General features: G+C 38.3%; 15 protein-coding genes and 1 non-coding gene across 19 annotated transcripts; 7 read left to right on the top strand and 9 right to left on the bottom strand.

Moving 5' to 3' along the window:
- Positions 1–18083: 18083 nt before the first annotated feature.
- On the bottom strand, positions 18084–34490 carry LOC134648424 (centromere protein I-like). The gene is made up of 13 exons (XM_063502945.1): positions 34225–34490; positions 33865–34017; positions 33619–33704; positions 32896–33003; positions 32389–32532; positions 31302–31361; positions 31106–31218; positions 30033–30193; positions 28174–28331; positions 25766–25909; positions 24722–24854; positions 21190–21379; positions 18084–18500 (listed from the first exon to the last, which is right to left on the bottom strand). The coding sequence occupies exons 1-13, from the start codon at positions 34391–34393 to the stop codon at positions 18101–18103; spliced, it is 2019 nt and encodes a 672-aa protein (XP_063359015.1). The 5' UTR covers positions 34394–34490; the 3' UTR covers positions 18084–18100.
- Positions 34491–39271: 4781 nt separating this feature from the next.
- On the top strand, positions 39272–45156 carry LOC134647834 (BRCA2-interacting transcriptional repressor EMSY). The gene is made up of 6 exons (XM_063502159.1): positions 39272–39479; positions 39622–39796; positions 41529–41832; positions 41913–42081; positions 42264–44108; positions 44329–45156. The coding sequence occupies exons 1-6, from the start codon at positions 39419–39421 to the stop codon at positions 44655–44657; spliced, it is 2883 nt and encodes a 960-aa protein (XP_063358229.1). The 5' UTR covers positions 39272–39418; the 3' UTR covers positions 44658–45156.
- An 8957-nt stretch (positions 45157–54113) lies between these two features.
- Positions 54114–71107, bottom strand: LOC134647870 (aspartate aminotransferase, mitochondrial). The gene is made up of 9 exons (XM_063502215.1): positions 70955–71107; positions 67674–67830; positions 67015–67158; positions 66418–66621; positions 63957–64052; positions 62653–62803; positions 57895–58069; positions 56268–56418; positions 54114–54277 (listed from the first exon to the last, which is right to left on the bottom strand). Exons 1-9 carry the CDS (start codon positions 71038–71040, stop codon positions 54155–54157), a joined length of 1287 nt encoding a protein of 428 aa, XP_063358285.1. The 5' UTR covers positions 71041–71107; the 3' UTR covers positions 54114–54154.
- A 3814-nt stretch (positions 71108–74921) lies between these two features.
- On the top strand, positions 74922–82260 carry LOC134647833 (WD repeat and FYVE domain-containing protein 2). Its single transcript, XM_063502158.1, has 9 exons — positions 74922–75196; positions 76091–76271; positions 76437–76603; positions 77271–77384; positions 78165–78290; positions 79060–79256; positions 79631–79772; positions 80445–80538; positions 82043–82260. The coding sequence occupies exons 1-9, from the start codon at positions 75036–75038 to the stop codon at positions 82115–82117; spliced, it is 1257 nt and encodes a 418-aa protein (XP_063358228.1). The 5' UTR covers positions 74922–75035; the 3' UTR covers positions 82118–82260.
- Positions 82261–91923: 9663 nt separating this feature from the next.
- Positions 91924–94556, bottom strand: LOC134647832 (zonadhesin-like). The gene is made up of 3 exons (XM_063502156.1): positions 94303–94556; positions 92891–94220; positions 91924–92295 (listed from the first exon to the last, which is right to left on the bottom strand). Exons 1-3 carry the CDS (start codon positions 94382–94384, stop codon positions 91995–91997), a joined length of 1713 nt encoding a protein of 570 aa, XP_063358226.1. The 5' UTR covers positions 94385–94556; the 3' UTR covers positions 91924–91994.
- Positions 94557–108153: 13597 nt separating this feature from the next.
- Positions 108154–162069, top strand: LOC134647858 (myosin-VIIa). Of its 4 annotated transcripts, XM_063502197.1 has the most exons (14): positions 108154–108450; positions 141654–141699; positions 147929–148189; positions 149579–149857; positions 150165–150449; positions 150522–152117; positions 152342–152569; positions 156337–156576; positions 156843–157007; positions 157088–157372; positions 157458–159926; positions 160226–160425; positions 160708–160975; positions 161716–162069. In XM_063502197.1, the coding sequence occupies exons 2-14, from the start codon at positions 141682–141684 to the stop codon at positions 161920–161922; spliced, it is 6501 nt and encodes a 2166-aa protein (XP_063358267.1). In that variant the 5' UTR covers positions 108154–108450; positions 141654–141681; the 3' UTR covers positions 161923–162069. The 4 variants fall into 4 exon arrangements, with proteins under 4 accessions (XP_063358267.1, XP_063358266.1, XP_063358265.1 ...); XM_063502196.1 differs by lacking the exons at positions 108154–108450; positions 141654–141699 and adding an exon at positions 145992–146133; XM_063502195.1 differs by lacking the exons at positions 108154–108450; positions 141654–141699; positions 147929–148189 and adding an exon at positions 148234–148386.
- A 12378-nt stretch (positions 162070–174447) lies between these two features.
- On the bottom strand, positions 174448–185147 carry LOC134647827 (suppressor of hairless protein). The gene is made up of 4 exons (XM_063502152.1): positions 183771–185147; positions 181084–181328; positions 177811–178036; positions 174448–174642 (listed from the first exon to the last, which is right to left on the bottom strand). The coding sequence occupies exons 1-4, from the start codon at positions 184626–184628 to the stop codon at positions 174448–174450; spliced, it is 1524 nt and encodes a 507-aa protein (XP_063358222.1). The 5' UTR covers positions 184629–185147.
- Positions 185148–185233: 86 nt separating this feature from the next.
- On the top strand, positions 185234–190725 carry LOC134647826 (DNA excision repair protein ERCC-5). The gene is made up of 7 exons (XM_063502151.1): positions 185234–185732; positions 185821–185996; positions 186094–186302; positions 186743–186941; positions 187126–189376; positions 189482–189768; positions 189990–190725. The coding sequence occupies exons 1-7, from the start codon at positions 185645–185647 to the stop codon at positions 190653–190655; spliced, it is 3876 nt and encodes a 1291-aa protein (XP_063358221.1). The 5' UTR covers positions 185234–185644; the 3' UTR covers positions 190656–190725.
- Positions 190726–192945: 2220 nt separating this feature from the next.
- On the bottom strand, positions 192946–204614 carry LOC134647825 (transmembrane 9 superfamily member 2). Its single transcript, XM_063502150.1, has 9 exons — positions 204286–204614; positions 203636–204028; positions 202046–202201; positions 201249–201584; positions 200007–200099; positions 197533–197738; positions 196369–196528; positions 194976–195137; positions 192946–193417 (listed from the first exon to the last, which is right to left on the bottom strand). The coding sequence occupies exons 1-9, from the start codon at positions 204415–204417 to the stop codon at positions 193076–193078; spliced, it is 1980 nt and encodes a 659-aa protein (XP_063358220.1). The 5' UTR covers positions 204418–204614; the 3' UTR covers positions 192946–193075.
- Positions 204615–206263: 1649 nt separating this feature from the next.
- LOC134647831 (venom serine carboxypeptidase-like) lies at positions 206264–213663 on the bottom strand. Its single transcript, XM_063502155.1, has 9 exons — positions 213558–213663; positions 212764–213013; positions 212278–212452; positions 210762–210874; positions 210055–210228; positions 208709–208876; positions 207969–208228; positions 207055–207183; positions 206264–206530 (listed from the first exon to the last, which is right to left on the bottom strand). Exons 1-9 carry the CDS (start codon positions 213599–213601, stop codon positions 206335–206337), a joined length of 1509 nt encoding a protein of 502 aa, XP_063358225.1. The 5' UTR covers positions 213602–213663; the 3' UTR covers positions 206264–206334.
- A 7686-nt stretch (positions 213664–221349) lies between these two features.
- On the bottom strand, positions 221350–227038 carry LOC134647830 (venom serine carboxypeptidase-like). Its single transcript, XM_063502154.1, has 8 exons — positions 226856–227038; positions 225378–225700; positions 224423–224535; positions 224141–224311; positions 223580–223747; positions 223043–223302; positions 222242–222373; positions 221350–221841 (listed from the first exon to the last, which is right to left on the bottom strand). The coding sequence occupies exons 1-8, from the start codon at positions 226891–226893 to the stop codon at positions 221475–221477; spliced, it is 1572 nt and encodes a 523-aa protein (XP_063358224.1). The 5' UTR covers positions 226894–227038; the 3' UTR covers positions 221350–221474.
- A 1569-nt stretch (positions 227039–228607) lies between these two features.
- Positions 228608–237912, bottom strand: LOC134647828 (venom serine carboxypeptidase-like). Its single transcript, XM_063502153.1, has 8 exons — positions 237762–237912; positions 236362–237146; positions 235752–235864; positions 231587–231754; positions 231232–231399; positions 230607–230866; positions 229534–229662; positions 228608–228854 (listed from the first exon to the last, which is right to left on the bottom strand). Exons 1-8 carry the CDS (start codon positions 237803–237805, stop codon positions 228623–228625), a joined length of 1899 nt encoding a protein of 632 aa, XP_063358223.1. The 5' UTR covers positions 237806–237912; the 3' UTR covers positions 228608–228622.
- A 2849-nt stretch (positions 237913–240761) lies between these two features.
- Trnad-guc (transfer RNA aspartic acid (anticodon GUC)) lies at positions 240762–240833 on the top strand. Its single transcript has one exon. It is a non-coding gene; the product is annotated as a tRNA-Asp (tRNA).
- Positions 240834–242832: 1999 nt separating this feature from the next.
- LOC134648228 (uncharacterized) lies at positions 242833–246382 on the top strand. The gene is made up of 4 exons (XM_063502713.1): positions 242833–243388; positions 244499–244698; positions 244783–246209; positions 246319–246382. Exons 1-4 carry the CDS (start codon positions 242833–242835, stop codon positions 246380–246382), a joined length of 2247 nt encoding a protein of 748 aa, XP_063358783.1.
- Positions 246383–249288: 2906 nt separating this feature from the next.
- On the bottom strand, positions 249289–252102 carry LOC134648227 (uncharacterized). The gene is made up of 6 exons (XM_063502712.1): positions 252093–252102; positions 251700–251899; positions 250650–250841; positions 250381–250441; positions 249707–249841; positions 249289–249455 (listed from the first exon to the last, which is right to left on the bottom strand). Exons 1-6 carry the CDS (start codon positions 252100–252102, stop codon positions 249289–249291), a joined length of 765 nt encoding a protein of 254 aa, XP_063358782.1.
- Positions 252103–252680: 578 nt separating this feature from the next.
- Positions 252681–280701, top strand: LOC134647823 (cyclic nucleotide-gated cation channel beta-3-like). Its single transcript, XM_063502149.1, has 16 exons — positions 252681–253027; positions 267141–267247; positions 267589–267657; positions 268215–268358; positions 268769–268908; positions 269255–269514; positions 269882–270031; positions 270355–270529; positions 271075–271205; positions 271869–271992; positions 272291–272373; positions 276158–276304; positions 276458–276570; positions 276879–277038; positions 279948–280133; positions 280515–280701. Exons 1-16 carry the CDS (start codon positions 252995–252997, stop codon positions 280614–280616), a joined length of 2124 nt encoding a protein of 707 aa, XP_063358219.1. The 5' UTR covers positions 252681–252994; the 3' UTR covers positions 280617–280701.
- Positions 280702–288358: the final 7657 nt, after the last annotated feature.

Below are 288358 nucleotides of genomic sequence, written 5' to 3'. Positions count from 1 at the left end.
TACGCCTCGCCTGGTCACCCTATGCGCGGGGCGTAGTATAGGCTGAAAATAAACCACGACCGCCAGACGCTGGCACCTGTATTAATGCAGCACATTTGCAGGCGCCTTTATTGCCCGCTAGACAAAAGAACTAATACTCGCCCGGGAATTCTCTATAAGGTCCTGTCCTAACTGAGAGACTACCAAAAACGACATATAATCATATTTAAAGAAGAGGGCAAAGCTGTCGCTTAACCCCTCGTAATATTGGTACTAGAGCAAGGGAACATTCCAAAACTCACGTGGTTCGAAAACTGGAACCATGAGCGTTGCGAGGATTTTAAGCCACGAGGGTTAAACAAACTTTACTTCCGAGTGAAACAAAAAATATTTCACCTTCACCTCATCAACGGCAACGGGAGAAAACTGCAAACTGTAAAACATTACAAAAAAAGCCAACGTTATCATTTAAAATCAACATCATCACTCTGCCGGCCAACATGAGGAAACAACTCAATATTTACATCGACCTACTTTGTCACTCTTGTGGATAAAATGCAACTTTCTCATCAAATTTTAAAGAATAAAGAGCTTTTACGAGCTGCCCTAGTAGCACGGTCGCATTTTTATCGTTTATCACCATGCCTGTCACGTTCTAACAAGTATGTAAGTGCGAAAGTGACGGGCATAGTGATAGTCGATAAAAACGACGGCCGTGCTGAGCCCGCTGGTGTGGTGACAAAGTCTTTGGTCGTTACCATGTTTGTCGCTCAGTTAGAACCAGGCCGAAATTTATGGGTCGCCTCGCATCGCTTTTGTCGCTCAATCGGGACAATGGGGAAAATTTAACCATACCGTTCTGCAACGACGTTGATTAATCAATTCTAGAGACAACGTGCAATGCCGTTTCTCGTTTTAATTTATAAATAAGGTGCGCACAACGCGTACGTGACTATTTTCTGTTGGAATAAATGGCGCCTTTTATTCATTTAGTACCGGCATTTACGTCGTATTTAGTCATATGTAATAGGTAGTTACAGGTTGTAGGTAGCTACTTATATAAATTTAAAAATGTTTAATTTCTTGTAAAAATTGTATTATGATATTTGTGAACTTGTATTCCAAGACGCTACTTTCGTTGAGATAAAAGCTTCCGGCTTCAACAGTTTCAGTAAATGCTGTTCATACGAATAGATTGCTTTTACAATATTAATGGATTTCATTATTAATATGTCCATGCACTTTTGCTCGCTGTACCTACATGCAAACATATAGTTAGGTTCCTAGAAAAACTTTTTTGATATGGTACAAATAAATAGGCATAGTTACAGGCGCAGTTGGGGTTGGGTCACACGACTCACACGGCCGACATTAAATAACTACTTATAACCCAAACATACGTGCATAATTCCAAAGGGTATAGCCGGGTAAGCATGGCCAAACTGCCCTTAGCGAAAAAAACAATTTCCTTTTACTGGATTATTAACCTATATATAAGTAGTGCTTTCACCAAATATTAAGCCTCAAATGCTTCAGATTTAAAAAAAATGCAAAAAAAGAAAAATCATTTTTATTTTATTACAGCCAAAGTACTAATCCGATTTCTTTGTAATTTGGGTATGTTGTATATACAATTAAGGTCGCTTTCTGAATTATATTGAAAATTATATTGAATTATCTCTTAACATAATAGTAAAAAATTGAGATGAAAATTTTCAGAAAAATAAAAAAAATACATGCGAGATAGCGACAGTTATCAAATTTACATATTTCATGTAGAATTTAATAATGTTTAACATATATTTTTTTCAAAAATTAAAATCGGGATTAACAGTGTGAAAAACTCGAATTTGTAACATCCCATAATACTCTCTCTTCATACAAGCAAAGCTAAGTAGTCATAAACGAATGAAGTATATTGTGAACGCAGTCTTTACGAATTTGAATTTAGAATGTGACGTATTTTATTCATCAAAGGAACAGACATTTTTCAATCGTTAACGCTCTGTATAAAATTCGTGCCTATTTTCCTGTTCCCGCGCTGTTCCCGTTCCTGTTCCTGTTTTTAGGGTTCCGTACCCAAAGGGTAAAAACGGAACCCTATTACTAAGACTCCGCTGGCTGTATCTCACGAACCGTGATAGCTAGACAGTTAAAATTTTCACAGATGATGTATTTTTGTTGCCGCTATAACAACAAATACTAAAAACAGAATAAAATAAAGATTTAAGTGGGGCTCCCATACAACAAACGTGATTTTTGACCGAAGTTAAGCAACGTCGGGCGCGGTCAGTACTTGGATGGGTGACCGTTTTTTTGCTTGTTTTGCTCTATTTTTTGTTGATGGTGCGGAACCCTCCGTGCGCGAGTCCGACTCGCACTTGGCCGGTTTTTTTTTTAAATCTCTGAATGCCGTTCGCCCTAGCCGCATACAGCCACGGAGTTTAAGGTCCGCGCTCAGCAAAATAAGTCGCGTTCTAAATTCAAATTGCGTTGGGAATATAACTTTCTAGTATAACGTACAAGTAGTGAGGGTGTTAAGTGAAATGACCTTTTTTTGCTTGATTAAAGCATGAAACTTGGCACAGTTGTTCCTTATATCAAAATAAGCCGATTAAGATCGGTAGCCCGAGGGACCCCCCGCTTAAGCCCGAGAGGGGCGGGGGTCAAGTAGCGCCCCGCCCGGCTTCATTCTAAAAATTCTAACAGGCCCCATTTAGCTAATAGGTCATATTTGGTATCAATTTCGGATAAATCAATAACGTAGAATTCATTTCTGGTATAAAAAATTGCAATTTATTGAAAAAAATAATAAACAAACACAAAAAATCTAATTTTTATAAGTGTAATTTTTGTTTTTTATTTATTGTCAAAATTAAACTGCTTGGTTTTTCTACATACAAAAAATATGACAATAAAGCCTATTTAATGCAGATTTTAAAAACATAACTTTTACTAACCTTTATTAAAAGGAAATTGCATAAAAAAAACTTATATCGTCTCGCGCCGGTGAATATCTTTTTACCGACATCGGCATCGATATAGACAACATCCGAAGTGCACACTCTGGAGACCGATTAAATGTATTGTTTATTGTTGTAGATTCTATTATAAAGATAAAAAAGCGTACAATTTTTTTTAATGTGTCGTTCAGTGAAAAAGGGACCTTAAAAAAATTATCACAGCCAGCCTCGTGTTTGTATAGAAGCATACTCGTATTTAGTTAGTGCCAACCACTCCATGGACTCCATGGTCCCTGTTCTCAATTAATAAGAAGTAAACTGTAAGTATTCTTTAATATACTTGCTTATTACATTATACCACACTTTAATTTTGCGTCTTGTGTATTAATACAGTTCCTTCCCCCGACACATGAATGGGTACATTTCGTCATTAACGTATATATGTCAGTTTCAACCATATTCTGGCCACAGCAGGGTTGTCAGAACAGTTTGGAAACAGTCGTCTGCTCCTTGCTTTCATTCCCAAGAAGACGGACTGAGCAAGTTTAAAGAGGAACTAAAGTCTGACCCCAAACATATAATCCTATCCTGATAAGGCTGCTTCTATTTCAGTAGTCGATTCATGTAAAGAATTATTTCGGGCATTTTTTAATTATTTAGCAACGGCTTTATCTGTAAGTATCACTTTACTTTGCTTTACAAGGTTATTTCACCTATCATCATATAAAGGTATAATAAAGTTTTGGCGAATTGAAATGGCGAATGCTATTTATTTACTGCTATTGCTCCATCCTGTAGGAGCTTGAATCCTTGTATCGGCCAGGCTAAAAAGGGTCCATGCTTAGATCTCACTTTTATACACCTTATATTAAATGGGGAACCCGGGTTCAAATTCTAGAAGGCATTTATTTGTCTGTTTATCGTGAATACTTGTTCCTGAATTACCTATGGATGTTTTGAGTGTATGTATCAAATATATATGATATATATCATGTAGTACCCACATCACAAGTCTTATTGAGCTTACAGTATTACAAGGTAGATCGAGAGAATGCTTGGAATACGAGTACGACTCCTGATTTTTCAGGACCCGATAGAAATAAATTGGAGTTTAATTTACCATGACGGTAAGCTTCATTTATAACCACTGATCTTTTAGTGAAACTCATTTCTTTACCACTAGGTAAATCATTTTGAGACACTGTGTTGACAAAACTTCGAAGAGTTAAAAGTCCTTATTTATGCCATCGCGAAATTGTGTAGAGAAACATGTCACAAGTAATGTTCCTCGTGAGATTCCGAATACTCCAAGAACCATGAAAAGTCCGATTCATTTAATATGATGGCCCTAGTTGCAGATGCTGTAAAACAGTCATTGCAAGGTATTGATACGCACAGTAGACACGAACGTAGTCATAGAAGCTAGACTAGATTCATGCGTACAAATATTTCCCCAACTACAGGAATTGTGGGCTCACGTTGACACAGTGGAAAACACAATTATATCACATGACACACCATTGCATCCAGGTCAGGGAACTATATTTTAAGCTAATAAAATTATCTATTCTATAAGCTAAGTAAACTATCTTTTATTTACCCTAAAAGAGCGGAAGTCTTACCCCTGTTTCGACCATTCAGTGGAAAGGGGAGAAAAAGTGAATTCGAAGCATGGAATCTGTTCAGAGTTCAACCAAACCACTACAAACCATTCAAGCTCTTACAAGATGGAGCAATAGCAGTGGCTAAAAGCATTCCCCTAAAATACTAAAATGTTATTATATGATCGGTAATAAGTGCAATATTGAAGAAGGCAAGTTATACCGGGATATTGAAATGAAGAGTTGTATAATGTTATACCTGTTCTATGAGATTAAGTCACTGCTAAATTATTTTATTATTAAATTCCATAATGTATACCTACTTCTAACAAAAGGGATCCATATAAATGCCCTATTACGCGCAGTGTACCGAGGGGTTGATGTTTAGGTTCAGACGTTAGTTCGTCGTCAAACTTGCTCAGTTCGTCAGACTTCTTGGGAATGGAAGCAAGAAGTAGACGACGGGTTCCACACTGGTCTGACACCTGCTTTGGTCAGAATATGGTTGAAACTGACCAGAAGTAAATGCAAACCGGAATGAAAAACGCGATGCAACTACATGAATGATGAAATGTACGCATTTATGTGTCTGGGGAAGGAACTGTATTACGACACAAGACGCAAAATTAAAGTGTGGTAGGGTAATTCGCCAGTAACTGGCCACTTTTAGTAACTGGCCACCCAAAACCAAAAATTCATTTTAGGCTAGCCAGTGGCCAGTTATTGAAAGCTGGCCAGTTTTTGGAACCTTATACTAAAATGAATTCTGTTTATAGGTGAATAGAATTCATTTTTAGTTTAGAGCGGCTAGGTATTAAAGCGGCCAGTTACTGGCAAATTATTCTATAATGTAATAAGTAAGTAGATTAAATAATACTTACAGTTTACTTCTTATTCATTGAGAACAGGGACCATGGAGTCCATGGAGTGGTTGAAATTAACTATGCTTCTATACAAAAGAGAGGCTCTATGATAAATTTTTCCAAGGTCCCTTTTTTCACTGAACGACACATTTTTTTTCTAATCAAATATTATGTACGGCTTTCTATCTTTAATATATGATCTACAATAATAAACAACACATTTAGTCGGTCTCCAGAGTGTGTACTTCGGATGTTGTCTATATCGATGCCTATGTCGGTAACAAGATATTCACCGGCGCGGGACGATATATGTTTTTTTAATGCAATTTCTTTTTCATAAAGGTAAGTAAAAGTTATGTTTTTAAAATCTACATTAAATAGTCTTTATCGTCATATTTTTTGTACGTAGAAAAACCAAGCAGTTTAATTTTGACAATAAATAAAAAACAAAAATTACACTTGAAAAATTAGATTTTTTTGTGCTTTTTTATTTTTTTTTTCAACAAATTGCAATTTTTTATACCAGAAATGAATTCTACGTTATTGATTTATCCGAAATTGATACCAAATATGACCTATTAGCTAAACGGGGCCTGTTAGAATTTTTAGAATGAAGCCGGGCGGGGCGCTACTTGACCCCCCCCCCCTCTCGGGCTTAAGCGGGGGGTCCCTCGGGCTACCGATCTTAATCGGCTTATTTTGATATAAGGAACAACTGTGCCAAGTTTCATGCTTTAATCAAGCAAAAAAAGGTTCGACCTTTTTTTGTTACTTAAAACCTTAACTAAAGTTATTTTGTATGAAGAGAAGGTATTATGGGATGTTACAAATTCGAGTTTTTAACACTGTTAATCCCGATTTTAATTTTTGAAAAAAATATATGTTAAACATTATTAAATTCTACATGAAATATGTAAATTTGATAACTGTCGCTATCTCGCATGTATTTTTTTTATTTTTCTGAAAATTTTCATCTCAATTTTTTACTATTATTTTAAGAGATAATTCAATATAATTTTTTTCAGAAAGCGACCTTAATTGTATATACAACATACCCAAATTACAAAGAAATCGGATTAGTACTTTGGCTGTAATAAAATAAAAATGATTTTTCTTTTTTTGCATTTTTTTTTAAATCTGAAGCATTTGAGGCTTAATATTTGGTGAAAGCACGACTTATATATAGGTTAATAATCCAGTAAAAGGAAATTGTTTTTTTCGCTAAGGGCAGTTTGGCCATGCTTACCCGGCTATACCCTTTGAGTTAACATAACTATTTACTTGTAGCTCAAAAACTAAAAGCGGCCTTGGTGAACAATGTACTGATAATGTTCTATCCTAAAGTTATATTATCGCACGCATTTTAAAATGCCATTATGTATCGCTAAGTAATCCCAGGCCGAGAAATATTAAAGGCGAAAGTTTGTAGACCCTCGTCCCGGCACTGAGCCGGCGCCCGGGGCACCGTCCTCGGCCCTGAGTAGGGTTGCCACGTGACAGGGTGTTTTCTTACATTTCAGGCGTTTTCGGCCTCATTCCAAGCCCAAGGTAGGCCCAAGGCGGTAGGGTTACCAAACGTCCAAAAAATTTACCAGTTAGATATTTTTACAGATGGCACAGGATTTTTTAAATAGTTTCACTAAAAAAAGATTGTCTGCCAGAGAAGACATTAGCGAATTTAAGAAACGGTTGAGAAGTTTCTAGTAATTGAAGACAAACTTACTAGTGTTTAAAAATATAAATTTCTAAAGTAAAAAAAATCGCCGTAAGCATGACCTTAATTATTTCATAGTCATAGGCAATTACGCATTTACTGACAGTAAAGCAAATGTTTACGTTGGATATAATATAAGTAAGCCTTTTTTTTACAAATACACGTCAGGATAGTATAAATGTCAGGATATTGTTACAAAAATCAAGGATTGGACAGGACTTTTCTACTTATTAAACTGGTTACCCTTACCCGGGGACCCACGAGGGCGACACTGATACGCCCCCGGCTACTCACCTTATTGCATATTTGCGTCCTTTTGATGTACTAACAAACTTGATATTCGAAAGCGATACGAACCACTCAAAGGACCATGTGGGTACATCTCCTAATTAAAAGATTTGATGCGGAAATTAATTCTTGTCATTAAGACGAAACAGGAGCTGAGATTTAAATATTTTAGGTAAATATACCCGTCTCGCTAACGGAAGCGGCTCCTAAAACTAGTGCGATAAGGACAAGGCGAAAAATCCTGCGTAAAAATCTCAAAAATCGAGGTTTCGTACTCGACTGTTTCCTCCTCCAAAACTTAACCATATGTAACCAAATTTGGAAATCTAAATGATTATGAAATTATCTGTGTCGGACCGTTTTGCTTTTTTGGCTAATTTATATCAGTTTTGAATACCACGCCTCTCATTGCGGCATAGTCAATTAGGCCATTTTGGCAATTTTTGAAGGGCTCTAGCGCCTTAAAAAACAAAAATATCAAAAAAAAGCAAAACGGTCCGACACAGATATTGACAATATTAATCTGTGTTGAAAAAATCATTGCTCTAGCTTCAAAACCCACGGAGGAAACAGTCGAGTACGTTTGTATGGAGAAATGACCACTCCTGTTGGCTCTTAAGGTACGAGTACCTACATATTTTCGAATAAGTTTTAATTGAAATGGGTTTGTTAATTTGCCAATTACGAGGCTTAATTGGTACGATACTATTATTTGTACCTTCTGAAATATTAAATTGGTTGTTCAATCAAGTTATGAATACCTTATACCTACATTTCGTTTTAAATCTGTCGCAGAAAAGCTAGATTCGACACAAATTATTAAATAATTCTCGTTTGAGACGCGTAGGTATGAAATGGAATAACATTAAAGGAACAGATGCCATATCGTCAAATTCCAGCATTTCGGGTAAGCCATGTTCAGTGATCCGAAGTTCGTTTCGATTCAATACATCCTACATTAATACTCCGCACAGCCAGTTTGATCAGTGATGTGCCAAACTCAAGGAAATATGCCTAGGTAAATTTTCATTTTACCTAGGCCAGTGAAAGCATATAACTGGAAACCGCCTTTGGGAACATTACCGTTCAAATTCTCGGGCCAAATTAGCACACATACACAATTACGCCTACATTTAAATAAGACGATACGTTTACAGAGCCTGTCTCTATTACACTAACGTACACAGCTAAGTGTAGATGAAATGCATATAATGTCAATAACTACCAATCAGCGACATTAATCCGCTAATAACCTTCTTGCTGTACGTACTGGCCGCTGAGAATTCGCGGTTCATATTTGATTAGAATATGACTTGGACAGGGATAGGTTTATGCCATACATTGAAGAACCAGTCAAATAATTCACGTATAATAATTTAATGCAGATTAAAAGATAACTAGTTAAAATGTTGTTATGAAATTAAATGACAGACTAACTCAACATAATTAAATATTCATTGTTGTAGGTATAAATGTATTCCGCTATAATAAGTATTTTGTATATTTTATTATCAATCTGTATGGCAGTGCGAAGTCACGTTCAGAGCCCGTACCATGAGTCACTGACAGTGTCAAAACTGACATTTACGCTATCGAGAACGTAATTTACTTTCTATACATCTCGTTTGCACTAATATGCGAGTACGAGCGAGATGTATAGAAAGTAAATTACGTTCTCGACGGCGTTTGTCAGTGCCAAACTGATGGTAGCCGTACTGGTATAGTCTGTCCGTTTTTCTAAGATCAAGTACGCCATAGTAAATGTATGGCGAACTTGATCTTAGAAATCGGACAGGCTATACAGCCTGCAAAATTTACATGGGTAGGTACACGAATCGGGTCAAAAACATTTGAACAGGCGGAGTCACAATAAATCCCCACTTTCAGTTCCAATGGAAATATTTTATATGTATATAGCCGGTCAAGCAAGTTTGTCAGTAGAAAAAGGCGCATAATTACAATTTTGTATGGGACCATAACCGTTCGCGCGCTTACATTTTCTAAATTCGCCGCTCTTTTCTACTGACGGAAATGGCTTGAGAGAGAACCTACATATATGTGACAGTAGAGGGTGGATTAAAATGATCAACATTTTGAGATAATGTGTGTATTTGTTAAATTAATTCAGTGAAAGCGTGATAGAAAAAAATGTATCTACATATAGGAGACCGGATATGATTATCTCACGGGTTATCTCATGAATAGAACATTATATATCTTGCCAGGCATCCACTCAATTTCATGTGTCTCTAATTGGACAGCTTTTTTCCATAGTTCTCTGCGAATAGCATATTGTGGGAATTTGAATGGAAAGTAATGTAAAATGACAATACCAAATTTGATTATTAATTTGAAATAACTAGGTAGTTTTTTTATAGCTTCATCTCATGAAATAAAAAAGGAAAATACAAATCTGTAAGAAGGAATTTATTACTACATTTATAATTACAGTGGAATCCGTTTATTATGACTCCGCTTATACTGACCTACCGCTTACTATGACGCAATTACTGTGCGAAGTTTGGTTTTCATATGAAATTCTTTGTGACAAAGTCGGATAAGATAACTTCGACCTATAAATACTATTTTTATGGAATTATGTCCGGTTATACTGACAAATTCGCTGGTTTTCGTGGCCGGCCCCACATCTTTCCCTGCGAGGACGTCTGTGGCGTTTAAATTGTTTTAGTTTTTACTCTCGGTGAAAGTTGATAATTGGTATAAGGTTAATAAAACTCATCTCTCACAAAATTGTTTGAGATTAATTTGGAAAAAATAAAATAAAAAGTTTATCAACTATGCTTTATATGACATCCGCTTAGTATGACATGTTTGTTACTTCCCTTCAATGTCATTATAAGCGGATTCTACTGTATATAGAAAATACCTAAACCAATCATAAGTTAATAAAATAGTCTACTTCATTTGGCATAAAACCATCCCTATTATCCTCGCAATTTAAAAAGTCGTATGTTGTTATGAAAGTCGTATGCAGTTGTTACGTTTTAGCTTAGCACGGTAGTATTGAAAAAATGTCGTCATGTTTATTCCAAATTTTACTGAAGTTATCTGTTTACTACAAGTGAAAAGTGATTCCACTGTCCTTGATATGAACTAAAACAACTTCTGCACCACTTCACGACACATGAAGACATTTTTAATTACAAAAAAACGTAGTTTTTATAAACCAATTTAGCCATCCGTCACTGACTGTCATCTCGGCCGCACTGAAGTTGCCAATCGAACACTCTGTAAGCACCGCCTACAATCGAATACTTTACGTTGGGTCATAATTGAGCGGACAGAATACTTCCATGGTTTATATGCGTTCACTGACCTAGGCATACATCAGTGTAACATACTTTAAAGGTATCTTTATTTACCCAGATTGGTTTATATTATTACCTTCTCACATTACTAAACGGTTTCAAGTATTTTATTGGCAAGTTTAAATCGATGCATACCTACCTACCTAATTGGTCTGGACCTACCTCGTCTTAACAAAACGAAACCCGGATGTTTTTTTTGTCCATGAAATTATTTTTATAGGTCATTTACTCTCTAAAAAACTCTTTAAAAATAAAATAAAAACAAAAAACACTAATTATATGTGTCCGCGTTTTTTGTAATATTCCTAAGAAAAGGTATTCCTTTATCCCATCACTAAGTGTGATTCAGGATGAAAATAATGTTAGAAGGGCTCAGACGTGAACGCACTCAATTTGAAATGGCGTCACGCGGTCTGGCAACATGGCCGACACGCTCCGCTGTTATTTACAGAGCTCGGCACTTTTCACAGACCTTCCTTCAATTATTTGATAGCCGATTTAATTTAAATTAAATGTTGGTTGGTAGGAACGACTTCTCATTCTGTGAAGTAAGTACTATATATATTGCTACCTAATGTTCAAAAGTGATAAAAAGTAGATTAACTTTTCCATTGTTCCTGTTTGTCACGGCAAAAAATATTGTAGGACTCACTAAACTGCCCTTGTATTATACAAAATATGAAGCTATGTACCCCCTTTATTTTACGAAATTTATAAAATGCCTCAAACAATGCTAAAGGCTTTTTCTGATTTTTAAGGCTAATTATTATGTTATTGTTCCTGTTTTGTTCTGATTTTTGTACAATAAAGTGTTTTACTACTACTACTACTAATTACTAATTCATTTCTTATCTGACGTTAATCGTCGATAAACCGTTTTTTGCGTTATTTTATAGGTAACAGTGAAGTAACATAAATCCATTAATAAGCCTCTTACCCTATCCGTCTAAAGTCAACATCGGTGTTCTGGAGAAGGCGGGTGGTGTCCCCTCTCCCGTTGCCATGGTTACGGACGGGGGCCCGGACCCGAATTTTATCGATTCGGTACAGACAGCAGCCGCTCTCGCCTACACTAACACGATTCAACGCCCGTGTTTGCAGATCTCCGAGGTTTAGAAGGGCTTTGACATTTGGACTGTTTAAATATGTACGTGTAGCTAACACTCCTCGTAAAACAAATCGCTCCTGTCCGCTCCCGGAGATAAGCTGCGTAGACATGGTTCATATTAGATTAAATAATAATAATTCAGCCTTTATACGTCCCACTGCTGGGCACAGGCCTCCTCTCATGGGCAAGAGGGCTTGGGCTAGCCCAATGCGGATTGGGGACTTCACATACACCTTTGAATTTCTTCGCAGATGTATGCAGGTTTCCTCACGATGTTTTCCTTCACCGAAAAGCTAGTGGTAAATATGAAATGATATTTCGTACATAAGTTCCGAAAAACTTCATATTAGATTAGGTACCCTAAATCTTTACCTAATACTACATATAATATTTTCGTTATTAATGTTATTATCATAAGTAGGTATCATAACCCTAACTAAAGTTTGTCTCGAAGAGATATAGCCTTTTAAAAACCGTCGTCTTATTCTTTACCGTCGTATTTATCACTACATCTTATAAAACAAAGTCCCCCGCTGCGTCTGTGTGTATGTATGTTCGCGATGAACTCAAAAACTACACTGAACGAATTTCATGCGGTTTTCACGTAACAAAAGAGTGATTCTTGGGGAAGGTTTAGGTGTATAATTTGTTTAGGCTTACCCGTGCGAAGCCGGGGCGGGTGGCTAGTTTTATTTAAAAATTTTGCGCCTTATATCATAAGCTACGCGGTTTTCCCGGACCGATACGAACTTCAAACCTTCAAGAAAAGAGCGTACTCACATCTTAAATCCGGCAACGCACTTGCGACCCCTCTGATATTGCTTATACCACCAGGCGATCGTCTGCTCGTTTTCCTGCTATATCATAAAAAAGTTACAATAAAGAACTATTGAATAGTGTACGAAAATAAATGTGATTACCGTATCCACACATTGGTCAAAACATTACGTATGCACCCCGCTCGCAGAAAAAATTTGATAACAAAAAAATGGGAGCAGTAGTTACTTCGCCGAGCGATAACACAACACTCAGAGCGTTTTTTGAGTAGGGATAAAAGGAAAGCGGGGTCGCAAAGGGTTTCTAGTAGGGTTACCAGGTACAAGTTTTATAGGTTCTGACCAAATCCTGATTCTTGGAAAATTTCCCTGACACGCCAACAATCTAATGGGTGTTTTATTTGTTAAGAATCAATCTATTCGTTAAGCATCTTACATTTCACTGCATGTTCCAGTATCAATATCATGGAATAGAATATACAGCCATTAGAAAAAAAACAATTTTTAACTGTGATTTAGAATAATACAGGAGTTTAATTCTACGTTCTAATCCTGACATGACATGTCTGTGGCGGGGCGTCTAATACAATTCTATTCCCATCTGCCTATTTCTGAACAACTAAGGACCTATCCCACATGTCTAAAAAAAAAGCTCCGGCTTACCTAACTGATATACTCGGCGCGCCGCCACTGACGCATGGTCACCCTAGTTCCAAGCGAGATATGAACTATTGCACCCTTCGCAGTCCCCTATCAATTGTTACCAGTTGCGCATATTTTTACCCACAAAAACAACCCTCCGGGAGCCGTGACTCTGCCGTATTTCGTTATCACGAGAATATATGAAGGTTGCATAATCAACATTGTACCACAGCATAATATTAAGGGCCACCCCACATCTAGCGTCTTTCGAGCGTCGGCGTCTCGTCGGCGTCTACAACTCTGCTCGACGCAACGTCGACGCAACGTCGACGCAACTGCGCAGCGACGTCATGTTCCATAGCGCTGACCGACGCCGACGCTCGAAAGACGCTAGATGTGGGGTGGCCCCTAAGATGTTCAAGATGTTTGTTTTCTTATTCGCTAGAATAATGAAGAGCGTTTTCAGACTTTTCTTGGCGTCAAGGTCTTTTCGGTAGATGTTTCCATCTCAATACACCTATTGAGATATTTAGTATGGGACACCAATCTCAATCCACATAATTTTCGAATCAATATGTACTTACATGACTACATAACGGAAATGCGGTAAAAATGCCTCACGATCGCTACATTTCGCGTAGGTTCCTAAATATTTATTCCGGCGTGTTCGCTCCGTGTCAAGAGGCAGGTGTCATTCACGACACAGGCTTACTTATGAGTTTATAAACGCGTTACTACTGTTAAGAAAATCGACGCACACCTATTTACGGATAAGTACCTCATATTCCTCAACTAAGAATGATCAAATCAATAATTAATTTAATAGCTATACCAAAAAAAAAACCTTTTAAAACGTTAAACGCCTACCAGCGATCCTTAAAAAAACGCAAATCTAAGCTCGGCTGAATAAAAATTACACGACCTTGCACAGACAAAGGACAATCAAAGGCAAAAGGCGAATCTGCTGGCAAAAACAGTTTTTCCAGACGACTTCTGTTGACGTAATTCGTAAAAAGTATCGCAGGGTCCGATTAACACAGTATCCTTGAAGATGTCGCTCGCAAAAAGGGGCATGAGGGAACAAAGCGCCCTGAAACATTTCTCATTGAGGCGAGGGGTGGCCACCCCGCCCGCGCCCCCTACGTGCAGACTCCGGCCACGATGTCCATAATTTATGCTTTCGAGCGGACCGCGAAAAATAAATGAGCGCTAGTTACAAGAGAAAACGGGAAATAAGTCGTCAGAACGATGCGAGTTAATCATTCGGTTCTCAATTGTTTAACTTTGGAGGTATTGACACCTCCATCGTACCTACGTCTCATACGTATCGACGTGTTCGCATTTACTGAAGAATTGCGCAATGTGCTACCGTTCTCTAATAGCTTAACAAAAAGATATAAGTCCCTATGTAAAATGATTAAACTGTGATGAGACATGGTTGAGATTTGATAAAATATCCTGGACAGCAGGTACTTTTGGAACATTGTTTCATGAGCTACTTATTGATGCTGACCGTACTACTAGTCATTGGTCGTCCTAGTACAGTCGTACCTTAGCCGTCGTTTATGAAGCTATAGAAAACTAAAAATAATATTTAATTGAATCCAATTAATTGATTGATTCAGAACCAGAATATAATAATTTTAGACAACAGGTACCTACCTAAATAGGAATCTATATTGATAGACTGCACAATTTCACAGCTAAATAAAATACCTACAAAGAGGGGGTAAAGAGGAGGGATAAATTTGTAATACCTATATCTCTACAATGGTTAACTTTGGAGAAAAGTTTTTTTGGAAATTGTATGCTTCTTTTGACGTATTTACAATAGCATTGAAGAAAAAAAGGAAAGGGAAGGAGCTTTTACCAACTTTCACAAATTACTCCTTTTGTAAGTCTCCAACCTGACAATACTCTATTGATAATTTCCTTTTCAATAAATATTACGGAAACTCGTAAAAGAACGGTCCTTTCAAAGAAATAATGAAACAATATAAAGCGTCCCTGCCGAGCGTGCAGACTCGAGTACAACAGGCGATCCGGCTTGGTCACCCTACACAGGACAGCGGAGCCCAATAGAGTACCCATGCGATACATAATACATCATGATATTGTATTAATTTGTGCCTGCCACGCGGCGGAGGGTCGACGTAAAATTTTTAGGGAGTAATTAATGGGCCCGAGCACCTCTCGGGCTTATTTTGATTCCTTGTTTTCTTTCTCTCGGCGAATTGAAAAGCGATGGACGGGCCGGATAATTTAATCAATCCCGGTAAATTAAGGACACTCAAATATTTTTTCAAGCTCCGAAAACAGCCCTCGCCGGATCCAGCCCACGGACAAAGGACGCCCGCTGCTCTGAATCAATTAAGTGCTTCGAGTAAGAGGACGTTGAGGAGACTTGAAAAAAAATAGATTTTGATAAAAAAAATATTTATTATCTACAAAGATTTACAATGCATTATTGTCACATTTACACATTATTGTCTACCAAAATCAATAGGTAATTATGTTCATCGCCATCAGGAATCCGTTTTACCCACATGAACGGATGGTTTACAATAATGTCTTTGACGATTACTCGTAATTTATTTGATTACGTCGTTAATCAAACGTACACTGGCTTCGCGCTGATTACATTCATGGCTTAGCTGTGATATTGTAAATACATAGACACAGTAGACAAGTTGAAGTTTATTCACTAGCAGCAGACGCCGAAAACTAAACCTGGCACCTCTGAGCTGGTGACCAATATCTCAACCAGTCAACCACGAGCAACAATGAATCTTTCAAATAGGCTACATGACTAATTTCCATTTATGGTATCAATCGATCGGGTATGTTTTTAGGATCAAATGTCTTTATGGGACCCATTGCATTATAGTATTTTATACAACCGTTGTTTAAGAGGGGTCAAAAAAGGCGAGTGGCGTGAGTATTTTAGAGACGCCACGAGTATTTTTTGACTCAGTTAAACAACGTTGCATACAATACTTTTTCTACGACCAAGCACTTACTTTGAAAACAAATTGTAAATTTAACAAATATTTTTCATTCAACAAAAGTGGAATCATATAGGACATATGTAGGTAAACAAACCATAAGTATACAGCTAAGATACGCGACCCGGCCACCGCGCCCCGCGCCCCACGTCCGGTTGGTCAGCGACACCTTCTTGTAACTCATGAGGCCCTGGTACTTGCTCTTAGGCTGCTTACAGACGAGCGACAGTACGCGACACACTGTCGGCGACGGTCGCTGACGACCGCCTGCGACGGCTATCGGCGACGGTCGGCGACGGTCGGTGATAGCTGTCGAGGCGTCGCTCTTGTATCACAGCACGCAGTTGTCGATGTGTAGTTCAAGAGATAGCACGTATTTTCTTTAAACAATAATGCATCAGCATCAAAATCGTCATTACTCATTTTGAAAAAGAAAATACGTGCTCTTTCTTGAACTACACATCGAAGACTGCGTGCTGTGACACAAGAGCGACGCCGCGACAGCTATCACCGACCGTCGCCGACAGTCACGGGAACGAAAATTTTATTATTTTTGCGCTACGATGCACGGTTTAGGAGATACAGCCCTATAAATTTGTTGTTTTTGTTTTTTTTATTTTTTTAATATTAATTAGGGGTTTCTTACAAAGGAATGAACATTTTATTATTTTTGCGCTACGACGCACGGTTTAGGAGATACAACCCATAAACATTTTTCTTTCTTTTTTTTTATATATTTTTTTTTTGTTTTTCGTGTTTTTTAAATATTATTTACGGTATTCAAAGGGGAACGAAAATTTGATTATTTTTGCGCTACGACGCACGGTTTAGGAGATACAGCATTATAAAGATTTTTTTGTTTTTTTTTTTATTTCTCTTTTGTGTTTTTTTTTAATATTAATTAGGGGCTTCTTACAGAGGAATGAACATTTTAATATTTTTGCGCTACGACGCACGGTTTAGGAGATACAACCCATAAACATTTTTCTTTTTTCTTATATTTTTTTTTGTTTTTCGTGTTTTTTAAATATTACTTACAGGCTTCAAAGGGGAACGAAAATTTGATTATTTTTGCGCTACGATGCACGGTTTAGGAGATACAGCATTATAAAGTTTTTTTTGTTTTTTTTTTTTAATTTCTTTTTTGTTATTTTTTTTTAACATTAATTAGGGGTTTCTGACAGAGGAATGGACATTTTATTATTTTTGCGCTACGACGCACGGTTTAGGAGATACAACCCATAAACATTTTTCTTTCTTTTTTTAATTTTTTTTTTTAGTTTTTTGTGTTTTTTAAATATTACTTATTTGCTATCTATTTTACTAGGTTATTTTATAAAATTCAACATGTGCCATCATTCCTATTGTTCATGCTTATATGTATTTCTGCGAATGCACTGTATACAAATTACAGTTGCCACGTTTAAAACAACGCGAAGAATACACAAGACATAAGTATACACTATAACAGTGTTGGCCGAAAGTTAATGCGAATTGAAAATGTTGGCCATTAACCATTATAAATTGAACCTTAAACCGTATCGGACGATTATAGTTTACGATTCAATTTATAATGGTTAATGGCCAGCATTTTCAATTTGCATTAACTTTCGGCCAACACTGCATTATAAGTACAGTCGCTGGTTCTGAAAGCTGTCTTATACTACTCGTACTCATACAACTACTTAAACAAGGCACGCCGAGACAAGTACTTAACAATCTAGGCTAACTTACGTCCAAACTTTACACTAAAACACTACGTTTAAAGCCAATTCCAACTTAACGATTTTGAACCTTCTGTGTAGAATAACATAAGGTTCAAAATCGCTTGTTTAATCAACCATTTTTCTACCCCAGCCAAGCATGTTTAATAACTTAGATAAATGCGTAAACTCCTTGTTTATGACCGCATCAAACCACAGTTCATTCAGATCATCAGCGAAGGAGGAATCAAAGTCCATTTGTATGTACGTGTACGGAGCGAATGCTAGATGATTTCTTATGCTCATTACTGAGTCTGATTCTGGTATGTACTCTGTCAGTTTTCGAACAACTTGAGGATTTAATCGTTGGAAGACCAGACCGCTCTGCCTTCCCGAGAAGCTGGTTTCGTCAACCAAGCAACGCACGATGTCTGAAGTGTACCCTTTAAGCGTCCTCTTTTGATCGACGTAGCTTTGATCTTTCCTGTTCTCCTTGTTTGATTGCATTGCGAACAATATTTCCTTGTATCTGAAAGAACGGTTATTTTTCAGAGGAATTGCTTTGAAAATACGTTCGCCTCAGGCAGTTCTTTATTAACCTGTCGAATCCCATGATATGACGTCACCATAAGCGTTCTGGCTCATATATGAGCCGTGGGAGCTGACAGATTAAATATTTAGTATGTATCTTAATATTTTATTTCCTCCATCAGGCGCATTCCAATTACAAATAGAAATACAATATTGATTTGATACATATTCCTTTCAATCTATTTTGCAATCCAGCTATAAACGCGGGCGAGATGACTAAGACTAATGTCAAATCGAGATCATATTTTGACTAGCTAAACTATAACTTAATTTATAATAAAAATAAATACTTAATAAAAATATTACATACATACATTCAAACTATAAAGTTGTAACTGTTTGACTTAATTTATGTATTTTTGAATATATGTAATTGAAACCATTTTATAACTGTATAAAAAGGAAATATTACTTACAAAATTATCAGTGAATGTTAAGATGAATAGCAGCCACTAAAAGTTAGTAAATAGAATAAGGAAGCACAGAACGGTACCATACGATACGAGTAATAATAATTTTCTCCAATATGCTCGGAAATGTTCACCTTATTGTAGCAAAAATAGTACGGGAAGTTCTACGTTAATGTCAAACTCTAATTTAAAAAAATCAAAATATCGCTGTCCTGTTCTAGCGGACGGGAATGAAAAAAACACTACAGTAATAACTTATTACTGTAGTGTTTTTTACTTTTTAAAAATAAAAAACGCAACAGCCAATTATTATAGCCGCGAGCCGCGTCTACACGACCCGATCAGCTATCATTTCAAGCTATAGGATAGAGTGAGATAGTAAGATAAACGACCTTACTTGTCTCGTTCTTACAAGACCGTTGTGCTCGTGTATGATCGTGAGAATACTGCTTAATAAAATCAAAGATTATTTTTATATTTTTTTAATGATCTCATCCGTGTACATAAAGTTAAGTATATAGTTTGTCAAAGGACTTTCTCATTTCAAACATAGACAGAGAGAATCATACTATCTTTGTCTTACACTAGTACTAGCACCCAAAAGAAAAGGATGGGTATAGTTTTCCTGGTTCTTACTGACTGACAAATTGGTTTGACCAACTATATTGCACAATTATATTGAATGAACGAATATTGAATGGTACTGAATGGCAGAATAAGTTAGTGCCCTAAACTTTTAAAAATTAATTTTAGAGGGAAATTGTTTTTGACATTTTTAATGTGAAGGTTCGATTTGAGTGATGCTGGATGCTTAAATAATTATTATTTTACCTTATTTCTTCGCATGTTTGGAGAAAAGCACTATATATGCCTCGGCAGGAATAGCAAATCGTGGATTCGTCTTCTTTGTCGGACTCCGCTTCGCGTCGTCCGACAAAATCGAAACTCATCCGCGAATTGCCCTTTCCCGGCCTCTGCAATAATGTACTATTATGCCCAAGTAGGAATATTCGGTAAAATGTACCCATTGGATATGAGTTAATTTTAATACACTGCAATAACGCCATCTGTTTAAATTGGTAATAACTACGACGTAAAGCGCGCTCGCTAAGCGAAGGTACGGGCACAAAGTAAAGACTTCGCCCGTATGTTGTTTGATTACATAGAGTATAGGTGTAGTTTAGAAACGTATAGCATAATATCAGATAAAGTTGAATCTTATAGTAATTTCATAGAGACTTGAAGCAACAAAAATGTATGAGGCTGTAATTTACAATGATGACATAATACTGTATTTTCTAATATTGAATCTACAAGATATCATGTATACATTGTTACTGAGAATTTGTAACCCTTATTGCAAAGCCATAAGGTCCACATATGGTTAGATAGTGTTAGTATCTAGTATGAATACTATCACGACATGATGAAGGATGAAATAGATACTGTTACACGGTAAGAGCGGTTTCGCACTACGTCCGATCTGAATCCGATCCGAACCGTACCGTAGAACTATTACTATGGTAATTTACGCACTAGATCCGATCTCCGTCATCCGATTTCGGAAAGAAATCAGACGGATCTAGTGCGTAAATTACCATAGAAATAGTTCTACGGCTACAGGGACCATATTTTCACGGATTCGGATCGGATTCGGATCGGACGTAGGGCGAAACCGCTTTAAGAGTACTAATACAAAATGGCATCGTCTTAATTAGTCACGTGCCCTAGAAACTTCTGATATTTAAACCTCAAACCAAATGCAAGGGCCTAAAGATTTTTTTTTTGTATTAATTTTGAACCTTACTACGAAGACTATGGGTTAAATATGATGCGGTTAAATCGATAACAGGCGTGTATAGTTTGTAGCTTTCTAATAGACCCCGAAGGCTAATCCTATTGTCTATTGTTAAGAAAAACCGCTCGTGCCACGTGCCACAACCACCTGCATAAAAAATCGGTACTTCGGTTACTGAGTGCCGGCGAGTCGAACGCTACAGAACCAGCTTAAATGTGTCATCGAGATGCGTAACAAAGGCGCGTTATCGGAGAGCGCACCTACACTGGTTTTTTGAGCGTTGGACTAGCCCGCGCTCAGGTGCGAAATAGAATAATTAGGACCCTTTTTTGCAGGTAAGTAGCACGTGCGGTTTTACTGAACAATAGACAATAGGATTAGCCTTCGGGGTCTATTAGAAAGCTACAAACTATACTCACGTGAGGATGAGGGCGGCCATCTTGTCCAGCAGGTCGGCGGAGACGGTGAGCAGCGGCAGCGCCAGCGCGGGCAGCGGCGGCAGCGCGGGCGCGGCGTGCGGCAGCGCGGGCGCGGCGTGCGGCAGCGCGACCTGCGCGCGCGCCGCCCGCAGCGCGCCCGACACGCAGCTGTACAGTGCACGGTGCTCCTCTGCGAAATAACAGCTTGTTTAGGATCGGAATAATACTGCGGTCCAATCTGTAGATCAACATTTGAAACTAATCGAAATGCTACAAATATATATATATATATATATATATATATATATATACAGTGTGTAAGTCCAATACGGGCAATAAATTAAACCAGATATAAGAATTTATCTGTCTAATCATTAATTAAGAAGTTTTTTAAAGTTACACTTAATATGACTCCGTAATGAATTTTTTCACATGTACCAAGCAGCAATGTACTGCAAACATTAAGAAACAGAAGATGACATGACATTACGAGATACGAGCTTTTTATTGTAACTGCTAACAAACGTTGACAGTTACTTTAAAAAGCTCGTATCCCGTAACGTGTGGTGTATTACATTGCGGGCCGAATTATTTTGTATGGTTAAAATTTCCATTGCATTTCTAAGCAGTGAAAGCATATAACTGGAAACCGCCTTTGGGAACATTACCGTTCAAATTCTCGGGCCAAATTAGCACACATACACAATTACGCCTACATTTAAATAAGACGATACGTTTACAGAGCCTGTCTCTATTACACTAACGTACACAGCTAAGTGTAGATGAAATGCATATAATGTCAATAATTACCAATCAGCGACATTAATCCGCTAATAACCTTCTTGCTGTACGTACTGGCCGCTGAGAATTCGCGGTTCATATTTGATTAGAATATGACTTGGACAGGGATAGGTTTATGCCATACATTGAAGAACCAGTCAAATAATTCACGTATAATAATTTAATGCAGATTAAAAGATAACTAGTTAAAATGTTGTTATGAAATTAAATGACAGACTAACTCAACATAATTAAATATTCATTGTTGTAGGTATAAATGTATTCCGCTATAATAAGTATTTTGTATATTTTATTATCAATCTGTATGGCAGTGCGAAGTCACGTTCAGAGCCCGTACCATGAGTCACTGACAGTGTCAAAACTGACATTTACGCTATCGAGAACGTAATTTACTTTCTATACATTTCGTTTGCACTAATATGCGAGTACGAGCGAGATGTATAGAAAGTAAATTACGTTCTCGACGGCGTTTGTCAGTGCCAAACTGATGGTAGCCGTACTGGTATAGTCTGTCCGTTTTTCTAAGATCAAGTACGCCATAGTAAATGTATGGCGAACTTGATCTTAGAAATCGGACAGGCTATACAGCCTGCAAAATTTACATGCGTACACGAATCGGGTCAAAAACATTTGAACAGGCGGAGTCACAATAAATCCCCACTTTCAGTTCCAATGGAAATATTTTATATGTATATAGCCGGTCAAGCAAGTTTGTCAGTAGAAAAAGGAGCATAATTACAATTTTGTATGGGACCATAACCGTTCGCGCGCTTACTTTATTTTATTTATTTATTTTATTTTATTAGAAGACCAACAGCTTTAACAAACTATATAGACTTATAACTAGGATACAATCATGAAGCCAATAACAGGTCTCCCTAACAGATACAATTGAAAATATTACGGATTTGCTTAGGTACTAGGTTATAGTAGGTATTACACAATTGTATTACATTTTCTAAATTCGCTGCTCTTTTCTACTGACGGAAATGGCTTGAGAGAGAACCTAGATATATGTGACAGTAGAGGGTGGATTAAAATGATCAACATTTTGAGATAATGTGTGTATTTGTTAAATTAATTCAGTGAAAGCGTGATAGAAAAAAATGTATCTACATATACGAGTATCTCACGGGTTATCTCATGAATAGAACATTAGATATCTTGCCAGGTATCCACAAAGGACAAATTTTTTCCATAGTTCTCTGCGAATAGCATCTTGTGGGAATCTGAATGGAAAGTAATGTAAAATGACAATACCAAATTTGATTATTAATTTGAAATAACTAGGTAGTTTTTTATAGCTCCATCTCATGAAATAAAAAAGGAAAATACAAATCTGTAAGAAGGAATTTATTACTACATTTATAATTACAGTGGAATCCGTTTATTATTCGTTTATCCGTTTTTTTTATTTATTTATTTATTATGACTCCGCTTATACTGACCAACCGCTTACTATGACGCAATTACTGTGCGAAGTTTGGTTTTCATATGAAATTCTTTGTGACAAAGTCGGATAAGATGACTTCGACCTATAAATACTATTTTTATAGAATTATGTCCGGTTATACTGACAAATTCGCTGGTTTTCGTGGCCGGCCCCACATCTGTCCCTGCGAGGACGTCTGTGGCGTTTAAATTGTTTTAGTTTTTACTCTCGGTGAAAGTTGATATTTGGTATAAGGTTAATAAAACTCATCTCTCACAAAATAGTTTGAGATTAATTTGGAAAACATAAAATAAAAAGTTTATCAACTATGCTTTATATGACATCCGCTTAGTATGACATGTTTGTTACTTCCCTTCAATGTCATTATAAGCGGATTCTACTGTATATAGAAAATACCTAAACCAATCATAAGTTAATAAAATAGTCTACTTCATTTGGCATAAAACCATCCCTATTATCCTCGCAATTTAAAAAGTCGTATGTTGTTATGAAAGTCGTATGCAGTTGTTACGTTTTAGCTTAGCACGGTAGTATTGAAAAAATGTCGTCATGTTTATTCCAAATTTTACTGAATTTATCTGTTTACTACAAGTGAAAAGTGATTCCACTGTCCTTGATATGAACTAAAACAACTTCTGCACCACTTCACGACACATGAAGACAGCTTTAATTACAAAAAAACGTAGTTTTTATAAACCAATTTAGCCATCGGTCACTGACTGTCATCTCGGCCGCACTGAAGTTGCCAATCGAACAGTCTGTAAGCACCGCCTACAATCGAATACTTTACGTTGGGTCATAATTGAGCGGACAGAATACTTCCATGGTTTATATGCGTTCACTGTTTCTAAGTAAAATGTATCTCAATATACTTTTTAAGTCCTATACCACCGTTTAAATATTCGCCCATATTGGATTTACACACTGTATATATATAAACATATATAATCTAGCTGGATTCGATGGCTATGTTGGAAAACAATAACGATCCAATTTTGTTTAATTTTAATGATTGCAGAGCCACCTACGTTAAGCTTTGCGCAATTATTCTCATTCCAATATCCCTGCCGATAGCCCGCGAGATAGACTACCCGCCCCTCGCTATGTAATAACTAATAAAGTTAAAAGAGGTCGGGTAGTCTATCAAACGGCCAACATACTGTCGCGCTGCTCCTGTGCTAGGAAAGGGAAACCTACAGGAAAGCAAATGCGCAAAATCTTATAGACTACACCCAATTCTGGGCAATTAGTAGGTAATCAGTGGATTCAGTGCTGTACCTGGGTCAACCTGTAGAGTTCGGCCACACATGGTGCTTATAGTAGACGATACGTAGCTCAGCGCGTCCTTATAAATGTCGCGCGACATCACGCTGGACACGAAGTGCTGTCTTCTACGGGTACTAGAGTAAACCTGGAAGTAACATAATATATAAGGAATAGTGATATCATTTCCTTTCTTCTTATCATGCAAGCAGTTTACGTTACCTAACCCTTGAATTTTAAGCCTAGCTGCATAATGGGGAAAAGAGTTTTAGATAAATGTCTTTAGGTTTAAATATATTTGGAGCAGTCTAGCCTACACGTAATGGTAAATTGAGGTATATCCGTCATGTCAGTAGGTAAAGGTGACTGTAAAGCGACGCATAGCTAATGTAGCTATAACGTATTATTATTATTATAACATGTATGAACGAGAAATCGATCAGTGAAACCGTCATTCGCTTCGCTTCGGCTCTGGCAACGCGACATCGGCTGGTTACTATAGAAGTTTGAAGCGTGAACCGACATGAGCTCAATCCGATATTATGTCGAAGCACGCGCACGAGGTATAGTTTGTAGCTTTCTAGTAGCGCCCGAAGGCTTATCCTATTGTCTATTGTTCAGTAAAACCGCACGTGCTACTTACCTGCAAAAAAGGGTCCTAATTATTCTATTTGGTACCTGAGCGCGGGCTAGTCCAACGCTCATAAAACCAGTGTAGGTGCGCTCTCCGATAACGCGCCTTTGTTACGCATCTCGATAACACATTTTAGACTGGTTCTGTAGTGTCGACTCGCCGGCACTCAGTAACCGAAGTACCGATTTTTTATGCAGGTGGTTGTGGCACGTGGCACGAGCGGTTTTACTTAACAATAGACAATAGGATTAGCCTTCGGGGTCTATTAGAAAGCTACAAACTATACAAGATGACGCACCGCTGCGCGGGCGGCGCGCGCTTTTACGTGCGAGCGATGGGCTCCAGCACGAACAGTTCTGGATCCTTCTCTAGTAGCCCCAAGATCTAGAATCTAGATAATGGTACAATATGTAGGGTGTTCTCACCAGGTTGGTGTACATGGTGGTTAGCGCCCGCAGCGTGGCGCACTGCCGCAGCGGCGCCGCGCGCTGGTGCGTGCGCGCGAGGGGCTCCAGCACGAGCGGCAGCAGCTCCGGGTCCGGCTCCACCCACTCCAGGAGCTCCAAGATCTGATCAACAGCAGGTTTTAAATAAGGTCGCTGCCTAAAGCTTTGGATTCCTCCGAAAACGGTGCCGTCATATGACGCCCGTCATATATATAGCGGCAGCAAAAGACGGCCGTCTTTACGGTGGCGACATGTGGAAAGTACCACGGCGTCATAACACACCGTCATCCAACAAGGTCAAAGCGGCAAATTTGAAAAATGTAGGCGCGATGGGATAACGTCCCATAGAAAATTTGAATTTCGCGCCTTTTCCTACTGACAAGATTTGCTTGATCATCTATAATTTACTTGGAGGATGAAATATCATCAGAAGAGGAAAATAATCGTAGTACGGAATCATTTATTCAAATCTCGTGTCATTTATTCAAAATGGCGTCACCGCTATCTAATAAAACGTTCACGAAACTATCGACAAGGTCATGACGGCCGTCATCTTACGTTACGTTGACAATCAACGTAACGTAAAGCTTTGGATTCCTCCGAAAACGGTGCCGTCATATTACGGCCGCTATATAGCGTTGACTGACGTCACCAGAACGTTGTCTATGTAAACAAGATGGCGCGGTTTCCTAGACGGCGTTACGTTACGTTGATTGTCAACGTAACGTAAGATGACGGCCGTCATGACGGTGTCGATAGTTTCGTGAACGTTTTATTAGATAGCGGTGACGCCATTTTGAATAAATGACACGAGATTTGAATAAATGATTCCGTACTACAAGTAAATTATAGATGATCAAGCAAATCTTGTCAGTAGGAAAAGGCGCGAAATTCAAATTTTCTATGGGACGTTATCCCATCGCGCCTACATTTTTCAAATTTGCCGCTTTGACCTTGGTGGATGACGGTGTGTTATGACGCCGTGGTACTTTCCACATGTCGCCACCGTAAAGACGGCCGTCTTTTGCTGCCGCTATATGACGGCCGTCATATGACGGCACCGTTTTCGGAGGAATCCAAAGCTTAACGCCGTCTAGGAAACCGCGCCATCTTGTTTACATAGACAACGTTCTAGTGACGTCAGTCAACGCTATATAGCGGCCGTAATATGACGGCACCGTTTTCGGAGGAATCCAAAGCTTAAGGCCTGAGTGGACGCTCGAAGCGGCACGTACGGCGGGGCGTGCAGCGTGGCGTCGGGCTCAATAGTAATTTGAGCAGCGTGCACTAAGGCCGCTTCTATACGTTTGAATTTGTTTGACATGCACGCCGCACGCCCCGCCCCGCTGCATACCTAATTCGAGCGGCCACTCAGGTCTTACACTAAGGGTGATATTCCACCTGTCCAATTTCTTTGTCCAGTGTCATTGCGTCTCACTTTGTCATTAAGCAAAATGCGAGACGCAATACACATTGGACACGTACGACAATACCATCCTAAGGAACGCTGGTAAATTGTGTATTAAGGACGGTAATCAAGAAATTACGAACGAGTGTGATTTGAACCTCGAAGCCGAAGGCGAGGGCTTAATTAACACGAGTTCGGAATTCCTGTACCGCCCGTGGCACACACGATGTTTTTCATCACACTTGTGAGGAAAGAAAGGGAAATAAATAAAACTTCCGCGTATTTTCGCACGTACATTACATTACAGCCCTAGGTCGAAACTTAGGATTTACGAACCGCATCGCACCATAATAATACATTTTACGATCAAGTGTGATACCTGACGCCTGCGCCGTACGATCATACAAAGCCTTACGTAATAATCAGATTTCTTCATACTAAAGCCTACCTTGATCCGGTCATTTAATTTCTGAGTAGGCAAGGCGAAATGGACCTTCTAACCTGCAAACCTTTCAGTGGCCTTCAGCATCATTCTACCCTATATGGTATTAAGGTATGTTTACGATATATTTGGCCACTGGCCGTCATTATCTATTTGATGCTGAGTATACCACCACCATAGAGAAATATAGTAAGACAAGAGTGCTCACTCCATACATCAGTTCAGACTATTAATTTCAGTGTCTACATCTAGCATCGAGTAGCGGAACTATCAGTACTGCTACTTGACAATAGATGTAGCACCGACCGGAAAGTCTTATTTCAACAGCATAAGACTTTCCGGTCGGCGCTACATCTATTGTCAAGTAGCAGTACTGATAGTTCCGCTACTCGATGCTAGATGCTAATAGTCTTTTTGGTACTAAAACTGATGTATGGAGTGAGCACTCTATGTATTTTTTTCTCTATGCCACCACGCAGCCTCGCTTCTCTATTTCCCTATATGTAGAATCAACTAATACCTAATGGTAAACATTACCTCGTGAAAGTAGTGCGTCTCATCCCAGAGAGGCAGGAAATGCGCTAGGAACGCCGAAACAGCCCGTATCGGTTGACATAACGTGCGTTGTAGTACAGCTACGCAATGTAGTGCGTCGCGCTTTTCCAGCTCGCTGTGTGGCGACGCGTCCAGAAAACCTAAGACAGAACATACATTTTTATTTGTAGCAAAAAGTCTAGATACCTACTGGTTCAAATTCCGTAACCGTACACTTACAAAATGTCCTCTGAACAATATTAGAGTGTGATGCACTCTTACTATATAGGTCTCGCTCTAACAAGCGAAGCGAAGTTCTTACATTCGACTTTGAACACGCGGCTGGCTAGCGGCACGTCTCGGCATTTCGATGTTTTTAAGCTGAACTGTCAGAAGATAGTTTGATACTCAATAACTTAAGTAAATTTGTTCTAATTTAAATGAAATTGGGTAAACGTGTAGTCAAGGGCATTATATTTTAGTCATTAAATTATGAGCAGGCCCGATCAAGAGGTTATTGAGCTAGAAGAGCTTAGAAGGCCAAAAAGCTGTTTGTGAGAGGTCTTGCTATTCTGGTCATTTTTTTGCAAGAAACATGGTCGAGTTTAGTATCAAATGAAAGTGCTCGACTTACACTTTTATAATATCGTTTTTAAAATTACCATTTTGAAATAATTAGCAAGATAAAAATAAAATAGAATAAACATAATATATGTATTTGACATATGTCAGGAATATTTCGGCTTAACACAGATACAGTTTATTTTAATCTCTATGGTGGTGACTTAAATCCAGGGGAGGGATAGCCGTATACGAAGCCCTTTATTCGAAAAAATAGCGCCATTTATATTACTTAACGCTAAACTTGTAAATGGCGCTTCAAAATTGATGCAAAAAAGCAAATCTTGTCAGTAGAAAAAGGCACGAAACTCAAATTTTCTATGAGACCCTTCGCGCCTACATTTTTTCTACTGACAAGATCTGCTTGGCCAACTATATTATACATACTACTCTTTGCTTAAATCAATCAGTTAAGGGCTCCACAGACCTTGCAATAAATTCACGCGATCTTTGATCCATTGCCGCCTATAGAGCGACATAAAATAGTAGAAATTAAATAAAATGGAACTCAAAAATGTCCATACTAAATTGTTGCCATGTGTAAGCATTTTACGTCAAAAATGTGACAGTTACGTAGAAAGTGGCGCCCTCATTTATTTTCTATTATTTTATGTCGCACTATACGAGTACCTAAGTAGGTGCAACAAAGTCAATCGCTATATATTTTTTTGTTAACCGCGAGTTCTCAGTTCGGGGCGAACTACTAGTATATATATAACCATAGAGAAAAAAATACATAGAGTGCTCACTCCATACATCAGTTCAGACCAGGGATCGGATACCGGTATTTTTTGTATGGGAACGGAAACGGTATTTTTTCGTTCTTTGCTAATTACTTCATTTCTAATTGGGCAATCTAATAGTACGAAGTCGTAACCTACAAACACAACTGAGTCCTACATTTCAAGTATAAAATAATTCGAAAAATATGGTTATTTCTAAGTGTTTGCAAAAAACCGGTTCCGATCCCTGGTTCAGACTATTAATTTCAGTATCTACATCTAGCATCGAGTAGCGGAACTATCAGTACTGCTACTTGACAATAGATGTAGCACCGACCGGAAAGTCTTATCTCAACAGCATAAGACTTTCCGGTCGGTGCTACATCTATTGTCAAGTAGCAGTACTGATAGTTCCGCTACTCGATGCTAGATGCTAAGTCTTTTTGGTACTAAAACTGATGTATGGAGTGAGCACTCTATGTATTTTTTTCTCTATGATATAACTTAAGGTGTACTTACAGCCAGTGAGCATGTAGTGCAGGTCGTGATGAAGCGCGGCCTGCGTGCGCACGTCACTCAGAGCCAGTAGCACGAGTCCTGTGTTGTTGCGCAGGAGTGCGCGTAACCTCGCCGGCCGCGACACTGAGCGGTGCATGCTGTACTGCAGGAGGGACACCGGGCTGTGGAATAAATATATTATGTAAGGCCCGAGATACACTTGTATGTTTTACTTACATAAGTAGGGACAAAGCTATTTGTTAGAATGAGATAACGATATTCATCACTCGTTCTGTAGTATAGCTGTGTCCCTACTTACGTAAGTAAAACTTACCAGTGTATCTTGGACCTAATACGTATTAGCAGGATGAAACTAGGTTGAGGGGTAAAGACAAAGGGGAATCGGCCTTTCAATCAATCAATCAAACTTTTATTGATAAAATAGAAGTATTTTACATGTCAATACATTATTTCCATTACAACACAAATTATTATTTTATACATGAAAACATTAACTTACACAGAATATCATTATTATTTTAGGTCAAATTACCTTTTGACTGCTAATCTAATGTCATATTAAGTTAGCTGACAAAGTCATTTTACGTCACTTCGTACTATAGAGTCGTTCGGGGTAACTGCGCCCACTTTTGTCTTTGAAGTCACACCTCACATAAAATAGAAGGACGAGGAAATCAAAAATATATTTGTTGGATGGAGTATTTATTAAACTACAAATCTTATATTCCAAGCAGAATAAAAATAATGAGAATAAACCGGAATGCGCATACGCAATAAGGGGCTGTGTTGTAGGCGTTGTAGCAACCTTATATTAGTTTATTTCAGACAAGACTCGCTTAAACCGCCATCATTTTTAGCAGCTCTTATCTAATACAGATATGTAGTAAATTGATTCTTTTAAATAACTATATTTGCTTAAAAAGTTAATCTGAAGAGATCCAAGATAAAGGGGTTCGCCGGTGTATCTACTTCTTGCAGCGCTTATAGTAATAAGACAAGTGCAATAGTAATGTACAATAGATACATATATCATTTTAGTAATAGGTAGAATATATTGATATATTGTTACTTACTCAGTGAAATCAAGATAGTTCTTTTGAGGCTCTTTGTCTCGGTACTGTTGTGATCCAATATTTATAAATTCTATATTAGGTACCAGTGATTCACCCTTCTTGGCTTTTCCTCCCTAAAACATTAAAAAATTATTTATAAATAGAGAGAGAATTTACCTCAATATGAAAAAAAAATATATTAGAAATAAATGTTTACCAGCATGGGATTTGTCCACCTTAAATGTCGACTCTGAGTTCCTTCTTCATTTCTTTGTTCCTAAAACATAAAAAAAAAACCTCGTAAAAAATTAGCAGACATCATTACAGGGGGCAGTGCAGGTGGACATTTAGCTTTTTTCTAAGGCAATTGTCTAGCTTACATTTACTAGCAGAATGTATTATGTATGCGGCACCGCGATATAACACATTCGGTAGAGACGAAAGAAAACAAACTAAAGGATGTTGAACTTAAAGATGTCCTTCTGTTCTGCAGGGAAACAAGAAGATTTGTCATTTAGTCATTTAGTCATTTATTCAATATTGCATTGTCATGTACATAATAAGGTGTTACAATTTAAGAGGCCAGTTCATGACACCCTGTAAGGGCACACAATAGTAGGTACTATATTTACAGTTATATAGGACTTTATACGATTCTATCAGGTTATATAATATAATCATTTAAAGTTACCAATTATTTAATAAAATAGCATCTACATAGTCACATAAATTAATTCAGGATTATAATGTCAATAAATAAATTGGCAATTTGAGGAGAATAGTGTGGGAATGCCGCCGGGACAGTAACCCGCAGCTCCAACTCCAGGGAAAAGGGCTGAATGAACGCGACACGCGATCGACAGCCCGCCTGCTTCCGACTGGGCGTCCCTACACTACATCTACATCTATCTGCAAGGCAATTGTCTGACCGGCGATTAGAAAGCGACTAGAGATCTACCACTTTTCAAGGAACATATGATTAAGCCTTAGCACGTCACGCCTATCATCGTGGCAAGTCATCGTGGACCTTGTCGGAATGCACGAAGGTTGATATTGGGCTGTAGCAGCACGCGTCCACTGACGCCTTTAGCCGTCAAAGGTTTACGAGAAAACTCTCTGAACACCCCAGGTAAGACATGACAGACCGGCCTTAGAAAAAAGAAAATGATGGTCCTCCTAAGGCAATTGCCTTGTTCCCTCTCTGACAGCAGTTAGTAAATATTTAATTACTACAGCTTTAAAAAAATAAAAGGTACAACACTAGATATAAAGAATATCCTGAAATTATTAAGTTAAGTTATTACCTGCCATTTCTTAAACCTGGTCAGAAGGGTGATGTTGCTCTTGAACGTGGTGTGGACGGGCACAGCAGGGATGTCTTCAGGCACACACTCAGGTTTGTAGGACTTGAACAAACCAAGTAACACTTGCAGCTGCCGGCACATGCTCTGAAGAATAGACAATCAAGGATAAAGCATTTCCTATGTATGAGGAGTGTGTTATGGGCTAAACATCTGGAATAGTCATAGTAATTACTGTCATTTACGTCACCCTAGGCCCGTAAATCTCACTTCCTGGCAAAGGCAAGACGTAAAACTTTAGACAAACCACGGGCGGTAATTCGTAAAGCCCCAGATCGCATATTTATGGCCCTCGCCTTTGGTTCGGGCCACAAACACCTGCGATCTGGAGCATTTAAGAATTCACCTCCCTAGGTATGTAATGTACTATTATTTATTTCAAATATATTTTTTTGCATTTAGGTTTTAAGTGTATGTAATATTTAGATAATAAGTTTATAAACTCAATACCTTTTTACTTTCTCTCTTCTTAGCATAGTCAAATAGCTCCAACACCCTTGGTCTAGTCACATCTGTTGGCTTTGTCAGTGTGTATACCAGCTTCAGCACATGGCCAGCCTGGAAATAATACAATTCTTTTAAACACTAACCCAGGGGTTCCCAAACTGTGCGCCGCGGCGCCCGAGTGCGCCGTAGACAGTATTAAAGGGTGCCGTGACCCGTGAGGTAATACTCATAACCATGGCTAGGTAATACTCATAACTAGGCGTCTAAATTAAATTTTAAACTTGCAAGTGTTGCAGTCTGGAAAAGATTGGGAACCCCTGCACTAATAACCCTTTATCTGACACATTTAAATATTACACAGCAAAAATGAAATGAAAATGATGATGTATTATTTTCTTATGCAGAATTTTTAGGACTTTAAAGAGAGGCAATAAGGGAATCATGTATTTTTCTTCATCTAGTCCATTAAAATTAAATGGTTTAAATCAGTATGTTTCAACCCCTGTGTCCTCCTTACATGGGCTTGCAACCCACAAGTTGAAAATTGCTATTTACAGAGTAAAACTAATAATATTATTATAGTAATAAATCATTCTGTCCTCATTAAACAGAAGGGGCATTACTTACACTAATTAACTTCAATAAATTTATTGCAGGCATGATTAGGTTAAGCATTAGTTAATAAAAACATGAGAAATGAAACTGAAAAAAGAAAAATAAACTTACAAGCACTTCATAGGTCAGGAAAGAAAAAAAAACTTCATATCCACAGTCTAGAGCTGCAATGTCTACGGACTCACAATCCATAGCAGCTGTGAAAAGTATTGAAACCACATTTATAATGATAAATAATACTTTCAGAATTGTTTATATGCATTGTTTTGATCAAACTCTTTTTATGCAACACATATTTTTCACAAAAAATACATTTAAATTGTTCGTAAATACACTGTAGTAAAAACCAGAAGTTACCTGTAAGCCAATCTAGCAGAAAAGCAATCCTGGAGAAGTTGGCCTCATATTCTGTATTTGACAACAGCCATCTCAGAGCATAGTCCACAGTTTGCTCCGTTACACTGTTCTGAGGTACAAGACACACACCAATGCTGATCCATTTTGTTATGGCTGAAATTTACAATTTACTCAATGTTATTGATGTAAGGTGTTGGAGGTAAAGGCAACACTTAGGTAAAAAAAGAAATAATTAAGGACCACTATTTACATGATAATTCCTGTGTAATGCATGTTACTTTTATGATAGTTGAATTACGACAAGTGTTGTTATGGAGAAATATTACAGTAGGATGTTGAGAATATAATATGGTTACTTACGTATTGTTAAATTTAACCAAACTTTAAACAATGTGTGAAAATCTTCATATTCCAAACCCACCGTGTCAACTGCATGAGCCAATTCATCGATCTTACTTTGAAATAAATCTTTATCGAAGCCTTTCTTCAATGACTTTATGTAATCAATAATCTCGTCTACATCGGACATCATGAATAAATAACAAAAACAACAAGAAATAATACTATCAGAGACCAACTCTCTAGTTCACATCAAAATAAATCAAACACAGAAATCGTTGGACTTTTGAAACCAGACCAGGGGCAGGAAAGGAAACTTAAACCTTATGTATGGAAATCAGCGCTGTATCCGCAGTAGCATCATATCAGTGCAATATTTCCTCACCTGATGCTTCCAAATGAATCAAACAGATGGCGCCACCGTGAAAAACATGTGTTTAAAAAACTCGCATCCAACCCATAATTATTAAAAAGAAAAAAAAATGTCTTTGCATTTTTGACACAAATTCCGTTTCAAGTATAAAACGTTTAAAATTTTCTGTAATTTTAGTACCTCACAGGCTGACATTTTTTATATCGTTTATATTCGTTTTAATATCATTTTATATAGTTATTATACTCTTTGAACCAGACATACCACAGATAATTTTAATAACACAGTATAATTCATCGATTATAGCTGGTCAACCAAATCTTGTCAGTAAAAAAGGCGCGAAATTCAAATTTTCTATGGGACGATATCCCTTCGCGCCTACATTTTTCAAATTTGCCGCCTTTTTCTACTGTCAAGATCTGGTTGACCAAGTATATATGAAAAACAGCAATAGTCAAAATAAAGTGTCTGAAAGTCCTTTCAGACACTGTTGTCTTACTCATGAATTTAGTATTTTAACTGGATCGGTCATGAGGGGTGGGGGGGGGGGGGGGGGAATTACCGAACGGGATAGTCTTATGTATGGAAAGCAGTAGGAGTAGCAGCGAAAGCGCTATTATTGTTTGTCCTTGTCACAGTCTCACATTTTTTTTATTCTGCACCCTAAAATATAGCTGGTCAAGCATATCTTGTCAGTAAAAAAAGGCGCGAAATTCAAATTTTCCATGGGACGATATTCCTTCGCGCCTACATTTTTCAAATTTGCCGCCTTTTTCTACTGACAAGATCTGCTTGACCAAGTATAGTATGGATTATGGTGGGCAACAAATAAATTCGACCAATCATAGTGTCGCATTGCCTATGTTTTGTCCCTCACGGAGGCACGCGTATACCACTTCTATAGGATCATACCTTCTATGGTCTTACTTCAAACATAGACAGAGAGAGTCATACTATCTTTGTCTTACACTAGTAGTAACACCCAAAAGAAAAGGATGAGTATAGTTAAAAAAAAAACAATTGATACATCGTATGAGGAAATTAAAAGACTGGCACAAGAAAGGAATGATTGGCGATTACTCCACCGACAAGAGCAAAGCTCTTAAGTTATGATAATGATGATGATGATAGTTTTTTTTGTTCCTATTTACTGACAAATTGGTTTGACCGTCTATAATTATTATTATTTCTCCATTTTAAGGCCCCAGTACACAATGGGCCATCGCCGGCCACTCCAAGGGACGCATTTATGCGTTAGAGGGAGCAAGTGATATTGCTATCTCATTCTACCGCATGGCTGCGTCCCTTGGAGTGGCCGGCGATGGTCCATCATTGTGTACTGGGGCCTTTCTTTATAATCTTATGATGATGATGATTATTATTATTCCTCATCAGGGACATAGGGCTAGGGCTCTCAGAAGGGATTTCCATTTTTCGCGGTCCAGCGCGGCCTCCTCCAGCTCCGCCCAGCCGAGGCCAACTGGTGCAGCCTCCATAATCTCTATAATCTACTAAAATGACATTTCATAGTATGAAATGACATTTTATGTTCATACTATGAAATGTCATTTTAGTCTACCGAATAAAAAAATAGACTAGATTATTACAAAAAAACTTTATATAGCTGGTCAAGCAGATCTTGTCAGTAGAAAAAGGCGGTAAATTTGAAAAATGTAGGTGCGAAGGGATGTCGTCTCATAAAAAATTTGAAATTCGCGCCTTTTTTTACTGACAAGATTTGATTGACCAGCTATACATGGGCTTAACCATCGCTTACTAGTAGCAGACTTCACAAACGCTAATATTTCGAACGCCAACTTGTCTATGGTCGGCATTAGTCAGGGTGGCAATGTAATAACAATTTCCCGATATTTAGTTATAAAATAACTGGAATAACTAAGCTTAATTCTTCACTTTATTTCCAAATCACTCAAATGCCTACTAAAAGCCGTCATCCACCAGCGTCCGGGGCCAAACTTAGTACCTACTACAAAACTATAGATTTGATGATATTTATAAAGTTACAAACTGTGCTATAAATATCAAAGGGCTAAACACGAAATTTCATTATTTTTATTTCGCGGGAGTATTAGAGGAATTGAAATCTAATCGGAAATGAACTATTACAAGGTTATAAAATTAACTTTATTAGCTAGGAGGGACTGCTTTTTGAAGCTATTATCAAAAGTCACAATGTTATAAAAAATCTGATATTTAAATAGAATAAGTACTAAACTATGTGCTTGTTTATTAATTCATATTTCAGGAAGAAGGCGATATAAGTATATATTCCTGGAGTGTGGGACGGGCCCTTATTTGGGACGCAACGTGTGTGGACACCCTGGCACCGTCCCACCTCGGTTCAACACCACTGAGAGCGGGCGGGGCGGCCGCAGCTGCTGTGGTGGCAAAATGCCGCAAATATATAGCTCTCACTGACCGACATATATTTGCGGCATTTGCAGTAGAAACTTTGGGACCGTGGTGCCCAGGGGCCAATAAACTAGTTCGGCAGCTGTCAAAAAAAATCTTCGAGGTCACCGGGGACCGTAGGGCTGGCTCGTTCCTCGCCCAACGGATCGGCATAGCCATCCAAAGAGGGAACGCAGCCAGCCTTATGGGAACCCTTCCACAGGGATCGGACCTGGGTGATCTAGCCTAATATAATACATATTGGGCTAGGTCACCCACGTTATTTTTATTTATTTTTTAGGTATTAGTTTTAGTTTTGTAGGTAGTTTTAATTTTAGGTTACTTTTTATAGTGAAGGCACTGTTCAGGAGTTGATAACATCTGTTGCTGTAACTATAATTCGAATTTGGTTATTTATTGGGATAACAATTCGATTATCTACATCCAAAAGACGAAAATTATTATATTTATTTAATTTTGGGGGATGATATAAGAATCAAATTGAATATTGTGAAAATCTGAATATTCATATCTTCAATATCATTGATGTCCTGTAAGTTTGTTATTAATTATGTTTATGGCTTTAATAAATTATAACCTTAGTATATATTAACGCGAAAAGCTACACGTAGATATCACGGCAATCGTATAAAAAAAACATTTCATTTCAGGTCCAGAACAGTAAGAACACTAAGAACTATTTATAAACTGTGGATTTTAACTTCCTTTTCCAAATTTTTTAAGGTACCACAAACTAAAATTTTGTAGTGCACCTGTAGTAGATTTGGTGAGTTAGTCCGCGCACTACTTTTTAAAAAAAATCGGAAATTTAAAAATATATATTTGTACAAAAAATATACTTGGTCAACCAGATCTTGACTACTGTCAAGGCGGCAAATTTGAAAAATGTAGGCGCGAAGGGATATCGTCCCATTGAAAATTTGAATTTCGCGCCTTTTTTACTGACAAGATTTGGTTGACCAGCTATATCTAAAATTGTTGGTCCGAAGGTCCTAAAAGCGACATCTCAAACACCACAGCAGACCATAGTCTTTGCAGTATAAAAAGGCGGGAAGTTCAAAATTTGTATCGCCGAGCAAACCTTCGCACTTACATTTTTCAAGTATGCCGCCTTTTCCTTCTAATAAATCTGGCTTGCCAAGCTATAATAATAAATGAAGGAATGAATAACAACAAAAATAAAATAACAATAAAAATACCAACCTCACCTGGAAAAAAACTGCACAAAGACATAGCCGCGAGAAACATCTAAAATACGACAGAGCAACAGAGGACCTAAGAGCCTCTTTTAGACTACTAGTCATTTCATGCGACGGAGGCTCCGTCGCATGAAATGACGGAGCCCTAGGGACTGAATACAATAGTTTCTTAAAGAAAACAGCATCAACATTGAATGATAAATGGGGAAAGGCATATTCACAAATAATTTTCTGGCTGAAAGTTAAAGTCCAAATTTCTGTGATAAGAGCTATCTCCATAAGAGTCAGACGTACGAGACGACGTATCAAAGCTTTTGAATGCGAAGACGGAGCAGGAATCCTCTACTGAACATTATACTGAAGAGTGAAGATTCTCAAGAAATATATATATCTATATTTTTTATGTAACTCCTACTGTCTCCTCCATATATTGATATATTGTTTACGTCGAAATAAATCATAATTTTAGAAATGAAGGAAAATTTTAAATCACGATTGATTATTTAAGAAAATTAAACTCGTTCTCCTTAAAACAATCGCAGTTGGAAATTTAGTGTATACTTGGTCAACCAGATCTTGACAGTAGAAAAAGGCGGCAAATTTGAAAAATGTAGGCGCGAAGGGATATCGTCCCATAGAAAATATGAATTTCGCGCCTTTTTTTACTGACAAGATTTGGTTGACCAGCTATAGTATTGTACATTTTGACACTAGATTGTGAATTGCACACATACATAAGAAACAAAAAAAAAATAGTTCACTTGACAAAATAATGCTTTAAGATTGTATAAAGCTTTAACAAAACTTAAACAAAAAAGTCATTACGGTGAGACTATGACAAGGACAAATAATAATAGCGCTTTCGCTGCTACTCCTACTGAAAGATACATAAGACTACCCCGTTCTGTCAGTTATCCCCACCACTCATGCCCAATCCTGTTTAATACTAGATTCATGTTTCTAACAAAAAAGTCAATACTTATTCTGAGGAAATTGGAGCGTTGCGCTGGTATCCCCAAACACCATAGACAAGATGCAAGCCATCCGTTATTATTTCGCATCTACTTGCTTGAAGTGTCAAAATGAACGAAATTGTCGTTTGAAGTGAAGTAAACAGTATGGATATTTGCCAATTGAGAATTTCTTAAAATATGGTTATATTATTATAATCAAACCGTAGATTAACAGTGTTTAATAAAACGGCCTAACAATGTGGCCAATGCTTCTAAACATGACGCACGACGAATGTCGTCGAACGCTTCGCAGACTTGGTATATATTTTTAGTCTTATAAATGGCATTCATTTTCCCTCCTTACATTTTCTTTGACTGTGAGCGTATGTTATAAGCTTTTACAACGTGAAATGTATGTGAGTTTCTGTAATTATAAATCAGTACGTTTGTTTGTTTGTAGAATTGGAAGCCTACTCGAATATGATCAGTGTGTTTAGAGCACAAGGGGCTTTGGAAGACAACAGAAAAAAGTTGCTTGAGGAACTGCGCGCCGTTTTGCATATTAGCAGCGATCGTCACAGCGTGGAGGCGCGACGCGTCTCTAATGACGAGCTGTTGGCTACTATTGCTCATCAGTAAGTTAATATTTGGTGTATTTTTTAGCTTTATAGTTTATTTTTATACACCATTGGACTATGTCAAAGATGGCTGTGGGTAGAAGCTATCATGAACCTTTATTGAAATTGTAGGCACATTGATTAGAAACAATACATTACATCATTTAACAGTGAGAAATACAGATTTTTATTGGAATGATTTTGAGTCTTTGTGGCTGTCTTGGCCTCATAGATGCCTTAGTTATTGACATTGATATGAACAGAGGGTGATATATATTGAACATTTAACACTGTTTTAATTGAGTTTTATGGTGGAAATATATAATTATAAAGATTTGAAATTTGACAGGTAACCTAATTTTAAATGTCACTTTATAGTATTGAAAAAAAAAATTATATTATAAATTAATTGAAGCAAGTATTTTAAACTACATATTTGGAAATTGATTATTTGTATTGTTAACAGATATATTGTTGTGATTATATATAGTTTTTATATGTTATTATTGATTTTTTATTTTGAAATATACATAACTTTTAGTTACTCAGAATAGTTTGTCACACATATTATCAAGCTTGTATATAATGAATTATGACTCCATTATAAGTGTTTATATTATATTTTATTGATTTCTTATCAGACATTATCCACATTACAAATGTAAACCGAGACTTAAATATAAATTTACTTACATAATATAATACCTGTAGTATTTGAATGTGTTATACAAGAATATTTATTTTTAGTGGAAAGCCATATTATATTCTTTAGTATGTCACATCCACTGTTCATAGAACATAATTACGTTAAAAACTGTGGGTAGTTTAGGTCAAATGAAAATTTTGTTATCAAGTGAAGCTTATTTTTTTGTTTATATTATTTTTACTAACACACAACATTTGTGGTTTTTTGAATTGTTATAATTACAAATGTGCAAGTTGCGGAACAAATCCTAAAAGTTAATAGCTTTCACATAAATTTCTGGAAAATGGTCATGGACATTTCTAATTTTAAAGAGGAATGTTTCAATATTGATACAAAAATATTAGAAGTTTCCAAACCCTTTAATAAATATTTATTCAATGAAAAAACTTGCCTTTATTTCACATGGGGGTCATCAAAAATGTTATTCCGCTAAAAAGACCGCCAGTTGCAATCTAGAATGTCTAGTGATAACTCGCGAAGTTATCACGGAGCCTATCTACTAATTAAACTGTTTACTGTACAAGATTATATTGTTATTGAATTGAGCATGGAAAAGCCTTATAGGTTGAGAAATATCGAAGGCATGTATTTATTTAATACTAACAATGAAATGTATAATTATTTTATTAATAGATTATGTGGTTTATAATTATTAATTCAAAACAACTTCTATTTTTAGAGGGCATTCCTCGTTAAATAATTATTTCGTTCAAGTGGTAATTATTTGAAAATTATCAACAAGTAAAATTCATTATATTGAATTATTGATAATTTCAAACCTTGAATTTGGCGTTAAAGAAAATTTGTTGGCGACCAAGATCACGAAAGTTCTGGTCAACAAATAAAGTTGATGTATTAATTTTTTTCATTATACCATTTGGAGATGGTGGACACTTAATAATAGGTTCTTGTTAGGTAAGTGGGAAACTTAAATCATATTCTGTATAAATATTATTTTAAAGACATGTGTATTAGTTTTAACTTATGTTCACTGCTAGAAACTTTCAAATACTTCTACAATGTTGTCTATTTATCTTTTGTTAGGTTAACAGGTCCAAACACAGGATTGGGATGGATCAGCGAAGGCAGAAGGAGAGTGCCCCTGATGCCTCGCGGCATTCCACAGACCGCCTACACAGAGATTGCGGATAGAGCAGCGGAAGCCATCAAGGAGGAAAACAAAGAAATCTTGAAGAAATTAGAAGCTGACAAGTTGGTGGCTCCTAAATCTAGTGAAGAGGAGATGCCGGACCCAGAGGGAGAAACGGCAGAGGGTGCACTGCAGACAAATGACATGATGGACGAGATGCTATACCCTCCTATTGCTATGGAAGATCAAACTTCTAAAGTAAATAAAAGCATTTATATGATTCAACTCTTAAAATTTGCTTTTGTGACTTTTACTATATATAATTTGACTTATTTCAGCTTTGGGAGACTGAGCTTCTCAGCAGAAAAAGAAAAATACCTGAAGGTGGTTCAATACCAGATGATGCCACAATACCGGTGAAAAATATGAGGAACATCCCAGCTAACACGAATCAGAAGCATCTTAATCTGTCACAGATTTACTCCAAATATTCACAGCCTGCTACAAGTAATTAATTTTTTTTTTGTAGTAAATAATTTCAACTCCTTGGCTCTAGTTCATTTAGGAAATGTATAAATTAAGTACAAAATTTAATTATAAAATGGAAATTTATTAACATAATCTTTTAAATGTGAATTTCTTCCCACATGTATGTATTTTTAAATTGATTGAAATTATTATTTCCTCAGGTAAATCATCAGGGCAATCGAAACACTCCTACAACCAAGTGAGCAAAGTTTCTACAAGCAAATCAAGTCACCCACACCAACCACGGGCCCACAAACACCGCTCTCACAAGCAGAAGGCTCCCGGCCAGCGCCAGCCCAAGAAGGCACAGGAGATCCCGGGTTCCCCCAGCAAGCATTACCCGCCCGACTATGCCGGACCACCGGGCACTTTCCAGGCTACGTATGCTCAGTCAGTACTCGGCGGAAAAACCAAGCCAGACTACATGGATGAACTCAAGCCTAAAGTGCTCTCCTCACCTGGCATGCTCACAGACTCCCCGACTATGGCGCTACTGACCCAGCCGGCTACGGTCCCGCACGAGCTGGGCGTGTCCGACAGCCCCGACCCCGCCTCCCTTCAAGCCCAAACCCCAGTGTCCAAACACGGCGCGCCCAAACCTCACCAACTCCTACTAAAGGGCCGCCGGCCCGAACCGCCCGCCGATAAGAAACCACCAGAAATGAAAATCTTACAGAAACCAGAGGGAATCAGAGTCCTCTCGAACCGTCAGGTGATCGTCGCGCCGAGCTCTACTCAAAAAGCCATTAATCCGGCTGGAAAAATCGTCACTACCAAGCTGATAGGGCCCGTCACCAAACAGGCAACGCCGGCACCCATGTCTGACAAGATGATCATAGTATCCAAACCTCCAGAGCACAAGAATTTGAATTCTAAGATAATCATAACGTCGTCCGGTATGCGCACCCCGAGTAAGGAGACGGCACCGGTTGCGCCGCGCACGGAAACGTTTACGCCTAAAGGCATTCCCGCCACCGACCTAAAAGTCTCCGCCAAAACCTTTGTCCTCAACCAAAAACCCGGTCAAAAGATGGTCGTGCTACCCGCCAAGTCGCGGACGAAAACGGGGTCGGAGGTCCAGCTGCCGCTCTTGCATTTCAAAGGGATTCCGACTGGTATGAAGTTGGTTCCGGTCAGTTCCCAATCCCTCACTCAAGCCACTAAATCGCCCGCCGTCACTGTCGTGTCGAAACCGGCCAGCGCGGTCAGTACTCCAGCACCAATCACCAAGGTAGTAGGCGCGGAGACCATCAAAACCGCCAATTTAGCCGACATTGTCCCAGTGAAAGGACTCACCCCAGTAACCACCACCAAAATCTCTAACCCTATCGTGAGACCCGCGAGCGCAAAAGGCAGCGTCATCGTCGTGCAAAAAGGCGCGACGATAGGTAAAGCTTTATCGTTTACCAAAAACGGTAACGACATGTCAAAAATAATCATGGGTAAGAACGTGAACCAGCTGCTACAAGCCTCCAAGCCAGAGCAGACGGAGGCGAGCAAGTGTCCGGGAAACGTGATCGTTCTCGAGTTAAACAACGACCAGCCAGGCCGGACGACGACTATGTCGGAGATCTTGGACAGTCGAGGCGGCGCGGCTCGCCTCTCCGACGAAAGCAAAAAATCCCAAGCGATAACACAGGACACACCTGTTCTGTTCGACTCTCAAATGTCAGAGGAGACGTGCAACGCGAGCATAGATTCTGCGTCGGAAAGTATAGGCGACATCGGACCTATGGAGGAATCAGGTTTAGCCATTATAAAAGACGAAGACGCAAAATCTAACTTTAACAAAGACTCTGAAGGTGCGAAGGATTCTTCGAGCGTTACCGACTGGGAGATGGAACTCGACACGGTGTCGAGGAAAGGGAAGGATGAGGAAGACAAACTGAACTCTCTACACCTAGACCTGGGCATGTCCAGCGACAGTGACAGCGAGTACATGGTCGACAACCGGAAGGCTAAGGCGAAGCACTCGCAAGAGACGATACAACAGGCGACGCCCAGTGGTAAGATATCAGATTAATTAAACACGGCTACTTTATCCATTTTATATAATATGCAGACCTCCGAAAATACAGAAAAACGTAAAAAAAAAATGGTAATCGAAACTACTTTGTACACAATCATGTCTGCTATTTTATTGTCACTAAAGTTCGATACCGCATAAAACTGATCGTTTCGTTCCGCTAGTCAAAATTGTTTATTTTTATTTTTTTATATTTTTAGGGGAAAGGAGCGAAATGTACAGTTCTAGCGCAATGTCAAAAGCGACGCGAACGTTACTCAGCCAGCTGCAAGACGAGGGTTCGTCGAGCAACGACTCGTCGTTCGCGCTCAAATCTAAAAGCGCGGTGAAAAACCCAGCGGAGGCGGACGCTCTCACGGTCGCCAAAGAAAAGTTGTCGGAGAAAGTCGCCGAGGCGCGGTCGCGCCACAAGCGCATAGACGTGTTCAGTACCGCCATCAGTACCAACGATATGAGCCTCGACGAGTTCCCGTATCTAGAGGAGAGCATCATGGCGGACGACGAGCCGAGCCCGCCCGACAACAAATAGTGAAACAGACACTTTTAGGACATATAATGTGATGTGAAGTGATAGGCGAGGGGTAAACTTTGTATGACGTTTTTTTTGTAATTTATTCTGTGAAATCATTGACAGTTTTGGCGGTCTATTTTGTGACAATGTATTACTCGTCTATTCCCTTGGAATTAAGAGGCTAAGTAATTCGAAATGATTCGAGTTCAAATGTCCTTTCGATGATGTATATCCTTTTAAAGGAATGAGGTGCACTCTTGTTCTTATTAAATTTTGGATTGTTTGATAGCCCTTGCATTTAACGGTATTTTTTCAGAAATATATCAACCGCCACTATATTTGATATACTTGGGTTGGTATAGTTTTGAAGTGAACTATATACATAATTATCTGTTATTGTTTATAGATAAAATATATATTACTCAAGTACGTATACAATAGTATGGCAATGCATGAAACGACAGATTTTCGCCAATAACCCTGAATCACAGATCACTTATTAGGTAGATCCCATACATTTACGACCTTTACTCGTGTAAATTAAAATTACCAATATCTATCAAAGTTGAGGTACAGGTGTACGCTCACAGCGACGTAATTTCGAGTAAAAAGGTGTTTCCGAGTCTTCGTAAATGCTTCATAATGCACTCTGAAATCAACTTATTTAATCCACTGTAGTTGCAAATAAGGTAGGTAAAATGTTTATTCAAATTGCCTACTCTAGACCTATTTACATAAACTATTCAAAATAATTTACATGAATTTTTTCACTTGTTTAACTTATGCGGTAAATGAAAATCGATTGTGGTCAGTAATTTAACCTTTTCGACACCGTGTCAAACACAAAACCTGTCACACTGACGCCACGTCACCGGAGTGTCAAAACTGAAATTGAACTTTATGCATATACACGTATGTAGGTCTATGTTGTTCTGTGATATGTGACCGATTGATTAATCTTTGGCGTGGAACTTACGGTGCGGATATATCGGTCATTGGCGTCCAAAAGGTTAAAAAGAAGGTATTATAGAAAAATGCGCGCCAGCCAGTATGAAATTAGTATAATCTCAAAATTGTTGCATAAGAATTTTGCTACTTAGGCAAAAAATGCTATATGTATTGGCATCACTTGAAAAAAAAAACAAGATAAGGTGTTAGTGACTACCTGTGATATTTGAGAGAAGTTTTCGGACGACTAACAGATTTACGGAGGATTAAACTTAGCCAGCCGGTTAAGAAATTGCTAATTTAAACCACCAGGCTCCAGTACTAGGGATTACTAGTGGCAAATTGGCAATTCCGCGCCCCAGTGAAGAATAAGACGCCCTTATGAATTAAATGGTTTGCAATACAAATGCCCTGATAACGTAAGAATGTTACCTATGTGGGTGGATCTTTCGAGATTCTCGTTTGATTGTGTATTTTAATACCTACATACTTCGTCTGCTTAAAATTCGTCAAAACTTTCACCGTCTTATGGGTCGAATGTCAACAACGACATTTAAATCGTTAATATCTTTGAAACCGGGCTTTGCTCGGAAAACATAAAAACTCAAAGATGCGCGTTTTCTCAGGGATAAGATCTAGCTAGATCGATTAATCGCCCCCGAAAACCCCCATGTAGCAAATTTCATCGAAATCGTTAGAGCCAACCGAGATCCCCAATATATATATACCTTTACATATAGGTAAATAAATATACAAGAATTGCTCGTTTAAAGGTATTAGATAAATACACAAGAATTGCTCGTTTAAAGGTATGAGATAGATAGATATTATGTTTTACAAAGGGTATAGCCGGGTAAGCATAGCCAAACTGCCCTTAGCGAAAAAAGCAATTTCCTTTTACTGGATTATTAACCTATGTATATGTAGTGCTTTCACCAAATATTAAGCCTCAAATGCTTCAGATTTAAAAAAAAATGCAAAAAAAGAAAAATCATTTTTATTTTATTACAGCCAAAGTACTAATCCGATTTCTTTGTAATTTGGGTATGTTGTATATACAATTAAGGTCGCTTTCTGAAAAAAATAATATTGAAATATCTCTTAAAATAATAGTAAAAAATTGAGATGAAAATTTTCAGAAAAATAAAAAAAATACATGCAAGATAGCGACAGTTACCAAATTTACATATTTTATGTAGAATTTAATAATGTTTAACATATATTTTTTTCAAAAATTAAAATCGGGATTAACAGTGTGAAAAACTCGAATTTGTAACATCCCATAATACTCTCTCTTCATACAAGCAAAGCTAAGTAGTCATAAACGAATGAAGTATATTGTGAACGCAGTCTTTACGAATTTGAATTTAGAATGTGACGTATTTTATTCATCAAAGGAACAGACATTTTTCAATCATTAACGCTTTGTATAAAATTCGTGCCTATTTTCCTATTCCCGCGCTTTTTTTAGGGTTCCGTAGCCAAATGGCAAAAACCGGAACCCTTATAGATTCGTCATGTCTGTCTGTCTGTCCGTCTGTCTGTCCGTCCGTATGTCACAGCCACTTTTCTCCGAAACTATAAGAACTATACTGTTGAAACTTGGTAAGTAGATGTATTCTGTGAAGCGCATTAAGATTTTCACACAAAAATAGAAAAAAAACTATAAATTTTTGGGGTTCCCCATACTTCGAACTGAAACTCAAAAATTTTTTTTTCATCAAACCCATACGTGTGGGGTATCTATGGATAGGTCTTCAAAAATGATATTGAGGTTTCTAATATCATTTTTTTCTAAACTGAATAGTTTGCGCGAGAGACACTTCCAAAGTGGTAAAATGTGTGTCCCCCCCCCCCTGTAACTTCTAAAATAAGAGAATGATAAAACTAAAAAAAATATATGATGTACATTACCATGTAAACTTCCACCGAAAATTGGTTTGAACGAGATCTAGTAAGTAGTTTTTTTTTATACGTCATAAATCGCCTAAATACGGAACCCTTCATAGGCGAGTCTGACTCGCACTTGGCCGCTTTTTAAATCTCTGAATGCCGTTCGCCCTAGCCGCATACAGCCACGGAGTTTAAGGTCCGCGCTCAGCGAAATAAATCGCGTTCTAAATTCAAATTGCGTTGGGAATATAACTTTCTAGTATAACGTACAAGTTATTTTGTATGAAGAGAAGGTATTATGGGATGTTACAAATTCGAGTTTTTAACACTGTTAATCCCGATTTTAATTTTTGAAAAAAATATATGTTAAACATTATTAAATTCTACATGAAATATGTAAATTTGATAACTGTCGCTATCTCGCATGTATTTTTTTAATTTTTCTGAAAATTTTCATCTAAAATTTTTACTATTATTTTAAGAGATAATTCAATATTAATTTTTTCAGAAAGCGACCTTAATTGTATATACAACATACCCAAATTACAAAGAAATCGGATTAGTACTTTGGCTGTAATAAAATAAAAATGATTTTTCTTTTTTTGCATTTTTTTTTAAAGTCTGAAGCATTTGAGGCTTAATATTTGGTGAAAGCACTACATATACATAGGTTAATAATCCAGTAAAAGGAAATTGTTTTTTTCGCTAAGGGCAGTTTGGCCATGCTTACCCGGCTATACCCTTTTCACCACACCAACGCGAGGAAAATGTAATGTGGATAAAATGCGACTATCTTATAGTTTTTGACGATTAAAGAGAACCTCTACGAGCTGCTGTGGTGGAAAAATATAATTCAAATTTTAGTTTCAAGTTCCTAAGGACTTGAATGTTACCTGCTAATATCAAAGTTACTTACAGAACTATTGTAAATACTGTGTTACAGCGAGATGATTTTCATTTGCGTTTATTGGTCTGATTAAAAAATAATTTGGCAAATGTATTTCAAATCGATTGCATTATGAATACAATAATAAAATAAACTAAAAACCTCGTAATAAAATGTATTTCTTTGCCCATGTGCCCGGTTGCACAAACGATTTTAAATTTAAGTGTTAATAATAAACAGTTGCAAGTTGTGTGCGCTGGTTGCATAAAATATCTGCTTCAACAGTCAGATAATTTTGGCTTTAACCTTTTGAACGCCAGGCGGCGAAGGAATATGCCGTGTCCCGGACGCCAGGCAATCGCGATTATGTAAGCGAAATTGAACTTTACGGGGTACCGCGTAAGTCCCTATTACATTGGCGAAGCTGTCGGTTGTAGCCGTCGTTGGCGTCCTTGGCAAGACTCCGATGACAGCCACAGCCGACTGTGGCGGTCAAAAGGTTGAAATAAAACAAAATAAGGTTTTTATACATTTGATTTTCTAACTTAACACCAACAGAATAAAGTCGACATTTAAAACGTCGCTTAATACCTTTTTTTTATATTATAAATGGGCTTACTCATGGCCACAGACTAGCCGAGGCGAAGACGTGGCCTACGATGGAGCGAGCCTGCCCAGGTGCCTGATCACCCTTGATTTGAAGGTTGCCGGGTTATATGGCTGGGCTAGTGGTCAGGAAATAATTAACCCCGTAAGCTGAAGGCGACGGTTCGATTCCGGCCTCGATCACCGGTGGTCTTGGTTGGTCCCTTTTTCTTTAGTATATGACAATTTCAGTTTCTAATATTAAGGTAGAAAATCAAACATAAAAACCCATCTGCCAATAACAAATTAGAAGTGAACTAAGATGTAATTAGTACGAAGACTCCTTAACTAGTACCATGTAGTTACAAAATGGTTTTTACGTAAGTAAATGCACTTTGGAGTAAGATTATGTAACCGCTGTTCGCTCAAGACATCCTAAATTCATCCTTGTTTAGGAATAAATTAATGTTATGAATTATTTTATAGTTTGTGATCATCTTGTACATATTGTGTCGCCGATATAAAGCTCCATCCTTATCAAAGATGTATAATAAGTAGGTAAGTGCAAGCCGTTGTCGATTCTCAGGCGCAGTAAAATGATGTCCATCATATAATATACATATATAATGTAGAATCCGTCTACGCTAACTTTGCACCGAATTGAATAGAACAAAGTGAGAAGTGTCATTATAAACGTCATATTTTCATAGAAATTTGACATGCAAATGCCATGCTGAGTTAGCTTGGTCCAACTCTATAAACTTCATGTTTTAACAAAAGACACGAAAGACGATAATGGCCACCCCACACTATAGCGTCTCCTGAGCGCCAGCGTCCAAGTCAACTCTGCATGGCCGCCGCTCTACGCAACGTGGGCGCAACTGCGCAGCGACACTTTTCCATAGCGCTGACTAAACGACGCTCGAAAGATGCTAGTGTGGGGTGGCTCTGTAACATTTACGCGAATAGACTGGTTACTTTATATGGTCATTACAGACTTGCCAGAAAAAGGTGGATGCGTCATTTGTTCTTCTTGCCTGATACATACCACAACACTTAAGAGCCCATCAACGTGCACACTAGCGCCACTGCAAAATAATCATGATTATTTAAATTTAACGAAATATATTTAAAAAAAGGCGGCCGCTACGTACTGTATCTTGTATTAAAGTACCTTTTGAATACATCAAACTAGTTTCTATGTTGCTGGATTCGTCAATCTAGGAACTCAAAACAAAAACGGCCGTTTAAACTTTGGACGCATAGATTGACGAATCCAGCAACATAGAAACTAGTTTGATGTATTCAAAAGGTACTTTAATACAAGATACAGTACGTAGCGGCCCCCTTTTTTAAATATATTTCGTTAAATTTAAATAATCACGATTATTTAGCAGTGGCGCTAGTGTGCACGTTGAGGGGCTCTTAACAACCACCTGAATAAAATAGGCTGGTCTTTTAACTTTGTACATGTATGTTTTTGGTGTTCCTACATATATTATTTATGAGTTTATTGTTTCATTTTATACCATTTAAATAATGAGCCCTTGAAAAGTATATTTATATCCACGGCTGATTTCAAACGGCAGGTGACGAAGGCAACTATGACATTAAATATTACATTCATATTGTAAATACGTAATATTATTTACTCTAGCTGTATTTGTGCAGGGTATTGGTGCATAATGGTTCTATGTTGCATAGAATCTTTCAAGATCTTAAGATAATTTTCATAATATCAGTAAACGTATGCTGTAAGGTATATTTTAAGTGGATGTTTATTTAATCTTGTACCGTTCGTGCAATAACGTTACGTCGTCGTGTCGTCTGAAGTCAGCTCACTACCTAAATAGGCGGGTCTACATATAACGAGCTGCCTCGCTAGGAAATTGCCGCGCAGAGCAGCAATTTCCAGGCGATGTACACCTCTACCATAGAGAAAAAAATACATAGAGTGCTCACTCCATACATCAGTTTTAGTACCAAAAAGACTATTAGCATCTAGCATCGAGTAGCGGAACTATTAGTACTGCTACTTTACAATAGATGTAGCACCGACCGGAAAGTCTTATGCTGTTGAGATAAGACTTTCCGGTCGGTGCTACATCTATTGTCAAGTAGCAGTACTGATAGTTCCGCTATTCGATGCGAGATGTAGACACTGAAATTAATAGTCTGAACTGATGTATGGAGTGAGCACTCTTGTACTACTATACTTGTCTTGTGTTACTATATTTCTCTATGCCTCTACCGACCGTGCTGCTTCGCGCGGCAATTTCCAAGCGTGGCGGCTCGTTCTGTGTGGACCAGACTAATAGTAAAATTAATGTATTGTAGACCAATATAGGTTAAGGCAAACAAAATTTTTGTACATATAGCATCGTATGTTTCGGTTTAGTTGTATCGATGGCCACTCAATTACTTATTTAACTATTCGTTTGTAAGCTAGCTGTAGGTGTGTCCGCCTGCCGGTATTCGGGGCTGATGAAACGGTACATATTTCGGAATTTCAACAGAATGGAGACATTCTAAGAAATTGTGCCATGATTAGATCCTAGTTTGTTCTAGGTATGACAAATTTTGTACATATATGTATAACTATAATAACGAAATATCATTGACTACTGTCAACGTAGAATGTATTTAGTGTATTTGTATCATAATAATAAAATAGTACGGAGCTCGCGTTATATAGGCGTGTATGTGCGTATGTCCTACGATAAACTGAGTTAGACTAGCGTATAGGTTCACATCAACTTTTTGATGTTGATGCAGGTGAATATGCTTAAGATTGTTTGAAAACAATTAAATTGTGGATAAAATTGTGTTCCCAAAATTATATAAATAAGCAATTTCCTAAAAGGAATAGCACGTGTAAGTGTAGAATTGGTAAGATTCGCGTTTTATAAGTACATATGTATTTAAATTACAATGTTAACGATTTACCTGCATCCGTTTTTAAACTAGCTTAAGACGTTATTAGTTTGCCGGCTGTATATATTCCGCGTATATTTTGATTTTACTTCCGTCGTAGAATCAACGCAACGTGTTAATACAATTTCTGTGTTTTGGCATCAAGTTTATTTTATCTACTTATTTTAACAATAAAACTTTAATCATAATTTTGTCGTTTCATATTCCTCTACCTATAAATGGGAGTTCCATAATATATAATAAAAAATACGTAGGTAGGTACTTTCAAAACTATTTTCTAGGTACTTATACAATTCCATTGATTCTATTTTAACTAGTTCAAAGATAGGTATCCGGAAATCAAAATAAAAACAGATATAATTTTAGGCTTTTTATATTTTTAAACAACAAACATACAAATTAAAATAATAGAATAACATTCAAGTTATACTTGAGTGTCTTAGAAATCTCAAAAATTAATCCAAAATATATGAATAAATACTGTGTTCCTTCGGTACTGTATACAATTCGGTAGTATAATAGCATGGGTTGCCGAAAAGATTTAGTGCCATTTTATGTATTTGTAAAAATACCTATAATGATATACATTCTCAGATTTTGTGCAATAATGATTTGAATAGATCGCACCATTTGTAAGTTTTCGTTGAATTCAACTACAGCATCGGTTCTCAAACTGGGAACCGTTTCCTTGACACCGGTTGATAACAACTATTACAAACTACCACAACCACGGATTTCAAAGTAATCAGTATCGTGTTTTACATATAACTGTTCACTTACTATGTACATAATATCGCACTACCTATTCGGACCTCATTACAGCACTTACACATATATAAGTTACATTAATAAAATCCGTTTCAGTAAGTTAGTGCGCGTTGGTGGATATGCCACTTTATTGTCTAAAAAGAAAAAGTGCTGCCCTCTAAAGTTAAAGTTCCTTAATCGTTAGAGGTTCTACCATTATCAAAAACTTAACCACTGGTCCGAGGTCCCAGAGGTCTTAATTTGCCAGTCAAAAAGCTACCTTAGGGTTATAATATTAGAAGTGAAATTTGATCGTCATTCCGGACCCAATATCACGTCCGCGGGACGCAACGGGAATTGACACTGACATTACAAGCGGCTACTATGTTGCGTCCTACCTCTATTCGCTCCTGAGTGAGGGATTATTTAGACGATGCGAGTTTCATTACATTGCGGGTTTTGATCGGTCGGTTGAATTGGACGTAACCAACAGTCCGCAATGTAACTAAAATCGCATGCGAGTTCGCGCGCCGCGCCGTTTAAATCAGCCCTTAGTGTAACCTATATCTGAAGCGCTGGTGGCCTAGCGGTAAGAGCGTGCGACTTTCAATCCGGAGGTCGGTTCAAACCCCGGCTCGTACCAATGAGTTTTTCGAAACTTACGTACGAAATATCATTTGATATTTACCAGTTGCTTTTCGGTGAGGAAACCGGACTAATCCCAATAAGGCCTAGTTTCCCCTCTGGGTTGGAAGGTCAGATGGCAGTCGCTTCCGTAAAAACTAAAGCCTACGTCAATTCTGATTAGTTGTCAAGCGGACCCCAGGCTCCTATGAGCCGTGGCACAATGCCGGGATAACGCGAGGAAGAAGTGTAACTTATATCTGTGAGTGTAAGGCCTGAGTGGACGCTCGAAGCGGAGCGTTCGGCGGGGCGTGCGGCGTGGCGTCGGGCTCACAAATGATGTGAGCAGCGTGCACTAAGGCCGCTACTATACAGTGTGTAAGTCTAATACGGGCAATAAATTAAACCAGATATAGAATTTACCCGTCTTATCATTAATTAAAATGTTTTTTTAAGTTACACTTAATTATGACCCCGTGATTAATTTTTTCCACATGTACCGAGCAGCAATGTACTGCAAACATTAAGAAACAGAAGATGACATGACATTACTAGATACGAGCTTTTTATAGTAACTGCCAACAAGCGTTGACAGTTACTTTAAAAAGCTCGTATCCCGTAACTTGTGTGGTGTATTACATTGCGGGCCGAATTATTTTGTATGGTTAAAATTTTCAATGCATTTCTAAGTAAAATCTATCTCAATATACTTTTTAGGTCCTATGCTAACCACCGTTTAAATATTCGCCCGTATTGGATTTACACACTGTATACGTTTGCATTTGTTTAACATGCACGCCGCGCGCCCCGGCCCGCTGCACGCCCAACTCGAGCGTCCACTCAGGCCTTACACTGAGCGCTGTAGTAAAGGCATGTGGCAGGTCGGTCGGTGATACGCTTAGGAGGTAACTTTGTGGATGGCCTCGGCGACGTAGTGCACGTTCTTGTTAGAAAGGCCAGCGACGGAGATGCGCCCGTCCTTGGTGAGGTAGATGTGGTGGTCGCTCGTCAGCTTTTCCACCTACAAGGTGAAAGGTAGCGGTTAGAATCAACTAATTTGGTGCTAATTAAAAACAATTGCCAAACAACTAGAGGGTAAATGAACTAGTAGTGAAATGCAAGATCGCGCGGCACTGAGTATCAGAAATCTATACATATGTACCCGTTTGCCCATGAGGAGAATATAACCGCATTGACGGCTGTGGTACCTGATTCCTCCAGTTTTCTCAAGTTTTAATATTACGATCTGTAAGATCTGTTTGTATAGCAACATGAAAATGAGAATAGATAAGCTTCGCCAATCACAGGAAATTTGTTAAATAAAATTTTAAACAGCTTACTGATTGACGTCACCTCGCTATATTTGGCCGCGTGTAATAATGCACTCAAAGTGAGCTGGATCCAGGCCAATGCCCTCTTTAGGCACCTACGGACAACTGACCAGACCATTTTTGGACCAGGCCAAGGAGAAAGTCAACGTAGTGACGTATCGGGAGCTCAAAACAGTGGCAGAGAGAACGGAATGGCGGTTACTCCACCGACATGAGCCAGGCTCTTATGAATTACATATGATGATGTGGACAACAGCAAGCTACCTTAGACCCTTACCTTACCTTAGTTAGCTTAGAGGTGGCCAGGGGGCGCCATAAGTCTTCAGTAAGAAGTGCATATACTTGGAAAAATTCGACCTATGCCGCTGTGGCCCGGTGGCCGAATGGCTCAGGCACCTGCCGCGATAGCAGAGGACGCTGGTTCGATTCCAGCCTGGGGCACTGGAGGCCTTGGTTACTTTTCCTTAGTATATGACATTTATTCAAAGTTTATAATTTATAGTAGTGTGTCTACTTGAAATAAAAACAAATTAAAATATTTTCTGAAAATAATTTAATTTGTTCTAATACATTGATTGGCAGCGCCATCTCTCTCGCTAACTCGGTATCACCTGAGATGATCCAGTAAAGCTTTGGATTCCTCCGAAAACGGTGCCGTCATATTACGGCCGCTATATAGCGTTGACTGACGTCACTAGAACGTTGTCTATGTAAACAAGATGGCGCGGTTTCCTAGACGGCGTTACGTTACGTTGACTGTCAACGTAACGTAAGATGACGGCCGTCATGACCTTGTCGATAGTTTCGTGAACGTTTTATTAGATAGCGGTGACGCCATTTTGGAATAAATGACACGAGATTTGAATAAATGATTCCGTACTACGATTATTTTCCTTGTCTGATGATATTTCATCCTCCAAGTGAATTATAGATGATCAAGCAAATCTTGTCAGTAGGAAAAGGCGCGAAATTCAAATTTTCTATGGGACGCTATCCCATCACGCCTACATTTTTCAAATTTGCCGCTTTGACCTTGGTGGATGACGGTGTGTTATGACGCCGTGGTACTTTCCACATGTCGCCACCGTAAAGACGGCCGTCTTTTGCTGCCGCTATATGACGGCCGTCATATGACGGCACCGTTTTCGGAGGAATCCAAAGCTTAAAGCTTAAAGCAGAAGAGGGAAATAATCGTAGTACGGAATCATTTATTCAAATCTCGTGTCATTTATTCAAAATGGCGTCACCGCTATCTAATAAAACGTTCACGAAACTATCGACAAGGTCATGACGGCCGTCATCTTACGTTACGTTGACAATCAACGTAACGTAACGCCGTCTAGGAAACCGCGCCATCTTGTTTACATAGACAACGTTCTAGTGACGTCAGTCAACGCTATATAGCGGCCGTAATATGACGGCACCGTTTTCGGAGGAATCCAAAGCTTTAGAAAGGTCGAACCATACTGTTCTACCTTAGAGGTGGCCAGGGGGCGCCATAAGCCTTCAGTAAGAAGTGCATATACTTGGAAAAATTCGACCTATGACGCTGTGGCCCGGTGGCCGAATGGCTCAGGCACCTGCCGCGATAGCAGAGGACGCTGGTTCGATTCCAGCCTGGGGCACTGGAGGCCTTGGTCACTTTTTCTTAGTATATGACATTTATTCAAAGCAAGCTACCTGTTCGGGCTTGAGGCCGGTGAAGCAGAACATGCCGATCTGGTCGGTGATGTGTTGCCAGGGCAGCTTGGAGCCGGCGCCTTCTACTCCCTTGCGGAGTTCCTTGCGCATCGTGATGATGCGGTCTGCCATCAGCTTCACGTCCTTCAACCTGGAATCGCGGGAGATAACTGTTTAGAAATGTGTAAGGTCATAGAGAAATATAGTAATGCTTTGGATTCCTCCGAAAACGGTGCCGTCATATTACGGCCGCTATATAGCGTTGACTGACGTCACTGGAACGTTGTCTATGTAAACAAGACGGCGCGGTTTCCTAGACGGCGTTACGTTACGTTGATTGTCAACGTAACGTAAGATGACGGCCGTCATGACGGTGTCGATAGTTTCGTGAACGTTTTATTAGATAGCGGTGACGCCATTTTGGAATAAATGACACGAGATTTGAATAAATGATTCCGTACTACGATTATTTTCCTCTTCTGATGATATTTCATCCTCAAAGTAAATTATAGATGATCAAGCAAATCTTGTCAGTAGGAAAAGGCGCGAAATTCAAATTTTCTATGGGACGTTATCGTATCGCGCCTACATTTTTCAAATTTGCCGCTTTGACCTTGGTGGATGACGGTGTGTTATGACGCCGTGGTACTTTCCACATGTCGCCACCGTAAAGACGGCCGTCTTTTGCGGCCGCTATATGACGGCCGTCATATAACGGCACCGTTTTCGGAGGAATCCAAAGCTTAAGACAAGAGTGCTCACTCCATACATCAGTTCAGACTATTAATTTCAGTGTCTACATCTCGCATCGAATAGCGGAACTATCAGTACCGCTACTTGACAATAGATGCAGCACCGACCGGAAAGTCTTATCTCAACAGCATAAGACTTTCCGGTCGGTGCTACATCTATTGTCAAGTAGCAGTACTAATAGTTCCGCTACTCGATGCTAGATGCTAATAGTCTTTTTGGTACTAAAACTGATGTATGGAGTGAGCACTCTATGCATTTTTTTCTCTATGGTAAGGTTTAGGGCTGATTTAGACGGCGCGCGAACTCGTATACGATTTTAGTTACATTGCGGACCATTGAGATTACATCAATTCAGTCGACCGATCAAATGACGCAATGGAATGAAACTCGCATGCGAGTTCTCGCACCGTCTAAATGAGCCCTTAAGCGCGTGGTAATAGCCACTAAGGTAAGGTTGGCATTGTTGGCAAATACAAATTATGCCTTCAATTTATAAAGCCTATTCATAAACGTCTGTCAAATCAAAAATACAAAATGTTGATAACCTATCAAGGAAAATAAATACACTCTTGTCAATTTTATTAATAAAGGGGTGAAAGTTGAGTATTTAAACAAATTTAAGTTGTCCCAATGTTACAGCATCGAAGTAATAGCAAAAGAAACGATGATCACATTTTGACTTAATTTTTTTTACAAGTTTCTACTCTTTTAACCTAATTTAAAACTTCATATTTATAAGTTTAACGAACAACGATTTCAAACCAACCTTACCTCCAAAAAAAGAAACATTAAAATGACAGAATATTTCGTAGTAAAATTCAACTATAACTATGTATAAATATGTACATTCTCAGGCAAATGATACGGTACTGACCAGAGATCCTTGAGTTTCTGGTCGTTAAGGATGGTCTGCACGATGCGGGCGCCGTACAGGGGAGGGTTGGAGTACATGACGCGGATCATGATCTTGAGCTGGGACATGATGATCTTGGCGGTGTTCTCGTCGCCACAACAAATGGTCAGGGCGCCGGCGCGCTCGCCATACAGACCTGGAATTAATAGTACATTATTGTCGAGGTTCGGAAGTAGCTACTTGCTGGCTGAGGATTCGTTTTAAACGGACGACCTTGGGAGTCCGTTTAATTGAATCCGAAGCCAGCAAGTAGCCTTCCAGCCGAGTCATATATAGTGCTTTTCTCAAAAATGGTGCAAGAAATAGAAATATTTTACAGAACTTCCAGAAGCAACGTTCTAATTTTCACAGAAAACAATACAACCATTAAAAAAATTTGCTTGCCGCCTTTAAAAAAAAGAAGTGTATTTTTCTGCTGAAAATACGCCAACCTATTTGAGACACCTAAATAGTCGCGGTATCAACATTAAGCCTGTAACAGACTATCGCACCGCACCGCGACCTTGGAGCGTCGCACCCATAAGTGAGAGCGCGAAAGAGATATCTGTTTCTCGCTCTCACTTATGGGTGCGACGCTCCAAGGTCGCGGTGCGGTGCGATAGTCTGTTATAGGCTTTATAATAATAAGTGCTGATCATCTGTTTGGCTGTTTAAGGGACCTATGCCTTCATTTGATATGGCCATTTATAGTAGTTTATGCAACAGTGATATAATAAGGGTTCTTAAAATTCAAGGGTCGAAGTTACAAAACGAGACGTAGTCGAGTTTTGTAAAAAAAGACCCGAGAATTTTAAGAACCAATTATGAGCTGTTGCATACATTACTTTTTCTATGACAGCTGCAGCAAAAAAAAAAAAAAAAAAAAAAAAAAAAAAAAGTTATTATTAAAAAAAAGAGATTATTAAAAAAAAAGAGTTATTATTAAAAAAAAAGAGTTATTATTAAAAAAAAAAGAGTTATTATTTAAAAAAAATTGAGTTATTATTAAAAAAAAAAAAGAGTTATTATTGTAAATGAAAACATACCTCTTTCAATCAAGATGATCGGAACTTGTATCTTTAAAAAAAATAAAGCAGTTGTATTATACTCATAAGATGATTGCTAGCAGTCATCTTATGAGCCTATAGACAAAGCATTCAAATGACATTGCTTTAGATATCACTGTCAGTCATTTAATTGACACATTTAAGTGCTGGAGTAGAAAAAAGTTTTAAAAGTTTGGAACTCGTTAAATAATGGAATTTGTATGCGACATTGAAGTCCCGAAATCGAGACTGCAATGTTTTTAACTTTTTAATTTTTTGAATGACCATAAACTACGCACTTCGCGACCTATTTTTTAACCGGCAACGTCGACTTTGCCGTCCATTTTTGAGAAAAGTTAGTTTACATAAGTTTTTTAGAAACATTTATTTTATTTTTTACTGCCGACTGTAATTTTCACTTTCCGTCGTCAAATGCGTTTTTGAGAGCATTCTAACCCGGATCGCGCAATCTTCCAATATGGACGTCCCTCAATCTCAATGGATGACCCTAAATCGGTTGGATAATCCTTTACAAAAAAAATTGGCCTCAAAATAAAGCAAAGCAAGCTTAGGTGGATAACATTGCGAGGAGTACTCTGCCTTTTTTCATTGACGGAACTGGCTAAATAGAGCTTGAGTACTTCTTCTTATTCAACTATTTAAAATATTTAAATAATAAATGCAATAGCTAAAATTATTACATCATATTATGACATTAAAATGATTAAAACCAAATAGGTCCGGATCGCATCTGCTGTTGCCAAGACAGACTTATTTAATCAATACCACTTCATTTTATCAGCGGGTGGTATTTTCCTTTAGAAGCTATTATTACCTACAGTCAACTCATATGTAGTTATTATTTTATTGTAATGGTATGTTGCGTATCTGTTTACATTTTTGACCTGGTTATCATACGAACGTAGTGACGTCATAGTCATCAGTCATAACTATGTAATTTATCAATGGGTCGAATGTATGGTGATTCTTCCATAAGAATAATGATAACCTTAATTAAGACTCCATAAAACGACTGATAAACAACCATCGGTTATATAATGTTTGTAATAACTATTGCATAAGTAGTAATAATACATTGCTAGGCAGGTAAGTACCGCTCTGATACCTACGATTATTACAATGTGTAGTAAGCAACAGTCCCAAAAGTATGTAATACTTAGAGTATACGTAGTACGAACGTTAGGGGCTGTAAAAAACAGACTTCGAAAGAAAGGAGATAGTAGGATGGAGGGGCATTAACTGTGTATAGTTTAGGCAACGAGCCACGAGATGGCGTAAAATAGGCGGCAGCACCGCCTTATATGTCTCCTTCTCAGCATATTCGCGTCCCCTGCGTCGCCTTATATGTATGAAGTGTTAATGCAAAGATTAAGTTTTTTATTTAGGCACTTAATAATTTAGGTACTTCTGACTTCCTTGGTGAAGATGATGGCTACTTGCACAATGGAAGACTTGTAACTCACCCATGTTCTTAGCGAAGCTCTGTGCCAGCATGACCTGGTGGCCGTCCTGCACGAACTGTCGGATTGCGAAGGCGTCGTTGTTCACGTCGTTCCTCCGTTTAGTGACTAGATGGCGCTAGTACAAACTCACCCGTGTTCTTAGCGAAGCTCTGTGCCAGCATGACCTGGTGGCCGTCCTGCACGAACTGGCGGACTGCGAAGGCGTCGTTGTTCACGTCGTTCCTCCGTTTAGTGACTAGATGGCGCTAGTACAAACTCACCCGTGTTCTTAGCGAAGCTCTGTGCCAGCATGACCTGGTGGCCGTCCTGCACGAACTGGCCGACTGGGAAGGCGTCGTTGTTCACGTCGTTCCTCCGTTTAGTGACTAGATGGCGCTAGTACAAACTCACCCGTGTTCTTAGCGAAGCTCTGTGCCAGCATGACCTGGTGGCCGTCCTGCACGAACTGGCCGACTGGGAAGGCGTCGTTGTTCACGTCGTTCCTCAGTTTAGTCACTAGATGGCGCTAGTACAAACTCACCCATGTTCTTAGCGAAGCTCTGTGCCAGCATGACCTGGTGGCCGTCCTGCACGAACTGTCGGACTGCGAAGGCGTCGTTGTTCACGTCGTTCCTCCGTTTAGTGACTAGATGGCGCTAGTACAAACTCACCCGTGTTCTTAGCGAAGCTCTGTGCCAGCATGACCTGGTGGCCGTCCTGCACGAACTGGCGGACTGCGAAGGCGTCGTTGTTCACGTCGTTCCCCAGTTTAGTCACTAGATGGCGCTAGTACAAACTCACCCATGTTCTTAGCGAAGCTCTGTGCCAGCATGACCTGGTGGCCGTCCTGCACGAACTGGCGGACTGCGAAGGCGTGGTTGTTCACGTCGTTCCCCAGTTTAGTCACTAGATGGCGCTAGTACAAACTCACCCATGTTCTTAGCGAAGCTCTGTGCCAGCATGACCTGGTGGCCGTCCTGCACGAACTGGCGGACTGCGAAGGCGTGGTTGTTCACGTCGTTCCCCAGTTTAGTCACTAGATGGCGCTAGTACAAACTCACCCATGTTCTTAGCGAAGCTCTGTGCCAGCATGACCTGGTGGCCGTCCTGCACGAACTGGCGGACTGCGAAGGCGTGGTTGTTCACGTCGTTCCTCAGTTTAGTCACTAGATGGCGCTAGTACAAACTCACCCATGTTCTTAGCGAAGCTCTGTGCCAGCATGACCTGGTGGCCGTCCTGCACGAACTGGCGGACTGCGAAGGCGTGGTTGTTCACGTCGTTCCTCAGTTTAGTCACTAGATGGCGCTAGTACAAACTCACCCATGTTCTTAGCGAAGCTCTGTGCCAGCATGACCTGGTGGCCGTCCTGCACGAACTGGCGGACTGCGAAGGCGTGGTTGTTCACGTCGTTCCTCAGTTTAGTCACTAGATGGCGCTAGTACAAACTCACCCATGTTCTTAGCGAAGCTCTGTGCCAGCATGACCTGGTGGCCGTCCTGCACGAACTGGCGGACTGCGAAGGCGTGGTTGTTCACGTCGTTCCTCAGTTTAGTCACTAGATGGCGCTAGTACAAACTCACCCATGTTCTTAGCGAAGCTCTGTGCCAGCATGACCTGGTGGCCGTCCTGCACGAACTGGCGGACTGCGAAGGCGTCGTTGTTCACGTCGTTCCTCAGTTTAGTCACTAGATGGCGCTAGTACAAACTCACCCATGTTCTTAGCGAAGCTCTGTGCCAGCATGACCTGGTGGCCGTCCTGCACGAACTGGCGGACTGCGAAGGCGTGGTTGTTCACGTCGTTCCCCAGTTTAGTCACTAGATGGCGCTAGTACAAACTCACCCATGTTCTTAGCGAAGCTCTGTGCCAGCATGACCTGGTGGCCGTCCTGCACGAACTGGCGGACTGCGAAGGCGTGGTTGTTCACGTCGTTCCTCAGTTTAGTCACTAGATGGCGCTAGTACAAACTCACCCATGTTCTTAGCGAAGCTCTGTGCCAGCATGACCTGGTGGCCGTCCTGCACGAACTGGCGGACTGCGAAGGCGTGGTTGTTCACGTCGTTCCTCAGTTTAGTCACTAGATGGCGCTAGTACAAACTCACCCATGTTCTTAGCGAAGCTCTGTGCCAGCATGACCTGGTGGCCGTCCTGCACGAACTGGCGGACTGCGAAGGCGTGGTTGTTCACGTCGTTCCTCAGTTTAGTCACTAGATGGCGCTAGTACAAACTCACCCATGTTCTTAGCGAAGCTCTGTGCCAGCATGACCTGGTGGCCGTCCTGCACGAACTGGCGGACTGCGAAGGCGTCGTTGTTCACGTCGCCGGTCGCGAAGCCCTGGTACGCCATGTCGAAGAACGGGAACAGATGCTTCTTCTTGATCAGCTGGATAGATATTTTCAATAAATTATTAGAAACGCACATTACAATGCACCACAGACAAGACATCCTAGACTGAGCATGGTAACGCTACCCCCTCTGCCACTTATACGGTAGTTTTACTGACCGTGTCTTTGAACGGACCAATCACGGCACGGGATTCGCTCACCTCGTCCCCCCGCACCCCCGTATTTTTGGCAGCATCGTTTTCATGAAATAATTGCTCTAAACTCCGTCTAGAGGATTCCTAGTCTATGCAATGCACTTAAGAACACCAAAAAAAGACAACTACCGCAGATTCTAACACTTCTAACCCTACACTTCTGGTTCATCGTTGTAGGTATTTCATGATATGTGTATTCTCTTCTTATGATACATATGAGAAGAGAATGGGTGCTTTGGGCAATAAACAAGATATCGATCGTTGAACTCCTTATCACCTCGTATGCGAACGCTTCCACTCTTGCATAAGAATGCTCTGTCAGCTGTATGTATGACATGTTTCTAAGTTTTAGAACTAGCACTAATAGAATTATCATGTTCATACATCAATGAGAAAACGAATTTACAAGCAACATTAAAAAAAAAACTCATAGGTATGTGTTTAGGTATATTTGTGTGCTCCGAAAATTATTGTTAGTAGTTTTGTGCTGTTTACCTACTGAACTGACGTAATGGTTGAGCTGTCTTAGCCAATATGTTATAAAATTGTTGAAATGTTATGTTGCCGTACACTTGTTTTCGAGTTTTGTTATCGAGTTGCAATAGGAATCTTTACTTTATCCCTTATTTACCGCCAAAGACGTCAACTGATGCGCGCGGCTACAGCCAAATATGTATCAACCTTTCTACATTTCGACAGGGTTCGCGGTGATGCGCCGCGCACCATAGATGGGGCATTCCACGAGAATGTCGCTTACGTTACGCTTTCGCCTTGTATGGCAGCTATCTTAATCAAATCCCTAAAGTTCTAGATTATACTGCCAATTTCTTAGCCAAGTCGTGAAATATTAACAGACCCTATTGGGTAGCTTACTCAGCATTTTCAGAAGTATTAGAATAATGTCGTTACGTAAGCGACATTCTCGTGGAATGCCCCAGATGTGGCGTTCAAAGAATACTACCAAGAAGTATGTACTATGTATTAAAACTCACTCACCTGAGAAAGCTCTTTCCATTGTTCTTTGTTGGGGTCGACACCGGTGGGGTTGTGGGCGCACGCGTGAAGCAGGATGACCGAACCGTCAGGGATTTTCTGCAAGCCACAAAAACTTAGTTCTTGTCTGATAAACCAATTTTGTTAGTTAGAAGCAACGCGGCAAATTTGAAAAATCGAGGGTTGGCTATTTGAATAATTTCAACACTTATTCAAAATCAGAAAATTTACTCTGCAGCCTGCACGCATTTTGTGTCAAAAAAACTGTCAATAGAAATAATGCAATGTGCGTGAGTGACGTGTGAGCATGTCGTGTTACAGCTGAAGCGCCTCTTAAAAGCCGTGGCTAAATAATTTTGCACATTGAAATACCAAAAGCCGTCACCTTGACTGCCGTTATTGCCTTGACTGCCTTGAGAATAGGCAATAATAGGTGTCATACATTAACAACTACACTATCTTATCAAATACTACGTATTTATAAACATATTTACAGCAATTTTGAAGACGAAGAATATATTCATATGGATTGTATTTCAGAGTTGTAACTGCTTCAATTCAAAAACAGATTTCACAAGTAAACAGTTGAGAAACCAGATTTTTTGAAGGTTGCTTTCTTATCTCTTTAAAACAGTTGATGTATTTTATAGATCAGGGGATTATCTACCAGGCCCCTATTTCACCATGGCGACAGGTGCGACAATCGACAAATGTCACTGTTGTTGACGTCACAGGCATCCATGGGCTACGGTTACCGCTTACCATCGGGCGGGCCGTATTCCTGTTTGCCACCATCATTGTATTATTTAAAAAACTTTATTATATCGGCAAAAAACAGGTGTTTCTCTTTGGAAGTTTATGGTGATGATGATGACAATTGTTACACGATTTAATAGGCCTTTCGGTAATTCTTGACATGAAATGAGTTCTGTGTCGGAATTTCGTGACAATTGTCGTGTTTCTTGTGACAATTGTCATTAGCTTCTCAAAATAAGTACTTATTTATTGGCGATATAATGGCGTTTTTTTTTAAAATTAATATGTTGGTGGCAAACAAGCACACCGCCCGTCCGATGGTAAGCAGTTACCGTAGTCTATGGAGGCCTGTGACGTTAGTAACAGTGATGTCGACAATTGTCGCACCTGTCACCGTGGTGAAATAGGGGCCAGTACGTATGGTCAGGATAAAGAGACAACGTGCTAAACGCTAATGTTCTGCCTATGTGCAAGTGCACCTGTTAACATGTGAGCACGTAGAATGCAATTAGATCGCTGCGGTTGACATACTTCTGTAGCTTACGTAACTATGGAGCGAGGTCGCTCCCGTGCAATCAATCTTCTAATAAAATTCTATTGGACACAAATGTTTTGCAAAGAGGCAAACCGATTGAAACGTTGATCGTCAAATATTGCGAGAGTACTCATAAGCCTAATTTATACTTAAGCCATCATAAGTCCCAAACGGATTAATCGATTTATGTGCCGTCTTTTTTTATCTAGTCTTATATGTCGCGATGGTAGCTTCGTTTGGTGGAAATGTGTTCGACGTTTTTGAATTACACCTTTTTAGTTTAGTAGTCGTTTGAATTTGACCGTTATAAGTTATAAAAAATACTCCAAAAGGATTGGCAGACCTTGACTTTTAATAAACGGAATTTGATGACGCCTCCGTTATCAGTGATATAACTGGATATCGCGAATTTAGTGTATTATGCAAGACACATCGTCGACTCGCTATTATCATTATCACGCCATGGCCACGAATGGGTGCCGTGGTCTTTATCAAAACCGCGCCAAATCAAAATGATAACACAGTTGTTTTTAAAAAGTTTTTTTTTATGTTTTGATTTCGCAGGAAGAATATTGGTATTTTTAGTTCCTATGTATTTTAATTATTTTACACTGAAATAGTATCGTTCATGGTCAAGGTCATAGCCAGATATGGCTATCTGTATTGTTGAGTTTGGATTTTTTTAACAGCTAAAATCAACTAAAATGGCATTTTACTCACGTGGAGCGGCGTAACATAATTTCTCGGTCTGGGTCGGTCAAACTTAGTACCTATCCTATAGGTTGTTTTTTTTAATTCTATAAGCAGGCAGGCAGTGGTGACAACTGATATTGCCTGTATCCAGTAATCATTGACAGACTTGTAGGTGATTCTTTCAGTCTAATAATATTTCCTATGGAATTCTGGTGCTAAACCTATTGCAGTCACTCACTGCAGATCTGAAAATCGACATGCCTGTTTATTTTTTATTTAATAATTAACCAATTTTAAATTACAATTCTAAATTGCATGTTTTTTTATCTTATCTGATGAAATGAAAGATAACTGGCTCTCTAACGTTCCGGTTTCGTGGCCGTTAAAGAGCGAATGCACGCTCGACACTTATACGCCGACCGCCATACTTTTGTTTTAACCAATGTTGGCGGATCAAGTTTTTAAATTACATTTACTCACATTGATATCTTCAAGGGCACCCTGGAAGTCCAGCCCGCAGGTCTTCGGGTCGTAGTAGCGGTACTTCTTGTGGTTGATCTTGAGGGTGTTGCAGATCTGAGGGTGGTTACCCCACGTGGGGTTGGGCATCCACACTTCCTTGTCGCCGTAGTGTTTGAGGAGGAACTCGAAGCCGAGCCTCAGCGCGCCGGTTCCGGACAGGGTCTGATAATAAATTAATATAATGGAGTTAGCTTTGAACTTTGCAGTTTTATTCACTGATCCTTTAAGCCTGCGATCGGCAACCTGCAGCCCGTGAACGTGTCACTTGCGGCCCGCGAGCCTCCCTGGCTATTTTATATGTAATATTGACAAACGACAATGTCTGATAAAGTCATAAATATTAACAAAGTACGGCCCGCGTCAACTTCGTTAACGTCCTTGGCTGCTAAAAGGTTGCCGACCGCTGCTAAAAGGTTGCCGACCGCTGCTTTAAGCCAAGGTTATGATATGGTTGTGTTATGTCTTAACAGTGCACTGAATATGATATGTCCAACAGGTCACCCACTGGGGTAATAGGATTGTGAGGCACATAGTACTAGTGTAGTATGTACCTACCTGTACGGTGGCGTTGGACTTGTCAGCCAAGACGGGGCTGCTGTCACCGAAGGCCAGCTTGGCCACGGAGTCCGTGTAGCTCGCCTCACCGCCGATTGGCGCGTATTCGTGGTTCAGCCCTTTGCCGTACAGTACTTCCTCGGCCTGTTGACAATATGAGGTGACACAGTGTTAAAATTGATATAAGTATGTATGTATACTAAGATAGCGACAAAAAGGCGAATGAAGTTGAAAGATTACCTTATCTAGTAATATAGCTGTAGCTGATGTAAGACAAAATTAAAATTGGATGTGAAGACTATGGTGGCAATTCTTTTAAAAAGTTCTTTTAAAAGGTGAATGTGGTTCAAGGATTGTCCTATTTTATTGTATATATATAGTAGTTTAAAACAAAATTAAAATTTGATGGGAACACAACAATGACGATTTTTTTAAGAAGTACTTGCATTTACACATGTGCACAGCACACATTTCCAATCCTTTTTTTATGCATAAAATTGTGTGGACAACTACAGGGAGAGATACCGGTCCATCGCTGGAAACTAATATTATATACCCATAAAGTAGTAGTGGGTGTCAGTCGTGGTTCTGACATGAGAAAACAACCAGAAAGTAAAGATTACACTTCTCAACAACATCAAAGTCCCAATTCAACTTACTTTCTTAACAGAAGGCAGCACAAAGGGCTGTCCGTTGTCATCGCGGTAGGCCCCGACGCCGAGGTTCACCTTCCTGCTGTCAGTGTCTCGCTTGTAGGCCTCTGTTATGCCCAGGATCACGTCAGGTGGGCCCATCTGCACTTGGCTCCACCAGTGGCTGTAGAATTCAAAACTTTATTAAACTATTTACGTGGTGGTGGGTTTTCAAAACTTTACAACATACCATCTGACATAAAATCTAGTGTCTACGCCAATTCCTGGGATTATTTGCCAGACGGACTGCAGGCTCCGCAAGTATTTGTACTCTTGTTTAAGTGGTGTAACTACTAAGAAGATTACTCTTAAAGTTATACAAGTATATGCACCAACTAATACCGCATCAGACTTAGAAGTGGAGAAACTCTACGAAGACATTAGTGCTTGCATTCGGGACAAAAAGAGCACATACACAGTAGTAACTGGGGACTTCAACGCTAAAATAGGCGCAGAAAGAGACGGCACAGAAACTTTTATTGGCAGATTCGGCTTCGGATCTAGAAACTCCCGCGGGAACATGCTTATCAACTTTATAGAACAAGAAAAACTGTTTCATATGAGTTCGTTTTTCGATAAGAGACCTGCTAGAAAATGGACATGGATATCTCCAGGAGGAAAATATAAAAACGAAATTGACTACATCTTCTGTAGCCATAAAAGTATAGTGCAAGATGTCAACGTCCTAAACAGTTTCTACACAGGAAGTGACCACCGTATAATCCGAGCTACTATATGTATTAACACACGCTTGCAAAGATATTCCTCCATAAGGGCAAAAAACATTCGAGTTAATACGGTCCAACTTAACATGTGCAAAGATCAGTACCAACACCGGCTGACTCAAGAGCTAAGTCATTTAGACGAGCATTGTGACCATGAAACAATTATTCACACCATACAAAATGCTCTATACGGGATAGCGCGAGATCTAACACCTGGATCGGCAAAAGTAAATCGCCAGAAGTTTAGTACTGAAACCAGAGACCTTCTAGAAGAAAGGAGAACTCTACTACGCGAAGGCAAAGGGGGAACAGACTACTTTAAAAACCTTTGCACCAGAACTAGAAAGCAAGTCGAGGCAGACATTGATGCATATCGGGAAAAAACCGTTAAGCATATAATAGACAAATATCAGGGTCCTAAGGTATTTCGCAAAGCTTTAAAACCAGGAAAACAGCAAATCACTAAACTCTTAGATGAAAATAACCAGCTTGGAATAGAGTTAAAGCAACTACTAGAAATAACACACAAATATTACTCAAACTTATACACATCCCAAAACCCCAAACCAAGAGGAGTGGCGAAACGCAAAATTATGAACGTTGGCTCTGAAGATGTTCCGGAAATAACAACATGCGAAATTGAACATGCCCTCAGAAAAATGAAAAATGGCAAGTCGCCCGGCAGTGACAACATCGTTATTGAGATGGTAAAGGATGGAGGAGATAGAGTGATTGAGCTACTTAAAACGGCTTTCAACAAATGCTTGGAGGAGCAAACTATACCCGAGGTCTGGAATTGTGCCACAGTCATCTTACTTCATAAAAAAGGCAATAAAGCAGATTTGAACAACTATCGCCCCATCAGCTTGCTATCACACCTGTATAAACTCTTTACGAAGATCATTACTCTACGCCTCACCAAGAAACTTGACTCATATCAGCCAATGGAGCAAGCTGGATTCAAGAGTGGTAACAGCACGTTAGATCATATATTGTCTATGAGAATAATTATAGAAAAGACGACTGAATATCAAATGCCCTTGTGGTTAGCATTTATTGATTACAAAAAAGCATTTGACAGTGTTGAAACATGGTCGGTCATAGAATCACTGCAAAACGCACGTATAGATCACCGATATACTGCCCTAATCGAAAATATGTACAGGAGAGCCACCTTAAAAGTGAACCTACCCCCGCTGACGGAGCCAGTTCGGATTGAGAAGGGCGTACGACAAGGTGATACGCTTTCACCAAAATTGTTTACTCTGGTGCTAGAGGACATCTTAAAAAGCCTGAACTGGGAAAATCGTGGATTGAACATATGGGGTAGTCGCTTAAATAATTTGCGGTTCGCTGATGATATTGTTTTGTTGGCAAGTAACCCCGCTGAACTTCAAAGTATGATTCAAGAACTCAGCGATGCTTCTATACGGTGTGGCCTGGAAATGAATCTAGACAAGACAAAAGTTATGACAAATACAGATGTCAAGGCGAATATCACAGTTAACCATACTGCCATCGAAACGGTCGATAAATACGTGTATTTGGGACAAGAGATAGTGACTGGAAAGAATAACCAAACCAATGAAATCAACAGACGCGTACGGCTAGCCTGGGCAGCCTATTCCAATCTCGAGTTTGCCTTCAAAATGAAACTTAAGGCCGAACAAAAAGCACGCATATTTGATCAATGTATCCTGCCTGTTCTCACTTATGGAGCTGAAACCTGGGTTTTCACCAAAGGCATATTACGTAAACTAAGCGTTGTCCAGCAGGCGCTAGAGAGAAAACTGGTGGGGATCACATTGAGAGACCGTAAAACGAATGAGTGGCTGAGACAGCAGAGCAAGGTCACGGATGTTGTAAAACGCGTAGCCAGTTTGAAGTGGGAATGGGCTGGTCATATGGCACGAAAGACCGAGTCGTGGAGTAAAAGAATACTCGAGTGGCGACCATGGGGAGAAGAACGTCCTCCAAGTAGACCCAATATGCGTTGGGAAGACGACATCAAAAGGGCTGCGGGGATGAGATGGCTCCAGGTTGCACAGAACCGTGACGAATGGAGAAGAATGAAGGAGGCCTACACCCGAAGGGTAGAAAAGGGCTAAAGAGAGAGAGAGAGAGAGAGAGAACTACAGCTAGAGTCTGTGCGGAAAGAGAAGAGTCGTGGAATGTATGGGGCCCAATACATTTCACGACTCTTCTCTTTCCGAACAGACTCTACAGGTGTTATATCTTAAAAGATTAACTGCATTGCTGTCTTTTTCAATGCAGATGTAGTCAAGCTAGTCCCTAAATGACCGGTACGAGTGGAAACCGAAAAATAATACGATACATTCTTATTAGTACCTAGTTTTCTAGTAAGAGTTTAAATAAAAAAAAAATAACCTAACACAAGGTCATATTGTATATAGCTACAATAATTACATACTACTTGTCCTCAGTAAACATGCAGATCTTTAACTCTATAACTATTGGTGTATTACGTAAATAACCGGGTGGTGCTGGCGAGGTACACTTTACCTGGCTCTCGCCGCGGCCGCGCCGATGGCTTCAACATTGTTGTTTTTAAGCACTTGAACCGATAAATTCTTTAGCGCGTGAGCCATATTTACGGCGTTTGTATGGCACGTGGAGAGACACTGCAATAACTGGCGACTGGCGTTCGCGCTACAAGCCGGGTTCCAGCGCTACGCTTATCGCGGCAATGCAAGATTAGTAGATTACAGATCCAAAAAAACTAAGAAATATCATATGTTTGATAGGGTAACCTTCCCAAAAACTGATAATCGCATGTAAAGCAATAAATCGCAAGTTGATTAATTAGTGTATTATTCCTTTGATAATAGTTGTTCATTATTACATTTAAACTATCTTGTGCATTACTTTCAAATGTAATGCACAAGCTCCAATCGTCCAATCCAAATAAAGGTAGATGTCCATGTAGAAGACCATGACCAAAATTTCCTGAATTCTCGTGGAAACGGAACTATATGGCAACATTCTATTAATGAAACGTCAGTTTCAGCAAATGCGTCACTGCGTCAATGTCATCGAGAGGTCAATTTTCAAGGTTCCGTAGTAAATATTTATTTATTCATGTCCGATTAGTGATGTCCATGGTTTTATCAAGGTAGCAATATAAAATTTACTTGAGTACGAAAGGGTTGCCACTCTTAGTAAATACAAAAAATTTAAAATTTCATGTTTGAAAATAAATTTTGCGTGAAAAGAAACGCTGCACTAGGGGAGTTATTCTATAAACTCGCGAACTTGTAAATAAAATTTAAGTATGCAAATAATGTATTAGAAGAAGGCAGTATTGTATGTTCTCAAATATAATTATTATTAGTAAATTAAATACTATCTAATTAAGTGCTTTTTAGGAAAAGGCGGTGTTTTTTTTTTTTTATACTTATCCCAGCACGGCTAGCACATGATGGGCGCGACAGTCGACAGGCGAGAAAATGCCGCGACATAGAGCTCTCTCGCGAATCGGTAGCATAAGAGCCGCGCGACAACCCGCTGTCTCGCGGACAAATGTCAAAGCGACATAATTTTGTCGTTTGACAGTTCCACGCGGGATACTCTCGAAAATCGTAGCACGAGTGTACTATGGGAGACAAAATGTCCCGCGTTTGAACGTCAAAATGAGAGAAATTGTCTTCGAGGCTAGAGGGTCGCGACTAGGGTTTGCTCCCGGTACTGAGTTTGGCGACAAGCGCATTTGGTCGAAGTTTTGTTGACTTTTGTTCTAAAAGAAAGAAAATTTTCCATATTTTATATTTATTTCATACTACAACACTTTTTTGTTTAAGTATAATTTGAATCTTGAGTTTCATGATCATGCCATTAATATCAAAATTATTATATTTTTTCACAATGACTTGTTTGTTCTCTTAAGTTAAACGAAAATCCGACAGAAAAAAATTTAAGCCTAAGATTGTACGATCATGACCACATCAACAAAGCAAACCTTTGGTGGCGAATTGACTGGGGGATAATTAATAGAAACATAAATAATTGATACAAAAATATTACATTGCTAATCCGGGAAACAATTACGTGCTATCAATCAGTGCTAACCCGTTATATTTACACGCGTATTTTTACATGCAATTATTGTTGACAACCTATATTATGTCGCTCCTTAGGTGTTTCCATTCATTGTGGGATATAAACAACACAATCCCGACCTGAATATTGCGATCAACCTCACTTATAATAAGTAAATGCAAAAGTAAATCTGTACCTATGTACAGTCAGCAGCAATAGTTGCTAAGCGGGCGAGGTGTTCAAAATGATCTTGACGCGACTTTATTGTTAAGAGAATAAGAGCGCGTCAAGGTAATTTTGAACACCACGCCCGCTTAGCAACTATTGCTGCTGACTATATGTTACCTCTTGACGCTTAATCCGCCGAACCGATTTAGACGAAATTTTGTGAAACAACATTCCACAAAGAATGCAAATAATGAATCTGGCAGCTCAACTCAAACTCCACCTCACAGAAGACCACAGCCGTAATACTTACTTTGTAGTGTACGAGTTGGTACTAGCCTAATCCTTAAGTTACGATTCCCACCGACCGGCTGGAGTTGGGCCGCGCCGGAATGCTTTTTCAGTGTACCTATTTACATAATGTGTGGCAGAAGCGATAGAATCCGTCCGGAGCCATCCGATCCGCAAGCAGCCGACCGGCTTTGGGCATACAAATGTGAAATGCGCTCCGACTCCGACGAATCGTACTTAAATCTGAGTACCTATCTCAAAAAGGTCAAAGTAAATCAAATCATTTAAAGTTTTTGGTAGTATTTATTTAAAAGTCACATTATTTGAGAAGTGTTATCAACACTCGACTGTCCTTGCACGGAGTAGGTTCCCAACTTGAGCCCTTCTATGTCCTCCGTGATGGCAGGAGGGCTGCGGTTAGCAGCAGCATGCTTAGGTGTAGAGAATACCTCCGTGTTTGATGATAGGCTTGTGCATGATTGTCATTCAATCTATCTTCGAAGCCAGCAATGCAGCGGCTAGCCAGCCATAAGGGAGATATGTCGGGGATTAGCATAAGATATTTAGTCTGTAAATAAGATTTAAAAGGAATGTAATTTTTTTGCAAAAGACAACGGAAAAGAGCTTTATGAAGATTGAATTGTGTACGTAAGTACTTACAACTTGACTTCTTCGTAAAGATGGTATTTTGTTAGCCAAAACTTTTAACAAAACGCCAATTATTCGTAAGGAGTTGTATTTTAATGATTAGGTAGGTAATCTTTAGATAATTATAATAATATATTCCAACTTGTAACGACAAAGCGAATCAAATTTTGATTGACAGTATTGACACTGACATTTTCGACTTAAAAATAATATTTGCTATTTCTTATTCTTCATACTGCGAGAAAGAGACAAAGTTATCGTGACTAGGGACGCTCCGTTTCTAAGGCTGACTATTCATTACTTATCCGATTATTATTTTACCGATTCAGTGTTGCCACGAATGAAAAGTTTGTTCCATGTATAAATGGCCACATTGGCTAAGTCGCGCGCGGGATGGCTCTCTCTCGTGGAACTCTTTTCTCGATGTGCGAACTCATGCTGCCAAAATCGAGGAATTGACAGATAGAGATAGAAATTTGTGACGGGCGACTGCCGTCTCTCGCGGCGCGAGCTATCCCGCGGGTAATCATGTGCTAGCCGTGCAGCATGCTTAGGTGTAGAGAATACCTCCGTGTTTGATGATAGGCTTGTGCATGATTGTCATTCAATCTATCTTCGAAGCCAGCAATGCAGCGGCTAGCCAGCCATAAGGGAGATATGTCGGGGATTAGCATAAGATATTTAGTCTGTAAATAAGATTTAAAAGGAATGTAATTTTTTTGCAAAAGACAACGGAAAAGAGCTTTATGAAGATTGAATTGTGTACGTAAGTACTTACAACTTGACTTCTTCGTAAAGATGGTATTTTGTTAGCCAAAACTTTTAACAAAACGCCAATTATTCGTAAGGAGTTGTATTTTAATGATTAGGTAGGTAATCTTTAGATAATTATAATAATATATTCCAACTTGTAACGACAAAGCGAATCAAATTTTGATTGACAGTATTGACACTGACATTTTCGACTTAAAAATAATATTTGCTATTTCTTATTCTTCATACTGCGAGAAAGAGACAAAGTTATCGTGACTAGGGACGCTCCGTTTCTAAGGCTGACTATTCATTACTTATCCGATTATTATTTTACCGATTCAGTGTTGCCACGAATGAAAAGTTTGTTCCATGTATAAATGGCCACATTGGCTAAGTCGCGCGCGGGATGGCTCTCTCTCGTGGAACTCTTTTCTCGATGTGCGAACTCATGCTGCCAAAATCGAGGAATTGACAGATAGAGATAGAAATTTGTGACGGGCGACTGCCGTCTCTCGCGGCGCGAGCTATCCCGCGGGTAATCATGTGCTAGCCGTGCAGAGATATTCCTTGAATTCATTCGTTCCAAGAATAGCACCCCTAAACCGGAATGTCAAAATATAATGACGTTATTCTTTCTGTGTAAAGAGGTGGAAAGAAATTCATATTTATTTGTTGTTTAATATAATTTATAATGGCTGCTGAAATCAAGCCCGCACCCAGGACTCCTAACGACAGATTTTCTACAACGAAGAAACCGGCCCTATTGAGTAAATTGGAAGGATGTACAGACGATGTCAACGCAGCGGTTGTTATTCCTGGCGAGGATGGAGTAATTAGCGTTTGCGACGATAAGTGAGAGTCTTGGCTTATTTTAATTAGCCCATATCCCTCTTAGATAGTGCTGCTTGATTTTTTGGGCGGATACTTTACGCCTACGTTGTTGTAATTTTATGTTAAACATACCCCCAAAGTTGTCAACTATTATATTTTATCTCTAAACCATCTGTTTGTAATCATTATCAAATTGATCTTTGAGATAACAGGTGCCATATGTCTTGCCCCTGAACAAAGCCTATTCATTCATGAACATGAAACCTTGAGCATTTCGGATATTATAAATTTCTTGGGATTAGGTTAATTGATTCCTTGTATGGCTTGTTATTCATATTATGGGTGGTGTCACTTTAATTATATTTTAGATGTACTTAGTAGACAGATATTTCTTTCTTACAATTGAACTTTCTTCTTGGAAGTTTGAACCGAATATACTGATGTTAACTTAGCTGCTGTTTGCTGTTATATGATATGTTTATAACTTGTATAGTGTAAACATGGTAGTTAGTATAATCAGCATTGTTTCGGTTTAGTGCTTAAATGATGATACATGAGAAGTTAATTGGGTTAACTCTAGTGTACTGTGTACCTTTAAGCTTTGCCTTTGTGCAACTGGTAGGTATGTTAGTATGTATGCACATTAAGTAAAAATAAAATAGGCAGTTAATACCTTGGTGGACACTAAACGCCTATACGCGTAAATCCATTATTCTTTCTATTGTGTCTGGAGTAGTGTCCATCCATGTGATAATTTTGCCTTTGCCGAAGGGCAAGCAGACAAAGAATACAAAAGATGGGAGATAATAGAGAGATAATGTGTAACTGTTCTTTGTTCTGTAAATAAAGGCTATTTTATTTATGTCATAATTATATAGTATCTAGACATGGGGCTTAATTATTTTTTAATTTTAGGACAGTCCGAGTATGGCTAAAAAGAGACTCGGGCCAGTACTGGCCCAGTATCTGCCAGTATATGCCCTCCGGCTGTACGTCCATGTTCTACACACCGGAGACCCGTCAGCTGTTCATTGGCCAGGAGAACGGAACCGTCTCGGAGTTCACACTAGCTACAGATTGTAATAGAATTAATCCTGTAAGTTTAGTGTGGTTGTGGTCTGTGTGTTGTTTTGATATTTCAACTTAAAATTAGCCTCATTTTTATATGCTGTGGTCTTCTGTGGTCTTCGTTTAGTCAAGTCGGGCAAATAAAGCTCTTTAAAAACTTTCAACTTAAAACCGTGTTTCGTTCCGTTTGCAGACTCGCGAGTATTTAGCGCACACGGCGCGCGTGACCGGCGTGCAGTTCTCGCTGGGCTGCGAGTGGGTGCTGTCAGTGAGCCGCGACAAGCTGTTCTCGTACCACTGCAGCGAGACCGGACGCAGGATCGGCGGGTACTCGTTCGAGGCGTGGTGCACGGCGTTACAGTATCCTTTACTTATGATTAATAGTGATACATATTTAATTCCAAAGCCTTGTCTTGAAGAATTTGCATCCCTATTAAATATATTAAAAACGGGTCTCACGTATTTTAAGTCGAAAAACGCTTGACATGTTTCACTCCGTACCGAGGAGTGTCATCAGGAGCTTGCGTTGCGTTGCTCCTCGGTACGGAGTGAAACATGTCAAGACCCGTTTTTAATATATTTAATGTCTGTTTCTCACGGAAGTTTTGTTATTAAAATTTGCATCCCTCATCAACTTTTCAATAGCTATTTTTTTTTAAAGACCGATGGATACTCGTACATTGATATGCCTACAGTATCCCACTTTGTAGGCGTGATTTATATTTGTATTTAAGCTAAATTCTAACTTTTTAGCACTAATGGGGTAATTAGCACACATAGGTGACCAGATGAACATGACGAAAATGACCATTTTGGATATGGAACTAATTTCAAAATAATATTGTGACAGATGTATCAGAATATTATGATGATAATGCTCTATGTAATACCTATGTGTCTTTTACAAGTTGCATGAATTCATGGGCTGATATTAAAACCACTAAACCACTGAAGTTTATAATAAGATAATTTTAACCACTGTTTGTTTTGTCAAACTATAAAAAATAATTTCCTGAGCAGTATGCAGGTTCGACTCTCAGTCGAAGTACGCCTTCGTGGGCGACTACAGCGGGCAGATAACGATGTTGAAATTGGACAACAATGGCGCCACACTCGTTACCACGCTTAAAGGACACACCGGGTAAGGTACAAGGCATCATGCCAATGGGGTTGACTGGTCAAAGTATTTTGCAGATGGCGCCAGCATAGCTTGGCCTGTCAATCCCTAGAATTGTGTCAAATTTATATTTTTTTAGTGCCCTGGATGCCAGCCCTTTAAGCCAAATCTCATAGGAAAAGGGGCAAGCTATGATGGTGCCATCTATGCAATACTTTGACAGTTGCCAACCCCATGAATCCCCAAAGGCTTGCCCATTTTAAGTTAAGTAACAACCATAAATAGATTATCTAAATCTGGTGTGAATAAAGTCATATAAACGAATGGCATCTATCATTACTCGGGTCCATACAGAAGACCTTCGTTAGGAAACTGCTGAGGCATATTGGCCGTATGTGCGTATGCCGCGAAGGCACGTCTTCACAGTTGAGGCGATCCACTTGAGGCAGTTTCCTCATGAGACAGTTCGTTCTGTATTGAATCATCTGCTTCTACGTTTTGCAAACAACATAAATGAATTTCGTAATTTGAAATTCATAAAACCGGTTAACTTAGGTTCATTAACAAATTCATTGCCACTCAGCCAAACAAGACATCCGCGCCAGGCCACAAACATTTCTTTCTAATAAATGTGTAGTACCACGAACCCGACTATCGGGTCGTCCGGCCTGGGAACGAAATCATAAAATACCCGATAGTCGGGTTTTCGGTACTGAATGTGTTAAATAATAAATAAATATATTATACATACTTTTCGAGTAGCATTTGTTTACGTAACTTAATCTGATTTTGCGTGTGTAACAGATCAGTTCGTGTGTTGAACTGGGCGCCACAGCCGCAACTCCTTTTCAGCGGTTCGTTCGACCAGACCATTATCGTGTGGGACATCGGCGGGCAGAAGGGCACAGCCTATGAATTACAGGGGCACAGGTAGGTTGTCACTAATTAATGATTCAGGTCAGCTCGTGTGTTGAACTGGGCGCCGCAGCCGCAACTCCTCTTCAGCGGTTCGTTCGACCAGACCATTATCGTGAGGGACATCGGCGGGCAGAAGGGTACAGCCTATGAATTACAGGGGCACAGGTAAGTTGTCACTAATTAATGATTGACTAAAAGGATAGTATGACTATTGTGCGGCTTGATACTTTACTATACGCTAGTGGATAATTATAATTAACTAAGGTTGTTACAATCGATGGAATGATTAACGTAAGTAAAAGGAACATACTGTAAACTTCCCGTGAAATAAAATGTAAGCAAACGTAATTATATACAGTTACAGTCACAAGACAAGACACAGATAAGAGACTACAACCGTCCCTAATATAAATAAGGTAGAGGAAATATATTTCCCTCCTGATTTTGTGCTTTATGTCAAAGTGGTAGAGTTCAATTTTGCATAAAGTCGACACCCTTTTGCCCTATAAAAGGTAAGGACTTAGGACTCATAATTCAGACACAATATCGCAATTAAGTCGGCACTCGCTCAGACTATAAAAAAGTATGGAGTAGTGGATATTAATCCGCCCTTGGTCCTTAAATAGGTACGGTACGATTTGCTAATATTAATTTTATTTTTTAAAAAATATTGCACAAAATATTAAAATAATTTACAAATGGCGGACATAATTCGTCATGGCATTCTCTACTAGTCAACTGGGTTAAATGTATGCGTTTTAATCTATTTTTTGTCCTATAGCAACAAAGTGACTGGCCTCTGGTACGTCGGAAGTTGCACCCGGCTAGTCTCCGGCGGCGAGGACGGCGCGCTCGGCGTGTGGGAGATGGGCGTGCGGCGCCGCGAGACGCCGGCGTGGCGGGAGGCCGACCTCTGCCAGCTGTGCCGGGCGCCTTTCATATGGAACGTGCGCGCCATGATGGAGAAAAAGCAACTAGGCTAGTTGACATTACCCCATAGTATAATCCCATACCGCAACGCAGCAAGTACATGGTCTGAATGACAGAAAAGTTTCTTGAAATAAAGTTGGAAGCAGTTTCGTCAGTTTTTTGAAAATGTAGATAATCTCATTAGATGGTTTTTAAGATAGAAATGCGTCCATGTTCCATACAAATCACGGAGCTCCAAGTCACAAAGGGCACCATGCCATATTGAAAGGGCACCATGCAAATTGGTAAACTCAGTCTTCGCCAGTGACTGTTCTTGAAAACTTAATATTACATCAAAGCGCTCTCGCTCACACAGGAAACTACTTACACTGAATGCAAAGCAGACTTGGTTTAAAGTGAGTTTTATTGACTGTTCTGTGCAGGACTGAGACAGCACCACTGCCGCTGGTGCGGCGCAGCTGTATGCGCGACGTGCTCCCCGCACCGCCTGCCCCTCCCCGTCATGGGCTTCGAGTTCCCGCAGCGCGTGTGCACCGCCTGCTACGAGACATTACGTCATGAACCGTGAGTGGGACAGGGATGTTGCCGGACAGAGACAGCACCACTGCCGCTGGTGCGGCGCAGCTGTGTGCGCGACGTGCTCCCCGCACCGCCTGCCCCTCCCCGTCATGGGCTTCGAGTTCCCGCAGCGCGTGTGCACCGCCTGCTACGAGACATTACGGCATGAACCATGAGTGGGACAGGGATGTTGCACGACAGAGACAGCACCACTGCCGCTGGTGCGGCGCAGCTGTATGCGCGACGTGCTCCCCGCACCGCCTGCCCCTCCCCGTCATGGGCTTCGAGTTCCCGCAGCGCGTGTGCACCGCCTGCTACGAGACATTACGTCATGAACCGTGAGTGGGACAGGGATGTTGCCGGACAGAGACAGCACCACTGCCGCTGGTGCGGCGCAGCTGTATGCGCGACGTGCTCCCCGCACCGCCTGCCCCTCCCCGTCATGGGCTTCGAGTTCCCGCAGCGCGTGTGCACCGCCTGCTACGAGACATTACGGCATGAACCGTGAGTGAGACAGGGATGTTGCCGGACTGAGACAGCACCACTGCCGGCTCTAATGCAATTTTCGCTTTCCGTAACATCGTTAACACGAGTTAGCACTATTGTTCCTATATGATTTAACTTGTGATAGTATTTTCTAGAAGAAATATTTTGATTTGAAGTTTTCCTCTGTTGTAGCCGCGAGTCCCTAGCGTCGTTCCACGACATGAAACACGCCGTAGCATCGCTGTTCGTGGACGAGGCGACAGGGCGCATGGTGACGGCGGGCAAGGTAATTATTTTTTCACCTCAGCAGCTCGAACAAGGGTACTTTGATTCTTAAAAACAGTGAGCAAAATCGCATTTTGCTCACTGAGTGAACAAAGTGAGCAAAATGCGATTTTGCTCACTGTTTTTAAGTAGCAAAGTACCCTTGTTGGAGCTGCTGAGGTGAAAACTTAATTGTTGGTATATCTTAAGAAAACATGAGTGTATAGGAAAGTGGTGAAGAAGGAATACATTTTTCGGGTTCTCTAATATGTTCTCACTGCTGAGGTGAAAAGTTTTGTGAACTACACGAGATCAAAGTTATTTACCGAATGCGCTTTTGAGTACCTTACTACGCTCAAGATTCTAAATTAGCGTAGCGAGTGAATCTGGTATAGAATCTTTCGCTTGCACGGGACTCAAAATAAGCACTCGAAGAAATATCAAACTTTGATCTCTTGTTGTACAAATAACTATTTTTTGAATAAAGTAGCTTTGGCGAGGTTTCGAATCTATTAAGTTACTAGAGAAAGGCCTCAGATTGCTATTCATATTTTTGGCAACCGTGTTATGATCAAAAAGGCGCTACGATTTTTTAATAATTCAAAGCTACCTAACCAATACTGAAGTAAAAAAAAATACTGAGCGTAGCAAGTAAGTACCCATAATGGACAGAAGAGAGAGGGAGAGAGGTATTATCGTAAATACTAGGGATGTACCGACTAGTCGGGAAAGCCGACTATCCGGCCACATTTTTAGTCGGCGACTAGTCGGCAAAAAAGGCCGATTAGTCGGCCTATTATTAATTACAGAAACCAGGACATAAATGAAATAAAAAGGCAATATTCTATTCAAATACGTATTTAGGGTACAAAATGTGCTTGTGTTCATATTAAATTCATGTATAAGTAATTATGTAGGTGTATCGTCGCAGTAACAGGGAACATCTTTCAGTTGATATTGAAAGCGTGACGACGCAAGGAGCAAAAAAATTGTTTTAACAATGCATCCGAACTTGAATAAAGCTACTACAGTTGCCATACGAATGTAATCTTTATTGTGAAGTAACGATCTTGAACTTGGCCGACTAGTCGGCTATCCCAGCGCCGATTAGTCGGCTAGTCGGCCAAAACCATAGTCGGTACATCACTAGTAAATACCAATTTTATGTAGGTACACGTATAACTTTTCTTGAAGCGCTGGTGGCCTAGCGGTAAGAGCGTGCGACTTTCAATCCGGAGGTCGCGGGTTCGAACCCCGGCTCGTACCAATGAGTTTTTCGGAACTTATGTACGAAATATCATTTGATATTTACCAGTCGCTTTTCGGTGAAGGAAAACATCGTGAGGAAACCGGACTAATCCCAATACGGGCCTAGTTTACCCTCTGGGTTGGAAGGTCAGATGGCAGTCGCTTTCGTAAAAACTAGTGCCCACGCCAATTACAGGGATTAGTTGCCAACGCGAGGAAGATGATGACACGTATAACTTTCCTTGTACCTACTTGTACTATTAATGACTATCTTACAGGACCGCGTCATCAAGGTGTGGGACATCTCCGCACTACTCGCACCCGCGCCGCGCGCCGGCCCCAGCGACCAGTAGCCGTGAGTCGCAACTCTCAACTCTAACCGTATACACAGAAACTCGAAATTCGTTCATACCCATTTCTATCGCTCGATTGCAAGAGCGATAGAGATGGAGATAGGTAAACTTAGCACTTCGATCGCGGTAACGCTCTTGAAGTGATGTATTTGGCAACCGATCCATAGTTTTTTTCTATCGTTAGGCCCAAGACTCTCATTTCTAACATACATAGAGAGAATCATACCAATCACCCTAAAGAAAGGGATGAGTATAATTTTCCTGGTTCTTACAGACTGAAAATTAGTGTCCGATTGAAACCAGATTTTTTTCCAAGAAAATTTTTCGGTTTTGCTTTGGTATCAAATATTATGTTTATGCCTAACACACAGACAAGACATCCTCCAGACTGAGCATAGTAGCGCTACCCCGTCTGCCACAAATATACGGTAGTTTTACTCCATTTTCGAGTCAAAGTGTCTTTGTGTGACGTCCGTGTCTTTGAACGGACCAATCACGGCACGGGACTCGCTCACCTCGTCCCCCGCACCCCAGTATTTTTGGCAGCATCGGTTTCATGAAATAATTGCTCTAAACTCCGTCTAGAGGATTCCTAGTCTATGGCCTAACACGACGAAAAATAAAGAAATGTAAGTTTCGGTTCGGGAGATTTTTAGCCGAAACCGAACCGTACAAGATTTATGCCAAGCCCTGCCAAAACTGAAACATCGGTCGGACAATAATGAAAACTTACTAATATAAAGACAAAGTCGCACAGTAAGGATTAAAATGTCTAATGGCATCAGTTGAATAGTCGCAACATGAAACGTCCTTCTATAATTATCAGTAATTATCGATTTATTGTGACATAATCAATGAAAGTTTTACACAACGCTACATAGATGGCGTCATTATCAATAAATTATCGCGCGTTTCGCGATACGGATACGGACTGAACGATCATACCTTCATTCATAGTAAATAATGGGTTGTTATAACTCGACATAAAGCGACTGATTTATTTACAAGCAGTCCATTGTAATCGGATCTTTAAGACCTAGAGTTAAGATCATAATTGCATTGCACATAGTCTAGCTAGCGAATGTATGAACTAACCACTCTTGGTCACCTTTGTATGTTCCTTAAATATCAATTCGCTAAACTGAAAATTAAATCATGTACTTTGCTGAAAAGTTGTTACACCTGTGTGAGCGAGATAGTCTCTCATTCGTCCCGCTGTTGTCGAAAGAAGTGAAAACAACAGGGCCCTATTTTACTTTGCTAAAGGTTACCATTTTCCAAGTCTTTTTAGTTTCGGTATACTTGATAAAATGTAACTTTGTAAGGTAGGGCCCTGTATCTTTAGGAGCCAGTGAAAATAGTGGTGGCGGTATAGCCTTTATTATAATAACTCTTATGCATCTGACAATAGAGTCGCGGTTAGATATGAAGTTGTCGTTCCATTAATATTACTTAATATATGTATATTTTTCATACTTTCCACCACTTTTTCATCCAGGGCAAAACTGGGGCCCGTTTCATGAAAGCATGTCACTTGTAAATGTAAACTTTCATGACACAGGCCCATGTAATTTATATAAATGTATATTAAGTGTTCATAGGCAGGTCGATTGTAAAAGTCGATTAAATAGTGTAGTTTATGGATATAGGGGGTCATTTTATTTCCAGTTCATTAGGTACACTTTATTTATTGGGATTATTTATGTTATTTCTAGTCTGAATAACGAGCTGCTTATAAGAGAAAATGTCCTAAAATTTCCATACATACATTTGTCGATCTTTCCATTCCGTTACCGTCATATAAAGGCTATGAAAAGCGGTAACGGAATAGGAAAAAATCTTGGAACTCTTTTTTTCTCCTATTAAAGTCGTAACTGACTACCGCACCGCACCGCGACCTTTGTGCGCCGCACCCAAGTCAGATATCTCTTTCTCGCTCTCACTTCTGGGTGCGGCGCACCAAGGTCGCGGTGCGGTGCGGTAGTCAGTTACGACTTTTAGGACTGAAAAAGCTCGTCATTCTAAGTAGAAATAACATATAAACTACGAAAAAAAAAGTTTAGTGTACAACTTAAAATAAAATGGCCGATAGCGCATGTATATCGGGTGTGATCACTAGCGAATCAACCCAGGGCTAGTTCTCAGTTTGTCGTTCTCTTTCCAACCAGTCAAGTGCGAAAGAGATACGATAAACGCTACACTAGCGCCGTACGAAGGGATATGAAATATTTACCTTCTAGATATTATGAATTAAATATTTATGGAATTGTTTATTGGAATAATTGTTTTTAAAATATATCTTATTAATGGTCCAACGAACGTTTCAATGAGTTTTCTCCAGCCTACTACTAAGACTGATCCTTTCCCTTTCAAAGATAATTTGATTACTAACAACTTCTTTTCTAAACTGTTTTTTCTGTTCTAAATTGAAACTTAAGTATCTTTCAATGAGGTTATCTTTCAATCGTAGTATGAAAATAAGCTTGTTCGGATACATTCGTTTGTATTTGTGTTAAAAATAGATAAGAAAAATAGATTTTAAAATAGATAGAGTCAACTTGATGGATCTCTAATACAAGAGTTTTTAGATCTTGATTCCTATTTATCCTCCTTCGTTTGTTACAATAATATATCCTGTATGATGATTCGTATAGTAACAGTACAGATAGCGAGAAATTTAAAAGAGACACTTTGCGGGACATTACGTGAGCTCTAATAAAAATGGGGCTAGCTTTGCTGAGATTTACTAACGGAACATCTTGCGATATTTTGCGAGTGGGTCATAAAAACAACTATGTATTATTTTAGGCGTTCAGTTCAGAGGCCTATAAATAGGTCTCCCGTTCCATTGGATATTGAATCATTAATTTAACAAGTCAAAATTCCATTTAATAAAAGAGGGACGGGTATTCTATCTCGCCGCGAGATACTGTCGCGCCAATCATGTGCTAGCCCGGCACAGGCCTATAAAAAGAATCATTAATTTAAGAAATCAAAATTCCATTTGTCTTGGCAAGTTTTGACAGGGGGGTTTTGAAACTGATCCTTTTGGACATTCTCGGCTTCGTTCGGCTCAGCATTGCTCTAAGCATTATTAGGGTTCGCACATCTTGACGTGCCTTTGCGCGTACGAGCACAGATAAGATAATAAATTGAATTTTGACAACCCTAAATAGCCGCAAGGGATAGTACCATACATAAGAAAGGGACAGCGTGATTCGTCCCCGAATCGCTGTCAAACTTCGGTTTTGTAGGAAGTTTCTTTTCTGTACGGCAGTGTAAACTATTACTTATTCAGTGGTTTTGATTCGTGGGCGGCTATAACGTCTAGTCGATCTCTTATGACTTATGACTCAAGAAACTCAATGACTTGATTGACTTGATAATTCACGTGCAAAGTTTAAGTAAACTAATGTCTTGTGTCCTGAACGCCACAAGGCGTGTAAATTAGTAAAGTCAATGGAGATTTTCCGTAGTTCAAGGATAATGTTTAGTACAAGTTTAAATCATTATGTCTTGTCAATAAAGTAAATGTAAAAACCAAATTTTGATATTCTTCTTGGGCAAGGAAAAGCGAATAGAATGCTATGTGAACTTCGATCTGTATTTGATATCACCAATTTTTAATGCATTCGTGAAAGTACGGTTTTCATAACGGTCGATGAGTTTCATATTTCAGTTTAGGGTGTTCGAATAGTACGATGCATATATTTATTATAGTACTAGCGACCCGCCCCGGCTTCGCACGGGTTAACAAATTATACATAAACCTTCCTCTTGAATCACTCTATCTATTAAAAAAACCGCATCAAAATCCGTTGCGTAGTTTTAAAGATCTAAGCATACATACAGACAGACAGCGGGAAGCGTCTTTGTTTTATACTATGTAGTGATTTTAGTGAGTAGTGTATGGTGACAGCTGTCGTCCCTGCTACATATTTTGTGAAAATAAGGGCTAAATTAGTTTGATTATAACCATATGAAACAGCTGATACATGTTCATTGTTCAATCCATGTAGATATTCATATTAGTAACTAACACTACCACCCAGAACTTTTTAGGCAACCTGATCTGAACCTTAACGGATAATTAAATACGATTGAAATTCCTGTATCTTATAAAACTGCTTGATCATCGTCGTTTGACCGCAGTTACTGACCGACCGAGATTCGAGATCACAAAAAACCGGTATTTCCTTATGGAGAGATTTTTTAGGCGGGTTTCCACTGTAAATATAGCATCCTTTAAAATAGATATTACCTATTGCTCGTCAGTAGGGTTCCGTGCCCAAAGGGTAAAAACGGGACCCTATTACTTATTAAGACTCCGCTGTCCGTCTATGTGTCACCATGCTGTAACTCATGAACCGTGAAGTGAATGATGATGAAGTTGAAATTTTCACAGATGATGTAATTCTGTTTCCGCTATAAGAACAACAAATACTAAAAACAAAATAAAATAAATATTTAAGTGGGGCTCCCATACAACAAACGTGATTTTTGCCGTTTCTTGCGTAATGGTACGGAACCCTTCGTGCACGAGTCCGACTCGCACTTGCCCGGTTTTTTATTACTTCTACAAAAACACTCGCAAATCATCTCATTGGCCCTTTTGGAAAAAGTCACTATCCCTTCTATAACCTCTAGCGGCCCACCATACAAGGAAAATTGGCAATCGAATTTGAATCCATGGTATTAGAAAATAGAGTTGAATTTGTTTTGTTTTAAAATCGAACGTAACATAAAAAAGCAACTCTGTTCCGTTTTATTAATATTCAAATTTAATTGGAGGTAATTTGTGCTACATAGTATTAGGACAAAGAGGATAAATGGCTCAATCCGTAATCTCGTAAGACGTAAGTTCCTGTTAGTGATCCATACAGCAAACAAATAAGATACCTACATAGGTAAGTACACAAGTATATTTCGACAGGTGACAACCTAAACTCTCAAATTACTAACCCACAAAAAAGAAAAGAGCGTGCTCCCATCTTAAATGCCGGAAACGCACTTGCAACCCCTCTGGTGTTGCGGGTGTCCATATGTGACGGTAATTGCTTACCACCATCAGGCGATTCGTATACTCGTTTGCCTTTTCGTATGTTCGTAAAAAAAATCAAAGCCATAGTACCTACATTGAACAGTAATCTTACCTTTAAACATAGACTAGGAATCCTCTAGACGGAGTTTAGAACAATTATTTCATGAAACCAATGCTGCCAAAAATACTGAGGTGCGGTGGACGAGGTGAGCGAGTCCCGTGCCGTGATTGGTCCGTTCAAAGACACGGACGTCACACAAAAACACCTTTACTCGAAAATGGAGTAAAACTACCGTATATTTGTGGCAGAGGGGGTAGCGCTACTATGCTCAGTCTAGAGGATGTCTTGTATGTGCCTTTAAACGAGCAATTGTTGTATATTTATTTATAAATATTTTGGGGATCTCAGAAACGGCTCTATTTCGATGAAATTTGCTATATGGGGGGTTTAGGCGGCGAAAAATCGATCTAGCTAGATCTCCTGGGAAAACGCGCATTTTTGAGTTTGCTCGGTCTCCCACATGTATTAAAACAAGGTTGTGTGTATGTATTTATGTGTTTGCAATTAGTGAGTTTTTGTTGTCACCCGACGATTTAATGACAGGAGGAGGACAATCATAATCTAAAACAATATTTATTTTCTTAAATGTAATTCTGAGTAAAGCGGAGAAGGCAAGTATAGATGGTAAAGTGTGACAACATGCGTAATTCTAATTAAGAAATTAGTATTCATGGGATGCACTGACAATCCAACCTATAGACTAAGCTTAGGCCAATTCTTTCATGAAACCGATGCTGCCAAAAATACGGGGGTACGGGGGCACGAGGTGAGCGAATCCCGTGCCCTGATTGGTCCGTTCAAAGACACGGACCAATCACGGCACCGGATTGATTCGAAGATGGAGTAAAACTACCGTATGTGTGGCAGAGGGGGTAGCGCGACTATGCTATGTCTAGAGGTTGGATTGTCTGTGATGGGATGTATTGTGTTTATGGGTTTACATGTCTAAATAAGTATATAAATGTTTATCATAAATTATAAAAAAAATACCAGCTAACTGAATCAGCTTACTGATTTCTTTCTTTCATTATTATAAAGTATTTTTAAGGGTTTGTTTATAATTATAGTCATGTCATGTGCACGCGGATTTATAAAAGTACACTTGAGATTTGCATTGCTTAGTGGCATAGCAACTTTTCACGACCACCGAGAGAGACGCAACTACTATAGGCTACATTCCTACTAGTCAAATCAGCTTCTTTTTTAGAACTGTCAAAACGATTTGCTAATATGGAATTTATATGAAAACGAATGTAGTGACGTCACGGTAAACTCACGCACTTTTTATATTTCAATAGTAGAGCATTTAATTTACACTTCAAAAATATAGGTAGTTAACTGATTAAACATACAAATTATAAACTAAAATAAACCTAAGAATGAGTAAAAGTAACTTAACAAATAAAATATCACCCCTATTCAATTCGATTTATTAAATACAAATTGTGTTTAAAAATAGCTGTCTATTTTTTTCTAATAATTATCTGGTGCTTTATTTCGTGCACGGTTTGAAATAATTTATTTTAAGTACAGGAAACATCCCTATTGCTGAGTGCGAGAATAGCGGGGCTTAACTACCACAAATATACTTATTAAATATATTAAAAACGGGTCATTCGCGTATTTTAAGTCGAAAACGCTCGACATGTTTCACTCCGTACTGAGTAGTGTCATCAGGAGCTTGCGTTGACGGTGACGGACCGGCGCAGTCTGCGCAAGCTCCTGATGACACTCCTCGGTACGGAGTGAAACATGTCGAGAGTTGGTGACCCGTTTTAAATATATTTAATATGTCTGTGTCTCACGGAAGTTTTGTCACATCGATACTTATTCTAAAGTGTACCGATTTCATTGATTTTGAGCATAGGAAGGAGGCATGAGATTATATAATGAGTTATATTTAATTTTTCAAAATTCGTCTTCGTAATAAAGTCACTAATGTAACTAAACTTGTTTAAGAATAAAATGTTATTAAATTTTAAGTATTATTAAAATTGATTAGGTATACTAAAGTATATATTATTATTATGTTTACGAGTTTTACTTTAACATTAAATAATGTTCACTAAATTTTGGCAAAGTTTTTAATGTTATTACGATTACTAATTGAGGTATTACCTCAATTAAATTGGGTAGGGGGCAACATGGATTTATATATTTTATCTATTCTCCTATGTATCTATTGAATGAGTAAATAAAATCAGGATGTCATCTTTTAGTTCATTTCATTCAGTGCACTTCAGCTCTCGTGAATACTAAAGCTCTGGTTTCCTAGGACAGCGTTGCCGTCATAATAGCGGCCGTAATACAGCGGTGATGAAAAGACACTAGAACGTTGTCTATGTAAACAAAATGGCGCCGTTTCCTAGAGGGGTGGCGGTGATTGACGGAACATTCTCTTTGCGTCCGTAATATTGCAGCCGCTATATGACGCAATGGTATCCTAGAGCTTTAGGTTCATATTGAGTAAATGCTTGAGAATTAATCTATTCAAAATTAGAATCGCATTTGTACTTATACTAAATAAGATAAATAAAAAGACAACGAATGATAAATCGTCAGCAATATATGTATTCCTGTTGCCCCGTGTAGGATAAATTAATTGGATTATATTTCTATATAGTAGTATCAGAACGCGTGTTGCTATTTAGGTACTCTACATTCTACAACGCCATCGAAGGATGAAATACGTAGGTACGTAAATTAATTATTTAATTCAATCGGACGTTACTTCGCGGAATTTCATACTGTATCTGCTAGATAAATATTTTTCTAGTAATATATTGTTTCAACACTGCTAGAGTTAAAAAAAGCTTTACTTACTAACGAAACGTCATTTTTTGTAAATCGTACTAACATCATAATGCACTGATGCACTTGTTTTCGGTGTGGACCAATTGAAAAATAATTTATAGTAAATTTTGTGTACAAAAGTATCTGATAAATATTCCAACTTTTCGTGTTAATCTTTCAATGTTTTTCATGTATCTAAATGTATAAAAACTTATTTTTTTAGGAAACCATTGTGGACAAGGAAGTCGCTTGTTACATACGTAAATTAAATATACAAATTGTATAGAAATTTCATGCTTTTAATGTGTATTGCCAAATGTTAAGCAGTAGGAGGGTCACAGTAATATGATATATGATTATTGCCAAAGTTATTATATCACCGCAGTAAGATATACATTTGCATGGCACTTTATCATACCTACTTATTACTGTGACCAAAGTATATAATTACATATTTATTAATCTCGGACAAGGTTTATTGTCTCAACTATTATGAACATTATGATTTTGTTCTAGTTGCGCTTTTTGTCATAAGCGTTCACTAAATTGTTACAAATATTATATTTGCCTTTTGTTTTCGAGGCCACGAAAAATATATATCATGTATAAAAAGGTGCGTTATTTTAAGTCGTTTTAATAGATTTTATTTTTTTATTCGCAAAGCTTACATACTTTGTGTTTGTAAAGTCATACTGTAAGAAGTCACTGTGTAATTAACATGTATACTTTTAGGTCGCTTTAGAGTTTTTATGCCAATAAAAATATAGATAAACTATGCGTTTATATATGTCAACCTTTAACACGCTAATGTTGCATAACCAAAAGGTCCCATGCGATTATAGTATTTTATGCAACCGTTGTTTAAGAGAGGTCAAAAAAGGCGAGTGACGTGAGTAACAATTTGAGGCGAAGCCGAAAATTGTTAATAAAGGCGCCACGAGTATTTTTTGACTCAGTTAAACAACGTTGCATACAATACTTTTTCTACGACCAAGCACTTACTTTGAAATAAAATTGTAAATTAAACAAACATTTTTAATTCAAGAAGTAGCAAAAATGGTGGGTACGGGCGGGAAAAGAATGAATGAATGAATGAAATTAAAAAAAAACAACATGTCTATGGTTCACTTATTTGTCAGATATGACATTTAAAATAAGGTTGGCAACACTGTATTTCATTCAATATTTTTTATGTGGTCATTACACGAAGTATCGTAAAATCGCCAAAAAGATACTGCGTGTATGCACAAATTCTTTTTTGGGGAATAGACTAAAGACTTCTCTTGACAACTATAAGGTAGGGTTTTAAAGGTGTGTGCACGACCCTTTAAATGTCAAATAAAAGTACGGGAGTAGAAAAAAATCTTAAAAACTCATTGCAGAAGGCGCTTTAGCTTTAAAAAGAGCTGCACAGAAGTGGCATGGTTTTTAGAAGGCAAGTTTATACGGTAAAATTAAGTACGGACAATACGCACATATTATTTATTTAATAATTTAATTACGTAAATTACATGTTAATACATTTTTACGAATCTGTCTTGTCCTGTACTGTAACCAAAATACATGTTACAAAAATTGTACTGACGTAGCGTTTAAAAAGTTAACTAGCATATAGTATGTGAACTAGAGGTAGATGCCACTATACCTAAATGAGTGATAGACTATGGTACTAAATATTCACAGCCTCCTAATCTTTATAAATATCAGTCAGGTACTTATCTCCCTCGTTCGTAGCGCTATATTCATCTCTTTCCTTCCCAGTGGTTCCTAACCTTAATACACAATACAGAACCACTTAGTAGACCATAAGGTTTATCTCTGGTAAAACCCAAATCTGACCAATGGAGGAGGCAGTGTTGTTTCTTCCGTCTTTTTCCTATCGTTACGATGATTTTGGCTGTACAAGTCTACAACAACAACATCCTAGTACATGGTCTTGGTTAAGGTCTTTCGGTTCGGACCACCGGTTGGAACCTGGCCGCTCATCCAGGGCAGGAGTACTGAGAGCTCGGCACGCACACTTGTCCGTTAAACACTTGCTGCGCAGGACAGGTCAGGTACGTCCTCTCCCCCGTCACACAGAAGTAGTAGCTCTTGCACTCTGTCCCCGGTTGCACGAAGAAGCCATCCTTTTCGCAGCGGCTGCCTCCGTTCTCGAGGGTAGCTCGGCGAGGCGCGCCGCAGTCGTGGTGGATGGGGTCAACGCAGGCTCTGCCGTCGAAGATCTTGCCGCCGAGGCAGGTGAGTGTTGCGAGGCGGTCGCCGCCTTCGCAGTAGAAGTAGCTGGAAGATTAGTAGATTTAGATAGATACTTTCTTCAGCTTTTTATTCTAAGTTAATCAAGGGGACTGTTTGGTGAGTCGTGTTTTACGAATAGCCTATTATTGTTTTAACTTTTGTGAAAATGGTATTATAAAGTTACAATAACTGATCATTCGCTAACGCTTATTGAACAGCAACAGGTAGGTTAGGGTCGACGTTATGCATAATGTAGGTTAGTGTAGTATAATGTAGGTAAAGGTAATGTAGGTATACATTTTTGAATCTTATTTCATTGTCTATGTATGTACCTATAGGTATATTGCTGAAATTAATAAGACGGTTACTTTAAAAGTTTTACCTATACTACAATTAGGTACATATATTTGTATTGAATGATACCGTGTTAAAATACTTCGCATCACAAGACGACATTGTTAAGAATCTACAAATGACATGATGTGATGTGAAAACGCCATTTAGTGAATCTGTTGTTTTTACGACACATTGTTAAATTAAACAGTAATGGGACATTTAGGGATCGGAACTAGACGGTTACCGTAAGCATTTCTTATACGTTAGTAGTAAAAGTTACCTAAGTAGTAGTAGAGGTACATACCTGTTGCAATTAGTTTCGAGGTCGGCATGGTATCCATCAGCCAGCCTGCTGCAGGAGTAGTCATCGTCGCTGCAGCCCGCGCGCGGCGCCGGCACGCACGCATCACCATCGAACGCGCTGCCCGCTGGACACGCGTATGCGGCCTTCTCGCCTCCCGTGCACGCGTAGTACCCGCGGCAACCCGCGCCGCGGGCGCGGTATCGGCCATCCGCGCGTCCGTAGCACCCGTCCGTGGCCAGGCTCGGACAGTCGCGCCAGGCTGTGCCTCCGCGGCAACGCGTGCCGTCGAACACTAGACCGGACGCGCAGGACATCATTGTACGGAGCTTTCCCTCGCAGTGGAAATAACGAGTGCAGTTTGACTCTAAATCCTGGTATGTCCCGCTCGGGCGCAGCTCGCACTCGTCCGCCGGCGTGGGACCTTCGCATGCAAAGGCGCCCGGTGGCACGCAGTTTGTCCCATCGAAGACGAGTCCAGCACCGCACGAGCCACGCGAAACCACGCGCTCTCGCCGGCACTCGTACCAAGATGAGCAGTCGCGCCAGTCTCGATGACGACCGTCGTGGCGATTATAGCATGGGCTGCGAGCGGGAGGAAGACACTCTGTACGATCTGCTGGTAAACATCCTCCAGAAGTGCCATGGCCACCGGCGAATAGCAGTCCGGGTTCGCAAACTCCGCGGCGAATAACGCGCCGCTCCTCGCACACGAAGTATTCTCGGCAGCCAGTCGAGCGGTCTGCATACGCACCGTCTTCTGCGTGCTGACAGAGAGAGGAGCACGTCTCGTCGGAGCAAAAGTCTGCATCACCAGCTGGCAGAGGTATCGCGGCTGAGCGCGGAGGTGGACAAGTGGCCGTAGGGTCGCACGGTCCCCCGCATGAAAGGACCGCGCGTAGTTCAGCCCCGCGGCAGCGCAATGTGCGGCTACAATCATGTGACGAGTCCGGATAATCACCGTCGGGTAAGCCCGTGCATAACGGCTCGTAGCATGTTCCAGCACCGCGAGTGCAAGCCTGACGCTCCAAGTCAAACCACGCGCCCGAAGGGCAGGCGTGTTCTACGGCGGTCCCGTTCTCGCAGCGATAGTAATGCCGGCAGGCGGTGTCGGGTGTAGCGTACGCGAGGGTATCTCCTGGGGCGCAGACGCGACGCACACATGGTTGCTGCCTTCGGGACACACATGCGCCGGCCAACTCGCTGAAAGCACGCCCTGGACCACACATGTAACGGCCGGTCGCTGAGCCGCCGGAGCACCTCACGTACTCCCGACAATCCGTGTCATAGTCTGCGTAAAATCCATCTCTGTTGCACGAAATATCTCCACTGACTGAAACAAATTATCATTTAATTAGTACGGTGAAGTTTTTAGTATGTTACATTGATAGGTAAAATTGAAGTGTTATGCTTACTATCGCATTTCGCGGCGATCGCGACCACAAAGATCGCGGCGAGCCGGCAGAAGGCTCGCGAAGCTCGCGCGCGGGCAGACATGTCGACGGCGGGTCTGCGACTGACGACTCGGCGCCCGCGCCGGGGTTCCTTGACATTCGCACCGCGCACGCCCCCGCGGTAACCCGATCCCTGCGGACCACGGCCCGGATGCAGCCTCCGAGTTAGGAATCTAGACACGCCATGTTTGTCCAACGCCTCTGCTGCTAGTGAACTTGGCCGTGAACTTTAACTTCTCATTACGTAACAATGAGAAAAATATGTACCGATGAAGCGGTGTGTGTTAATGTAATTAACACGCGAATCCTTTTATAAGGGTCGACGCTAAGCAGGATGCCTTGTTTTCCCGCATACTAAATGTCCATTCACATCTTCAAGTCAGAAGATGGACGAGATCCATTTTATTTATGTCCATTGAATTGCACAATTACTATGCTGCGGTTGCCACGATAGCGCCCGTGGGAAACTGATATAAAAAATAAGTAAAAAAGACGGAACGTGTCGAAACGCAAATACGTAATACTTACTCGGTACCGAGGCGGAATCTCTGAGAATAGTGAGAATCGCTAGGGCATACGAATGAGGCTCCATCGGCATGCAACGGATAATAATAACACATTAATGTAAGGTAAGGTAATCGCACACTATGGTATTTGACATTGAGGATGTTTCTACGCAAAAGGATGTGTCCGTTGTTATTGTTTACGGAGGTGCATAGATGCTAATATGTATAAAAAATACGTGAAGCAATTAGTAAACGCGTCATTCGCGGTAAAAAAAATATCATCAATTAAGTCATCACAAACAACTCTGTAATCCAATTCTGTGTGCTTAATTTTCTATATTTTAGTTCAAAGTCGCTCTAATTCTGCCACGACAACAGATGACCTTTAAGGACTTACACCTTGACGAACATCCTGATCGCATATTAAAACGACCATGGCGCCTCACCAGGCCAAAGGTCTCATCTAGTTATGTAAGGAATGCGATATCGATGGCACCGCCGCGGGGGGCACTCGCTTCTCTAATTGTAATCGATTACTCGATCATTATCTCACCTCAATTATCATAATACCTACAGCCTCGAGATTAGTTCCGCATCCACATCCACAGCGCTTGACCGTTACGCGACGAGGGCCATGTGAGGCGAGATCGAGATGAGTTGCTTTAAGCTGTTCCCATCACTAATAACCGAGCATACATCCTTCCTCAGACCCACCAGTATTCGTGTCATCTCCAATTACGCAAGGTTGTTATGATCTCGCGATCCTGATAATACTGGTTCTCTTGCATCAATGCGTAAGCGCCAATAACAACACAGTAAGCTGTTGACAGTACAGCTAGTCTATGGAAAAAAGTCAGTGTTCCTGATTTGATTAGGTAGGTGATAAGTATATAAGTCACGGTAGTTTTAAGCTCATATACATAGGTCTTTGTTGAGAGGGTACCCAGTTCTCATATAATATCTCTGCCATCGCCAGCTTTCATGAATAGGTCTATATTTTTATAATACCTAAAGGATGGTATATGATTACTTATGATAGGTACCTACCTATTATCATGGTTGGTCAGAGGGGGCACTATTGTCACATAATTACATTCATTATATCCTACTTTGATTAACCAGACTTAGGGAGGTATTCCACCTGTCCAATTTCTTGGTCCAATATGTATTTGCGTCTCACATTTTGCTTAATGAGAGTCTGACCACCCTTATCGTTTTAAAGTTTATGTTAGTTAAGTTTGCGGGACTTCAGAAGCTTGAAGGGGAACTGGGTGTTTGTAGACGTAACACTACTAGTCTGTTTATTTAAACTATGAAGTACTGCCTATAGGAAATAGTATGGAACGCCCAGTTTTTCTTGCATAGAATATGTATGGCGTAGTATATACTTTATAGTTTAAAAAACTAGACTGTATTAATAGGATGTGCCATTGTTGTGTGGAAGGTGCGAATAGGGAATGCACACGTGCAGCATGCATAGATCCGGTTGGTGCGCTACATTCTTGTGCAACATACTTCTAGCGGCTTTACAAATATGTAAGTACAATACGACATAGTGCTAGAAGAAGCTAAAAAATGCTGATTGCGTGAAGATAGGGGCTGGTGGCTTCTATACAACCTGTCAAATACGTATGCAAGTATCCGTACTCGTAAACTACTCTACCTACATATAGTCAAAGAACAATCAATATGAACAGAACCTCCTCCTATGAAATTGAAGTCGGTTAACCTTTTGGACGCCAATGACCGATATATACGCACCGCAGGTCCAACGCCAAAGACGGATTAATCGGTCATGGACCACAGAGCAACATAGACCTAGGTGCATATGCATAAAGTTCAATTTCCGTTTTGACACTTCGGTGACGTGGCGTCTGAATGTGTGCTTTTGTGTTTGACACGGCGTCGAAAAGGTTGAAAATGGCTAGAGACCTCATACTATTGTCACTGTGACAAGGTACGAAATTGTACTGAAATTAAATTCCTTGGCCATACCGTCCATACCTACCTATTCTTACGCTTTTGATGGATAGACTGTCTATCCATGTGTATGTCTATCATAGACACGTAACTAAAATGTAGAGACCTATCTTTTCGAGAGCATTATCAGCAATCGGCTGTTTGTATTCTCGGAATAATAAACCAACCGGAACCGCCATTAACAGGCGTTCCCCTCTGCCAAAAGTCGGCGGCCGCCGGTCAAGGAGGTTATATAAAACTAGTTGCCATACGTCATACGCCATTCAGCAAACGTCAGTCTAAGCGGAATGTTAGGAGCAGAAAATGCCGAATTGTAGCGTTTTCTCCTGTAAAAACCGATTGGACACATCTAGCGTACTTAAAGAACACGTTTCTTTTCATATGTAAGTACTATTACATGTAAATATTATCAAATAGTGCACTAATTTAGCAAAAAACTAAAAAACATTGTCAGTCTGAAAGTGATACCACTTCATGGTACTAGATCTAATTTAGGGTAATATTTAAAGAAGACTTTCTAAATATTCATTAGGTATACCTAACTTCTAATTTGCGTTGCTTATTATTATATAATTTATATAACACATTATTTTTCTATAACACCTTATTTTTATATCAACATAATCCATTCAAAGAAATAAATAGTATAAATCATAAGTAACGTGATATTACCGATCTGGTCATTGTGCTAGTTTCCGTCCATGCTCTAGTCTCTAGTTTTCGTCCACATGACAAAATAAATAAAAAATAGCAAATTAAATATCAAATATGTTATTTGCTAATCAGCAAATAACATATTTGATATTTAATTTGCTACTTGCCAAATACATTTTTTATGTAGATAGATACTCGTATATTGTCTCGACATTAAGGATTGCTTTAAGTCCAAATTTTTGCAGCAATGTAGATTTATATTCAATTTCTTCAAGTGGACGAAAACTAACGCACCTACCCTACTACTGTTTGAAAATTCATTTTTCTCTTAGTTTCTATCGTATATTTTTTATTTTTTTTGTGAGGAAACCGGACTAATCCCAAACGGGCCTAGTTTACCCTCTGGGTTGGAAGGTCAGATGGCAGTCGCTTTCGTAAAAACTAGTGCCCACGCCAATTACTGGGATTAGTTGCCAAGCGGACCCCAGGCTCCCATGAGCCGTGGCAAAATGCCGGGACAACGCGAGGAAGATTATTTTCCATAAATAGGCACTTTTAATTTATTACTCTGGTATCACTCTACCATAGTTAGCGATGGGACACCATAAAAACCAATATCGATAAAATCTATATGAACATTATAAATATATTGTTATTTTGATTTATTTTTTTAGATTTCCAAAAGATGCAATAAATTTTAAACATAAGTAGTTTTCAGCTTACCAAGCCATCGAAAACCTAAAAATATTGCAATATCAGTCACGTTTTAAAGTTCTAAGAACTGCATAAGTAAGTTTGTAATTCCATATAAATATATGCTATTACAAAGTTACTGTTGCAGTTCCTACAAATAGTAGGTAAAGTAAAGGTACACTACGATGATAACCGACTTGGTTTCACATTAGCATTACATCTCAAAACTTTTTTGTAGTAGAAGCGTTGCGAGACTTGCACCTTTTTAGGGTTCCGTACCAAAAGGGTAAAAACGGGACCCTATTACTAAGACTCCGCTGTCCGTCCGTCCGTCCGTCCGTCTGTCACCAGGCTGTATCTCACGAACCGTGATAGCTAGACAGTTGAAATTTTCACAGATGATGTATTTCTGTAGCCGCTATAACAACAAACACTAAAAGCAGAATAAAATAAAGATTTAAGTGGGGCTCCCATACAACAAACGTGATTTTTGACCGAAGTTAAGCAACGTCGGGCGGGGTCAGTACTTGGATGGGTGACCGTTTTTTTGCTTGTTTTGCTCTATTTTTTGTTGATGGTGCGGAACCCTCCGTGCGCGAGTCCGACTCGCACTTGGCTGGTTTTCACATGTAATGTTTTTGATGGTTATAATTGACTAAAGCAGACAGTTAAAATTCAGTCAATAAAATATCGACAATATTATCGACAAGTCCCTCGCACTTTTACGTTTACTTAAAACTGACATCATCTCGTTCACGGACAGGGTTGTCTGTGTTTGTTCTTGTATTTGTGTGAATATAGTTTATGCTAGTGTTTGATAATTTTGTCGTGTGCGTGTGTAGCGACGCATGCAAAAAATGCATTAGTGTTTATATTATTTGTGTGCGTTCCTCGCCCCCCGCGCCGAAAACGGCAGAATTTTTCACATAGAAATTAGTGCCTGTCACCACTCCATATTGGATTATTCCTCCGAGTTTGTATTTTAAAATTATCAAAAAAATCTACCAATCGATTATAATTATTTTAATTTTAGGGTTTCTTCTTGTGAATAGTTATTAACAAGACGCATCCTTGTGTTTTATTAATATTATCCTTAATTGTATGCTTACATAAAGGTGTAAACCTTATTTTGTATTATTTAATGCTTCTCATAAGGGAAATACAGCTCTACAAGGTTAGGCGCAGGAAAAACAAAGTGAATACGACAAGTTATAATTTGTAGTTTCTTGTACATAAATTGTACTTTTATGTACTGGCCGACAGTTGGCATTGACTCTATGCCCAAGCGGATGTAGGAACTAATATTGATACTCAAATTAAATTACTGGTCAAAGTAAGTTAGAGGGTAGAGACAGTTGTTACGGTGGGTAGAAACGGTTAGGTATACGCTTAAAAAGCGTATACCTAACCATCGATTTTATGTCCATCAAGGTCAATCGTAATTAGTATTCAATCTGGGGCGCAAAGGCACTACCTAACTTTTAGAGGCTTGTAGAGTTAGGGCTTGTAGCGTTAGGGCGTGTAGACTTAGAAACTGGCCATATGGTCTCGGCAACATTTTACATGAGAATATTTTTGGTGGGACAGTTTTTATTAAACATGTTAATTTAGAAAAGGATCTCTATTGTTTCCCAAATAGTTTCAAGCCATAATGTATTGTTTGCCCGCATTTTCGTTAGTCATAATTCATTTGGTTCAGAAACGCGTCACTTTTCAGGATTGCCATAAAACAAACCTAACCTAACCTATCTATAGGATAACCTAACGAAAATCCTGAAATGTTAACGGTTTCAGTTTTATGACTAATGATAATATGACAAACAATACATTATGACTTAAAACTTTATGGGAAACAACGCGACCCCTTTAGAAAACTAATACATATATCAAGGAAAATCTTACCGCTCTTAAAAAGGAAATACCAAAACTCCAAGACAATGCATGGATTACCGCAGCGTACAAAAACACAACCTGACTTTTTAAGATTAGTTACGCCTTAATTAATAAACAAGTCGTTCATCGCAAGTGATTTGATGGAATTTCCTAGCTCGGGAATTCTTGCTACGATAAAAAATGCCTAAGTAATTGGGGAAACACAACGCTTCAATTTAAACTATTTTAAACAACTGTAGTCAAAATAACGCTTAAATTGAAGTACTTACATTACTTAGTCTTAGTTACTTAGTCATAAAACAGTAGGTTTACCATATAATATTTTCTTCGTACTTACGCTTGAGGTGCTGTTTCTAGCTACCCTTAAATAGCTTCTTCTTTCTATCATAGAATAAATAATATGTAGTACTAAGTACAGAAGACTCGCTCTCTAACAAAACGCGTCTGTTACGATCAGCACAGATATGGAAGCTAGGTGGCGACAGCGCCACGCGCGGCTTATGGGTTTCCCCAAAATTGGGGCCGAACGGATGTAGGTACTTTTAGCTACCTGTAGCAAAGCGACGAAATCGCGGAGTGAGACACGCTTCTATGTAGATATCCCAGTCATGTTAGAGTAGGTATTAGTAGTAGTTGCTTTACTTGCTTTTGTAGTGTGGAGTATGTTTCCCTCTCACTGTTCGTTACGTTACTATATAAGCATGTACCCATCTTAATTAGACAGTGTTATAATAAACCTCTTACCAACAATAACGTGTGTTTCGCTTACACATCTCGCACATGACACTTTCGTAGTGTATCTTCATGAGTGATTTTCGAATTCGCTTGGTTCTTTTGATTTGATGGCCAATTTAACATTGTGTGTCAGTTTTATTCTATTTGCAGGAAATACTCCCATATTAGGTACTTAACTACGGAATCCCAAAATGCAATGACAACCGTACCCAATGCACTTGACCGGTTACTTATTTAATAACTCATATCATTTCAATCAGAAATCCTTATATGCAAATTTAATAACGCGTCGTGACTCATGTGGCAATGCACACATGAATGATATATTGCAAATCGGCGATGTATGTAGATCAAATCCTAATCGAGTATGTAATTAAATATCTAAAGGGGCCACTGATTACAAGTCCGCCGGATGATATCGGCCTGTCTTTTTGTTCTAACTGACATGCCGATATCGTCCGGCGGACTGGTAATCAGTGGGCCCTTTAAAGATTGATGATGAACACCATTTTAGCAAATTCTCCTGTAAGTTTTATGCTACATGGCAGACGACGTGTACTTTGTCTCTTGACGCGATTCGATCCCCCTACATTCGCCGCGATTCGGGAAATTAATTAGAGATTCACTAGATATGACATAGTAAAGATATGTGACGTTCCACGGCAAAAGGTACCTTATGGCGGCTAGCGCTTATGCTATTATTAACGCCGCTCTAATATTCAGCCGGGGCAGTGGTACCTTTTGCCGTGGAACGTCACATATCTTTACTATTTCATATCTAGAGAATCTCTAAATCATTTCCCGAATCGCGCCGATTGTTTTCTCAATTTGGGATTAACGTGGATCAAAAGTTCGCTATCATAATTCAACCGAAAGGGTTTCCATTAATTTTGGTGAGATCGCTTCTTCTTCTGAATCTTCAAGTTTCGTATCCTTAGACGTTAGTGACCTCTAAGTTGCTGACTAAATACGAGTAAGTATATCGTATCTGAAACAGACGTGCGGTACTTAGACTACTTAGTGATCCATTGAATTTGGATGCTTCTCTGACACTCGTCACACTTCAGCTTGCTCAGTCGCTCAAAATTGTACCCCCTTTTCCCGGGTGATTTTTTTAACGGTTAAGTATCAAGTTTTGCAGGAATTAACATCTAGTAGCATCGGATTTTGGACGGATTTTTTTTTTGGCGAAAAACAATTTATCGCGCAGAACCCTCCTGATCCAATATTTGTAGCACATCCGTTTATCCGTTATTGAGTTAATAACAATGTTTTGTATAATCACAGCAAGGCAGATATCGTGCGCATCTTGTTAGAGGAGCTATTTCAATCCTCTTCTGGCCGAAATATTACGGAACTGGCGTTTTTGCGCGCATTCCTAACTAAATATTGATGCTACGAGTTCACGCCGTGACTATTAAAGAGTTGATCCGGGTCGGATCTTGACTATACTCTTATTTTCTCAAGCTCGTATCTTAATCAAATGTTCAATTTAAAAAACAACCTTACTTCAATAGAATATAAGTCCACATTTGAGAACAATGAAATGTAAAAATAGGATTGTTATCGGACGAGAAGTCGAGTCGGTTTGCTCAAGTAAAAGCTGTGTCGACTTATCTAGCCTTCAATTGAAATAGATTCTCTTATAATTGCACGTATAATGTTAGTGTTGTAACATACTATTATGTTAGTCATCAGAATAAGTACCTACTATAAAGAGATAGGTACCTCGTGGTTAATATTATGAGAAAAAGGTGGAGTTTTTTAAGGTAGGTATGTAGTCCTGAGATTTAGGATTTGTGGTATTTTCTTTAACTTTATGTTACATATTATATTTTAGGAAACTTGAAATTTTAACGTTAGATCGATACAAAACATCACACATTGCTCTGAGCACATCTCGTCTCAAATGCCCAGGAAATGTTATGTTATGTAGTTCAGTAGAATTTCATGTACTTACTTATTTTTTTAGAAATGGTCACATGTCTTTCGTCTTCCATCCGAAAAAGTGTAAAGTACCTACAAAAAAGCGACCGCAACGTATTATACACTACGTTATGATTTGTAATTGACAGAGATTGCAACCGTTAGATATCTAGAAAGATGAAACCTCTAATAGAACATTCAACACTCATGTCTTTTAGATGTGAATCACTATTTTGAGTACCTATGTATAAGTACTTTCAGAAATCTACTAGATTTTTTTCAAGGGGTATTTAAGGTCATTTATAACGGAAGATTTCATCATCACGGGGCAAAAGCTAGTAACTTAAACTTTGCGTGTTGCTCTAACTTTAATGATCACCTTACCCTCACCTCACCACAAGTGGCGTGGCACAAAAAGACAAATAGCACTTAATTCCGCTACCTACAATGTTGCTTATGAGTAGTATAATTTATGATCGCAATGGCTGTCATTTAAGATGCATAAGTGTAAACTACATTTTTCTTGCGATGCCGTTCGACGTGCCGCTCTACATTGCTTAGTAGCCGGAACTTAAAATAACTGAAGGGTACACGGAAAGAACATGTCTAGTCACTTTTTTCGGAAAATGAGATTTTTATTTCAAAATGAAGAGCTCTTAATGAACTATTAGTTATATCTTTTGTTTGCTACCACTGTATAATAAATGTAAAACAACTTTTTTTTAGTTAAATAATACCTGGTCACGGAATTACCATACGTTTTGACATTGTTCCAAATTTTAAAACCGCGATTACACAAAATGTTACTGAAGTGACTAGACATGTTCTTTTCGTGCACCCTTCAACTATTACTTACTGTGTTGTTATGTTGTATAAGCTTGTTGTATGTCTATTTGAATTCCCGCTTGAAACGATCGAGTTTTCATTAGGTATATTAAAAAAAACTTAACTATCTTTAATAAGATACAAATCAAAATATTTAATAAAATAAAAGTGATCGTCTTGGCTTTTGGAGCGTTTTCACATTACCCGATTCAGTATCGGATGTCTCTGCTAGAAATGCCATAATATGGTATCATCAAGTCCTTTTATTTTTGCGTTACCGTAAAATGGGGTGAGTAGGGTCAAAACTGAAATTCAAACCTCGATAACATTTTATTATGCGTATTACTATAGCTCCATTTTAAATTGGAATACATTATTTTTGTAGCAGTAGCCTTAAAATCCCTTCTCACCCCCTTTCAAACCTTCTCTCTCACCATAACCCACCTCTTCCCGCGAAACCTACTCACACCGTTTTATGGTACCTAACGCTTTCTTTTGAATTTTGAACAAATAAATGTATAAAAAAAATGCTCTGCTTTAAAAAATTGCTTTATGTAGTGGTATCTAACATCCGATATCAGATCGGACAATGTGAAAACGTTCTTAGGTACGAGTATGTATTATATATATAATAATATTTATCAAATTACTATTCACACGTCTGCCCATTTAAATCAATCTCATTTAAATAATTGAATATTGTTTTGAATTCTTCAACTGTATAAATATTTGAAGTATCAAATTTCTCATATTATGAATTTATTATACAATTATATTAACGGATATTTCACGGTGGGTTTTCCAGTCATCGTACGAATGTAAGGTTGATTATTAGGGCTCCGTGCCTCAAAAAGATAAAAACGGAACCCTTATAGGACCAATGAAATTAAAATTTGGTACACATAATATGCAAATCTGTGACCTCGAGACGGATAGGTACTTAACAAAAAAAAAAAAAAAAATAGGAGTCACTTTTTTGTGGTTGGGTAAAAGAAAATTAATTTTCAAAAGTTTTGCTATTATAAACATAGGGGCATTTCACGTCAAGCGGACAAGGAAAAAAAAAGTGAGGTCGTGGAATTTGTTTATATTCCGGTCAGTTATAGTACTAGTAAGCATAAATATGTACACACAAGACCTTTTTTAATTTAATGCTTTACTGGGAATCTGTGATTTTTTTTATAAAATACAAATAACATTGTTTCAAATCGCAAAAAGGATGTTTTTTTTTTATGATTTGGTAAAAAAATAATAATTTTGGTATAGAAAACCGGAAGTAAAGTTTTTACATGAGATTTTGAGTCATTTCGACATTTTTTTAAATTATATTAACTTCAAATTAAAGCCTTAAGTTTATTAATAAAGCACAAAAAAAATTAAAACGTGATCACAACAGGTTTAGATTAGAAGTTACATCAAATGTACCGAGGCGCCGCACGGTGGGCCCTATTCGGCACTGTATAAGTGTCAGTACCGGCGCCTCGGTGACATTTGACCACTGTTACAAACAAACCTTATGGCACCGTAATGTGCCATCTACTTTAGCTGTTAAACAGAAGCACGATTTTTTTAGACTTCACAAGTTTTTACAATCATATTTATCATATATCTCTTTGATAAACATTTTTTAAATGTATCCGGCTTGAAGGACCAAGTCAATGAACACTCAAGGTCTAGAGGTCGATGTGACCAATTTGCCGAAATTATGTGTATGCGACCTTGCTAATTATTATAGAAATATACTGACGTAAACATATTTATTGACCGAGCGTCAATCAGCTTGATCAAAAATCCGGAATCCGGATGTTCTCGTTTACAGGGGGCCATAGATGGTAGTATTTCTATAGATGTGGCCTACCGCGTGCCCCCGTAAGGGATAGACATAGATGACGTCACAAACCCGGGGATACCATATAGGTAAAAATTACCCCAATATTATCAAATATTGGGGTAATTTTAATCACGTTCGCGAGTTGTTCGCCTACGTAAGACGCAGCGATAAATAAAATATCAATGGGCCAATTTTCTTTTTTTATTTATTTATTTAGAAAACAAACAGCCTTTTACAAATAAGTCTTACAAAAATTACTAAAAATAGGCCTAAAGTTTCATACGTTACTAAGTTGACTATTACAATGAAAAGTAAATAGGTTACTTAATTATAAATTACCCGTAGGTATAGTTGTGAGTACAACACGCAAATAAAGTAAGAAAACAATGCAAAGTATTTACTTGAAACAATTTTTCAATTACTAGTAAACAAAATATGCCGAACTTTGTTCTTGAAAACGGACAAACTATGAACAAAAATGTCTATATCATTAAGCGATTCATTATACATTTTACAAGTACGCCTAAAGAAAGAATTTTTAGCATACTGTGTGCCACAGGAAGAAATAGAAAAGGTAGGTTTTCGTAATATGCTTTGAGCATATCCGGCAGTTTTGCGTCGGTGCCCAGTTTCTCCTTCCGGTTGCTAAAATCCATTTAGCACGCGTGCCTGCATCTTGTGGAAATCTGGAGGTAATAAACGAAATATTCATTTTGTAATCTGTCACTCTTATTGCAAAATTAAGAATTAGTGCCTGCAGCATATCATAGAATTAGATTATCTGAGTCGTGGCAAAACCCCCAATAACGTTAGAAAGAATCCGTAATGCTTAAATAAATATAATTTACATTCTAATTTAAACACAGTTCAATTTTATTGTTAGTATATGTCCAGTTCTACAGCAAAATTATTTATAAAAATGTTATTAAAATACAAAATACCCGAATTTTGGGGTAATTGTATGCATCACGGGCTGGTATCCCTCGAATAATAGCAATGCGACTAAATTGAATACACGTTATTAAAAGGGTGACGGCTTACTGTCAATATGCGTACGTAATTTGGTCGGTTAATTTATCAGGAAATATTTATAGGTTAATTTTTTTACCCGAGTTATTATTTACTGTAAATGCTTTTTCTACTCAGATTTTAATTGATATAGATTGTAGGATGCTGTTACTAAGCATGATAATGTGACCGAAGTATAAAATACTGTATTTACCTGTGAAATATTACGTTGTCCTGTTTTTGCCTGCAGTCACTTGTACAGCGCAAAACTGAGCAATTCACTATATTTGTTGAATTGTTAAGTACTACTACATGCACACGAAACACTGATTTCAATATTTTTCCTGATAACCTTTGCACTGTTCATATGTTTCACACCAATTTGACGTTTACGCATTGTTTGTATCCCACCATAAACTACGGTGGGGAATAAAAAAATATGAGACTCTGACAAAGACAAACAGTAATAGCGCTTTCTCTGCTACTCCTAGTGAAAGATACATAAGACTATCCCGTTCTGTCAGTTATCCCCACCACTCATGCCATGCCCTCGCAGGGGGCCGATTTTTGAATTTCGATCGCTCGATTTCGTCACTCGAAAATCGGTGGAAAACGTCGAAATGCAGATTTTTTAAATACGAGCAATAGAAATTGGGAATCTAGTGGTATTGACCACTCGTTTTCAATTCTATTAGTAGAATTTACATGCCTAGTAGTGGAGATATTACTGAACGAAATACATTCACAGCGGTCGAATTTCAAAAATCGGGCCCCGGGCCCGGTCTCATTTCTCAACCGATTCTCGTAAAATTTTGTGAGCGAGTTCAAGACTTACTTAAATTATATTATATATCTTTTTGTCACTTCAGTTTCCGAAAAAAAATCCAAATATGGGATGGGGGTTCGCGAAGTCTACAGCTCACATGGACGGGCCGGAAAAGCCTCGAAAAGCCTTCACCAAAAAGCTGGTGGTAAATATATTATCAAACGGTACTCTGTTGATAGCTCCAAACTCATTATCATACATCGGGGTTTTCGGTGCGGTAATGATTTAGTGTATTTATAACTTTGTTTATTGTAAAATAATTACAAACTATGAATTAAACGTAGGTAGTAAGGTCCAAATGTGCTTAGAAATGTTAAATTAGTGTTTTTTACAGTTTTTACCTGTTATTTGGCTAGTGTAAAACATTCCCACACCAAAAACCCCGATGTATGCTCATTATGTATTAGGACTATTAGGACAAACTAGCTGTCGAACCCACTACCACCTTGTTGATCATCGATCAAGTTAAAGGCTTTTAAAGTACTAGAGGCGCCACCTGTGATAACACACCGGCGTCAATTTAACAACGATCTAACTCTACTGTTAACTAACAGGTGAGGCGAGCTACCTGCTGAGAGTGCTGAGGCAAAACATCTGATTTTATGATTTTGATTAGAGAATAGCTACAATATGAATTCAGAAAAATCTGGTGATTGTGCCTACTAGGTTCTTCGCAAAAATTATATCTAACGGATATAATTAAATAGTTAAATTAAAGTTAATTGTAAGTTAACACCGATTTAACGATGCCTATGTAGCCTTCTACAGAGTTAAATAGTTATATGACGCAACGCTAGATGGCAGTAAAGAGCGTCGGTAATGCAGTTTAAGGCTTTGATGGTGACTTCATTACAGAAAACTATAGTTTTTGATCTGAACATGCCTGTTTTAAAATTTAATTAGTAGTATAATGTTAAATTAGGGTGAGTATTTTAATGTTCTTGATGAATATCGCTCTGGAGAGTGGCATGAGCTGTGTGTATATCAAATATGGCGGCAGGCTCTGTCGGTAAAGCAGTCGCCCCGGTCCGGTGGGTGCTGCGACACGCAAGCTCCACAGGTAGGTTAAGATTCACGGTCTGCCGCATTTGGCTGGGCCGAGCGCTCCCGACGCGGCCCGTGCGCGACATGCGAAGGATCTGTGACGTGCAGTGCCAGTGACAAAGTGCCCGTGACCCTAGTGTGTGACATGCCTCGCAGCCCCTAGCCCGCCACCCTCACGGATCTTAACGGTAAATACATACGTGACACTGTGACCTATCTGTGTTTGTGTGATCAGGTGACTGAAGCTGTACGCGATTATCTAACGGTACCATTGGGTCTGATTGATTTGAATTTCATAGTCGCACGCGCATAGCGCTCCACTTTTGAGATGATCGCGAGATTTATGTTCCACGTCGCCGTGCCCTTGTTTACTCAGTCTTAACACCTAGTCTTTACATACGTTTACTTCGCGTTACTGACACTAGTCAACTAATAACTAACGTTTACTTTGTAAAATACGAAGAACTCGGCTAAATTTATCACGTTAAATCATTTGTTAGTTAAAATTTTATGGAATTAGGCGCCAGTTTACCGTTGCGGAAGAAAGTTAAGTGACGGCAAATATGTTAAATTCTTTACGTTCTAAATTGCTAACTGGTAAAGTCTTATTGGAATCGTTAATTTTGTTATTCCAATGTACGGCTTCACGTCTGACTGATAACCGGTTGTAAATAAATAAAAACTCGATTTCGTCTTCGTTTAAATATTAATATAGCCATAAGTTCAATTTTCATATGTCTTGATATGAGTAGGTATGTATTTGAAAAGCAGTTACATGCAGCGAAGCTTAAGTTTTGGTCGCTCTCGTTGTCAACAATGGGAGTCGGTTCCCATGGAAAGTAGTAAACACATGGTCTCCACGGACTATTGTTGTATTGAATGTATTGGAGGAAACCGCGGTGTTTGCACTTCTCGCCGCGGTACGGCACGTAGCTATACTAGCTATAGTAGCTATACTATATGTGCGAACGCCGAATGTTTCGAAATTATCGATGACTCTCTAACTCGACTATTTGCTTCTTTGTTAAGTATTATACCTTCTAGAATATTTTATTATGTTCATTCGTTTCTTTAATCTCCAAATTATACATTTGTTTTCTTCAGTCGTTTATGGTTAGTCCATATTAGGTACTCATTCTTGTAGGTTTGTTCGTTTTACATACTAAATCATAGTTTATTAATTTTTTTATTAAGAAATTAGGTAGATTAAGTATTTTTAGTGCGAACGATTGTTGTAGACAACATGGCACATACCTAGTTTATAATTAATAAAACCTAAATAGGTAGGCACTATCTGCATCAGCACTAATAGGTACATTTTAGTAATCTAGGTAGTAACAAACACACACCTACGTGACAGTCAGACCCACGTCAGACCTATAAAAACCGGCCAAGTGCGAGTCGGACTCGCGCACGGAGGGTTCCGCACCATCAACAAAAAATAGAGCAAAACAAGCAAAAAAACTAGCAAAAAAACGGTCACCCATCCAAGTACTGTCCCCGCCCGACGTTGCTTAACTTCGGTCAAAAATCACGTTTGTTGTATGGGAGCCCCACTTAAATCTTTATTTTATTCTGTTTTTAGTATTTGTTGTTATAGCGGCAACAGAAATACATCATCTGTGAAAATTTCAACTGTCTAGCTATCACGGTTCGTGAGATACAGCTTGGTGACAGACGGACGGACGGACGGACAGCGGAGTCTTAGTAACAGGGTCCCGTTTTTACCCTTTGGGTACGGAACCCTAAAAACGTTTCACGTTCTTCCCGCAAGTAAAAAAAAGTAGATACCTAACAGGTTTTATAAAGATCATCTTTAATGGAATAGGTATCTTTATCAATCCAACATCAAAGCTCATACGTAAATGGAAATCAGTCCTTGGATTTCCATCATTGATAAGGAAGTAGGTATGTACCTATACCTATTTTAATAGACTTTCGACTCCGAGCACCATTTGCTTTGGAGGCTATGCAGATTTCATAAATATGATATTTATTTCAAATCAATCTTAGTGCGTTTCTTACGCAGCAATAAGTCCGAGCAAGATGCATCCGTAGATGAGAATTGAGAATAGGGGTCATCCATTAATTACGTCACACGAATTTCTAGGTTTTTTGACCCCTCCCCCCTCCTTGTCACACTTGGTCACATTTGGCTAACCCGTCCCCCCTAGTGTGACGTCACATTTTTTCTACGAAATCGCCAAATCGAATTAAGTACCTAAGTATTATTAATGTTTTATCAAAATATTTTTGACGATATAAATATTAGTAATTTTATAACCCAAAACTGCTTAGGAAAGAAAATTAAACGAATAAAAACGATTATCGTTTTAAAAACTTGTTATTTAAATGTACAGCGAATAAAATAATTTAAATAAATTTTCGGTTACTGATGAAGTTAAAGTGACGTCACAAAGTTTGTGTCTCCCCCCTCCCCCATGTCACAATATGTCACATTTTCTTGACCCCCTCCCTCCCCCTAAACGTGTGATGTAATTAATGGATGACCCCTTACCGTTTTTTATTGGCTTATACATATACAAAGCAATGTGTAACTTAGTAGATACTTACAGTCATAATTTATTATATCGATTGCAACAATGTATATCTTATTATCTCAGAAATAATTTATTTATTTCAGCTATTATGATGTAAGTACAAGACGTCGTTGAAGTCTTTTGTATAGACAATTATGCTTTAAATAATTTGATATGTCTTTATTGAAAATAAATGTGATCACTTAAAAATGATGACATGCCTTGAAAAACTGGTATGATGTGGCTTTGACCTTTGACTGTGTACAGTCAGAATCAAAAGTAGCGGATGAAACAACGCACAAAAATAATCTGCCACGCTGAAATACTTTTCCAGATAGAGGTATATCCCTAGTATCCCTACAGTTCGCGTTCAAAAGTATCAGTTATTAATTACAATATAACTTTCTACATATACCAAATAAGAAAAATATCTCCTTCTTTTTGATAAGCTATTATAGTTGGTTTTTTTAGCATTAGAAAAAAGGTAAGCAATCTTGACATGTCTTTTAATTGAAAAACACGTTTTAAAAATAAGTCACGGCAAGTACCTACCTATGTAACAATTATGAATCTAATACGATAATTTATATTCTTCTGCTTTCGCAAGTAATAGTTACTGATTTTTAAAAAGTGTTTTTCAACTAAAAGACATGTCAAGATCGCTTACCTTCTTTCTAATGCTAAAAAAACGAACTATAGAGAATGGTATAAACATTTGACTGCTTTTGATGCCGACTGTATGTATTGGTAAAAACAAGCCTAAGCTAAAAATAAAGTTATGGATCAATAGCTTAAGATAATTTAAGAGGGATAGGTATTTAGTGACTTTTTGCTAAGTTTATGATCTAATTGTTATTATTTCCGATAGTTAAACTTGTGAGCGTTGTAATCTGGTATACGGAGGACAAAATTGAGTCACATTCATTCTAAGAAAAAATTGCCCCAGGATAGGGTGTATTTTTTTGATTTTAAGACATTTTATGGGTCATATTACTCATAGGTACACAGTAATTAGGTTTCTCTCCTGTGGACTCAAAGTTAAGGGTTATAAAGCCAAATTTTATGATCGAATACCTACTTATCGATACATAATGCGATACTCCTTTACTATAAAATTAACATGTGTGATAAAACCCTTAGGTACTTACTTGTATGCTCACGCTCAAAAGCTATTGCCCATACTCGTAGGTTAGGTTGTTTTAAAATCGATGACCCATTTAGCAAATTTCACAACAGGAAACCAATGAAAGATTTAAAATACCTATCTATCGAGATCCGTCCGTGCGTGGTGTAGATGATGACAAGCTGCGAGCATGGACGCGGATGACTGACATAATCACCACTTCTGTCTGCGGCGGACATTTCCATTCAAAATACTTGGGTTGAGTGTGCACGTTTAGTTATAAATGTTATAATGATTAAAAATGATTTAATTACCAAGCGAAAACGGATCAATTCGGCAGACAAGTACCTACATGGGTTTATTAACTTTGGGCACTACTTTGGGGCATAGCCTATCCGATAGTTATGTGTGGTTTTTCATTAAAAAAACATCTATATATATAAAATTGAAAAACCAGAACGGGATAAAAAACGAGGGAAGAAGCGAGATGGCGCCTTACAAATTTCTAAAAAAGTTTTTGACACGTTTCTCGAATACCACGCACGTATGATAAGAAAAAACTGTTTAAATCTATTATCTAAATATGAGAATAGAACTAGAGCATAAAAACTATCGCTTTCGATGCGTATTTAATTTACAATAAGCAAAAGAAATTTTCATAACAATCTTCATTTTACGATGATCGGCCATTTTCGGCAACTCTCGGTTGGTTCGTTTCGGTGGTGCTACAGACAACATTATTTGATGTGGTGCTACAGACATACCAAATGATTTTGTTTGTCATGTTGGTATACAGTTATTGCGGCGTTTTATTACACGAAGTAAAATAAAAAGTGATGTCAACCTCAACCTTAGTCTATGCGGTCTATGCCCATACGAGTGACTTATGCCATATATGACTTATCAATAATATCAATCAAATTAGTATTATCGTATGATTATCGTGTTAATAATTTGTATTTAATTGTTATACATTTCTTTTTGAGTTATATTATTCAGATTGACTTTTCACGGCTTCGGCAAACATTGCCATTCGTCCGGGGAACGGGCTGCCGAGATGGGCCAAAAATACAAAGTTGATAGCAATTAAGTTATTTAATATGAAGCCCATCAGTTCAAGGGATGGTGCCCGTAATAATGTGTGTATGATAATTATACTTTAATGACTTTACAGATATAACCAATTCGGGAACTGTTTTCTCGCGTAATACGATACGACTAGACCAGGTAGGATTTTTTCTTCATGCTGAACAGTCACCATCAGATATATCGGAGCGGCCGAGGTATTCACAAATATCTGAACAATGTAAATTATAATGTAGTTAAAGTGCATGTTCAGATATTTTTGAGCGACCTTGGTGGCTCCGGTATATATCTAATGGAGACTACAAATTCATGAAGCAAATATACAGTCAGCATCAAATAAATAGTGAAGGCTAAAGTAGCCAAATATATCGTAATATAACTTTGTTGCATAGAAATAAGGATGTGTTCCGTTATATTGGTGATGTATTTGGGCATTGGAGAGACCAAAGCGGCTAAGCGCTCAGTGGCTCGGATACGAGAGAATGGGAGAGGATCGTGCCGTGAAGAGAGCGTACTTGGGACAACGAAATGGGAGACGCCCGATTGGACGTCCTACAGGTATCGCTGGAACGACGTAGTTGCTCAAGATCTGCTCAACCTCGGCCATGGCGACTGGTGAGAGCTATCGCAAGACCGGGAAACATGGCGTGATCTGGTGTCGGAGGCCAGGGCTCACTTTGGGTCGTTGCGTCTTGCGTCACCGTAGCCGTCGTAAGTAATGTCAATATCCAGACAAGGAAATGGGGACTACTTACGTTTGTATGAAAATACGATTTATGGGCGGTGGTTTTTGCAATTGGGCTTATAAAAATAAATAATAATTTTGTTGAAACAAGTTTTAAATAAATACCTACGTAGATGAAAAAATACAATCTTGCCTTTTATCAAATCACATCATTTTTTGAGCAATTTGCGAATAAAGTTATCCAAATAACGGTTATAAATAAGAAGTCCCTATCACAGTTATAAACCCTGGCAGGGTTCAATACATCATAATATCGGTATCTAACTAAACATAAGACAAACTCTTTACTTCATTTACGCGAGCGGAGCTGCGGGCCCGTCTAGTATCTACATAAAAACCTCATTTTTCTTTGGTTGGTCAATAAATAAATGTGCTGTTATAGATTAAGTAGCTGGTACGTAAGGTGGTAAATATACATTTATGGACATCATACTCGTAAGCAGCGCAATTAGTGATCATAAAATGTATAGATGATTCTACTTTCTTATCGTTAACTCGGTCTTAAGCATGATAAAGCGAAAGTTTTTAACAAAACAAAAGATGCAAACTAAATGCGGGGTCGAATGCCACGGCATTGTTTACGTCGCTCTAAAAAAGCATCAACTACCTATCTATTACCATTCTATTATCGTAACAATTGTTAGGAAGATAATCTAACAAGTTATAGTTCCGTGGTTTAGTAAACCACGGAACTATAACTTGTTAGATTATCTTCCTAACAAATAAATCCTCCTCAAATAAATAATTCCTAATAAATAAATGTTTGATTTCTGGTACTTGTTCTTTTTTTCAAGTAGGATGCGGCTAGTTTAATAATAAAAGTCATTCGCAACAATGACTCACAATAAAAATCAGACAGACGTAAAAATACATTGTTTAATTCATGTGCTATCGATCACTGACCGTCTCAATTTCACACACGAATGTACTTAATTCCTAGCGTGTAACTTTTTTGCGACAAGTTCGGACCGTCCCGCCATTAACATTTCAGCGGCGTTTCAAAGGGCACAGGAAACACTTGCGTTCGGAATATGTCCTAAAAACGTGGCGAAACCGACGCCGTGGCTTGAATTACAACCCATGAGCACTTTCACTGAGGGTCGCAGCGCGTGCTAGGTCATGATATTAATGTTGTTGTTTTTGAGCGGAACCACCTGCCGCACGCATAGTCTCTGTGGTGTTAAGGTATTGCTTCGAAATCAATAATAGGTACACATAATAGCTACTCGTATAAGACTGTGACGTGGGTAATTGTAATCGCTCCGTGAATGGCTGTGGCGCCGCAGTGGGTGTGGGACTTATTGCTTATTTGACAGTTGGCGGCTGCCAAATAGTACCTATAAAGATGTCTTCCGTTGGTGTCACTGGTATTTCCCCCACCACCAACTTCGCACATAGAATAGATTCGTCAAGTTATTAATGAAACATGAAATTAGGTACCTACTTTTAATAATAATTGCGTCGAGAGTGTAAGGAAGGAGGGAGGAAGGAATGAACAGGATGAAAAATTGCGAAAATACGACATTTGATCTTATATTTAAAGATCTGTTTTAGCCTGGTAAATATAGTTAGGTTCTCAAATCTCACGTAACAATAAATCTGATTGAAGCTTAATAAGAACTCACTGAAGCTTTGACTCTAACACTACCCCTTTGTAACAATAAAGTTTCTCATTTATCTAAGTTTCGCAGTAAGCGTAGTTAAACGATAATTACTTATCCTAACAAGTGTGATGTATTGCACAGAAACATTTGTAGGTACCTATGTACGCCACTCGTTAAATGAAGTAATGAAGAGGTAGTCACGTCTCGAAGGTTGGCACTTTCTAAAATTTCTAGTACCCCAATAGAAACTTCTGAAAGGTGCAATAAATTCGTCGTTGCTTGCAATAATATGCAGTTAAATATTATATTACGTATGATATGTTTGACACTTCCACTGACAGGCTTACTCGTGCCCAAGTGATCCTTTATTTAATTATCCTATCTTCCTGAGTCCCAAAGGCCTTTTTAAAAACCTTTTCCCAAAATGTATCATAAACTTTTATTAAATAAGACATAAAGGTTCCAAATTCAAAAACAAAAGTAAGTTCTGAGACTTAGAGGAGGCTATATACTTGTACAATAATGTTAATTTTGAGTCCTAATATCCTAGTTCCAAAAGATTTGTTCAACTGGATAAACAGAGAACAAAGGGGAAGCCAATTTTACCAAGAATACAACCTGTTAGGTAGATTAATTTTTCGTATTTATTGTTATCATTTGTAATACTATAAACTACTTGAAGAAACTAAATATTAAGAGCAGTTTTTTCAAGTTGCAAAACCAATTATGTATATAAAAAAGTAGCAACTAATCTACTTACTACTCTGCTAATATTCTTACAGTGGGGTCAATGCAAGAAGCCTTATCAACGATGTATTAGGTAGGTACGCATCGATTTGTTATGTTCTCGTGTATAGTAAGGTAACGATTAGGTGAGGGTGGGGAGGGTCGATCCCTAGGGGACACTTGGTAAACTTCATTTTTAATCAAACCAAACGAGATACATTTTTTTGCACTGGTAACACTCATTCATTCGTTCCTAACTTCACGTTCTGTCATGGCACTGTATCGGAAAAGTCAGTGGTTCAAAAATGGCGGACGGTGAAAGATTTTCTGCGTACTATATTAAATTTTCGGTAAGCTTTAACTGGATTTATTTTATAATATGAGATGGAAATGATGTTAGTGAGTGTGCTTATTTTATTTGTTGTTTATTGAAGTGATGATTAACTTGGATTACATTGATATACGCGAACACACGTTTCGAGTACGGCACGTTTTATAATCTTACTATGTATGGGGAGACTTTGTCTTTTTCTTCAGGGGAGATATGTTTCCGGGATCATGTCACCCCCAAAGCGATCAAGTATATACATTGTAATAAATTTGCTTACAAAATGATTCATAGAGCTATCATAAATATTTTCTTTTCTTTAGTAAATCATTCCGCAAAAGTACGTCCAGAGAAACACTGATTTAAACTTTCAAGGTTTTTGACTGATTATTGTTTATTAAAACGGGATTTAATGGCGTATAATTCAGTTTTTAATTATACAACCGACTCCGAACTCCGAAAACGGAATTATCCCCGTGGCCTTTGAAAAGACTAACTAAAGTTGACATCAACATTTTACGAACTACCCGCACTTGGTCTTGTTTATCAAGTTAAACGTTTTACACACAGGGGATGTTACTCGGTCGACAAACAACACTTATAACGATATTTGGTTTTCAACCGGCGATATTTGTTTTTATGGATGAAATGCTATTTCAATGGCTTTCCGACCTTATGTACTATAGAACCGACGGTCCATAGAAAGGATTTTAGGATTATGTAGCTCAAACACCGTCCTCGAAACGTGAGCAGTAAATTTCTAAACTTATTTATTATAGTAAACAATAACGACCAGAGATGGGTAAAAAAATTAAAATTGCTGTAGGTATCTGACGCTAAAAATACCTTCATAATAACTTTAAAAAATTTAGCTTGTTACAAGAAATTTTATGTTAATAACTTAGATTTTTGTTTTTTTTTTACTTTTTTTTTGGTTCAAAAATTGATTCCCTATTTTATGTTGTTTTATGGATAATACGATTACATTATTTTTTTAAAGTATAAGATTATGGATTAATATGTGTTAGATATCTTCATATATTAATTTTCTGTAGATAAAGTGAATAAATTAATGTAGATACTACCCTCGAAATATGACATTGCCGCTTAAAATCTTTTTACCAAGTGTCCCCAAATCTGGAAGACTTGATCCCTTCGGCTTAGACATCTGATTACCGGAAATACAACTTCAAAGCATGGAAGATGCAATATATATATGTTTGCTGTGTATTTTACAAATTATAGATGCATTGCTAATAGCGATCCTAGTTATATAATCACTGAGAATCTGGTATGGGGAGACATGGTAAAAATCTGTTTACCATGTGTCCCAAGAACCAGGGTCACTTGATCCCCCTAGGATCAAGGCTCCCGACCAGGGGTAAACAAGTCTCCCTTACATAGGGGACACATGGTAAAAGTCAACAGTATGGGTTTTCATTAAATAATGGTCTAATTTATTGCACAAATCTGTTCTAATTCAAACTATTAATGAAGAGATAAATTCTGAATCGTATGGTCTATAAAGTTTTTCAATACTACAAATAGTTAAGAAAATGTATGCTAAAAACAAAAGGGGTGATCAACCCTCCCCAGTTTCCCCTACATAATACATTTTCTGTAAGGTACGAAATAGTACCTACTTATTACTAGTTCAGAAGGAATTATAAATTAATTATGAATGTCGACTTGTTTACTGTCGAAGTTGAAAATAAGCTAATGACAGTTCAAGTTCAGTAATGAATTGTAGGGTACTACCTACTTAGTACTTGTCCAAATAACCGTTAAAAGGCACAAAAAGATATACTTTGTTGCAAACAAAGTCGATTTACTTACATTTTTTGAAGTGAAAACTTCTTTAGCGGCGCTGGGCACTTTTTGAGGTGGGGAAAAAATGATAAACTCGAGACAGCGTAAGGCGATCACGTGACCGTAAGGGGCGTAAGGCGATCACGTGACCGTAAGCCCCGTAAGGTGGCCACTCATAATTTAAATGGCATTTAAATCTATAAAGAAAAAGTCAATGTTATTTGACATTTATGTTGCGGACTCCTTTTCAAGACTCTTTACCTATGGTCACATAATTTGACGTTGTCACGGCAGTATGTAAATAAACATGTCAATGAAAAAGTGTGATCTTATTTGAGAATGATAATAATATATAATAAATAAATAGAATACCCCGCTAAACGTATGTATCGTGTTACCGGGCGTCGGTAACTTAGTGAGGTGAGTTTTCACTTCTATCGGCACTCCCGGAGTGCAACCGTTGTTGCTTGTTTTTTTGTATTCATTGAATTATAACCGAAAATCGCCTTGGTCCGTGATTATGACTATGAGTCAGGTTAGGTAGGTAGAGTATTACACATTACTTATATTATTACTTCTTCGGCAGGGGGATCATTATTTTACGCACAGAACATTTATTAAATACGCCAAAAAGTGGAGTAAACCCGTGATCTTCTCAAATTGAACACAATACCTACTACAGTTCACAGCGGGCGAAGGAAGAATGGAAGATATTAGAAAGGTATTGAAATCATTTCTCGCAGGTACAATTATTCACGATCACAGACAAAGGTAGTCTAAGTAATTAAGTCGATTTAGTTATTTGTCAGATAAATTTACATAATTATACATACTATTTGTTTGTCACCATAGAGCTTGAAAAGAAAGTTTTATTTAATAATTAATTTATATATAACAGGTTAATAATAACAAAGGATTACAACTAATGTTTAGCAATAATAACGACCAGTTTTTTAGGGTTCCGTACCCAAAGGGTAAAAACGGGACCCTATTACTAAGACTTCGCTGTCCGTCCGTCCGTCCGTCTGTCACCAGGCTGTATCTCACGAACCGTGATAGCTAGACAGTTGAAATTTTTACAGATGATGTATTTCTGTTGCCGCTATAACAACAAATACTAAAAACAGAATAAAATAAAGAATTAAGTGGGGCTCCCATACAACAAACGTGATTTTTGACCGAAGTTAAGCAACGTCGGGCGGGGTCAGTACTTGGATGGGTGACCGTTTTTTTTTGCTTGTTTTGCTCTATTTTTTGTTAATGGTGCGGAACCCTCCATGCGCGAGTCCAACTCGCACTTGGCCGGTTTTTTTAAGTTGTTAAACGCATGAGCGGGTGTGTTCAGTAAGCAGCCAGGAAGTGGAGGCACGCGCGACGTGATAGAATGCTGCTGTTTCTGCAGTTGCTACGAATTACGCACTAGTCAAACTACTTATCACATGCTATTACGCTCATATCTGATGCTTTACAAATGCGTTAATATGAGGACACAATCTCGCGGCCTCCCTTAAAATTAAATTGGGCATGGGTACCTAAAAATATAGGTATCCCATCCATGGGGTCTTCATCTGTGACATTTGCGGTCACATTCATGACAGTAACATTTTTCCTTACTTTTTACCGTTGTTTCCAATAAAATAAGTCGTGGAACAGCTGACTCGCTCGTTATAAAATAATCGATTGTCGAATCGTCGTTGAGGCGTATCGCTGCCGTGCGCAAACGCAGGGGTCAACCTGTTCAAATATGTACCTACCTACCAATAATGGTTGGGTAATGGTAAGGTGTTATAATCATAAACGTCAAAAATATAAATACGCTTCATTTTAAACTTCATGGCCACATAACAATTAGGTACAAACATTGAATTTTCTGATGAAAACTTGCCATAGAAGCGGGAAATTACTTGCGCACTTATTTGCGAACTTATTTGCGCATAAATAGAACCTCCTTCTTTTTGGAAGCCATTCAAAAATGTAGCCTATATCATAGTAATTCAGACCATAAACAGGAATCCTAATTCATTAAAACCAGATCAGATGTACCTAAACCAATGCCAATGCAGTTTGTGTAAAATTTTAAGTTCGTACTAGGTATTAGAGGTACGAGGGGTATTCAAAATATTCTCGGTATGAGAATGAAAACAAACAAGTACGAAAAGTTTGATATTTTTATTTTTCAATATACTCCCCCCCTATGTTCATACACTTAAAAGATCGATCAATTATTTTTTTTAATCCTGCATAAAAATATTTTTTATCTTTGGTGTAAAAATGCTCCTCCACTGCCGCCTTCAATGCTTCATCATCGGAAAATTTATTTCCACGCAGATCCTTTTTTAGATTGGGGAACAAAAAGAAGTCGCTGGGGGCTAAGTCCGGACTATACGGTGGGTGAGTAACAGTTTCAAACCCACATTCAACAATAGCTGCCTTGGCAATATGAGCAGTATGGACGGGGGCGTTGTCATGCAGAAGCATAACACCTTTGGTTAACTTTCCTCGCCTCTTTTCTTTGATTGCATCCTTTAATTGACGTAGAATGTTAGCGTAGTACTGTCCTGTGATATTTACACCTTTTTCTTTATAATCGATCAGTAATACTCCTTCACAATCCCAAAATATCGTGGCCATGACCTTGCCAGCTGAAGGGATGACCTTGAACTTCTTGGGATGAGCTGAACCCTTAATGTGCCACTGCATGGACTCTTGTTTACTCTCTGGGTCATAATGATGAACCCAGGTTTCATCTCCAGTAACTATTCTTTGCAGCACCTCATCAGGATTTTCACCGCACAGGTCAATAAAATCGGAAAAACAAGCTACACGCATGTCTTTTTGAAGCCGAGTCAGCATTCGCGGAACCCATCTTGCACTTACTTTTGACATATTAAGATGGTCATGGATAATATCATGTACGGTACCAATAGAGAGATTGGTTACTTGTGCTATAGATTTTACCTTCACTCGACCATCTTCCAATATAAGTTTTTCCACTTTATCAATATTTTCTTGTGAAGTAGCTACTACAGGCCGGCCAGGTCTAGGGTCGTCTTCAACACTCTCCCTTCCACGTTTAAACTCGCTTGACCACTTTTGAATGGTAGATAAAGAAGGAGCAGACTCACGGTAAACACAATCCATTTCCTCTTTTATGGTTTTTTGATTTTTACCCTGTTTTGTCAAGAATTTTATCACGCATCGATGATCTAATTTAGTTAACATTGTCAATTCCCACATGATGTTCATGTTTGTTCAGCAATTGCAGAAAAACAAAAGAACATCTCGGTTCGAATTATACTTTTTTTTAATGTCAATGAATAAACCTTAGCGGCCAGTAACGAAAGAAATTTTAGAAGAGGTTGTAAGATATCAATACCGAGAATATTTTGAACGCCCCTCGTACCTACTAAAAACCATAAGGCAACTTTTATTTCATCGTATCGATTGGACGTCTTCAACATTAGAAAAAAAAAGGGTAATGCAGAAAGAAATAAAAGGGTATTGCAGCAAAGGGCACGGTGCGCGTGAACCGGACGGAAGCCTCATTGAGCCGCGACCGGCAGGTGGAGGGTCACGGCGGTAAACACATAGCTGCGTCGCGGAATTGGAAATTCTATGCAATTGAGAGTTATGCCATTATCTACAAATAAGTGTGTCCTCGTCTCTGTCACCTTAATTAAGCCGAACACTGAGATTTTCCAATTGCGATGTTGACGGCATACATATGTAGGGTTTTTGGTATTTAGCATACCTATTTAATTCGTTTTTAAAGTTACGGGTAGTTTGAAATAAGACCTAGCATACCTACTTAATAAGTTTTTAAAGTTAAGGGTAGTTTGAAATTGAAGACTGTTATTGGTTGGGTATAAAAAGAAAGACACTTGGCGGACAGCTCTCTTTGGTTGTTGAGTCCTGCTAGCGAACGGTTGTCATAAGACGAGATTATTGTGAATTGGAATAAGACAAGAAAATAAATGGATAAATATCTTCAAGGTGTTGTTATTTTTACACTTCAGAAGTGTGCAGAACGTAAGTACACGCCTACTGCTATTACTTATTGATTTAGTGAGATAACTGATAACATGACCCTTATTCTGAGCTTGGAGATAATTAATTAACTATACGAAATTCTAATGGATTACGTAAGAAATATGGTACTGGTATAGTAGTTTATGCAACAGTGATATAATAAGGGTTCTTAAAATTCAAGGGTCGAAGTTACAAAACGAGACGTAGTCGAGTTTTGTAAAAAAAGACCCGAGAATTTTAAGAACCAATTATGAGCTGTTGCATACATTACTTTTTCTATGACAGCTGCAGAAAAAAAAAAAAAAAAAAAAAAAAAAGAGTTATTATTAAAAAAAAGAGTTATTATTAAAAAAAAAAGAGTTATTATTTAAAAAAAATTGAGTTATTATTTAAAAAAAAAAGAGTTATTATTTAAAAAAAAAAAAGAGTTATTATTGTAAATGAAAACATACCTCTTTCAATCAAGATGATCGGAACTTGTATCTTTAAAAAACATAAAGCAGTTGTATTATACTCATAAGATGACTGCTAGCAGTCATCTTATGAGCCTATAGACAAAGCATTCAAATGACATTGCTTTAGATATCACTGTCAGTCATTTAATTGACACATTTAAGTGCTGGAGTAGAAAAACATTTTTATTTAATTTAAATGAGTACCTGCATCATTTATTAATAATATTATGATGATTATGATTATAGGCTATCTAATTGCATATCAGTTAAACTTAGGTTAGTTTGACCCATAAATGTAATTAAATGGACATAATATCAATGTGTAATCATAAGAATATATGCGTCAGTTTGTCGAGAATTCAAAGTATTTAACCACCATGCCACCGACAGCTAGGCATAATAATGTTCAGTTAACAAAATCAAGTACACGTGTTCTTCTTAATAAATAGATACGTGACTGTAGTTATTAACTTCTTTGCTACTTACTTACCCACACACATGTGGGAATTAGGCAGAATATGTCAACACGTGGGTCTTGATATGTGTTGGTTGGAGTATTCAAGGGTGCCTTAATTTTCATTATTTCTTCACTACGGCGCATAGTTTCAGAGATAAATTGATATTTATGATTTATAACCAGGTCTCGCAATTTAATTGAAGATTTTGAGTTTTGATTTTGATCCTTAATGTTAAAATTTGTGGAATATAAGTAGATGGCTTACTATGCAAACGGGGCATTGAATTTTCAGTCATTTTTTTTGCTACGACGCATAGATTAAACATTATTTTGTCATATAATTCCTTTATAGTTTATAAGGTATTATGATATAGTATATAGGTATATGTAACACCGGATACTTTTACGTTTCATGCCGAGTTGTTGGAGAATATGGCTGACGATGACTCATGATGATCAACGGCGCTTGCGAACACCAGAAGCCTCGGTCTTCGCGAAAGGGAATGTAGCTGGAATAACAGCGGCAGTGAAAAAGGAATCCAGACCGAAGCAGAGTCCTGTTGTGAAAGTCAGGAGTAACCCCGCTTCGACAGCCTTAGCGAGAGGCACGCGCCACTGGACATCAGGTCATGTACACCTACTTTTACTATTATGTTATGAATGAATTGATATGGTAATGTGTGTTAGATACCGTGAATTGCTTGACTTCATCTCGTTCATCGACATCTAGCACATAGAAAAATAAATTTGATGAACCGATAGAAACTATTACTTGTGTACCAATTATGAGAAATTTTTGCCTAAATATGTCAATGCGATATAATAACGCGTATATATCTTATCTTACGAAATAATAGATACGATCTATGAGTGGTTCTCAGCCGGTCAGGCCTTTGACCAACTTTTGTGATTTCTATTTGAACTGCAAGGAAGCTCCACATTTATAATGCCATCTGTTTATAAACAAAATTGGACAATAATTAGCTCATTAACGGCACATTTTCTGTGAATTGATTGATTTGTTGCTTTGTTTATTTATTGGTCGAGTATCGAGTAGGTATCGAGTATCGAGTATCGAGTATCGAGTATCGAGTATCGAGTATCGAGTATCGAGTATCGAGTATCGAGTATCGAGTATCGAGTATCGAGTATCGAGTATCGAGTATCGAGTATCGAGTATCGAGTATCTAGTATCGAGTATCTAGTATCGAGTATCTAGTATCGAGTATCTAGTATCGAGTATCTAGTATCGAGTATCTAGTATCGAGTATCTAGTATCGAGTATCTAGTATCGAGTATCTAGTATCGAGTATCTAGTATCGAGTATCTAGTATCGAGTATCTAGTATCGAGTATCTAGTATCTAGTATTGATAGTCATTTGGTTTATTGAATTATAGTCATTTGGTTTATTGAATTATAGTCATTTGGTTTATTGAATTATAGAGTCATTTGGTTTATTGAATTATAGAGTCATTTGGTTTATTGAATTATAGAGTCATTTGGTTTATTGAATTATAGAGTCATTTGGTTTATTGAATTATAGAGTCATTTGGTTTATTGAATTATAGAGTCATTTGGTTTATTGAATTATAGAGTCATTTGGTTTATTGAATTATAGTCATTTGGTTTATTGAATTATAGAGTCATTTGGTTTATTGAATTATAGAGTCATTTGGTTTATTGAATTATAGAGTCATTTGGTTTATTGAATTATAGAGTCATTTGGTTTATTGAATTATAGAGTCATTTGGTTTATTGAATTATAGAGTCATTTGGTTTATTGAATTATAGAGTCATTTGGTTTATTGAATTATAGAGTCATTTGGTTTATTGAATTATAGAGTCATTTGGTTTATTGAATTATAGAGTCATTTGGTTTATTGAATTATAAAGTCATTTGGTTTATTGAATTATAGAGTCATTTGGTTTATTGAATTATAGTCATTTGGTTTATTGAATTATAGTCATTTGGTTTATTGAATTATAGTCATTTGGTTTATTGAATTATAGTCATTTGGTTTATTGAATTATAGTCATTTGGTTTATTGAATTATAGAGTCATTTGGTTTATTGAATTATAGTCGTTGGGTTTATTGAATTTGAGTCGTTTGGTTTATTGAATTAGAGTCGTTTGGTTTATTGAATTAGAGTCGTTTGGTTTATTGAATTAGAGTCGTTTGGTTTATTGAATGATCGAGTCGTTTGGTTTATTGAATGATCGAGTCGTTTGGTTTATTGAATGATCGAGTCGTTTGGTTTATTGAATGATCGAGTCGTTTGGTTTATTGAATGATCGAGTCGTTTGGTTTATTGAATGATCGAGTCGTTTGGTTTATTGAATGATCGAGTCGTTTGGTTTATTGAATGATCGAGTCATTGGTTGATTGAATTATAGTCATAATTTATAGTCATTGGGCTTGAATTATAGTCATTGGGCTTGAATTATAGTTATTGGGCTTGAATTATAGTCATTGGTTGATTGAATTATAGAGTCATTGGTTGATTGAATTGTAGAGTCATTGGTTGATTGAATTGTAGAGTCATTGGTTGATTGAATTGTAGAGTCATTGGTTGATTGAATTGTAGAATCATTGGTTGATTGAATTGTAGAATCGTTGGTTGATTGAATTGTAGAATCGTTGGTTGATTGAATTGTAGAATCATTGGTTGATTGAATTGTAGAATCGTTGGTCGATTGAATTGTAGAATCGTTGGTTGATTGAATTGTAGAATCGTTGGTTGATTGAATTGTAGAATCGTTGGTTGATTGAATTGTAGAATCGTTGGTTGATTGAATTGTAGAATCGTTGGTTGATTGAATTGTAGAATCGTTGGTTGATTGAATTGTAGAATCGTTGGTTGATTGAATTGTAGAATCGTTGGTTGATTGAATTGTAGAATCGTTGGTTGATTGAATTGTAGAATCGTTGAATTATTGAATTGTAGAATCGTTGAATTATTGAATTGTAGAATCGTTGAATTATTGAATTGTAGAATCGTTGAATTATTGAATTGTAGAATCGTTGAATTATTGAATTGTAGAATCGTTGAATTATTGAATTGTAGAATCGTTGAATTATTGAATTGTAGAATCGTTGAATTAATGAATTGTAGAATCGTTGAATTAATGAATTGTAGAATCGTTGAATTAATGAATTGTAGAATCGTTGAATTATTGAATTGTAGAATCGTTGAATTATTGAATTGTAGAATCGTTGAATTATTGAATTATTGAATCATTGAATTATTGAATCATATTTTTAATTCATAGGTTACTGCAGTTAATGTTGCAGCATTACATTGAAATTATTTTAATATGATGATTTTAATATAAGCGATAATGAAGAGTGCATGGTTGAACCTGTAGAACTCACCACAATTAAACCGAGATCGAGGAGGATTGATGGCCTCTTATTGGTTATATTATTATGTTTAAATATTATGTTTAAATTAAGACTTGATAAAAATAGATGTACAATAATAAACATTATCTCATTACTAGATAAGCTGATATATTAAATAATGCATGAACTATAAAAAACTCGTCAAATAATAGTAGATTACCATTGAGGCAGTTTTTAAAAGAGATAATTTAATAATAAGAGATATTAATTTCAACTGGGAGGTTATTAAAGACACGTATTGCGGTAAAGAATTCACTTTTATACTTTTACTTATTGCCGAACTTGAAATTTGATAATTATATTTATACTAGTGCGCAAATCGTAATTAAAAGATTTATTCTTAATATTTTATGTTTACAAAAAGGCGAAGCTCCAGTATGTAGATCTCAATTAACGCAAGTATTTCCTTGAAGAAATCTCTGAGTGGATATTGGTGATACATATTGCGTGGGCAGTTTTCTTACAACCTAAACATAATTACAACGTCGTCGTAATCACCCCAGTAGTTAAATGATACCATATTTCAGTTACAAAATATGCGATTCCATGGTATACATTTTTGATTGTATTCTAGAACAAGTCGGAAGGTACGGATAGGTAAAACATCAGGTTTTTGCAGTTCTATCGTTTATGTCTGCCATGTAACATTTGAAACGTATAATTTATTTAATTCAACGTGTAGAGAAAATATTACTGGTCCTTTTTCTGCGGAAACACGCCTATTTATTAGGTGCTATGTTTATTCCCGAACTGCGGGATTTGGTATGCTATAAAGACGTTTAGTGAATTAATATACTGTTCAAGTCTTTCATAAAACAATATGCATATTATAAAAAAATCTAATAGTCTGAAAATCCCAACGCGTCTTGCAATTGATGGACTAAGTACTTTGTCAGCTTGGATAAATCCTAACAAGCTAGAATATACGACCTTCTCTGAAAACATTGGGAGGGGAGCTATTAGGTATAGGTTTTTAGTACCAGATGATTAATGCATTGATAATGGGAACATAATAGGTCAAGTTGTACACAATAATTACTTAATTATCGCTGTTATTCATCATAGTAATATTTTATAAATTATAGTCAGGGTTAAAGTTACTGAAAGGTTCTCGGGAAATATTCCTGTCTCAAGAGTGAGGTTTATAATTGAAGATTTCTTGACATGATAATGGAAAATGATGTTGAAGCCACGAAAATTTGATTTGATTCGTGTGCTGACACAGCTAAGTACTACCATTTTAGAAAAGATTTGAACTGGTTCATATTATATATGGCAAAGATTGATAGTGCTTCAGTCACGAGAATTGAATTGGTTCGTGTACCTACTCTGTTGTTTCAGTCACGAGAATTGAATTGGTTCGTGTACTATCTACCTGCAGATAGAGATGATCATTACTCATGAAAATCGAATAATAAATGGCAATTAATGATCTGTTACCCTGAATTACTAGTCAAGGTGTACACTGTTGTGATTATTAACCCAATGTTGGATATTTTTAGCAAGTTGAGCGCCGCACCTCTACCGGCGTCCCCCGCCTCGCGCCGCCTGAGTCCGATGCGAGCCGTCTCCAGCAGCCGCCCCCCTCGCGCCGCCAGAGTCCGGTGCGAGTCCGGTGCGAGCCGTCTCCAGCAGGAGCCCGCCTCGCGCCGCCAGAGTCCGGTGCGAGCCGTCTCCAGCAGGATGTCTCCGGCAGAAGAGTAACAATTTTAACCCTTCGTATGCTTTAGTCAAAATTTACCACTGAATTAATAACCTTGAAACTGTAAATTCTAGTCCAAATTGTGTGGCAGGCATACGAAAGGTTATTTAGATGATGTTTTTGAGATTTTGACTTGCTGATGCCTGATTGAAACTGTTTCCTATCCTATGCGATTAGTGTATCCACTGTTAAGTAGTATACGTAGTCTGTCGGCCAAGTGTAGGGTTTCCACCTGGCACGTGTATGAGGACATACACGGAGTCAGGATGGACGAGTGTAGGGTTTTTGGTATTTAGCATACCTATTTAATTCGTTTTTAAAGTTACGGGTAGTTTGAAATAAGACCTAGCATACCTACTTAATAAGTTTTTAAAGTTAAGGGTAGTTTGAAATTGAAGACTGTTATTGGTTGGGTATAAAAAGAAAGACACTTGGCGGACAGCTCTCTTTGGTTGTTGAGTCCTGCTAGCGAACGGTTGTCATAAGACGAGATTATTGTGAATTGGAATAAGACAAGAAAATAAATGGATAAATATCTTCAAGGTGTTGTTATTTTTACACATATAAGAATTACCATAAAGATATCGGCTACCCGTTCTTAAAATACGTTAGGTAACGAACTTGTTGTTATTGTGACAAAGGGTATGCGTCTATAAAGAATAACGGCCTGATTTATTATTTTTGTCTAAGAAATCAGTGTTCAGTTAAAACTTATATGAGGTATAAATATGAAACCATAAATATTACAGCATGCAGGTAGTTAATTCCTCCTCAATGCAATGTGAAACATTTTTACCGAGAAAGATTGCAACTTGCTCGTCTAAAAGTGGATAGAACAAGTGCTTACTCTGTTCATCTGGTTCCCTACGTACGTATTCCATACTTGGCGCGCTTAGCGGACTTTCACAAACTTAATCGAATCAAATAGTGGGTAGGTACATATACGTACTATCAATCAGATACATCAATTTGTTCGGTATACAATTTCTCTGTCAGAAAACTTCATTAAGTGTTAGGTAGTAAAGCTATCAAAACGATTACATTATCATAACTATCTGTGATAGAGCGAAAGAAACTTAAAACGTTTTACTGATTTCATCACGTAGTTGAGGACAATGTGGCAGCCATTAGGATGGCAGATAAGATAATTCCATCCTACTGCTCTCGTAACAGTCTCTATGTTTACTATTCAAGAGATGGCGTCAGCTATCAAGATATTTGTATAGAAATATCAGCCTAGTTGTATCTAGTCAAACAATTGTAAACCTTCTGCTGAGGGGCTTAAGATCGTCCTTTATATTTTGGCGGGTTTGTTGTAACTGTCTCATCTGATCAATGGATTGCCACGTCTAATGTTTAGTTTTATTCGTTTTTTAATGGGGTTTGTCCATTCATGTTGTTTGATTGTGTGGCCTCGATTGCATCTCATCTAAACAACCTAAGATTTATTAGTGTCATCACGACGAAAAACAGTTTCTGGTTTGAAAAATTGTTTTGTGCTGAATATAGTTTTTTTACCTGAAGAAAGACATGTTGTTAATGTGTTCAGTTTAATTTTGTAGGTAGTTAAACTAGTTAACATCCCTTTTGTTGCTTGAAACTAGGTACTTATACCTACCTTTTAATGCCTGTGGTCCATGTACCATCTAGCTATATTCATAAGGGTCTAAGCATCTATAAATTTGTTACTTTAGTTTAGTAGCCAATCACAGGTTCTATTGGTTACATCAGTAAAAGACGAGAAGTGAAGAAATACTTAGTAGAAATAATGGATTAACTGATCTCATTACAATTGCTATGCAGACACCCATTTGGTTCTTAAAAATTAAGAGACTGTGCAGTAAACTCATACCCATAGGTAGATCTTGAGCCGCTTGTCGCATGCCAGCCGTTACATAGCGGGACCCAAGAACTATGTGTAGAAACATACCTGACGGCAATTCTTCAAACAATCCGACCTGGGAGTGTAGGGTGGGAAGTGTGGGAACTCGCGGATTAACCGAATGTTTGTTTACATTTAGCCGGTCAGATGGAGAAGACAATGGCCGTTTAATGTATACTAAACCTATTCAATTATTGAGCTACGCCAAGTGTATTGGCGGGCGATTATAAACCGCTTAGGATGCGTAACGCTGATGAAATCAGGTCTTTACCGGATATGTTGGGTCACGCATCGGCATTTATTCTCGCTCCGTGCTTCGCTGGGATTCGACGGATTTAAGATGGATTTACATTAAATATATACAAAACATAATCTTACTATACTGACTTGAATGCACGAGCGAATGAGTAATAAGAGAAATAAATCATATTACATACAGCGAAGATATTTCATTTTTGTACTGAAATATAACTTAATAAATCATTGTGTCCTTAGACCAATTTTAATTGCGTAATTAATGAGATTATTGAGTTGACAAAACCTACAATTAGGAAGCAAATTAAAGTAGCATAATGTTCTCACATTACCGTAAAATGGGGTGAGTAGGGTTCGCGGGGAGAGTTGGGTTATGAATCGGGAGAGAAGGGATGAAAGGGGGGTGAGATGGATTTTTAAGGCTACTGCTACAAAAATAATGTATTCCAATTTAAAATGGAGCTATAGTACCTAATACTCATGATAAAAAAAATCGATCCAAAAATCTTCTAAAATCATCTTTGTATGAAAATCCAACTCACCCCAAATACGAGGGACTACGGGGTGAGGTGGGTTTTTCTGTTTATCGTCAAAGTTATGAAATGGAACTACCCAAAATAAAATAAAAACTAAAATACAAACGTCCGGAACACTTATTATATACACCCAGTGCCGGCCCGAGCCCTTGATCAGGGTAGAGCGAAGTCGGGTTTTGGCGCCCTTCGTTGAAGTTTTCAAGCGTATTCCCCCCCCCCCCCCCCCCCAACTCGTGTCTTTTAACACTTTTTTTTTCTTATTTGCCATTTGGCGCCCCCCTTGCCATCCGCGCCTAGAGCGGCCGCTCCACTCGCTCTGTCCTAGATCCGGCCCTGTATACACCATTCAGTTTGCATATGTAAAAATAAAATGTTATCGAGGTTTGAATGTCAGTTTTGCGCCTACTCACCCCATTTTACGGTAATAGTTAATCATAGGTACGGATCGATAATTGCCCCGAATTCCGGCAGGGTGTGGCCAGATGAATGGCCGAGATACCTTCCCTAAATTAAAATGACGTATGTCACCTTTAAATTCATATGGAAATGCGTCTTTACGTTTAAAACCTGTAGAATAAAGAACTTCCGGTGCGATCAGTTCCGCTGCGCGTGCGTCGCGACCCGCGCGACGATCATGTTCGCGATACGACAACGTTACTCTTTACTCTCAATCTTGTACAGTCAAAGACGTATTTAAGTAACCGTTTGTGTAACGGCAGTAGATAATATCTGAAGCTAATTGGCAAAGCAATAACGAGCAACAGAAAGATTCCATCAAGTAAAGATCAAAGTTTGTTTTGAAGTGTTCAGAAGTTGTACAAAATGAACTCTACAAAGTGTAGGTAATGTAAAAATTATTTCGATAGGTTTGAATTTAGAATTAGTATCTAAAGTAATCTGTCGCAAGAATAGCGAGGTAACGTAGGTAAGTACTTACAAATAAAGTTTACTATCTGTTATTTGCCATACACGGTGTTTTTTTTTAAACTCCGTTAACTTCGGGGTATGGCTAAGTAGGAAGGTACATCTAAGGAAACTGAATGGCACAGTTATTTTTTATTTTTCGTAAAAGGTAAGTAATAAAATAACGTTGTAACACGGACATTAAGTATATTTAAATCCACCAAACAATTGAAAACTATGACTTTTCGAATATCGATCGTATCGTCCGAGATAGCACTTGCGTTTAGTAGCAAACGACTCATACTAAACACTAATCAATATGTAAACAGGCCCTAAGGCAAGTGCAGTCGGTGCAGGTTACGCTCGTAGGGGCCTTATCAAATAAAAATAAATCATTGATTTTCTCCAAAATGGAGGTAATTAGAATACCGGTTTCTTTGAGAAAGTTACTTCATTTAAGTTCAGGAATGCACCCTTGAAATCTAACGGACTAAAAAAAACAATGTGTAAGTATGTATAACTAAGTAGGTACCTATTATGTGCCCGTTCACAATTTCACTTTATTTATAGGTGGGTACATACTACATGTATTGGCTCTCTTCATTAGACCTCTAATGGCTTTGTCGCCGTAAAAAGATTACTGCCCTTTGAACATGAGTGTGAAAAGCTTAAACGGCAAAATCCTACCTTAAAACAATGCCGCATTTAGCACCTGGAGGTTTTAAAATCCCAGTCGAATGTCGGAGTCCTTTGTTAGTACATATTCCTGTTTCAGGAAGGTTCGTTAAGTGTAAAACGTTGTGGTATGAGTGTGGAACAATGCGCACGTTTCTGTTTTGAATCCTTTAAAATATATGATGTTTAAATAGTATTTAACACTTGTAGGATTATTTTTGGTAATTAGATTAGCGCTCGTAGGCAAAGTCAGCGATCCGGCTTCGAAGAATTATAAATTATACTAAGATGTGGTACATATGTACACCTATCTTTGCAGAATATAATCCAACAATTACACTGTAAGCAATTTAAGATTCCACACAAACCGGTCCTAAACCAGTACTCAGTTACGCAGAAAGATTTTATTACAAACTCTTTACAAACAAAACAAAACTGGGATTCCGACCTTCATCTCAATAAAGCCGTACTCACCTGCGAACAAAACTCTTCAAATTAAAAAAGCAGTAAGTGCTATTAATTTACAATTGGTGAGTGGATGTTTTGGATGCGCAGGAGTGGTACAATGAGAGCATCATAACAGAAACAATGGGCAAGTTGCGAAATATCGGAGAGTTCAGTCCCCGTGGCCGGTATAGGTGAATCAAGTGTTTCTATTGAAACACTCGGGGAAAAGCGGTGAAAACTCAATATTTTAAACTATATCTACCTAACTATGTATAAGTTTCTTAAACAAGTGCAAGGTTCCGTTACTTGTTTTTTTGATAATTACGAGTATGTTACAAATTCTAGCAAGCGTTTTTGTACTCTGTAGGTACCTACATATAATATAAACTACTTCTAAACGTTAGGTATATTTAACGGAATTTTGTTTAAATTAAAAGAATAAATACCTAAATTAAATAGTACCTACCTACAGACAAGAACACGTCATATAGCATTAAAAAAGTGGTTATGTCCATTGAAGGATTGAAGAGTCTGTTAGCATTAGCACTTTAGATTTTTTCGTGTTCGGCTTATTAGATAAGATTATAAAAAGGTAAACAAAATAACAATAGTATGTGACAGGGATGTTGCGAATATCCGCATCCGCAACTGCGGAACTTCCGCATTATTTTCAACATCCACATCTGCATCCGCATCCGCATAAAATCGATGCGGAGTTTAATGCGGATGCGGATGTGGAACAGGTCAGTACAGTAACGTCTTAGCATCGGCGTAAGTGCTAGACTGCTAGGTAATTTATTCATTAGCCAAAAAAACCTATTAGAAATGAGCAGTCAAGCGTGAGTGATGGGACTTAATGTACGGAACCCTTGGAACGCGAGTCCGACTCGCACTTGGCCGGTTTTTTGAAATAAAAATTACTAAAATGTCATATTTGACGTTTTTTATGTATCTTGAGGTCCGCATCCGCATCCGCGGATGTGAGCCTTTAAAAAAAATCGGCATCCGCAACATCCCCGGTATGTGAAGCCGTTTTGAATACCTTACATATAAACGCGGCAATAGGGATGATGACAAATGTTGAATTTTATAACAAAATCTAGTAAAATAGATAGCAAACGAGCAATTTATCACAATGATGTGGATATTAAAATAAAATATTGAAAAATTACAAAATTACAGGACCTGAAAGTTTCAAATTTTTTTTTTTTTAACTTCCAAAAACGATAAAAGTAAGGGTACCATTCGATTCCTTACATTTCATGAATTTCATCCAAAAAAATATTGTATAGCAACTATATATTTCACCGACAAAAACGCAATTTTCTTGTTTTGTCCATACTACAAGATGGGCGATGACGTCACGGCCTCTGGCCGTTTTGTATAGGGCGTTTCGCGAGTGAAGTGCGACTGTCGGACTTTGACTACAATTTCTGACTTTTGTGTTACTTTAATGCAATGGGTCCCATATAGACATTTGATCCTAAAAACAAACCCGATCGATTGATACCATAAAAAAAAATTAGTCATGTAGCCTATTATCTATTAATACATATTATTAATACATATATGTATAGAAAGAAACATGTTACTTTCATTACGTAATTAACTATAGTACACTATAAAATAATCTATTATATAACTAAAAGCATAAGAAAAAAAAATATTTAGGACAACTTAGACGTACATTAGATCATGCAGTATTGTTTTTAAGGTTAAAAATATACTAATTTGAAAATACTAATTTAGTTTCCGAAGCATAATCAGCAAGACTATTTCCCAAGCCCAAAGCTTGTCCGGCGCTTAGCGATTTAGATAACGATGTGGTGAAGTCTTATAAAGTAAACGTTACTCATAATTAATTAAGCAGTATAGCACCGAGCATGAAACTCAATTGAGAGCAGCGGGTGCCGTTAGGCGTCTAGGTGTTAGCAATTAGGAGTTAAGTATAACTAGCTGCAGACTGAGTGCTGAAGAGGCTACGCATGAAGTGAAAATAGTTGGACCGATAGGCGTGAAGTGACGCAGTCAATTTAAACTGAATCGCAAAACTTTTTAAGCGGCCTACAGATGTGTTTTTGAAGATGAAGTCCCAGGCAATGTTGTGTTTTTTAACACGCTTTTTAAAAGTTAATACGTAATTGAAAAAAAAAAAATTCAGTCTTGTCAAATCCATTGACGGTCCGATTGATGAGTTATGGTTATTTATAATCAAATAGAAATTGTAGGCGTGTAACAAACTAACTTACAAGAACATTGAAACATTATTAGCATATTCATCATACGTCATGTTGATCGTGAATTCGTGCAAACATTATTTATAGGTAAAATACGACGATCATTCATTAGCAACTACTTCTAAATGATCCGTCAGGTGTTCTGGTGCAAATTATACCTATTTCCTTGTCAATCTGTAAACATGAGTAACTTGTAAAGAGACGTTTCAGCAGTTTTCAGTGCTCGTAAAATTGACAATAAGTAGGTAACAAGTGGGTAGCCGAGCGGTTACCTAGGCTTGCGGCTTCTAAACAGGAGCTCGTGGTTTGATGCCCAGAGTGCGTAGCCAACATGCCAATCGTTTACGCTCCGTAGCGAACGAAAAGCAACTGTGACTGTCGCACTAATATGGAAGAGTAATAGATAGAGATGCTACGCTACGCTACGGAGCGTTAACGATTGGCATGTTCGCTAAGCACCCAGGCATTAGAAATATCGTTTGATAAGATAAGAGTGCCTACTTATATCCTCATGATGGCGTAGAAAAGCATAGGTCCTGTCTGGTCTGGTACGCTCACAGATCTACAATAAGCGTAAGTTTCATTCTAGATCTTTGGGTAAGTTTTCTGTTATACACCATAATATATTTATATTACTAACTACTATTGTAGTTTGAAGGTATTCATAAAGTGTGTACTATTATTCCCACAAGTTACCACCAAGTTGTTAGTTACCAGCGGAAACCACAGATATATTTTTTCTTACCTTTTACCACTGGGAACAGTGGGAACACTTCATAAAGGTACTTACCGTAATCTTTGCTAACATCCACTAGCTAAATCATTAAAAAACCCATAAACAGCCCAGCGTTAGTTATTACTGTTATTAGTGGAGTGACATAATCGAGCGCGGAAACATGCATTACGGTCATTCGGTTGCGTCCACCTCCATGCAACTGCACTGATGCAATCGGGTTATAACCGTCACTTAACATACCTCGTATGTTCACGTGAAAACTAGTTCCAATGTGTACTTTATTGACATGTTGTAGTACAGTTGAACGAGTTTTCTAATGATACACTTAGTGTGAAGTAATATGCTCGTGCAGGCAGTTAGCTAAATTATTTTTTCTACTCCAGCACTTAAATGTGTCAATTAAATGACTGACAGTGATATCTAAAGCAATGTCATTTGAATGATTTGTCTATAGGCTCATAAGATGACTGCTAGCAGTCATCTTATGAGTATAATACAACTGCTTTATTTTTTTTAAAGATACAAGTTCCGATCATCTTGATTGAAAGAGGTATGTTTTCATTTACAATAATAACTCTTTTTTTTTTAAATAATAACTCAATTTTTTTTAAATAATAACTCTTTTTTTTTAATAATAACTCCTTTTTTTTGCTGCAGCTGTCATAGAAAAAGTAATGTATGCAACAGCTCATAATTGGTTCTTAAAATTCTCGGGTCTTTTTTTACAAAACTCGACTACGTCTCGTTTTGTAACTTCGACCCTTGAATTTTAAGAACCCTTATTATGTCACTGTTGCATAAACTACTATTATAAGTGTTGAAAAAATTGAGCCCATACAACAAGAGGTAGGTGTTTAGCTGACTGACCACATTTTGTTATTTTACTGCTGTAAATTGTCACCTCCCACTACCCACTTACTTACTTACCATAATATAAACACCCCCTTTTGATTTACCCTTAGAATATGGCCATGTGATTTAGTCGTGATCGTCTAGTCTAGCGTTAGGACCCCTCGAAGTGAACCGCGGTACCCTAAGTTCTTTAATGAGTATCAGCTAAATTTTGGACTCTGATTTTATTTACAATTACCTAGACTTTAGGAAAAGTATATTATGATATTGGAAGCACGTTTATTATGATGTTAACTAATAACTACTAGAAAAATTTATTAAAATACAGAAATAGTACTGAAAGTTACCAGAATTTATTAGTGTAATGTAAATGGAGTTATATTTTACTTGAAATGATATTATTTAGGTAAATGCAGCATATATGATGATACTGATATAAAAGAAATATATTTGGTAAAATGAGTTTAAAAATGGGGTTGGTAAAAGCCTGCCACAATCTATTAAGCCTCCGGGATAACATATGAGTAGCACTCCTGGGGTAAGCCCATTTACATCTAGCATTTCAAGTTAATATTATTAACTATCAGCTTCTATACGAAATATGCTACCCATACGCTCGATGCAGGATTGGGGGCTCCTAGTCCAATCAGCAAGGTCAATTGGAACTCCTACCCTACCTTTTAGCCAGACGGGCTATGACCAACACTTCGGAACCTATGCGTACCTAGATGGCTATGGAAAGAAGTGTCAAAGTATCCATCAGTCATCAAAATTACTATTCTTTTTTATTTCAAAAACTAGGGATGCGAATCCCATTTCCATTCCCCAGAACTAAAATATAAACTGTATTTCTAGTTTTTTAGAAGTATGAACGAAGTACTAAGTTTATTTGTTAAAAATATATTATATTTTACGAGACTGAAATATCAAGATGAGCATTATTTCACTCAAATTATCCTTTGGATTACTCTTGCCTGCCAAAGGTTCCCTAAAACAGCTAGACGTCGATTTTCTATCTCCGAATAGACTGTGTTCCTAATCCCAACTTGATATTTAAGATTTAATTGTGTAAATACCTTAGAAACATGATTGTAATACTCAGTACCTCGTCTTTACACCAGAAAACCAGAATTTCATAAATAAAAATGGAGATAAGATTTTACATTAATTATTTTCCCCAAATAAATGAAAATATTGGAAGATTTTAGCAGTTGAAACCCTTTACCTATTAACGCACAATTTTAGTATAGTGAAACCGTAGTTGAAGTCCCTTAAAAAGAAGAAATATATCAGTTTTACAGACCAAGACTAAAACGAACCCTAAATTCCGAATAATTAGTGTGTGATTTTACCCTAAACCTACCCTTGTCCCTACTCTAGTATAACCAAAGCACAGTTCGTACTTACCATCGACCTGGTACTTTGGAATATACGCAAGTGTATCCCTACTAAAAAGCTGTAAGAGTTCGGCGAGCGATTCCGAGAATGCAACCTAACAGCTCGTGGACTTGTCTCCCCCCATGGCGGGTTGCACAAAGGCAGGGTGGCAACATGGGTAAGACAGGGCCCTATTATGTATATAAGTGGTATAAATAAATATATTTAATATACGAAGCCTCCAAATACTGTAGATTTCAAATGGGCCCAGATTACTCCGGATGATGCGCACGTGACATCCCCATTATTCATCTAACAGCTGGACATTGGAGAGCTAAGGAGGGAGACGTTTTTCACCTTCTATGTTGGTAAAGAGAAGGTGCCAAGATAACCCTCATCTTGGAGCAAAAAGACTCCTAGACAGCTCACATTTAACACCGCAAGGGGTGAGCGGTCCAGCCGGACAAACAGTCAGTCCAAACAATGATCTGGTTTTAAAATATATAGCAAAAGACCCCATAGTAAAACACTAAAATAACTAGGTTCAATTTTACGAACCAAACTACTCACAAAATCAAACTAACTAAACACAGAAGTGAAATTCCCTTAAACACCGTTATCTAAGTTCAGTTTTATGACGATATTGTCCCCACAAAACCAAACACAGACACGCTTTCCAAGCCCCTGCTATGCAACGATATTGTCCCTGCATAACGTGACGGCACTTAGAAAACACAGTGTAGAAAACTTCACTATAACTACACACAGCAGCAAAGAATCCCCGCAATAGCCTGAGTTCAGTTTTACGACGATATTGTCCCCGTAAAACTAAACACAGACACGCTTTCCAAGTCCCTGCTATGCAACGATATTGTCCCTGCATAACGTGGCGGCACTTAGAAAAACACTGCGTAGGAAACTTCACTATATTTAAATCCCGTACACGGTAACAAAGAATCTCCACAAAAGTCTAAGATCAGCTTTACGACGATATTGTCCCCGTAAAACCAAACACAGACACCATTTCCACGTTTAAATTCACCAGGATAATTCCCGGCAAAAACAAACATAGTAACAGTAGTCGAGGAACTTTGCTCACCGAATATTTAAACGCCCGAGAACCAGAGTCACTGCTAGCCGATGGTTGAAGAATGAATACCGGCGGTCCGCTCCTGCCTTTTATACTCTTTTACTGGCGACATACTGGCGACATAATGGCGACATACTGGCGACATAACGGCGACATACTGGCGACATAATGGCGACATAACGGCGAAATAATGGCGACATAATGGCGACATACTGGCGACACAATGGCGACATAACGGCGACATACTGGCGACATAATGGCGACTGGCGACATACTGGCGACATAATGGCGACTGGCGACATACTGGCGACATAATGGCGACATAACGGCGACACAATGGCGACATAACGGCGACATAACGGCGACATACTGGCGACATAACGGCGACATACTGGCGACATACTGGCGACATAATGGCGACATACTGGCGACATAATGGCGACATAATGGCGACACAATGGCGACACAACGGCGACATAACGGCGACATACTGGCGACATAATGGCGACATAACGGCGACATAACGGCGACATACTGGCGACACAATGGCGACATAATGGCGACACAATGGCGACATACTGGCGACACAATGGCGACACAATGGCGACATACTGGCGACATAATGGCGACTGGCGACATACTGGCGACATAATGGCGACACAATGGCGACACAATGGCGACATACTGGCGACACAATGGCGACATAATGGCGACATAATGGCGACATACTGGCGACATACTGGCGACATAACGGCGACATACTGGCGACATAACGGCGACATACTGGCGACACAATGGCGACATACTGGCGACATAATGGCGACTGGCGACATACTGGCGACATAATGGCGACTGGCGACATAATGGCGACATAACGGCGACACAATGGCGACATAACGGCGACATACTGGCGACATAATGGCGACATAACGGCGACATAATGGCGACACAATGGCGACATAATGGCGACATAACGGCGACATAACGGCGACACAACGGCGACATAATGGCGACACAATGGCGACATACTGGCGACACAATGGCGACATACTGGCGACATAATGGCGACTGGCGACATACTGGCGACATACTGGCGACATAACGGCGACATAATGGCGACATAACGGCGACATAACGGCGACATACTGGCGACATAATGGCGACATAATGGCGACACAATGGCGACATAACGGCGACATACTGACGACATAATGGCGACATACTGGCGACATAACGGCGACATAATGGCGACATAATGGCGACATACTGGCGACATAATGGCGACATAACGAGACAAACATTAATCAGAAAGTACCAGGATACCATGACTGAGGAAGAGGTCATTTGCCCCGTACCTATTAGCGATATGCAACCGACGACCAGTGATTTATTAAGACAAATGTTTACCAAAAGTACCAGGCTACCATAACCGAGGAAGAGGTCAAAAGTCGTAAAGTTCGATGCTACCAAGATCTATCCCTTTCACGCTTGCGTCTTAGAGAAAGACGGAGATATTCTCAATGACGTCTACGCACACATTCACAGGCAATAATCGGGTAGTCAGTTTGAGTAGACTAAATTATAATAAAAGGGAACGCTTTATGGCCCCTCTACACGCACGAACCTGCAAGTATTATTTTACTTTGAGATACTTTTAGTTTCTTTCCGAAAAACACTCCTGTGTGGAAGTATTTTACGTTTATTAGTAGCAAACATACTCAAAACATAGCGGGAAGTTTAAAATCTTAGGCGTTTTGGACTGTTTGTATTAACTCTGTACTAGGAGTTCAGACTTCAATACGACCGAACGTCACGCTGTCAATGTCACTGTCATTCTAATGCCAAAAGTTCACATATTTGGGTTAGTTTCAACTTGTAACGGTTATTTTACGCAAGTTATTAATCTAAATAGCAAAAAATTTATAGTGGGTTATATATTTAATGAAACCACAAGTGGTGAAATACGAAAAAAAGTTGTAATTGTGACATTATTCATTGGAATCATGCATGAAATACGCGACTGAAAGGGATTTTAGTATTCAAGGTATTTCTTTCTAGTTTGTGTGTTTTGTAATTAACAAATTAGGTTAATACTAGGTATGTAATAGGCATACGACCAGTCACAAAATGACAAGTTAAGTAAGAGCCCTCCGTTTACGCAATATAATTTTTGCCGAAGGGTGAGGTTTTACATGACTGTTGTCGGTCGTTCGGGCCGTTCCCGGCGGTAGAATTATTGTGTAAAATTGTAAATACACAATAATGCTATTTCTATGATTATTGTATATGTACTTACACAAACATGCAATTTATTTGATTTGATCTTATCATACTTGCTAAACTTGTTATTTAAAAAAATGAGCTGTTTGTAAACAATATTTTTCTGTTTCAGATCGGACCGGTGATCACATGCCGTCGCCATGGTGATCGTTACCAGGGTAAGAAAGAACTAATATTTACTGTTTTATTTTACGTCAATTTTATTGTTTTGTTTTTATTATAAGTAGTCAGTAAGTACAATACATCTACCGGTTGTACACATACATATTGGAGACTTATTTAGTCGGAGTAACGTAAGATTTGATATTTGACGATTAACTACTCGAACGGTCTTTGAGAATCTGACTTGTGGGTTGTAATTTTTTTAAATATGCTGCGAAAGTTGTTTTCCATAAACGTTGAACTACTCAAATTAAGAAATTTGTTTCTCTTTCCCTTATGTTGCTTATACGGGTATCATAAAGACTTTACAAGTTGTTCCAACGTTGTTAAAGTGTCCACGTATGTTTGTAAGTGTGCATAATGACATCATATTTTACGTTTGCTTATTTATTTCACCTCGGCAGCTCAACGAAAACAACTGACAATTTAGTTAAAAACAACTGAAAAGTTTCTAAATTCAAGCTTATAATTATTTAAATCTTAGGTACAGGAGCATAGTAAGTTGAGCACAGTTAAGAATGTGATCTTTAAATATGGTGTTTAAGGTGAATGGCCAAAGGCTGCAGATGGAATGTGGTGTTGCCAAACCGATCGGAACACAAATATATACCAGTATACCTACTGACCACGACATCGACATTAATAGCTTTGCTGAAGTATATAATAGTTAATAAATAAAATATTTTTTGGCAGACGCGTATGTAAGTATAAATAGGTACCTACCTATTCCAAAAATTACTAAATGCAGTTATTGTTCCTAGGAAAAAAAGAACGAATCCTTTGAACTAATTAAGCTATGTCGACAGTTTAAGGGAGTTTCCCTGGAAATGCCAATAAATTCTTCCACCTTGTAGATATACGGCTAAGTATATCATCAAAGGTTGCTTATCTACTCGTAGCAAGTAAAATTATTGGCTAGGCAATTAATACTGTCCTTACTGTCTCACGGTACCTAGTAGGTAATATTTGTCATCCGGCAAGGTCGCTGTGTTGGTATCTTAGTTAACGAGACTGTACACACCTTCTAAACCTAGAGTACTACAGGAAGCCTTGAACTTGAAAGCAAATTATGCGGTCAACGGCTAGCGGTGCGACCGGAGGTTTCTTTTCTCATAACATTATACATGGGCTGTTTGCATCACTTCGAAACGGCTTAAAAGTATTACAAATTATGTTGTAGACATGGTTGATTTTATAGAGTTGACGGTGTTTAACGATTAATATTGCTTGTTTATTTACTGTGTTATCAGTCAAAATAATATGGCCCTTTAACTATTCATCGATGAATTTTGACTGATTATTTATAGCTAGCGGAAGACATGGGACATAAATATGGTCAGATCCTTTCTCAATCAGTTAATTCAGTATTGATGGTTTCATGCTTAGGTAATTATAATAATTTGAATTGTGACCATAGTAGAAGAAAGATTGCAGTTTTCAGTACAATTCAAACATAAATCTATTACTTATTAGATTTAGATCATCGAGAATTCGTGACATGGACATCACTACATAGTACTACATAGTACTACATAGTACTACATAGGTAGTGAAAAAAGTAGTTCAGTAAGCATGTAAATATATATTTTTCATTTCAAACTCACAGAATGTAAGGTATCCTGTTAGATATTACGCGTTCAAATAACAAACTGAATTTACTTAATACTTTGCGACTTGCGACAGCTTTCCCATAAGGATCTAGTCGGCAACTTAAGTAATTGCAGTACGTAACTCATATGAAATACGCATGCACTTACCTCATTTCAAATTTCATAAATGGAAATGCCATTTAGGTCCGGCCAAATAAAGGCCGAATGAGATCGAGAGTGCCTGGTGGGCGGGCCAAGGAGTGACCGGCACCGCTTTTAGACTGCATTGTTTAACGCAAGGCTTTTGTAATAATCTGTATTAATTTTGGTTTGTAAATTTAATATCTTTCCCGACCTAAATGTAAAGTAATCCGTAAAACAGCGATACAAAAAAATATCAATAGGTATCTAGCACACAATTTAATAAATAGTAAACATAAAATTGTGTCACTAGAACTTAAAATTTTCTCTATAAAATAATAGGGCAAATATTTGAACAGTTACTTTCAATGTGCTACTTTTAAGCAGTCGTTAACTGTACATCTTAACGATACAAGTGTACACACTACACATATACACGATCACTTGGAATTTTGAGACGACTATGTGATTTCTGTGAAGTAGAGTAAAGGTAGTCAGAAAAAACCCATTAACGTGTTAATAAAAATATGTAAGCGAGAACACACTAATAAACATACACATATTTAAGAGTAAAACATATTTACTTATATGTATTATTGTATGCAATTGTAAGTGCCACGTTTCTAAGTTCGGGCCCTAGCTCGAGAAACCCAATAACTTTATTAATTTTTTCTACTCCCGTACTTTTATTTGTCATTTAAAAGGTCGTGCACACGCCTTTAAAACCCTACCTTATTTTATTTTAAATGTCATCTCTGACAAATAAGTGAACCATAGATTTGGTTTTCTTTTTAAATTTCATTCATTCATTCATTCTTTTCCCGCCCGTACCCTCCATTTTTGCTACTTCTTGAATTTATAAATTTACAATTTTATTTCAAAGTAAGTGCTTGGTCGTAGAAAAAGTATTGTACGCAACGTTGTTTAACTGAGTCAAAAAATACTCGTGGCGTCTTCATTAACAATTTTCGGCTTCGCCTCAAATTGTTACTCACGCCACTCGCCTTTCTTGACCTCTCTTAAACAACGGTTGCCTAAAATACTATTATTATCCTTGCATCAATAACCACACTTCTTTCATAACAACTATTAGATACCTACTTGTTTTAACTGCATGTCGCCTAATGAACTTTTATTTAGAAAGTAGATATGTTTTGTAACCTGCACACAGCCGGCGCGACCGGTATCGAAAGTCCCAAAACGCGGCTGGATTGGCACTCGGAATTTATAACATGGCCATTAGTTGTCGCATTCGTAATGCCAGTGGATGACAAAACTGGTTCAGCAAACCCGCACCCATCGCGGCTGAGTAAATTATATGTTTTACAGTGTAATGTCTTTCGAATTTCGAAGTACAATCGCCCACACTGTTAACTGGCAGTTCGTAAATCTTATTATAAAATGCATAAGGTCCACCGATGGACAGGTTGCTGTTTGTATATACGAGAGTTTTTAGTTTGTTGTGCTTGCTTTCACAGATGTTAATATTTTTTTCACGGACAACATGTTAGACAAATGTAATAAATAAATAGTAATTTCCCGAAAAAAATGTATGTGTACGCAATACGAATAAATTTATGTATACAATTCTACCGGTAAATGCTACAACTAGGTATTTACTCTAAATGTGGGTAAGTATTGCACTCTTTCACGTACACTATTTACCTCGCCTTATCTTTGAGCTCAGTTGAGAGTTCCAACTACTTGGGACAGTTTCACAATAACCATCTTTCATCACAGTAAACGGCCGGTCACTGGGAAACAAAAGATTTCCACCTGCATTCAAACATCCGCCAATTGTTTTAGCAAACTCGGATTGTTGGTAAGAAACGATACCCATTCACCTATCTCCATTCATTGCTCTAGCAAACGTGAACGATAACTTAACCCGATTGAATCAATCATAACCGACCTTGTCGAGAAGAAGGTCGTGTGTTTACGTTGCTTAACAAGCGCAGGCGTGTTCGACTTGTAGACGACCCAGTATAATGGGAACCCGAGTCTTGTAAATATGTAGTCCAAAAACTCCTTGCCGCCACTTTTTCAAATTAGTCAAATTTTATTGTATACCTAATTGTAATTATAATATAATATATGTATCTACATTTACCTGTATACAATTTTGAAACGCATTTTGTCATATTAAGATCGAAAGCGTTTGTGATCGATTCTAGGTCTTGCAGTAACTCAGCGCAGATCTGCACTAACAAATAAACCGTAAATTTATTGATCGTTTTCCTTTGCATTGTTTAAAAAAAACTTTTTACACAACACAACACTTTTTACAAGCTTGCGAATCTTTAGCGAATCTGCAATTTTGGTGGTTGAAATGTGAACCTAAATTATAATTAAGTAATATGTTTAAAAAAAAATCTAAAATTGCAGATTTGCAAGTTTGCTATGGGGGCGACGACAACTTAGGTACTCTTTAAAAAAAATACTACATTTATTTTTCGATGATTAGTAATGAGAGCGCGATTATAATGGGCCGATTGAGGTTTCGTCTCGCCTACGCTCTGTGAGCAATTAGAATTAAATTCCAGGTCAGTTTTTGTGATAAACTCATCTGGAATATATTGTTAGTGTCATTCATAATCATAGTTAACTAAGGTCGTGTACGTGGAGTGCAGTATTTAATTAACTCGGTGAGAAAGTTGAGTTGAGTTATGTGTGGCAATGGAGACCTGCTGGGCTTTTGAGGTGATTTGAAATGCTCTTTATTGGCGTGTGAAACTGATGGGCGGTTAAAACTAAATTAATAGCTGGCGTATTAATAACTTTATGTGATCTAAGTACTAGTAGGTAAATAAACAAGGGTTTTATATCGTTAGTATTACGTAGGTACGACCGAGATTCGCGACAAGGCGACAATATTTAACGACCTACGAGAAATTGTATGCGAAAATTGCGAATGTGCTCCTACAATGTACCCGTTTGACCAATGAGCTGATAATTAAATTCGATTAAAATAATTCAGACGTTTATGGTTGTTAAAATTACACGTTTACGCTCGATCGATCAACGTTTTATTTACATTACCAACCTATACAAACATACAAAAATAATTTTAATTCGACATCGCCGATTAACTTTCACGAGCCGACCCCAACAGATGTACCGAGTACTGACTGATGTTTATCTCGGAGAACTTTCTATTAAATTTAAACAATTGCCTTGGAATAAGTTCCGGCCATTTGTCTTTGATAAGCATGCAAGCACGCAACCATTACCCCGTCTTCACCTACTTTTATACACCAGTGTAATTGGCACCTCCGAGTCCTCCGATTGCACATAAACTTATTAACTAATATATCGGTCAGATTATAATGGTTAGTTTGAGGTGGGTGCTTAACATTGTAACAGCTCTGAAGACTGCCGATATTTATTTGGTGTTTTTGTGAGCCCCGATGAGTTGAATGACACCGACATTTCGATGCAAGATGATAGTTTGGATGATAAGCCGCACGCAGTAGCCGATGTGATTAAAGGTGTACTTCCACGTACCGCGTGATTGGTCACGTACGCTGGATCGTGTTACAAAACAGACAATACGGTGCCCACAGAACATATTAAAGAGGTTAGAATGGCTATCGCGCGCAGTTAGTATCGGAACCGGTGTCGCCGCTCGTTCCTCTCCACATTTAGTAAAACTCGCGCAACGGTAGTAAAAACTAGCTAGCGCCTTGTGTGCGTGGTGAATGGATACGCCTCCTTTAGACAGATTTGATGTCTGGCTTCTTATCTGAACGTTATTGTGGCGCAAAAATCATGTTTACTTCGTATTTCGGTCAGCGCGGGCCAGCAGTATGCGAGCGTTTGCTCAAAACCGGCGGCGACACGTACCCTGCTCGCATCGCCATTCTAACTTGTTCTGTGACACCTTAATTAATATAATTTGGAGTCAAATAACACGTTATGTGTCAAATAAACTACTGGAACTATAATCCAGTAAATTTGTCGAATTTTAGAATGTATAAATGTACTGTATTACTACCTACATACAAAAACCTATGGTGACACACAGCTAAATATATGCATAGCTTACAATCTCAAAGAATTTATAAGCCCGCAACATAATACATTTTACCAAAAGTAAATATCAGTAGTAGTTTTGGTATCTAACTCTAATTCCTTCCTTGACAAGAGATTCATTGTACATTTCATCATCAGCAGTAAAATTGTTGACTGAAGTGAGAAAAATTACCTCAACATCTGTACTTAAACTGCGTAGGTATGTAAGCGTAGAGGTAGGTAGGACTTCTGAAAGTTGTAGTGACTTCTCAAATTCTTCTTCTCAACTCCAAAGCGCCTCATCTCATTTACTCACATAAGTATAGGTACCTACTTAAATGATACATAGTTACTTTGAATACTTTATTTTGGAACTGTGGTTCCGGCGGTTTGACCCGTCGTGAATCGTGATTCATTGTGCGAAATAGAATAGGTTAAAATTATTTATAAAGAGGTTAGCTAATGTACCATTGTTAACTTCCAGGGTGACTACATATGGATCGAGCCGGTGTCAGGTCGCGAGTTCGACGTCGCCATCGGCGCGCGCGTGCTCGCGGCCGAGGGCCGGCGCATCCGCGTGCGCGACGACGACGGCCAGGAGCAATGGCTGCCGCCCGAGAGGAGGATCAAGGCCATGCACGCCACCTCCGTGCATGGCGTCGAGGACATGATCTCGCTGGGAGATCTGCATGAAGCGGGGATACTGCGGAACCTGCTTATAAGATACAACGAGAATCTCATTTATGTAAGTAACCCTTACCTCTGAACAGCTTTGGCTTGTGAGATGACCGGCAATAGCAATGGCTGCCGCCCGAGAGGAGGATCAAGGCCATGCACGCCACCTTCGTGCATGGCGTGGAGGACATGATCTCGCTGGGAGATCTGCATGAAGCGGGGATATTGAGGAACCTGCTTATAAGATACAACGAGAATCTCATTTATGTAAGTAACCCTTACCTCTGAAAAGCTTTGGCTTGTGCGAAGACCGGCAGGAGTAATGGCTGCCGCCCGAGAGGAGGATCAAGGCCATGCACGCCACCTCCGTGCATGGCGTCGAGGACATGATCTCGCTGGGAGATCTGCATGAAGCGGGAATACTGCGGAACTTGCTTATAAGATACAACGAGAATCTCATTTATGTAAGTAAGTAGCTATATGCTAATAATGACGGGCAAAGCAATGGTGTCAAGTCAACCATGTAGGTATGATCTCTTTAAGAACTAGGATACTTATAGCTACTGTACACTGTAGTTACAATGATTATCAGATTTATGTACCTATGTAACGTTTTCGTCTTTAAAGTCGAGGGCATTGGCGTGCACGGCGATAACAACAGCCCATAATGTGCATTGAATATCAATTCCATTTCAAGTCCCAAAAATAAATATACAAAACCAACTACCATTTGTCCAAAGTGACAATCAAATCAAACATCGGAATGAAAAAACTTGATTTCTTTTCCTTATTTTTTTTATTCCGTTACTTATGGACAAAGTTTAACGAAGCTATTGTATTACCATCAATGGCTGATGTTGATGAGTCACCCGTCGCCTAGTAGGTATTATCCACTTAGCTTATGCGCAAACAGATATTATTATATACCTGTAAAATAAATCTCGTGACTCCATAAAGTAAATAATATATATACTACATTCCATTTCCATCTCGGATTCTTACAGCCTCATTCATAAAAAATCCTTAATCGAAGATTGATTGAGAATAGAAACAATAAATCGTACAAAGAATTACAAGCATTTCATACCTGTAGAGACCATTGAAATGATACAGCTATAAAAATAGCACTGATTAGTGATTAATAATGATTGAGGATAAACTAGGTACCATTCCATTCATTCAAGTGACATTAAAATTTCCTAGCATTGCTATAATGCTATAAGTACCACTGTTAGGTACCTATTTATTTGATTTATTTTCTAGCATTCTTGAAGTTAACTTATATTACAATACAAGTTCACATTTTATGTAGATCGAACTTCAGTTATGTACTAGTTTATTTATTTATTGACAAACATAAAAATATAAAACAAAAATAATACCTACTAAGTAGGTAAATGTACTATGTACATACTTACCTGGCTACCTCTAGAAATAAAGTGAGAATTTTACATTACAGACATACACGGGGTCAATATTAGTAGCGGTGAACCCCTACCAAATCCTGCCCATCTACACCGCGGACCAGATCAAGTTGTACAAAGAGCGCAAGATCGGAGAGCTGCCGCCGCACATATTCGCGATCGGCGACAATGCGTACGCGCACATGCGCAGATACGGGCAGGACCAGTGCATTGTCATCAGTGGGGAGTCTGGTGCGGGGAAGACCGAGTCTACGAAGCTGATTTTGCAGTATCTGGCTGCTATCAGTGGGAAACATTCTTGGATTGAACAACAGGTTCGTTTAACTTCTTTACGATTTACTAACATGTCGTGCTAAATAATAACACAACTGTAACTGTTAAATAATCTCATTATGTGTCGTGTTAAATAATCTCATTATTTCAGCCATGGAAATAAAAATATTCTTTTACATTCAGTTGGTTACAAAAAGTTACTACTTCTACTTATATGAATGAATATGATATGAATATTTTTCAGAGAATTTTGTCTAGTCTCCGACATATATAACAATGCCTGAAAATTTCACCACTCTGCCAAAATTTACATTACGACTTATATTTTTTTTATATATCGTCTTCCAGATCTTAGAAGCTAACCCAATTCTAGAAGCCTTCGGTAACGCGAAAACAGTCAGGAACGACAACTCCTCACGCTTCGGAAAATACATCGACATACATTTCAACAGCGGCGGGGTCATCGAGGGCGCCAAAATAGAGCAGTACCTATTGGAGAAGTCCAGGATAGTGTCCCAGGGAACTGATGAGAGGAACTACCACGTGTTCTACTGTTTACTAGCTGGTCTTTCTAAGGAAGAGAAGAAGAAACTGGAGCTGGGAGAACCAAAGGATTATAGATACCTATCTATGGTAAATAAGTGAAAGTATTGGGAATAATTGTCACAAAATGACTCCTTTACTAAATAATGTGTTTCGTTTCAGGGTGGCAGCTTCACGTGTGAAGGCAGAGATGATGCCGCCGAATTCGCCGATATACGGTCCGCTATGAAGGTGTTACTCTTTACTGAACCAGAAATATGGGAGATTCTGAAATTACTAGCTGCAGTGCTTCACTGCGGAAACATTAAATATGAAGCAACCGTAGTAGACAATTTAGATGCCACAGAAATTATTGAGCAAGTAAATGTGAAAAGAGTTGCTAATCTTCTAGGAGTGCCCACTCAGTCGTTAATTCAGGCTCTCACAAGAAAAACACTCTTTGCACACGGAGAGACGGTCGTTTCTACGTTAAGTAAAATCCAATCAGTCGACATTAGAGATGCCTTTGTAAAAGGAATCTATGGTAGACTTTTTGTCACCATGGTAAAGAAAATCAACGCAGCTATATACAAACCCAAAGCCACGACGCGAACTGCTATTGGTGTTCTAGATATATTCGGGTTCGAGAATTTCGATCAAAACAGTTTTGAACAATTCTGCATTAATTTTGCCAACGAAAATCTACAACAATTTTTCGTGCGGCACATCTTCAAACTTGAACAAGAAGAATACAATCTCGAAGGAATCAACTGGCAGCATATAGAATTCGTCGACAACCAAGATGCGCTAGATTTAATAGCTCTTAAACAATTGAACATTATGGCTTTAATAGACGAGGAATCTAAATTCCCGAAAGGCACTGACCAAACTATGTTAGCAAAACTACATAAAACGCACGGACTGCATAGGAACTATTTGAAACCAAAATCGGATATTAATACAAGCTTCGGTCTCAACCACTTCGCTGGTGTCGTATTTTATGACACCAGAGGATTTTTAGAAAAGAATCGAGACACGTTCAGTGCTGACCTATTACAACTCATTCACGTGTCCACGAACAAATTCTTGCAAACCATTTTCCAAGGTGACATAGTAATGGGATCCGAAACCAGAAAGCGAACTCCGACACTATCAACGCAGTTCAAGAAGTCGTTGGACTTACTGATGAGGACGTTAGGGACGTGCCAGCCATTCTTTATTCGGTGTATTAAGCCAAACGAATTTAAAAAGCCGATGTTGTTCGACCGAGGGCTGTGTTGCAGACAGTTAAGATACTCCGGGATGATGGAAACGATAAGAATCCGGAGAGCTGGTTACCCAATTCGGCACAGCTTCAAAGAATTCGTAGAAAGATACAGATTCCTAATATCTGGAGTTCCACCCGCGCACAAAACTGACTGCAGAATGGCAACAGCGAAGATCTGCGCGTCTGTTCTCGGCAAATCAGATTATCAACTAGGTCATACCAAAGTATTTTTGAAGGACGCCCACGATTTGTTCTTAGAGCAAGAGAGAGATAGAGTGCTTACACGAAAGATTTTAATTCTTCAGAGGTCTATTCGTGGGTGGGTGTACCGACGGCGCTTCCTGAAGATGAGGGCAGCGGCTATTCTGATCCAGCGTCACTGGCGAGGCAAGCTGCAGAGACTGCGGTACAACAAAATGAAAGTGGGTTATGCCAGACTGCAAGCCTTGATCCGTGCCAGAGTGCTGGCGCACAGGTTCAGGCACCTTCGTGGCCATATCGTGTCTTTGCAGGTCAGTCCCAAACTCAAAGATAATAAAAATAATGTTGAAAACATTTTTGTGTTTGATACATACATTTACATACTTATTTAAGTATTGCTTAAATGTTACTTTCGAGTTGTTCCCTTTCCCCTAATTAAATACTCGCAAAACCAACTCATGTTTTATAGGTACTTCGATAATATTTTCACTCGAACTGATATCGAAATCACTTACAAACTAACTCTAAATTGCAGGCAGCAGCCCGCGGGTACCTCGTCCGCCGTTCATACGGCCACAAGATGTGGGCGATCGTGAAGATCCAGAGCCACGTGCGCCGCCTGATCGCCATGCGACGCTACAATCGGCTGCGCAAGGACGCGCGCGAGCACACCGAGGCGCTGCGGCTGCGGCGCATGGAGGAGCAGCGGCTGCAGCACCAGGGCAACACGCGCGCCAAGGAGATCGCCGAGCAGAATTATCGGGTAAGGGATTATTATTATTTATTTATTTATTTATTCAAACTTTATTGCACAAAAGAAAAACTTATCGTACAAAAGGCGGACTTAATGCCAAAAGCATTCTCTACCAGTCAACCTTAAGGCAAAGCAGAGAGATTGTGGGCGGTGCAACTGCTACTACTACTAACAAAATTTAATATAAACCGCAAAGCTAATTTAAAAAATTTAACTCACATAATATACACGATACATATAATATAAATACATATACCTAACAATTTAAATATATACAATAAAATATATAAATTATATAACTAAAACTAGGAATCCTTCATTCTACCAGCAAAGAAAGCACGTACCGTACGTATTATTGAGGTGGTACTGGGCCTTTGAGTGTCACGTCGACCAGGTATTGATTTATTGTGACGGCTTTCGGGTAAGGGATACTCAAACGTATTAAAAATATATACATACTATAGGATAAGCTTACACCGCCCTAGTCTTACAGTTGTCTTGTATTGTAGGGTAGGATGATATAAGTATAATAAACAACGATATAGAAAGTCAAACTCAGGAACAAATATACGTGATGAACACACAAATAAATGCCCTTGCCCGGATTCCAACCCAGGACCTCCAATTTCATAGGCACTATACATGTTCAGGCAGGGCCACTACCAAGTGGCCATTGGCTAGTTGGTACTAGGAGGCCGTTAATGAGAGGTGGTGCTATCCACGCAATAAAGTAAATTTTTGAACATCAAAGTAAAAAATAAACACTATCTTAATCATGCTGTCACGTAGACAAATGCGGCATTCAAATTTATATCAGTCGTGGCTGGTGGTGCCTGAAACTTGAAATCAAAATTCGTGCTATGCTAAGACTTCTATGAAACAATAGAATCCACATTCAGTACCCCTAGTGTAAATATCATTCGATAGCGTGACGTAACGTACGCGTTTGCGCTTAGTGCCATTTGGCTCGCTTGGCGCGCTGTTCAAAATCCCATATAAATATAGACATACCTAACGCAAACGCGAACGCAAGTAACGCTGTCGGTGTCGAATGAAATTTAAACTAGGGGTTCGGATAATCTTCGAGCAACTCGTCATTTCATATCAAGATAATTTGTTTAGTATTTAATGCTTTTCTCGTAGTCATTTCATATCAAGATCATTTGTTTAGTACCTATTTAATGCTTTTGTTAATTGTTTGAAAGATAATATAATTTTTGTGACGACTTATGATGTCATTGACTACATATCTTAGTTTATAATCAGCTAGTTACGTAGGTATAGACGAAAAAGTTTATCAATGGTGTTAGATAACAAACTAACAAAGATATCATGATGTGGATAATACGGAGCAAGGGGTAGTTGCACCTAAAATGGGAACGTTGCTTGTCTACCTGGGCTTATATTTAATATACCAACTTATCATAATATATTACTTATTAGGTGCAGTAGCATTTCAGTAAAGTATTGCTTACTTATTAGTTGCCTTGCCTGATTATCAAATACTGATATCTCTGTTGAAGTGAATAGGTATACAAAAAAACCAACGCATTTAAATTGCAATCAATCTTAATGCAAGTAATTTCCTGAAAATAAAAAAGACTTGCCGAAAAATGTGCATCATCACATTAGATAGATATTCGTATTGTGACGTATTCCATTGTCGTCATGTCCTTAACGTGCTTGATAAGAATTCCACAATGATAAAGACTGATGATCAAAGTGCAGGGGAATATACATTAAACATACAAAATTGCCCTAGAACTCTCGTTTCTGTATACGTACGTCGGTAAGACGCAGTCCCAAAGACAGTGCTTTGCTCCTCAACTTTCCTCTGCTCTACCAACCGTCTGTGAGAGGAGTATGTGTACAACCGCAAGAGTTAGAAGCGATAAAATCTTACTTTGCACCAAATTTTCGGTATCTCTGATCTATCATAAGATTAAACTCCTTGGTTCTTATCTTTAAAATCAAGCTTATTTGCATTTCAGTTGTTTTAATATGAGCTGCAATCTAGATGGATCCATTAGTGCTATCACATAGATATGCTAGGTGGTAAAAACATCCTTTTCTTAATTACGTTTTTATGTTATTTTGGTACTTTTAATTTAATTATCAGAACAAGTACGTATACGTATCTAAATATAAGTTGTTTAATGAATAGATTATTGTTTAATAATTACCGTACTACATGTATACATACATATATCTATATTTATGTATTGGGATTGGTTGGAAACGGTTACACTCTACTTTTTTTGCTGAATAACGCCATCGACCGCCTAAATAACCTAATAAAAAAATGCACTAATCAGTTTTACAAACAAATCCTTTTATCCTGAGATTTGTACAAGAAAGATGCGTTTTAAATTCACATAGGAAATATCAAGTAAAACCAGGTAGTTAAACGCTCATAAGTGAAATTGATTAAATCTACATTAGATATCACTTATTTTTTATCGACACTGATTGAATTATTAATCAAACATGCAAGATAACAATATAAACAAAATCGCCGCGGTTTTTTTTAATTTTCTTATCTCGAAAGATTATCAAAAGTTCGAAATCAGAGAATGTTTTAATGGGTTCATAAATTTTGGTGCTACCGCGAACAGTGAACAAATAATGTGCTGTCGATTATTATTTTTTCAATATTTGTTTCTATATTATATTGGGTTGCGTGTGTACCTACTGCTGCGTTTCAGGTAGGTAGGTAAGGTAAACGGTAGGTACAGTCAAGTGTAAAAATATGGGTGCATACAACTTACTCAAAAATAAGTCCCGTAGTTCTTAATTCGCTGACATAAGAGCTATGGGACATATTTTTGAGTATGGTGAGTGCACCCATATTTTTACACTTGACTGTGCTATTTTCAGTAAGTAGGTAAGTACTCGCTGTAAAAAAAAAACAGTGTCAAAGTATGTTCAGCTAAGTACTGCTACTTATGTACTTTTGAGATTTTTTTGACAGTTACAGCTTAGTTTCATATTAAAAACAAAACGCTATGTTTTACACGTTTCAGTGATTTCTCACAGGCATGGTGAGGTGTAATCTTATTGTCAGTTAAATCGTGAGCAGAGCCGTAACGTTACCCAGTTTTACGCAATTCTTCAATTACTTATATCACTTTATGGTCAAATATTAGCGCGGCTGACACCGACGGCGATCAATCAAGCATACAGGGCTATTACTGTACACAATGTTTACTAAACTCATCGCTTTAAAGAACCAGTATAGTTAGATCTTCAATTACGCATTGTAGTTACGTTACGGGTATCCAGACATATAAACTAGCCTGCCTGCCGACTATAAGTTTTTTCAGACCTAATAACAGTCCAGTTGTGCAATTATCACACACGGCTGGTTGTATAATACTGTCCAGTTGAACCACTTCGTAACCTGAGACGGCAGGAGCAATAGAAACTACACATTGCTGAATGCCGGTCGTGTGCGATTTTTAAATCGCGAAAGTGGAATCTCGATTATGGTTTCCTGTTTCAAGCGCGCTCGCGACGACTTCGGGGAGTTTTACTATGTGTGTTTTAACAATATTTATAAAACAAATAAAAAATGTTAAACGTTCTATAATGATGTAGTTAAAAACCGGCGATAATTATACCACTTGTGCGCTGTGGTTGGATATAAATCTAAATTAATTGACTTGCATTCTTCAGTTCAATTTTCTAAATAGTCTTTAGTCGAAACTCGCGGTGTTAAGTCAAGTATGTTGGCAACGCAAGCACAACTTGCTAAATTCAGGTTAACTGTTCTACAGGAACGCATGTATGAGTTGGAACGGCGCGATGCTGAACTAGCCCTGGAAGAGAAGCGACAGCTGGAAGCGAAGCGGGCGCTGGTGCAGGAGGCGACGAGGAAGCAGGACGAACCGGTGGACGACAGCAAGCTGGTGGAAGCCATGTTCGACTTCCTGCCAGACTCCAGCAGCGAGGCGCCGGCGCCGAAGGATACTTCGATGTTCAGCGACCTGCCACAACAAAGAGCGGACCAGCAAGAGGTAAACAAGCCTTTCATAGTGATGAAAAATGCAAGCAGTGCAGTATATTTTGTCCTAATAAGCAGTATATATGAGGCCCAGATGTATCAAATGGGCGTTCCGGGAACTTCCATATTTTTTAATGTTTCTATGAGGTGATTACTATCGTCCCCAACTTTCAATGCAATTTTTATTATAAGTAGGTAGCAAGATTTTGTATACGTATAGACAATTGACAGATTTTATATACATAGCTTTAGATTAAATTATTTTGTTCGTGATTACAGATGGTGACACCAATGCAAACAACATCAGAAGACGAAGAGGATCTCTCCGAATTCAAATTTCAAAAGTTTGCAGCTACATATTTCCAAGGAAATGTTACTCACCAATATTCGAGAAAACCGCTGAAGCATCCCTTATTACCACTTCACACGCAGGGAGATCAATTGGTAAGTAACTTTCAACTAATTTAGATACTTGTATGAACCCTCCTAAGGAATCCAAAATTAACAAATCGTTTTTTTTTCAGGCTGCCCAAGCGTTATGGATCACCATTCTGCGCTTTACGGGTGATCTCCCAGAACCCAGATACCACACCATGGACAGAGACAACACCTCAGTAATGTCCAAAGTGACTGCGACGCTCGGCAGGAACTTTATCAGGTCCAAAGAGTTCCAGGAGGCACAAATGATGGGCGTCGATGCTGACGCCTACCTGAACAAGCAGAAACCGAGGTCTATCAGACACAAGTTGGTGTCGCTAACGCTGAAGCGAAAGAACAAGCTTGGCGAAGATGTCAGACGAAAATTACAGGTAAGATTTAAAAAGGCTATCTAAATTTTAGAAAATATTTGATTGTCCTTGAGAAAACCACTAAAATGTTTTTTCGTTATTGCAGGATGAAGAATATACGGCAGACAGTTACCAGTCTTGGCTGGAATCGCGTCCCACGTCTAACTTGGAAAAACTTCATTTTATCATTGGCCACGGAATCCTTCGTGCGGAATTACGAGACGAGATTTACTGCCAAATATGCAAACAATTGACGAATAATCCATCAAAATCATCTCACGCAAGAGGCTGGATCTTACTGTCCTTGTGCGTGGGATGCTTCGCTCCAAGTGAGAAATTCGTGAACTATCTCCGAGCTTTTATCAGAGAAGGCCCACCCGGATATGCACCTTACTGCGAAGATCGTCTTAAGAGAACGTTCAACAATGGTACACGAAACCAACCGCCTTCGTGGTTAGAACTTCAAGCAACAAAATCTAAAAAACCTATAATGTTGCCAATTACGTTTATGGACGGTAATACAAAAACCTTGTTAGCCGACTCCGCAACAACAGCCAGAGAATTGTGCAATCAGTTGTCTGATAAGATTGCCTTGAAAGACCAGTTTGGTTTTTCTCTCTACATTGCTCTGTTCGATAAAGTTAGTTCACTGGGAAGTGGAGGTGACCACGTGATGGATGCCATTTCTCAATGCGAGCAATACGCCAAAGAACAAGGCGCACAAGAAAGAAATGCACCATGGCGATTGTTCTTTAGGAAAGAAATTTTCGCACCCTGGCACGACCCCACTGAAGACCAAGTGGCCACGAATCTCATTTATCAACAAGTTGTCAGAGGTGTTAAATTCGGCGAGTACAGGTGTGACAAAGAAGAAGACTTAGCGATGATTGCAGCTCAGCAATATTACATTGAGTATGGCCAAGATATGAACACTGAAAGGTTATACACATTGTTACCTAACTACATACCGGATTATTGTCTAACAGGAGTTGAAAAAGCAGTGGACCGATGGGGTGCTTTAGTAGTGCAGGCTTATAAGAAAAGTTATTATGTGAAAGAGAAGGTTCCTACGTACAGAGTGAAAGAAGACGTTGTTAGTTACGCGAAGTTCAAGTGGCCACTGTTGTTTTCTAGATTTTATGAAGCTTACAGAAATTCTGGCCCGAATTTGCCCAAAAATGATGTCATTATTGCTGTAAATTGGACAGGCGTGTACGTAGTAGATGACCAGGAGCAGGTGTTATTAGAATTATCGTTTCCGGAAATTACCACAGTGGCAAGTCAAAAGACAAATAAAGTGTTTACGCAGACATTTAGTTTATCTACAGTCCGAGGAGAAGAGTTCACATTCCAAAGCCCAAATGCAGAAGATATTCGGGATTTAGTGGTGTACTTCTTAGAAGGTCTGAAGAAGAGGTCTAAATTTGTGATAGCATTGCAAGACTATAAGGCTCCTGGCGAAGGTTCCAGTTTCTTAACATTCCAAAAAGGGGATCTAATTGTTCTAGAAGAGGACAGTACTGGCGAGTCTGTACTGAACAATGGTTGGTGTATCGGCCGATGTGAGAGGACTGTGGAACGGGGTGACTTCCCAGCAGAAACAGTTTATGTGTTGCCTGCTCTGACCAAACCACCGCCTGACATACTAGCACTGTTCTGTATGGAAGGTGCGTCACATGGGCGCCGAGTGCCGACCGCGACGCTAAACGGAACTGAAACAAAAGATAAACCCCACACGTTAATAGAATACGCCATGGACCATTTCAGATTGCCACCGAAACGCACGGTCTCCAAAGCACTTACCCTATCAACAGCGAAAAGAGGAGGCACCGAAGAATTATGGCGACATTCGCGGGAGCCTATTAAACAACCGTTGTTAAAGAAATTGCAGGCCAAAGAGGAGCTCGCCGAAGAAGCTTGCTTCGCGTTTACCGCTATCCTAAAGTATATGGGAGATTTGCCTTCAAAACGGCCTCGAATTGGGAATGAATATACTGACCATATTTTCGACGGCCCCCTGAAGCATGAGATATTACGAGATGAAATATACTGCCAAATAATGAAACAATTGACTGACAATAGGAACAGAATGTCCGAAGAAAGGGGTTGGGAATTGATGTGGCTCGCTACAGGCTTGTTCGCGTGTAGCCAGGGACTGCTCCGAGAGCTGACACTGTTCCTTAGGACTAGAAGATATCCAATTGCTCAAGACTCACTCCAAAGACTTCAGAAGACTCTAAGAAACGGACAAAGAAAATACCCTCCGCACCAAGTGGAAGTAGAAGCCATTCAACATAAGACTACTCAGATATTCCATAAGGTTTACTTCCCTGACGATACGGACGAGGCGTTTGAAGTGGACTCGTCAACGCGAGCGAAAGACTTCTGTCAGAATATCGCGCAGAGACTGAATCTCAGATCTAGTGAAGGCTTTAGTTTGTTCGTTAAGATAGCTGATAAGGTGATCTCGGTGCCGGAGGGAGATTTCTTCTTTGACTTCGTGCGACATCTCACAGACTGGATCAAGAAAGCGCGCCCTACCCGAGACGGCATCACACCACAATTCACTTATCAGGTGCATATTAAATATAAGAAATAATATACCCAAGTCCTATAAGTTTGATATCTGTTAGTAGATAACAAAATAAGTTTGCGTCATTATCAGTGAATCCGTAATTATAATTACCTAACCCATGCTTTAACAAAAATATCGATATGAATTTATCATCCTGATCAGATTCCGAGAAATTAACAAAAATAACACAAAGAAATTAACAACTGACGGCTCTCACAGTAGTTAAAGAAAACAGGCTAGAGAAATTAAATCTTACGTAAATATTGCCTGATTAACAACAAAAATCCCTACTTCCTCAGGTGTTCTTCATGAAGAAGCTATGGACGAACACGGTGCCAGGCAAGGACCGCGCGGCGGACGTGATCTTCCACTTCCACCAGGAGCTGCCCAAGCTGCTTCGCGGCTACCACCGCTGCGGGCGCGAGGAGGCCGCGCGGCTGGCCGCCCTGGCGTACCGCGCCCGCTTCGGGGAAAACAAGCAGGAACTTCAGGCGATACCGTTAGTTCATCTTATCTTACATTTTCTCCAGAAACTGCTCGACTTTATTTTGATAACTGACCGGACTGAAGTACTTTACCACGTCTGCTTGGCCAATGATCCTCTCACTTCCTTCTCTTAAACAAATATTGGTGTGAGTTATATACAAAAGCAAGAGCTAGTGTATTATCCCCGCCTTTACTTGAACTGCGTAGATCGCTCGTGTTACATGCTCGAGAAAAGCGAGACAGGATTTTTGGGAAACTCTGTTTTAGTGTCTCATAAAACACCTTTACATTCCAGACAAATGCTCCGCGAGTTGGTACCGGCAGACCTAATAAAGCTGCAAAGCTCTGCCGACTGGAAACGCGCCATCGTGGCCTCTTACAACCAGGACGCTGGCATGACCCCTGAAGACGCCAAGATCACGTTTCTCAAGGTCATATACCGGTGGCCGACCTTCGGCTCCGCGTTCTTCGAGGTCAAACAGACGACAGAGCCCAATTATCCGGAGCTGCTGCTCATCGCCATTAACAAGCACGGCGTCAGTTTGATCCACCCGCAGTCTAAGGTAAGCGCAGTTCTTTACTCTTTTATTTATTTAACTTGTTTTAATTTTTATGTATTTTGTATGTATTAATTTGTTCCCGATTCGCCAGTATCTTGTTTTGCCGGATTCCTGTTTCGCCGGATTTACTTTAGGACGTCACAATCTGACTAAACGAGAATCCGACGAAACAAGAATCCGGCGGATCGGGAACTACATAATTCGGAAAAAATATTAATACCTACACCGACACACGCAGCTTTGGCAATGGAAGTTGTGAATAGATAGATCGCTAATCTAGCGAGATACCTATCATATTCATTCAGTCCCTTTCGCATGCTTACCTGGAACTAATTATAGAAAGACTGCAGTTTATCACGCGCGACTTAAGTTAATTTTAACCTATCGTAATCGTAATTTATCCTAGGCAAGACAGACCAAGACGCTTAATTGTTCTTTATTACTCTGATGGGCATGCGCTCATTTAACGATGTTGGTTGTCTACGGTTCTAATTACCTACTTCTTCATCAATTAGACCGATGATCAATCAGGATTGTGACACACTCAATGAAGCAAGAGAAGTGCTTAATTTCTCCCCCGCAGGATGATGTTCGGTATACCTTGAAGTGACTACATCATTTTTCTACTTTACTCGAGTTACTTATTTTCATAGTTGTCGAAACTGAGCAAAAATTAACCATAACCGATTATAAGCATAAACGTCCCAAAAACAAAGATATTAATTGTATATTTTCTATTTCAGGACATCCTGGTGACACACCCATTCACCAGGATATCAAATTGGTCATCCGGGAACACGTACTTCCACATGACCATAGGCAACCTCGTTCGCGGCTCCAAGCTTCTCTGCGAGACATCTCTCGGCTACAAGATGGACGACCTCCTTACGTCATACATCTCCCTTATGCTCACCAACATGAACAAGCAACGGTCTATGCGTGTCAAGTGAAACGGTTTTGGTCCACACCACAGATAGTGCTAAGGCGGGATTGAACTTCTTTCTGAAGCTACACCTTACTCACATCCTTCCTCCAGTCCTTTTAAGTTCATCAGGAAACGCAACTGTTTGATTGAACAGGATAGCAATATATACCTAACTCTTACCGGACCATCAAGGAAGGACGTGTGTAGGGTGCTTAATAAAAATCCAATATTCTAGTGAACGAATGGTTGTCTATGCTTAAATGCGCGCGAATAATGTTCGGAACTATAGATATTTTAATTTTCGGAAACTATTAAAGTTTATGAACTTTTATCGGTGCGTGTTTTCTACTTTCTAGTTAGGTGTGTTTAATTAAAGGATGTGGATATAATATTATAATGCTTATAAATATTGTGTATGGTACATATAGGAAAGTTTTGCATGGTTATAGTTTTATGTACATCACAATCGTATTGTGAACTGTAAACAACTTACGAATTGGTTAGGTATAGTGTAAGGAAAGCGGTAATTTCTACCGAGAAATAAAGGTAGTTGCACAAAGTTAATAACAATAGCAATTCAATTCATTAAGTACAGCAATTAAATATGAAACCTTGTCAGGAGGATTGTAATTAAGTCGTATCCGTCCATAATTTATTTTTATATGACTGTTTTTCTTGGAAGATTATAGGTTTCTATTACTAACGAATCCATGAAAAAAGCATAAGTATATTATATTGTTCTACTACCAATACGTAACATATTTAGCGGAGTTTTGTTAGGGTTGAGGGTAGGTGCTTAATCTACAGACATCTAATTTTCGACTTTGCTTCGGACATAAGGACAGAAATTTATCCAATTCTTTCAGCACCTCACATTTATTTTATTAACTGTCATCGTCTAAACAACCTCTAGTAAGTCTAGTATTTACAAAATACCTACCTATCTTACCTAACACTCATGGAGTTCTTTGGAGGCAAATCATCTGTTTACTATTTCATTTGTATTTTGTGTGTACTTTTTTATGACTGGAAGTCGCGTAATCAGCTTAATGTAGCTTTTAGAAAATAAAGATCTGTTACATCGTATTTATATTGGTTACTAGGTAGATAATTTTAGGTAAATTAATAAACCCATATTACAGATATGTTTGTTAATCAAATGCCTTTCTTGCATTGACATATATCTCAGGACTGGCCTTACGTGCACTAAAAATGGTACTATAGTTCGTTTTTTTTAGCATTAGAAATAAGGTAAACCATCTTGATGTATCTTTTAATTGAAAAACACATTTTAAAATTAAGTTACGGCAAATATCTAACAATTATGAATCTAATACGATCATTTATATTCTTCTGCTTTCATAAGTAATAGTTACTGATTTTTAAAAAGCGTTTTTCATTTAAAAGACTAACTATAGAACTATAGTTCAGCGGTGTTACTCACGAATTCGGTATCGTCTTGGGTCGTCCCATTCGTTTTTCGTCAAGTTCTTAAAGTGCTTTCTGCTTTCGTCACCCATTCTATATTCGTCACAATCGTCGGTGGCTTTCAATGTAGAATGGGTGACGAAAAACGAATGGGACGACCCAAGACGATAACCACGAATTCGAGCCAATCGTGTAGTCTAACGCAACTAGTTGCGACCAATCGCGTATCGCGTTGCACATGAATCTAGTATAACTGGATTGGGCATGAGTGGTGGGGATAACTGACAGAACGGGATAGTCTTATGTATCTTTCAGTAGGAGTAGCAGGGAAAGCGCTATTATTGTTTGTCCTTGTCACAGTCTCACATCTTGTTTTATTCCCCACCGTAAATTGACCACCGTGATTGGTCGAATTCATTTGTTGCCCACCATAACAAATAAATTCGACCAATCATAGCGTCGCAATACGACGCTATGATTGGTCGAATTTATATGTTTTGTCCCTCACGGAGGCACGCGTAGACCACTTCTATAGGATGCTACCTTCTATGGCGTTGCAGCGTTTTCACACCGCTGTACTGGCCCCATTCATGCTCCATTCTTATTGCCCGTAAGTCCTGAGATATATGTATGTTAATGCTTGCTTGACGTAACCGACAGTTATTTTATACATTTTATAATTAAATAAATTAACCTTTATTTTAAATAGATATATTCCAAATGAATTCGTTGGCAATGTAATTAGTCGGTTAAGTATTAAAGTTGCCATTTCGAAGCCGTGGTCCGTAAAACCGTTCCTTTTAACCGCCACAGACGTCCATAGACGATAAAGGTTAATACAGCAAAAAATTAACCTTAATCCATTTTAATAAAGTCTACTAAATATATAAAATAGTCGTGGTGGTCAAAAGGTTCTAAACAAAGTATGCTGCGTACAGTCGGATTCGAAATGTCGTTATAAGTATGTATACATATTGTGTTAAATTGTCAATATAATGCCATGAGTACGAAGACAATTCTTCTGTTTGTTTATTCGCTTTAGTCAAAAATGTTGCATTTGTGAGTGGTATAAACATGAGTCACAATCATCACTGCGTTTTATTTCATAGATATTTTGTTATGTACATCTTATCAGATTTAAGGATCACCCGACACTTCGTTTCGTATAAAAAATCATCACGTGATAACCGGTCACCTGACATGTTGTGACCTGACTTGACAAAACAAAATGACGGTTGTGGTTGCAAAATTACCTTACACTTGACATAAAAATTTAGCGTGGTGCCACTCTATCAAGGAGATACGTGCGTGCATACCCTCAGAATCCCCTGAGTCTGATTATTTTTTAAATAAGTATCCAGATCCTTTGATCTTAGGATAGGCATGATCAGCAGAACACTCAAATCGGTTAGTTAACCTTTTCAACGCTTTTCGTCCCATGCTAAAATGTGGCTTATACGCCAAATGGTTGCAATATGAAGAGCGAAAATAAACCTTATCTGTCAGCAGGAAAATTGCTTTGACAGCGTCCGTCATAGCCTTTTTAGTGGCTGTTGGCGTCATGGGCACGACAGCACTCGACCACTTTAGTGGCTCTTGGCGTTGAAAAGGTTAAAAAAACATGCACCGCACCGATGACAACATCGCTAGACTATTGGTACTCATGTATAAAAAGGAAATGCTACGAAAAAGCTAGAGGCGTAGAAAAAGATACTAAATAATCGTAATCTTATTGCGCGACATTATTTCTTCGTAGCCAATAGGTAATATAGTGAACTAAGCTACGAGCCTCGACGCGATTAGGTAAGTTTGAATCGAGGGTACAAGTAGTTACGGCAATCGCATGTTTCGTGTCCACACAAAAACGTCTAAAATTACCGCAAATTAGACACAACAGCACAAAGCATGTGCCGTGATTACAGTTTAACCGTCCACATTTACAACTAGTTGTTATACCTACTATTTACCTACTTTTTAGTAGGTACTATAAGTACCTGCCTATTGTGTAGGTATTTAGTTCTGTTCTGCTACAGTATCTCGCTAATTAAAGGGAGAGGTGGTAAGCTAATTTGAAAGTTAATAGCGGTGGTATCCAAAATGGATAAATAGATAAAAAGTAGGTGAAGCTGCCTGACCTTTAGGCACCTTTTGATAGACACCCAGAACCTTCTCCACCTGAGTCTTCGTTGTATACAACGAGTATGTACGTTCAGAAAGAACCGTAGGTACGAATAATTCATTTGTTTAACAAGTCCAGTGATACACATTCACCACTCACACAATTGAAATGGAACCGAGAGGTAGCACACATTCTAACAATTAAAGAAAAAGCGGGCTAATAGAAAAACTGTTAATTGGTACAAAAAAATATATATATCCGTAATAAAGTCGTGGGATTTTCTCACGGCACAGCCTATTCTGGCGGAATAATGACGCGCTGTTGTGTAGCAGGAAGTCATTTATCTACCATCAAGAATATGAGTGTTTACAGCAATTTCGTGTCTGATTTCTCATCCTAAAGTGCGCAATTTTTGGTGACGAGGCTCGGCCCAAATGACGGTGACTGACATTCTTTTGTTTGTTAGACCAGTGTTCACTGAACCGGGTACCGTGTGTGTATTATAATTGGAATAAATTTCTTCGAGGCTCCAGATCTGGTTAATTAGGAATGTTTTAGCACTTGTGGCCAAGGGAAGGGAAAAGTACCTACCTACTAACAGTACATAATAATTTTCACACCAAGCAACCAACATACATAACATAAGACGACGTTTTTCAGCATCATGCAAGAAAAGAACCCACGCAATAACCGTTGTTTCATGCTGAAGTCCCATTACTTACGGGTTAAGTATTGCTTAAAGGGCTACAATTACTTAATTATCTAGTAGAAAGTCAAAATTACACTATTTAACTATATATAGCAGGCTAACACGCCAATCTATGTATACTGAGCGTGTACCTACTTATTTCATTAAAAATCTTCAAAGAATTCTTCTGAGCAAACAATGGCCGCATACCTACCTATAGTCGAGCAATCAAGGTGTCATTAAAGAAATTGCCTTCCTGGTTACAGCGCTAATATTAGAAAGATTAATGACACATAATACTTAACTGTAATAAATAATCAACGCTTGAACTATTTCACTCTTAATTGCCAAGTGGCCATGTTAACTAGATTGGCCATACTTATATACCTTTGTCTACCTTTGAGTGCTAGACCCATTCTCAAACTCTTTTGGGCTTTGGCAACCAGGGGGCGGCCCTTTCGAACATCCATCGTTTTACGGAGCTATATACCTACCGTCGGTGGTTTCATTATGCAATGGTATCTGCCTAGGTTGATTTTTCCCTCGGAACAGGTTGCCGGACACTTAGAAAGTTCATGGCGCACAGTTGAGTCGATCTCGATCAACCACATTACTCCACCTCATTCGCGCAAGCACCATACAATAGAAATCGGAGAGTAGCAGAGCAAGCTCAGCATCAGCAAATCAGCACAGGTCCACCATTTACGATTTACGCATCTACCTAGAGGTCTTGTATTGTATGATCGAGCACTAAAAGTTCTGCAAAATTTGTTTAATATTTAAATATTGCACAAAAGAAAACCATACCGGACTTACCTACTAGAACAAATTAAATTATTTTCAGAAAATATTTTAATTTGTTATTATTTCGAGTAGTCACACTATACTATACTATTTTTCTGAGTATATGACATTTATTTCAGTTCATACCGGACTTACTGCCAAGAGGCATTCTCTTATCATCCAGCAGCAATTTATTATGTAGGTACCTGCCTATATTTTTACTTAAGTGCTACTATTGCTTGCTCCTCTACTTAGTTACACCTTTGTCCTGGTTTTTGCCTACAGCTAGCATTTCTGCGCATACTTACATATATGTACAAGTGATCGCGGAAACATACTTACATATATAGCATCTAGGCCACATATCTTGACAGTCTTGACACTACCATATTAAGTGCTTCCTCTATCAGCTTCCGTCAAACGAGATGATCTAATGCAACAATAGGTTACCTACGTGTTTGCATCATGAGGGAGATGTAATTGCTGATATAACAATGATTTCTTATTCACGTCTGAAGGAAATAACGGCAATCAACATTAATCTTGCCTTCACGGAAAGATCGCTTGACATTTACGGATTAGCATTTTTTTCCTGCGAGATCAGGATAACATTTTTGACGTATTATAAAGTTTCTTCTTAACCATCTTATTTTTAGACTTTTTTTCTATCCGTCAAGGAAGGACTTCTTACGGTACCTACGTAGTTTCTGGATAAAGTATTTTCTAGTGTAAAAACACTCACTATGATCATTCTTGCCATGGGCGCAAGTGCTATGTTACATACTTTACAAGCCTTGTTCATTTCTTTCTTGAATAACCATTGTCGCCTCGAAAAAACCTCAATCGACGGCCGAAGCGTTTGCGTGAAGAAATTACTCTAAAACCGACCATAAGTGTTATTGGTAAGTACCTCTATACGACGAAAAAAACCCATAGGTATCCCTTATTTCTTCGGTTATTAACATCCGAAATAAGTACAGCATAATCCTCAGCTGTCTGAAACTGTAAGCATCTGATAAGGTGTCGGCACACATTAATTTAGTGACTTTAGCAATACTCACGAATTGCACGATAGTTAGGTACCTACCTACCAATTATGATACCTTTTGTTCAATCAAATTACCCCGCCATAATTCTTATCGCGTGATCATACCTACGCTAATCTGACTTCTGAAACAAACGAATATAAAATATTTTAATTGCTAATTCGATGTTGGGCGCTTCCTTCCCACGGTCGGAGATGACATGTCGGAAAACACGAGCAGCCCGCTGTTCCCACACTCTGCATATCTTGGCTCCATAGATCAACCTGGCAGAATGTAAAAAGCACAGACAATGAGTCAATTGTGTACACATTGCTCGGCTTTCTCACAGCCCCCGGCGGCGTAACGTACTTAATTAGTAAGGTAAATGACCAACATTTTGATCCGGGATCGAGTTTTTTTCTTTTTGCCAAGTTAGTGACCAAAAAAGTACCCCACGTCATGATTGGAGACAATCAACCTTGCCTACATCTGGAAGATTACGTAGGTTCCTAACTATTAAGTAGCTATTGTAATAACTTCAATACTTAAGCCCTTTAACTCCTTTCCTGAAGAACCCCACACTCCAGGCCCTCAAAATAGCCTTAATCCACAGCCGAAGTGTTCGCCTGAAGAATTTTTTCTAAAACCGTCCAAAATTCAAAGATGTCAGACTTATTTTTAGTTTATTACAACAAAACATTCCCACACTCCTTTCTTCAGTTATTAACATCTGAAATAATAGGTACAGTAAAAGCCTCCGCTGTAATTTTTTCTGGTATTTAATCATCCTGCAGTCTTCTCAGTTTTTGTCACATGAACATCCTGGTATTTTTCAGTTTTTGCCCCATAATTGTCAGTTTTCCCCGGCAATCATGCAGCAGGATGCGTTTTTTCAGGCCATGAATGAATGGTTACGTGCTCGTTCTGGCGTCACTGCTTCTTGCACGTCACCGATGACAATAATCGATGCAGTCACGCCATGCGAGATTGTAATTAATATGAGAACATGGTGTTGGCGCCTTAAGAAAACACTGGTAGGTTTAGTTGCGAAGTTTTTGTGTCTAAAGAAACAACTGAATATTAAGAAAACAATGCAATTTGAAGTGAGGCAAATGAGGGCAAAAGATGGTTTTCTTTCAAAGTTTTGCACGTTGCTTGTCGTTCATTTTATTGGAAAGGCTGATTCTGGTTGAATTCGTAAGGTCTGTGGGGACCTTATCAACAACAGGCCGCCTGCCGTTCCTCCACCACTACTGTATCGCTGCACTGCCATCACTGGCAAGTTCAGCCACTTGTGTTGGTCTATACCGCATGCTCACATGATTTCCATTTCTGAACTGATTTCACCAGATGGCACTGTCGCCAACTTGGTTACCTAAATTTGTGTTTATTTTATTTGGTATTATTTTATTATAAAATACTTAACCTATCGGACGAAAAAATCTTCAAAACACGACCCTAAAGAAACTTATAAACGGAAGGGGATCGTAACTAAACTTGGAACATAAAGGTTAACGAAGCCAATAGGCAAACATTAAGATCATGACGGCGGAAAATCTCAAACCGGACATTATCAAGTCATAAAGGTTTAAAACCTTCTTATCTCAGACAATTAAGTCAAGGAAATGATTAGTTATGTAGCAGGATGCAGGAAAGTCCGCCACTTAGTTATTATCTGATAATGAGCGATCTGTGGGAGTTTTTGCGCGGATTTCTTTCTGAATGATCGTTTATGTCCACGCATCTCTTGTGTGACGTCACTGGGCGTCACTGATTGCATGGCAGCATGGCGATTTGTTGGGAAACCAGTCGTCGCTATGGTAATTGTTATAGGCCTGGTCTTGTGAATGAACCATGCCTTTACTCTTCAGAGAGTGTATCCCACGCCCTTTGTCTTGTCTTTCCGTGCTAATTTCAGCATGTCAACCATCGACATTAAATTGTATTCTCGCATATAGGCATATACAAAATATAAATAGGCATTTTATCTATAGTATTTTTCTAATAGCTTGGGTACTGAGATAGCTGTCATCTGCATACAATGTATAACCTTAAAACGCAAAATCTCGCAGTTGTATTAAGATGACATCTATCACTGTACCTGTAATACAGCCATTAGTAGTAGATACCTTAGAGGAAAGTTGATGGTTTCCTAGGAAAATACATGCAAATAAGTTTCTTAACCGACAAACTTTTAGACGCGACAGACTAAATGACCCAATACCTAACGATTTCGTCATTCTAAAAACATTTAATATTTAATTGGCACCTTGGACGGAAGCTTCAGATTATTTTAGAATAAAGATATTAAAATTAACACTTTGACCGGCAAAGACGTCAAATGACGCACGCGGCTAAGGCCCAATATCAACCTTCGTGCATTCCGATAAGATTCACGATGACACGTACTTACCGCACACGACAGGCGTGGCGTTCAAAGGGTTAAAAATACCTTATCTTTCAAAAATCAGACATTTTCAAATTTTTTATATAAATTGTTGTGAAAATCTAAATTGAACTGAGTAGGTAGTACCTTTTTTTAATTGCATATTTTTATTTTATTTAAATACATAATAAAATATATAAAAAATATTTAAAAAGGGTTAAAAGGGTGCTTGTAAATTCCAATAATAACTAATGAATCTATCTGCGCCATTGTAACCAGCAATTTCAAGGCAATTTTCTATTAATCGCTTCACTAGAAATTGCCGCGGGATAATAGCGAAATGACTCCCGCCTTCAGGCTCTTTAGCTGCCTAACGAACCCCGGAAACAAGCGTTCTTATAAATATTAGTGTACGAGTTATTCTGAATCTCAGCGAACAATGGCGAATGGGTATAAACTTATGATAATTATCTGAGGTCAGTCCCAGCAGAGCGGAACGGTATGTAGGGGAAGACGTTATTATCATGTGAAGAGTTTTTTGAAGACGTTCCCACACCGAGCACTGATTCCTCGATTAACGCCGATTCATAATTACTTGACCTTAGCTTTAATTAGACGATAAGAATTAATGTGTTAGTGCTCCTACACAAGTACGTGGGAACAACTCAAAGCGCGGCTATAGCGGACCATGTGTGGTAGACAATAAAAAAAATAGGTTTTTTTTATTTAAATTCAGTTTTATTAAAAATATTCATATTTCAAATCCACCGCTTCGATTCATAGTGGGTACTTATAATACACGAGCAGTTCGTTTAAACACGAATTTTCAAATATATAATTACCAAATGTAAAATGATAAAAACTCACGAGTAAACAGCATTTTAAAAAGACAATCGACCATCTCATACAAATTGACGTAATTACTGCGTATTTATTTAATCATACCAATCTCTAACTCTAACGTATTTGTAATACTGTACGACCAATTCCATAAAATTATCTTGATAATCAAATGTTGTGCTACAAAAATATTGTTATTTTTTGTACTTCAATATTACACTTTCCGAATGGAATGTTGGAAATCACACTTTTGCTTAATAATACACATCGAATCAGAATTTTTCCACACAAGTTTCCTACAAAATGAAATTGGATTAAAAATAAATATAATTTCAATTTGTGTTTTTCAACAATACGAAACTGTACTATGTACTAAAACTAGCTTAACTATCTATTTGTTCTTTAAAGTCTCGGTTATTTTATTATACATTACGTCATATCAGCTTGCTGAGAGCCCTTGGGCGAGTGCAAATAATTTAACAAACTGATTACAATTAAAATCTAATACAAGTATTCTTAGAGCATTTTAACTAGCGGTTGCCGTAAAATGAGATATTCGGTGCACTAATGACAAATATTGCAACTCCGGCGTCTTTGAGGTTGTATACAACAATCTTTTATTAAAGCATCTTAGCAGTAACTAAAAAAGCGAAAAGTGAGTAAAGTGAAGTTTGACTTGAGCTATAGACAAAACAACTACAGTAGCTCACACAGAAGAAAAATATATTTGGCGCCGTACGAATTGTAGTAACTAGATTATCAATTATTTAATTTTGTGGTTTGACAATCAAGTTAGTTGATCTGAAATTGCTCCACAAGATATTTTCCACATGGGTTTGGCTCTACAGTTGATTTATCTCATGGTATAATAATATACTCCGCCTGGTACTCTCTTCCGAGATTCGCGAATGACCTAACTGGCACTTGCCTACGTCATCATGCTGTTTACAGGTTCTCAAACTTTAAAATGTGGGAGAATTTTAACCAACAGTGAAAATTATTTTAACGGCATTAATTTTAAGTTATTCATGTAGAAACATAGTAAAATAAAACAAATCTATACTGCACTTTTCACTCCTACTCTTACAGTTCCGAATAGAGCAGCCAACCATTTTCGTAACAAAACATTAATTACGAAGCTTACGACGTGAAAAGTTTGGAAAACACTGCGACTGCTGACACTGAGCGAGAAGGAAATAACGATTAACACGCGTTCGACAAGGACGGTCGGTCAGGGACAAAATGGCGGATTGTCAAATGTGACAGCGCTATCCTGTGTTGCCAGTAGTGTAAACAGAATTACCCGAACGTCTGAAATTTCTTTCGTGAATCGGAAGATATTGCTAACGAATAATTAAAAATGACGTGTTATTGTACAATTTAAGATAAAATACATATAAATGAAAATTATTAAATTATAAAGAAATAAATTAACTTATTAACCATAGATATAATGTACCCATGTAACATGTTATGTTGAAATAAAGTGGCAATGTTATTGTGACGTAGGCAAGTGACACTCTGGGAAGAGAAGACCATGTTTTATTAGACCATGATTTATCTATTGTTGAATGAAACAAATTGTGCAAAGAGACAATATAAATTAACCTAACTGAACTTATTTGGCGTCGCGTTGTTATTTCGTTAGATATACACTTTGTAAGCGTGCGCGTTTAAAATTCCATCACATATCACCGTCAACACAAATGTTAAAATTATGTAATACTAATCATAATCGCTACAACATACTGAATGACTTGTCATGGATTACAGCTATTTGGCCCCGAAGAAACAAATCTAAGAGCAGAGAGATCTTCCACGTTTCGATACGTACATTAATTTTATATTGGCAAATGTTAAATGCCAGTGTAGGAACTAACTTCCACAAGCGGCTATTTATTAAGCTTGGATTACACAATAGTATACAGTGGACAAGTCTTTCGAAATGTCTTTGTATAAGAAGAAGAGTGTAAAGAGTGAGTGGCTGAACACATTGATTGTCAGCGAGAAGTATAGTTTGTAGCTTTCTAATAGACCCCGAAGGCTAATCCTATTGTCTATTGTTCAGTAAAACCGCACGTGCTACTTACCTGCAAAAAAGGGTCCTAATTATTCTATTTGGCACCTGAGCGCGGGCTAGTCCAACGCTCAAAAAACCAGTGTAGGTGCGCTCTCCGATAACGCGCCTTTGTTACGCATCTCGATGACACATTTTAGACTGGTTCTGTAGCGTTCGACTCGCCGGCACTCAGTAACCGAAGTACCGATTTTTTATGCAGGTGGTTGTGGCACGTGGCACGAGCGGTTTTTCTTAACAATAGACAATAGGATTAGCCTTCGGGGTCTATTAGAAAGCTACAAACTATAACAATTTGTCGGTTGTCAGGTCAAGAAGGGTTATTTCTAATTGCAATGATTGCCAATGGCGTCTTATTGACGAACGACAAAGTTGTCTTGCATATAAGCTGCGAGAAATTATCTTAATACCTCTAAACGTCCCCCTACCAGGTTTAATGAGTTGGTCTCGCTAGCTTTGTCCTTATTATGACATCACTATTTACAGTACCTGAGGTGTTAGAACATAGTTCAGGTCTTGATGTCTTATCATTGGCCATAAACATGTGGTAACATCTCACGCACTGTAGGTAGATTATAGTAATAGCTCGACCGAGTCTCACAGAAATAATCTGACCTTAACATATGATTTTGGTGTGATAATCTCGATATTAATTAATAAACATACGTTTACAAAAGAGGCACGTCGTTTCACAGTCGGCGAAGCGTTCGACGTGGCAATCCGTATCAATAATAAAGCTTTCTAGGCACTATCGAAACTAACTACAGTTCATCCAATATACCTATTCACTTACGTTATACTTGGTAAAAATTTTATAAATTAAAATGCATTTTGTTCCCTAAAACAGCTCGCAAATCGCGACAATATGCAACAATGGCAGCAATTGACCGAACGATGTATATAGCGCTGATAACTGTCATTCGCTCAACATCACTACGAATCGCGTGCTAGCCCCGTATACCATGCAAGTGTTTAAGCCTGAAAATGTGCATTTTAATTGTTTACCAAATATAACAAAACAGCTGGAATGGACTTTATAATGTTCGCAATTCACTCACCGAATCGAGAATTCTATCTTGATTCTTTGGTTGGTGTCGTACACTTCGGGCAGGATGGCCGTGTCGCAGGTCGTTCAAGCCTGCAGAGGCGCTCTCAGCCGATCCTTTCTACGGTGTGTTATCCACGTACGAGCCGTCGCCAGGGCTTATTGCAGCGCATGGGCCGGATGCGCGGGATGCCCCGCGTGCGGTTCGTGGTGCCAGGCCGTCGCGGCGGCCTCGGGGCGCATGACGTCATCGACGGGCGCGCAGGCCGGGCGCGGGCCGGGCTCCGGCGTGTACGTGAACGTGAGCCCCGTGGCGTAGATGATCCCGTCGTTGCGGACGAGGGACACGGGCACCTGAAGTAGACGGAGACAAGTTTTATCATATGCTGAAAAAAAAAGCGGCCAAGTGCGAGTCGGAATCGCCCATGAAGGGTTCCGTATTTAGGCGATTTATGACGTATAAAAAAAAACTACTTACTAGATCTCGTTCAAACCAATTTTCGGTGGAAGTTTACATGGTAATGTACATCATATATTTTTTTTAGTTTTATCATTCTCTTATTTTAGAAGTTACAGGGGGGGGGGGGGGGGGGAGACACACATTTTACCACTTTGGAAGTGTCTCTCGCGCAAACTATTCAGTTTAGAAAAAAATGATATTAGAAACCTCAATATCATTTTTGAAGACCTATCCATAGATACCCCACACGTATGGGTTTGATGAAAAAAAAATTTTTGAGTTTCAGTTCGAAGTATGGGGATCCCCAAAAATTTATTGTTTTTTTCTATTTTTGTGTGAAAATCTTAATGCGGTTCACAGAATACATCTACTTACCAAGTTTCAACAGTATAGTTCTTATAGTTTCGGAGAAAAGTGGCTGTGACATACGGACGGACAGACAGACGGACAGACAGACAGACAGACAGACATGACGAATCTATAAGGGTTCCGTTTTTTGCCATTTGGCTACGGAACCCTAAAAAGTACCTAATAAGGCAAAAAGGCTATTTTTGAGAAATAAGAACATCACTTAGGCCTTCATACAGCGCATAGAAAGGATGAAATTTAATATAACAAAATGTTTAGTACTTTGAAATTAGTCCAATACGAAGTAACCTACACGACTTATTGCCTGTATACAGAATACACTAACACAGAAATGTGGCAAGTGCGTCACGCCTTACCATTTATTATCATTAATTTAGCATTTATTAGTGACTATCGCGTTTTTACAATGTAAATTACTTATTTGATTTATTATTCGTAAGTCACGCACATTTAGAATCACAACACCAGTTAGTAAGCCCCGTTTGACTTTGAGAATAAAGTAAAGAGTCACAACACAAGAGAGTTAGGCCAAGATAAGTCTGCAACGATTTTAATAGCACACGCAGTGCAAGTGTTATTTATGCCGCATAATTTTATAGAAGTCTAACTCTACCTATTCGAATGCATATTCCAATATATTAATGAAACACGGCAATGAGGCAGTACCTATAGGTCTACTTAGCAACTTGCCTATATGTAGCGTAATACAAATGTTCAAATCGCCTAAAATCCACAGGTCCTGACGCGAAAACCGAAAATATATTTTTTTGCACGTGCCTATTCGAGGGATAGAGGCAGATAACGAAATTTCGATTTTCGTTTTTTCGCGGTAGACCCTCAGACACGAAATGGTTAATCCAGGTAACAGGTAGTTTGTGAATGGGTAAATTGTGCTCGAACCCCGTCATTTGTTCCGTATTTAAAGTTATTGTTTACTTATTGTGATGGGTGCGACCTGTTTGTTTATATTTCCTTAATACGATTAACTATCAATGTTCCAACTACAAAAACAATACTCCCATACTAGTAGCTAAACTATGGTAAAATCCGCTTTATCCCTGACTAAATTTAGCATGATATCGTTAGAGATTCTTATCATTACAACTTGCAAGCTCTTAACCTACCCGTACATCCACTTTTTTGCAGTATTTTTCATCCAGCAAAGTAAATATAACCATGTCAAAAGCGGCCTTAATCTGTCAAATCGTCAGTCACCGTCGATTATGATCGAGCGTCACCCGTGGGAACTCGATCCCGTGACGTCGGCATTACCGCCTGTAAACACTGCATTAGGGCTAATAGTCGCGGGAAGGGCCGGCTACAATACATTTATAGCCTTATTACGTTCAGATAGAGTTTATAATTGTAAAAGAGCCGTAGATAGTGTAGAGGCTATCACGTTTGAAGGAAACTAATCATCTTTTTCATGTAAACAAAGTACGAAATAAATAAACAAAGTATTTTTTATAATATATTTCGGATAACCGTTATAATAATTCGGAATGTTTGATATACCTATTGGATTGGAACGTACTTAAACTACCTACTTTAAGTATGTATAAGTAGGTACGGTACTTATACAGAGGCGTTTTTGATTCTTCAATCTTGAATAATGATTTGATATTTCGAAATCTTTATATATAGAGTCGCACGCCAAGTTTTACGTAAAGTATGGCCGGGCATAAATTGTCACTGCCAAAAGTACCAAGTCGGTGCATACTTACCCTGGTCGCAGTAGAATATCTTTGTCAATAGAATTTTCATTCTGTATTTACTCTTTAAAATAACTTTTTACTTGAACGACTAATGACTACCATTGTATATAGGTATAGATACGTCTTTGTTCTGAAGCTGTGATAATTGATGGTAATTATATTGCCATTAATTACTGTTATTAGACAAAGGAAAAAGAGAATAACTCTAATTGACACTTACTAAGGTAATACCTATAACAAGTAATATTTTATTGGTATAATGATTCTAGTATTTGCGCGGTAGACAAAGTCAAAGGTAGGTAGTTTTTTTAGGGTTCCGTACCCAAAGGGTAAAAAAACGGGACCCTATTACTAAGACTCCGCTGTCCGTCCGTCCGTCCGTCCGTCGGTCCGTCCGTCCGTCCGTCCGTCTGTCACCAGGCTGTATCTCACGAACCGTGATAGCTAGACAGTTAAAATTTTCACAGATGATGTATTTACTGTTGCCGCTATAACAACAAATATTAAAAACAGAATAAAATAAAGATTTAAGTGGGGCTCCCATACAACAAACGTGATTTTTGACCGAAGTTAATCAACGTCGGGCGGGGTCAGTACTTGGATGGGTGACCGTTTTTTTGCTTGTTTTGCTCTATATTTTTTGTTGATGGCGCGGAACCCTCCGTGCGCGAGTCCGACTCGCACTTGGCCGGTTTTTTTTATTTGGGTCACACATCAATTTAACTTGCCTTGCCTTGACATTAAACACGCTCATTCACTCACTGAGGGCCAGCTGAAAAGATACAGATAGTCCACCCACAGCTACTGCCCCCTCAGTGACTGGTGAGAGTTGAGTTTTTGACATCGTCTCCGCTTCCACGTCTCCGAACCACGTAGGGACGGCGTGAAGTTGTCGCCGGCCAGTTCTAGCATGGCGACGTCGCCGCCGCCGTTGAGGTTGATGGAGCGAGAGGTACGAGAGAAAGAGACAGTTCTCACCTGCGTAGGCTGCCGCACCCATAGCCACTGCCCCCTGAACTGCGATATATCCGGCACCACACACAGCATGGACTCGGCGCAGCGGTACATCGTCTCCGCTTCCACATCTCCGAACCACACTTGTAGGGACGGCGTGAAGTTGTCGCCGGCCAGTTCTAGCATGGCGACGTCGCCGCCGCCGTTGAGGTTGAGGGAGTGGACGAGGGGTACCGGTGTCACTGGGGACCTGTTGAATGAAAACACCTTATTAGCCTAAAGCGGTGTTATGCATGGCCAAACTAATAGCCTCGAATATATCAGTAGTATGAGACTCTTTGCCACACTAGAGGGCCTTGCGAAATGTACAGCAAGCTGCAACATATGCATGGACCATTGACGTATAATATATCTAAGGACGGGCTAATGGAGCACTAAACATCGTTACTAGTTCAGCGGTGCTACCCACGAATTCCAACCAATCGTGCAGTCTAATGCGACTAGTTGCGACCAATAGTGCGCGTAATGCGAACTCGTCAACCAATCGCGCGCGTGATGCGAACTCATCAATCAATCGCGTTGTAGCGATTTCACACCGCTGTACTGGCCCCTGTCATGCCTCATTGCCCTCATTATTATTGCCCGTAAAGCCAGTCCCTAGATATCTATGTCAATGGCATGGACACATTATGAATAGAATTCATTCATAAAGTGGCCTCCACTTTTGCACTTTTGAACTTACTTTGGGATAAAGTTGATGTGAATTTCATTTTATATATTTTTTATAATGAGGGGACATATTTGACTGCCTAATCTCCAAGGGCTTGCTATGGCTGAAGTCGACGCTTTTTACAAGTAGATTCTTGACTATATTTTACCATGCTATATAATTGGAAAGCTTGCGATTTTGCTAACATGTTTTCAAACAGCTTTTGAAGACCAATGTCTTTCTTAATTGGGAAAGTAACTTTTGACACCTCACACATAATCATAAACTTTTGCTGCATAGAGGTGTTGTGTTGACAATGTAAAAGTTTAACAACTATCAGTCGCACCATCTTTGGGAACCGTACATGTATTTATTCCCACACTTTGTTTAATTTACCTACATCGAGTTTCCGCTACATTTCTGCATAAGAATGAATATAATTACAACAACTTCCATAAATCCTTTCGTTGCTATCAGATATATCAGAAAAGCCAATAACCTATAAATAACCGAACACGCCTTTAATGCTAAGGCGTTAAATTGATAGATAATTTGAGAAAAACGACTAGCAGATAAGATTAGTATATTTATAACATCAGATTACTAGATGCATTGGGGTAACGTCGATAACGCTTAAGTCCCATTTAGACGGTGCGTGAACTTGTATGCCTACAATTTTCGTTAAATTTGCGGTATTAGATAGATCGTAATCTTTGTATCGCAGTGATCCGCATTTCAATAAAATTGCATGCAAGTTCTCGACTTTTTAAGTAAGATTTTTGTAAGAAACTTCAGGATTCTACTCTACCTAATATGACTATGTAATGTCCTTAATAAAGTCACTTTCAAGATGACAATCATTGATTATCCTCCTAAGGCCCAGCCATACAAATGAAACATCCAAAATTTGCCACTGAAATTTGAACCTAAAATTTAGGAAATAGAGTTGAAAATTGAACGAAACAAAGCAAAAGCAACTCTGTTGCAATTGAACATGGTTTAAATGACATCAAACTGAATAAGTACTATAGGTAGGACCTTGGGTCTTAGGAGGTTAAAACTTAAATAACGGAACGATTCACGTCATGATCGTGACTTTTCGTAGCATCTGTCATCCCGGTACATTTTTACTTTTCGTTTTGCGTTTGTCGATGTACGACGTCATCTTGGCTAGGCGTTCTGGACAGAAACCGCGTAACGTGTTCTTTTTTAGAACATAGGTCAAGACCTTAAGACGAGACTCGATGAACCTTTATACGAAAACCATGGTTCAGTAGACATTTCTATCATTTCGTCCAACAATTTTCAAATTTCAAAAAAAGTGTCCATGAATAGAACAAACTGCCTACAATCTTATTATCGTGTAAATAATTTGTATGGTCATCCGTGACACCCGGTACGGTGGGTAGGAATCATATGGACGGATCTTGGTACCTATTAGGATGATTTGATGTAAACGTCTCTTATAAGCATCAGTTTATATACCTATATCAATTTTAAAATTATACCAGGAACTATCACTCAGTTAACAACATCAGGAAGAGGGAAGTAAGTTATTGAATTCCGCCAATCATTATTATTGACGGGCACTTATCGCACATTATTGATACAGCGATACAGCTGTAATCTAAATACTATGCGGAGCGTGGGAGAACGCGGTGTTTTCGTAATTAGGCATGGGAACATCGGGACGCATGTGGCAGCAGGGTTGCCGGTTACAAGGCGAGTGCAAACGAATTATCGTACAATTGGTTAAAAGTTATCGTACACAGGAAACATATCGTAAAGCGAGCTACATTTTGTACTTGTGGACTTTTGTCCACTGAGACTTTATTCATAAAGTGTCAATACACTTTTGCAGCTGGGTGTAACTATGTATATCAAATATACACTGATAGTCAAAGTGGCTAAGTATGTATATTGCAAGTAGTGTAGTGTGTGTGTGTGTGTGTGTGTGTGTGTATTGTCGTAAGGATGTGCTGCGATGTACTAGTCCAAATCGTCAGTCGATAACTCAAAAGATATTTTTACCTACTAAAATGACTGTAAAATGCGCTCAATTTTCAAAAGCATTAATTTAAAAAATAATGCGCTCAATTTTCAAAAGCATTAATTTAAAAAATGCACATTTTTGTACAAATTGTCGCATAAATCATTTCTATGATGTTGCGATGGTTCCAAATGATGATGGTGGTTTGGAGAAAATTATCTCATCTGTTAATTCTATTTTATTTATTAATGTAACACGATATTTTTATACGCTTGGCAGCCCTGTCAGTCAGCGACAATGCGTGTACGCAGCAGATGAGCTGTATTGCAGCGTTGCTAATGTGATGTGATCGTCATATTTTAAAGGGATAGATGATGTTTGCTCGACTTATTGCAGTTTTACAGAATTTTACATACATGTTGTCGCGTTCAGTAGGAGTCAAACGATAGACCAATGATATGAGGACTTTATATACCGCGAAAGAAAATCGAAGTTTCGTTCGAAATTTAGATTTTAGATTTTCGCGGTACCTAAACCCTAAGATTCCTAGTCATCCTGGTGTCCTTTCAGAAGGCCATGTCAATAGTACAGAACTCACCTGACGGGTCCCATGCCTTCGTAAAACTGGTACTCTGCCTTATCTGTCGAGATGATGGTCCAACAAGCTCCATCATTGATCATCTCCTTATTGGGCTCCTTAGGGCACGGTGTGGCTTGGAATTGTATGATTCGCTCCTGCGATAGGCACAGATACATGCGTTCTGTGTCCTTCATGTAGAACGCGCATTTGTGGAGTTGGGAGACCGGGTCGTCAGCCTCTAGGAGGGCCATCTGCTTGTCTACCTGTAGGACAAAAAGAAAAAGTTGAAAGGAGACATCTTTGGCTAACATCATTACGGCGCATCGGCTTGGTCAGGCGCATCGGTTTGCCCGCAAATCATATCGTAAACGAAAGTGACCAAAAGCCAAGTGTGTTGCTGGCATTATACGTTACCCATAGCCGAATATACGAATACTCCTATCTTACCTATACTACTTTCATTGATCGAATTATTTTAAAGCCAATGAAACTTTTTGAATTTTACTGTAGAAGGACTTGCTGCTTGTTTTATTTATTTAAATACTTGTCAATTCGTGACATCCTGCTTACCACCTACCAACCGCAACAATCCTACTGAACTAACCTTTGGTGGACCTTATGTCCATGCAATAAGGTATATGAATTGTCAGTAACAGTGTGGACAATTAGATGGTAGTTATAGGTACATATTTAATGGTGTAAGGTAAATACACATTTTCAATACATATTGCGTACTTGTAAAATACATTGCTTTTTAGACAGTAATATTAAATTGAATCGGCTATTAGGTACTATGTCTATAGGAATGCGTAAAGTAGCACCCTTTATGAATGTGATTGTGTGATGAAAAACAATTCAATCCATATTGAATAGGTACCTAAAAAAACGATATTGAACGTCTGCCTATCAACTTTACCCTAAGTACTTACACGATAGTCATTAGAGATCCTATCACGCTTTTGATAAAATCTGCAAACATAAGTAATGAATCACGTTGCATGAGCTTTTCTGCAAGACTGCGCAATTTAGCGGCTTATTAGCTACATCCATAAATAGGTACGTATAGTTAGAAACAGACGCAGCTAAGCGGGCGTGGTGTTCAAAATGATCTGAGCACCACTTGGTTGTTAAATTATCACCTAGTGTGACTAGGTAGGTAGGAATGTGTAAAATGGACCAATAATATTTATTTATTACTAACTTCTGCCCGTGCCTCCATCTGCGTGGAATGATGTACTAAATTACCCTATATCCTTTCTCAGGCCTCAAACTATCTCCATACCAAATTTCATCTAAATCGGTTCTGTGGTTTAAGTGTGAAGAGGTAACAGACAGCCAGACAGAGCGTTTCGCGTTTATAATATTAAGGGCGTGCGCAGATCATTTTGCCTACATCACCCTAGTTACTTCTGCTCCTGACTCTTATAAGTGTCTACACAAGTAATTTTTATTCGCAACTTTTTCAAGAATATAGGAAAACTCAGGGTCATACGATATCTATTCCAAATAGGTAAGTACCCTAAGATAAGCACTATCCTGAATGCCCACCTAAACCATTTTCTGTAAAAAATATTTAAAAACTGCGTACTGTAGTAGTCATAACTTTCACCTACTTATTTAATTCCTTCAACTGATATGGTACATATTTTACAAGTATGCAATATGTCTTGAAAATGTGTATTTACCTACTTACACCATTCAAACTTTATTTGAGATATGTACCTATAACTACCATGTAATTGTCCACACTGTTACTGACAATTTGTAAACCTTATAGCATGGACATAAGGTCCACTGATGGTCAGTTCAGTTAGGATAATTGTGGTTGGTAGGTGCTAAGCAGGATGTCATGAATTGACAAGTATTTAAATAAATAAAACAAGCAGTAAGTCCTTCTACAGTAAAATTCAAAAAGTTTCATTCATTTAAAAATAATAACAATTCAATTTCATTCATTTTGTTGTGTTGTATGGGATTTTTTTTTTACTACAAGGACCATCACAATCCAATCGGATAGGGCATACCTAAATTTCCTGTAACTTTTTGTACCAAAGACTATACAAACATTACAATAAATAAATAGGTACTGAACTTATTCTTTAACTGAACAGTAATTATCTGCAATAATGATATGGGAATTTAAGTTGCCGTCACATATATTGGAGTTGCCAAGGCACTCACAAATATCTGAACACCACTCTAGCCCCTTGTCTATAGAGGCGTGTTCCTGTTCAGATATTAGTGAGCACCGTGGCCGCTTCGATATATCTGATTGCGACTATACTAGAGCCTATTTACAATTACTTTAAGCCAGGCAACTAGGGGTCAGTCATCACCATTAGGTATAATGGCTTATATTTCTCTACCCAAAAATTATTTATGGTGAACTGATTAAACTGTGTAGGATGATATGCAGCATGCAATTAATTAAAAATATATTTTTAGATATAGAGAGTATATAATATCACCTTCGACTGAGATAACTTTTATACTTTAGTGTTGTATCATCATTTGATTCATTTGATAAAGCAAGAATTGTGAAATATATAAAAACATTCTAAATCAAGTCAAGTTTACAAGGTCATTTTTGTTTACTATGATGTAATTTGGATAAATGTCAGTTTTATAACAATTTACAATGATGTTAACTTTATAAAAAACTTTCATGCACTGTATTATAACACCATAAAGTGGTGTCAACTTACCTTTCTTATTATTAGCCTAGGCAAAGCCATGCCTGTCACAGAGCAGACTAGCTTCACAGTGGACCCATAGTGTACATATCCGTCTCGCACTGCAAATTCCTCCGATTCACTCTCATTGTCATCCAGCAGGTGGATTGTGAACGCTCCCCACTGCGTTGACGACGCATGGAAGTTCCCATTTTCTACATGCAGATATCTAGTTGACACTGTCTGTGACCTAAGACGATTAAATAAAGCTACCTTAGTACCACTTGCAATACATAAGTCTGCATTCTTCAATGACTGCTTCTTCTTAGAAGGCTTAGATATTACTTTAATTCTCTTACTATTAAATATACCAATGTCATGTCCGTTTCCATAAAACATCTTAACTGATAGCATAAAGTGCTTTCGCTTGTCAGAGTCTGATATGTACAGGGTTTTAGCTGCACAGTACTGTTTCCCATTGTTCAGGTCGAGCTGCTGCATGTCTTGGTCGGAGTTTCCTATGCCTATGAAGGCACAGAGCTGGGCCGCCTGCTCCGTCTCGCCTTCGCGCAGCATGCGCTCACGCCGCAGCCGCCAGCCATCACCAAATAGGTATATACAGGGTGGTGGACAGAAAAACCTTTTCTCATTGCCATAGGACTTCTGCGCGACTTTAGCGTGCAGTATAACGACGACCATGTCGGCGCGGTCTCGCAGGTAGCGCTCCATAGCCTCGCGCGTGAGGCGGCGCTCCTCGGGGCGGTAGGCGCCAGCGCCGGGGCCTGCCGCGCTCGCGTACCGCGGGAACAGCGCGCCGTGCTGAGGCGGCGGCGACCCGCCCCCCGCCGCGCCCACCGCGCCGCCCAGGCCCGCGCCGAACTGGTGCGGCATCCTCGCCACGGCGCCACCTCACCGATCGCCCGCGGTCATCACCCCCTGCTCGCTCAAGTGCTGCACCATAGCCCCTAGCTGGAGCTCTCGGCCGTCGGCCTGAACCACCTCATCATGTGAATGATTCTCGGAGACAGAGTGGCGTCCTTGTTTATCAGCTAGTTGTTTACGAACGCCAAGCGACATCCAGTTCGTCCTTCCGAGCCAAAATAATGAGCGACCGTGTGATCTGGCCGACGCGGATCGATACACTTTTTTATTATTCACGACACTAAAAATTAATAACTATGGGAACTGCAACACATTTCTTTCAAAAACACCTGTTCCGAGTCAGAATTTTCGGACAGTACAGCCAACATTCCACGAAATGTAAATTAATAATTCCACTCCCTATGCGAAATTTGAATTGTTGTGATCTTTTTTTAATGAATATCCAGACAATATTTAGTAAAAAACTTAATAAAACTTGTGTTTATCTCGTGATAAATTCGACAACGCCAGAAATGTGAACATTGTGAACTGTCAAATGACCATAGACTAAATAATGCGGGGTGCAAGCGTGTTGTCGGTGTTGACTGCACGCGCAGTCGCGCACAAACGAATCACCGGAATGATAGCAGAGGGTCGGCCGAATCGCGGACTGCGGAGCGCCGACTGAACTGTCAGCCGGTCGGTCGGTCATAGGATAGGATGTGGGGTTACGCATGGGGCGTGAGAAAATAAAGTGTGGGAAAGAGTGGGCGTCTCAGCGTAGTAAAACATTTGATACGTTGTAGTGAACCAAACACATATTTATGAACGTGATGCGCCAGTAGCTAACATTTCAATTGCAACTGTGTGTGTGATAAATACACGGAGTTCACGAAGCGAAAAGGTTGCGATGTGTGAGGAAGAGACCGACGATTGACCGGAGATTCCGTGGGAAGCGACCTATGTTATGTGTCCTAATACATGTATTTGTTAGTTAGAGTATGTTTATTAAACAAAAAGTGTGTTGTGGAATTTAATCGCGTGCGATGGGAGTCACCGGTCTGTGGCGGCTGGTTGAGCCCGCGGGGAAGCCGGTACCAGTCGAGACTTTAGAGAACAAAGTACTCGCCGTGGGTATGATCATTTTGTTTAATTACCAACACAGAAATTATCTCAAACCATATGGATGGATTATTAATTAAATAACTCGATTTTCCCACAGATATCTCAATATGGTTGCATCAGGTTGTAAAAGGTTATCAAGATGCCAAGGGAGCACCTTTACCAAATGCTCATCTCATAGGTCTCTTCCAGCGTCTCTGCAAGCTGCTCTATTTCAGGATCAAACCTGTATTTGTTTTTGATGGTGCCTTTCCAGAATTGAAAAAAGAAACAATTGTAAGTTCTCAATATTTACATATATCTATCAGATCTCTCTATCTATTCACATTGCAATATGGTATTGTTTATGTTCAGAATATATGAAATGTTTAAGGCAAAACGGCAAGACAGCAAAAACAAGTACCACTCAGAATCAGAGCGCCTAAAAAGAGAGCTAGCCATTCTACTCGGCAAGAAAACAGCAATTGGCAGCTTGTTGGGCAAGCAGATATCTCCAACCAAGAGAGCTAATCCAGTCAATAAAGAACAAGATGACATGTTCAAGTTACCGGCCTTGCCAGAGAGAGAGGAATCTGACTCGGAGTATGTATCATTAAAACTTATAAAACTCACCATATGTGAACCTTATTACCAACCGACAAGGTCCACAGTGAGGCAGTTATATTTCTGTTTGTACAATTATCATTTATATATATTGAAGCAAAATTGGTGCTCATTACTTAATTTAAGGTGTTCTCAAAAAGTTTTGATAACACACTGCATTATTACATCCAACTAATGAACTTGAAATTTATAGTAAACTCAACATAGGATAACTCGCCAGTAACTGGCCACCCAAAACTAAAAATGAATTCTATTCCCTATAAACAAAATTCATTTTAGTACAAGGTGGCTAGTTATTGAAGGCTGGCCAGTTATTGAAACCTTATACTAAAATGAATTCTGTTTATATGTGAATAGAATTCACTTTTAGTTTAAGATGGCCAGTTGCTGGCGAATTACCCTACATTGTATTGTCCAAGGTCATCAGATGATGAAGACACGTCAAGTGGCTCCATTGTTGATTTACACTCGGTGGACCTTCAGTCTGACAGTTTCAAAAAGTTACCAGCAAAAGAAAAGTATGATCTGCTTATTGAATTGAAGGAAACAAGAAAAATGAACTCATGGGGTAAACTTCACACATTACCAAAGAAAAGTGATAACTTTTCTGATTTCCAGGTGAGTAAAATTAAGCTATTCCCATATGTTTATAGATAGGAATATTTTGATATTACTTGAATAAAAGATAAAATCTTTGTTTTATTGCATTGCACCATAATATAATTATTGTATAGGGTATTCATATTCTACAAATCTGTATCCTATTGTATGTATGGTTAATTTATGTTTGGTTCTGTTTTAGATGCAGAGGTTACTGAAGAGAAGAAAAGTACAAGAATGTATAGAAGAAACAGAGAAAGAAATGGGAGATGTTGGGATGTCAATGAATGAATTGGAATCATTGCTGAATGAAGAAGGTATTGACACCAAGATAGAGAGCTTACCCACTAGACGCATTGCGTCTAATAATAACACTAGGTATTTACTCATTAATAATGTCAGGGAAGCTTTGGCAAAAGCCAAAGAAAGGAAAGAGGCGGAAAATAAACCACAGACAAGCACAGAGGAATCTCTACCCACAGAAAAGCCAGGTAAACATGATGAATTGGAAGATGATATGCAAAAGGCCATTCAAATGTCTTTAGAATGTGCAGACGAAACTAATACAAGTGGATGTCAATCTAAGACTGATGACTCCTGGACCTCAGTTTTGACAGACACAGATTACTCAGATATGAGTGATTCTGAAGATGAACTGGAACAGCCAGACTTGTCCACCGCAAAAGCGTACATTATGCAATACTGTGATTACACTCATAAAGCCATTGAAAAAATTGTTACTCGTCGATCAAAAAGTGGGAACACTAAATCAAAGGCACCAGAAGTAAACCAAATATTGAAAGAAATTAACAGTGAAAAGTCGATAATTGCTGACATTGTAGAATTATCTTCGAGTGATGAAGAATCACGACCAGAAATAATTCATTCCGACAATGCAGATAAAAAGAGTATTGATATTGAGAATCAGAGAGAAGATACACAGGATGAAACAAATGAGAATGTTGAATCTACTCAAGCATCAGTTATGTTTGTTGAAAATACTGAACCAGATGTAATATCTTTAGACTCTGATATTGAAGTGCCTGTTGAAGAAAAACAGACAATGAATGAAACAGACAAAAGTTTTATAGTTCGTGATTTAGAGTCTAGTGGCGTTGGCGAATTAGATGAAGTACCTGATGAACTCTTGAATCAACCAGTGAATCCCATGAAAGAAAATATTAATACTAAGCATCTAGAGTCTAGTGATACTGATGATGAGTTTGAAGAAGTACCTAAAGTATTAAATGAAACAGTTAATACCATGAAAAAAAGTGTTAATGCTAAGGATCTAGAGTCTAGTGATACCGATGATGAGTTTGAAGAAGTACCTAAAATAATAAAGGAAACATTGAATACCATGAAAGAAAGTATTTATTCTAAGGATTTAGAGTCTAGTGATACTGATGATGATTTTGAAGAAGTACCTGAACTAGAAGATAAGTCACACAAGCCTGTCGTAGAACTTACGCTAAATGTGGATGACATTCCAAATGATGAAGATGATATTTTTGCAGACGTTTTTTCACCCATTGTTAATTCCAATAGTATTAAGAAACCTGTAAGCAATACTTTAGAAAATATTGTTCCAAAGAAGGAACCGACTGACAGTACGATTATAGCCCAACCTAGACTAATGCCAATGGAAAATACCACTCAACAAAAGAAAGCGACGGAAGATGTAAAGCATGATCAACAAGATCTATTTACAGATGAAGACGATGAACTACAGAAAGCCATACAAATGTCGTTAGAATGCGTTGAGGAATCTAATACAAACACAAAAGTAGTAAAAGAATCACCAGCCAGTGCACAACCCAACAAACAACATGGCAATGAAGTCAGCATAGCTGACAAACAGGGTTTTAAAGAGAATATAACCAAGGATCTAGTTTGTACAGAAAATGGCAAATCTGTATCTAATCCTGTCTCCGAACCAATGACAGCAGAATCATCCTCGCTTATGCAACCACAGAAACAAAATAATGATAGGGTAGTCAATATTGAAAGCGTTCCCAAAAACATTATTGACACTAACGATAAGGAATCTAACAAAGAACTTGTTAATAACGATAAACCGGTAGAACCAAATAAACAACCAAAAGAACCTTTAACTACTGAACAACTGAACTCAATGGTAGAAGAGATTCAAAGTGAGGAACAATATTTGAACCAAGAAAAAGGCAGACTGGATCGCATAGGAAGGAATATCACTGAACAAATGACAAAAGAGGCCCAGGAATTATTGCAAATTTTCGGTATTCCGTACATTGTTGCGCCAATGGAAGCTGAAGCTCAGTGTGCGTTTCTAGAAAGTGTCAAATTGACAGATGGTACTATTACCGATGACAGTGATATTTGGCTATTTGGAGGGCAAACGGTTTATAAGAATTTCTTCAATCAAAAGAAACATGTCTTGCAGTATGTCTCAGAAAGGATCGAAAAATCTTTCAGTAAGTTTTAAATTGCACCAAACAGTTGTATAAAGCGCGAGTGTTGTACGTTCTATACAATTTTTTTTTATGACAAGGCATTTTACTTTTTTTTATATATTGCAGATTTGAACAGGGAGCAGTTGATATTGCTGGCGCTCTTGGTCGGGAGTGACTACACAACAGGAGTGGCTGGCGTCGGCCCAGTGACAGCCATGGAAATTCTAGCCTCCTTCCCTTTCAACAAGAAGCAAGTGCTAGCAGAAACTTCCAAACAAGTCCGCTACGCGAAGCTGTTGGATGGCCTGAAAGAATTTAAACTATGGGTTAAAGCAGGAAAGAGGACTGATAACACAAGTTTGAAGAAGAAACTGAGAAATGTTACTCTGTCAGAGGACTTTCCAAGTATTCGAGTAAGTTACGTAATTAATCTTGTTAGACTACCTGCCTAAACAAACAGGCTGACAGTTGCACGAAATGCTTGAGGTTTCTTGCAGTTGCTAATATGGTAGAGCTATCCTGTAATTTAAATTCGATATTCAATAATAAATTCTGATTCAATGATAAATTGTGTAAAGCTTCTACATATCTTAACGCCAATCATAGTTTTATTGAACACTAAATTTATTTTTAGGTGGTTCAAGCATATATGGAGCCCAATATCGAGAAAAGCGAGGACAAATTTACTTGGGGCGAATTAGACATAACTGTGTTAAGAGATTATGCAAAAAGTAAATTTGGCTGGTCTCAACAGAAATTTGACGAGATTATCAAGCCTGTGCTAGCAAGAATGAAGGATAGGAAAAATCAAAAGACGATCCATGATTATTTCAAAAGGAGAATAGAATTCCAAACATTGGAAGATCAAATGAGTAAGAGAGTTAAGGCAGCTGTGCAGAAAATGGGTCCAGAAGGACAAAATGCCGAGGCAAATCCGACTGAAGCAGAAACTGCAAAAACTACTAAGAAACGAAAGAAAATTGTTAGAACTTCAACGGAAAATGAAGCTGGGCCTTCTAAACCAAAACAAAAGAAAAAAGAACAAGGTCCTAAACATGTCAAAGTAGTCGAAGTTAAAGATGGCACATCGGGCATAGAAATCAACGTACCAAAGACTGATAGATACCAAGAGATTATTCCACAAAGAGAGAAAGATAAACAGCATCTGCTTGAGAATAAAATGAAAGCTATTGAGATCTTCAGGAAGCCCACAATAGACCGTAAGCGAAAGCCCAAGAAAAGGAAGCCTATTTTGCCAAAAGATAAGGCAGATTTATCCGAGAGCAGCAGCAGTGATTGAGTTTGTTTTTGTTATTTTTATGTGGCATGTTACTTATTTATAAAGGTATAGTAAATAAAAAATATTTTTTTATAAAATAGTCAATTTTATTGTTTACATCAACTTTTTCGGTTAATTAAGCATAGTTTTAAAAACATAATTGATTAATTACATTTATTGAAAATATTTGTAAACACAGATGATAACGCGACATAAATAAAGTAAAGGTCACTAAATTATATCTAAAACTTTATCCAAATTTGATTTCCAAAATAGTATAGCTCAAAATTTCAAGAAGTGCTACTGGACGCGGAGGTAGTGTCTGTGTATATGTAAATTGTATGTTTTTTTTTACAGAAATACATAGAGATCAAGGAGCACTTCTCAACCTTTTTTTCTTATATTTTCCCGACTGTAAATAAGTGACAGACTACGCATCTAATTTATTTTTGCAGAATTTTCTTCTGGTATAATTTTAGATATGCTATAAGTACTTATTTATTATATTTATTTCTATCTATCCATCCTTTGCAGTTACAGTTAAATTACGCGAACACAATGCAACTGAAAAGCAATAAATAAAATCTTAAGATAAAATACAATCATGCATGAGCAGGATCTTAATAATGTTGTCAAAAAAATAAACGTGCATTGACTGTGGTACGTTTCGTTCTTCTCGACTCCACTCTTAAGTTAAAAAGCTATAGTGTGTGTAGTGTCATTAGAATTTTTGCTCAATGGAAAAAATGGTAAGTACCCTGCTCAAGTAACTGGTATAACCAGAGGTTCTACAAGGAATATAAAATTCATGCCGACTTTGATTCATGGATAAATAACATGTAGATCACGCACAAATACGCATATACACAAAGGTATTGTGAAATTGATTGCAAACAAATTGAAATACATATAGATTAAAAATTTATACAAAATCAAAATATGTACATCCAAAATGACTGGTAGAGTACACAGTGCAGCAGTAAGTAGTAGACCACGATTTTTTTTAAAGTTAAAGGCAAAAAAGGAAACAAAAAAGCTGTCAAATCAGAATTGATGTTGTGCTCAAAATCAACCTTCGAGCATTCCGTGTTTTAGTTGACGTCTTTGGCGGTTAAATGGTTAAAAGTCCGGCTAGGTTAGTATATGCAATGAAATAATTTGACAACCTTCTGTTAAAAACTTACGCTTATGGAGGTGTTGCCCATTTACCATTTATTTACATCCAGATTGACGTAGCTGGACTCCAAAACATACAAGAAAACTAGTGTAATTAGTGACATAGTATGTAGAGCGCAATATTTTGTTTTATTCTGATAGAATACCTACACCAAATTAAAAAAAATACAGACCTCGACATTTTAAATAACCACGTACCGGATGAGAAATAAAATACACTTATATATTTATAAATGTAAGTCAAGCAGTCTAAGTCGTTCTAGGTACGGATAACTGGTATCGCAAGTACTTATACCTACTATAATGTACGAACAATCCTTTGAAGAGATTATAACATAGTGTGTCGTTGCTGACATTTTGCAGTATGACCAGGGTTTTGTAATACAACTTAATATAACTACTCTAGAGTCTAGATGACCATGTTAGTTTGACAAGGTATAATTGCAGTTATACACCTGTTTCGGAATTTAACTGAATATGAAATCATCATTCTGCAAAATCTCAAAAAAATTGCAATTACTTACAGGGCACATCATTGTCTATATAATTTTTTTAATCCCTAATTTCGTTTTTATCACTTTTGTGTACCAAATAACCGTCATAAAGTACTGCAAGAAATTGTTAGAATTAAACATTAATTTGTCAAATCAGCAAATCGAATGTACATTCACTCAATTTTGAGATGCAACAGCAAATATACTTCATCATAAGATTCATAAGGATGTTTTAACTTCATGCAATAGTTTGTATATTTTGATTGTTTACATTCGTTCATTATGTGTACTCTCCGCTACCCATATATCCATAAGTATCTGCAGTAAAAACGCCCTCAACAGTGTCGACTTCAAAGATATGTATACATTTTTCGCTTCATCACAACTGAATACGATTTAAAAGGGTAAACATATCTTCGACGTCGACTAACAGACCAAAAAAATGTCAGCATACTTTCAACCTTGATGAAGTTGAAATATTATGTTTATTATTTAGTGCTTAACACCTTTTGGTTGAACGTACATAAGTCCAACTACTGATGTACCGTCAGAATTTCCAAAATTGAAAAATATAGGGAACTCCTCAAATTGTTGTAGGGTAATCTCAATTTTCCGTTTCCAAAACGAAAGTTTCCTCAATTTCCAAATTTTTCCGATCACTTTTCAAATTTGAAACTGCGCAACTAGCACATCCGTAAATCCAACTATACACTGATGAATAAAAATCCTTACACGTCCCAAACGTCTAAGACACGAGAATACAAAGTCCATCTAATCTACCTTAACTACACTGTAAATCTTCCTCACGAACCATAAGCAAGCCATGAACCCTATAGTGCCCGTTAAAAGGAAAAATAGGAATACCATGATGAGCGTGTAACCGAAGTATAGGAAGGTCGATGCGGCGTCTTCTATGTTCAGTTTGGTGACGAAGTAATGACAGCAGTAGACGAAGAGGTAAGCGGCCGTCGAGCCTGAGGATAAGAAGGCGCGCCACCACCAGTGGTAGTCCTCGGCGCAGAGGTGGAAGTAGCACAGCAGGATGGTGGTCTCCGAGCACGTGATCACCAGGATCACGAACACGAGGAACAGGAAGCCGAACATGTAGTACATCTGGAAAGATGGGAGTGTGGTTAGTTGTATTGTTCCACAGACAATCCAACCTCTAGACATAGCATAGTCGCGCTACCCCCTCTGTCACACATACGGTAGCGTTACTCCATCTTCGAGTCAATCCCGTGCCGTGATTGGTCCGTGTCTTTGAACGGACCAATCACGGCACAGGATTCGCTCACCTCGTCACCCCGCACCCCCGTATTCTTGGCAGCATCGGTTTCATGAAATAATTGGCCTAAGCTCAGTCTAGAGGTTGGATTGTCAGTGTATTGTTCAAACTAAATATCGGTAAATAATTTGACGTACACAAAAAAGCGTCATCGTCTCATTTTCATTTGTTTTCTTTAATAAAAGCTATATTACGAAGGTAATGCAGGTTATATTGAACTTTGGTTTAATGTAGAGACCGCAAAAAAAATACGTGACGTTCCACGGGAAAAGGTACCTCGTCGTGGCGCCTGGCGCTTACGTCGCATGTGGTGGTATTCCACCTGTCCAATTTGTACTTGCGTCTCACAGTTTGCTTAGTGAGAGAGTGCGACGCAATGCACATTGGACCAAGAAATTGGACAGATTGAATACCAACCATAACACCGCATTAATATTGGAGCGGTGTTAATAACAGCGTAAGGGCCAACCGCCATAAGGTACCTTTACCCGTGGGACGTCACAAATAATGTCTGATTCATACACTGAACAGATGTTGACGGACATTTTCTACAGCCTCCTAAGGCTAGCCATACAAATTAAAAATCCAAAATTTGCTACTGAAATTTGAACCTATAGTCTAGGAAATAAAGTTGATTTTGCGTTGTTGGAAAATTGAACGAAACAGCAAAAGCAACTCTGTTCCAATTTAATAGGATTTACATTTCATCGAACTGAAGAGGTACTATAGGTAGGACCTTGGGCCTAAGGAGGATAGGACAGCCTTTTTAGGGTTCCGTAGCCAAATGGCAAAAAACGGAACCCTTATAGATTCGTCATGTCTGTCTGTCTGTCTGTCTGTCCGTCTGTCCGTCTGTCTGTCCGTCCGTATGTCACAGCCACTTTTCTCCGAAACTATAAGAACTATACTGTTGAAACTTGGTAAGTAGATGTATTCTGTGAACCGCATTAAGATTTTCATACAAAAATAGAAAAAAAACAATAAATTTTTGGGGTTCCCCATACTTCGAACTGAAACTCAAAAATTTTTTTTTCATAGAACCCATACGTGTAGGGTATCTATTGGATAGGTCTTCAAAAATGATATGATGAGGTTTCTAATATCATTTTTTTCTAAACTGAATAGTTTGCGCGAGAGACACTTCCAAAGTGGTAAAATGTGTGTGTCCCCCCCTGTAACTTCTAAAATAAGAGAATGATAAAACTAAAAAAAATATATGATGTACATTACCATGTAAACTTCCACCGAAAATTGGTTTGAACGAGATCTAGTAAGTAGTTTTTTTTTATACGTCATAAATCGCCTAAATACGGAACCCTTCATGGGCGAGTCCGACTCGCACTTGGCCGCTTTTTTTCGACAGTTCAGGGTTGGTTTGAGTGTTACCTGGCTGGACCAGAGAGAGTTGAGGATGAAAAACAGCTGTATGAAGATGCACCCGAACGGTAGAACACCGCCCATAACGACGCCGGGCACTGCTTGCGTGTAGAGAGACTGCTCCGGGATCTGTCGTGGGATCTGGTTCGTACGCACGGGGTGGTCCAGGATCTGGAAACACATTAGTTCAGAATTAGTAAAATAGGATCTCAAGTATGACATTCACATACATGATGAGGGTTACAATTAAAAAAAAAACAAGCAACGGTTGCACTCCGGGAGTGCCGATAGAAGTGAAAACTCACCTCACTATGTTACCGACGCCCGGTAACACGATACATACGTTTAGCGGAGGTATTCTATTTATTTATTCTATATTATTATCATTCTCAAATAAGATCACACTTTTTCATTGACATGTTTATTTACATACTGCCATGACAATTTGAACAGGTAGAGTCTTGAAAAGGAGTCCGCAACATAAATGTCAAATAACATTTGAGTTTTTCTTTATTGATTTAAATGCCATCTAAATTATGAGTGGCCATCTAAACCTTACGCCCCTTACGGTCACGTGATCGCCTTACGCTGTCTCGAGTTTATCATTTTTTCCCCACCTCAAAAAGTGCCCAGCGCCGCTAAAGTTTTCACTTCAAAAAAACGTTTCCTTAGAAACTAAACAAATCTGTCAACAACTTATACTTAACCATTTGGACGCGAATGATGGATATATCAGCACCGCAAGTCAAACGCCAAAGACGGATCAATCGGTCACATACCACAGAGCAACATAGACCTACGTGCACATGCATAAAGTTCAAATTCAGTTTTGACACTTCGGTGACGTGGCGTCCGAGTGACCGCTTTTGTGTTTGACACGGTGTCGAAAAAATGAATAGTCCTCAAAGCACTAGGTTTTTATGTTAAATGTAGTAGAGTTGAAATTGCCTCACCTTTTACCTAAAGCCAAAGCGCCGATGAAAGTTAAGCAGCACAGAGACGCCGAGCCACAGGGCCAACAGGTCGAGAATGGAATCGGAGCCGATGTACCCTTGATTCTTATATCAATAGTAATAGAGTTGAAAATGGCTCACCCTCTTCCTAAAGCCGAAGTAAGCTCCAATGAAAGTGAGCGGCACAGAAACTCCGAACCACAGAGCCAGTAGCGCTAGTAGGGTCGAGAATGGAATCGCAGCCGATGAGCCCTAGATTCTTATATAAATAGCAATAGAGTTGAAAATGGCTCACCCTCTTCCTAAAGCCGAAGTAAGCTCCAATGAAAGTGAGCGGCACAGAAACTCCGAACCACAGAGCCAGTAGCGCTAGTAGGGTCGAGAATGGAATCGCAGCCGATGTACCCTTGATTCTTATATCAATATTAATAGAGTTGAAAATAGCTCACCCTCTTCCTAAAGCCGAAGTAAGCTCCAATGAAAGTTAGCGGCACAGAAACTCCGAACCACAGAGCCAGTAGCGCTAGTAGGGTCGAGAATGGAATCGCAGCCGATGAGCCCTTGCCCCAGAGAACCAGGTTCATTATGAAGAACAGAGAGAACACCACACTGTAAAAAAATATAGCATAAACAAAAATTGCAAATAGTCATCATAGAAAGTGGAACAGAGAAAATGAAATAGTTGTTTTTATGGTCACGGGATTATTTTATTTACAGAGTTACTGAACTGCTTTCTTACTCCTTGGCTCCATAATGTATAATTTAGCATGGCCATCGTATATTACTGTGTATTACTACGGCGATGACTGGGTAAAAGTTCGACCCGTTAAAAACAAGAACCTTCTTTTACAGTACGATCTGTACAGTACAGTACTTTTGTACCTTACTTCTCCTTTGTAAAAAGGCGAAAAATGTAAACATATCTTTGACGTCGACTGTACCATCGTGAACAATGTCAACTGAAAGTTCGTAAACCTTATTGCAAAGACATTATACTTTGTGCACTCGTATTTGCATTATTTGACACATGTCACTCACAACAGCAATACAACGTAAAATGTCTTGCACATCGAAATTACAAAGGAAGACAATTGCACTGCGAACGTTTACGTTTTAAGTCTTTTTTAATTTAGGGTTGGCCGGACACCACCGTTATAAATCGGTAGTCGTTTAAGTAAATCGATATACATTTTTCATTTTAGGTCGCAACAATTCAATTCAATGTTTTATTCATAAAATATACATTTTACACGTCAAATTTTTAAACATTATTAAATCTAGGTAAATTTTGTTATAAATCATTCATATTACAGTAGTTATTAGATATTTATAACAAAGCATTATTAAATGTATTATATCTTCTTATTATTATTTATTAACCATATAATTCCAGCTTTATTTAAATCTCAAATAAAAATTCAATAAACGTCACAATTCGATACCTCAGTCTAGGTGCCATCCAATCGTAATCGCTTGCTGTGACAATCGATTTGGGTTAGTTACATCTCTATATACGTCAGTCATAATGTGTCAAATAATGTAAATACGAATAATCCCACTATAGGTCCACCGATGGGCAGCTAAGAGTGATGCTGTTAGTGATAGTGACTCACCCAGGGCACACCATCGAGGTCAACAAAATGTTGCTCTTCCACCGCCTTCCGCCGAAGCTCTTGTAGATACGCGCGCTGACATAACCAGCGGCCGCTCCTAGCAACACCCAGGCAACCAGCGCGCACGTCATCAGGGCGCCGCGGTTGGCGGGCGACAGGAAACCGAGGCACGCGAACGCGAGGGTCACCAGGGTCATGCCGAATACCTGGAAATAATACACATGCACATGGTCTAATAAAACATGGTCTTCTCTTCCCAGAGTGTCACTTGCCTACGTCACAATAACATTGCCACTTTATTTCAACATAACATGTTACATGGGTACATTATATCTATGGTTAATAAGTTAAAATATTTCTTTATAATTTTATAATTTTCATTTATATGTATTTTATCTTAAATTTTACAATAACACGTCATTTTTAATTATTCGTTAGCAATATCTTCCGATTCACGAAAGAAATTTCAGACGTTCGGGTAATTCTGTTTACACTACTGGCAACACAGGATAGCGCTGTCACATTTGACAATCCGCCATTTTGTCCCTGACCGTCATCCTTGTCGAACGCGTGTTAATTGTTATTTCCTTCTCGCTCAGTGTCAGCAGTCGCAGTGTTTTCCAAACTTTTCACGTCGTAAGCTTGGTATTTAATGTTTTGTTACGAAAATGGTTGGCTGCTCTATTCGGAACTGTAAAGGTAGGAGTGAAAAGTGCAGTATTTTAGATTTGTTTTATTTTACAATGTTTCTACATTAATAACTTAAAATTAATGCCGTTAAAATAATTTTCACCGTTGGTTAAAATTCTCCCACATTTTAAAGTTTGAGAACCTGTAAACAGCATGATGACGTAGGCAAGTGACAGTTAGGTCATTCGCGAATCTCGGAAGAGAGTACCAGGCGGAGTATAGTATATTATTATACCATGCACATGCATCTACTCAAACGTTAACTGGGAGAGGGCCTGTAAAGGGATAAGTTCTCCTTTGTACTGCCTGTTCTGTACCATATTTGTGTTTGAATATTCTGTACAGTAAAGAGTTAACAAGTACATACACAGAGGCAATTTCTACTTTGAATGTAACTCTGTTGTGTCTGTTAGTTCATACTCGTAGGTCACGCAGTTTACTCTGAAAGTGAACTCTATCAGGGAATAAGGGAAAAGGAAATTAAACATGCAACATTTCCTTTCCACTACTATAAATGCGAAAGTGACTCTGTCTGTTTGTTACCTCTTCACGCTCATACTGCTGAAACATTGTAGATAGAGAAATTTGAGAGACTAGTTTTTATCAAACATCATCATTATCATCAACCAGGCAAAAGGTAGTATAATATTATAGGTTTGGTTGTTTTTTATTCGTTATGAAGTTAAAAAGAGCAATAAAATCACAGTTGACTAATCGCATTTAATACAACAGTGATAAGGAATGGGGCATTGTTGTTTGATATCTATTTTTCCGTTGCAGGAATAAATGAAACTAAAAACATATGATTTGTATTTGCCTCGACTAGGCTCAGGATTATTTATAAAACAACAAAATATTATTTTAAACGAATGTCCTATGTGTATTTTGTCCACATTACGCTCGGGATTTTGTTTTGGGTTTAATTTTCCCTCCTCTAAAACAATCTGTAATTTCCTGCTGATTAACTTACAAAAACTCTTTTGATTTAAAAATACCTACCTAACAGCAAAATTAATCAATGGACGCTTACTACCTTTTCCTAAAATCATCATTAATATGTGATGTGTGCTGTGTGTTATCGCGGCCCGACCGCCAATTACCAGAATGGCGATAAAATCTCGCCCAGCTGGCTGGGTCAACCGTGTAATAGTGGTTATAGTGGTAACCTGGTAACCAACAAAATTATAGGTTTCCAAATCGCTATTAATCAAGCAACATCATTAAGTATTTAATGATGTCGCGATACTTTGCGTATAAAACTTTTTTTTAATTCAACAATAATGGAACAAATGAGCGTTTGACGGTTTTACAAAAGTTTCGGGTATATATTTATTTAGTACAAGAATCTCAGTACATCTACCAAATAATCGAGTCATGCTAAAATCTCAAAACGTGTCTACTATGAATTTGCCGGAACGTTGATCCGCGCAGTAAGTATTGAATTCTAATTAATTGTTAATTAGAGTTTAAATACCTACTAACATGGATCTGCGTTCCGGCAAGAGAGGTTAATGAATCTACAACATTTGAAGATAGGTTTTACAGATTTCAAAGTCCTACATTCAATGGCTTATATTAGGCAGCACGTTATCAGTTGTATAGGTATATGACCGTCATGTATGTTTAGATATAGCTGGTCAACCAAATCGTGACATTAAAAAAATGCGCGAAATTCAAATTTTCTATGGGACGATATTCCTTCGCGCCTACATTTTTCAAATTTGCCGCCTTTTTCTACTGTCAAGATCTGGTTGACCAAGTATATAATTGTTCGTTTATTGTACCTGTGCCCCGGATCCCAGGAAGACAGCCAGCAGCATACCCCGCCGCGGCGGCCGGAACACATCTCCGTGCACCAGTTTCCAACCAAACTCTTCCTGTAGGACAACAGGAAATACTTATTACGTCTGTTTATCGTTTGAAAGTAACGGATGTAGAATGGTATAACCCTTTGACCGCCAAAGACGTCAACTGACGCGCGCGGCTACAACCGAATATCAACCTTTATGCGTTCCGATAAGGTTCACGATGACGCGCCGCACACGATAGGCGTAGCGTCAGGCGTGTCTCACTCCGCGATTTCGTCGCTTTGCTACAGTACGGTTACCATCAGTTTGTCACTGACCCCGTCCCGTTTGCACTAAGGGATGTATAGAAAGTAAATTACGTTCTCGACGGCGTTTATGTCAGTGACAAACTGATGGTAACCGTACAGGTAGCTAAAAGTACATCCGTTCGGCCCCAATTTTGGGGAAAGCCATAAGCCGCGCGTGGCGCTGTCGCCACCTAGCGGCCATATCTGTGCTGATCGTAACAGACGCGTTTTGTTAGAGAGTGAGTCTTCTGTACTTAGTACTATTATTTATTCTGTGGTAGCGTTACAAAGGAATAATTTTGGTGCTGACACTTTTAATTATAACCTCTAGCCGCCCACACACCAAAACTTGGCAAGAAAAATGATTTTTTTTGTTAAAATAAAGTTTAAAATACTTTGGAATGGGAGGTCTATTTATAGAGGATAAAATAAAATGCATGGTAGGTACTCTTGGATCTTGTTAACCTTTTGTCGTTAGGAGAAGAGTTTGTTTTCATAATCTATGCTAATTATGAGAACTTGAAATGTAATATCAACTCTAAAAAACCCAACTCGCGGCAGCGTGTCCAGCCAAGTTCAAAGAAAAAGGAACTGGCGACGCAGCAACCGTGTGTAATATTACACGAACCATTTCGAGCTACTTTTGACCCCTTATAAATCATGTTTATCAAACTTCCTTACTTGTATCAAATAATGAACTTTATCCTTAATTCAGCATTAGGCCTAGTTTCCCCTGTGGGTTGGAAGGTCAGATGATAGTCGCTATCGTAAAAAAATTACGGCAATATTTTTTTGGGGATTAGTTGCTAAGCGAACTTCAGGCTCCCAAGAGCCGGGATGAACGCTCAGACTATGTTGATCCTTCATTCAGCATAATTTTAAAATATGTCACTGTCACCGATAATATAAAACCAATGCAACAGCCCCTTACCTGAGCATCCTCTCCACACTCCATCTGATTATATCTCGCGATATCCTTATGAAGTGTCCTCAGCAATATCATAGCAACCATTCCACTAAGGAACAGGACTATAACCAGCGAGTTCAAAATGGAGAACCACTGTATATTAGTATGCGGCATGGATTCGAGGATGTAGTCCCATCGGGATGACCATTTGATGGTGTTGTTCCGATGGAAGGTGACGCGGTAGGAGTAGGTGATTGAGAAGGTCTCGTCTCCGGTGAGCATGTTGGGTATTTCGAGGGGAGTTCGAGCGTTGCAGTCTAGCTTTTCGGTGTTCGTGTGCCGGATGCTGGCTGGTTTGATCTGTGATACAATTGAAATAAAAAATTTGGGACAAAACATTTAAAATTATAAAAACAATTTAAATAATACTTTCTATGTTTGAGTCGGCAAACGAGCAGAGTCGCACAATAAGGATTCCTTTTTACGTTTTTGGTACGGACCCCTAAAAACGACAAAAATCCTTATACCTTACATTAATTTCATTGTTTATCTAACCTTTAGGGACACATGTACCTAATAACCCTTTAACCGCTAAAGACGTCAAATAACGCGCACGGATACAGTATACTATAGAACTTCAACCATTCCAATAAGGTTTCCAATTTCGCGTTATATTTAATAAGCGTATTTAGTACTACGGAAAGAACCGTGGGCCTTAGTAGGTTAAATGGACTTCTTTTATCAATTCGGTTTTGAAACCTTATCAATATGGCATAGCCATGGGGGTTTGTGAGGTCTGCATTTCCGAGCCGCAAGCTTACCTTAGCCGAGATAATCCTGCCGCCATTCTCGCCGAAGCCGACACCCCACTCCTCCTCGGCGCCGCTGTGGTACGTTATCTCGATGTCCACGTGGTTGAACAGGAAGTAAGCGCCGACCGGGGCCTGATTAGTGGCTACGATCGGTGTGCATGTGTCCTGGATTTACATTTATTATTTTAGAATAAAGTGGGGTCAATATAAGAATATTTTGGTCCCCCTAATTTATTTAGACATATTTATGATGAAGTGTTTTGATATTTTGATGATATACTTGTTGTCTGGTAATGGGAGAGGTCCCTGAGTACTCCCAATCCACCAGAAATACCATTGAAATGTTGTCTGTACATTTCAATGTAAAGACAACTTCATCAAAAATGTGTCCAAAGAAATTAGGTATGTTTACCTAATTGGCCGAATCGGCTGGATTGAAAATCAGTCTGGTTTGCAATCCCTAGGTACAGTGGCGGATTTGCCCTAAGGCCCAGTAGGCCTAGGGCGGCATGACGTTAGGGGCGGCAGTCTCTATGATGCTGGCTGAGAAAGGGGCAGCTAGTAGTTACTAAAAGGCCTAGGGCCTAGGGCGGCCAAGACTGCAAATTCGCCACTGCCTCGGTAGCACTCATTCTTGATGTATGCTACAGAGGTCTCAGTGCTGTGGCATACTAGCATAAGTTATGCAATAGCAAATGTTATGTTAGTCCTATTGTGGGAATGATAACAACACAAACTATTGTTTACTAAAATTCCACAAGTTGTGTTTATCTCACATACATGGCCACATGTCTTGTACCGAAAGCAACCAAACAAATGTAGATTATACACATTCCATAAAAACCAGGGCTATAATCGCGAAAATCGAAGTTCGCAAATTGCGGGCATCTTTCTCTGTCACTATAATTACGCCTTCATTGGAGTAAAAGAGAAAAATTTGGCGATCAATAAATTGATGTTTATTTTATACAGTAAGAAATAAATTAACAATTTGTAACAGTTATTTATTTTGTATTTCATGGGTAGTTATAGTTATGATTGGTAATGTGCATAATTATACCCAGAATAAAACTGTTACTAAATGAAGCAACAGCCAATAAAGTTTCAGTTTTGTTAGCTGATGTGAGAATTTGTATTATTTTTTCAATATTTTGATGACTATGACCTAGTACCATAAATTGTAATGTAACAAATGAAACAAGTTCTAACTGTGCTGTTTAGAATTAATATTCAGTAATATGATACCAATATAGATTCCATTTTAATATAAATACCGACTTGAGCACAGTCATACAAACAAACGGGTATTGTATTTATTTACATTCCCAAATATACCTAAAGGTCCTTGCATTGTAACAAGAACAACCAGTGCTCATTACAACTCACTACAAGTAGCACAAGTTTGTATATTCTGATATACATTTAGTTTTTTTTATCTTTGCGATACATTTTTAACTCAAAACCATGCTTAGCAACCACATTTTTTTGATTTGGAGAAAGTAATCTTAGACTCTCCATCCATCCATGAGAAGTATAATGTGGTACATTACCAAACATTCTTTAAAACTAGAAAAAAAATCTTATAAGAAACTATCTTACCAAATCCCTCCTGACTTGGCAGCCCATAGGGAATCCAGTGCTGCAGTAAGTCTTCTCCTTGTCCACCAAGTAGCACCAGGTCACCGGCATATTGTCCAGGATCCAGTGATGCTGATAATACAGCGCCATTCCCATCTTCAACAGGTTCAACTTCTTTAGCGACTCAGGGTTCGATCCCTTGTATGTTTTCGTACACACAGCTGCACAATCCACATTTTCCATAAAGTTCAGCTTGTACGGACTTGGCCTAATTCGCTCCCCGAACACAACTTGACCAAGATTCTCGACTGGAGATTGAGTTTCATCTGTTGTGCAGAAATCAAAGTGGTGATATTCAAATGGTATCACTGACTCTTCTGTGTTTAATCTGTTCACATACAATGGGATTTCGTTCTGAAACAAATACACAAAATGTTACTGTGTTTCATATGATTTAACATGGTTTTCAACAAGATTCTTTTGTAAATTGTAATTTGGTATTATAATTATAGATGTTAGGGCACAATTAGTACCGCTATTTATTCGTTATCACGAATTTCACAGTAAAAAGTAATAAATCGCAACATGAAATTGTCAATGCGGTGACGGCTTATACGGCCAAAACATCCTGGGCGTATGCACCGAATTTCAAATGCATTATTTGTACTTACTTTGCAAGTGTTTGCGTTATCCTCGCCGGTTTTACTGCAGTAATTTACCGGGGCTAAGCCGGGTAAATAAAACGCTTTTACACATGTCAAAAGCGATAATGCGCAAACGAATAATGAAGCTGTCGTGATCATGATGAGATGTTATTCCTTTTCTATCTCATCAAAAAACTAACTAAATTGCAATGAGACGCGTTATTACAGTCCACATAATCAATATTTACGTTCAACACACAAAATATTTGTAGAAAAGTATTGTTTTTCCTTTTTCTGTCGATTTTTCTGAGATCTTTACACGGCACGATCTTGGAAAACGTCACCACAGTGAGTGTTGCTAGCGATGGGCGAGTCGAGTTATCTGATTCGAATAATTCGAATCAGCCTACAGATGAGTTAATTCGAATCAAGACTATGGGCAATTCGAATCAACTCGACCACTAGCTAACTCGGCGAACAACTCGCCGAGCCGAGTCAACGCTATCACACTGCTACTAAGGCCATTCAAAAATAAACCTTAATACTGTAGCCCGAAGGCTCTTTTTACAACAACTGCCGCTCGATTCGCCGTCTCAACTCGAATTGGTACTATGACCATTCAAAAATAAACCTTAATTCCATGACCCGAAGGTTCATTTTACAACAACTGCCGCTTGATTCGCCATTCCAAGTATCCCAACTCGAATTCACTGCTAGTATGGCCATTCAAAAATAAACCTTAATTCCGTGCCCTGAAGGTTCTTTTTACAACAACTGCCGCGTAACTCGCCGTCTCAACTCGCTCCGCGCCTGTGCCTGTGACCTTGTCGCGAACCACGCGAATCGTCGAGTCGAGTCAACTCGATTTTGAATTCGAATCAGCGGCCGAATCAATTCGAATGATTCGAATTGAAAAAAAGTGGACTCGTCACATCGCTAAGTGTTGCTAGTCGTGGAAATAAAATAAATGTCACAATATTTTTCTGTTTCACTCAAAAAGCGTGTTGAAATATGATACAAAAACAAATAAACCGAAACTATAGTCTGGCAAACCCAACTAATTAGTAAATAAAATAAAAACAAAAAAACTAAACTCATCCCTTTCTTTTGGGCGCTAGTATTAGAGTAAAACAAAGACAGCATGATATTTTCTGTCTATAGCTGGTCAAGCAGATCTTGTCAGTAGAAAAAGGCGGCAAATTTTAAAAAGGTAGGCGCGAAGGGTATCGTCCCATAGAAAATTAGAATTTCGCGCTTTTTTTACTGACAAGATTTGGTTGACCAGCTATATATTTGAAATGAGACAGTCCCTTGGTCCTCCTTGGGTCCTCCTAGCTAGTAGGAGGGTACTACACAGAACAGCGCCATCTAGCGTAGAAATAGGTACTTTGCTAAAATAAACTATACTTTGGCAAACCCACTTTGTCAGTAGAAAGAGGCGAGAAATTCAAATTCTCTATGGAAGGAAAACCTAGCTTGCCGGTGCCGTCATATCATATAGCGGCCGCAAAAGACGGCCGTATTTACGGTGACGACATGTGGAAAGTACCACGGTGTCATAACACACCGTCAGCCACCAAGGTCAAAGCGGCAAATTTGAAAAATGTAGGCGCGAAGGGATATCGTCCCATAGGAAATTTAAATTTCGCGGCTTTTTTTACTGACAAGATTTGCTTGACCATCTATACCTACACCGCCTACACGCTAGGCATAAAGGGCGTTATCTATCGTTCATATGATAACAAATTCGACATAAGTTTCTCGCAGGTACTCACTGCACTAATCCATATTGGGTCTTCTAACCCTTAAATCTCCAAAATCGATTAGCACGAGGCGAGTGCGTCACTACATAATATACTTGCGAGGTGGCATACTGCCTATCTTAATTGAAGACTCTGTCTGTATTACCTAATTGGAAAGGGAAAGGGTGTTAAGATAATGTCAGAACTTAAATGGGACTTTAAGGTCCAAGGAGTAGGGGTGCCAGGTGCCAGTCGGTGTTAAAAAGACAAAACTTTCACCTCTTGTTTATAATTGATTTATTAACACTTTTACAAAAGATATGACTCGATATGATTATTGCGCTGGGAGTTGGCGGGTCCGCAAAGATTTTCTATCTATGTTGACGAGGTTCCCCGTGTCATCGTCCAAAGACAGGCAGCGGGCGAAGGCCGAGATAAGACCGAGCGCTGGCGCCGGCTTGTCAGCGGGCACCATGTGTCCTGCGCCTAGAACCATCACTTCCGTCAGGTTTCCGGCGGTTTTTACGTACCTGAAAGAAGAGTAGAAGGGTTAGGTAGTTTAAAGTAGTCAAAATTGGAAAGGGAATAAAGATACATTTATGGGTATATTGCAACTACGGACGCGATATTTTTGTGTCTCATGTATGTACCTATTACACACTTGTATCATAGTACTCGTAGATACGACAGTAGGTACCTACCTACTGTCGTATCTACGAGTACTATGATCTGTATGGGCCGAGAACAGTAAAAATTATAGGATAAGTAGGTATAAGTGCTGCTTCCGACGTTCCACGGTCGCCTTGAACGGACAGTTCGGACGTAAACCACCGTCCACACCTACGGTTGGCTGGATGGATCGGATCACCTGAGGTCCTTGGCTGGATTGCCTTGTAGAAGGGGCTTAAAATAGGCTCTCTGATAGGACTTGTAGGGTAGGCTGGTCAGACGATACAGTTCAGGAAGGAAATGTCACCTCCTTGGTGGTGACATACCCTCCCATATTCTCAGGTCTCGAGGGCACGATTTTCGTGTTCTAACAGTTAAATCTTACCCGGCGAGTAGGTCGTCGTGGTACCAAGGGTTGCGTTTTGCTGTTTTGTAGGTTTTCGCACCGGAAAAGTTGAGAGAGTTGTAAGTATTCACGGACGGATGGTACGCCACTATGATGTCGAGATGTCCACTGAAATTGGAAAATATACAATTATAGAATATATATATCTCGTCACTAACCTTACTGGAAAAGGTCAAATTTATGTTTTATTTGAGTGTTGGGTATTGGTACTGGGACGCTAAAACTGCCAGGCGAAAGAAAGTCTGATAGTAGACCAAAATCATAAATACCCTGGCAAGGCAACTTTATACATAGAAAAAGGCGCAAAAATCCTTGTTAAGTAGCTCGCTCCTTCGTACCATCGCATCGCCCACACTATTAACTGTCCATCGGTAAACCTTATTATAAAGGCATAAGGTCCACCGATGGACAGTTACATTTTTCAAATTGGTTTTCTACTGACTTTTCAGAGTAGGTATAGGTATAACATACTTTTTAGGGTTCCGTACCCAAAGGGTAAAAACGGGACCCTATTACTAAGACTCCGCTGTCCGTCCGTCCGTCCGTCCGTCCGTCCGTCCGTCCGTCTGTCACCATGCTGTATCTCACGAACCGTGATAGCTAGACAGTTGAAATTTTCACAGATGATGTATTTCTGTTGCCGCTATAACAACAAATACTAAAAACAGAATAAAATAAAGATTTAAGTGGGGCTCCCATACAACAAACGTGATTTTTGACCGAAGTTAAGCAACGTCGGGCGGGGTCAGTACTTGGATGGGTGACCGTTTTATTGCTTGTTTTGCTCTATTTTTTGTTGATGAAACACTTGGCCGACTCGCACTTGGCCGGTTTTTCAACATCAATAACAACAAAAGGCGATACAACAGCAAAGTGGGAGATAGGCATCTTACTTATAAAGCATGACTCTGTAGTTCTCCAGCAGCTCCTCAAGCCACTTCCTAGCGCTGTTCATGAAGTCCGGCACCAGCTTCCTGTACACCACGCCGACCGACGTGAAGTTGGTGCTGCCCACGTGCAGAGCGCGGCGCACTTCGTTGCGCTCCAGGTATTCTATGTGCGGACCGCCGAGCCCGATCTCGGTTTGGAGGAAGTTGTACAGATTGTCCAGTTGGGATTCGCGGAGGAATGTGGTTAGCAGGTAGTTGTAATACTGGAAAAAAGTTACATCAAGTGAGCCGGCATTTAATCGCCAAGCCAGAGCTTATGCTCTGGTTTCATAGGATAGCGGTGCCGTCATATAGCGGCCGTCTCCATACAAATCAATACAAATACTACGACATCCATATTTAGCCGTATTATTTAGTATGGAGACGGCCGCTATGACGGCACCGCTATCCTAGGAAAACCGATCTTTAGTGACCGAACTGATTAACCTTTAGAAAAAATATCACACACACGCGAACATCTTGATAAAACGTAGGCCATTTATGAACGTTTTTGGCACTATGGGCACTTAACAATCATGACATGACGCATTTAAGGGTGGTAGTCCACCTGTCCAATGCAGAAGATTTACTCGTACTTAGGTTTGAATCTTATTTTCGTTTTTGATTTGTTTATTTTTTTAATTCTGGTATAACAATCGTATAGTTATATTATTTTCTGTTTAAATTCGAACTCTATGTCTTACCGCATAAGCTTTAACCATCTCCCCGTTGTTGATGAACTGCGTGACGGCCAGCTCCAAGTGTCGCATGGAGTCGGCCACGTTGTCGTCCACCAGCCCGACCTCGCGCACGAAGTAGCTGTAGCGCTGCAGCGACAGGGGGTCGATGAACCCGTTGCCGATGGCTAGGCCCTGGGGACAAGAGGTTACCATAGAATAAGTAATAGAGAAACCCAAAGAGTAAAGTAAGTATAATATTGTCGACCGCGATTTTGCGCACGAAATAGATGTAGAATTTTAAGGTTACTTCTTTTACGGTTTATTAGGTACCTAACCTATTATATACTATACGTATCTAAAAAAACTCTATCCTAATGGAATGATCTAATAACTTACCAATTTGTAAAACCATAATAATAACCTAGTGTAAAACGCCACAGTTAGGCAAAATGTCTTTTGAAGATATTTCCTTTTGTATCGAAGAATATTTGCAGTTTGCAGCTTCATTTTCTTAAGGTTAATGGCTCATTTAGTTGACAAAACCGACTTTTAAGAAATGCCATTGGTATCGAATGCGTATGCATTACTTATGTTCTACAATACGCTACGTAAGTCCATTTATTTCCTTGTATAACTTTGTTAGCTAAGGTCATTAGGTATACCTACTTGCAGTCTTTCTTCCACACCTCTTCGTGTCCATTATACCTGTTATCATTATCCGGAAAAATTAGCAGTGGTGCAAAGAATAATGTTACCGGGTTCATAATTTCAAAGGAGTGGCCACCCTACTCGCCTGATCTAAATCCAATGGATTATAGTTTGTAGTCAATCTTAGAGACAAAAGGGCCTGTGCTAATTATGATGAACCTTGTCGAAATGTACGAAGGTTGATATTGGACTGTAGCCGCGCCGTCTTTGCTTTCATTTATTTCCTAGTCCCCACACTCTCATAGCCGGTTTAGACTCTCGCGCGAGCCACGAGTCGAGCCGCGAGCCGCGCCACGAGACGCGAGTGTAATGGCTCCTCTACACGATGGGCCAGCGCCGGCCACTCCAAGGGACGCATTTATGCGTTAGAGGGAGCAAGTGATATTGCTATCTCATTCTACCGCATGGCTGCGTCCCTTGGAGTGGCCGGCGCTGGCCCATCGTGTAGAGGAGCCATAAGCGGTGGGCTCGCGGCTCGTCTCGTGGCTCGCAAGCTCGTCGAGCTAATATAATTTAAACACTATCGGCACGGCATAAGGTTTATAACCGAATGACAAGCCGAACGCGAGTGTGTCGAGGCGAGCCACGAGACGCGCCGCGAGCCGAGCCGCGAGCCGCGAGTCTCAACCGGCTATCAGAGACCAGGTGATGATTCAACCTACCTGTAGATTAATCGGCTGGTCTTGGTCCCTCTCCCTGTTCCACAGGATCTGAATGCCGATGGACGGGATGTGCTTGCCGGCGTACGACTCGCCGGCGATCGTCAGTGGCGCCTTCCTCAACTCGGGGAACAATGTCAGGAACTGCTGCAGTGCTGTGTACAAGTTCTCGCCGATCTAAAATTTTGACACATAAGTTGAAGTCTACTTATATAAAATTGAGGCTAAATTATTTTTATTAAGCTTCGTTGTCTTAGTCTGATTATTAGTTTAACTTAAAATGTATTAAAGTAAAGCAAAACCAATCTGTATCATATAATTTCCCAATATTTAGATGTAGAGTTTGTAGAGTGACAGAGGGGTTCTATTCAACTCGAGAAAGTCTCATCATATGACGTGGCTAACACATGTCCACTTTCCTTATACATTTACCCTACGATAACCCGTCACTTCGACGTCCCATGGAATGCTCTTTGGCATTATTTTTATGAACACTTTGAAATTGAAGATTTTTTTCGGGCGAATTGAACGTTAAAGAAGACGTTAGAACAGCTCGGGTCCGAGGCTTCCGACACTTAGTTTTCTTTGACGAATGATCGGTGATCACGTGATGCTTTGTATATAAAACAGAAGTGTCGAACGCCTCGGCCCAGACCCGGACCGTTCAAGCGTGCTTCATTCTTTAAGCTGTGCTTTAAATATCTCATTACCGTGGTTTGATTGGTGGCATATCCTCTATCATCGGAAGTGAAACTGAAGCCTGTACCGACGGGGTTGTCGATGAACAGCAGCGAGTGGTTCTTGCCCCAAGAATGTTTTAGTTCTGCAATCAATAAAACATGTAAGTACGGTATTTTTATTTATAATATTTATATTACACTCCTTGATTCATTAGTATAGGTATGGATAACGTCACTTATTAAGTTTTAGAAAATAAGTTACCGTAAAATGGGGTGAGTAGGGTTCGCGGGGAGAGTTGGGTTATGAATGGGGAGAGAAGGGATGAAAGGGGGGTGAGATGGAATTTTAAGGCTACTGCTACAAAAGTAATGTATTCCAATTTAAAATGGAGCTATAGTAATACTCATAATAAAAAAAATCGATCCAACAATCTTCCAAAATCACCTTTGTATGAAATCATGACATGACCACGGGGTGAGGTGGGATTTCCTGTTTATCGTCAAAGTTATGAAATGAAACTACCCAAAATAAAATAAAAACTAAAATACAAACGTCCGGAACACTTAGTAATCTTATTATATACACCATTCAGTTTGCATATACATATAAAAATAAAATGTTATCTGAGGTTTGAATGTCAGTTTTGCCCGTACTCACCCCATTTTACGGTACTTAAGTATTTATTTATGCATATTGCTCAGTATTTAGGTACTATTTATACTTAATGTGTCTATTAGCATACGTATATTTGATCAGTGATCACTAAACATAACGGGGTCGATGCTGCAAAATTTAAAATGCCATAAAATCCTGTTCGCACTAATGTGTTAAGATCATCGAACCATCGTTTTTCTTTTTTAAGCAGGTCTTTAACCTTTTCTTATTTGATATAGGTATCACTACACCTTATAAAACAAAGTTCCCCGCCGCGTCTGTCTGTGTTCATGTTCGGGATAAACTCAAAAACTACTGAACGGATTTTCATGCGGTTTTCACCTATCATGATTTTTGAGGAAGGCTTAGGTGTAGGACCTATCATTTGTTACCCCATTGTAGATAAATTTTGGATGCGTAAGTTGTTGTTGGTGACACATTAAGTACATGGTATGTTATTTGCGTATTAAATACGCAGTTGGTTTTTTACTATGTTTTAATTAGATAGGTATTGTAAACAATTAATTTCCAGCGGATTTACCCTATTTGCAATAGGTTTTCCTTGCGTGTGTAAGAAACAAGGGATCGATATGTAAAGTGAGAGAACGGAACTCTACATTACGTTTCAGACTGCCAAAGCAAAGACAGATAAAAATCGTTAAATATTACTCAATCAAATATCGCAAAATATCAAACTGATTCTGCATAGAAGATTCGACTCAATATACCTAACCTTTCTTGGAGAAATAAAAAAACCTTTCACACTGTAGTAATTCTGGGGAAAACTATTCTATCTATAGTGTGTCAGAGAAAATTATCCTGAAAGAGAAGGTAATAATGAACGCCCCACTAACGGCGAATACTGTGTTATTAGCATATGTTATTAGTTACCTGCCAAATTGCCGTCTTCATTGACGACAAACGGCCCGATTTCAGTAAACAGGCCATACAGCGACGATACACCAGGACCACCTTGCAGCCAGATGATCCACGGAGTGTCCTCCACCTTCTTGTCGGTCACCGGGAAATACCAGAACCAGAGGTTCGCGTTGCACTCTTTGTTCACCTACAATAAAACACATGGTGTGAAATGCGGCTTTCATACTTCGGTCCGTTCTCTGCAAACTGTTTTAGGAAAAGCATGCTGAAGTTAACGATATTTTAGTGTATGGCGCGCTAGTGGCACATTTGACAATCTGGCGGTCTAGCATGACTTGCGTTCTCGAGCGCGGGTCCATACTTGAACTTGTAAAGGTTGGTGGTCTTTCAAAAATTTTCTAAAATCGTTAGTTAGTGATTTTTGTGAAGTAGGTACCTAGAAGAGTTACCACACCAAACCTTCCACTGTTTAAATATCTTATTCGCAAACTTCCTTACCGTCAAATACCCAGCATAGCTGTCCATATCAGGCAGTATATAATCGGAGTCAACCTTCGCTGCTTCTCTAGCCTCCTCGAGCTTGTTCTGCTCAATGAGCGGGGTGAGGAGCAGGGGCTCCCCCGCCTCGGACGCGGACTTGCCTCGGCCGGTCTTGTACGTCTCTTCCATGAACTTGAGGATGCGGTCGGGTGCCTCGCCAGGAGGCAGCTCGGGTAGCGAGAACCGATCCGAGCATGATGCTGCACAGCTAAAAGGTAAAAGTTTGTCAGTTTCTCAGAAGTATCATTAGTTGAAAGCTTGTTTCGGTGCTTTGTACCAGACTGGGTCTTTGCCACCATTGCCACCATCGGACAGGACATGGACAATTGTAAATATTAAATAAAATATTATACCCCACATGTCATATACAATTTTTACCACAATATTTAAAGTAATTATATTTATCAATGTGCCTTCGTTTGATCTTTTTCGATTTTTAATTATTACATATAAGTTTAAAAATTTGTACCGTATGGATTTTTTTCGCTCCTCTAGATTGTAATAATTAAATAATAAAAAATCGAAAAAAGTCGAACTAAGGGTATGGTTAATATACCTACAATAAATTGTGAAAAAATATGTTCCATTATGTCAATATCCAGGGAGGAAAATGGAGACTACGTTTGTATGGAAAACGGTCGCCCACTATCCTCTTTATACTTTTTTTATTGTCGATGAAACTTTTCATTTCACTTTGGGTTAGAGGTAGTGCAAGTGTCCTGTATAAATAATATTTATCAACAAATACTCACACTAAAGTGAATGCCCAAATTAGCAACATTTTTCCCACGGTCATAGCGAGTCTGCCAGAAACTTCCCCCACTTTTAGCAGTCACTTGTTTTTCTCGATGGCCAGTAATCACAATGGTTGATATTTTCTTAGCAGTCAGTTCCCTGGATGATCTTCAGTTGTTTCCGTGGAAGGATCAGGTTCGTCCTAGCATCCGCGGTGGAATGGTGGCGGGCGCCTAGCGGGTGGAATCTTGTACCCCGGCGCGGTGCGCCTTGAACTTGGATTATTATCTCGCGCGGATGTACAGGCTGATCCGGAAAAGTTGTTTACCATTGATTCAATTGATTTTGTGTTGAGGCTTGAATTGAAAGTAATTTTCAAAAGTATTGGTAATTTTTAAATAAATAATAAGGATTTGCGGTTATAATGTGATTATTATTATAAGAAAATTGTTATAAAATAAGCACAATTAAGCTCATAGTATTTATTGTAATTTAAAAAATCCAAGACACGGAAAATGAAAATATTAAGCCATTTGGTCTATAAAAAATATAAAAATCGTTGAATTTGACCTAGTCATATTTACGACGACAACACAACGGAAGAAACCGAATAAAAAGCAATAATGAAAATTACCTAGATTTCCTACACTAAATAGTGATTGAAACAAATATAAATAGGTATTAATAATATAATATTAGTTAAGTAGTATATAAAGTGCTTACAATATATCCAACTCAACTGCATGTGTCGGGACACTAGAGGCTATGAGTAAGTCCCATGTAGTCGGCAGTTTATAAACATTTTGCCATGTAAAAATAAAGTATCGTCGTAGCCAGTAAACACAATTATATTATTCAAAAATCACCTAATTAGATTCGTAAATTAAATTAAAATCGAAAAAACCATATTGTTATCAATTTAAAATTATGTACGTAGGTATATACTTTCACTTGAAATACTTATATTTGCTAACCGCAATTAATTTATTTCATACTGGTTTCTGCCCGTGACTTCGTCTGCGTGTAGGTAGGTGATGATAATGATTATTGATAAAAACTAATAAGTATTTTTCCATCCCCGGGCCTCAAACTATCTCCATACCAAATTTAATTTTAATCGGCTCAGCGGTTTGAGTTTTTTTTTCTTTCAAGATGTAAAAAACGTCTGTCTAGGCAGAGTTACGAGTACAATCGTTTTTATAATACATATTAGTAAGTATAGGTAGGTAGGTACTCAATCATTTTTTCATATATGTAATTGAAAAGCACAAAGGAATATATTTAATAATACTTATTTATGTATGAGTTATCGCAATGCAAAAAATTACATTTATTTTCATGACCTGAAAAGGTCATGACGAATCGGTCGTCTACCGTGCCTATCATGTTAATTTTTAATAAGTACCAATAGTTTTATTCTTTAACCCGAGATTAACATATTAGTAAATATTAGGTACTTATACTAAATATACCTTTACCTAACTCTTGTGGTGATGAGAGTTTTGATTTAGTTAAAGGCACATTAATATCATAAATACAGTAGGTAAGTACCTATATTGCGACAATATTAATAGCAACATTTGTAACAGTTAAATATAATATATTACCTAATGCGGAATGAATTAAGTTTCTCTAATAAAGAATATTGTTTAGGGTAATAATTGTAAGCAATTATAATTAAATAAATAAATAATTTGAGCTTATTTTAAATACATTATTAAAATGGGTCACTCTCGTATAGGTTTGATTCCTCGACATGTTTCGCTCCATTGCGAGGACCGACGCAGACTCGGAGAGAATTTGGGCTTGCATAAATTCATTTTTTTAATATTAATGGTGCTTCCAAAATAAGAACATGCTGTATAGTACCGATGGACAGGTACGCTCGCGGGGTACCAACGACCTGATTAGCATAAACCCGCTCCCACGCCCGCTCGCGATAGATTCCTCCACGCCGTGATTTGCTCTATATTTAGTAGTGATGCGCCAAATACATTGACAAATATTAATTAACATTCTATCAATAATTCGTTGCCATAAAGCCGGGAATCGGCCGAAAGGAAGAATTCGGTGCAATTATTTTTTTCATACTTTAAATTCATTATTGACCGCTCCAAAGTTGAATAGCGGTTTCATATACATAATAATTATAATTAATTTACTACCTAACACAAGTAAGGTAGTGCACTATACGAGGGACGTTCAAAATATTCTCGGTATTGATATCTTACGACCTCTTCTAAAATTTCTTTCGTTACTGGCCGCTAAGGTTTATTCATTGACATTAAAAAAAAGTATAATTCGAACCGAGATGGTCTTTTGTTTTTCTGCAATTGCTGAACAAACATGAACATCATGTGCGAATTGACAATGTTAACTAAATTAGAACATCGATGCGTGATAAAATTCTTGACAAAACAGGGTAAAAATCAAAAAACCATAAAAGAGGAAATGGATTGTGTTTACCGTGAGTCTGCTCCTTCTTTATCTACCATTCAAAAGTGGTCAAGCGAGTTTAAACGCGGAAGGGAGAGTATTGAAGATGACCCTAGACCTGGCCGGCCTGTAGTAGCTACTTCACAAGAAAATATTGATAAAGTGGAAAAACTTATATTGGAAGATGGTCGAGTGAAGGTAAAATCTATAGCACAAGTAACCAATCTCTCTATTGGTACCGTACATGATATTATACATAACCATCTTAATATGTCAAAAGTAAGTGCAAGATGGGTTCCGCGAATGCTGACTCGGCTTCAAAAAGACATGCGTGTAGCTTGTTGTTCCGATTTTATTGACCTGTGCGGTGAAAATCCTGATGAGGTGCTGCAAAGAATAGTTACTGGAGATGAAACCTGGGTTCATCATTATGACCCAGAGAGTAAACAAGAGTCCATGCAGTGGCACATTAAGGGTTCAGCTCATCCCAAGAAGTTCAAGGTCATCCCTTCAGCTGGCAAGGTCATGGCCACGATATTTTGGGATTGTGAAGGAGTATTACTAATCGATTATAAAGAAAAAGGTGTAAATATCACAGGACAGTACTACGCTAACATTCTACGTCAATTAAAGGATGTAATTAAAGAAAAGAGGCGAGGAAAGTTAACCAAAGGTATTCTGCTTCTGCATGACAACGCCCCCGTCCATACTGCTCATATTGCCAAGGCAGCTATTGTTGAATGTGGGTTTAAAACTGTTACTCACCCACCGTATAGTCCGGACTTAGCCCTCAGCGACTTCTTTTTGCTCCCCAATCTTAAAAAGGATCTGCGTGGAAATAAATTTTCTGACGATGAAGCATTGAAGGCGGCAGTGGAGGAGCATTTTTACACGAAAGATAAAATTTATTTTTAGGTACGAGGGATTAAAAAAAATAATTGATCGATCTTTTAAGTGTATGAACATAGGGGGGGAGTATATTGAAAAATAAAAATATCAAACTTTTCGTACTTGTTTGTTTTCATTCTCATACCGAGAATATTTTGAACACCCCTCGTACTTACGAACAGTCGCCATCAGATACACGCAGTCTAACGCCTTGACAATGGAGGCGTGTTCAGATATTTGTTAGCGCCTTGACCGCTCCGATATATATGATGGCGACTGTACCTATATGTTTGGGACTTTTCTTAGCGTAGCAGATGGTGGTTCTGGAACTAGAACCCATGGAATCCCTAAAATTAAAATAAAGTAAAAGTCAAAACTCAATATAGCTCTCTTTTCTAAATATAAATATTTAGAAAAGAGAGCTATATTGAGTTTTTAATAATAACAAATTTGTTTTACTAAAAATATTGTATACTATTTTTCTTACCAACTTGAATTCCAATATTCTGAATACGGATTAATGGACGACTGTTCGGCGCACCCCTAATATTTAGGCTTGTAGTAAACCATCGGTATCCATACATCCACCATTCGTATTCTTACCACGTATTTCGACCAGCGCTCAGCCGCCCGAACAAAACGTACGACCACAAAAACCTTAGGTATTACGTTAATAATGACACAATGAGGAGCACACTATGTATGTTCCCACGGTCGTTAAGGTGGGATAAGCCGTTGGTGATAAATTGCGATTTTTTATGTACGAGGCTACGAGGTTGGTATATACTTTGATACCTATAGGTACTGTATGGGAAATATTTTCAAGTTTATTACACGTTAAAAAACCCTCGAAAGTAATTCTTGGTGTTCACATCAACATTCAACTTATTAATATTTTAAAATTGTTGTTGTTTCAATCTAATTTCATAGTTAATAATTTTAAATTAATCGTTATTTTAAACTTTTTACATAAAAAAAAATTAAAAAAACATTTTAAGCCAAAAATGCCTAATGTCATTTAGTAAACGAGCTGATAGGTACTCTTCAAATTGCTGGATCGATTTTGAACAAACATAGCTAAGAACTCGCTTTCACGAAAAAAAAAGTCGGTCCATCCGTTTGAGAGCTACGATGCCACAGACAGACAATTGGCGTCAAATATATTATAACGCTCCAGTTTTTGCGTTGTGGGTTTATAAAAAGAAGAATCGGCAGGCTTTACAGGTGAGAAACTTGAACATTTTCGTCACTATTAACATAATAAAACTAGCTGAACCTTATTTAATGCCCCCATCCCTTATCCCTTATTAGGGACTTTTTCAATGGGCTACCTATGATGGGCACCATTACGCCTATTTTACTCCGACGCGGAGTTTGAGTTACGTTTTCATAATATCTTTCTTGTTGTAGGTAATGGTAATGTAGGCGCGTACATTTTTTCTTTTCCCAAGAAAACACAAAAAATTAAGGCATTGACACTTTTATTATGTATTTACGTTATAGGTACAACGATGAAAAAACAGCGATCAAAATATGTCCTACACAAAATTAACCTAATTTGTGTCTCACAAGAGTCACAATTCTCACAACAATTATACTTATAAAAAAAATAAAAATAAATAAAAAATCCATTTATTCCTTAATATCGCTACATTATAAAAAAGAATTGACGGATACGAATGCATGCATTATTTACATTTTAATTTTAATTCATGAACAATTTACTTATAAATACATTCTAAATTTTTACATTTATGTCATTTATTTAATACTTAATTTGATTGAGATATGATTAAATTAACTTAATAAAATTTAATTGTCAATTTGATGTATTATGTCTAAGATATTAAGGACCTCTCTCGAGTATAGGCGTCCTCCAACTCCTTCCATTTATCTCTTATTTTGCCTTTCTCCATCCATTGTTGTCCTGCTATTTTAATAATTTCTTATAATTAATTAATTATACTTATACATTTATAAAATAATGCCGAAATCGAATATTTTAGATATTGACATTATTGACTAACCCTGATTAAATTACAAGGCAGCTGCTTAATAAAATATTGGTGTAGGTCTTAATTTGAGGTAGACAACAGTTTATTAACTAGTAGTATAGTTTGTCAAAGGACCGTCTCATTTCAAACATAGACATAGATAATCATACTATCTTTGTCTTACACTACTACTAGCACCCAAAAGAAAAGGATAAGTACTATAGTTTTTTTGGTTCTTATTTACTGATAAATTGGTTTGACCAACTATACCATTGTGTTGTGTATATACTTACTCACATATATGTATGTATTACGTAACACTTGTTTTTTTACTACAGTACATTATCTCGATTTTTTTACAATAAATTATGTTTTTAGGGTTCCGTACCTAAAAAGGAAAAAACGGAACCCTTATAGGATCACTCGTGCGTCTGTCTGTCTGTTCGTCTGTCACAGCCTATTTTCTCCGAAACTACTGGACCAATTAAGTTGAAATTTGGTACACATATGTAAGTTTGTGATTCAAAGACGGACATGTAATGGAAATATGGAGGCCACTTTTGGGGGTTTTTCAAACTATATTGTGTTACATATCAAATGAAAGAGCTCATTGTAATAATGTCAGATATTTTTTTTTCATAAATTTAAAATAAATAATTTAGAAGTTATTTAAGAAAATATGAAAAAAAAATTACCACAAAGGGGGGCCCTTATCTCCGAAACTACTGGGTCCAAAATTATGAAAAAAATACACATATTAGCTCTTTACCTATAGATGACAGGAAAACCTATTAGAAATGTGCAGTCAAGCGTGAGTCGGACTTAATTACTTAGTTTTTGATCCGACCCCTAGGTACGGGTTTTCAAGAGACGTTTCACATAAAAAATACATTGTTAAAAATTGTGTAATGTACGGAACCCTTGGAACGCGAGTCCGACTCACACTTGGCCGGTTTTTCTATTAGGTATTAGTTATGAAAATATGGCACTAACATTCGTTGCTCGTTGTTCATTAATCGTATTATATGTTGGTACTTATAGCCTACAGTGTATCACAGTTTGACCCATAATCCACATCGTTATAGGTTTAATTAGTAAGTGAATATAAAAATCAAATATCTTACTTAATGTAGGTAAATGCATTTTAAATGCTGATTGTGCTTGGTGCTGTACTTTCCTATTTGGGAACGTCCATTAATTACGTGAGGGCTTCAGGCTGGAGGGAGTCAAGTCGAATCTCACAAAATCGGCAAATATTACGTTTTTTTTTGGGCAGTAAATATATTAAACCCATGAATAGATGTTAAATTATTCAGTATTTTTTATTTATTTATTTAACAAAACACAATGTACCTACAGTGTACCTATAATTCCTCAAAAACCCTCACGTAATGAATTAACGTTCCCTTTGTATTTGTTATAGGTACTTATATAACATATTTTATAAAAAAAAACAACCCATCCATACTATTCTACATATTACTCAGAAATACCTAAAACGCGTGACAAGTGCGACATTTTAAAACTATATTTTAAACATGAAATTTTACGTAATTAATGGAAATATGTACTTAGTTTTTGTGTAAAGTTAAATAATCATTCAAAAAAAAACCATAAAAAAACACAACCGAGATTTGGAAGGCGGTTAAAAATATTGAAATGCAGTTGCAACATTTAGTTATACCTATCAGATGTTAGAAGCGCGGACTATAATAAACTTCATTATGCTCACTATGGTCTCTCTGCCTTCTCCATTTAATATAAAACGCCAAAAATACAATTAAAGTAAACAATAAAATCACATTAATCACAATGCTAGTCGCCAATATTCCATTATGTCCTTCCATTGGCAAACCTAACGGATCTTCTTCATCAGTCATCGGAGTGTATTCGGCTTTATCCGTGTAGTACCAAAATGTTGTGAAGTTCTGGCTGATGAAGGACTTGATGAGATGGTAAGCCTGGGCAGGTGCATCTCTGGGCACCAGGTGGCCTGATGCTCGTACCAGAACTTCAGTTAGACCACCACCCTGCTTACCGTAGCTGAAAAGACAGACGACAGGTTTTTCGGTCACATTTTACCTATTCTACCTCTTCATCAATTGAGGTCATTTTATATTCTCGCATTTATATTTATTTCACGACTACCCCTTCGTTTGGAAAACTCCCGCAGCGGGAATATCTATTTTAAACATCTGTAACCGACAAAAAGTTAAAATTTCCACAATTAATATCTGCCACTTTAATTTTTACTGAATTAAAGTTGTAGTAGTACTTTTAGTAAAAATATATCTGAGATAGTTTTACCTTGGTTCTGGTCCGAAGGTGTTCTTAACTTCAGATTCTGGTCAAGGCACCAAGATAAATAAATATGTAAATAAGATAAATTAGAATTATTTTGAAATCCATTTGAAAAGTTATCCTTGATTTTTGGTTACCGTGGTTTGTGTATCATATCTGGCTATTGTGATGAAAAATAAAACAAAACAATAAAAAAACAACATAATAATTTTATAAAATTTAGAAATAACAAAGAGGATCTCTTACGATAACTTTTTTGGCAACATTAATCAGTAATTCAAATTAAAATATAACAATAATAAAAACAAGCACCTGTCACGTCATGGTTAAAATACCATCTGATATAGAGTCCTCCACGGTGCTGTAGAAAAATGCCTCGCTTCTTCTCTTAAATCTCATATATACGATAACACCACTAATAAGGCAGACTATAAGGAGCACATTTAGCACTACTGACGCTATAAGCGCGTTGTTTCTTGGCGTCGCCTGATTTGTAGGTTGATTATCGATATACGACGGCGTATATTCCGGTTTATCTTTGAAGTCGGAGGGTATGGATAGGTCGTCGTCTTGGATGAAGTGTCGGAGCAGTGCGTACGAAGCTTCAGGAGCGTCGAGGGGAACCAGGTGCCCTACTCCGCGGACCAGAACCTCGGTTAAACCGCCGCCCTCTTTTATGTAACTGAAACGAAATGGTTCTAAGTCACTAAATGCTTTCTGTTTTTATTTTTTCAATATATATAGACACTTTCATGAAGGAAGCTTCCGTTGATTCTTAATAATTTGAATTCAAAATAAATCATAAAATAATAATCAAATGCATACCGCAGTTTCTGCTTTCGCGAATTTTTGATCCCGATTTTGTGTGCATTAACATAAAAGGAATCGATCACTGGATTGAAAATAAGACCAGGAAGAAACGATGGAAATTGAATTGAACAACAAAAATGCCTACATGTATAATAGAGTCTCACTCGGACGGAAAGGAAGTTAAATTATGACTTTATTTATACCTTACTTTACCTAATACGATGATAAAACTTATAAGTAATTTAAGAATGTAGAGGAGTTTTGTAACTTACCCAGCCAACGTTCCATTAAGCGCCCAGGGCCGTCGCGGGGCCTTGAGGAAGTCGTCTCGGTGAGTCCAGTGCCAGTGCTTTCGCCGAGAATCCGCGGCCAGCTCGCATGGCGCTGTCAGGTCCAGTTGACCGCTGGAAACAAGCGTGGATGCTTTACTTGGCCGAACATGTTACTCGCATGATTATACTATCGATCTGACGACCGAGGTTGTAAAATAAAACTTCTTTCACACTTGCGTAATGGTAGCAAGGATATAATAATAAGTAAGAAAGATAGTGGTATCACCCCTGTCCTCTGTTTGGTTTGAAGCTACTAATAGCGGGCGTATATTTATGTTCGCACTTATGACGTTTTAGTTAAATTTTCTGGGTATTTTCCGCAAGTCGACAACCATTGAGCCTGAATAGCCTGATAGAGCAATGATTACAGCATGGGTACGTCGCTCTCGGAGAGGAGTACTATAAGTACATCGTACCATATCATTCGAAATAATTTCGCATGATACTTATAAATAAACACGAAAATTCGTAATGCGCCTGTTGTTATTAAGCAGAGCTCGTTAAAAGCCCAATAATACAATCACACTGGGCCGTTCACCCAATACGTCGAGACAAACTATGAGGTTGCCAGGCAACCGGCATTGTTTTCATGTCGCAAACGACTCAGTTTGATTGCACCATAATCATTGTTTATGGCCAAGACAAATTTATTATTAGGATGCCAAACCCGCAGAAGGCATGGTTTTGATGTATGTGAGTACATAAATAAATAACGCATCTCCAAAGTACTCAACTACTCACCAGTAAACCATAATCTTATAATGTTCTAGCAGTTTTTCCAGCTTCGGTCTAATAGGTCCAAGGAAATCCTTCATCAGAGCACCGTCCACCGATCCATTGTTGAACGTGAACTGTATGGTACCAACGTGAAGAGCTTCCTTTATGTGAGGCTGATCTATGAAGTCGGTGAAAGCGCTAAGGTTGCCTGATTCCTTCAGCAGGTTGAAGTGGTTGGGTTGCTGGGAGATGTCTGACAGCAACTGGTTGAGTTGATCGCGGAGCTGTAAAATTAGTAAATTTATATAAACATTCTCAACGTTATCAACTCCAGCCTATGTACGTCTCATGCTAGGCAAAGACTAAGGGAGATCATTTTACGGGAGGATGAGATTATTTATAGTAGCAAAATAGTTTGTAGGGGCAATTAATGGTGCTAAGGTTGTTCAGGTTGCTCTGTTCCACCGCCTGGCTCTATTTATCCTGCAGTGTCTTCACGGCGAGCAAGCCTTATGTGTCAAGAAGACTCCAGTGGACCAATTAATATTTTTAAAAACTCACATTCCAAGCTTCTTGCAGGTTGTTCTGCTCTACTGCCTGGCTGTATTTATCTTGCAGTGGTTTGACAGCGAGCAAGCCTTGTGTATCAAGTAAACCCCAGTGATAGTACACCGACGAGATGTTCGCGGCGTCAATGCGATCAATGATTGGGTTGCCCATCGTGAGACCCTGTAACGTAAAATTACAAAGACCGATTAACAAATGTGCTTTAGGTTAATTTTGTCGTGAAGTGTCGTAAGATAGACGATCCTAAGCAGTTTTGTTGCCTCACATCACACGTGACAAAAACAGTTTATTATCTTTAACCACACCTTTCCCACACTTATTATGATAAGTACTGATTATTTGTTGTGCAAGAAGCGGTTGTGAAATCAAAAGCATACCTTCAAATTGAAAGATGCGTAGATTGCAGAAGTGCAGACTTCTCCTCTAAAATCTTGTACCCGAAGTCTTGCACATACCGGCCGCGGCCCACGTAAGTTCCCCAGCGTAAGTTCCTCAGATCAGTAAAGACTGAGGTATTATTGTAGAAGATAAGGTTCACACCTCAAAAGCCAATACCTTTAAATTGATAGACGCATTGCCCGTAGGCTGCTCCTCCAAGATCTTGTACCCGAAGGCCGGCACGTAGCGGCCGGCGTAGGACTCCCCAGCGATGTACAGCGGCGCAGTTCTTAGCTCGGGAAAGATCGTCAGGAACTGCTGTATTGCGTTGTAGAGATTTTTGGAGCACTGGAACGTAAAAAATTTAATCATTATTTTTCATAGACGTTACTTTAGTGCTTAGCTAAAGATGGTGAGTGGTGCTCAGTCTGACAGCCATTAATAATAAAATCTTCTGACCGTTTCCATATCCTTGACGAATCCGTCTTGCTTGTCGGTGAAACTGAATCCGGCACCCACCGGATTGTCCACGAACAGCAGCGAGTAGTTGTTACCCCATGACCACTGGCGTCCTACAAATAAGCGGAGCTCTATAGTGACATTTGTACACATACTCTACTTACAGAGAAGGTCGGAAGAGCAGAAGGAGCCAAGCTCTTCCTTTCTGACTGTGTCTGAGCGACGCACTTATATAAATACGAGAATTCTTGCCCTATGCGCGTTTTCCCAGGAATAAACAGAAATCTTCACAGCATTAACCTTGCTATAAAATATCCCTTTTTAGTGGCACTATCACACATAGTCGCTGCAAATAAATCTTTGCATCAGAGTTAATCGCTTGGATGCATATATGGACTCCATAAACTTGTAAAAGTGCTGCTTTGTTTACAGTGTGTGAACAAGGAAGTCATTTTACTTATAGTGAGGCGTGTATTTACGTTAAATGTCAACAACCATTGGATAATTACTACTCCGCTCAATAAGTAATAGATTTTTTACAATGTTGGTCGTTTTCCCTAAGCTGGTGATGACACAACACAACAACTACGTTACATTCCTCATTAAAATAGATACACCTACACCTACATTAAATCATAGAACAATAGAGTTGTTGTTCGAGCCATTATCGAATCAATATACCCAGGCACTAACACGAGAAAACAGTTTAAAGATAACTATGATAGTCGTTAACCTCTCGTCATTCTCACTATCTGTCCTTCTTACTGCATTAAAAGTAGCTTTGAAAAATTAACATTTTGCAGAGATATTGCAACATAATGTATATTCACTTCACCCTTCACTCCCCTTTTCCTTGCTGTTGTCGTACTATTGAACATTATAGTCTTGTCTTGGTTGAATCAAATGACAAATAACTGATGTAGAAATAACCGCATCTTAAGCTTCTCTTACTTACGTTTCAACTGCGCATCATCATACTCAAACGGTCCTATTTCATCGAAGAGCCCCGCCAAGCTACTGGCCCCAGGTCCTCCTTGCAACCAAATTATCCAAGGTGTCTCATTAACCGGTTTCCCAGCCACGGGAAAATACCAGAAGAACATGTTGGAATTATACGAGGAGTCAACCGTAAGGAATCCGGCATGGCTCGTGATGTTAAGGAAGAGTGTGCTGTTGACTGAGGATTCGTTTCTTGCTTCCAGGAGGCGATTTTGTTTGATAAATGGGGAGAGCATCAGTGCCGGTGTTGCGTTGAACGTATTCGCTGCTATGGTGATGCTGAAATACGACAAATTTTGACTTATACGGGATCCATATGCATCTAGTTATCTAGTAAGTATAATCGATTTTTAGGGTTCCGTACCTCAAAAGGAAAAAACGGAACCCTAATAGGATCACTCGTGTGTCTGTCTGTCCGTCCGTCTGTCACAGCCTATTTTCTCCGAAACTACTGGAGCAATTAAGTTGAAGTTTGGTTTGGTTTGGTTTCATAATTATGTAAGTTTGTGACCCAAAGATGGACGTGTAACGTAAATAAATGAATTTTAAATACGGAGGCCATTTTTGGGGGGTAAATGAGAAAATTAAAGTTTTTCAAACTATATTGTGTTACATTTCAAATGAAAGAGAAAGAGCTCATTGTAAGAGTCTCAGAAAAAATTTTTTTTAATAATTTTAGGATTATTAGTTTAGCAGTTATTCAAGAAAATAGGAAAAAAATGACCATTCCCCACCTTATCTCCGAATCTACTGGGTCTAAAATTTTGAAAAAAAATACACGAAATAGTTCTTTGCCTATAGATGACAGGAAAACCTATTAGAAATGTGCAGTCAAGCGTGAGTCGGACTTAATGTACGGAACCCTTGGAACGCGAGGACGACTCGCACTTGGCCGGTTTTTAAGTATCGAGTGACAATCTGCCATGCTACGTGTTTGATAAGGCTCGCACAGGTGCACAGTGCACACGAGCACGAAGCGAGTTGTGTACCCATGAACTGGCCCACTTTGTACCGCCCCCCCCGTAAGGCCCGTGGCCCATAATGTACTTATATTAAGTCAATGTATTAAGTAAGGATTCTCTCTAGATTGACGTTGTGCTTATAATTTCTAATTAACGTCTATCATTCACAATCTAATCTCTTCTTTGTATAATTTTTTATATTGAATTGAAGGTCAAGCCTTGTTTACATTCGACAACAAAGAAATGTTAAGCATCTACCGGATATGCTAAGAATCGTATCAAACAAATAAAACATACCTACTGCCAAGTAATTACTGTCTAAATAGGCATATCGCCATTTAAATGTATAGAATACCTACCTACCTACTGAACTTTATCAAGTGTACGGACCGTTACGGCCAAGCCGGCATTAGGAACGCCAGTCGCCACTTGTAAACATTCACATTTCAAACATATGCGAACATAACCTCACCTTACACACAAAACGACTATCCCAGTCCTAATAATCATGTTGTACTTTCTTTTTATCGCTCAGAGTCTACAGTTTCTTTGTTTTTAATCTGCACTGGTTAAATATAGCATTTAAGCTAGTTTCACACGCACGCGAACACGCAATCGCCTCATGGCTCGACTCAGCGCACACTGACGTTTTTGTCTGGCATTCGTTGGTAAACAACGTCAGCATGCAGGCTGACTCATACATCGTGTGTGTATTCTTATCGGTTATCGAGCGTATTTAATCGGGTGGACCAATATAACTGATATCTTGAGATCCGAAATAACTGAGGAGATGAGGCTTCTATAGTGGGAAGAAATAGCACCAACGTCAGATATTTGACCTGAGATTAAGTTCCTAGATAGGTCTACCACATTGGTACTCTGAGCCCGATTCAGATTTAACAACATGTTACGGTTTTGATCTCATTTTGATACGACCTTGAAGAACGCTCACGCTGATTGGTGCATGCGAAATGAAGTGAAAGTTGTGCGTGAGATGCGCGCCAATTAGGAAGACGATCGTCAAAGTCGTATCAAAACCAGTCCAAAACCATAACAAATAGTAAAATAAATCACTGATGATTGTTAACAAATTGTTAATAGTGTTAATAAATGGTATCGGGCTCCTTGACTTACTTGACTGATGTCCTATGTCCCCTAGATGGGGCAGAGCAGAGGGCGTCCACAGGGCTCCTTAAAGCATTGTAATAAAATCAAGATCAATATTAAGAGGTCACGGTCACGCACGGTCTATCTATAATAGTTGAGGTATCTGGGGCTCAAGCTAGTTTGGTTGTTCCATACTTACACTATGAAATGTCCAATGTAAATTATTTTAAGTCCTGAGTAGCGTGATATTGAAAGTCCTTGACAATACGCTTATGATTTTTGTTTGTGGTTTGTATTGCATAATAGTTGTGATGTTGTGAAATAAGGACCTTTATAATAGAAAGCGGTGTGAAATGTCACTTGAAATATATAAGGCACATTATTCTAGTTTAGGCAAATAATTATTCGATATTGTACATATAATTTAAATTTAAATTCAATCCAATCTCATTTTATTGTATTTATTGCAATTAAAGGCTTCATACGTCCTTCCAATTATGTACCTATTTTAATGTTTGCACTACTAAAAAGTGATTAAATGCATGTTCTAAATGTGTTTACGCTAACCTATAGTTCGTTTTTTTTTTGCATTAGAAATAAGGTAAACAATCTTGATGTGTCTTTTAATTGAAAAACACATTTTAAAAATAAGTTACGGTAAATATGTAACAATTATGAATCTAATACGATCTTTTATAGTCTTCTGCTTTCATAAGTAATAGTTATTGATTTTTAAAAAGTGCTTTTCAAGACATGTCAAAATCGCTTACCTTCTTTCAAGTTCTTTCTAATGCTAAAAAAACGAACTATAATATAATGCCAATTAGCACGTAAGGTAGCCGTTAGTGCTGATTGATTGAAATAAACAAATGAAAATGAAAAAAAAAAACAGGCATTCTAGCGACACTTCGTTACGTATAGTAAGCATCAAATAGATTGAAGATGACTTTGAAAAGAGTTCCAAACTGTTCAGAGCATATCAACAATCAGGCAGTGCGAAACGATAACGATCTTAAGATTAATGAGGGGAGGCTCGGGAGAACCTATTGAGTTACGTGAAGGGGTGAAACTGAAAGCCATGAAGGTCCCTGACCAAATAAAATTACAAAATAAAATTAAAACAAATTATTTATTAAAGATATACGAAAACATCGGTGTTAGTAACATTACTCGTTGTTACATTGCGCAAATACTTCTGCATGGTAAGCAGGGTCGCTTCGTACTGCATGTTCCGCGGACCGAGCGGCACGCCGTGGGTGAAGCGAGTGATGAGCGCCTGAGAGGGCGCAGGCACGTCCTGAGGGACCATGTGGCCTGCGCCGCGGAACACCACTTCTGTCAGGTGGCCCCCGGTCTTGTGGTAACTAGGAAATCATTAAAACAATATTAGCCACAAATACCCTTGACAAATTCGGCATACATGTTGCAATGATGCATCAATCAGTTTTCTTACGCTATTGGCTCAGGACTCACGACTGCTTCTAGCAGTCATTGAGGCACAGTCTAGTAAGTCTAGTACCTAACATCGCAATTAGGCATAACGTTTCGTGACCTTTTATTGTCTTGTCAAACATCCGTTTTGTTAGACAATCAAGTGTTTTCTTGTCTAAATTGTAATAAATGGAGTTGTAGTGAGAATTTCGCATGAAATTAAAACTAGGGGTAAATGTCAGTTATTTAGCATCGTTATTAATGATAATCCGATATTTTAAGGAAGGTTCAATCATTTGACTGCCTAGCAGTGATATGTTATAATCGAGATGTGAACTATAGTTATTTACGATACAAGTGCGGAAAAAAGTGTCGATTTAAAACACTCCCTTTGGTCGTGTTTTAATTTATCGCCACTCGTTGCGAATTGCCTATTCGCACGTGTATCGTACAACGTTTTACAGTACATATGGCATTTTAAAGTTTCGACATACGCACGGAAAGTGCTATTTCCTTAGACTAGTTCGGGAAAGCAGCACCAATATGTGTACTGTAAGTAAACATTATTTCAGTACGTTTACAACTTTCCACTAACAAAACTACGTTATTTACCCAGCGTTTCTCCCGTTGAATATGAAGGGGTAGCGCGCGGCTTGCAGAAACTCCTTAGTGCCATTCCACTTCCACGTGCGAGCGTTCTTGGAGGTTTGCAAACATGGCAGCATCTGGTCTAACTGCCCACTGTTGAGAAAACATGGTCTAAATTAAAATCTAAAATGACTTATTGTGATTTTTTTTATTACTTACCTACTTATATTCGATCGATCCAAATCCAAACATTCCCATGGGCAGAGGATTAAATAAAATAAAGCAGAGAGAGCATCGAGACCTTAGGAGTCATGATGTCGAATAAATAAATCAATTAAGTCTGAAATGTCCCAAACGTGGAAGACTTCACTTCACGTCGGATTTGTCTAACAAGTCCATGTACCTACTACCGAAAATCACCTCTAAGACCATGGATGTAATGATATCAGGACCCATTTTTGAAATACCTAACTGTCGAGAGTGATTCGGAGTTACTAGACACCTTACATGCTTAAGTTACCGATAAAAGGCAATTAAATTGTTACGATGGCTTACCTAGGGTTGCAAATAGAAAAAAAACCAAATGTTTTTGTTTCAAATTTATGAAAAAAAAACATGAAAAAAAACCTGGCACCATGGTTTTTTTTCTAAATTAGGTTTTTTTTCAGATGAACAAAAATATGCCACTATAACGGTTTTTCGTGATTTATTTATATAAGTAACTTAAAACTAAGTACATTAAAGTATGTCAGTACAGTATCCGGAATCCCTGATTTCCCCGATGCGGCGACGAGAGGCGTTGGTGTTGCCAACAGTAAATTGCGATAACTACCACTACAGATTTCATTTATGTTGTTATTAATCAAAGTTGTTAAATTAAATTGGTTTAATGGTTAACATAAAGTCTAAAACAAGTAAAACAACCGTATAAAAGTATTAACTGCCTTGCAAATTTTGATACTTTCATACTTTTTCATACTTTTGAAAAAAAAACGTACTCCAGAAAAAAAACGTACTCCAGAAAAAAAACGGTTTTTTTTCACGGTTTTTTTTTTCAAGACAGAAAAAAAACCGTTTTTTTACAACCCTAGACTTACCAATACACTAACACCCTATAATGATCCAACAACTCCTCCAGCATAGATTTCGTGCTGCTAAGGAATTCCGGAGCCAACTCAATGTTCACGGTCACGTTGACGCGACTGAACCGAATGTCGCCGACGTGGAGGGCTCTCTTCACGTCGGACTTGTCCAGCATTTCCGTGTACTTCCCGCCGGAGATACTGTCGCGAAGGAAGTTGTACGCGTGCTTTTGATGGGACAGTAGAAGGAGAGCTGATACGAGGCTGACCCATTTCTGTAAATAAGATGAAAGCAGGGTCAATAGTTATATAACTTATTTACCTATGAAAACAATAAATACTGATTACTGAAAATGTGAGCAAAGAAGGTTCGTAATGGCAGTTGGAAAGACGAGCGATTCTCCTAAATATTGCAGAGTAGGTCGAAGTGCAAACTTGTAGTCTGAATGATCTATCACTGCAGATTGGAATCTCCTAACAGATTAAACCACGGTTATAAGTACCTAATAAAGGTCTTCTGATCCTGATCCCTAAATATTTCGCAGGCAATTGGAATCAAAATTAAAATGTAGTTCCATAGTCAAATCCTCGTCAGTGGTGTATGAGACCCAGAAAATAATAGCTTGCTCAGATAACCTACCATCTTGGCGGGACCGCTCCTGTTCTGAGCGATGTCGTCCTGGAAGCCTTCTACCAGCGGTCTGATGATTTCCACTTGCGTCTGGTCAATCAGCCCAAAGTATTCGAAAGCGTCCGATATATGCGCGATTTCTGCTGGATCTACCATTGCGTTGCCCAGCATCACACCCTGTGGACATTCGGAATTATGAATTCACTGTCAGGCCTAATTTAGTAAAATTTGCTAAGGGGTAACCTTTACGCTAAGGTATCTACCGTACCTTTGAGTCTTCACTAAATGGATCTACGTTACCTTACCCTCTCATTTTCCTCTACGTGTATTTATATAAGAGCAAATAAGAGTAATATTATCTGACCTGTAAATTAAAGTGCGGTGGGCTGTCCCTGTGCCTATGGATCCTGTGAGCCAGCGCCGGGACATACTTGCCGGCGTAAGATTCACCGGCCACGAACAGTGGCGCTGCTTGTAGCTCGGGGAAGATCTGCATGAATTGCTTCATCGCCATGTGGAGGTGGGTCGTGTACTGGAATCCGTAATTTAGAATTCAAATAATTGTTTTAACAAAATCTAAGCTATAGCTTACGACCTCACATAATTATGTTCCAAAAGATTAAATGAGGTTCCACACTTTACGCTACCAGAGCCAGCCTATTATGGATAGCTTTATCCATCTTTATCCACGTGATAAAATAACTGTCACTGTTTAACACCGTGGGAAAGAAAGTGACGGATACCGTTTTATCACGCTGTCACGTAGACAAGAACGACCATCATATCCGTACTGCACGGCTAGCACATGATTACCCGCGGGATAGCTCGCGCCGCGAGAGACGGCAGTCGCCCGTCACAAATTTCTATCTCTATCTGTCAATTCCTCGATTTTGGCAGCATGAGTTCGCACATCGAGAAAAGAGTTCCACGAGAGAGAGCCATGCCGCGCGCGACTTAGCCAATGTGGCCATTTATACATGGAACAAACTTTTCATTCGTGGCAACACTGAATCGGTAAAATAATAATCGGATAAGTAATGAATAGTCAGCCTTACAAACGGAGCGTCCCTAGTCACGATAACTTTGTCTCTTTCTCGCAGTATGAAGAATAAGAAATAGCAAATATTATTTTTAAGTCGAAAATGTCAGTGTCAATACTGTCAATCAAAATTTGATTCGCTTTGTCGTTACAAGTTGGAATATATTATTATAATTATCTAAAGATTACCTACCTAATCATTAAAATACAACTCCTTACGAATAATTGGCGTTTTGTTAAAAGTTTTGGCTAACAAAATACCATCTTTACGAAGAAGTCAAGTTGTAAGTACTTACGTACACAATTCAATCTTCATAAAGCTCTTTTCCGTTGTCTTTTGCAAAAAAATTACATTCCTTTTAAATCTTATTTACAGACTAAATATCTTATGCTAATCCCCGACATATCTCCCTTATGGCTGGCTAGCCGCTGCATTGCTGGCTTCGAAGATAGATTGAATGACAATCATGCACAAGCCTATCATCAAACACGGAGGTATTCTCTACACCTAAGCATGCTGCTGCTGACCGCAGCCCTCCTGCCATCACGGAGGACATAGAAGGGCTCAAGTTGGGAACCTACTCCGTGCAAGGACAGTCGAGTGTTGATAACACTTCTCAAATAATGTGACTTTTAAATAAATACTACCAAAAACTTTAAATGATTTTATTTACTTTGACCTTTTTGAGATAGGTACTCAGATTTAAGTACGATTCGTCGGAGTCGGAGCGCATTTCACATTTGTATGCCCAAAGCCGGTCGGCTGCTTGCGGATCGGATGGCTCCGGACGGATTCTATCGCTTCTGCCACACATTATGTAAATAGGTACACTGAAAAAGCATTCCGGCGCGGCCCAACTCCAGCCGGTCGGTGGGAATCGTAACTTAAGGATTAGGCTAGTACCAACTCGTACACTACAAAGTAAGTATTACGGCTGTGGTCTTCTGTGAGGTGGAGTTTGAGTTGAGCTGCCAGATTCATTATTTGCATTCTTTGTGGAATGTTGTTTCACAAAATGTCGTCTAAATCGGTTCGGCAGATTAAGCGTCAAGAGGTAACATATAGTCAGCAGCAATAGTTGCTAAGCGGGCGAGGTGTTCAAAATTACCTTGACGCGCTCTTATTCTCTTAACAATAAAGTCGCGTCAAGATCATTTTGAACACCTCGCCCGCTTAGCAACTATTGCTGCTGACTGTACATAGGTACAGATTTACTTTTGCATTTACTTATTATAAGTGAGGTTGATCGCAATATTCAGGTCGGGATTGTGTTGTTTATATCCCACAATGAATGGAAACACCTAAGGAGCGACATAATATAGGTTGTCAACAATAATTGCATGTAAAAATAAGCGTGTAAATATAACGGGTTAGCACTGATTGATAGCACGTAATTGTTTCCCGGATTAGCAATGTAATATTTTTGTATCAATTATTTATGTTTCTTTTAATTATCCCTCAGTCAATTCGCCACCAAAGGTTTGCTTTGTTGATGTGGTCGTGATCGTACAATCTTAGGCTTAGATTTTTTTCTGTCGGATTTTCGTTTAACTTAAGAGAACAAACAAGTCATTGTGAAAAAATATAATAATTTTGATATTAATGGCATGATCATGAAACTCAAGATTCAAATTATACTTAAACAAAAAAGTGTTATAGTATGAAATAAATATAAAATATGGAAAATTATCTTTCTTTTAGAACAAAAGTCAACAAAACTTCGACCAAATGCGCTTGTCGCCAAACTCAGTACCGGGAGCAAACCCTAGTCGCGACCCTCTAGCCTCGAAGACAATTTCTCTCATTTTGACGTTCAAACGCGGGACATTTTGTCTCCCATAGTACACTCGTGCTACGATTTTCGAGAGTATCCCGCGTGGAACTGTCAAACGACAAAATTATGTTGCTTTGACATTTGTCCGCGAGACAGCGGGTTGTCGCGCGGCTCTTATGCTACCGATTCGCGAGAGAGCTCTATGTCGCGGCATTTTCTCGCCTGTCGACTGTCGCGCCCATCATGTGCTAGCCGTGCTGATTACACCCATAATATGTTGTATTGCTTAGGTAATAAAAAATGGTTAGACACAAAAAATATTTTGTTACTAATTTTTTATCAAGCAGATACGTCTGCGAGCTATACTAGTTATACATTATTATAAATTCACCGATTCGGGCTTCGGGAGCTCGGTAGGTATATAACTCACAGGGTTGGGCAAAATACTGGCTTCCACGTATTTGAAATACAAATTACAAAATACATTTTTAAAAGTATTTGAAATACAAAATACAAACTACTTTGGTGACGGGTATTTGAAATACAAAATACAAATTACAGTGTTTAAAATAATGTATTTCAATTACAAAATATACCTTTATTTATTTTTTTGTTTAGCATTTAGTTTTAACGTTAACGAATATCCTTTCATATAAACTTATAGGGTCATTGCGCTAGTTTTCGTCCAGCTCTAGGTTACGTCCACTTGACGAAATTTGAATATATACCTACATTCCTGCACAAATTTGGACTGATTTCAATCCTTATGTCTAAGGCGTCTAAGCAATATATCTGTCTACATATAACAATGATATTTCGCAAAAAGGAAGCGCTGGTGGCCTAGCGGTAAGAGCGTGCGACTTGCAATCCGGAGGTCGCGAGTTCGAACCCCGGCTCGAACCAATGAGTTTTTCGGAACTATGTACGAAATATCATTTGATATTTAGCACTTTTACCAGTCGCTTTTCGGTGAAGGAAAACATCGTGAGGAAACCGGACTAATTCCAATTACGGCCCTAGTTTACCCTCTGGGTTGGAAGGTCAGATGGCAGTCGCTATCGTAAAAACTAGTAACAACGCCAATTACTGGGATTAGTTTCCAAGCGGACCCCAGGCTCCCATGAGCCGTGGCAAAATGCCGGGACAACGCGAGGAAGATGAAGATTTCGCAAAAAGTAGTAAATTAAAAATGAAATATATATTTGATAATCCGTCAAGTCGTCGAAAACTAGTGCATGGACGGAAACTACTGCAATGACCCTATCCCCTAGATTTAAACGAAAAGTTCCACGCAGAAGTTGACCTAATATAGATCCAGTATCCAGCCAATGAAAATTGTATCTCGGCTGGATCGGAGGTTCGCGGTCGGCTCACAGCTTGTGCGAGAGATTAGACATTTTAGGATTATAGAATTTAATAAAATGTATTTATAGAAATGTATTTTGAAGCTTGAAGTATTTGAAATACTAAATACATGCGAGTGCAGTATTTGAAATACCAAATACAAAATACTTTTGAGGTAGTATTTGAAATACAAATACAAAATACTAATTTGTATTTCAAATACGTATTTCAAATACATGTAATTGAAATACTGCCCAACCCTGATAACTCAGTTAATTAAGAGCGATCGGACCGGTATTCCGAAAGGTCGTAAGTTCGAGTCTTGCCCGAAGCGGTGAATTTGAGAAAATTATGAGCAATTATGTCAATACCGTTTCTAGGTCTTTCGCATAACCTTTCTTGCTCTCCGTGAAACTGTAACCGGTGCCCACCGGGTTGTCGATGAATAGGAGAGAGTGGTTATGGATCCAGCTATAGCGATTTTCTGAAATAGCATTGTAAATGGTTAACTTTATGGAATTGTAGTGTACTTATTAGGTACCTATACTTTAAACTTATTTTAAGGGAGTGAAGTATCTTGTTAAACGCTTTTTACAATTATAAGACTAAAATATGTAGTGTGCTGCAGGTCTTGGCTTCTGATAGTAGTATTAGGTTTTATTTATCCACTATTACGCTATTTCACTGTATTAGTAATAGTGGTATTAACTAATACCATAATGTCCATAATCGCATGCGGTTTGCAATACATTGCGGAATTTGATCGGTCGATTGGATTCTTTGCTCCTACTTTGCCAGCAATTATCTAAAATCGCATCCATGAATTGTTGCAAGATCAGTAGAAGGCTTTACATCCATTTGAATTTTGTAGCATGATATCAATGCAGTAAGCGTACTGCCGTTGTAGTCGTCTATAACCGAAAACGTATCCAATACATATGAAAATTATTTAAAGTAGATACATGTTATTACGATACTTACTTTTTAATGTACCAAACTGACTAACAGTGAAAGGCCCTACTTCGTCAAAGAGCCCCGCCATGCTAGACGCTCCGGGCCCCCCTTGTAACCACACGATCCACGGCGTATCATTCACAGGCTTGTCAGGCACCGGGAAATACCAGAAGAATAAGTGAGACTTCAACTCCTCGTCTACTGTCAGGAAACCACTGTAACTCTCGAACCCTAAGAACAAGTCAGGGTCTACTCTACAAGCGTTCCGCGCCTCAGCTATGAGCCCGTCTTTTATAAAAGCCGTTAGAAGCAAGGCTGTGCCATTATCGACTTTAGCTTCTGGTGTTTCGCTCGACTGCGTCTCTTCATAATCGTTTATTATGTTCAGGAAATCCACGTCAAGGGCGTTTCCGTATGGATCTTTAGTCGATTTCTCGGTACTTGTCAAAATTAGGTTATCCTTTTTAGCGATATCGTTATTCCTGTTAGTAATGAGAGTATCTTCTTCATCAACGACGTTTTCAAGAGGATCTTTTGCAGGCTTTTCGGTGGTTGACACGGGGTTTTCTTCTTTACCAACTCGTGTGATAATTAGAAAATCTTCGTCAAAAGCTTCCTCAAGTGCATCCTTATTAGCTTGAGCATCGGTTGTGTTCACGGGGTCATCTATCTTGGGAACAGGTTCCTCTATATTGTTTTGTAAGTTATTATTTAGGGCTTCAGTCGTTGTGATGTTTGGAGCTGAATCATCTTTACTTATCTCGTTCGTAGCGTGGATGTTTTCGTCATGTTTAACTACTTTCCCACAGGTACTGGAAAATGCAATAGTTGATTAGAGTTGTTGTTGTGTGTAGCTACTAAATCCATGACTGATTTTAAACATTTGAAAATATAGGTACCTACGCCGTTGTAGGCACATTAAGTGATTGAACATTATTAGTAAGAAAGTTTGTCATAAAAGATTACAGTTGAAGGTTACAATTGGCCGGAATCCCGAACTATATTATATAGATAAGTAGGTAAGTAGTTACCTACCTACATTTTTATCATATGCTTACCAAGGTCCACTCCAATTTAGTGGCTTTTATGAACTATTTCGAATACTCACCCAAAGAAAACCAGGAAAATTAATATACATTAGGTACTACTCTATTACCTACTTATCATACAAATATTATAATTTAGTGCAGTATAATATGTTTAAGTAGGTACCTAGCTACTTGTGAATATTTTAGCGAGATAATGATAAACCTAAGAAGTGCAAATATCTTAATCTTGGATATTCCAAATTAGTATATTTATGCAGCATATAGAAAATAATTCATACAATTATAATTGCTACCCGTAAATAATAAATTATACGTGCACGTGGAATTTAGATAGGTACCAATTAGTTGGAATATGTATTATAATAAAATTGCACTCACCTGCTGACCATAAAGATAACTAATAACAAATAAAATATCTCCATTTTGTTAAATTAAAGTTTAAACTAACTAATCTAAACACAAGACCGGCCCCGTGCGGGCATTTCTGTCAAACTGCGGAGTATGGCCAATATCTGAAGTTATCTATGTGAACTGCTGAACTGTGCGCTGTAATCGCATGTATCTGTTGCTCTCAAACTTAGATACTCAATATATGCTAACCCTAATATTATATGACATTATTACACAACTAGGGAACAAATCCAATTATTTTATGTTTTTTAACTTGTGTTTTTATGTAAATAGGTATATAAATTATAAACTGAAATAGATTAACATACACTAAAGAAAAAGTGACCACCACACCAAGTGCATGACAAGTGCCCTGTGGCCACGTAGTCCGACTGCTTTGTCCTACTAGTAGAAATATGAACTTAATTGTTTTTATTATAATGACTTTATGGTGAGAGTTTCTAGTCCGATTAATCGATCTAACAGGAAAAAAAGGCCAGGTAAACCGATCACTCGAACTAAGCGGAATAGCGAATCCATGCAGGCCGATTAGTCGATCTAACAGGAATTAAAAAGGCCAGGTAGACCGATCACTCGGGCGACATGGAATTGCGATTCCATGCAGTCCGATAGACGAACCAACGGGAAAAATAAATCCACGTCGTCCGACTAGTAGGACAAAGCCGTCGGACTACGTGTCCACAGGGGACAAGTGTAGTGAATCTATTTCAGTGTATAATTATTATACAAATCGATGTAGTCCCACAGTAAGCTCATTAAGGCTTATGTTGTGGGTGCTTAGACAACGGTACCTTTATAATACATAAATATTCATATACAAATATTTAAATTCATATAAAACACCCATGACTCAGGTAAGTCAAAGAATCGTACTCATCACACAATTAAATGCCCTTACCGGGACTTGAACTCAGGACCATGACCGTGTTCGGTAGATAAAGGGGTGTTTTTATTTTGACAGTTTGGTAGACGACAGGTTAATAAGAGGACATCGTCCGTCCAGTGGCGCTCTCATTGGGGGAATTGTCTTTTCTAATGAACCAATTAATTATATAAATCATTATTTTACTATTGTTGTCCTACTGATTCCCTAATAACTTTTGATTTTTTTTCATATATAGTTTTAGTCTTCTTTATTAACTAAACGGCAAATGGTGGCCACATCAGTGGTCACTGGATGGACGATGCAGTCTTAAAAGAAACATCATTTTATTTTTTACCGGAAATTACAGAAAAATTTGAGAACCCCTGTTAGACTGTGTACGTTTGACTTACATACTATTTGAGGCCTAACACTGCCCACAAAATCACAAACATTACATCACAGTCAGCGTACAGGTAATACAGATATACTACCCACGACGAGGCCTATACTTATATGTATGGGTGAGAGGAGAATGGTTAGATACATATTGTATACAAAGTAGTTTCATGTATGAGGTTTTTTAAGGATTTTTACGAAAGTAAATAGTGGCTTACAAAATTCACCTTTATTCCTAATCTTAGGTACCTATAGGTACTTAACTTACATATACAGGGTGGCCAAATAAGAGGTATACACTTTATTTTTGAAATTTTATTCTATAAAACATAAAAAATATTAAGTATTCCTTGTTAAATATAATATGTAGGGTCAGCAATTACACATGGAAAATAATGTCAGACAAATATCCACCTCTAGCACATGGCAGATGCGAACCCTTTTCATCGCGTTTTTCATCACTTTTTCACACATTTCAGGCGTTATCTCAGCGACAGTGTTTCGAATATTTTGTTTTAATTGCTAAAGGTTCGTTGGCCTATTAGCATAGACACGTCCCTTTAGATAGCCCCACAGAAAAAAGTCAGGAGCTGTTAAATCAGGCGATCTTGGGGGCCAGTCAATGTCACCGTTTCTCGAAATTAATCGACCGGGAAACGTTATTTTTAATGTTTCTATTGTTTTTAATGATTAAAACACGTTGTTCCGTCGTAAAACGCTCCATAATAAATTTGCCGTATCTACACAAACTAATTTTCATGCAATAACTGTCATATTTACCGCCAAAATAAAATGGCGGCAAAAAAAAGTTGTATACCTCTAAGTTGGCCACCCTGTACTACTTTTTACTTTTAGCATAAGGAGGTACCACCAGACCACACCACCACCACCACACCACCAAGATAGATGTTTGTAAACTGGCAAACACGGTTGTAAATGGGATTAAACCCGCTGCTACCTATCTCAATATTAATTAATATCGAAAAACAAGTAATATATACTTATTAAATATATAATATTAGGTACCTTACTTAAACTTTATAAATGGTGCCTAGAAAAATCTTACTATAAGATAAGTGACCACTTTATCTCTTCGAACAATAATTCGTACGAATAGTAATATTTATTAATTTACTCATTGACATAGTACCAATCATTTTATTCGTATCACATGTAATGGCATGATATTTGTATAAGTATTTAGCTGTAAGATTAGTTTTAGTATTAATATTGTACTCCGCATCGCGGTTGATTGTGATGATTCTACCTTAACATAATTTTAAGATCATTGTAACTCACAATATGACAATAAAGATTTCAATTTCAATTTCAATTTCAATTTCAATTTACCTACCTATTTCTCTTTGCTAAAACTTTAGGTAGATATAATGTTAATGAACTTCAATAAATAAAGTACGATAGTTGGTTATCTAAATAATATACTAATTAACTTTTTATTTCATTTATTTTCTTCAATTGCAATCTCATTATGATCACAAAAAATAAGGTCATCAAGCTTCGTAGAGTCTGTGCGGAAAGAGAAGAGTCCTACACTGTATTGGGTCCCATACATTTCACGATTTTCACGACTCTTCTATTTCCGCACAGACTCGTCTTCACTAGGTATGAATATTAAGATCACGTGACTTTACAGATAAACTGTTTAATAATACAATACATTGCAGTTTTTCAACTACGTAGACAAGTCTTCGGTAGTATAGTGGTAAGTATCCCCGCCTGTCACGCGGGAGACCGGGGTTCGATTCCCCGCCGGAGAGATTCTTTTTGTACTTATTCTTATGTTTTTTTTTTATTGATCTTTAATTAGGGTAAAGGCACCAGTAGTCAGCCTTATAACGACTTTTTTAAGTTTGAACGTTCGGCATTTCTACAGGATTAGTCGGATAATTAAACAAATGACATGGTTAGATCAATTGTTTATCATAGTTTTAAAACAAAATATTAAAAAAAATAACAATCCTCTTTATAATATCTCTAATTAAGTTTAAACAAAAAGTGGCACTTTTCTCCAGTAGTCAGCCTCCAAAATCCAGTAAGCAGCCTCTGTGTACCCAGTACTCAGCCTATATAAACTATTCATAATAATTAGATCAAAATCACTAATATTTATATCAAAATCAACGATATTATAATATATTCTTTTTATAATTTTTGTAATCGTTATTGTAGTTAGTTGTAGTTTTTAATTTTAGTTTAATATGATTTTTTTGCATATATGTATTACTTACCTACTTGTTTACTTATTTAATAAAAAAAAATCTTATAGGTACCTACAATTCTTATGACACGAAATTTGTTGGCCATAGGTACTTAATTAACTAACACTATTCATGCAAACTAAGAATCGCAATATTTATTTTCTAATAATTAATCCGTCAAAAATTAACGAGGTAAATCAGGTAGTATATAACTATGTTCCTAGTAGGTATTCGGTAAGAAATAATTAATCGAGTCTATGCAGAACTAATTATCATTAATAAACAAAGTCATATACCGACCAGGAACAAGCAAAATGATAGTTATGTATAGTTAAAGTCAAAAATATGTATACACTTTTGAACCTTATTTCAATGAGATAGGGTTTAAAAATGTGGACATATTTTTGGCGGCGACGTACCAAGCAAGGTCAATGGCTGAGTACTGGATCCGCGAAACCCAGTGCTCAGCCGCATTAAAACGTTATTTCAAATGCGGCTGACTACTGGGTTTTACTTTAAATTGACTAGGGCATGCCTAACTAAATTTGAAAATGTAAATTTAACGGTCCTAACGGTCGCATTGGCTCGAAAATAATAAAATAAACGAATAACCCAAAGGTCAGCCGTGGGGGGCTGGGCACTGGATTCTTTGGAAAAAAGTGTTATCCAGTAGCCAGCCCCCTCAATTTATAAGTGAAATATTGATATTTTCATTCAAATATAATGCAATTTAATAGATAAACTAATAAATAAACCAATCATTAACAAAAACAATAACTTTTAACATTAAAACATAGTTTTTCTTGCCTGTTAAGAGAACACCATGTTCGCGCCCCTTTTCATTCATTATCATTCACATTCATCCATATCGCTCACTCTTTCTTTCATAAATATATTCGACCTCATTTTTCACATCACCCGCTTTTTCTGCCGACCTATCAAACCGCAAATAAAAAGTAAACAATTAAAATATTGACATTGCTGTCATTGAGCAAAAATACATCGATCAATATAAACTATTATGAAAATACGTTTCGCGTGTGAATAATATAGAGGTTAAAAGAGAACGGAGAAGGAAGAAGGAATAACGAACCACATTTCTGGCGGCCGCCGAAACCAATGAAAATTACATGCAGGTAAGGTCGGCCCATTAATCCCATAATTTATTCATACATAGCCATAGCCCCATCTTATCTTCGGGCTGCGCTTCCTTCCGCTGGTCCTTCGTCATCTATTAGCCGCTCCATTTCTGGTCCTTCGAGCCGGATTCTCTTCTCTTCTTTTCCCTTTTCTCTCCTCATACATTCATTGCGAATCGTTCTCCTCCCGCTCCGCCCGTATAAATATTACCTAAATTATTCTCTATTAATCGCTCCCGCAGTTTAGGTATTTATTTATATGAGTATTATTATTCTCCGCGCCGCCCTTATAAACTAGTTACCTAAATATAATTTCTTAACCGCACCCGCAATTTAGGTATACTTACGTTTATAAGAGTTTATCCTTATTTATAGGAACATAAATTGTTTTACCGCATACTTAACCCGTCTCCTGCACTATGGTGAAAGATACAAAAAAAATCGAAAGCGTCGACAGCGCGTATTATGAAGATGAGTTGTTGATGCTTGAAGCAAAACGTAATATCTTCTTTGAACTCGTCCAGGGCATTTACAATAAGTCGCTAGTCGTTGATACAGATGCAGACAGTCGCGAGAGTTTCCTTGCCGCTGCGGAAAATATCGACGAACTTCGCTCGGAGTTCAAAGAGGTTGTTAATGAGTATAATCGCACGTTGCTTAGGGCTAAGGCGGCTGCTGTCCCTAATTATCAGCCGATCATAGCCTTCGAAGATTTGTACTGCCGCATCAGGAGAGCGGTTAAGCGGCTGCAACCAGCCGCACCGCCGGCCTCTTCGCCACCTTCTATAGTGGAGAGAGCCAGACCTTCTTTGCCAACGATGGAACTGATAGCGTTCGATGGAGACATACGTAACTGGCCGCTGTTCTACGCTAGTTTTAAATCTAGAGTGCACGACAATCTGTCGCTTACCGACGAAGAGAAGCTTTTCTATCTTATTGGGAAATTGTCACCAAAAGCTCAAACTGTCTTCGCGGGTATAACTCCGAGCGCTGAAAATTATCAGCTTATCCTCGATAGTTTAATTGACAGATTTCAAGACAAGCGCACTCTTGCCTCGACCTACATGGATCAAATGCTCAATTTAAAGGTTAATTCTAACTTTCAGACATTCATCGATAAATTCGTCACAGCTGCGAATGCGCTTAAAGCGCTTAAGCTTGATGACTTAAGCGACTTTATGCTTCTGCATATAGCATTAAAAAAGTTAGACCAGGAATCTCTACGAGCATTTGAAATGCTGCACCGCAATACGAAGTTGCCTACCTTTCGTGATCTGTCAGATTTTATGAAGAGTCAGTTTAGGATTTGTCAAAATGTGCAACCATGTACCGCCGTCTCCGCCGCCGTAAATCCATCGCGCGAAAAAGGTGTTAAGTCGTCTCAACCGCGTAGTGCCGCACCAAAACTACAAAGTTATGTCGCTTGCGCGAGCACTACTAAATGTTTGTGTGACAATATTGTCCATGAACATTTATTTAAATGTCCGTCCCTCAACAACTTAACGCCTTCCGAACGCTTCAAACGCGCTAAAGAGCTTAAGGCATGTGTTAACTGCCTTAGTATCAAACACCGCACCCGCGAGTGCAATTCCGAGGTGAAATGTCGAGTTTGCCGTCAAAAGCATCATACTCTGTTGCATTTTGACAACGACAAGGATGAAAAGGCTACGACGTCTGATGTGTCAAATACATCTGCGAGCGCCGCGGCTGAGTCGTCTTCACCGCCGGAGAGCACATCTTGTAACACGTCTATCGTGACTCAAGCACTAGCGGCCTCTAACAATAAGATGTCAAATCAAAACTCAACATCTTCGTGTGATACGGTTTTGCTGTCCACCGCGAAGGTTATCGTCCGCGATAATAAGGGTGGCGCGCAAGTCATCAAATGTTTACTTGACACCGCGTCACAAAGTAACTTCATTACTGAGGAGTGTTGTAAGCGATTAGGTTTGAATTTTGATAAAAAACCAAGCGCTGTATTTGGCATTGGAAAAACTAAAAAAATTGTTAAAGGTGACGCAAACATCAAAATATTTTCGCGGTTTGACGAAAACGTCAACTTTGACGTTTCGAGTCTTGTGGTAGATCGCATTACCGACGACTTGCCGTCAGTGCCCGTGGACATGTCAACACTCACGCATGTTCATGGACTCCCTTTGGCTGACGACACGTTGGATACGCCCGTCGCAATTGATGTGCTGGTGGGTGCAACTATATTCCCATATTTGTTGCTACCGCACATTGTTAAAAGCGACGTAGACCATATGCCACCGGCTATTCAGACGGTATTGGGGTATATTTTAATGGGTTCGGTTCCTGCTTTACAGGCACCGCGTAAATATACTTCGGCATGTTGTACTTCCGTTCAGGACTCCATGGACCACCTCCTCAAAAGGTTCTGGGAGCTTGAGGAAGTATCCGCTCCGCCCGCTCAAAGTCAAGATGACCTTGAATGCGAGGATTACTTTCGCACTACCACCACGCGCGACACTAGTGGTAGATATACTGTCGCATTGCCTTTCCGAGATGATGTGTTCAAGCTTGGAGAGTCGCATTCTGCTGCTAAGAGGCGCTTTCTTTGCCTCGAAAGGAAGCTAGAGTTATCGAGTATGTTGCGTGCCGCCTATGACGATATTATTCGTGAATACGTCAGTAAGGGTTACATATCGGAGGTAACTAACTCCATGAACGCCTCACCAGCCATCGCATACATAGTTCCTCACCATGCTATCGTGCGCGAGGACATAACGACCAAAGTGTACATGGTCCTGGACTCGAGTAGCAAGACAAGTACAGGCCTGTCGTTGAATGATGTTTTGCACTCAGGGCCCAACCTAAAGGGGGATTTGTTTTCAATCCTTCTAAACTTTAGCTTATCCAAAATAGCGCTTTCGGCCGATTGCCGTCAAATGTTTCTACAGATTGGCGTTCGCGAAGCGGACCGCCAGTTTCAGCGAATCTTATATAGATTCCGCCCGGCAGATCCCATTACTACATACGAATTTAATCGTGTGTGTTTTGGCATGAAGTCGAGTCCCTATCACGCGCTCCGCGTCGTCCGTCAGCTGATTGCAGACGACGGGCATAAGTTTCCCAAGGCTGCAGCGATTGCATCCTCCTGTACTTACATGGATGACGTATGCTTTAGCATTATGTCAGATGACTCGCAACAGCAGGATGAGTTTGTTGCTATTGCCGCGGCTAAGGAGCTGATTGATCTATTCAAATGCGGTCAATTTGATCTTATGAAATGGACTTGCAATTCAGACGCCGTGCTACGTGAAATACCTGCTTCGCATCGGGCTTCCGTAGACATTGAAACTGACCCAGGGGTCTCGCAAAAGGTTCTTGGGTTATGTTGGAATAAATCTGGTGATTACTTCCATTTCAAAGTGAAAGAACCAGACTCAACGTGCACTAAAAGGACGATCTTGTCCGCAGTGGCACGTCTATGGGATAATGTGGGCTTAGTAGCTCCAGTGGTCTTATATGCAAAACTCCTCATCCAGGAGCTTTGGTTGATCAAATGCGACTGGGATGAGACTCCCCCACCTCATATTGTGGATTTATGGGAACGATTCTGTTCGGAGTTTCCTAAACTTTATGAAATCCACATACCGCGCCATCTTGGAGTAGTACAGAGTTGTACTATAAACCTTTTAGGCTTCGGTGATGCATCTGAGCGAGCATATGGAGGTGTAGTATATCTTCAGGTTCTAAAGGGAGACGAAGTGACTGTCCGGCTGGTGTGTTCCAAGTCGAAGGTCTGTCCCCTTAAAACAGTCTCCGTCGCGAGGTTAGAACTGTGTGCTGCGGTCCTCCTGGCAAAGCTCATGCGGAAGGTGCAAGATAACTTCGAATCCCGTTATAACATTAACGAGATCTATGCGTTTACTGATTCGAAGGTTGCCCTCTGCTGGATTCAGTCATCACCACACCGCTGGCAAACGTTTGTTGCCAACCGGGTAGTTAACCTCGTAAGGCCCAACGTCCTATTTTTAGGACTGAGAAATGTAGTCCTTCCGGCCCAAGCAACTATATTAATTTATCAATTAGCGGCCCAGAGTCCTAAAATTAGGTCATTCACTTCTGACACGTACCGATCCTAAATCTTTGCGTGTAAAGAAACCTTTATTTCTTAAATATGGCGGAACTGAACGCAGTTATTATGATTACCTGTCAGTTTGACGTTTGACAATCAAATGACAGTCTTTTGGCACGCGGATGTTGGGAAGATGGCGTCCTCGCGAAAACGTTGTAAGTAAATCCGTTTTTTTCACCAGAATCTTAAATTATTTTAACCTAAGTTTAATTAAAAATACTTATTTAAGCTTTGTATTATGACGATCACTAAAAATTTTTTTCCGTTATGATTTATTTCGAGCAGGAGATGCGAGCAAATTTCGATGTCCTAAAATTAGGTCGATGGAATGTTATTGCATTAGTACAATGTAATTGTTTTTGTAATTGTTTTATCATAAATTTTGTTTTTTTCTAGGAGTTTTGTAACTTTATTTTGAAAGAAAATGTTTATTTTGATATTTCATTTGTAGGATAAGATAAAAAAATGTAAGAACACTGATCTCATTGTTGATAAATACCAAAAAGTATTATATTTATCTAAGCAAATTTGAGACTATACTATAGTAATGTTACAGGAAAAACTATTTTTTATGATGTTTAATTGTTTATATAAGTAATGTGAGAAACTTGATCTCATCCTTAATAAAGACTAAAGTGCAATTGTTAAACAAAGTTGAGGCTGATGTGATAATATTTTAAAAGAAAGTACTTTTTGTTGATGTTTAGAATACATAAGTTTAGATTTATTGTACAACTAATGTACTACCTACATATACATAAATAAAAATAATTATGAAATATGTATGTTCGTTTTTATTTAATGATTCACAGCTATTTCATTGGTTTATTGCAAATGTAGTGACTAGATAAAATAACAAATATTCACAAAATATAATCCCAGTGACCTAAAAATAGGACATTTTTTTTTCGAGTAATTTTAAATTAATTTTATTCATAATACTTACATTTACAGTACTTAATAAGACTTCAGCTAAAAATATGCCAATTTCAGATTTTATAGCAAGTAGAAGGTCTGGGCCGCTAGTATAAGTACCTAAAATTAGGCCGTTGGGTAGATATGATAAACGTCCTAAAAATAGCTTGGGCCTTACGAGGTTAAGATTATCGAAGCTATTCCGGCCAGCTGCTTTCATCATGTGGCGGGCTTGGAAAATCCCGCGGATTGCCTGTCCCGTGGACTAACGCCTGCTAAGCTAGTGGATCATCCTTTGTGGTTCACGGGACCAGCTTGGGCTTCCAAGCATCCATCGGAGTGGCCTTTAAGGGAGCTCGATCGAAAGTCCATCGGTGAGGTGCCAGAGCTTAAACCTCTTACACACGCTACAACTACGGATGTGTCAGAGTCGCCACTTTATTCGCTCGCTCAGCGGATATCGTCGTGGTCTCGTTTATTGCGCATTATCGTATACGTGTATCGCATTCTTAAACCGAAACCGCGCTCTAATACGGCACTTACTCGATCTGACTTAGAGTTCGCTGGAGGTAAAATTCGTTCATCGTTACAAGCGTTTAGTGATGATATTGATAAAATTAATAGCAAGAAGTATTGCTCGCCTGCTTTACAAAAGCTCAAACCGTTTATAGATAAAGGCGGTCTCATTCGTGTTGGAGGCCGACTGTCAAATGCTGACTTGGAATATACGCAGAAACACCCAATTGTAGTTCCGCGACGTGATCATGTAGTTAATAATATGATTGTTGACTATTTCCACAGAAAGCATTTGCATGCCGGTCAGATGGGCCACGTTATCAGTTCCTATCGTAATTGGCACTGTGGTTGTTATAAAGGTAGATAATGCGCCGCCATTTTCATGGCCTTTAGGCGTTGTAGAGGCAGTACATCCTTCAAAGGACGGTTTAACCCGCGTTGTCACTGTCAGGATAAATAAGGGAAGTTTTGTACGTCCTGTCGTGCGATTGTGCCCACTGCCTAACCAATAATATGTACATAGTATAATTCGTTAGGATAATACTTTTCTTTAGTTTGTTATTTCGCTATTGTTGTGAATGTTCGTTTCTTAGTTTGATGAGAAGGGTTATCTCTTACTTTATTCAGTTTTGTTTCCTTTAAAGGAACCCTTTAAAGCCGGGGGAGAATGTTCGCGCCCCTTTTCATTCATTATCATTCACATTCATCCATATCGCTCACTCTTTCTTTCATAAATATATTCGACCTCATTTTTCACATCACCCGCTTTTTCTGCCGACCTATCAAACCGCAAATAAAAAGTAAACAATTAAAATATTGACATTGCTGTCATTGAGCAAAAATACATCGATCAATATAAACTATTATGAAAATACGTTTCGCGTGTGAATAATATAGAGGTTAAAAGAGAACGGAGAAGGAAGAAGGAATAACGAACCACATTTCTGGCGGCCGCCGAAACCAATGAAAATTACATGCAGGTAAGGTCGGCCCATTAATCCCATAATTTATTCATACATAGCCATAGCCCCATCTTATCTTCGGGCTGCGCTTCCTTCCGCTGGTCCTTCGTCATCTATTAGCCGCTCCAACCACGTGCAGTAAAAAATATGGCGGACATGACACTATTGCACTCGTCGACAAACAGCACCTGTATGAACGAGTATATTTCTTCCCCCCGTTCCCTCACCGCACCTGTCGTGTGACGTATTAACCAATAAGGAACCAAAGCTCCTATTTGAGTACTCGCGATTCGTTTAAACGAATATACCAGATATTTATGACCAATAAACGACTCAAAAGGCTGACTACTGGTACCTGGCTGGCCACTGGTGCCGTTACCCTATTCCCCTCTATGGTTCATTAGAAGAAAATCTTTAATTCTAGTCATTACGCTCACAAGTTTTCCCACGTGGCTAGATATTTCTCGAGTAGTTTCGAGAAATTGTTTAGTATATTCCAGTTTTTCCCTTTCCAGGCGAATCAACTCCGAGGCACTTTCATCTTCGTCTAAAAAAGAAAGATTTATAAGTAAATAAAATTATAAAAAATAGTCTTAATAAGTAGCGAACTTAAAATAGCATTCAAAAATAAAAGTAAGTATATTAAAGTTGTATTTATGTACGTTAAATAATAATAAAAAAAAAATTTTATCACAAATAATAAAGTCCTTAAATAATTGTTGTCCCAGGGAATAATGGACATTTTGGGAGCAGTGAGTGTTAAATTAAAAAATAAAATAAAATAGAAAAATATCGTACCAGATTCATTGTCAGTCTTCAATTTCTTTTGTTTGCTCTCATAGTGAGGCCTACTGGTGCCAACCTCGTCGTCGGCTTCAGAGATATTTTGGGATGAATGCCTTCTCTTTTTACCTCGTCCGGGCTTTGTAACACCTTTGGGAAAAACAAGAGTATGGTTTTTCGAGTGACATTACAATTATTTTTTTATACAGGCAACTAGTGAAGCTTATGCCTCAATTGCGTCTAAATGAGCAAATGGGCCGATTTCTATTTGTTTGTCTGCAAAAAAAAAAAGTGAAACAGAGTATAGTTAGATACATTACGTTACCAAGAAAAGGAAACATTATTTTACAATCCTCAGAAGGTGGAAGGTTCAGTCTATTTATTTATTTGTTTAATCCTTAACTTAACACTTTGAATGGCAATAGATTGGGACAAAATTAGAAAGCATACCTTTGCAAAAAATTTTCAGAATACATTAAATTTATACCTACAGAGGACCTGCCGCGAAAACTGAAAATCAAAAATTGCGGGGATTTTTCTCTTTTACTCTAGTGAAGGTGTAATTAGAGTGACAGAGAAAGATGCTCACAATTTGCGAACTTCGATTTTCGCGGTTATAGCTCAGGTAGGTAAAAACAGGAAATTGATACTGTATTGTGTGTTATGTAAAAATAAAAATACCTACTAACCATAATTTATAGGTGCTTCCTCGCTATTATCAGCCATATGCGATTCTTCTTCATCTGAAAACTATAATAAAACTATTAGAAGCGTAAAAGTGCGTGCGTAGAAGTGTACAATAAAACTAAAAAGCGTAAATTTGGATTGGAATGTTGGAACATTTGGATCACAGCTACATCACATGATCTCAGGCGTTCTGCGCCCGAATTCGTACTAATTCTGCGTAGGGTAGGTAGACGGTCGCGGCCCGAAGCTAGTATTGAACATGTATACTAACGCTAGCACCTTCAGCTAAAGGGTCGCTCTTGATCACCACACCAGAGACCACACTTTCCCCGATGATCTCCAGGATGGTTTCCTCCATCTGGCTGAGGCTGGCCACTCCATCAGGCGGTGGCTTGTTGCTGTCCCGGGCCGCCTTCAGCTCCAGGGCGCGGCGGCGGACTCTGTACTTCCAGTCGCACCAATACTGAAGTTAAAAAAAAAATAGGGTTGACAGAGGCTATAGTCTGGTTCATTATTTCCACTAAGGGTTCCAGTCACGTTACAACAAATCGCTAGCGATTTCAATACATTGTGGCATTTGTTCAACAGATTGTATTCGTTGCATCGATTTAGTCGGCAATAAATAGAAAATTGCATGCGACTTGTTGCACGGTTCATGCAGGTCTTTATTCGTAATTTTGAAAACTTATCTAAAATGTGTTTACGGCCTTAAAAAAAACTAAAACAATATGAAACGCTACACCTAAATTAATAAAGTGTTTGCGGGAGTCAAATTATTAATTGCTTTTTATACCTAGTCAGGAGGCCTTCACTCGAAGAGAGGTCCTTAATTCAAACTCGAATTCTATATAAATAAATAATTTAACTAAAACTTGCATGACATATATTGAATAATAAAATAAACAAAGTATTAATGAATTAGATTAGATAAAAATGTAATTAGAAAAAGGGTTAATATATAATATTAGGTTTTCATTAAAGTGACAGATTTCAATAGCCTATTTTGTATGCAGGTAAAGTAATAATAAAAATACCTATTATTATGACTGTTTTTTACAATTTAGATTGTAGTGAAATATAAGTAAAAATACAAATGTAATTTACTTGCTGTTAAAATGAATTGTGAAATTACCAATCTAAAATAATTATGCACGTGAAATTATTTACGAATTGTTACGTATTTTTAATGTATTAAGGAATAAATGAGGCTATAATAATAATACCTAGTCATAAATATTTTTGTCACTGACATCTTGTTTAGACAAATAAAGATAATCGGGTGTTACGAATAAACCTATTTTAAAGTCACAATATCACACACCTTGGACCATCCTTTTCCATCTTTCACAGCACCTTCCCCGATAGCATTAAGTTTCTTGGCACAAACATTCCATAACTTCACGGAGTGGAGTTTCCCCCTGCGACCCCTGGTCAACCCTTTAGCCAAGTCTTGATGTTCATTCAGGTAGTCTAGAAGACCTTTCAACTGCTCCAAAGTTACTTGCTTTCGGGCTATTAAATCTTAAATTCAAAAGAAACAGTTACATATCAAAGAATCATTTAAATAAAATAGAATTTAATTTAGAATTAGAATCCTAAAACATAACAGAAACAATACCGGCACATTTCGTTTGACGTTTCTAATAATCAGTCTTATTACTTGTGCGTGGCGTGCACTAATTCAAACTAACGAAAAAAGCAACGCTGAACTAACCTGTATCCATTCTATTTAATTTATCTCAAAATATAAATGATATCACTTATTCACATCACATTTATCTTTGAAGCACTTATTTATTAGTATTTCAATATTGTGTAGAAAAAATCGTAATTTTGTCGTAAAGTCGTTATATCGGTATCGTTTATAAGATCGGGTCGGTATCGTTCTGGTCGATTTAGGCCGGAGCGACTTTTACTAAAATCGGCAAGTCTCCATCTGTTTTATCGACGCGTTGGCGGGAATTCTGTGCGCGCGCATCTTCGATTTTCCAGCAAATTAATACCCCCTGCAGCGCTTCAATCAGAGATAAGAAAACAAGTTGCTGTAAACATTGAGACATTGAACATTGATGTTAAACGAATAATTTTAACCCAAAAATAACTTATATGAGTTATATTGTACAGTTTAAATATAAAATAATATATACTCGGAAAAGTGTTCGTAAATTCTCAATTAAATAATAAAATAATATCGAAAGACTATCATAATGAGCGACAGTGTCAAACTTAATAATAAACTGATATAAGGAACCTTCTTAATTTAGGGGCCTAAATATTTATACTCAAAATATACTCAAAAAATCGGAAAGATTTTCTTGCTACTGAAAAGCGCTGAAAACGCTGATTATCATAAATTGGTCGCACGCAAATATTTACATCTCGCCCCATACATTGTGGTAATGCGAACAAATCAAAATGAGTGTCCAATCCTCGCGAGTACAGTTCACTAGGTGTATTTTTAATTTAGTCCAGTCTAAAATCGTTCACGGCAATAAAATTGACAAGTGATATGATATCGGCAAGTCTTTGATTTGGTTCCTATTTTCCTGTACCGATGAGAAATAAAATGTACGGTGACAGTTAATTCTACAATAGTTTGACTTGATTGTGAACAAGATGGTGATGGGGCTGCGATTTCGGCTTCAGCGGGTAAGTTTTGCTTTAATTAATTGTTTTCATATTGTAAATAGAAAAAGGTCTGCATGGAAACAAATATGGAAGTTAACGAGTTCCAACAGTTTATTAGTAATGATGCTTTGCTTTGTGCTTACTACCTATGATAAGTATATGTGGTTCGAAGTCTTGGTCAATGTCAAGGTCGCGGTCGGAAAGGAAATAAATCTCCGTCAATACTCCAGTTAAAGTACCTGTCGCGTGTAAGTATGGGATGTGACGCAGTTGTAGCTTTCAACTAAATTAACATTACGAAGTATGATATTGACCGTATAGCGACTAACTTTTTATTTTTGTCAAAGTAACTTACACCCTAACTCAGTGACGTTGGTCGCTTTCTGCATTGATAAAAAAATTGAGTTGGTCGTTTTCTGTATAACTACGGTCAATTATGATACAACCACACTTAGGCACCTAATATACCTACAATGTGAATATGACTATATATATAAGTACCTATATCTTGTTTGTAAATAAATAATTTTAAGAACCCATATGACTATTCTATTCAAAACTTAGTGAGCGCATTTTACTTAGGTAGGTATATGTATACAAAATTTAATTTAATCGTCTTTACAAAGCAATTTGGGAAGATTAAGCGCTTTTCAGTATCAGTAGGTAAGTTAATGTAAGTATCATACCTACCTCAGAAAAAAAACAACGGGTTGCACTCCGGGAGTGCCGGCAGAAGTGAAAACTCAATCGATCAGGTCACGTGTCCGTCTTACGAATTTTCAATCTGTCGAATCTGTCGGTCACGTGACCTGTTTCAAGTTTAACATTTTTTCCCCACCTCAAAAAGTGCACAGCGCCGCTAAAGAAGTTTTCACTTCAAAAATGTTGCTTGGTAATTGTGTGATGACATACTTGTTTAATTAAGATTTTATTTAGTTTCTTAGGTATCAGGTTTTCTTATTCACTTCTAATCTACATTTCAGAACTACTAAAACCTTATGCGTGACTGTGCACTTTCCACTGTTGCAAAGTCTGTCTGATCAAAGGATTCCAAATTATATTTAACGAATTTAAACATTTCTCACAGGTCGGAACTGTCAAGATCCCAACTTTTTAAGTTTTAAAAACAACGGACTGCATGATTTTTTGTGCTATACAAGCAATTAATTACCTAAGCAGGTAGCGCAAAAAATAGCCGAGATAGTAAGTTGAATCCTCCGCGACGTTCGATTGTCCTAATGGATCTAAAAAAAATGCAATAGGAGGGTCAAAAGTTAATATGAATCTACATTACGAGGGGTGTTCAAAATATTCTCGGTATGAGAATGAAAACAAACAAGTACGAAAAGTTTGATATTTTTATTTTTCAATATACTCCCCCCCTATGTTCATACACTTAAAAGATCGATCAATTATTTTTTTTAATCCCTCGTAAAAATATTTTTTATCTTTCGTGTAAAAATTAGGGCTCCCGGTATCCGTGTTACACGCCGAAACGAATACCCGTGTTCTTAAGCCCGGCGGTGCTAAGAACACGGTTTACACAGAACCGCCGGGATCCGGATACGTATCCAATAAACGTTCCCAAGACACGTTTCTCAGATACGTATCTCCGTTTACACGGGTACTTAACACCGGCCCGAACGGACCGAAACAGGTTGACCCAATCAATGCTCTAGGTCTGGGTATGTAAGGTCTAATATTGAATGTTGACTTCAGATGAACTCGTTTGGCGTACGATTTTTTTAAATTTATTTATAACTGTGTTGATATAACATATTTAGCTAACTATACAATATATTAACCGAAGTAGGTGTCCCTATCCTATATTGTCTACTATTTTTAATTTTAAACCTACTCGTCCCTAGTTTAAATTAAAACCTTAATTTTTTTACTATTATTGCTTTTAAGCTAACATATTCATTATTAATTACATAATTAATATAATAGGGATGATGACACATGTTGAATTTTATAACAAAATCTAGTAAAATAGATAGCAAACGAGCAATTTATCACAATAATGTGGATATTAAAATAAAATATTGAAAAATTACAAAATTACAGGACCTGAAAATTTCAAAATTTAAGTTTTTTTAACTTCCAAAAACGATAAAAGTAAGGGTACCATTAGATTCCTTACATTTCATCCAAAAAAATATTGTATAGCAACTATATACATAAACGCAATATTTCACCGACAAAAACGCAATTTTCTTGTTTTGTCCATACTACAAGATGGGCGATGACGTCACGGCCTCTGGCCGTTTTGTTTAGGGCATTTCGCGAGTGAACTGCGACTGTCGGACTTTGACTACAATTTCTGACTTTTGTGTTACTTTAATGCAATGGGTCCCATATATACATTTGATCCTAAAAACAAACCCGATAGATTGATACCATAAAAAAAATTAGTCATGTAGCCTATTATATTTCAATCAAAGAAATACATTTTATACATGTATACTTGTGTAAGTAATATAGTTTCGTGAAGAATAGATGTGCAGACAAATACTACCTATATTAGTTAAAAATAACAGTTAAGAAAATAAGTATGAATTACTTCGTGGTTATTTCTTCTTGCAACGGGCGACCCCCGCGCGGGCAGCTTTCTCGTGCAGAGAATTGCAATCACAATCCAGCGCGGGAACGCTGCCTGCGTATTGGGCACCCTCCCGAGGGCACCAAATCTTATTATTATCAATTTACTGCTGAGCGAAAAGAGCAAATCTGCCAACGACGCAAAAAAAAGTACACACAAGCGGCATTCGAAACGCAGGATTTCACGCGAGAACCTTAATAAGAAACCCATGCTACCTTGGTTACCTAGCGATTATATTGTTATGAACATTAAGATAGATCTCAAAATTGGTAATCATTCATGTTCACTTGGGTCACTTTCACACGAGTGTTCAGGTAATAAATGCCGGCCGCTGGTGTTCCATTCATTAGAACGTGTTGTTTTCCAATACCCTTTTGTCTGATATCGCCGAAAACAAGTAGGTTCCCAAACCATTATCAGAACTGCCACAACCAATTATAAGCTTTATGTCGGTGTAATAAGGTGAACACGTCTACACAAGAAATTGTAACAAATGCAGCGGCAGATACACAGTCATGTTTATTTATCAATTTTTACATGGTTTACTATAATACTTAATATCTAGATGCCTGGCTTACGTAAGTTAAAAAATAATACGATTAAAAAATATACATTTCTTATTGACAGAATATTTATTCGATAAAATATACCTATTCGAGAAAACTCACACATACATTGTAGGTAATATCAGTAATATGATTGACAATTGATTGAATTTTAATTATAATTAATATAATTATACTTATAGGACTTATATCTACAGATTATTAGAACTGTTTAATAATGTGCAATTGGTAAGAATATTGTATGTATTACCAGATCATGCATGGCCAGTTTTTATCGTACAGTCTTCTCTTTATACTCTTTATTGCTTTTATTTTTTATTACTAACACTTTATATTTATTGCTATCAAGTTATATAATAAACCATAAAGTATTAGTATTTGAAGTCTTATATAAAATACTATTATGTAGCATGTAGGTATACCTACTGTATTTCTAATTTTCTACTCGTATTGCAACATTGCAAACAAAAACTAGGTACCTGCTCAGAAAAAGGTTTTGTAAACCGTTTATTGAATTTCGACTCTATGAACCACGAAATAAGGTTAAATATGACAGAAACTCCTCATGAATCTTTTGTCTATTCATTTGTAGCTCTTAAGTACCTACGCCGGTTCGTTCCTTCGCTACTCGTCAAGGACGTCTCCGGAGCCACGGGTAAATAAGATCCGTTCCTTCGAATACCCGTTTATCCGTGGGAACGGATCTTAATTACACGTTTCTTAATTAAACGTGCGGAACGGGCCAGAAAACCGTGTACGTGTTATTCGGAAACGGGTATTCGAAACGTGTAAACGAAACACGGACTCGACCGCGAGCCCTAGTAAAAATGCTCCTCCACTGCCGCCTTCAATGCTTCATCGTCAGAAAATGTATTTCCACGCAGATCCTTTTTAAGATTGGGGAGCAAAAAGAAGTCGCTGGGGGCTAAGTCCGGACTATACGGTGGGTGAGTAACAGTTTTAAACCCACATTCAACAATAGCTGCCTTGGCAATATGAGCAGTATGGACGGGGGCGTTGTCATGCAGAAGCAGAATACCTTTGGTTAACTTTCCTCGCCTCTTTTCTTTAATTACATCCTTTAATTGACGTAGAATGTTAGCGTAGTACTGTCCTGTGATATTTACACCTTTTTCTTTATAATCGATTAGTAATACTCCTTCACAATCCCAAAATATCGTGGCCATGACCTTGCCAGCTGAAGGGATGACCTTGAACTTCTTGGGATGAGCTGAACCCTTAATGTGCCACTGCATGGACTCTTGTTTACTCTCTGGGTCATAATGATGAACCCAGGTTTCATCTCCAGTAACTATTCTTTGCAGCACCTCATCAGGATTTTCACCGCACAGGTCAATAAAATCGGAACAACAAGCTACACGCATGTCTTTTTGAAGCCGAGTCAGCATTCGCGGAACCCATCTTGCACTTACTTTTGACATATTAAGATGGTCATGTATAATATCATGTACGGTACCAATAGAGAGATTGGTTACTTGTGCTATAGATTTTACCTTCACTCGACCATCTTCCAATATAAGTTTTTCCACTTTATCAATATTTTCTTGTGAAGTAGCTACTACAGGCCGGCCAGGTCTAGGGTCATCTTCAATACTCTCCCTTCCGCGTTTAAACTCGCTTGACCACTTTTGAATGGTAGATAAAGAAGGAGCAGACTCACGGTAAACACAATCCATTTCCTCTTTTATGGTTTTTTGATTTTTACCCTGTTTTGTCAAGAATTTTATCACGCATCGATGTTCTAATTTAGTTAACATTGTCAATTCGCACATGATGTTCATGTTTGTTCAGCAATTGCAGAAAAACAAAAGACTATCTCGGTTCGAATTATACTTTTTTTTAATGTCAATGAATAAACCTTAGCGGCCAGTAACGAAAGAACTTTTAGAAGAGGTCGTAAGATATCAATACCGAGAATATTTTGAACGCCCCTCGTACATTGCCAATTAAAGGGTTAATAGGCGAACTGTTTACAGGTGTCTAAAGTGGTATAAACGTACCTATACGTTTAAGTACCAATTGAATATACATACTTGACCTAGTAAGTATAACTAGAGTTTTAAAATTTTCCCTCTATTCATATTGGGCATTTTCCATAGTTAATATAAATAAATTTAAAAAATAACTCGATCAATGCCTCGCCTTCTTCACAACTATTCCAAATTTCAAATCGCAACTTAAGCAGTTCTCGAGATATTTAGCAATGTGGCAGACAGACGGACGGACAGTCACCATAAGGGTTCCTTTTGTACATTTTTGGTACGGAACCCTAAAACTATGTCTACAATCCTATCAGAGACACTTAGAGAGCAGATATGGAACTAAGTAAAACCATTGCTTATTTTCGGGATGTCACAAGATTTGCAATGTTCAATGTTTAGTGGAGTTTACTCCACTGTAAACTCCCAAAGCAGATCCCTACCGTTAAATTTCAAAACGTAAAGTAACAAGTGCTAAATAATGCTGAAGACGAAAAGCCGATACCTACACCTAGGTACAGATTTTCATTGAAATCCACTTCGTTTCGAAGTAGATATTTCTCAGAGTAAATCGTTTTCCAACCCTATCTGAAAGTGACACTGGTAGGTATTTATTGAGCAATAAAATTTACTTTCCACTTAATTCGATTCAACAGGCGGTCCACGCCTGTTGTTGTGTTGGCCGAATGAAACTAGCTTCAAGTTTCAATCGAATAAAACAGTGGCACGAAAACTTCCGGCCGGACCGCACGTGCGGAAATACGCGGGAAAATCTACCATTAAAACTTTTTTCGAATCTTTTGTCATAGACAAATGTGCAAAGTATAAATACTTTTTAAAAAGTTGACTGGTTAAATTAACTGTGCGTTTTTTGGTTACTAGCGAAAAAAATGGAATTAAAAGTTGATGTGGTAAGTATTCTCTGAGGAGACTTAAACCATTTCATGTAAAACGTTTTTGTTTGAATTTGAAAAAGATAAATATATTGGAGTTGATTGATTACGGTATTCAATAAAGGTAGGTAAGGGTAACCATTGTGTATGTTTTCGCTATATTTTGGTCCCGAGTTATTTATTACCCGGTATAAGCTGTAAGCAATTTAGTAATAAAATTGTCTCCTGTCTGCGAGTGAGGACGCCCAGACCAAACCATCGAAAACATAGTGCTGGAACATCCCACCAAAATACATAGAGGCCATGTGAATGACTTCTATAACCTGACTGAAGACGCGGCTGCTTAAATACCTGAGTAGTTGTTATTATATTCTCTATACTTTTGTATCCAATGACTGTGATAAAGCCATACGAAAAATAAATAAATAAGAAGAGTCCGTCTGTCCATATAAAAAATAATCAAGAGGATTTAGGTTTATACATAATAGGGACTTATACTCACGTAGGATTTTTTTAGACTTTAGACGATGTGTTTGGCTCTTGGCTCTGAGATACAAACACTATAAAGGAAAAGCTCTACCATCCCTACTATGATAATCTACCCATGGACCTAGAATATTACGGACGGACTGTCACCTAAGACAAACTGTGACATTGCAATGGCGGACGGTTTGAATGTGTGCGTGTAGACGAGTGTTACCATGTAACACAAATTCTCCCCTAATGGTGAAACAATTATTTTTAATATCGTCCTTGTTTTCAAATAAAAAAATTAGGACAGTTTTACGTTAGACAATAAAAAAGGTGTGTACGTATCTGATTTTATAGGTCTTGAAAATGTGCAATATTGCACAATTACTTTGTGCAAACATTATTTTCAATACCTAATGATATTTAGCATCGTAATGAAATCAGTTCGTCATGTTTTTTAAATTTATACATTTAACTTGAAACATACATATCTGGTTTTCTTCAACAAAAAAATTATAATACATAACAAACAAACGTTAACTATCAAACATGCATGTAAGCGTCTAATCTCCTTAGTATCGGGAAATTACCATACCGACCTAGTTTGAAATGCACAATCAATAATTTAACCATTTACCTAAATGATCTCTTAATACATAATGATTTAATAAGAAGGGTATCAATTACCCTACTTTCGGGAAATTACCCTATTCATGTTACTGGTCACACTCCTGTTTTGCAGTTTGATAATTTATAAACAACAAATTATCGTGATTTTACGTACTAATTGATAATCTTAAGTATGAAAAGTTATTCCGTGACTTTTTTTCTTTCGATCGGTACAATTCTAGCAGGATTTAACTACGCATGCCGGCATATTTTATATTTTTCTTCGACATGTTTACTTCAATGACGTTTCGATTCGTCTGACGGCAAACTGGTGGATGTGGGCAGTCAATGTGTGTGTGTCACGCGTAAATACTATGAAACTGGTGGATGTTGGAATCACAGTTGTGTTGTAAGCGAAACTCCGTCCGTAATATTATAGGTTCATGAATCTACCGACTCAATTTACCTTTCCTCCCAAAATGAATTACCAGAATTACCTACTGAATTCACTGGACATCAATGAAACAACGGTAAAGTAAAGGTAGCTACCTAATTCAAATTATTACCTAGGACTAGGTATTTGTCAAATCTCAATCTACTATTTTCCAAATCAGACTGTAGAATTAAACCCGTAAAAATACAGTGGAATTGATAATAACCTCCTCCTTTTTTTGAAGTCGGTTAAAAAAACAAGAATTTACGCTTAGTTTGCATCGATTATAGTTAGAGCAAAAAGATTTAATACATATAATCATTAAAAATATGTACCTATCTTAAGTAGGTATAAGATACATTGCTAATAAGAGAAAATATATATTTTTAAGTTAAATTAAAAAAAAAGTTTCTCAAAATGTTTTACCTTACTGATGCACCGATGGAAAGTTTTCAAAATTTGCAAAATTTTCCACATGGTAAACATTCGTAAACTTCGCTTATTTTGTATGGAGAAAATAATCCTCTACCAAAATTATTACTTGCTTTATGATTTTAGTAGGTATGCTAACTGTATAAAAGTTAATAACTCAATAAAAATTATCATTTTCCGGGCTCGACAACCGTGTCCCTGACAATATGCCTATAGAATGTCAAAATTAACCGCAGCCAATTAACGAACATGGACACCGAATCACACGCCAAATAATAATTAGGTCATGGTCATCAGACATATTGTCGAATAATTCGTTTCCAGTAACTTAACGCCGAAATAATGAGGGCCTTGTTGAAGTTGATCGAATGAAATTTGTGATCGGATTGACGCCTTCGTGATGTGGTGATGGCGAAAGATACTTCAAATTTGAACCAACGCGTCTATCCTTGGAACTCTTGGAAGAGCTCATTGTAAAAGCGAGACCACCACCTGCTTGCGAAGGATCATGGAGTTGTCGGTCACATTGCCCCAAAAGACGGATATAACCTCGAACGACTGATGGTTAGGTACTGGTAAGAGTGTAATATCGACGGAAAGAGATCATCCGTAAGACTCTGGCATATTAAAATTGTTTTAAAGCGGGGAATTTACAATTTTTAACAAACAAATGGAAAGCAATTAGGAACGCGAGTAAGTGATTTGCATCATTTGCAGCAGATGCATGGCCCCAAACGACGGATCTCACGCTTATTAACTATACAAAGTGTGATACACAAATCTCATACTTGCATTGGTAAAAAAAATATTTACCTATAGCTTTAACAAAATAATGACCGCTCTTACAAAACCGTTTAACAAGCCCTTCTTTTATGATCTTCATCAGCAGTTCCACTTTACGTAATGGTGTTTTCTTCGAGTAAATGCATGAGTTAGGTACTATTAAGTCAATACGCAAACCACCATAACTATAAAATTTCAAAACGTTCCTCGAAAAATTGCTGCATATTTATCGATTTCGTCAAGTCTTTATTTGGCTGAAATTTCTCTTCACCCCGCTTTTTAACAGACTTCAATTTCATAGAAGGAGGAGGTTCTGTTTCATTATTTTAACCTCCATGACGTTAATATGAATGAATGACTTAAGACTGTCTAATCTTCCACTAAACATGATACATACTTACATTATTGAATACTGTTTTTCGAGTAAATGAACTAAGTAATTAGCAATTAATCACTCTGAGGTAATGGTCTATTAGGCTTTGGGCTAATTCACTTCATTACGGTGTTTGGCCAACACTGTCATGGTAAACAAATGATTGATGGGAGGTCCCGTATTGGCGTTGTAGCTGACATTAGGTATTCGTTTGGCCAGACGTCATTTGTTAAGCAACGGGTCAATCAACTTTCTCCCGCAAAACTCCCGTAAAAAAGCGAGTGGAAACTACTAGTAGGTATTTCTTCTCTTTTAATTATTTTCAAAAACTAAAAGACTTTAAGGTAGGTAATAGTTACGTACTGTATAATGGGATGACAAAACTTTAAATTAAGTTGAAGATGCAGTTGTAAGACAGTTGTACTGTTTAGGTGCCTTCTTGTGATTCACCCCGAAATAAATTCACTATTAAAAAAACGCCGATTTGTAAAACCTCATAAAAAATCAATTACAAAAAACCTTTGGCTGACACACGAGGTTCCTACGTTACCTAAATAAAACCATAAATTTTCCTCCTATTTCTAGTTTCCATAAATCTGAGTTCCCGGTTGGCTGGCTGGAAGACAGGAGAAAAAAATAACGGGTGGAGGAGAAAGATACGGCAGTATACGTGTGTGTAATGGTGTATTTTACGCGGTATCGTGGGTGGTGGTCAATAACTGCATGAACACTCGCAAAATGGGTACTTTTTCCATTCTACAGCCATGAGCCAGCTAAAAAAGTAGTCACTGTTATTAGTTATGTATATGTATGAACACCAGCTCACTGGCGCGTTTCAATCGGCGCCTCAAGGGCGTTCGAATTAGCCTCCGTGTGATTTGAATACCGAGTGCCGCTAAGTGCTTTCCCTTTGCGGGCGCAAACAATTCTTCATTAAGTACCGACGCTTTATGACCGCTAAACAACCTGGTACTGGTACAGAGCTAGTAGTTTTTGTAGATGCAAGCAATTATTTCAAACAGTGTTCCTGAAAAAAAAACGTGCTGGCTGGCATCATCTGTCCCTATCTGTCGTTGACTAGATCCTTAATAAAGTATGTTTTCTAAGAAATTTTCGCCGTGACAGACGGACAGACGAGACGTGCACACAGACACGCGCGAGTGATCCTGTAAATATTCAATTGAGATTTGGAATCCTAAAAGAGGTAGAAAATAATTATACGTCATGTAAGTATGTCATGATATCGATTGCAAGCTGTTCTATAGCGACTAAGATAATATGTTAGCATAATAATAGGCATGTAGGTAGGTATTTGGGTTGGCATACCCCGCCACATAATTGCATGAACACGTTATGAATTAATTCATTTATAATATGTCCGACTGTTCCTGCAACTTTTGCAGCTCGATGTTTGTAAATCGTAAACCCTTGTTGACATATATTGATTAGAAAAAGCTTTCGAAACTGTAGGATAATGCAAGGAATTTTTTTTCTTCCCCCGTCTAAATACGTAGTAAAATGGGGTGAGTAGGGTCAAAACTGAAATTCAAACCTCGATAACATTTTATTTTTACATATGAAAACTGAATGGTGTATATTATAAGTGTTCCGGACGTTTGTATTTTAGTTTTTATTTTATTTTGGGTAGTTCCATTTCATAACTTTGACGATAAAGAGGAAAACCCACCTCACCCCGTAGTGCCTCGTATTTGGGGTGGGAGGGGTTTTCATACAAAGGTGATTTTGGAAGATTGTTGGATCGTTGTTTTTTTATTATGCGTATTACTCTAGCTCCATTTTAAATTGGAATACATTATTTGTGTAGCAGTAGCCTTAAAATCCCTTCTCACTCCCCTCTCAAACCCCCCCCCCCCTCCCCATTCATAACCCACCTCTCCCCGCGAAACCTACTCACCCCGTTTTACGGTACTGTATTTTCCAATGTACGTCCGTCAACGACACGTCAAGACGTTTCTACGAGTACGTCTGACCTTCATGTAGTCGGGTTTATTCTTTTTCAAACATTGCGTTTGTTTATATAATGTTTTAGGGTGGAATTATGATATAAATATACGGGCACTAAACGTCAGCACGCTTGCCTATAGGTGTCTGAAATCAATCGGCTAAAAGGGACAGCTAACAGCCATAGTGGGGTGGAATACTAATAATTCTATTGTTTACGACTTCAATAAAAACGTCGTAAAATTAGGTCGTCGCGGCCGTTTAGTATTTATATCGAAGTACCTACTCGCTACTCATGTATTATAACCATATAAGGTGTATAAGGCTCATAAGTACAACTACATTATAAATACAGTGTGCGTTTTAGATTCCTAGCATTTCCTACAACTTCTATGGCTTTAGCATCACGTGATCACCGATCAGCCGTCATAGAAAATGATACGAGTGTATAGATAGTTTTGGAGACTATGTAGAAAAATAAAATTGTTAAAAAAAGTCTTTATTATAAAGGTTAGGCTCAAAACTTTTCAATTCACCCTCGTATGTCGGACACTGCGGCCCGGTCTAGCGTGGTGGGTCATCCTTAAGTCGCCCTTGATGACTCAATTGACATATGGAGTCGCGCGCGACAACACATCAGATGCTAAGCGGTCTGGTTTAATTGTCTTATTAGAGCGAACTAAGAATAAAGGCACCCTGTAGTAAGAAGGACGTTTAGTGGGCACTAGACTATAGAGCCCCTGCAGCGAGGCTTTGACCGGTTTACGACGATATTAATTGCTACAGTTATTAGTCGTTTAAGCCCGTTAGTATACGGCCGTTAACAATAAATGGCCTGTGCTTATCTATCTATTCTGCGGAATATGGAATACACAAAGGTTGTATCATACTCTACGACTATATGGATATACATAGAGGGTTCGAGTTGATGATAATCTTTCTGATTGGTGTGAACTTTCTTCTGGCGTCCCTCAGGGGGGTATTCTCTCTCCATTGCTTTTCTCCATTTTTATAAATAACATTAAAAAGTCATTAAAATCTTCTTACCACCTTTACGCACACGATCTGCAAATTTATTCAGCTGCCAACCTTGATGATTTCGATTCCCTCGTAAGCCAAATTAACGCCGATTTAGATTCCGTTTGTTTGTGGGCTTCATCTTTCGGTTTAAAAGTCAACGCCAACAAGTCGCAGGCGATCGTTTTGGGAAGTCCTCATTACATCTCCATATTGTCTGAGCAGGTGGCACCTAGAATTTTCTTTGATGGTACACCAATTCCTTTCTCACCCAATGTTTAAAAATCTAGGGTTCACCATGGATCAGACACTTTCCTGGGCGCCTCATGTCACAGAATTGAGCAAAAAGCTGTTTGGATCTCTCCATTCTTTAAGGCGCCTTCAGAACTTTCTTCCACTTGATACCAAAGTCATGCTGACTCGGTCTCTGTTACTGCCTTTACTCGACTACGGCGACGCTGTGAATCTGGACATGACAGAAGAACTCCTGGACAAGTTAGAGCGCTTACAGAATGTCTGTATAAGATTCATTTTCGGCCTAAAGAAGTAAGCTGAAGGCAGTGGCCACCGTCTGCGTTCGAGCGCGAATTTATCACTTGCCATCCCTCCTCACAAATGTCGAGGATACAACAAGTCCTTCGCAGTGCGTCCAGTGAAGCTGTGGAATGAGCTGCCTGTTTCGCTCAGGCAGGCACAATCGGTTACGTCGTTCAAGGAGACGTTAAAGAAGCTATGGTTATCTGATTTGGCGGTTTAATTTGTCAATATTTCTATTGTATAGTTGCTTTATATTTTTCTAATTCTTTCCAATTTTTAGTGTATTTTCCCCATTCCTTTTTGTGTAATATATGTATGTTTTTCCTATAAATTTTGTATGTATTTATATCCTTTATCTTTTTGGTACCTTGTTGTACATTTTGCTGCATTCGTCACTATATAGCGATATAGCGAGGAAATGTCGCCTAAGTATATTGTATTTGAAAGAATCTGAATAACATTGGCCTAATTTGTTGACTTGAGAATAGATTCAGACCTCTCTTGACAACTACCTATTTCCTGAGAGCTGGTGTAATCATTAATCAACGAACTAAAATAACAATAGAAGTCTGGCTAGAGCTCAAATAAATAAGTTTTTGGCAAAAAATTCATTTTTAGTACAAGCTTTTATCGCTGACTGTACTTTTCTTACGACAGACAACATTTACTCATCGAGACAATTCTAATAACCCCTAACACAATTAGGTTGCGTTGTTTCATCACAGAGTTCCTATGGCCACCTCCTGTCTCCATCATCAGATCTGCTCGATGGTACCATAATATTGCATTGTCACCCGACTTACATATGTATGCAAAGTTTCAGCTCAATCGGAAACCGGGAAGTGGATCAAATTTAACTTGCAAGATTCCATTACATAGTTACATACAGTTCGACCTAATAAAAGCTTGTTAAAAATCCCACAGAGGCAGCCGCGCAAGAGGTTAAACATATAGAATTTTTATTTCAGCCAATCAAAACTTTTAATGACCAATCACAACTTTTTTTAGCGAGTAATGGTGTATTGGGTACTTATTCAAAGCTGCGGACGGGAACGGCGGGGTACAGAGAAACTTTCAGTGATAAATATGTGTCAGAATACTTAAGTCATATGGTTGCAATCAAAATGTACTAAGAGCTGCGTCAATGTAATGCCGCCGCTGTAGTACTTAATATAGGTTCGAAATCTCAAAAAACCATTGCTGAATTGGCTTCTTACCTTTTATTACATTCATTTATTTAATCGTATAGCTACAATTTCACATCATATACCTCTATTGACTGTGTGCACATTGCATAGTGAGGGAACTAAGTCAATGAAAAACAAAAAAAAAACGACAACATACAATCATCGGAAATCTATGAGCTTTCCCTCCGCAGGATGGGGCTTCCATTTACCGAGTTATGGATACTCAAATAGTTATATGCCATTTTATCTAATTGTATGTCTTTTTTCAGCACACGGTGCACCCCTCTGAGCCCACGAAGGCAGTTCAGAACCATGTGGGTCCGCCCAAGCCATATGGCTCGTGGTGCACCCCTGATGCTTCCCCAGCTCATGTGCCGTAAGTTGAGATTACGATAAATTAACGGATGACTCACTTTAGATCGGTCCGGGTCCGGGCCGAGGCTTCCGACACTTCGTTTTCGATGACGGGTGATCGGTGATCACGTAATGATGTATAGAAAACTGAAGTGTCGACGCCATGGCCCGGACGCGGACCGTTTTAGCGTCACTAGCGTGAGTCATCCTTAACTTTTATGAATGGTTATGTACTCGTACCAATAACATGGTTCAAGTCTTCACTACTAAAAACGGAATACCGACAAAGGAAATCTAGATCGCGGTGAAAATAAGCTTAATATCATTATTTAATTAAGAATAATCAGTTGTGGTCGTTTTCAGCGTTACACACACAAATTCTAACAAGGAAAATAAGACAGAGATTCAGGATTTGAACGCTCAATGCAAAGGGTAAGTTTGATTGTTTGTTACGTGATAAGTCTATAACAAGGATGTAGGAGTGCTAAATAAAATTTGTTAAACACTTATTGTTACAAAAAAGCATGTTGGTTTGTTTCTCTTCGGTTAACTTTGACATACAATAAAAAAATATTTTCACCTCAGCAGCTCGAACAAGGGTACTTTGCTACTTAAAAACAGTGAGCAAAATGCGATTTTGCTCACTGTTTTTAAGTAGCAAAGTACCCTTGTTCGAGCTGCTGAGGTGAAAACTTAATTGTTGGTATATCTTAAGAAAACATGAGTGAATAGAGGTAAGTGATGAAGAAGGAATACATTTTTCGGGTTCTCTAATATGTTGTCACTGCTGAGGTGAAAAGTTTTGTGAACTACACGAGATCAAAGTTATTTACATCTCGTGCGCTTTTGAGTCCCTTACTACGCTCAAGATTCTAAATTAGATTCACTCGCTACGCTCGTGTCTTAATCTTTAGCTTGCACGGGACTCAAAATAAGCACTCGAAGAAATATCAAACTTTGATCTCTTGTTGTACAAATAACTATTTCAGAATTCTATTGCCACCAAAGATACTCCGCCTGTTCCCATCAAGTCCCCCGCACGAGTACAAGGGCAACACCGTCATCTTCGAAGACGACGAGACTGAGTTGAAGGAACTCGAGCGTTCAGATATTATTGGAGAACCTCCTAAATGGTAGGAACTACTATTTTTTCTATCAATAGTCTATAGGTAGCACTATTAACTAACTTGTAGTTAACTTACTGATCTTTGCCTACATACTTACAGGTATAGATTAAGCATCTAACAACCCGTTAGAAAAATCGATTCTTATGTACTCCATTACACTGGGCTTTATGCAGCTATTAGCATATCTAATGTTGAATGATAATGACAGAGATTGTAAAAAAAATACTAGATAGTATAGGTACTGTAAGAATGCTTTCCCGTATTTGAAATAAAAAGATCAGGAAAATTCTGAAGCGAAATGCTGCGTTTCGGATATTTATTTTTATATAAAATAACAGTAAAACCTGCATTTTAAGTTATACGGTAAAACCTAATTGTTTTATAATTTAAACTTTTTTAATGTGTAACAAATTCAGGAATCATCCAGAGAAGAAGGCGCCTGCCGTAGAAAGTCCTCAAAGTCCGGTGCCATCCTCCCCGTCCCGCGCTAAGAAATGCAAGGGCTTCTTCAGGCTGCCAGACTGCTGCGATCCCTTCGTCACTATCGATCCTCAAGGTAAAGGCTATGGACAATCAAAGCAGGATTTTCTTACTATTTATAATGGTTTTCAGCCATAAACCTTGGTTGCGTTATCTAAGGAATTCAAGATTGGCTTACAAGTGCGAAAATGTCATACTTATTTTTAGTCAACAACTAAACATATGCTTCTGAGTCGTATCTACTTCTGCATTCCCAGGATTAAGATACTCCCCAATGTTTGGACATTAAACACTTTCTTATCACACGGGATCTGTCCACTAAATGACATGTCAAGGACACCAATTGCAAAGTCACCATCAGTCAAAAAGAGATTGACTTTATTATATAATAATGTCCAATTTGACCGATCAAATGTCCCCAGGACGGCTCTACATCACATGGCTTCTCCTGGTAACATTCTGCTACTGCTACAACGCCTGGTGCATCGTCCTACGAGCCACATTCCCTTACCAAACCAAAGAGAACACCGTCCACTGGATGATGGCCGACTATTTCTGCGACCTGGTCTACTTGCTGGACGTGGCGTTTATCAAGCCCAGGCTCATGTATCTCCATGAAGGGTTCTGGGTAGATGATCCTGGGGAGACTAGGAGGAATTATAGGAAGAAAATACAATATAAGGTGCGTATTCTGTTGTTGTATAGCTCGTTATGTTAATTATAATGTAATTCATAATTGTTTTAATCGTGCACAATAAAGAATATTACTACTACTATTATTCTTTCACTGAATTGCTGAGCTAGAAGTCAAGGTATTATGTAATCTCCTGAAATGTTTGCGGTAGGTTGCTCAAGACTAACTCTTACGTTCATTTAACTCCATCATCACCTTTAATGGGCAACAACTGCTACTATTTTCACACTGCCGTACTGGGAATATCAAATGCAGTCTTGAATACCTGTTTGCGTTACTGATAAAAGTTTTAAGATGTTTGTACCTAAATGTATAAAGGGAGTTATTATCATTGAAATCTGCTTCTATATTTCAGTTCGACATAATCTCCCTTACTCCGCTGGACTTCCTGTACTTCTACTTTGGGACGCACATGGTCATCTTGCGCTTTCCTCGGCTGCTGAAACTGCAAACCTTCTGGGAATTTAATATAGCTGTCGACAGAGTGCTGTCGTCACCTTATGTGGTTAGTAACAACACAAAATATACTTTTATACTTGCAAAATCTGCAATTTTCACAATTTTTCATTTTATTACAAGTGAAAATATCGGGGGCGGTCTTGAGACTCAAAGGTATACTTAGAAACTTAATATTTGAAATGAGTGAATTTGCGAATACACTATTTTTATTATATTCTGTTCTATTCTAAATAAGTGGCAAAAGCCCTTCATATCTGGCTTCAAATTTGTACACCTTTACTCCCAAATAAAAGATAGGTACTTTATTTTTCATTTCTCACACTGGTATTGAAATTAAGATAAACTTAATTAGGTATTTGTTTTCACTAGGTCCGCATCGGCAAGACTCTGGTGTACATATTTTACCTGATCCACCTGAACGCATGCGCGTACTACACCATGAGCGCCTACGAGGGCCTCGGCATCAACAACTGGGTGTATGACGGGCAGGGCAATGCTTACATTCGGTGCTTCTACTTCGCCACCAAAACTGCCACCTCTATAGGTAAATATGATTAGTATGAGTTACATGCAAAAAAAAACTTTTTCCGTGTCAAAGACCACGTCAAAGTTTTTTTCCCGAGTTTTTTGGGGTAATGTAGTGTTTTACCTTGGATTACTTCTTTTAACACCTTTCCTTTCTCTGTTTACAGTAATTAATAGTGTTAATAGTGTTCCCAATCCGATCTTCTAATTTACTTCTAAACTTCGTTTTCTGGCTCTGATCCATTTACTATTTCAATGATCTCCATCGAAATCCACGGTATAACGTTACGGAGACGCTTAAAGCTCTCGTGAACCTTCCTGCTGCGTGGGAAGCTTGGGACCTCTGACTAGCTTACTATGTATAGCTTTTTCTTTATGTGCAAAATGGCCCTAAGCCACCATTGATGACTTATATTTTGCTGTTTATATTTTTGTCCTTCACACCATGCAATCTGAACACTTTTCTATGCAATTTTAATAAAGAAAAAACTAACATATTACTTGCCTAATGAGGAGAAAGTTTCGGGAGTTTGATAATAAGACATACCTACTTTAACTTTTCAGGAAAGAATCCGAAGCCGGAGAACCCTGGAGAATACATGTTCATGACTGTTGCTTGGCTGATGGGTGTGTTTGTATTCGCGCTGCTCATTGGCCAGATCCGAGACATCATTGCCACCGCTACTAGAGCTCGGGTGAGTTACACATTTATTTCTATTAACTATTTGTTGTGGTGTAAATTTTTTGTGATCGTCACGAATAAAAACCTTTAATCTTTTTTTTATCTTATCTAATTTTTTAAATTTCTATTCTTTATAAAACGAAACGAAAAAATTAAGTATAGTGCGTCAAGCAAATCTTGTCAGTAGCAATGTACTACAAATTAAAGTAGGGTAACACCATGTAACACTCAAAGAGCAGAATTGCGCTAAGAAAAGCAGCAATGTACATCGAACCAAAACGTGTTTATTTTTCCGCCCTTCATACGTCAGTTCGAGTGAATTAAAATGAAAATTAAATTTTAGTAATGTTTACCGTCAACGAGCATGATTGTACATTGTAGGCACCTTAGCTTTGCTTGAGGTCATGCATAATCTTGGTATTTAATGGTGACAGCAGAAATTTCTCTTGAAATAGAAACGATTCAGAATGTAAACAATAAGATGATGGCTGTCATTCACAATCCACATTCCACAGATAACACACAGATGACACGCGATTTTGGAATTATTCGAACACAGTGTTGCTAACCCGCGATTTTTCAAATTTGCCGCCTGTTACTACTGACAAGATTTGGTTGATCCAGTATAGATTAGTATCAAAATAAATAGTTACATACCATATATTTTTGATTTCAGACGGATTACCGTAAGAGGGTGGATGGGTGCACCCGATACCTGCGAAAGCTGAACATGCCCGCGTCTCTTCAGCAGCGTGTGACTTGCTGGTTCAACTACACGTGGAACGAACAACGTTGCTTCGGTGAGAAATTATTTATATGTATTTGAGCTTGGGGATTGATAAGAACTCAATTACAAACAATATTTTGCTGACCTGGTCTGAACTTAACTGGAACTGGATTGTTCTAAAAACTACATTTTTACACGTAAAATAGGGTATATATTCTAATTACAAACTAGTCGAACTACATAAGTAACTACTCTAGAAGCAAAAGCAATTAATAGATTGTTTCTGGTGGCGCCCAATTTTGAAATTTGAATATTTAAATTATGAAATATGTGTAAATTACTCATTATACTCGTAATGTTTCTGTTTATAGACGAGTCAAACATATTGAATACACTGCCGCACAACATGAAACAAGATGTTGCTCTAGAAGTGCACATGTCAACGTTGAGCAAGGTACTGCTTTGTTTAACTACCTTTTTTAAATATTTTATTATTATTATTACAGCTTTATTTATTTCAGCGAAAAGTGTACAGTTTGTAATATAGCAGTTTTTTTTTTTTTTTTTTATATAATATAATTTTTGTTTATTTTATTATGTTGTTTTATTACTTCATTTCACTGATCCCTGTTGGGTAAAAGCCTCCTCGAGTCCCTTCCATTGTTCTCTGTCTGTAGCTAGTTTCATCCAATTTTTTCCCGTTTTTTCAACTACTTCAACTATGTCGTCTGACCAGCGCTTTTGTGGCCTACCCTTATATCTTTTTCCTGGTGGTCCTGTCCATTCAGTCACAATTTTAGTCCACCTTTTGTCCGTGTATCTTGACACATGGCCAGCCCATTGCCATTTTTGACGCAGTGTCTGTTTTAGGGCGTCCACAAGCTTGGTTTTTTTCCTGATCTCTTCATTTCTGACTTTATGTATTCGTCTTAGCTTCAACATACTCCTTTCCATGGCATGCTGACATGTGGAAATTTTATTTTTTATTGTACTTGTGTATGTCCATGTTTGACAACCATATGTCAGGCAAGGTAGTATGCAAGTGTCCATTATTATCTTTTTTAAATTTGGATGGTAGTCGCCTTTAAGTACTTCTTTTTGAGACCAGTATTTTTTCCATGTGTTGTTTATTCGTCTGTCGACTTCTTCTTCATTATGTTTTTTGTTGAAGGACACCTGTTTGCCTAGATAAATATAATCGTTTACGTATTCCACTTCGTTTCCATCTACTTTTATTATCCGTGCTTTAGAGTTGGTCATCACTTTGGTCTTTTCTATGTTTATGTACAGTCCAACGCGCATGCTCTCATTTGCCAGAGATTGCATCATTTCTTCCAGTTTATTTGATGACTCAGCGAAGATGACAATGTCATCTGCAAATCTGAGATGGCTGAGATATTTGCCCCGTATCCACAGTCCTTGGTTACTCCAGTTCATTTTTTTGAAGATTTCTTCAAGTACAGCTATGAAAAGTTTAGGTGATAAGGGGTCTCCTTGTCTTACTCCCTTTCTTATTGGTATTTCCTCTCCAGTTTTTTCCAGCCTTACTCTGCTGACGCTTTGATTGTAAATGTTTCTGATTATGTTTATGTAGGCATTGTCCACTCCGCAGGATGTAAGTGCTTTCCAGATGGACTGATGTGTTATGCTATCGAAGGCCTTCTTATAGTCAACGAAGGCTACATACAGCGGAAGCCTGAACTCGTAGTATTTTTCAAAAATTTGTTGCAGCGTATGTATATGGTCTATAGTAGAGTATCCAGCGCGGAATCCAGCTTGCTCAACTGGTTGGTTTTTGTCTATTTGCTGTGTTATGCGGTTTAGCAATATTGATGTGAAGAGTTTGTATATGCTAGACAGCAAGCTGATTGGCCTATAATTGCCAATGTCCAGTGGGTCTCCTTTCTTATAGAGAAGAACTATATCTGATATACACCACTGTTTGGGAACTTGTTCTGCTCTAAGTATCGCATTGAACAGATGCGTCAGGTAAGGAAGCAATAGTGGTGCACCTATTTTTAGCACTTCATTACTTATGTTATCGGGTCCGGGACTTTTTTCCGTTTTTAGCTTTTTGATATGTGTACATACTTCTTGTTCACTTATTGATTGCAAGTCACTGCTTAGAATATTTCCCAAGGAATCATCTTCTTCATAGTTTGTAATATCCGGGTAATCACTATAAAGTTCCTTATAAAATTTTGTAGCTACATTTATTATGTCTTCTCTTGTCTTGGTTTCAGTCTGTCCTTTTTTGAGTTTTTGTATCCATTCTTTATTTGTAGTTAGTTCTTTTTGAGCCTTTTTGCTGCTTCTGTATTTTTGTAGGTTATTTTCAATAATTTTCTTCCTATGCTCATTGTAGTCTTTCTTTATAGCTTTGTTACATAGTTTAAATAATGCTTTTAGTTCTTCTTTCATTTCTTTTGTTTTGTTTGGAGTTCGAATTAGTTGTGTGCGGCTGTTTATAAGGTTAATTGTTGATTTCTTTAGTATTTGAGGTTCATTCTTCACACTGTTGCTGGTTTTTAGACTGTTTGTTATTATATTTTCCAATTTGTTGTAGTAACTCTGTATGTTATGATAATCTTGTATCATTTCCTTTTGCAATTTATCTTTTAAGTTTGTTATGTACATGACTCTTTCTTCATTTGTTTTAAGTGATATTGGTGAGGATTTATAGGATCTTCTGGACTTTTTTGGTGTTTGTAGTATGACAGTTGATCTCACCAGTCTATGGTCAGATGGATAAGATATTTGATTCAAGACTTCTATATTTGTTATACATTTAGGATTATCGCACAAGATAAAGTCAATTTCGTTTCTAGTTTTGCCATTTGGCGCTTCCCATGTCCATCGACGGCTAGGTTTCTTTTTGAAATATGTGTTCATAACAGATAATTTCTGTTCATAGGCGTATTGGATTAGTGTATTTCCTCTATCATTGCGTTTGCCATATCCAAAACTACCTAGAACTAGATTTTCATGTCTTTGTGGTTGTCCTATCTTGGCATTGAAGTCGCCCATTACTATAACTGTTTGCTGTTGTGAGTCTTGTGCCTTTCGGAGATCGTTATAAAATGTGCACATTTCCTCCTCACTAGCTTTTATGGTAGGGGCGTATGCTTGTATTAGGGTTATAACTTTGTCTCCAAATTTAAGTTGTAATGTTGCTATTCTTTCTGACAGTCCGTCAAAGCTGATTATGTTTTGTTTGTAGATTTTTTTAATTAAAAATCCTACACCGTGGTGACCGCAGGTTTCTCCTATGTAGCAGAAAATGTATTCTTGTAGCTCCTCAATCTTGTTACCGATTTTTCTGACTTCACTAAGTCCGATTATGTCGAAGTCTATGTTCTTGATTGCTTGGAGTAGTTCTATCAGTCGTTCTGTGGTGGAGAGTGATCTCACATTGTAGGTGCAGATTTTTAACTTTTGTTTATCCTTAGATGAAGGGTGAGGGTGTTGGTCTAAAACCCCACGGGGACCAGCCGGATTGGGGAGTTTATTTGTTGTTGTGACATTATTTTGTTGCTGTGATTTGTTCCACTTTTGATTGTTGCTATGTACATTGTTGTGTTGTATTGTAACAATTGTTGTGTTATGATTTATGTTTTTTGTAGATTTGTTTGTTGTTCTTCCTAATGTTCCATGTTGTTTAACTTTGCCAGGTATTTTTGTCTGAGAGTGAATATGCTCTTTCCCGCATGATTTGAAATGCATCTCGTTTTGTTATCGAGCCACTAGCAACTTCAGGACTGGGTGTTCGTTTTGGGGTAGGTGATCTTGAGCAAGCCCTGGTACTGGAAGTACTGGAACTGTCTCGAGGGTCTTGTTCTACGTTTGTCCTTTTTATCTTACGTTTGTTTCCGTTCTGATCACTGTGTGCTGTGGTAGACGGGCTTGGGGTTTTGGTTTCTGCTCTTTTCCTTTTTTCCCTTTCACCTTGTTTGGAGCGCTCTTTCTTCCCTTGTAATGTTTTTTTTAGGGATGCCATGTGTTATGTAGGCGTCCGCGACCTTTATTTTCATTTTGTTTTTTAAAATGTTGGGTGATGGGATCTAAAACTCAATGAAATACCGTACCTTCTCGCAGAAATCAACCTCTAAATTTTTACAGTATGGTACCTAGCCTATTAACGAATTATACTTGGACAAATAAGGGGAGATTATAGAAGTTAGATGTATAAAAAACTACGAATAAATAAGAAGTATTTCATGAACAATAAATTGAAACAGGTGGAACTATTCCGTGACTGTTCGGATTCTCTACTGCGTGACCTAGTTTTGAAGCTGCGACCCGTGTCCTTCTTGCCTGGAGACGTGATCGTGCGTCGTGGGGATGTCGGCCACCAGATGTATATTATCAAATCTGGACAGTGCTACGTGAGTATCTCTGATTTTGTCTCCTTCTCACTAACTAGCGCAAATTATAGATTATCTTGTATACCATGTATAAGGTGCCTTGAGTGGTGGCTTCAATATTAACATATACCTAGCGGTTCTGCGTCAATTGTCATTTTATATGTTTGAAAACAGGTAATGTCACCAGATGAAAACGAAGTACTGGCTACACTCGGCGAAGGTTGTGTTTTCGGAGAGATCAGTTTACTCGGCATTGATGGAATGAGACGTCGAACAGCTACAGTCAGGTAAGTTTTGGGCAGTTCTGGTTTATAATGGCGAACAATTTTAGGTTCTGAAACGTTTAGAAATACTTAATACAAATAATAGCACAAAAATAGCAATATTGTGCTTCTTTCTTACTGGCCCCATGTTGGGCGCCAGTTTTATTTAAATAAAATATACTGACACATTGATGCGAATAAAACTTAACTTTAACAAAAACTTTTCACTACACTTGAACTCTATTTAGCCATCTATCGTCTAAGACCTTTTTGACAATTTAAATAAAATAATAAGATCTGAAATAGAAGATTTTTACTCCATAATCTAACAGGTCACGTGGCTACTCGAACTTATTCGCATTGTCCCGCAACGATCTATACGGCGCGTTACTCCACCACAAGGAGGCGGCACTCGTGCTCCGACGGCGTGCTGATCAGATCATCCGGCAGAACGCCGCAAGGCACGCTCAGCAGCGCATGGCCGAGCGACAGGTACATCCTTCCTCCATTGTCCTACAGGTTACGTGGTTACCCAAACATGTTCGCGTTATCCCGCAACGACTTTTAAGGTACATCGCTGCACCATATATGGGCGGCCCTCGTGCGTCTACGCCGTGCTGATCAGATTATCCGCGAGAACACTGCACGGCAGGTTTGTTTTTGATTATCATCTCAGTCGATGCTGGACATAGGCCTTGAGACTTTCTCGAACTACATCGCGGTCGTAACACAAGAGTATTGCTGCTCCAGCTGCCATTCTACAAGCAAGCAAGCAAGTCTGTCTACTGCCAGTAATATCTGGCTACTCTTTGAGCTCTGTTTATTTCTCCTTGAATCTAGAAGAAGACCCTTGCCTCCAATGGTATTAAATACTTGATGAGACCAGAGATGCGATTTATTTGAAATACTTCTATTTAAAATGCAAATACAAAATGCAAAATACCTATTTTGTATTTTGCATTTAAATGCCTTTTACTAAAAACCATTTTGTATTTTATTTGAAATACTTTTCGAGACGTATTTTGCATTTTTAATATTCATTTCAAAATGCAAAATACTTTGTGATTAAGTTTAGCCAACATTACCAGTCAAACAAAATGAAATGAACGAATGACGCTTGTATTGCCGAATTTGACCGATAGAGGCGCCTGCTAGCGCCTGGCGCCAGCGCCAGGAGGCCGATTTTTGAAATTCGACCGCTCGATTTCGTGTATTTCGTTCAGTAATATCTCCACTACTAGGCATGTAAATTCTACTAATAGAATCAAAAACTAGTGGTCAATACCACTAAATTCACAATTTATATCGCTCGTATTTCAAAAATCAGCATCTCGCCGTTTTCCACCGATTTTCGAGTGACGAAATCAAGCGATCGAAATTCAAAAATCGGCCCCCTGGTATTGTTAAAAAGCGTAATAAATAAAAACTGATGTTTTTTTCACTTTTTAACAATACCAGTCCAGTTGTTATTAATAAAAGAAAAGTGTAATAATAATAAAATAAGAACTAGATGCACAATCAACCGAAATATATGGCCACACAAGTCACAAAATGGAGCCATGGCTCTCTTTTCGTTAGTCTAGTTTTTTACATTATTTTAAGTGAGTATTATTTCCTTTATTTATTTATCTTCTTATAGTTAGGGAGGCGAGGTAGCTAAATGGCGTAATTCAACGGCGCCGTCGAGACCTATCAAAATCGAAAGATAAAATGATTTCGAAAAGAAAAGCTCGTATGGCAAAAACCATTTTAGCGGTGGGTTTGGCGTGTACGGTTTTTCAAAAATGTTAAAAAAAACAGTTACTTGGGCATTCTCGAGCGCGTCAGATATTCATACTACGTATGCCCCGAGTGCCTCTGATAACAACGGTATACTAATCTGCCGGTTTGCGTGGTGGGGGTAGGCATATAAAGTAGTCAAAAATGCAAAAAAAAAAATTTACTCGAGCGCGTCAGATTTTCGGAAGGGGTGTTAAGTAGGCCCCAAGGAAGCTTCTTTTAAAAAAACTGACGATTTCGGCGTGACGATAAGTTACGATGAATTTTTGAAAATGCAAAAAAAAAAAAGTTTTTTTGAAATACTCGAGCGCGTCAGATTTTCATAGGGGAGGTTTATCTCGGTATCCTGAAAGCATATTTTTTTAATCTGACAAAAATGTTGGTGGGTTCTCTTAATCTGACCGAAAAAGGTTTTTTGGTTCAAAAAATTCCGTGGCCGCGCTTTTTATTTGGACAAAAATATAAAGAGACCTTTTTTGTGTAAAATAAAATTACCTTTTTTGTTTATTTAAACTTTTTTTTTGTAAAATGTATCGTTCGCGACTTATATGCCGCAACGCGTTCTTAGGAAGACGAAATGGCTCCTCCACACTTCCGGTCATGCGGAAACCGGCAGATTTTGTATTTTTAGTTAGTTTTAGATTATATTCTTCAAAATAAAATAAAAAAAAATCGCGCTTGAGAATGCCGGATTAACGTTTTTTTTTTACAAGTTCGCGACCCTATATCTCGGCGGCGTCAAGGACTTATCGTCAGATTAGTTAAATTTAGTCTTTAAACACTAAAATCAACCCCCAATATCTTAATCTGACGCGCTCGAGTATTTCAGACTATCCATTTTTTTTTACTAATCTGATCGTCTATCCTAGGCGCGCGTCACTACATATAGAGCTAAATACTTTACAAGGTTGTTCTATTAGGTCTAAGGTATCTCTCATATCTTAAACTGCCACGCTCGAGTATTGCCGAAAATTCCCCTATTCGCCTCCCTAACTATTAGGTTGGTTTTTTACAATATGTATATAAAATTAAAATATAAAAACACTTACAAAAATAATATAAAAAAATATTATAAACACATTATAAAAAACCTAACCTAGGGTGCCGCCAGCAGCGGGGCAGGGCCCAAGCTGCCGGTGGTCAGGGCCGCAGAGACAGGAACCGACGGACTATTATTAATACCATAACAGAATTTATTGATACGCGTACTGATAAATATGACCAAAATGTCATGCATAAGGTGCCATGCCATGATATTAGACGTTTTTGTTCGGCTCGGCATTGTGTCTCTATTTCTCATGATCTTCTTCAACCTAGCGTTTTCCCGGCCTAGCGCCAGGGTCCGCTTAGCGCCAGGGTCCGCTTAGCGCAGGGTCTCTATTTCTCTTGATAAATACCTAAAATAAATAAAAATATCTGAGATTTGCTCAAAAGGTATTTTATTTAGAAAAAGTATTTTGAAAATACCTATTTTGCATTTAGCATTTGAAATACAAAACGCAAAACTATTTGGTATTTTGCATTTGAAATAGTAAATCTGAAAAGTATTTTGCATTTTGTATTTAAATGCTTTTTTAAAACCATTTTGTACATCTCTGGATGAGACCCTAAAATTTTCACAGGCAAGGAAGTCAGCCAGCATCAACGAGGAAACCGGCCTGAGGAGGCGACGGAACTCGAGCCTGTCTAAAAAGTCAAACGAGAGCGGTGGCGCGGGCGGAGGACTAACCGCGGGGGCGGAAGTGAAGAGACTACGAGCTGCCAGTGCACTGTCCAGGAGAAAACTTTCCGTAGTCTCAGAAAACAAGGTCAGTTTATGAGGAGTAGCTAACATGCATATCAGCCGTCACAGTCATTGGACAACCAGTTTTAATTTGAATATTTTCGCCCGAGAAAACTATATAGGTACCTACACACAGGCACTAAACAATTGAATGAGTTTTCCTATGGTTGTTAAATTGTTAATACGTGATGGAGCAATATTATAGTAATGTAAAGTAGTATGTCATTTGTAATAGTACATAACAATACAAATTCGAATTACCTACCTTTTCGCACGTGTATTGTACAGCGCTTAAAATTTTCGACATAGGCACGTATTGTGCTAGTTATCGCACTAGTAGCAGTAGTAGCACCATAATATAATGTACTTTAAATTATTTATAACATCTAAAACTTGCTTTTTTCAGACACTGAATTGCGAAGAATCATCCGAAAGTCACGAAGACGATACAACAGTAGTAGCCCGTCTGCGAGGTCCCGTGCCGAAAATTGTTTTCTCGTCAGATTAATCGAGTCGAGCAGGATTCTCAAGGAAGAAACATGAAGCTAGGCCATGGCTGGCTATGAGGACTGCAAACATCTTTAAGCCAACCTTTATAAAAAGGTGTCGAGTTATGTGGAACTACCATGATATTGTGAGGCTTCACCGTATGTTATTGGAGCAGTATTTTAATGTTTTAGAATAGGTATAATCAGTGTCAAATTACTTTACATCTAGGAAACGGTATCTATTTATACTAAATCTGTGATTCCTTCAATTAAGTATTTCAAACCTAATGTTTCTAAAAGCCCCACGTTGGGTGCCAATTTACTTTGGTTTTTTTTCGTAAAATAGTTATATATCCGCTTTTTTATTTCGTGGTGTTACAGTCTGTGTTAAGATAAAGTGGTTTTAATGTGAAAGCTCAAATTCCTTCTATCTTAGATTAAGAATGTCTAATTGTCTATGGTATTAAAAGAAAATTATACGTATGGCGTATACCTAGATGTTAGATTCTAGTCAAGGTTTTTAAAAATAGTGTCATTTGACGTTTTGGTGAATAAGGTGTGTACTTATGTATTTATTTAATAATGTTTATACTTGACTTCTTGAGCAAAAATGTGATTATGGCTGATTAAATATTTTTACTAAATGTCTATGATGATCTAATAAAGAGTGTCTAGCATCAATTTGTCGTGTTAATTTTCGCTTATGATTCGTGCAGCATATAAAATGACGAGCTTTCGACCCAGATCCAATTCTTAACGATGGTTTTAAAGATAATGACCGACGTACCGTGAAACCTACCTACAGAAAATCACCTATGAATGGAAACGGAATGTCTATATTTCTTATTCTCATTAGGTACCTATATATAAAAAAAAACATGTCTTCGTGGAAAACGGCACAGAACACAAGATGACACGGTTGAAAATGATATAAACAAAACGGCCATTTTGAAGCCCCAACTTCGGAGTGGAATAAGTGGTTTGAAACTGAATCGACCAAATGAAATAGTACATTATTGTCGAGGTTCGGAAGTAGCTACTTGCAGGCTGAAGATTCGTTTTAAACGGACGACCTTGGGAGTCCGTTTAATTGAATCCGAAGTCAGCAAGTAGCCTTCCAGCCGAGTCATATATAGTGCTTTTCTCAAAAATGGTGCAAGAAATAGAAATTTTTTACAGAAGCAACGTTCTAATTTTCACAGAAAAAAGTAAAACCATTAAAAAGATTTGCTTGCCGCCTTTAAAAAAAAAGAAGCGTATTTTTCTGCTGAAAATACGCCAACGTATTTGAGACACCTAAATAGTCGCGGTACCAACATAATAATAATAAGTGCTGATCATCTGTTTGGCTGTTTAATGGACCTATGCTTTCATTTGATATGGCCATTTAAAGTTTTAAAAAGTTAGGAACTCGTTAAATAATGAAATTTGTATGCAACATTGCAGTCCCGAAATAGAGACTGCAATGTTTTTAACTTTTTAATTTTTTTAATTACCATAAATAAACTACGCACTTCGCGCCCTATTTTTTAACCGGCAACGTCGACTTTGCCGTCCATTTTTGAGAAATAGTTATTTTCGATACAAGTGCGAAGAAAAGGAAATTCGAAACGAGTGGCGATAAATTAAAACACGACCGAAGGAAGTGTTTTAAATCGACACGAGTTGCGAATTACCTATTCGCACGTGTATCGAACAACGTTTCACAGTACATATGGCACTTTAAAGTTTCGACATACGCACGAAAAGTGCTATTTTACGCACTAGTGCGGAAAAGTAGCCCCATATGTACTGTAAAAGTATATTAAATATCACAGCAAGTTCTTAGAAAAACAATAAATAGTACTTGAGGTTTATTGTCTTTAGATTTTACAAACGACACAACTTAAAAGGCACCCCTCGTAAATAAAGCAGTGAAAAATGCGTGGGCGGGTTCTTTGCCTATATTAAGTAAGACTCACTTAACCGATTCCATAAATTCTCTAACATAAATACCGATATTGCGCGACTACTAACGAAAATTACCCTTTAGCCTTCGTAATTTAGTAAATCACTGCCTTTGATCAATTCCTCCTTCCCCCAAATTATTACCATGCTCAGACAAAAAAAGGCCTTAATGCTGTGAAATAACGAACAATAATTTTATTTTGGTATGCCACAGTGTCGCAGTGTCTTTGCCATTAATTACATTACCTATTGTGCCATCGCTTGCGTGCATTCACAACACTAATGTACTCCGTAAAATATAATAACTGTTCATAAGGGCTGGATAATAACTATTTTGTTGCACATATTGATGATCAGTGATAGCACAGTAGTTTATGAAAATAATTAATTTAATATTTCTGCAGTACCGCCAGTACCCTCAGCAGCGGGTATAAGTAATTAATAAAAAATCTAAATGTGCTGGATAAGTAATCTTATGATCCTAAAGAGCAATAGTTCACAAATATCTGAACACATTAAGGATTAATTAAAGTAAATTCAATTGTATCTGTTGAATTTATTCTGATTTATATTTATTTAATAATAATTAATAAACATTACAAGTAGTTCCAAATCCAAATCTAATTCAAAGAATTTTGCATACCAATTGAATTAAAATCTGCACAAACCGTTTTTAAAAGAGTAGGTAAATATCTAAATATAAAAAGGCCGTAAAAAGTAAATATAATATATAAAATTAGGCCGCACAATGGAGTTTATAAATAAACAGAGTACAATGGAAACAATAAACGGAAATTGCAATTTAAATTGAAAAGTCACATCACATACCTATATATAATATTGCTGTTTACCCTTCACAGCACAGCCCACAGGGCGCGACGCTGATGTACCTAAACAAGTAAAAAATCAAAAATCGTAATACTTTATTGCATGCTTTAGTTTTAGTTATTCCGATAGCTAAATGTGTTTAGAGTCCGTCTAAGTTAACTTTTCACTGACTTGAAAAGAAGAAAGTGAGGTGTCATTAAAAACGTCATATTTTCATAGAAATTTTGTCGTTGCAAATCAGACTAAATATTTTTGTATTCGTATTAAACTCCAAGTAATGGAGTAACCTAATGCTTAATGCGTGACAAAATTCATTTTACGAATCGCCAAAGTAATGTAGCGCAAAAGAAAAATTAAAACTGTCATTTAGTAAAGTCGGTAGATATTATTTTTTATTTGTTTTGGTTAGTTCGATACGAGACTAATGGGTGGCTATAATTCAGTTGTTATTTACGGATCGCATGTCGCATTGGTTCTTTTATAAGCCACGGCACGTCCTTCTCAGATTTTAAGTCGCAGAGAGCCCTTTATAACACGCGACACGTTCGACTACACAGTGTCACCTTGTGAGCGAACGAGGTAGGTCGGAAGTCGTCATCAAAACCATTATCCTTTGCACTTACCGTAACTAATGAAAAAGGTATTTGTAGTACACTTCCGGTTAATTAAGGAGCCTTTTAAAAATCACTTAGGTCTGCAGAGTCAGTCTGTATTGTAAAGCCCATTTAAATAAATTATAGTTTTTAGCTATAATATGGTAATCACAATGCTCAAGAGTCAAGTATTACAATCAACAATCAAATCATCAACATTTGATTAGGGTCCCCTGGTAATGTTAAAATTTACGTTACTTATTAGTTATTTAGTTTTTACGTCATGTTGGTACACCTTATTTTTCATTTTCTTCTTACAGAAACATGTAAAAACCCATTTTTAATCCCGAGGTAGCTTTGTTAGTTCTAGATTATTCTCGCATTGCCTCCGCATAGTGTAAACATCTCCTTTTCATTAGGGTTGGTTGGAAAGCCAGAACTTTTCCACTAGTTGCTCAGTCTGAAATCAACCCCCGCGGCAGCGCACCTTTTTTGTTAAGTGGCATTTTAATTATTAATTAAATGTGAAGCAGCAAATAGAAGAAACTATTAATTTCATGCTATTCATTGATTTGGATTAATATCGTCTTAGGTAAGTTTTATTTAACATAGTAACGTAAATTAGTTGTCCCTATAAGTCCCCGCGTAAATTCTTGGAGTTTGAATTTTTATACAATTTAAGAATGATCAAAATTATAAAAAACGGGCTCACAGCTCGGTACAAGGATAATACTTAAATACCTGCTTCAGTTTAAATATTTGCTTGTATATTGATATTACGGCATTATGCCACGCGGACCCCAAGCTCTCATGAGCCGTATCGCAAAGCTGGGACAACGCTGAAAGACGATGATATTACGGCAGCGTAAAAAGGTAACAGTGAAAAAGACAGAGTTTTTTTCTAATTTAAAATACCTATTTTTCTGTACTATAGGGTCTATATTTCTATAAGGTACGCTTTATTTATCAATATACGGTAAGTACTTAAATTAAATAAATATATAAGTGAGGATATGTTATTTTAGGTCGGTTTTTATATATCGTTAGTAATTAAGTCTGATGCTACTGCAGAAAACTACACAAAACAGTCATAAAAATCAACGACGGATGCCATAAAATACTTCACAGGAAAATAATCCCTAATTTGATTATTTTTGTGGTCGCCGAGTCACGATACTCACGATAGCGTGGGATCGCGTGTCATCCAGTCCTAGCTTCGATATAGATATACCACTTTGCTACATCTACCCTAGTCGTTAACCGAGTCTATTACGGTCAAACAGATTACTGTGTTATCGTCTTTCCTGTAGACATACACAAGAGTTAAGGGCTATAAAGGTTAACTTTCTTATTTAACCCTTATCCACGTGAAAAGGTCCTCCTTTTATTTAGAGAACTATGATGAAATCATTACTTACATGCCCACAAGCTGTTAACTATTGCCCACAGGAGAGAAAACTAGTGTGTTCGCGCTAACTATACATTTTTCTCTATATGTGTTACTGCCTACATGTATTTCATCAAATGGTGTTTCGGAGTTAATATCTGGAACTCTATTTGATTGTTCCGGGAAATATAGATAAGTAATAAATTTCAAAACGATGATCTAGTTAGCCAGCAGTCGATGGATAGTTTCGAAAATAATAGGTTTAGGTTTAATGAATTAATATTACCGGAAAAGCAATCAAAACAAAATTAATGTAACATTTTATTTAAGTTCACGATGCGCCAACTGTTTACTGCATTATGAAGATTACTTATGTCGTATTTCATAGCGGGCTTGCATGAATAATGCGATGGTAATGAGCGCCGTACCAAAGCCAAAGTTATGGCGTTCCACCGCCACCCCTCGCCCTGCAGTTCGTGCACGAGATACTTAGGTACGTAATTTATAATTATATAAGTACCTAAGTACGTACCTACACGTACCTAAGTTCATAGATAATGAGGTTGCAGAACTATGATTCTCGCAAAGTCTCGCAAATCAGGCTTTATATACGACTGCCAACAATGCTAACCAAGCTTCCGACTGTCCAAGGTCACCCTGACCTTTGATAGCCAACCACATACTACGCTGTCGGAAATTACCAATGTCGAAGTGGTTGGAAGTTGGAAGCCTCATTCTCTATGCCCATCGTGCATCGTGAGCGTAGTAGGTAAGCGCTTCCTTACATAATAAAACATAATATAACCTGATATCGAAAATTATTAGATATGGTCCTAAATTAATTGGATTTGAGTTATGTCTAATGAGTTGATTATTCTCCAATATACAAATCATTTTGCTTTTATAATAATGAAACTAGGTCATTTGGTAAACGTAACATTGTGTCTAACGCATGACAAATAGGGGTACTGAAACTAGAATCCGAATGCATCCATCGGCTGTCAGCGATGAAACGATAACTGGTGAATAGTCGCGGCACACGAAAACGGTTCACTACAGCCATCATTAAAGTTATCTGATCACGGCTCAGCACATTCCCGTCGTAGACCGAAAACTAGTATAAGTAGCTTTGACCTCAAGATCATTTTTGATCCTTTACCAATACCCAATACGATGACCAACCGAACTTCTGACGGTTCAAGATTGCCCTGGCCTAGTCGGGGCACCATGTGGTTTGGTGCACCATGCATCAGGCACCATGGTTGCAACCAACAAAGTCAGCTTGGTCGAAATCTTTGTTGGCAGCCGTGCAGAAAGGGATGTAGATGGATACCTATAGATAAGGCAGTTGACGGGATGAGCTAAACGACGACTAATACGCTGTCGTCCCATGTGCACGGGTCTTTATAAATAAAATACGTTAATTAAGCCACAAGTAAGCATATCCCCGGCGTTAAATCTCTGTGCCGAGTCCGCGCATGATAACTGAGAAATTATGAGGATTGAGGAGCTGAGAAAGCGGGAGGGTGTGCACTGGTGCTGGACACTTGGCATGGAGGAAAGAGGGGCAAACGGGGATTAATTTCGCATCATCGATATTCGCGCGTGAATTCGCAATCAGAGATCATACTTATACTGGGTCGCTGTGACAAGTAATCGCTAGTACCTAGTCGGGAATACGAGACCAGAAGTGATTCCATTTGTTGCCGTCGAGGCCGGATATTGGGAGAATATGTGATATATTCTTGCCTGATTGGTGCGACTGATAGGTTACACAAGTTAATTTCAAATTACCTTTTGAAAGGTGACTCAGTGACCCACTTTATGGATGAGGCATAAAACAAGGAAAGCAACATAGGTCACCTACCTAATACATAGGTAATATTTCTTAGAAAGACGGCTCACTACTCATTACCCACAACTGCCAAGTTTTGGCACGCGAGTCTACTGATAAATAATAGTTACATGTTCTTACGGCTAAACGCAAGATCATCAATCTACTAGTAACGTCTAAATAACGAGAAACAATACAGACAGCCATAGTAGCAGCTGTATGTTGTTTACCGTATTATCGCACAACAACAAATTCCAAATTCAAACGCGTTCTCTAATAATGCTTTTATGCGTGGAGGGACAGCAAAAATCTCCGATCAAATTGCTGTAATTGCCCTCGATGATACGATACCGAATATGAAACGGCCTCCTAGCATATAGGTACCTATGACAGAAAGGTCAGAAAGTGTGTCAGTGTTTTATCATGCGATAAACGCGATGAAACTTATTAAATTACTTGTATCTCCATTTTTGGAATTCACGGGCCTATAAATCCCGGTCTTTTGATAGGCTTGTGTGGGGATATATAGATCCAACACGAAGAGGCCCTTTGGAGAGCTTTAATGTCATGTATAATTACTTATTATTAGATGCAATATTACCAAACCGAATTGTTTAATTAGGTTAATCTTGTTTTGGTTCGAAGAAACTACGGATCCCTTGAGGTTTAGCGGCTCGTGACGATATATCAACATCTGACGGGTAAAACGATGGTATTTTATCCAATCCATGTCGTGGAACTGCCTTTAGCTAACATTTGCCTAATCCGTAATATTTTATTTTCCATGTTTGGAAAGGGTGGGTTGGCACTTTACCAAATTTTTGTAGGCATTATGTAATGTAAAACTATTTATAAGCACATTGTTTCAATATGAGAAGCTTTGGCTATCTCTATGGCACTGTGGCTTTAATAATTAGAAAAAAAAGTAAAAAAGAAATGGATACCTAAAGGTATAGGTACCCTTCTTTATCAATTAGGTATATAATAAGTAATTACAATTAGTGATAAATAGCAATCCATCATTTTACTTCATCTTTCCACTAATTCTACTATTGACATGTATTCAACAATGTACGTTGATTCATTATTGTCTTGATCTTTTCCTATCTTTCAATTAAACTATTGCACTATAAAATTCAACATGCATCACCATCCCTATTATAATGTAGTATT

This window comes from Cydia amplana, chromosome 5 (assembly GCF_948474715.1).
Source record: "Cydia amplana chromosome 5, ilCydAmpl1.1, whole genome shotgun sequence".
Taxonomy (NCBI): Eukaryota; Metazoa; Arthropoda; class Insecta; order Lepidoptera; family Tortricidae; genus Cydia; species Cydia amplana.
Note: the sequence above shows the minus strand (reverse complement) of the source record. Positions and strands in the feature narration are given on the sequence as shown.

What these genes read in the sequence shown, in the direction of transcription:
- LOC134648227 (XM_063502712.1), bottom strand. An exon ending in ATGGAAAAGGATGGTCCAAG is followed by an intron (nt 250,842 to 251,699) that starts GTGTGTGATATT and finishes TTTTAACTTCAG; the next exon opens with TATTGGTGCGACTGGAAGTA. An exon ending in GGAAGCACCTATAAATTATG is followed by an intron (nt 249,842 to 250,380) that starts GTTAGTAGGTAT and finishes TTTTTCCCAAAG; the next exon opens with GTGTTACAAAGCCCGGACGA.
- LOC134647828 (XM_063502153.1), bottom strand. Translation starts at nt 237,805, where the DNA reads ATGGAGATATTTTATTTGTTATTAGTTATCTTTATGGTCAGCAG. An exon ending in ATGCGAAAGACCTAGAAACG is followed by an intron (nt 231,755 to 235,751) that starts GTATTGACATAA and finishes TACGGATTCCAG; the next exon opens with TACACGACCCACCTCCACAT. An exon ending in TTCAACGGGAGAAACGCTGG is followed by an intron (nt 228,855 to 229,533) that starts GTAAATAACGTA and finishes ATGATTTCCTAG; the next exon opens with TTACCACAAGACCGGGGGCC.
- LOC134647833 (XM_063502158.1), top strand. Translation starts at nt 75,036, where the DNA reads ATGGCTGCTGAAATCAAGCCCGCACCCAGGACTCCTAACGACAGATTT. An exon ending in GCGTGGTGCACGGCGTTACA is followed by an intron (nt 76,604 to 77,270) that starts GTATCCTTTACT and finishes AGCAGTATGCAG; the next exon opens with GTTCGACTCTCAGTCGAAGT. An exon ending in GAGACATTACGTCATGAACC is followed by an intron (nt 79,773 to 80,444) that starts GTGAGTGGGACA and finishes CCTCTGTTGTAG; the next exon opens with CCGCGAGTCCCTAGCGTCGT.
- LOC134647823 (XM_063502149.1), top strand. Translation starts at nt 252,995, where the DNA reads ATGGTGATGGGGCTGCGATTTCGGCTTCAGCGG. An exon ending in CGTCACTATCGATCCTCAAG is followed by an intron (nt 268,909 to 269,254) that starts GTAAAGGCTATG and finishes AAATGTCCCCAG; the next exon opens with GACGGCTCTACATCACATGG. An exon ending in CGTCGAACAGCTACAGTCAG is followed by an intron (nt 276,571 to 276,878) that starts GTAAGTTTTGGG and finishes ATAATCTAACAG; the next exon opens with GTCACGTGGCTACTCGAACT.
- LOC134647870 (XM_063502215.1), bottom strand. Translation starts at nt 71,040, where the DNA reads ATGGCTCACGCGCTAAAGAATTTATCGGTTCAAGTGCTTAAAAACAAC. An exon ending in GCGGCCGCGGCGAGAGCCAG is followed by an intron (nt 67,831 to 70,954) that starts GTAAAGTGTACC and finishes TGAATTCTACAG; the next exon opens with CCACTGGTGGAGCCAAGTGC. An exon ending in GAGCTTCGCTAAGAACATGG is followed by an intron (nt 58,070 to 62,652) that starts GTGAGTTTGTAC and finishes TATTAATTCCAG; the next exon opens with GTCTGTATGGCGAGCGCGCC.
- LOC134647825 (XM_063502150.1), bottom strand. Translation starts at nt 204,417, where the DNA reads ATGATCACGACAGCTTCATTATTCGTTTGCGCATTATCGCTTTTGACA. An exon ending in ACTTCGGCTTTAGGAAGAGG is followed by an intron (nt 195,138 to 196,368) that starts GTGAGCTATTTT and finishes ATGTGTTTCCAG; the next exon opens with ATCCTGGACCACCCCGTGCG. An exon ending in ACTCTCTCTGGTCCAGCCAG is followed by an intron (nt 193,418 to 194,975) that starts GTAACACTCAAA and finishes CCATCTTTCCAG; the next exon opens with ATGTACTACATGTTCGGCTT.
- LOC134647858 (XM_063502196.1), top strand. Translation starts at nt 146,110, where the DNA reads ATGGAGACCTGCTGGGCTTTTGAG. An exon ending in GCCATATCGTGTCTTTGCAG is followed by an intron (nt 152,118 to 152,341) that starts GTCAGTCCCAAA and finishes TCTAAATTGCAG; the next exon opens with GCAGCAGCCCGCGGGTACCT. An exon ending in TGATCCACCCGCAGTCTAAG is followed by an intron (nt 160,976 to 161,715) that starts GTAAGCGCAGTT and finishes TTTCTATTTCAG; the next exon opens with GACATCCTGGTGACACACCC.
- LOC134647832 (XM_063502156.1), bottom strand. Translation starts at nt 94,384, where the DNA reads ATGTCTGCCCGCGCGCGAGCTTCGCGAGCCTTCTGCCGGCTCGCCGCG. An exon ending in GATCGCCGCGAAATGCGATA is followed by an intron (nt 94,221 to 94,302) that starts GTAAGCATAACA and finishes AATTTGTTTCAG; the next exon opens with TCAGTGGAGATATTTCGTGC. An exon ending in CTCGAAACTAATTGCAACAG is followed by an intron (nt 92,296 to 92,890) that starts GTATGTACCTCT and finishes CTAATCTTCCAG; the next exon opens with CTACTTCTACTGCGAAGGCG.
- LOC134647831 (XM_063502155.1), bottom strand. Translation starts at nt 213,601, where the DNA reads ATGACCGTGGGAAAAATGTTGCTAATTTGGGCATTCACTTTAGT. An exon ending in ATGCCACCAATCAAACCACG is followed by an intron (nt 210,229 to 210,761) that starts GTAATGAGATAT and finishes TCAAAATTTTAG; the next exon opens with ATCGGCGAGAACTTGTACAC. An exon ending in CACGACGACCTACTCGCCGG is followed by an intron (nt 206,531 to 207,054) that starts GTAAGATTTAAC and finishes CTCTTCTTTCAG; the next exon opens with GTACGTAAAAACCGCCGGAA.
- LOC134647827 (XM_063502152.1), bottom strand. Translation starts at nt 184,628, where the DNA reads ATGCCGCACCAGTTCGGCGCGGGCCTGGGCGGCGCGGTGGGCGCGGCG. An exon ending in CTAGGCTAATAATAAGAAAG is followed by an intron (nt 181,329 to 183,770) that starts GTAAGTTGACAC and finishes TTTGTCCTACAG; the next exon opens with GTAGACAAGCAGATGGCCCT. An exon ending in GAAGGCATGGGACCCGTCAG is followed by an intron (nt 178,037 to 181,083) that starts GTGAGTTCTGTA and finishes TTCATTCAACAG; the next exon opens with GTCCCCAGTGACACCGGTAC.
- LOC134647834 (XM_063502159.1), top strand. Translation starts at nt 39,419, where the DNA reads ATGTGGCCAATGCTTCTAAACATGACGCACGACGAATGTCGTCGAACG. An exon ending in TGGAAGATCAAACTTCTAAA is followed by an intron (nt 41,833 to 41,912) that starts GTAAATAAAAGC and finishes GACTTATTTCAG; the next exon opens with CTTTGGGAGACTGAGCTTCT. An exon ending in ACAACAGGCGACGCCCAGTG is followed by an intron (nt 44,109 to 44,328) that starts GTAAGATATCAG and finishes TTATATTTTTAG; the next exon opens with GGGAAAGGAGCGAAATGTAC.
- LOC134648424 (XM_063502945.1), bottom strand. Translation starts at nt 34,393, where the DNA reads ATGTCCGATGTAGACGAGATTATTGATTACATAAAGTCATTGAAGAAA. An exon ending in GGTGGACAAATCCCATGCTG is followed by an intron (nt 31,219 to 31,301) that starts GTAAACATTTAT and finishes TTAATGTTTTAG; the next exon opens with GGAGGAAAAGCCAAGAAGGG. An exon ending in AACTATCTTGATTTCACTGA is followed by an intron (nt 30,194 to 31,105) that starts GTAAGTAACAAT and finishes TTTATTCCACAG; the next exon opens with CCCGGTGTCCCTCCTGCAGT.
- LOC134647826 (XM_063502151.1), top strand. Translation starts at nt 185,645, where the DNA reads ATGGGAGTCACCGGTCTGTGGCGGCTGGTTGAGCCCGCGGGGAAGCCG. An exon ending in GAACAAAGTACTCGCCGTGG is followed by an intron (nt 185,733 to 185,820) that starts GTATGATCATTT and finishes ATTTTCCCACAG; the next exon opens with ATATCTCAATATGGTTGCAT. An exon ending in AGAGAGGAATCTGACTCGGA is followed by an intron (nt 186,303 to 186,742) that starts GTATGTATCATT and finishes GTATTGTCCAAG; the next exon opens with GTCATCAGATGATGAAGACA.
- LOC134648228 (XM_063502713.1), top strand. Translation starts at nt 242,833, where the DNA reads ATGGTGAAAGATACAAAAAAAATCGAAAGCGTCGACAGCGCGTATTAT. An exon ending in AGCTCAAACTGTCTTCGCGG is followed by an intron (nt 243,389 to 244,498) that starts GTATAACTCCGA and finishes GTCTTGTGGTAG; the next exon opens with ATCGCATTACCGACGACTTG. An exon ending in TGCCACCGGCTATTCAGACG is followed by an intron (nt 244,699 to 244,782) that starts GTATTGGGGTAT and finishes ACTTCCGTTCAG; the next exon opens with GACTCCATGGACCACCTCCT.
- LOC134647830 (XM_063502154.1), bottom strand. Translation starts at nt 226,893, where the DNA reads ATGATTATTAGGACTGGGATAGTCGTTTTGTGTGTAAG. An exon ending in ATAGTCGTTTTGTGTGTAAG is followed by an intron (nt 225,701 to 226,855) that starts GTGAGGTTATGT and finishes GTCGTATTTCAG; the next exon opens with CATCACCATAGCAGCGAATA. An exon ending in CTTAATGGAACGTTGGCTGG is followed by an intron (nt 221,842 to 222,241) that starts GTAAGTTACAAA and finishes ATTTCGTTTCAG; the next exon opens with TTACATAAAAGAGGGCGGCG.